At 50.8% G+C, this 248,813-nt stretch overlaps 72 protein-coding genes across 72 annotated transcripts; 36 read left to right on the top strand and 36 right to left on the bottom strand.

Annotated features, from left to right (window-relative positions):
- Positions 1-70,614: 70,614 nt before the first annotated feature.
- On the top strand, positions 70,615-73,570 carry CLAFUR5_00350 (uncharacterized protein; the record flags this gene model as incomplete). Its single annotated transcript, XM_047899498.1, has 2 exons — positions 70,615-70,894; positions 70,947-73,570. The coding sequence occupies 2 exons, from the start codon at positions 70,615-70,617 to the stop codon at positions 73,568-73,570; spliced, it is 2,904 nt and encodes a 967-aa protein (XP_047755473.1).
- Positions 73,571-74,043: 473 nt separating this feature from the next.
- On the top strand, positions 74,044-77,214 carry CLAFUR5_00349 (Vacuolar membrane protease; the record flags this gene model as incomplete). Its single annotated transcript, XM_047899497.1, has 3 exons — positions 74,044-74,125; positions 74,239-76,438; positions 76,527-77,214. 3 exons carry the CDS (start codon positions 74,044-74,046, stop codon positions 77,212-77,214), a joined length of 2,970 nt encoding a protein of 989 aa, XP_047756549.1.
- Positions 77,215-77,479: 265 nt separating this feature from the next.
- Positions 77,480-78,385, top strand: CLAFUR5_00348 (uncharacterized protein; the record flags this gene model as incomplete). The annotated part of the gene is made up of 1 exon (XM_047899496.1): positions 77,480-78,385. One exon carries the CDS (start codon positions 77,480-77,482, stop codon positions 78,383-78,385), a length of 906 nt encoding a protein of 301 aa, XP_047756550.1.
- A 147-nt stretch (positions 78,386-78,532) lies between these two features.
- On the bottom strand, positions 78,533-81,733 carry CLAFUR5_00347 (Serine/threonine-protein kinase ppk30; the record flags this gene model as incomplete). The annotated part of the gene is made up of 1 exon (XM_047899495.1): positions 78,533-81,733. The coding sequence occupies one exon, from the start codon at positions 81,731-81,733 to the stop codon at positions 78,533-78,535; it is 3,201 nt and encodes a 1,066-aa protein (XP_047756915.1).
- A 603-nt stretch (positions 81,734-82,336) lies between these two features.
- Positions 82,337-83,260, bottom strand: CLAFUR5_00346 (putative hydrolase; the record flags this gene model as incomplete). Its single annotated transcript, XM_047899494.1, has 4 exons — positions 82,337-82,480; positions 82,536-82,837; positions 82,931-83,146; positions 83,197-83,260. 4 exons carry the CDS (start codon positions 83,258-83,260, stop codon positions 82,337-82,339), a joined length of 726 nt encoding a protein of 241 aa, XP_047756916.1.
- A 724-nt stretch (positions 83,261-83,984) lies between these two features.
- On the bottom strand, positions 83,985-85,038 carry CLAFUR5_00345 (uncharacterized protein; the record flags this gene model as incomplete). Its single annotated transcript, XM_047899493.1, has 2 exons — positions 83,985-84,950; positions 85,006-85,038. 2 exons carry the CDS (start codon positions 85,036-85,038, stop codon positions 83,985-83,987), a joined length of 999 nt encoding a protein of 332 aa, XP_047756913.1.
- A 229-nt stretch (positions 85,039-85,267) lies between these two features.
- Positions 85,268-85,573, top strand: CLAFUR5_00344 (uncharacterized protein; the record flags this gene model as incomplete). The annotated part of the gene is made up of 2 exons (XM_047899492.1): positions 85,268-85,270; positions 85,322-85,573. 2 exons carry the CDS (start codon positions 85,268-85,270, stop codon positions 85,571-85,573), a joined length of 255 nt encoding a protein of 84 aa, XP_047756914.1.
- Positions 85,574-86,266: 693 nt separating this feature from the next.
- Positions 86,267-86,856, bottom strand: CLAFUR5_00343 (Mediator of RNA polymerase II transcription subunit 31; the record flags this gene model as incomplete). The annotated part of the gene is made up of 3 exons (XM_047899491.1): positions 86,267-86,396; positions 86,452-86,585; positions 86,755-86,856. 3 exons carry the CDS (start codon positions 86,854-86,856, stop codon positions 86,267-86,269), a joined length of 366 nt encoding a protein of 121 aa, XP_047756919.1.
- Positions 86,857-87,832: 976 nt separating this feature from the next.
- On the top strand, positions 87,833-89,867 carry CLAFUR5_00342 (uncharacterized protein; the record flags this gene model as incomplete). Its single annotated transcript, XM_047899490.1, has 5 exons — positions 87,833-87,866; positions 87,990-88,231; positions 88,480-88,516; positions 88,575-88,970; positions 89,020-89,867. 5 exons carry the CDS (start codon positions 87,833-87,835, stop codon positions 89,865-89,867), a joined length of 1,557 nt encoding a protein of 518 aa, XP_047756920.1.
- A 392-nt stretch (positions 89,868-90,259) lies between these two features.
- CLAFUR5_00341 (DNA-directed RNA polymerase III subunit RPC10) lies at positions 90,260-90,793 on the bottom strand (the record flags this gene model as incomplete). The annotated part of the gene is made up of 3 exons (XM_047899489.1): positions 90,260-90,390; positions 90,482-90,706; positions 90,784-90,793. The coding sequence occupies 3 exons, from the start codon at positions 90,791-90,793 to the stop codon at positions 90,260-90,262; spliced, it is 366 nt and encodes a 121-aa protein (XP_047756917.1).
- A 392-nt stretch (positions 90,794-91,185) lies between these two features.
- Positions 91,186-91,821, top strand: CLAFUR5_00340 (Ankyrin repeat-containing protein; the record flags this gene model as incomplete). The annotated part of the gene is made up of 2 exons (XM_047899488.1): positions 91,186-91,559; positions 91,659-91,821. 2 exons carry the CDS (start codon positions 91,186-91,188, stop codon positions 91,819-91,821), a joined length of 537 nt encoding a protein of 178 aa, XP_047756918.1.
- Positions 91,822-92,272: 451 nt separating this feature from the next.
- CLAFUR5_00339 (uncharacterized protein) lies at positions 92,273-93,928 on the bottom strand (the record flags this gene model as incomplete). The annotated part of the gene is made up of 2 exons (XM_047899487.1): positions 92,273-93,366; positions 93,415-93,928. 2 exons carry the CDS (start codon positions 93,926-93,928, stop codon positions 92,273-92,275), a joined length of 1,608 nt encoding a protein of 535 aa, XP_047755725.1.
- A 1,755-nt stretch (positions 93,929-95,683) lies between these two features.
- On the bottom strand, positions 95,684-98,236 carry CLAFUR5_00338 (uncharacterized protein; the record flags this gene model as incomplete). Its single annotated transcript, XM_047899486.1, has 1 exon — positions 95,684-98,236. One exon carries the CDS (start codon positions 98,234-98,236, stop codon positions 95,684-95,686), a length of 2,553 nt encoding a protein of 850 aa, XP_047755724.1.
- A 1,806-nt stretch (positions 98,237-100,042) lies between these two features.
- On the top strand, positions 100,043-101,536 carry CLAFUR5_00337 (uncharacterized protein; the record flags this gene model as incomplete). Its single annotated transcript, XM_047899485.1, has 4 exons — positions 100,043-100,210; positions 100,265-100,481; positions 100,529-101,140; positions 101,202-101,536. 4 exons carry the CDS (start codon positions 100,043-100,045, stop codon positions 101,534-101,536), a joined length of 1,332 nt encoding a protein of 443 aa, XP_047755735.1.
- Positions 101,537-101,943: 407 nt separating this feature from the next.
- On the top strand, positions 101,944-103,575 carry CLAFUR5_00336 (uncharacterized protein; the record flags this gene model as incomplete). Its single annotated transcript, XM_047899484.1, has 6 exons — positions 101,944-102,129; positions 102,236-102,254; positions 102,317-102,496; positions 102,618-102,689; positions 102,743-102,851; positions 102,903-103,575. 6 exons carry the CDS (start codon positions 101,944-101,946, stop codon positions 103,573-103,575), a joined length of 1,239 nt encoding a protein of 412 aa, XP_047755734.1.
- Positions 103,576-104,569: 994 nt separating this feature from the next.
- On the top strand, positions 104,570-106,211 carry CLAFUR5_00335 (Cytochrome b561 and DOMON domain-containing protein; the record flags this gene model as incomplete). Its single annotated transcript, XM_047899483.1, has 2 exons — positions 104,570-104,609; positions 104,665-106,211. The coding sequence occupies 2 exons, from the start codon at positions 104,570-104,572 to the stop codon at positions 106,209-106,211; spliced, it is 1,587 nt and encodes a 528-aa protein (XP_047755733.1).
- Positions 106,212-106,733: 522 nt separating this feature from the next.
- CLAFUR5_00334 (Microtubule integrity protein mal3) lies at positions 106,734-107,687 on the bottom strand (the record flags this gene model as incomplete). The annotated part of the gene is made up of 4 exons (XM_047899482.1): positions 106,734-106,793; positions 106,853-107,444; positions 107,507-107,578; positions 107,674-107,687. The coding sequence occupies 4 exons, from the start codon at positions 107,685-107,687 to the stop codon at positions 106,734-106,736; spliced, it is 738 nt and encodes a 245-aa protein (XP_047755732.1).
- Positions 107,688-108,024: 337 nt separating this feature from the next.
- Positions 108,025-109,496, bottom strand: CLAFUR5_00333 (2-methylcitrate synthase, mitochondrial; the record flags this gene model as incomplete). Its single annotated transcript, XM_047899481.1, has 2 exons — positions 108,025-109,392; positions 109,449-109,496. 2 exons carry the CDS (start codon positions 109,494-109,496, stop codon positions 108,025-108,027), a joined length of 1,416 nt encoding a protein of 471 aa, XP_047755731.1.
- A 509-nt stretch (positions 109,497-110,005) lies between these two features.
- On the top strand, positions 110,006-111,854 carry CLAFUR5_00332 (Methylisocitrate lyase, mitochondrial; the record flags this gene model as incomplete). Its single annotated transcript, XM_047899480.1, has 2 exons — positions 110,006-110,414; positions 110,476-111,854. The coding sequence occupies 2 exons, from the start codon at positions 110,006-110,008 to the stop codon at positions 111,852-111,854; spliced, it is 1,788 nt and encodes a 595-aa protein (XP_047755730.1).
- A 190-nt stretch (positions 111,855-112,044) lies between these two features.
- On the top strand, positions 112,045-115,296 carry CLAFUR5_00331 (uncharacterized protein; the record flags this gene model as incomplete). Its single annotated transcript, XM_047899479.1, has 4 exons — positions 112,045-113,641; positions 113,738-113,847; positions 113,906-114,039; positions 114,090-115,296. The coding sequence occupies 4 exons, from the start codon at positions 112,045-112,047 to the stop codon at positions 115,294-115,296; spliced, it is 3,048 nt and encodes a 1,015-aa protein (XP_047755729.1).
- A 76-nt stretch (positions 115,297-115,372) lies between these two features.
- On the bottom strand, positions 115,373-117,454 carry CLAFUR5_00330 (LMBR1 domain-containing protein 2 A; the record flags this gene model as incomplete). The annotated part of the gene is made up of 1 exon (XM_047899478.1): positions 115,373-117,454. The coding sequence occupies one exon, from the start codon at positions 117,452-117,454 to the stop codon at positions 115,373-115,375; it is 2,082 nt and encodes a 693-aa protein (XP_047755728.1).
- A 596-nt stretch (positions 117,455-118,050) lies between these two features.
- Positions 118,051-119,150, top strand: CLAFUR5_00329 (Zinc-type alcohol dehydrogenase-like protein; the record flags this gene model as incomplete). Its single annotated transcript, XM_047899477.1, has 3 exons — positions 118,051-118,146; positions 118,188-118,349; positions 118,401-119,150. The coding sequence occupies 3 exons, from the start codon at positions 118,051-118,053 to the stop codon at positions 119,148-119,150; spliced, it is 1,008 nt and encodes a 335-aa protein (XP_047756837.1).
- An 862-nt stretch (positions 119,151-120,012) lies between these two features.
- Positions 120,013-121,762, top strand: CLAFUR5_00328 (Major facilitator superfamily multidrug transporter mdrA; the record flags this gene model as incomplete). The annotated part of the gene is made up of 2 exons (XM_047899476.1): positions 120,013-120,753; positions 120,776-121,762. 2 exons carry the CDS (start codon positions 120,013-120,015, stop codon positions 121,760-121,762), a joined length of 1,728 nt encoding a protein of 575 aa, XP_047756838.1.
- Positions 121,763-122,463: 701 nt separating this feature from the next.
- CLAFUR5_00327 (uncharacterized protein) lies at positions 122,464-124,365 on the top strand (the record flags this gene model as incomplete). Its single annotated transcript, XM_047899475.1, has 3 exons — positions 122,464-122,697; positions 122,746-123,340; positions 123,398-124,365. 3 exons carry the CDS (start codon positions 122,464-122,466, stop codon positions 124,363-124,365), a joined length of 1,797 nt encoding a protein of 598 aa, XP_047756839.1.
- A 35-nt stretch (positions 124,366-124,400) lies between these two features.
- On the bottom strand, positions 124,401-127,193 carry CLAFUR5_00326 (uncharacterized protein; the record flags this gene model as incomplete). Its single annotated transcript, XM_047899474.1, has 1 exon — positions 124,401-127,193. One exon carries the CDS (start codon positions 127,191-127,193, stop codon positions 124,401-124,403), a length of 2,793 nt encoding a protein of 930 aa, XP_047756840.1.
- Positions 127,194-127,828: 635 nt separating this feature from the next.
- On the bottom strand, positions 127,829-128,552 carry CLAFUR5_00325 (uncharacterized protein; the record flags this gene model as incomplete). The annotated part of the gene is made up of 4 exons (XM_047899473.1): positions 127,829-127,947; positions 128,005-128,077; positions 128,131-128,262; positions 128,325-128,552. The coding sequence occupies 4 exons, from the start codon at positions 128,550-128,552 to the stop codon at positions 127,829-127,831; spliced, it is 552 nt and encodes a 183-aa protein (XP_047756841.1).
- Positions 128,553-129,409: 857 nt separating this feature from the next.
- CLAFUR5_00324 (Mitochondrial respiratory chain complexes assembly protein) lies at positions 129,410-132,163 on the top strand (the record flags this gene model as incomplete). The annotated part of the gene is made up of 1 exon (XM_047899472.1): positions 129,410-132,163. One exon carries the CDS (start codon positions 129,410-129,412, stop codon positions 132,161-132,163), a length of 2,754 nt encoding a protein of 917 aa, XP_047756005.1.
- Positions 132,164-132,401: 238 nt separating this feature from the next.
- Positions 132,402-133,259, bottom strand: CLAFUR5_00323 (uncharacterized protein; the record flags this gene model as incomplete). The annotated part of the gene is made up of 1 exon (XM_047899471.1): positions 132,402-133,259. The coding sequence occupies one exon, from the start codon at positions 133,257-133,259 to the stop codon at positions 132,402-132,404; it is 858 nt and encodes a 285-aa protein (XP_047756842.1).
- A 270-nt stretch (positions 133,260-133,529) lies between these two features.
- CLAFUR5_00322 (Succinate dehydrogenase assembly factor 1, mitochondrial) lies at positions 133,530-133,778 on the top strand (the record flags this gene model as incomplete). The annotated part of the gene is made up of 1 exon (XM_047899470.1): positions 133,530-133,778. One exon carries the CDS (start codon positions 133,530-133,532, stop codon positions 133,776-133,778), a length of 249 nt encoding a protein of 82 aa, XP_047756843.1.
- Positions 133,779-134,178: 400 nt separating this feature from the next.
- On the bottom strand, positions 134,179-135,410 carry CLAFUR5_00321 (Pyridoxal reductase; the record flags this gene model as incomplete). The annotated part of the gene is made up of 4 exons (XM_047899469.1): positions 134,179-134,411; positions 134,474-134,898; positions 134,948-135,194; positions 135,248-135,410. The coding sequence occupies 4 exons, from the start codon at positions 135,408-135,410 to the stop codon at positions 134,179-134,181; spliced, it is 1,068 nt and encodes a 355-aa protein (XP_047756844.1).
- Positions 135,411-135,910: 500 nt separating this feature from the next.
- On the top strand, positions 135,911-136,255 carry CLAFUR5_00320 (uncharacterized protein; the record flags this gene model as incomplete). The annotated part of the gene is made up of 1 exon (XM_047899468.1): positions 135,911-136,255. The coding sequence occupies one exon, from the start codon at positions 135,911-135,913 to the stop codon at positions 136,253-136,255; it is 345 nt and encodes a 114-aa protein (XP_047756845.1).
- A 716-nt stretch (positions 136,256-136,971) lies between these two features.
- On the top strand, positions 136,972-138,575 carry CLAFUR5_00319 (Ferric/cupric reductase transmembrane component 7; the record flags this gene model as incomplete). Its single annotated transcript, XM_047899467.1, has 3 exons — positions 136,972-137,348; positions 137,398-137,496; positions 137,549-138,575. The coding sequence occupies 3 exons, from the start codon at positions 136,972-136,974 to the stop codon at positions 138,573-138,575; spliced, it is 1,503 nt and encodes a 500-aa protein (XP_047755653.1).
- A 228-nt stretch (positions 138,576-138,803) lies between these two features.
- Positions 138,804-140,255, bottom strand: CLAFUR5_00318 (uncharacterized protein; the record flags this gene model as incomplete). The annotated part of the gene is made up of 1 exon (XM_047899466.1): positions 138,804-140,255. One exon carries the CDS (start codon positions 140,253-140,255, stop codon positions 138,804-138,806), a length of 1,452 nt encoding a protein of 483 aa, XP_047755652.1.
- Positions 140,256-142,881: 2,626 nt separating this feature from the next.
- Positions 142,882-144,538, top strand: CLAFUR5_00317 (uncharacterized protein; the record flags this gene model as incomplete). Its single annotated transcript, XM_047899465.1, has 2 exons — positions 142,882-142,963; positions 143,004-144,538. The coding sequence occupies 2 exons, from the start codon at positions 142,882-142,884 to the stop codon at positions 144,536-144,538; spliced, it is 1,617 nt and encodes a 538-aa protein (XP_047755649.1).
- Positions 144,539-146,033: 1,495 nt separating this feature from the next.
- CLAFUR5_00316 (DYRK-family kinase pom1) lies at positions 146,034-151,137 on the bottom strand (the record flags this gene model as incomplete). Its single annotated transcript, XM_047899464.1, has 4 exons — positions 146,034-147,296; positions 147,346-150,688; positions 150,764-150,983; positions 151,044-151,137. 4 exons carry the CDS (start codon positions 151,135-151,137, stop codon positions 146,034-146,036), a joined length of 4,920 nt encoding a protein of 1,639 aa, XP_047755648.1.
- Positions 151,138-152,077: 940 nt separating this feature from the next.
- Positions 152,078-153,496, top strand: CLAFUR5_00315 (uncharacterized protein; the record flags this gene model as incomplete). The annotated part of the gene is made up of 3 exons (XM_047899463.1): positions 152,078-152,166; positions 152,226-153,417; positions 153,467-153,496. The coding sequence occupies 3 exons, from the start codon at positions 152,078-152,080 to the stop codon at positions 153,494-153,496; spliced, it is 1,311 nt and encodes a 436-aa protein (XP_047755651.1).
- A 463-nt stretch (positions 153,497-153,959) lies between these two features.
- CLAFUR5_00314 (uncharacterized protein) lies at positions 153,960-154,808 on the top strand (the record flags this gene model as incomplete). Its single annotated transcript, XM_047899462.1, has 1 exon — positions 153,960-154,808. The coding sequence occupies one exon, from the start codon at positions 153,960-153,962 to the stop codon at positions 154,806-154,808; it is 849 nt and encodes a 282-aa protein (XP_047755650.1).
- Positions 154,809-155,159: 351 nt separating this feature from the next.
- Positions 155,160-156,056, top strand: CLAFUR5_00313 (Coatomer subunit epsilon-1; the record flags this gene model as incomplete). The annotated part of the gene is made up of 1 exon (XM_047899461.1): positions 155,160-156,056. The coding sequence occupies one exon, from the start codon at positions 155,160-155,162 to the stop codon at positions 156,054-156,056; it is 897 nt and encodes a 298-aa protein (XP_047755645.1).
- Positions 156,057-157,594: 1,538 nt separating this feature from the next.
- Positions 157,595-158,409, bottom strand: CLAFUR5_00312 (ATP synthase subunit 5, mitochondrial; the record flags this gene model as incomplete). Its single annotated transcript, XM_047899460.1, has 3 exons — positions 157,595-157,708; positions 157,768-158,178; positions 158,236-158,409. 3 exons carry the CDS (start codon positions 158,407-158,409, stop codon positions 157,595-157,597), a joined length of 699 nt encoding a protein of 232 aa, XP_047755644.1.
- A 1,521-nt stretch (positions 158,410-159,930) lies between these two features.
- On the top strand, positions 159,931-161,203 carry CLAFUR5_00311 (uncharacterized protein; the record flags this gene model as incomplete). Its single annotated transcript, XM_047899459.1, has 2 exons — positions 159,931-160,133; positions 160,183-161,203. The coding sequence occupies 2 exons, from the start codon at positions 159,931-159,933 to the stop codon at positions 161,201-161,203; spliced, it is 1,224 nt and encodes a 407-aa protein (XP_047755647.1).
- A 262-nt stretch (positions 161,204-161,465) lies between these two features.
- On the bottom strand, positions 161,466-161,999 carry CLAFUR5_20121 (uncharacterized protein; the record flags this gene model as incomplete). Its single annotated transcript, XM_059462958.1, has 1 exon — positions 161,466-161,999. One exon carries the CDS (start codon positions 161,997-161,999, stop codon positions 161,466-161,468), a length of 534 nt encoding a protein of 177 aa, XP_059318851.1.
- A 360-nt stretch (positions 162,000-162,359) lies between these two features.
- On the bottom strand, positions 162,360-162,994 carry CLAFUR5_00310 (uncharacterized protein; the record flags this gene model as incomplete). Its single annotated transcript, XM_047899458.1, has 3 exons — positions 162,360-162,533; positions 162,670-162,792; positions 162,845-162,994. The coding sequence occupies 3 exons, from the start codon at positions 162,992-162,994 to the stop codon at positions 162,360-162,362; spliced, it is 447 nt and encodes a 148-aa protein (XP_047755646.1).
- Positions 162,995-163,653: 659 nt separating this feature from the next.
- CLAFUR5_00309 (uncharacterized protein) lies at positions 163,654-165,519 on the top strand (the record flags this gene model as incomplete). Its single annotated transcript, XM_047899457.1, has 1 exon — positions 163,654-165,519. One exon carries the CDS (start codon positions 163,654-163,656, stop codon positions 165,517-165,519), a length of 1,866 nt encoding a protein of 621 aa, XP_047756759.1.
- Positions 165,520-165,757: 238 nt separating this feature from the next.
- CLAFUR5_00308 (uncharacterized protein) lies at positions 165,758-166,867 on the top strand (the record flags this gene model as incomplete). The annotated part of the gene is made up of 1 exon (XM_047899456.1): positions 165,758-166,867. The coding sequence occupies one exon, from the start codon at positions 165,758-165,760 to the stop codon at positions 166,865-166,867; it is 1,110 nt and encodes a 369-aa protein (XP_047756760.1).
- Positions 166,868-166,885: 18 nt separating this feature from the next.
- On the top strand, positions 166,886-167,994 carry CLAFUR5_00307 (uncharacterized protein; the record flags this gene model as incomplete). The annotated part of the gene is made up of 4 exons (XM_047899455.1): positions 166,886-167,188; positions 167,295-167,354; positions 167,446-167,564; positions 167,637-167,994. 4 exons carry the CDS (start codon positions 166,886-166,888, stop codon positions 167,992-167,994), a joined length of 840 nt encoding a protein of 279 aa, XP_047756757.1.
- Positions 167,995-168,827: 833 nt separating this feature from the next.
- CLAFUR5_00306 (Peroxisomal membrane protein PEX29) lies at positions 168,828-170,372 on the bottom strand (the record flags this gene model as incomplete). Its single annotated transcript, XM_047899454.1, has 1 exon — positions 168,828-170,372. The coding sequence occupies one exon, from the start codon at positions 170,370-170,372 to the stop codon at positions 168,828-168,830; it is 1,545 nt and encodes a 514-aa protein (XP_047756758.1).
- A 715-nt stretch (positions 170,373-171,087) lies between these two features.
- On the bottom strand, positions 171,088-174,045 carry CLAFUR5_00305 (Sterol regulatory element-binding protein 1; the record flags this gene model as incomplete). The annotated part of the gene is made up of 1 exon (XM_047899453.1): positions 171,088-174,045. One exon carries the CDS (start codon positions 174,043-174,045, stop codon positions 171,088-171,090), a length of 2,958 nt encoding a protein of 985 aa, XP_047756755.1.
- Positions 174,046-174,777: 732 nt separating this feature from the next.
- Positions 174,778-176,223, bottom strand: CLAFUR5_00304 (Indoleamine 2,3-dioxygenase; the record flags this gene model as incomplete). The annotated part of the gene is made up of 1 exon (XM_047899452.1): positions 174,778-176,223. The coding sequence occupies one exon, from the start codon at positions 176,221-176,223 to the stop codon at positions 174,778-174,780; it is 1,446 nt and encodes a 481-aa protein (XP_047756756.1).
- Positions 176,224-177,873: 1,650 nt separating this feature from the next.
- On the bottom strand, positions 177,874-178,644 carry CLAFUR5_00303 (uncharacterized protein; the record flags this gene model as incomplete). The annotated part of the gene is made up of 2 exons (XM_047899451.1): positions 177,874-178,199; positions 178,248-178,644. 2 exons carry the CDS (start codon positions 178,642-178,644, stop codon positions 177,874-177,876), a joined length of 723 nt encoding a protein of 240 aa, XP_047756753.1.
- Positions 178,645-179,399: 755 nt separating this feature from the next.
- On the top strand, positions 179,400-181,235 carry CLAFUR5_00302 (Cytosolic Fe-S cluster assembly factor NAR1; the record flags this gene model as incomplete). The annotated part of the gene is made up of 1 exon (XM_047899450.1): positions 179,400-181,235. The coding sequence occupies one exon, from the start codon at positions 179,400-179,402 to the stop codon at positions 181,233-181,235; it is 1,836 nt and encodes a 611-aa protein (XP_047756754.1).
- Positions 181,236-183,268: 2,033 nt separating this feature from the next.
- On the bottom strand, positions 183,269-184,756 carry CLAFUR5_00301 (putative transporter MCH2; the record flags this gene model as incomplete). The annotated part of the gene is made up of 1 exon (XM_047899449.1): positions 183,269-184,756. The coding sequence occupies one exon, from the start codon at positions 184,754-184,756 to the stop codon at positions 183,269-183,271; it is 1,488 nt and encodes a 495-aa protein (XP_047756751.1).
- A 1,175-nt stretch (positions 184,757-185,931) lies between these two features.
- CLAFUR5_00300 (uncharacterized protein) lies at positions 185,932-186,678 on the bottom strand (the record flags this gene model as incomplete). The annotated part of the gene is made up of 1 exon (XM_047899448.1): positions 185,932-186,678. One exon carries the CDS (start codon positions 186,676-186,678, stop codon positions 185,932-185,934), a length of 747 nt encoding a protein of 248 aa, XP_047756752.1.
- Positions 186,679-186,795: 117 nt separating this feature from the next.
- CLAFUR5_00299 (uncharacterized protein) lies at positions 186,796-187,737 on the bottom strand (the record flags this gene model as incomplete). The annotated part of the gene is made up of 1 exon (XM_047899447.1): positions 186,796-187,737. One exon carries the CDS (start codon positions 187,735-187,737, stop codon positions 186,796-186,798), a length of 942 nt encoding a protein of 313 aa, XP_047756392.1.
- Positions 187,738-188,563: 826 nt separating this feature from the next.
- On the top strand, positions 188,564-191,293 carry CLAFUR5_00298 (Serine/threonine-protein kinase mph1; the record flags this gene model as incomplete). The annotated part of the gene is made up of 1 exon (XM_047899446.1): positions 188,564-191,293. One exon carries the CDS (start codon positions 188,564-188,566, stop codon positions 191,291-191,293), a length of 2,730 nt encoding a protein of 909 aa, XP_047756393.1.
- A 1,107-nt stretch (positions 191,294-192,400) lies between these two features.
- On the bottom strand, positions 192,401-193,798 carry CLAFUR5_00297 (uncharacterized protein; the record flags this gene model as incomplete). Its single annotated transcript, XM_047899445.1, has 1 exon — positions 192,401-193,798. One exon carries the CDS (start codon positions 193,796-193,798, stop codon positions 192,401-192,403), a length of 1,398 nt encoding a protein of 465 aa, XP_047756384.1.
- Positions 193,799-194,345: 547 nt separating this feature from the next.
- Positions 194,346-195,431, top strand: CLAFUR5_00296 (uncharacterized protein; the record flags this gene model as incomplete). Its single annotated transcript, XM_047899444.1, has 1 exon — positions 194,346-195,431. The coding sequence occupies one exon, from the start codon at positions 194,346-194,348 to the stop codon at positions 195,429-195,431; it is 1,086 nt and encodes a 361-aa protein (XP_047756385.1).
- A 942-nt stretch (positions 195,432-196,373) lies between these two features.
- Positions 196,374-197,441, bottom strand: CLAFUR5_00295 (uncharacterized protein; the record flags this gene model as incomplete). The annotated part of the gene is made up of 1 exon (XM_047899443.1): positions 196,374-197,441. One exon carries the CDS (start codon positions 197,439-197,441, stop codon positions 196,374-196,376), a length of 1,068 nt encoding a protein of 355 aa, XP_047756386.1.
- Positions 197,442-198,216: 775 nt separating this feature from the next.
- Positions 198,217-199,329, bottom strand: CLAFUR5_00294 (uncharacterized protein; the record flags this gene model as incomplete). Its single annotated transcript, XM_047899442.1, has 1 exon — positions 198,217-199,329. One exon carries the CDS (start codon positions 199,327-199,329, stop codon positions 198,217-198,219), a length of 1,113 nt encoding a protein of 370 aa, XP_047756387.1.
- A 1,677-nt stretch (positions 199,330-201,006) lies between these two features.
- CLAFUR5_00293 (Trehalase) lies at positions 201,007-203,193 on the top strand (the record flags this gene model as incomplete). The annotated part of the gene is made up of 2 exons (XM_047899441.1): positions 201,007-201,544; positions 201,695-203,193. 2 exons carry the CDS (start codon positions 201,007-201,009, stop codon positions 203,191-203,193), a joined length of 2,037 nt encoding a protein of 678 aa, XP_047756388.1.
- Positions 203,194-203,577: 384 nt separating this feature from the next.
- Positions 203,578-205,654, bottom strand: CLAFUR5_00292 (uncharacterized protein; the record flags this gene model as incomplete). Its single annotated transcript, XM_047899440.1, has 3 exons — positions 203,578-203,824; positions 203,896-205,538; positions 205,598-205,654. 3 exons carry the CDS (start codon positions 205,652-205,654, stop codon positions 203,578-203,580), a joined length of 1,947 nt encoding a protein of 648 aa, XP_047756389.1.
- Positions 205,655-207,455: 1,801 nt separating this feature from the next.
- Positions 207,456-208,373, top strand: CLAFUR5_00291 (Kynurenine formamidase; the record flags this gene model as incomplete). The annotated part of the gene is made up of 1 exon (XM_047899439.1): positions 207,456-208,373. The coding sequence occupies one exon, from the start codon at positions 207,456-207,458 to the stop codon at positions 208,371-208,373; it is 918 nt and encodes a 305-aa protein (XP_047756390.1).
- Positions 208,374-208,922: 549 nt separating this feature from the next.
- CLAFUR5_00290 (Biphenyl-2,3-diol 1,2-dioxygenase 3) lies at positions 208,923-209,514 on the top strand (the record flags this gene model as incomplete). The annotated part of the gene is made up of 2 exons (XM_047899438.1): positions 208,923-209,252; positions 209,317-209,514. The coding sequence occupies 2 exons, from the start codon at positions 208,923-208,925 to the stop codon at positions 209,512-209,514; spliced, it is 528 nt and encodes a 175-aa protein (XP_047756391.1).
- Positions 209,515-210,306: 792 nt separating this feature from the next.
- On the bottom strand, positions 210,307-211,521 carry CLAFUR5_20120 (uncharacterized protein; the record flags this gene model as incomplete). The annotated part of the gene is made up of 1 exon (XM_059462957.1): positions 210,307-211,521. One exon carries the CDS (start codon positions 211,519-211,521, stop codon positions 210,307-210,309), a length of 1,215 nt encoding a protein of 404 aa, XP_059318850.1.
- A 231-nt stretch (positions 211,522-211,752) lies between these two features.
- On the bottom strand, positions 211,753-212,708 carry CLAFUR5_00289 (uncharacterized protein; the record flags this gene model as incomplete). The annotated part of the gene is made up of 3 exons (XM_047899437.1): positions 211,753-212,211; positions 212,287-212,516; positions 212,567-212,708. The coding sequence occupies 3 exons, from the start codon at positions 212,706-212,708 to the stop codon at positions 211,753-211,755; spliced, it is 831 nt and encodes a 276-aa protein (XP_047755276.1).
- A 480-nt stretch (positions 212,709-213,188) lies between these two features.
- CLAFUR5_00288 (DNA polymerase epsilon subunit D) lies at positions 213,189-214,212 on the top strand (the record flags this gene model as incomplete). The annotated part of the gene is made up of 4 exons (XM_047899436.1): positions 213,189-213,296; positions 213,352-213,485; positions 213,561-213,679; positions 213,758-214,212. The coding sequence occupies 4 exons, from the start codon at positions 213,189-213,191 to the stop codon at positions 214,210-214,212; spliced, it is 816 nt and encodes a 271-aa protein (XP_047755275.1).
- Positions 214,213-214,964: 752 nt separating this feature from the next.
- CLAFUR5_00287 (uncharacterized protein) lies at positions 214,965-215,452 on the bottom strand (the record flags this gene model as incomplete). The annotated part of the gene is made up of 2 exons (XM_047899435.1): positions 214,965-215,227; positions 215,281-215,452. The coding sequence occupies 2 exons, from the start codon at positions 215,450-215,452 to the stop codon at positions 214,965-214,967; spliced, it is 435 nt and encodes a 144-aa protein (XP_047755274.1).
- Positions 215,453-215,577: 125 nt separating this feature from the next.
- On the top strand, positions 215,578-215,799 carry CLAFUR5_00286 (uncharacterized protein; the record flags this gene model as incomplete). The annotated part of the gene is made up of 2 exons (XM_047899434.1): positions 215,578-215,639; positions 215,661-215,799. 2 exons carry the CDS (start codon positions 215,578-215,580, stop codon positions 215,797-215,799), a joined length of 201 nt encoding a protein of 66 aa, XP_047755273.1.
- Positions 215,800-216,048: 249 nt separating this feature from the next.
- CLAFUR5_00285 (uncharacterized protein) lies at positions 216,049-217,198 on the bottom strand (the record flags this gene model as incomplete). Its single annotated transcript, XM_047899433.1, has 6 exons — positions 216,049-216,209; positions 216,271-216,351; positions 216,409-216,459; positions 216,510-216,653; positions 216,707-216,928; positions 216,982-217,198. The coding sequence occupies 6 exons, from the start codon at positions 217,196-217,198 to the stop codon at positions 216,049-216,051; spliced, it is 876 nt and encodes a 291-aa protein (XP_047755272.1).
- A 1,478-nt stretch (positions 217,199-218,676) lies between these two features.
- On the top strand, positions 218,677-219,052 carry CLAFUR5_00284 (uncharacterized protein; the record flags this gene model as incomplete). The annotated part of the gene is made up of 2 exons (XM_047899432.1): positions 218,677-218,795; positions 218,842-219,052. 2 exons carry the CDS (start codon positions 218,677-218,679, stop codon positions 219,050-219,052), a joined length of 330 nt encoding a protein of 109 aa, XP_047755271.1.
- A 3,617-nt stretch (positions 219,053-222,669) lies between these two features.
- Positions 222,670-224,804, top strand: CLAFUR5_00283 (Chromatin structure-remodeling complex subunit rsc7; the record flags this gene model as incomplete). Its single annotated transcript, XM_047899431.1, has 3 exons — positions 222,670-222,772; positions 222,914-223,018; positions 223,150-224,804. 3 exons carry the CDS (start codon positions 222,670-222,672, stop codon positions 224,802-224,804), a joined length of 1,863 nt encoding a protein of 620 aa, XP_047755270.1.
- A 1,532-nt stretch (positions 224,805-226,336) lies between these two features.
- On the bottom strand, positions 226,337-227,363 carry CLAFUR5_00282 (uncharacterized protein; the record flags this gene model as incomplete). The annotated part of the gene is made up of 4 exons (XM_047899430.1): positions 226,337-226,439; positions 226,505-226,797; positions 226,854-227,197; positions 227,258-227,363. 4 exons carry the CDS (start codon positions 227,361-227,363, stop codon positions 226,337-226,339), a joined length of 846 nt encoding a protein of 281 aa, XP_047755269.1.
- Positions 227,364-229,424: 2,061 nt separating this feature from the next.
- CLAFUR5_00281 (uncharacterized protein) lies at positions 229,425-230,735 on the bottom strand (the record flags this gene model as incomplete). The annotated part of the gene is made up of 1 exon (XM_047899429.1): positions 229,425-230,735. The coding sequence occupies one exon, from the start codon at positions 230,733-230,735 to the stop codon at positions 229,425-229,427; it is 1,311 nt and encodes a 436-aa protein (XP_047755268.1).
- Positions 230,736-248,813: the final 18,078 nt, after the last annotated feature.

The raw sequence follows: 248,813 nt of genomic DNA, 5'->3' as shown, positions 1-248,813 counted from the left end.
AAGGCGGCATGGCTGCACAAGACAGTAGACCGAGAAAAGACGCATTCATCGCTTATTATTTGGGTAGAGACAGCGGAACAAGCTAACCAGATATTAGACAATGGGCTATTCTGGAACTGCGAGAGAATGGACACGGAGATCCATCAGAGCAGCCACAGGGTACTACAATGCTTCCAATGCCAACAGTACGGTCACATAGCCTCAAAATGCGGGGAGAAGACCCCAAGGTGTCCTCACTGCGCAGGCCCACACCAGGGAAGGGAATGCCCAAAAAAGGAGAGCAGGTGCGCATGCTGCGGCAGAAGGCACCCAGCGTATTCAAGCCAATGCCCGGCTAGAATAGCAGCACAAGAACGAGCGAGACAAGCAAGGATCTCTACACCAGCTAGGTACCCCCAACGACAACAGGAGGGACCTACCGTGTACAAGGGCTTCGAGCCGAGCAAAAGGAAGAGGGCAGAAGAGACGAACAAGGGAACCCAACCGCAAACGCATCCACCTCCCGGTCGGCCTCGACACCTTAACCGGGCAGCCAACGAACTAGGCCAAATGCGAATCTTTGGGGCGCCCTAGCGGCCCTAGGGCCAGCCGGACAGCGAGATACAGGCTCAGGAGACACAGCAGGTCAGCACGGAAATGGACCTCACGGATAACGAATGATACTATACGACGACATCACTATCGTACAGTACAACGTAAACAAAAGTAGGGACAAGGTCCAGCGCCACTTTCTACAAGAGCTAGACCCGCTACGGCACCACGTTATTGCGGTACAGGAACCATGGATCAACCCCTACGTAGGACTCCCAGCCACTTGTAATGACCGGAGATACCACACCGTAATCGCGGGCCAACGAGGCGTCATCCCGAGGACATGTATATACGTAAGCAAGACTATAGACCTTGAGTCGTGGAAGGTTATACTACCGCAGCAGGGCAACCTAGGAGACATAACATCAATCCAGATCGACACGACACAAGGCCCTATCCAGATCCATAACGTTTACAACCCGCTACCGCGGGGTCGGACGAGTAGGGAACTAGGAACCCTCGCCCACCTAGAGCGGACCCTAAGCCAAGACACGAAGCAAGTACTCCTCGGCGACTTCAACCTCCACCACCCACAGTGGGGACTCGAATTCACTCCCCCGCACGCATTTCTAGGGGGGAAGCTACTGGACATAACCGCACGCTACGGAATGGCCTTAGTAACACCAAAGGGAACAGAGACGTGGAAGGCCCGTACTAGTGCAAGCACGATCGACCTATGCTTTCTATCACGAGAACTTGAAGAGAGACTAGTCCAATGCCGACCGAACTACGCGCTAGAAGCCTCCTCAGACCATATCCCTATCCAAACGACGCTAGGGGTGAAGGCGATAGAGGAGCCAGCAAACGAACCACGCCGTAACTAGAAGAAGGCACGCTGGGACGACATAAGAGGCTTCCTAATAGCGAACCTACCATAGCATAGAGAACTCGAGACGACAGCTCAGCTAGATCAAGCAGCGGAACAGATTACCTCGGTCATATAGCAAGCAGCGGAACAATACACGCCGTTACTCCGGCCCTCAACGCAGCAGAAGGCCTTCTGGACCCCTGAATGCTCTACGAAGGTAAGGGAGGCTAGAAGGGCAAGGCGACAGTGGACGAAGGAGCACACCTAAGAGACGTGGGAGCAATACTGCCACGCGACACAAGAGAAGAAGGCACAGATAAGACGCGATAAGCTGCAGGACTGGAGAGCGACGATCGGGCTCGTTACAGAAAACCCGGAACAGATGTGGAGACTTGCTAAATGGGCACGACTACCTGAAGAGCAACAAGCCCCTCACTTCCCCCCAATCGTAGACCGCGAAGGGATTGCCCAGGCTACGCCCCGGGGCAAGGCAAAAGCGTTAGCCGACCATTTCTTTTCGACGTAAGTAGAGGCAGACCTTACGGACATCGACCCGAGCACATACCCGGAACCCCTAGACATGGATTGGGCGGTTAGCCCTAACACAGTAACAGGAGTCATAAGTAAGCTAAAGGGACGAAAAGCCCCAGGCCCAGACAGGATACCAAACGTACTGCTAAAAGAGTGTAGAGAAGAGATCGCGCCGAGCCTTGCAAACCTATTTACCGCGTGCCTACGGCTAGGGTATCACCCGAAGCCGTACAGAGAGTCTATGACAGTAGTGCTACGCAAGCCACAGAAGGAAGACTATACTCAGCCCAAGTCGTACAGACCAATAGCACTTCTAAATACGATAGGGAAGGTCCTAGAAAAGATAGTAGCCTAGAGACTTACGCAGCTTGCCGAGGACAACCACGTACTCCTAGCAACACAGATGGGGGGAAGAAGCTAGCGATCGACACTAACAGCAATGGAGCTAATTACGGAGCAAATCCAGACCCTCTGGCACTACGGCAGGAACCGAGCGGCGTCCTTACTATCCCTCGACATCGCAGGGGCCTTCGACAACGTCTCACACCAAAGGCTAATACATATCCTACAGCAGAAAGGCATCCCCTAGTAGGCAACGTCGTTCGTCTTCTCCTTTCTCCAGGAACGGACGACATACCTAGTCCTAGGAAGGTACACGTCCGACCCGGTGAAGGCAGAGACTGGAATACCTCAGGGATCTACTCTCTCCCCTATCCTGTTTCTAATATTTATGTCGGATCTAATCCCCCTACTCACCTCTCCGCAAACCTCAGCATCGGGGTTCGTAGACGATACAAACATCCTAGCCTGGTCAGACTCGACAGAAGAGAACTGTCGCCTCCTTGAAGATAGGCACAAGAAATGCGAGGAGTGGGCAAAGAAGCATGGTGCCCGGTTCGCCCCTGAAAAGTACCAACTTATACACTTCAGTAAAGCGAGAACACACCATAATATGAAGGCGGCGGTAAGAATCCAAGGCTACGAGACCAAGCCATCAGCGGAGCTACGAGTACTAGGGATCTGGCTCGACCCGAAGCTAAGCTGGAATGTACAGATTAAGAAAGCCCAGAGTCGAGCGCAAGTCAATGAAGCCTCGATAAAGAGGCTTACGGCATCTACATAGGGAGCAACATTCGACAAGGCAAGAGTAATGTATAAGGCGATCGTCAGACCAGCTATGTTGTACGGGGCACAGATTTGGGGAACAGGAGGCGTAGGCAAGCCGATCCCGAAACGGATAGAGCAACCCCTAAACAGGACACAGGCAGGCAACCTACGTAGGGTACTAGGCGCATACAAGACAACGTCAACAAGCACGGTAGAAATGGAGACAGGAATACCACCAATCGGCCAGTACATCCGGGGAATGAGAATTTAATACGCGGCAAAGACGACAGGTTACCTAGCACAAACCACGATCCAGGAGGCAAAGAATAAGATAGAAAGCCGCTACCGGAGAGGGGCAGGATATAGGACAAGCCAAAAAGAGGATGACCTTACGACCTTTACGGCCGTACAGACAAGCACCGAATGGCTAGCACGAAAGGAGGAGGAGCGTAGGACTCGCCAGGCCGGCGGGAGCAAGGCTAAGACCCAAAACCTAGCGGAACAGATAGCGAGCTGCCTATAGGAGCAGGACTGGAAAAGGAAGCCCCCTAAGACAACAGGCCCGATAGCGCTCCGAGCCTTCTAGAGACACAATTACCAGCTATATAGGGACCTGACAAGGGCCGAAGCAAGCATAGCGATCCAAATCAGGTCCGAACACATTGGATTAAGGGCCTACCTGTTCAGAAGACGCGCACTAGACATCTATAGCCCAGCCTGCTAGTGTGGCTACCTATCGCAAAACCCAGAACATATGCTACTACGATGCCCGCAGTGGGCGAGAGGCAGGGGAAATTGGAGGCACCAAGCGGGAAGGAGAGACTACAAGTCAATTATTAGGGACAAAGGCAACATTCGCCGAATCTCTCGGTGGATACTACAGCAGGGATACCTCCAGCAGTTTAGCCTCGCGAGCGAGACGGAGGAGTGGATAGACAAGAGGCGGAAGCGAGGGGGGTTGCAGATAGGGTAGTCATCAGGGCAGGCCCATGACACTAGCGTACCCCTAACAAGGGAAATTTAAGACGACAACGAGGAGGAAAAGACAGGCGGGAAGGAGGAGGGGTTTTCACCAACACGGTTTCCCCTCTATATATACAAAAACAAGATAGCATAGCTGCATAGGCCAAAGGGCACTACAACAGCTTAATGAAATATCTATCTATCTATATAAAGTAAATAGAAAGATCCCTACTTAAACCCTTTATAATAATAGTACTAACTCTACGTACTTTAATATCGACTTTACGTATAAGAGTAACCTTAATATAATATAGCTACCTAATCCGTTAAGCCTAATATTAGTAGATAGCCGACCTACTAGCAACCTTATTACTTATCGAACAACGGTATAGATTCAGATCGGTAACTACGTAGAGACTAGGTCTAGCTACTACGTATTACTAGAATACGATATAGTCCTCGGCCGTCCCTAGTACGACGAGTATTAACCTACGTTCTACTATACATTAGGAACTATAACCCTATTCTTACTATATTATCGATAGAACTATATACTCGGAACTAAACTAGTATACGTATAGTCTATTAACGATAAGGGTATTATACTAAGAGACGTTCTCTAGACCGAGATACTAGTACTAGAGAGTTCGCGACCTTTAGCTCTATCTAATTACGCTAAACTCTACGTAGAGGATAAAGACGAACCTATAGTAGTATAGGAGACGTACACAATAAAGGTAGTAATGCGACATACCGTCGACACCTAGGATAAACCGGAACCGTCTTACTACGTCCGCTAGCTACTACCCGCTAATAGGGTTAAAATACTTAAGCGCCTAGCGCGTCGAACGAAGAAAGAACTAACGGTCGAGACTGAGCCGGAGATCGATATCAAGCCTATTAATGTAGAAGCACTTCGGCGTATAAGCCGGAGGAAGGGCTATAAAGTATATATAATATAGATGTTTAACCCGAAAGAAAATCCTAATAAGTAAGGCGCGCGAGACCCGCTATCCGCGTATATACTAAAGGCTTTTGGTATAAGAGCGAAGCTAGTACTAGGAGGCAGCGCGGCGATATTAGTAGATACTAATACTTAAGAAAACATAGATAGATAGGAGGAGCCCCGGGGTAACTATACCTAGCGGTAACTTAACGCCTCTACTATATTAGCTAACGACTATTAACGTTTTATAAACGGTAAGGACAAAGACTAGGCTCCTATTCCTTTGTTACTAGTAGAGTTTAGGGAAATAGCTAGGCTGTTTAGCCGTAAGGAAGTAGACAAGGTCCTACCGTAACGGCCTAGCGTAGACTATAAGATTAAGCTATAGAATAGTTAGATACCGCTATTTCGAAGACTATACTCCTTCTCTATACGAGAAAACGAGGTAATTAAGAAGTGGATCGACGACCAACTTGAGAAAGGTTTTATTTAGAGAAGCGTGTTACTAGTAGTAGCACCTATTCTAATAGTTAAAAAGCCGGGTAGAGGGCTACGACTATACGTAGACTATAGAGCTCTAAACGCGCTTACGACGAAGAGTCGCTACCCGATTCTACTATTTTAAGAGACCTTAGATCGTATTACTAGCGCGTAATAGTTCACGAAACTATATATTATCGCTACGTTTAATCGTATCCGTATTATAGTAGGAGACGAGTAGAAAACGGCCTCTACTACTAGATATAGGTAGTTTAAGTACGTAGTTATACCTTTTAGACTATATAATACACTAGGAACGTTTTAGTTATTTATAACCGACATACTAAGGGAGTTTCTAGATGACTTCGTGTTATATTACCTTAATAACGTACTTGTCTTTAGTAAGACAAGATAAGAGTATGTCTAATATATCCTAAAGGTCCTACGAAAGCTAGATACCGCCGGGCTCTAGTTAGATATTAATAAATACGAGTTCTTTAGACACGAGACTACTTATCTAGGTGTTATTATTATAAATAAGGGCATTAAGATAGACCTAGCTAAGATTAAATGCGTTAAGAATTGGCCTATATTCGCGAATGTTACTAATATCTTGTCGTTTATAGAGTTTACTAACTTCTACCGTAGGTTTATTAAGGATTTTAGTAAGATCTACTTACCTATAACGAAGCTTACGAGGAAGAATGTCCTATAGGACTAGTCTCTAGTATATTAATAGGCGTTCGAGGCATTAAAGTAAGTATTTATCGATACGCCTACCTTAAAACACTTCTACCTAGGGCGAGAGACTATTCTAGAAATAGATGCCTTAGATTACGTAATAGTAGTAGTACTCTTATAACGTAACGAGCGAGGAGCGTTACATCCTATCGCTTATATATCTAAGAAGATAGATCCCTAGTAATATAACTACGATATCTACGATAAGGAGCTCCTAGCTATTATATAAGCTTTCGAGGAATAGCGACCGGAGCTAAGTATTAACGAATACGGGTCGACGACAAGAATTACCTATACGTAGTGTCGGCTACGAACCTCTCGTCTTGCTACGAGAGAGCTAAGTATTCTTACGCTAGAGCGTCGTAGGCGCGACGGGCGCGTAACGTAGGCAAAGCCGCGGCGAATAGAGGACTACTAGTAAAACGGGTATAAAAACTATCCGACGGGCGTGTACTCGTATCGGGAGCGAGTCCCTCTTCTTTCTACGTATAAGAAGGGCGCGGAACCGTGGCCTATACGCTCGATAGGACACCTCTAGTATAAGTATAGAATTTTTACCTCCGGAGACCGTAAACCGAGCGGGCTAAGCGACGAATATTAGACGAGCGGACTATAGAATAATAACTAAGCGGACTATACGACGGCGTCGAGCGGACTACGAAACAATCTAGTGTTTACTAGCGGGTAATACGGTAGGTAGGTAGATACGCGACAAAGCCTATTGTTATGTCTCGTTCTAGGGGTAGTCTTAAAGGGGAGATTAGTCAAGTCACGTAGCGGTATTCTTTAGAGAGGCTGAAGCAAGCTAAGCGAAGATAGATAATTGAGACAAAGGTCGTATTCCAATCAGTAAGATAGTAATATAAGTTGAACGCCTCGAAGCTATAAGGGTATCTCGTCGTTCCTAAATATAAAGGAGATTCGCGGACTCCTCTAAGTAGTCTAATTAGTCTAAGTATAAGCAGTCTGATTAGTCTAAGTATAAGCAGTCTGAGCACTCGTTATCTAAGCGCTTAGGCAGGATTCTACGTAACTAGGTTACGGGAGCGTAGGGCTAATAAACGGCGGGCCCGGGATCATTCCGTAATAATATTCCCCTCCTAGTCTAGCTTCGTCCCGAAGCTATATAAGTAGGAGCCTTCTCTTTCGTGCCCGTTAGGTAACGATGACTTCTTCTTCCTATAAACGTCGTTAACGCCTCGCCTTAGACACTAAAACTTCTAGGATTACGATAGCGCCGTGTTCGAACTATTAGAAGGCTAGGTCCTTAGGGGCCGTAGTAAAATGTATCGTAGGATCGCGGTCGGGAAAGTGTTCGGCGTATATCCGTAAAGGTTATAAAGACTACGACGTACGGTTATCTAGTCCGGAGTAGGAGCGTCTACGTGATTCTCGCGACAAGCTTCGTCTTAAGCTTAAACAAATTAAGGAGGAGGAAGTACGGCTAAAGATACGTAAAATCCGTCTCCGAAAACAACTACGGCTAGCCGAGCGTCGTACCGACGACGCTATAGCTAAAGAACTAGACGACCTAGAGGTCAAGGAGGTACGGGAAGAGATATCGCGCCTAGAATAGTCGTCCGGCGTAGAGGCTTCTTCCTCGTTAGTTCCGTTTCTCGACGTCCTAGAGATACCGGTAAATAACTAGGCGGCTATCTCGGACGTTACTCCCTAGGAGGGCTTCTTAGATATAGAGGTCTTATCTAGCTCGTAACGGTGCGTCCCCTTCGTTCTCGTAGTATTCTTGTAGCTTCTACTAACAGTTACGTAGGTTCTTCTTATATTCCTAGGTATTCTCCGAATCGTCGTATCCTTTCTACCTAACGAGGTATCGCTAACCTTGTCTATCTAGTATTCTTTCGACTTCGAACTCGTTTTCTTCTTCGGCCTAGTAGTAAAATGTTTCTTAGCACGGTGTTTAGGGGTCCGCTAGTTCTAGTATAGATATATAGAATACTAGGTAGATCTTAGCGTCCTTTAGTAGTCGTAGTCGGTAGTTAACTAGTCCTCGAGGTTCTTTAACGAGAAATAGTCCGACTTTTATATAGTCTAGCTTTTTGGTCTTCCTTCGCGTCCTAAGGTTTTTTATAAGAAGGTAGACCTTATCCCCCCTCTATAGCTAAGGTGCTATTTGTCGTTTCTTACGGGACACCGAGAGCTTGTTTTAATTGCTCCCGATTGTTCTTATAATGTTTTTATGTATCTTCTTTAGGCTCTTTATAGTAGCAATAGCTTTGTCGGCCTATAGGTGCGTCCCTTCTTCGCTAAATAGGGTAGGGTACCTCCCGTAGTTTACGTAGAATAGTAACTCCCTTATAGTCTCGGATTAGTGATTGTTAAGTATAATCTGCGCTATAGGTAGGAGTGATACCTAATTGTCCTATATATAGTTAATATAGTGTCGGAGGTATTGTTCTAGCGTTTAGTTCGCTCTCTCCGTCTGCCTATCCGTCTATAGGTAGTATACGGTCGACAACTTATACTTAATTCCGATTGTAGCAACTAGTGTCTTCTAGTAGTTTGATGTGAATAGCTTGTCTCTGTCTATAATAAAGACCTTTAGAAAGCCGTAGTATCGTACTAGTCGGTCTAGTACGAGGTATCCGAGCTGTTCTACTCTATATACCTCGGAGGTAGGGATGAAGTGTACATATTTAGTAAGCCGGTCGACTATCACTAGTATCATGTCGTATCGTTATGACGTGACCTTGTCCTATAACGTTAGTAGCTTAGTAATAAAGTCTATCGTGACTTCCTCCTAAGGCTATATTAGTAGCTCCCTAAACTATATCTCTCTATACTTAGCGTGTCGAGAAGCCTTATTAGTCTAGCAGCCTATACATCTCTTAATGTATTATAGTACCTTCTGTCGTATCTATAGGAATGCGAAGCTTCGTTATATAAGGTCGATTGTCTTATTTGCTCTAGGGTGTCCGTATATAGGATTGTCGTGATGTTGTCGTATACATTCTTACTCGCGATCAGGTAGTACCTAATATTTGCCGTATACTATTAGGAATTGTTCTTCCGTGTCCTAAAGGACTTGTACTATATTGTTAAACTCTAGTATATTAGCGCTAAGACTTCTATCGGGGTTAGTCTTTAACACCTTCTACTATACTAGTTCCTTTCCTTCTATATAGTCGCTTCTTCGGCTCAGTACGTCGGCCCTACCGTTGTCTTTTCCGGGTATATAACGGATTTCGAACTTGTACTAACCGAGTAGTTCCGACTAGCGGGACTGTCTTCTTGTTAGTATCTTAGTCGTAGTGAAGTAAGTAAGATTCTTGTGATCAGAAAGAATCGTTAGCTTAGGTGCTCCTTCCGTATATACTCTCTAGTACTATATTATAGCGACAATAGCGAGAAGTTCCTTATTATAGATGTCGTAGTTTTGTTCCGCGGGTGTTATTTTTCTTGAATAGTAGGCCACTAGGTGTCGTCTCCTATTATACTCTTGTGTAAGGCATGCTCCTATAGCTATATCCGATACGTCTGTCTCGATTTGGACTTCTTTCGTACCGTCGAATAGTCGAAGCGTTAGTACTAAGGCGTATTGCTCTTTTAGTAGCTCGAATGCTTATTGTTCTTTGCTACCCTAGGTCTACCTAGTATCCTTCCTTATTAGGGCTGTTATAGCTACTACGGTCTTAGAGTAGTCCTTAATAAACTTGCGATTGTAGTTCGCTAGTCCTAGGAACGATTATACGTCCTTAACGTTTGCCGGCGTCGGCTATTCCCTAATAGATTATGTCTTTACTAGATCGATCTGGATTCCTATTGTACTAATAATAAATCCGAGGAACTTAACTTGTTTCTTATAGAACTCGTATTTCTCTAGTGCCGTCTTGAACCCTAACTTCGTAAGTCGTTCGAAAACATCTTAGACTTAGGCGATATGTTTCTGAAGTGATCCTTTTGTATAGACCAAGATGTTATCTATATAAGCGATAATATAGACGTTAAGAAGATCTCGTAGCGTCTCGTTAACGAGGTCCTAGTAGGATACTAGTACGTTAGTCAATCCTATAGGTATAACTAAGAATTCGTAGAGTCTATATCTTGTCCTAAATACGGTTTTCTATTCTTCTCCTTCCGCTATACGGATGGTATAGAATGCGTCTCGTAGGTCGATCTTTGTGTACTAGTCTAATCCGGTAAGTCTATCTTATACTTTATCGATGTTCGGTAGTAGGTATCGGTTCTTAATAGTGATCTCGTTTAACTTTCGGTAATCTTAGACGAGTCGTAGTTTCCCGTTCGGTTTTAGAACAAACATATATAGAGTTCCCGCGCTCGAGGTAGATCGTCGTATCTATCCTTTAGCGAGTTTCTCCTTTAGCTATTATCGTAGGGTTTCTAGCTCTTTCTCGGACATTTAGTATAGGGGTCCCTATAGAGGCTCTTTCCCTAGCTAAATATTTATCTTGTGGTCCTATAGGTGGTGCTTAGGAAGTGCGTCTCTACCTTTTTCCTCTTTAAAGAGCCTCTTCTACTTGAGGTACTCCTTAGGAATGCGCGGTTCCGATATACCGGGATCCTTCGATAGTACGTTACTTCTATTATTTCTAGTAACTTCGTGATCCGGCGGCCCTACGCTAGTATCTGTCCCGGTCGAAGGTGGTTCTTAGTTCCTTCTATTTGGTATAAGCTCGAATACGTTAAGCTGTTTCCTTGCCTTATCTACCGCCTCTCGCTATCGACGCGTAGGTTTAATACCGATAACGTAGTTATATTACTTAAATGTAAGTACTCCTCTTCTCTAGTCGATAACTAGGTTGTGCTTTCTTAACTAAGGCATACCTAGTACTATGTTATGACTAGCTATATTAGTGACATCTAAGGTAATATTCTCGTAGTGCTATTAGATAGCTAGTAGTAATAGTGTCGTCTCCTATTCTACGCTAGGTAACGATGATCCGTCTACCGCGATCAACTCGTAACCCTATTTCTTCTTTAGGGTAGCTAACCTATTTCTTCTTATAAAAGACTCGGAGATGAAATTCCCCGCTGCTCTAGAGTCGATTATAACACTAGTTCTATGTCCGTTAACGATTACTTATGTTTAGAAAACTGTGTTTGATGTTAATGCCTAAGCTTAAGTGTTATATAACTCCCTTTAGTTGCTCATTCCTTAGGAGTCGATCCTTTTCCCGAATAGTATACGGTTCGCTATACTTCGTGCCTAGCGGCTTCGGCTAGAACCTATAGCCCGTTGCCTTATGTCTATACTTATAGTCTATTACGTTCCTAGATCTTCTACGATTCCGAGTAGAGAGCCCGTACGTACTATACTGCTTATCGTAGTTCGTTTAAGACGAATGTTCCTAATAGCGTAAGGTATCCGGTACCCGTCATCTTGCTTCCTATAGGTAGTCGTTCCGTAACCGCGTATACTAGATTCTCGGTCGTAGTTATAGTTAGGTAGCCCTAGACTATACCTCTTATCGTATCGAGTGTTTTATTAAACTCGATAGGGTGTAGGTGTCTTTTCTCCGAAATCTTTAGTAGGAATTCTTTATGCCTCCGTTATAGGTAGATAATAAGTTGATATATCTTCCTCGGTATATCTATCGTAAAGGTAAAGGTTTTTTGTTCGTCGTCTAATTCACTCTCTCCCCCCTCGGACGAGTCCTCGCCTAACTTATCCGGATCCTGTTCCTCGGAGATAGCGCCTAGGGTGGTGTCTTCTTATGCCTACGGAGGTAGAGACTACTCTCCGTTCTATCCCGGGTCCTAGTTCTCCTTGTCTTCGTCGTCGAAATAGGATTCGTCTATATCTACTTCTTAGAGTCTAGCGTCTTGCCTATGTTCTCCTCCTAGGGTACCGCGCGGCTACTACGGCTAGTATCCTACGCCTTCCTTAGCGAAGTAGTAGGTCTAGTACGAGTCCTAGTAATAGAAACGCTAATAAAGGCTTCCGTGACCGTATCGAGATTCTCTTTCGACTTTATAGTTAACTCCTCGTACTATTATACTAAACAATCTTTCTTTCTTTTCTTCTATAGCGATAGTGCTCGTAAGGGTCCACTATCGTTCGTGTAGTTAGTCGTGGAATCCCTTATATAGTGACTTAAGTCCCTATATATAGGCTTCTTCTACGACCTCGTCGAGGGATATAATTACTTCGTCTATATAGGACAAGACTTCCTTCCTCCGTTGTTCTACGTTAGTAGTCTTGATCTATCGGAGATCCTCTTCGAGAGCTAGTTGTACCTAAAGTACCTTCTACGTAATGTCGTCCTCGGATTGTTAGTTATTCGGTAGTATCGGACGCTATTCCTAAGCGTAGTAACCTCCTCGCCCTAGCGAGGGGTCTAGAAGAGGCGTCGCGACCCGGTCGCTATCCTTCTTCTCCGTTCTCTAGGTATAGTTAAATTGTCGGGGTCTAACGCTACTCCTAGATTTGCCTACCGTAGGTTGTATTATATTAAATTGCTCGCGGCGTACTATATTCTTACCGCGGTAATCCCTTACTATATAGCCTTCCTTACTATATATATAGTACGTTAGTTTTCCTTTGCCTTTAAAGGGTTTTCCGTTGCCCTTTCCTTTGTCGATCCTCCTTCCTCGTTAGGTAGCGTCTAGTTCTATTAGCTACGGTCTATAGTAGGGCTAGCTTTGTCGTAGGAAACCTCCCTTTATAATATACCCTTCGGTATTCTTACGGTCGGGGATAAATCCTACTATACCTCCTACTTTAGAGTCGTATCGTTTTTCCTAGTATCGTTCCTAGAGCTAGTTATCGATGTCGATCGATGCCTTTATTAGCTCTTCGAGGTTAGCGATCCGTCCCCCGTGTCTTATAAGCTCGTCCTTAACCGAGTCCTTAAGGCTACGCCGGAATATAGTTATTAGCGCCGTCTAGTCCTATCCGGTGATCTGTCCGTATTCCTCGAACTTAGCCGTATACTCTAAAGTAGAGGTCCTCTACTTTAGGTATTAAATGATGCGTACGGCCTATTATACTTCGTTCGAGGTTCTAAAGATAGACTTTTTCTTGTCCTTAATAAGGGTGTAGTTCCTAAATATCCCGGTAGGGTCTTATCGTCCTATACTATCGAGGTATTCCTTAAGGTAGGGTTTGATCCAGTTCTACGCACTTCCGCGAAGGAACGTAATAGCGAAGATAGTTCTCTTATCGGAGTCGACTAGGTTAAACATAAGGTATATGTCTATCTGATTGACCTAATCGTCGTACTTAGCTCTATCGCTATAGAAGAGATCTAGCTTAGGAGCCTTAACGTCTTTCTTCCTTAGGATATCGTCTTCGTTATTAGACTCATCGTCCTTCGTAGTAGTCTATCGTAGTAGCGTACGGCGGATACTTCCTACTTCGCTAGGGGCGGGTATTCCCCTACTAGCTACTTAAGTAGCGCTTATCCTAAGGGCGTTTAAAGTGTTATATCTCGTTCTAGGGGTGGTCTTAAAGGGGAGATCAGCCAAGTCACGTGGCGGTATTCTTTAGAGAGGCTAAAGCAAGCTAAGCGAAGATAGATAATTAAGATAAAGGTCGTATTCTAATCAGTAAGATAGTAATATAAGTTGAACGCCTCGAAGCTATAAGGGCATCTTGTCGTTCCTAAATATAAAGGAGATTCGCGGACTCCTCTAAGTAGTCTAATTAGTCTAAGTATAAGCAGTCTGATCAGTCTGAGCATAAGTAGTCTAAGTACTCGTTATCTAAGCGCTTAGGTAGGATTCTACGTAACTAGGTCACGGGAGCGTAGGGCTAATAAACGGCGGGCCCGGGATCATTCCGTAATACCTATAAGGGCCTATTAAGTACCCGGTATAGGAACGAGGGTTTTATCTAAGGTACTACCTATCCCGCTATATAACGTACCTAGTCTAATATAGTAGATTACGACGAGGAAAAGACGATACCCTAAGTAAGGAAAAGACGGCTATTAGGACGGGGAAAAGACGTATAATATAAGTAGATTAGTTCTATAATCGGGGAGGATCGAGGGTAGGGTAATAAGGAACTTTATATTAGTTAGTAGGTAGAAACGTAAGGAGTACGCTACTAGGCGTAGTATATACCCCGAGCAAACCTACGAGGTATAGACGGCCGCTTTCTAGAGATAGGCTACGGTAACGTAAAGGGCGTCAAAACCTAGGGCGTAGTATATACTAGTAGCGACGGCTAATACTATCTATATAGCCCGAGAGGACGGATACGTATATCGGTCAATAGAGAGTACTAAAGGGCTTAGGCCTATAGAGGTAGATATTAGCTTAAGGAGCAAATAGGGAGGGAGGGCGTAGAGGGAAGCTTTTGCTCCGGGCTAATCTCTCGAAATGAGGCTATACGGTAGTACTAGATAAGTAGGAAAGCGCGGTTAAGACTTGTCGCCTTATCTCGTAGCTAGCTTACTAAATACGATTCCTTCCTTATCGGGGAATAAGAATTCAATACGCGGTAAAGACGATAGAATACCTAGTATAAACTACGATCTAGGAGGTAAAGAATAAGATAGAAAGCCGCTACCGGAGAGGGGCCGGATATAGGACAAGCTAAAAAGAGGATGACCTTACTACCTTTACGGCCGTATAGACAAGTACCGAATAGCTAGCACGAAAATAGGAGGAGCGTAGGACTCGCTAGGCCGACGGGAGTAAGGCTAAGACCTAAAGCCTAGCGGAATAGATAGCGAGCTACCTATAGGAGTAGGACTAGAAAAGGAAGCCCCCTAAGACAATAGGCCCGATAGTACTCCGAGCATACTAGAGACATAATTACTAGCTATATAGGGACCTAATAAGGGCCGAAGTAAGTATAGCGATCTAAATTAGGTCCGAATATATTAGATTAAGGGCCTACCTATTTAGGAGACGTATACTAGACATCTATAGCCTAGCCTACTAGTATAGCTACCTATCGTAAAACCTAGAATATATACTACTACGATGCCCGTAGTAGGCGAGAGGTAGGGGAAATTAGAGGCACTAAGCGGGAAGGAGAGACTATAAGTTAATTATTAGGGACAAAGGTAATACTCGCCAAATCTCTCGGTAAATACTATAGTAGGGATACCTCTAGTAGTTTAGCCTCGCTAGTAAGACGGAGGAGTAGATAGATAAGAGGCGGAAGCTAGGGGGGTTGTAGATAGAGTAGTTATTAGGGCAGGCCTATAACACTAGCGTACCCCTAATAAGGGAAATCTAAGACGATAACTAGGGGGAAAAGACAGGCGGGAAGGAGGAGGGGTTTTTACTAATACGGTTTCCCCTCTATATATACGAAAACAAGATAGTATAGCTATATAGGCCGAAAGGCACTATAATAGCTTAATAAAATATCTATCTATCTATTAACAAATACGGTACCGACGACTATAAGAATCTACTAGACCCGGAATCTAAGGACAAGCCGACGCTTATATACTCCGATTATAAGAACCTCGAATAGTTTATAAGTACGAAGTAATTAAACCGTAGACAAGCTTACTAGGCCGAGTTTCTCTCGTAGTTCTTCTTTAAGATCGTCTATAGGCTAGGAGTTTAAGGTACTAAGCTAGATAGCTTAACCCGACGTTTATAGGACTTGCCGAAGCCTAGAGACCTAGATGACCTACGTAACTAATAGTAGTATTAGGTATTACTAGGCCTAGATCGTATCCTAAACCTATTATCTACTAGAGTGTTATCGGTATATAATAATAACGTTATAACCCCGCTTACGACCGCTATTCGAGGACTCTATACGTAACTAGAGGCTAAGGAAGCCGTTTAATAGCTAGAACGAGATGATCTATATACCTTACTAAGGAAGTACCGTATCGATAACCGTTATATAGTCCTAGTCGAAGGCATAATATATATTAAGAATATATATAAGTTAGTAGTTATAGCCTATTAGTTCCTACGGAGTTAGAAGACAATCTAGATAAAGGTGAAATCCCGGTACGTACTCGCATCGTATAGGCTTTCTACGACTATATAGTAGCTAGTTACTTAGGGGACGAGAAGACGTATAAATTAGTAGCTCGTAACTATACTTAGCTAGGTATCGTACGATTTATTAAGAGCTATATACGTGCCTACCGCGCTTACCGTACGAATAAGAACACTAATATCTAGTACCTAGCGCTATTAAGACCGCTACTAGTACTATTTAGCGCTTAGGAGGATATCTCTATTAACTTCGTAGTCAAATTACCGAAGGGAATAAGCGTAGTCGACGGACAAACGTACGAGAACATTATAACCGTTATATACTACCTAACTAAGGAGCGACATATCATTCCTATCACCTCGATAATAGTAGAGTATTAGATAGATAGATAGATTTGTCATTCCCCTATTCTAGGACCCTATCCGGCCTATATAGGTATATATCTATTGTTATGTACAAAGGGAAACCCGAATAGGTGAAAACCCTTCCCGCCCCCGACTACTCCTTATCTAGATTAGCTTTCCCTCTAAACGTACGTAGTCTATGTCACTACCCCGTTAGCCCCCGCTCCTAGCCGGTCTCGTCGCGCTACGTCGTGTCCTCTCTTCCTATACTGCTCCTACTAGGCGGTACTATTCTAGCCAGCCCTTCTCTAGTATCTAGTTCGTAATACGCCGTAGGTCTTTAGCGTTGTTAAGAAGTGCCCTAATCGTCCGGTTCCTCGCCTTTGCTATCCACTCCCCCCTTCCTAGCGACCACCTCGGATAGACGAGGAGTACGTACCGTACGTTCTAGGAGCGATAGCCGTAGGGGCAGCTAGTATTCGTGTATCCTAGGACCTTCCTCTATAATAGGTACCCCTAGAGGCCGATATGTTCGCTTCGTAGTTGGGTTACTATACTACTCTATGCCCTCGTAAGGCGGTAGTAGATAAGCTTCGGGGGGTGCTTGACCGCGGATTTTGTAGCTAACTATTCCTTAGGTTGTCCCGCTAGCTAAGGGCGTCTACTATGCCCTATAACCTAGTTGTTCTACCTCTCTTTCTATAGTTGCTCTACAAACGATTTCTTACCTTCCTATTATATTACTAGCTGTTCGTCCCTTACCCGGTAGTTCGGCTCGTTTCCGGGTCGAATGCCCTTATACGCTAGTACTAATTCGCGGGCCCTTACGACTATACTAGCGATGACCTTCTATACTAGGTACTATGCCGACTTGCCTAAGTAGGAGGTCCGTAGTCCCTAGATATATAGGTCGATCGGCGGTATAGCGGTCTCGTGCTTAAGTATCCTCGTTAGTGTCGACTTATATACCCCGGTGACCTTCCTTAGGCATTGGTTTTAGATCTTCGCTAGCGGCGCGACGAGTCCCTTCGATAGGCAGGCCCTCTCGCCTAAGGACTACACTTGGCTACTATAGGTAAGGACTGGCCGTATAATAGCCGTATATAGAAGTCGTAACTACCGGAAGTCCGCCCCCTATATAGACGTAGTGAGCCTCTAGTATAATGCTATATTCTGTTCAGCTTTCCGTAATATTGCCTATACGTGCTTCCTCTACCGTAGCGCCGGGTCTACCTATAGTCCGAGGATCCTGAGCTGATTTGCCGGGTTAGTCGTGTGCCCCTATATCTAGATAGAAGCTTATATATTATAGAACCGTGGCCGGCGCGTAAAGTGTATTAGATTGTACTTTTCTAGGGCAAACCGAGCCCCGTGCCTCCTAGCCTAGTCCTCGTAGATCTTGTGCTTCTCTTCTAGTAGCCTATAGTTCTCCTTAGTCGAGGAAGACTACGCTAGGATGTTTGTGTCGTCTACGAAGCCGCTCGTAGCGGTGTTCTGGGATTCTAGGGCTAGGAGTAGCGTCGCTATAAAGAAGAGGAACAGAATAGGTACTAGCGTTAAGCCTTACGGGATTCTAGTATAGACTGCTTAAAATAGGCTTCTATACTAGCCGACTAGGATCGACGTACTACGGTTTTAGAGGTAGGACCGTACGAAGTTAATAAGCTACTTAAGGAGTCCTTTCGACCTTAGGATATAGAGAAGCCGCGGGTATAACACGTAGTCGAAGGCTCCCGATATGTCTAGGCTAAGTAAGGAAGCCACCTTGTCCCTATTCTTATACTAGATAGCCTTTACCTAAGAGGTGATAAGTTCTATCGCGGATAGCGTCGATCGCTATAGGCGCGTACCTATCTAGGTGTCCGGGAGTAGGGAGTGTTCCTCTACCGCCTCGGAGAGTCTCGTTATAACTAGCTTCTTAAGCGCCTTCCTAAGAGTGTTAAGGAGCGCAATTAGGCGGTACGACTTCACCTACGTATAGTCTTCCTTCTACGGCTTACGTAGGACTACTATCGTCGATTGTTTAAAAGCTATCGGGTAGTATCCGGTCTATAGGCAGGCGTTAAAGATCGCTATAACTGCTAGGGCTAGTTGATCTCTACACTTCTTTAGTAGCTCGTTTAGGATCCTATCCGGCCCCGGGGCTTTCTTCGCCGGCAACTTCCTTAGTATAGCGGTAACTTCTCCCTCGGACACCTCCTATTAGACCGCGATGCTAGGGGCTAGGGGAGTAGAGCTGTTTATGTCGCTTAGATTAGCCTCGACTAGGGGTAGGAAGAACTTGCTAGCTAGTAGACGCGCCTTAGCCTCGGGGTCGCTAACCGGGCCACTAGGCGATTGTAGCGCTAGGATAGAGAAGGAGGGGCCCTGTATAGGGTCCTGTCGGGCCCATTTCGCTAGCTTCTACATCCTCTCTAGCTTACCGGCGATTTCTTCTACTATAGCCCTCTAGCCGACTGCTTTCTCCCTCCGTATTATAGCTTTCTTCTGTTAGTATGCCTCCCTATATACGTTCTAGGCCTCCTCGCTATAGCTGCTCGTCTATACCCGGCGGGCTCTCCTTGCTTCTCTTACTACCGTAGTGTACTCCGGCGTCTAGTATAGTTTAGACTATATCGTTAGTTAGGCAAGCGGAACGTGAAGTGAGGTCGCTTTTCTTATTTCGTCTATCAACCCCTAGACTACTTCGTCTATCTCGTCTTTACTGTTATATTGCTACTACGCGATCTGGACTAGCCTCTTAGAGTTATCGAGGTACGCCTAGATATTGGCCTAGTAGGCCTTTCCCTAGTTTGGCTTAGGGGTTCTCGCTAGTGTGCGTTATATCTATGTCGTAATAGAGGTCCTGACTAGTATATAGTCTGACGACGCCTCGAGTTTATGTTCGATCCTATAGTAGGTTACCGTGTAGTAGTGGCTATCTAAGATCTAGGAGAGGTCGATCGTGCCTTAGAGTCCCCCTCTCTTCTAGGTGCCTAGGTCCTTCGGGGTATTAAGGGCAATTACGTTACTCGCTATCAAGTCGAGTACTTCGTCGGCTATAGGGTGCGGCTACATAAGGCTTTCCTAGGAAGGGTGGTATATGTTGAAGTCTCCTACTACGATGTGGTACCCTTGTCTCTTAAGCGCACTGTCTAGGTGTCTACAGACCCCTAGGTCGCGGCTAGACCTCGAGGCTAGCGGTTATATATATAGGTTGTGTATCTAGGTGCTACCTACGTAGAGGGAGGTAATATCGCCCCCGCCTTCTTCGTCTACGTAGTACACTACCTCCTAGTCGGATTCTAGTATGTCCTTACTAATATAGAAGCACGTGCGGGGTCTACCGTCGCCTCGTAGGCATGTCGTATAGCCTAGTAACTTGTAGGTCGTTAGTCTCTTATAGTGCGGGTTAATCTATAGCTCCTAGATTATAAGGACGTAGTGGACGCGCGGGTCCGCCTCGTATAGGAAATAGTTCTAGACTATATCCTTGCTATAGTTGACGTTATACTAGATGATGCTAAGCGTGTCGAGGCTAGTCATCGGCATCGACAATCATTTCCTCTATATCGTCCTATGTCCTACTACCCTATACGTCCTAGTCTACGCCTATCGGCTATGTACTAAAGGGGAGCCGGGCCTAGTTAGATTCCCTCGCCGTAGCTAGCAGAGCACGTGGCCTCCCGTACGCCCTAGGCTACGCATCCTTTATATCGTTCTCGGCCCTAGGGCGCTTATACCCGACCGCCGCTAGTTAGTTCCGGTGTAGGCTAGCCTTACGGTCGCCGTAGAATCTTAGGGCGACGGTTCTGTTTATGATTGCCTTGTTTTTCGCTAGTTTCCGCTATAGGCATTCCGTACTATACGATAGGTAGTGCCCCGGACAGTTCGCGTACCGTCTCGTAGTCGATGTATAGTCCTTAGATATATAGTCTCCTATACAGTTCGAGTAGGCCTGCTTGTTTATACACGTATAGGTTTGGTGTCTATACTGTTAGCATTTGAAGTATTAGAGGACACGAAAGGATAAGGAGTGCTTTTCTACTGTCTTAAGGCTATATTACTAGACTAGGCCTTGTTCTATCGCTAGATCCGCCGCTTTCGCGTCTTATAGCTATACTATTAGCGCCGAGGCCTTCTTGCCTTCTAGCCATTTCCTATAGAGCCAAGTCGCCTTCTGGATTAGAGAGTTAAGAGTGACCGGGTTGTCCTCTTAGAGAGCGCGTAGGTAACCCTAGTTAGTTAGGTCAAACTCCTTAGGTATGTCGTGGACTAGGATCGTGAATTGTTTCGTTAAGACCTTCGCTAATGCCGCAACCTTAGATGCCTACTATAGCTATACCTCTAGGTGCCTCCTAGTAGTAGCAGAGCTAGTATAGATCTATAGAGTGCCGTTAGACTATTGGTTCACTACGACCACCCCTAGTTGGTTAATTCGTTAGGCGAGCTCCTTGTTCGATAGCTTCGCAACTTCGGCCTGGTCTTCCTTTGCTATAATACGGATCGTAACTATATCGTACGTTAGGCGGGGGCCTAGTATCGATGCCGCGACCGATGCCTAGCTATAGGGGTGTTAATTCCGGGTGGCCTTACTAATCGCCTAGGACGTCGTCCTTATTTCTTATTGCCCTCGGTGATACGATAGTATAAGCGCCGTACGTAGCTAAGTGATCATTACCTATAGAGACCGGTAAGGGAGCTGATCGTTAGTTTCTATACTTTTTACGTCCTCTATAAGTTGCTACTAGTTGTCTTAGGGGGGCTTCGCCTATAGGGCCGTAGGCGCCGTTAGTACCGTAGCCTAGGCTACTATTGCCTAGGAGTTGCCTAATGTAGCTAGGCACCTCCGCGGCGTTTAGAGCTAAAGAAACAGGGTGAAGAGAGCTTCAAGCTGTCCAGATTAAATAGGGTAGAACTCCCTTAGTCCTAGGGGCAGTGGCCTGCTTTTTATATCGTTAGAATGGCCTTGATAAGAGCTTTCGAATGTGTCGTGTTTTAGCGTAGAGATCGATAATATCGGAAAGTCTGTTGTCTTATATAGTAGAGTATTACGTACTAGTATTTCTTAAGTACGTATTTAGTAGATATAGGCTCCTAAAGTCTATTGTCTCGGATCGTAGTACGTAATAGGTTTCCGTATTCTAGCGTAGGATATACGCGCTACTTAGTATTAATCGAAAGCTATCTTCGACGTTCTACCTAGAAATAGATAGACAGTCGGAGAACACGAATAAAGTAATAGAGTAATACCTACGTATCTTTGTTAACTATACCTAGGACGACTAGCTAGATTAGACTCTATTAGCTAAGTCTATAGCAAACAATATAGTGTCCGTAATAATAGGCGTCTCGCCGTTCTATACTAATACTAGGCGTAATCTAAGGTTCTCTAAATTCGACTTAGACTTGCCTATACTACTAATACTATATAAATAGCGACTAGACGCCGAGTCCGCGGACAAGTTTACGGCTAAGATATAAGAGATATACTAATACTTACGATAGTAGATAGCCTTAGTATAAGTAGTCTAAGCTAAGTACGTAAACTAGACGCGTATCCCTATACTATAGTACGCCGAAGGCGACAAAGTATAGGTAAGCACTAAGAGCTAGACGATAGAGAGACCTTCTCGTAAGATAGACGTAAAGTAGTCTAGACCGTACGTAATTACGGAGGTACTACCGGGTAATACTTATAAAGTAGAGCTCCTACCTACAATAAATATCGACAATCGCTTCTACTTATACCTTCTTATACTAGTTTATCCGCCGGTTATAGGACAGACACAACCCGTACTACTACCGATCCGATTTATCGACGACGAATAATACGAAGCCGATCCCGCCGAACCCGATTAATAGGAAGTAGAGCAAATTTTAGACTATAAGAAGAGATAGCCGCGAGGACTAATACCTATAGGGGGTAAATAGCTATATTAGGAATACTTAGTAAAATATATTAGATATAATAAGCTATTCTATAAAGCTACGGACTAGGTTATTAAGACTACCGCCGCCTCCGTAGCTAAATTTTACTATAACTACCCGAGAGCGACTAAGCTACCTAGTTTTTAACTACCTATAGACTAGATACCGAATAAGAATGCTATAGGTATACGTATAGCGCGCTAACTAGTAAAAGTAGCGATAACTCTAATACCGGTAGAACGAGGCCTCCGGGCTTATAAGAAAGAGAGCGATACGTATAGTCTAATAGATAATAAGGTGTTTACGAAGGTAATAAAAGATATAAGAGGAGAGGAGAGTGCTCCGGAGCGCACTCTAAGAGGGGGGGGTAGTGTTACTGTACCGGCGTATATTTACTTAAACCCGCGGGTACGTACCTAGACCTCGCGCCCGCTAACTAATCCGACTAGCGGCTTAGCGCCCGTATATAACTCTCGCGCCCTCTACGCCTCCCTTAGATAGAACATCTATTCGACTTGTACCTTACCCGACTACGTACTTATACCTACTTATAATACCTAGGCGACTATTACCTAGGAGTTACCTAATATAGCTAGGTACCTCCGCGGCGTTTAGAGCTAAAGAAATATTATGAAGAGAACTTTAAGCTATCTAAATTAAATAAGGTAGAACTCCCTTAATCTTAGGGGTAGTAGCCTACTTTATAGATCGTTAGAATGGCCTTAATAAGAGCTTTCGAATATATCGTATTTAGCGATATAAGGCGAAAATCGGTTTTTTTACGCTTAACTTACTAATTCTGCTTCTAATACTAATAGTACGGTTATATAGCCCTAAAATACGGGGAGAAGACTCTAAGGTGCCCTTACTACGTAGGCCTATACTAGGGAAGGGAATGCCTAAAAAAGGAGAGTAGGTATATATACTACGGTAGAAGGTACCTAGCGTACTTAAACTAATGCCTAGCTAGAATAGTAGTATAAGAACGAGCGAGATAAGTAAGGATCTCTATACTAGCTAGGTATCCCTAACGATAGTAGGAGGGACCTACCGTATATAAGGGCTTCGAGCCGAGTAAGAGGAAGAGGGTAGAAGAGACAAATAAGGGACCCTAACCCTAAACGTATCTACCTCCTAGTAGGCCTAGACACCTTAACCGGGCTACTAACAAACTAGGCTAAATACGAATCTTTAGGGCGCCCTAGCGGTCCTAGGGCTAGCCGGATAGCGGGATATAGACTTAGGAGATATAGTAGATTAGTACGGAAATAGACCTTACGGATAAAAAACAATACTAAACGACGACATTACTATCGTATAGTATAACGTAAACAGAAGTAGAGACAAGGTCTAGCGCTACTTTCTATAAGAGCTAGACCCGCTACGGTACTACGTTACTACGGTATAGGAACTATAGATTAACTCCTACGTAGGACTCCTAGCTACTTATAATGACCGGAGATACTATACCGTAATCGCGGGCGAACGAGGCGTTATCCTAAGGATATATATATACGTAAGTAAGACTATAGATCTTAAGTCGTAGAAGGTTATACTACCGTAATAGGGTAACCTAGGAGACATAATATTAATCTAGATCGACACAATATAAGGCTCTATCTAGATCTATAACGTTTATAACCCGCTACCGCGGGGTCGGACGAGTAGGGAACTAGGAACCCTCGCCTACCTAGAGCGGACCCTAAGCTAAGATATAAAGTAAGTACTCCTCGGCAACTTTAACCTCTACTACCTATAGTAGGGACTCGACTTTGCCCCCCCGTACGCGTTTTTAGGGGGAAAGCTACTAGATATAACCGTACGCTACGGAATGGCCTTAGTAATACTAAAGGGAATAGAGACGTAGAAGGCCCGTATAAGTATAAGTATAATCGACCTATACTTTCTATTACGAGAATTAAATAGGGACTAGTCTAATACCGACCGAACTACGCGCTAGAGGCCTCCTTAGACTATATTCCTATTTAAACGACGCTAGAGGTAAAGGCGATAGAGGAGCTAGTAAGCGAACTACGCCGTAACTAGAAGAAGGTACGCTAGGACGATATAAGAGACTTTCTAATAGTAAACCTACCGTAGTATAGAGAACTCGAGACGATAGCTTAGCTAGATCAAGTAGCGGAACAGATTACCTCGGTTATATAGTAAGTAGCGGAACAATATACGCCGTTACTCCGGCCCTTAACGTAGGAGAAGGCCTTCTAGACCCCTAAATACTCTACGAAGGTAAAGGAGGCTAGAAGGGTAAGGCGATAGTAGACGAAGGAGTATACCTAAGAGACGTAGGAGTAATACTATCGCGCGACATAAGAGAAGTAGGTATAGATACGACGCGATAAGCTATAGGACTAGATAGCGACGATCGGGCTCGTTATAGAAAACCCGGAATAGATATAGAGACCTACTAAATAGGCACGACTACCTAAAGAGTAACAAACCCCTTACTTCCCTCTAATCGTAGACCGCGAAAGGGATTACCTAGGCTACGCCCCGGGGTAAGGCAAAAGTATTAGCCGACTATTTCTTTTCGACGTAAGTAGAGGTAGACCTTACGGACATCGACCCGAGTATATACCCGGAACCCCTAGATATAGATTAGGCGGTTAGCTCTAATATAGTAATAGGAGTTATAAGTAAGCTAAAAGGACGAAAAGCCCTAGGCCTAGATAGATAGATAGATTTGTTATTCCCCTATTCTAGGACCCTATTCGGCCTATATAGGTATATATCTATTGTTATATATAAAGGGAAACCCGAATAGGTAAAAACTCTTCCCGCCCCTAACTTCTCCTTATCTAGATTAGCTTTCCCTCTAAACGTACGTAGTCTATATTACTACCCCGTTAGCCCCCGCTCCTAGCCGGTCTCGTTACGCTACGCCGTATCCTCTCTTCCTATACTACTGCTACTAGGCGGTACTGTTCTAGCTAGCCCTTCTCTAGTATCTAGTTCGTAATACGCCGTAGGTCCTTAACGTTATTAAGAAGTGCCCTAATCGTCCGGTTCCTCGCCTTTACTATCTACTCCCCCCTTCCTAGCGACTACCTCGGATAGACGAGGAGTACGTACCGTACATTCTAGGAGTAATAGCCGTAGGGGTAGCTAGTATTTGTATATTCTAGAACCTTCCTCTATAATAGGTATCTCTAGAGGCCGATGTGTTCGCTTTATAGTTAGGTTGCTATACTACTCTATACCCTCGTAAGGCGGTAGTAGATAAGCTTTAGGGGGTACTTAACCGCGGATTTCGTAGCTAACTATTCCTTAGGTTATCCCGCTAGCTAAGGGCGTCCACTATACCCTATAACCTAGTTGTTCTACCTCTCTTTCTATAGTTACTCTATAAACGATTTCTTATACTCCTATTATATTACTAGCTATTCGTCCCTTACCCGGTAGTTCGGCTCGTTTCCGGGTCGAATACCCTTATACGCTAGTACTAATCCGCGGGCCCTTATAACTATACTAGCGATAACCTTCTATACTAGGTACTATACCGACTTACCTAAGTAGGAGGTCTATAGTCCCTAGATATATAGGTCGATTGGCGGTATAGCGGTCTCGTACTTAAGTATCCTTATTAGTATCGACTTATATACCCCGGTGACCTTCCTTAGGTATTGGTTTTAGATCTTTACTAACGGCGCGACGAGTCCCTTTAATAGGTAGGCCCTCTCGCCTAAGGACTATACTTAGCTACTATAGGTAAGGACTAGCCGTATAATAGCCGTATATAGAAGTCGTAACTACCGAAAGTCCGCCCCCTATATAGACGTAGTAAGCCTCTAGTATAATACTATATTCTGTTTAGCTTTCCGTAATATTACCTATACGTACTTCCTCTACCGTAGCGCCGGGTCTACCTATAGTCCGAGGATCCTAAGCTAATTCGCCGGGTTAGTCGTGTACCCCTATATCTATATAGAAGCTTATATATTCTAGAACCGTAGCCGGCGCGTAAAGTGTATTAGATTGTACTTTTCTAGGGCAAACCGAGCCCCGTACCTCCTAGCCTAGTCCTCGTAGATCTTATACTTCTCTTCTAGTAGCCTATAGTTCTCCTTAGTCGAGGAAGACTACGCTAGGATGTTCGTATCGTCTACGAAGCCGCTCGTAGCGGTGTTCTAGGATTCTAGGGCTAGGAGTAGCGTCGCTATAAAGAAGAGGAATAGGAGAGGTACTAGCGTTAAGCCTTATAGGATTCTAGTATAGACTACTTAAAATAGGCTTTTATACTAACCGACTAGGATCGACGTACTACGGTTTTAGAGGTAGGACCGTACGAAGTTAATAAGCTACTTAAGGAGTCCTTTCGACCTTAGGATATAGAGTAGCCGCGGGTATAACACGTAGTCGAAGACTCCCGATATATCTAGACTAAGTAAGGATACTACCTTATCCCTATTCTTATACTAGATAGCCTTTACCTAAGAGGTAATAAGTTCTATCGCGGATAGCGTCGATCGCTATAGGCGCGTACCTATCTAGGTGTCCGGGAGTAGGGAGTATTCCTCTACCGCCTCGGAGAGTCTCGTTATAACTAGCTTCTTAAGCGCCTTTCCGAGAGTATTAAGGAGCGTAATTAGGCGGTACGACTTTACCTACGTATAGTCTTCCTTTTACGGCTTACGTAGGACTACTATCGTCGATTGTTTAAATGCTATCGGGTAGTATCCGGTCTATAGGTAGGCGTTAAAGATCGCTACGACTACTAGGGCTAGTTAATCTCTATACTTCTTTAGTCGCTCGTTTAGGATCCTATCCGGCCCGGGGCTTTCTTTACCGGTAACTTCCTAAGTATAGCGGTAACTTCTCCCTCGGACACCTCCTATTAGACCGCGATACTAGGGGCTAGGGGAGTAGAGCTATTTATGTCGCTTAGATTAGCCTCGACTAGGAGCGGGAAGAACTTGCTAGCTAGTAGACGCGCCTTAGCCTCGGGGTCGCTAACCGGGCTACTAGGCGATTACAGCGCTAGGATAGAGAAGGAGGGGCCCTATATAGGGTCCTATCGGGCCTATTTCGCTAGCTTCTATATCCTCGCTAGCTTGCCGGCGATTTCTTCTACTATAGCCCTCTAGCCGACTACTTTCTCCCTCCGTATTATAGCTTTCTTCTATTAGTATACCTCCCTATATACGTTCTAGGCCTCCTTACTATAGCTACTCGTCTACACCCGGCGTGCTCTCCTTACTTCTCTTACTACGGTAGTATACTTCGGCGTCTAGTATAGTTTAGACTATATCGTTAGTTAGGTAAGCGGAACGTAAAGTAAGGTCGCTTTTCTTATTTCGTCTATTAACCCTTAGACTACCTCGTCTATCTCGTCTTTACTATTATATTACTACTACGCGATCTAGACTAGCCTCTCGGAGTTGTCGAGGTACGCCTAGATATTAGCCTAGTAGGCCTTTCTCTAGTTTAGCTTAGGGGTTCTCGCTAGTATACGTTATATCTATACCGTAATAGAGGTCCTAACTAGTATATAGTCTAACGACGCCTCGAGTTTATATTCGATCCTATAGTAGGTTACTATATAGTAGTAGCTATCTAAGATCTAGAAGAGGTCGATCGTGCCTTAGAGTCCCCCTCTCTTCTAGGTACCTAGGTCCTTCGGAGTATTAAGGGCAATTACGTTACTCGCTATTAAGTCGAGTACTTCGTCGGCTATAAGGTACGGCTATATAAGACTTTCCTAGGAAGGGTAGTATATATTAAAGTCTCCTACTACGATGTAGTACCCTTGTCTCTTAAGCGTACTATCTAAGTGTCTATAGACCCTAAGGTCGCGGCTAGACCTCGAGGCTAGCGGTAATATATATAGGGTATATATCTAGGTACTACCTACGTAGAGGGAGGTAATATCGCCCCCGCCTTCTTTATCTATATAGTGTTACGGAATGATCCCGGGCCCGCCGTTTACTAGCCCTACGCTCCCGTAACCTAGTTACGTAGAATCCTACCTAAGCGCTTAATTAATAAGTACTTAGACTACTTATGCTCAGACTGATCAGACTGCTTATACTCAGACTAATTAGACTACTTAGAGGAGTCCGCGAATCTCCTTTATATTTAGGAACGACAAGATGCCCTTATAGCTTCGAGGCGTTCAACTTATATTACTATCTTACTGATTAGAATACGACCTTTATCTTAATTATCTATCTTCGCTTAGCTTGCTTTAGCCTCTCTAAAGAATACCGCTACGTAACTTGACTAATCTCCCCTTTAAGACCACCCCTAGAACGAGATATAACACTTTAAACGCCCTTAGGATAAGCGCTACTCAAGTAGCTAGTAGGGGAATACCCGCCCCTAGCGAAGTAGGAAGTATCCGCCGTACGCTACTACGATAGACTACTACGAAGGACGATAAGTCTAATAACGAAGACGATATCCTAAGGAAGAAAGACGTTAAGGCTACTAAGCTAGATCTCTTCTATAGCGATAGAGCTAAGTACGACGATTAGGTCAATTAGATAGATATGTACCTTATATTTAACCTAGTCGACTCCGATAAGAGAACTATCTTCGCTATTACGTTCCTTCGCGGAAGTGCGTAGAACTAGATCAAACCCTACCTTAAGGAATACCTCGATAGTATAGGACGATAAGACCCTACCGGGATGTTTAGGAACTATACCCTTTTTAAGGATAAGATAAAGTCTATCTTTAGAACCTCGAACGAAGTATAACAGGCCGTACGTATTATTTAACACCTGAAGTAGAGGACCTCTACTTTAGAGTATACGGCCAAGTTTGAGGAATACGGACAGATCACCGGATAGGACTAGACGGCGCTAATAACTATGTTCCGGCGTAGCCTTAAGGACTCGGTTAAGGACGAGCTTATAAGACACGGGGGACGGATCGCTAACCTCGAAGAGCTAATAAAGGTATCGATCGACATCGATAACTAGCTCTAGGAACGATACTAGGAGAAACGATACGACTCTAAAGTAGGAGGTATAGTAGGATTTATCCACGACCGTAAGAATACCGGAGGGTATGTTACGAAGGGAGGTTTCCTACGACAAAGCCAGCCCTACTATAGACCGTAGCTAATAGAACTAGACGCTACCTAACGAGGAAGGAGGATCGACAAAGGAAAGGGTAACGGAAAACCCTTTAAAGGCAAAGGAAAACTAACGTGCTATATATATAGTAAGGAAGGCTATATAGTAAGAGATTACCGCGGTAAGAATATAGTACGCCGCGAGCAATTCAATATAATACAACCTACGGTAGGCAAATCTAGGAGTAGCGTCAGACCCCGACAATTTAACTATACCTAGAGAACGGAGAAGAAGGATAGCGACCGGGTCGCGACGCCTCTTCTAGACCCCTCGCTAGGGCGAGGAGGTTACTACGCTTAGGAATAGCGTCCGATACTACTAAATAACTAATAATCCGAGGACGACATTACGTAGAAGGTACTTTAGGTACAACTAGCTCTCGAAGAGGATCTCCGATAGATCAAGACTACTAACGTAGAACAACGGAGGAAGGAAGTCTTGTCCTATATAGACGAAGTAATTATATCCCTCGACGAGGTCGTAGAAGAAGCCTATATATAGGGACTTAAGTCACTATATAAGGGATTCCACGACTAACTACACGAACGATAGTGGACCCTTACGAGCACTATCGCTATAGAAGAAAAGAAAGAAAGATTGTTTAGTATAATAGTACGAGGAGTTAACTATAAAGTCGAAAGAGAATCTCGATACGGTCACGGAAGCCTTTATTAGCGTTTCTATTACTAGGACTCGTACTAGACCTACTACTTCGCTAAGGAAGGCGTAGAATACTAGCCGTAGTAGCCGCGCGGTACCCTAGGAGGAGAACATAGGCAAGACGCTAGACTCTAAGAAGTAGATATAGACGAATCCTATTTCGACGACGAAGACAAGGAGAACTAGGACCCGGGATAGAACGGAGAGTAGTCTCTACCTCCGTAGGCATAAGAAGACACCACCCTAGGCGCTATCTCCGAGGAACAGGATCCGGATAAGTTAGGCGAGGACTCGTCCGAGGGGGGAGAGAGTGAATTAGACGACGAACAAAAAACCTTTACCTTTACGATAGATATACCGAGGAAGATATATCAACTTATTATCTACCTATAACGGAGGCATAAAGAATTCCTACTAAAGATTTCGGAGAAAAGACACCTACACCCTATCGAGTTTAATAAAACACTCGATACGATAAGAGGTATAGTCTAGGGCTACCTAACTATAACTACGACCGAGAATCTAGTATACGCGGTTACGGAACGACTACCTATAGGAAGCAAGATGACGGGTACCGGATACCTTACGCTATTAGGAACATTCGTCTTAAACGAACTACGATAAGCAGTATAGTACGTACGGGCTCTCTACTCGGAATCGTAGAAGATCTAGGAACGTAATAGACTATAAGTATAGACATAAGGCAACGGGCTATAGGTTCTAGCCAAAGCCGCTAGGCACGAAGTATAGCGAACCGTATACTATTCGGGAAAAGGATCGACTCCTAAGGAATGAGCAACTAAAGGGAGTTATATAACACTTAAGCTTAGGCATTAACATCAAACACAGTTTTCTAAACATAAGTAATCGTTAACGGACATAGAACTAGTGTTATAATCGACTCTAGAGCAGCGGGGAATTTCATCTCCGAGTCTTTTATAAGAAGAAATAGGTTAGCTACCCTAAAGAAGAAATAGGGTTACGAGTTGATCGCGGTAGACGGATCATCGTTACCTAGCGTAGAATAGGAGACGACACTATTACTACTGGCTATCTAATAGCACTACGAGAATATTACCTTAGATGTCACTAATATAGCTAGTCATAACATAGTACTAGGTATGCCTTAGTTAAGAAAGCATAACCTAGTTATCGACTAGAGAAGAGGAGTACTTACATTTAAGTAATATAACTACGTTATCGGTATTAAACCTACGCGTCGATAGCGAGAGGCGGTAGATAAGGCAAGGAAACAGCTTAACGTATTCGAGCTTATACCGAATAGAAGGAACTAAGAACCACCTTCGACCGGGACAGATACTAGCGTAGGGCCGCCGGATCACGAAGTTACTAGAAATAATAGAAGTAACGTACTATCGAAGGATCCCGGTATATCGGAACCGCGCATTCCTAAGGAGTACCTTAAGTAGAAGAGGCTCTTTAAAGAGGAAAAAGGTAGAGACGCACTTCCTAAGCACCACCTATAGGACCACAAGATAAATATTTAGCTAGGGAAAGAGCCTCTATAGGGACCCCTATACTAAATGTCCGAGAAAGAGCTAGAAACCCTACGACAATAGCTAAAGGAGAAACTCGCTAAAGGATAGATACGACGATCTACCTCGAGCGCGGGAACTCTATATATGTTTGTTCTAAAACCGAACGGGAAACTACGACTCGTCTAAGATTACCGAAAGTTAAACGAGATCACTATTAAGAACCGATACCTACTACCGAACATCGATAAAGTATAAGATAGACTTACCGGATTAGACTAGTACACAAAGATCGACCTACGAGACGCATTCTATACCATCCGTATAGCGGAAGGAGAAGAATAGAAAACCGTATTTAGGACAAGATATAGACTCTACGAATTCTTAGTTATACCTATAGGATTGACTAACGTACTAGTATCCTACTAGGACCTCGTTAACGAGACGCTACGAGATCTTCTTAACGTCTATATTATCGCTTATATAGATAACATCTTGGTCTATACAAAAGGATCACTTCAGAAACATATCGCCTAAGTCTAAGATGTTTTCGAACGACTTACGAAGTTAGGGTTCAAGACGGCACTAGAGAAATACGAGTTCTATAAGAAACAAGTTAAGTTCCTCGGATTTATTATTAGTACAATAGGAATCCAGATCGATCTAGTAAAGACATAATCTATTAGGGAATAGCCGACGCCGGCAAACGTTAAGGACGTATAATCGTTCCTAGGACTAGCGAACTACAATCGCAAGTTTATTAAGGACTACTCTAAGACCGTAGTAGCTATAACAGCCCTAATAAGGAAGGATACTAGGTAGACCTAGGGTAGCAAAGAACAATAAGCATTCGAGCTACTAAAAGAGCAATACGCCTTAGTACTAACGCTTCGACTATTCGACGGTACGAAAGAAGTCCAAATCGAGACAGACGTATCGGATATAGCTATAGGAGCATGCCTTACACAAGAGTATAATAGGAGACGACACCTAGTGGCCTACTATTCAAGAAAAATAACACCCGCGGAACAAAACTACGACATCTATAATAAGGAACTTCTCGCTATTGTCGCTATAATATAGTACTAGAGAGTATATACGGAAGGAGCACCTAAGCTAACGATTCTTTCTGATCACAAGAATCTTACTTACTTCACTACGACTAAGATACTAACAAGAAGACAGTCCCGCTAGTCGGAACTACTCGGTTAGTACAAGTTCGAAATCCGTTATATACCCGGAAAAGACAACGGTAGGGCCGACGTACTGAGCCGAAGAAGCGACTATATAGAAGGAAAGGAACTAGTATAGTAGAAGGTGTTAAAGACTAACCCCGATAGAAGTCTTAGCGCTAATATACTAGAGTTTAACAATATAGTACAAGTCCTTTAGGACACGGAAGAACAATTCCTAACAGTATACGGCAAATATTAGGTACTACCTAATCGCGAGTAAGAATGTATACGACAACATCACGACAATCCTATATACGGACACCCTAGAGCAAATAAGACAATCGACCTTATATAACGAAGCTTCGCATTCCTATAGATACGACAGAAGGTACTATAATATATTAAGAGATGTATAGGCTGCTAGACTAATAAGGCTTCTCGACACGCTAAGTATAGAGAGATATAGTTTAGGGAGCTACTAATATAGCCTTAGGAGGAAGTCACGATAGACTTTATTACTAAGCTACTAACGTTATAGGACAAGGTCACGTCATAACGATACGACATGATACTAGTGATAGTCGACCGGCTTACTAAATATGTACACTTCATCCCTACCTCCGAGGTATATAGAGTAGAACAGCTCGGATACCTCGTACTAGACCGACTAGTACGATACTACGGCTTTCTAAAGGTCTTTATTATAGACAGAGACAAGCTATTCACATCAAACTACTAGAAGACACTAGTTGCTACAATCGGAATTAAGTATAAGTTGTCGACCGTATACTACCTATAGACGGATAGGCAGACGGAGAGAGCGAACTAAACGCTAGAACAATACCTCCGACACTATATTAACTATATATAGGACAATTGGGTATCACTCCTACCTATGGCGCAGATTATACTTAACAATCACTAATCCGAGACTATAAGGGAGTTACTATTCTACGTAAACTACGGGAGGTACCCTACCCTATTTAGCGAAGAAGGGACGCACCTATAGGCCGACAAAGCTATTGCTACTATAAAGAGCCTAAAGAAGATACATAAAAACATCATAAGAACAATCGGGAGCAATTAAAACAAGCTCTCGGTATCCCGTAAGAAACGACAAATAGCACCTTAGCTATAGAGGGGGGATAAGGTCTACCTTCTTATAAAAAACCTTAGGACGCGAAGGAAGACCAAAAAGCTAGACTATATAAAAGTCGGACTATTTCTCGTTAAAGAACCTCGAGGACTAGTTAACTACCGACTACGACTACTAAAGGACGCTAAGATCTACCTAGTATTCTATATATCTATACTAGAACTAGCGGACCCCTAAACACCGTGCTAAGAAACATTTTACTACTAGGCCGAAGAAGAAAACGAGTTCGAAGTCGAAAGAATACTAGATAGACAAGGTTAGCGATACCTCGTTAGGTAGAAAGGATACGACGATTCGGAGAATACCTAGGAATATAAGAAGAACCTACGTAACTATTAGTAGAAGCTACAAGAATACTACGAGAACGAAGGGGACGCACCGTTACGAGCTAGATAAGACCTCTATATCTAAGAAGCCCTCCTAGGGAGTAACGTCCGAGATAGCCGCCTAGTTATTTACCGGTATCTCTAGGACGTCGAGAAACGGAACTAACGAGGAAGAAGCCTCTACGCCGGACGACTATTCTAGGCGCGATATCTCTTCCCGTACCTCCTTGACCTCTAGGTCGTCTAGTTCTTTAGCTATAGCGTCGTCGGTACGACGCTCGGCTAGCCGTAGTTGTTTTCGGAGACGGATTTTACGTATCTTTAGCCGTACTTCCTCCTCCTTAATTTGTTTAAGCTTAAGACGAAGCTTGTCGCGAGAATCACGTAGACGCTCCTACTCCGGACTAGATAACCGTACGTCGTAGTCTTTATAACCTTTACGGATATACGCCGAACACTTTCCCGACCGCGATCCTACGATACATTTTACTACGGCCCCTAAGGACCTAGCCTTCTAATAGTTCGAACACGGCGCTATCGTAATCCTAGAAGTTTTAGTGTCTAAGGCGAGGCGTTAACGACGTTTATAGGAAGAAGAAGTCATCGTTACCTAACGGGCACGAAAGAGAAGGCTCCTACTTATATAGCTTCGGGACGAAGCTAGACTAGGAGGGGAATATTATTACGGAATGATCCCGGGCCCGCCGTTTATTAGCCCTACGCTCCCGTAACCTAGTTACGTAGAATCCTGCCTAAGCGCTTAGATAACGAGTGCTCAGACTGCTTATACTTAGACTAATCAGACTGCTTATACTTAGACTAATTAGACTACTTAGAGGAGTCCGCGAATCTCCTTTATATTTAGGAACGACGAGATACCCTTATAGCTTCGAGGCGTTCAACTTATATTACTATCTTACTGATTGGAATACGACCTTTGTCTCAATTATCTATCTTCGCTTAGCTTGCTTTAGCCTCTCTAAAGAATACCGCTACGTGACTTGACTAATCTCCCCTTTAAGACCACCCCTAGAACGAGACATACCACGTAGTACACTACCTCCTAGTCGGATTCTAGTATGTCCTTACTAATATAGAAGTACGTACGGGGTCTACCGTCGCCTCGTAGGTATGTCGTATAGCCTAGTAACTTATAGGTCGTTAGTCTCTTATAGTACGGGTTAATCTATAGCTCCTAGATTACTAGGACGTAGTAGACGTACGGGTCCGCCTCGTGTAGGAAATAGTTCTAGACTATATCCTTACTATAGTTAACGTTATACTAGATAATATTAAGCGTATCGAGGCTAGTTATCGTTATTAATAATCATTTCCTCTATAATATCCTATGTCCTACTACCTAGCGCGTCCTAGTCTACGCGTATCGGTTATATACTAAAGGGGAGCCGGGCCTAGTTAGATTCCCTCGCCGTAACTAGTAGAGTACGTAGCCTCCCGTACGCCCTAGGTTACGTATCCTTTATATTATTCTCGGTCCTAGGGCGCTTATACCCGACCGCCGCTAGCTAGTTCTAGTATAGACTAGCCTTACAGTCGCCGTAGAATCTTAGGGCGACGGTTCTGTTTATAATTGCCTTGTTTTTCGCTAGTTTCCGCTATAGGCATTCCGCGCTATACGATAGATAGTACCCTAGACAGTTCGTATACCGCCTCGTAGCCAATATATAGTCCCTAGATATATAGTCTCCTATATAGTTCGAGTAGGCCTACTTGTTTATATACGTGTAGGTTTAGTGTCTATACTGTTAGCATTTAAAGCATTAGAGGATGCGAAAGTATAAGGAGTGCTTTTCGACTATCTTAAGGCTATATTACTAGATTAGGCCTTGTTCTATTACTAGATCCGCCGCTTTCGCGTCTTATAGCTATATAATTAGCGCCGAGGCCTTCTTACCTTCTAGCCATTTCCTATAGAGCCAAGTCGCCTTCTAGATTAGAGAGTTAAGAGTAACCGGGTTGTCCTCTTAGAGCGTACGTAGGTAACCTTAGTTAGGTCGAACTCCTTAGGTATATTATAGACTAGGATCGTAAATTGCTTCGTTAAGACCTTCGCTAATACCGTAACCTTAGATACCTACTATAGCTATACCTCTAGGTGCCTCCTAGTAGTAGTAGAGCTAGTATAGATCTATAGAGTGCCGTTAGACTATTAGTTCACTACGACTACCCCTAGTTAACTAATTCGTTAGGCGAGCTCCTTATTCGATAGCTTCGTAACTTCGGCCTAGTCTTCCTCTACTATAATACGGATCGTATTAAGATATAGCATCTCAAAGGGAGTCAACAATTAGGAAGTGATCTAGTAGCCTAAGGTATCTACGATAACTTAGCTTATAGGGAGATACCTTCTCTCCCCTTTAGCTTAGATAGACATTTAATATAATCAATATATTAGTTCCTAATATATTGCTATATACTCGTGCTATTAGTTAGTCAAAGATTAATCTCTTACTCTACTCCGCTACTATCTACCCGTACCTATTTAATAGGTTATAAGCCCGGGTTTATATAGGAATAAGAGCAACCTATATTAGTATAGGTTACTTATATCCCTTACTATCGTAGTAGAAAACATCTAGGAATTAGAAGTCTACCCCGTGTATCCTAGTAAGGAGCTTAGTTCGATACTGAGTAATAGGTAACCTAGACAAGGACTCTATACGGCTTACTTAAAGCTAATACCTTAAAGAAACTCTATAGGTAGAACTATATCGAGATACTATTAAGAAGGACTGAATCGACGGAGCTTTTTCATCGATCTCTATACTAAAACAAGACATATTCGAAAGCTCTTATCAAGGCCATTCTAACAATATACAAAGCAGGCCACTACCCCTAGGACTAAGGGAGTTCTACCTCATTTAATCTAGATAGCTTGAAGCTCTCCTCACCCTGTTTCTTTAGCTCTAAACGCCGCGGAGGTGCCTAGCTACATTAGGCAACTCCTAGGCAATAGTAGCCTAGGCTACGGCACTAACGGCGCCTACGGCCCTATAGGCGAAGCCCCCCTAAGACAACTAGTAGCAACTTATAGAGGACGTAAAAAGTATAGAAACTAACGATTAGCTCCCTTACCGGTCTCTATAGGTAATGATTACTTAGCTACGTACGGCGCTTATACTGTCGTATTACCGAGGGCAATAAGAAATAAGGACGACGTCCTAGGCGATTAGTAAGGCCACCCGGAATCAACACCCCTATAGCTAGGCATCGGTCGCGGCATCGATACTAGGCCCCCGCCTAACGTACGATATAGTTACGATCCGTATTATAGCAAAGGAAGACTAGGCCGAAGTTGCGAAGCTATCGAACAAGGAGCTCGCCTAACGAATTAACTAACTAGGGGTGGTCGTAGTGAACCAATAGTCTAACGGCACTCTATAGATCTATACTAGCTCTGCTACTGCTAGGAGGCACCTAGAGGTATAGCTATAGTAGGCATCTAAGGTTACGGCATTAGCGAAGGTCTTAACGAAACAATTTACGATCCTAGTCTACGATATACCTAAGGAGTTTGACCTAACTAACTAGGGTCACCTACGCGCTCTCTAAGAGGACAACCCGGTCACTCTTAACTCTCTAATCCAGAAGGCGACTTGGCTCTATAGGAAATGGCTAGAAGGTAAGAAGGCCTCGGCGCTAATAGTATAGCTATAAGACGCGAAAGCGGCGGATCTAGCGATAGAACAAGGCCTAGTCTAGCAATATAGCCTTAAGATAGTAGAAAAGCACTCCTTATACTTTCGTGTCCTCTAATACTTCAAATGCTAATAGTATAGACACCAAACCTACACGTATATAAACAAGTAGGCCTACTCGAACTATATAGGAGACTATATGTCTAGGGACTATATATCGACTACGAGACGGTACGCGAACTGTCCGGGGCACTACCTATCGTATAGTACGGAATGCCTATAGCGGAAACTAGCGAAAAACAAGGCAATCACAAATAGAACCGTCGCCCTAAGATTCTACGGCGACCGTAAGGCTAGCCTATACCGGAACTAACTAGCGGCGGTCGGGTATAAGCGCCCTAGGGCCGAGAACGATATAAAGGATGCGTAACCTAGGGCGTACGGGAGGCCACGTGCTCTACTAGCTACGGCGAGGGAATCTAACTAGGCCCGGCTCCCCTTTAGTATATAGCCGATAGGCGTAGACTAGGACGTATAGGGCAGTAGGACATAGGACGATATAGAGGAAATGATTATCGATGCCGATAACTAGCCTCGACACGCTTAGCATTATCTAGTATAACGTTAACTATAGTAAGGATATAGTCTAGAACCATTTCCTATACGAGGCGGACCCGCGCGTCTACTACGTCCTTACAATCTAGGAGCTATAGATTAACCCGTACTATAAGAGACTAACGACCTACAAGTTACTAGGCTATACGATATACCTACGAGGCGACGGTAGACCCCGTACGTACTTCTATATTAGTAAGGACATACTAGAATCCGACTAGGAGGTAGTGTACTACGTAGACGAAGAAGGCGAGGGCGATATTACCTCCCTCTACGTAGGTAGTACCTAGATATACAACCTATATATACAACCGCTAGCCTCGAGGTCTAGCCGCGACCTAGGGGTCTATAGACACCTAGACAGTACGCTTAAGAGACAAGGGTGCCACATCGTAGTAGGAGACTTCAATATATACTACCCTTCCTAGGAAAGCCTTATATAGCCGCACCCTATAGCCGACGAAGTACTCGACTTGATAGCGAGCAACGCAATTGCCCTTAATACCCCGAAGGACCTAGGTACCTAGAAGAGAGGGGGACTCTAAGGCACGATCGACCTCTCCTAGATCTTAGATAGCCACTACTATACGGTAACCTACTATAGGATCGAACATAAACTCGAGGCGTCGTTAGACTATATACTAGTCAGGACCTCTATTACGATATAGATATAACGTATACTAGCGAGAACCCCTAAGCTAAACTAGGGAAAGGGCTACTAGGCTAATATCTAGGCGTACCTCGATAACTCTAAGAGGCTAGTCTAGATCGCGTAGTAGTAATATAACAGTAAAGACGAGATAGACGAAGTAGTCTAGGGGTTAATAGACGAAATAAGAAAAGCGACCTTACTTTACGTTCCGCTTACCTAACTAACGACATAGTCTAAACTATACTAGACGCCGGAGTGTACTACGGTAGTAAGAGAAGCAAGGAGAGCCCGCCGGGTATAGACGAGTAGCTATAGCGAGGAGGCCTAGAACGTATATAGGGAGGCATACTAACAGAAGAAAGCTATAATACGAAGGGAGAAAGCAGTCGGCTAGAGGGCTATAGTAGAGGAAATCGCCGGCAAGCTAGCGAGGATATAGAAGCTAGCGAAATAGGCCCGACAGGACCCTATATAGGGCCCCTCCTTCTCTATCCTAGCGCTATAATCGCCTAGTAGCCCGGTTAGCGACCCCGAGGCCAAGGCGCGTCTACTAGCTAGTAAGTTCTTCCCGCCCCTAGTCGAGGCTAATCTAAGCGACATAAATAGCTCTACTCCCCTAGCCCCTAGCATTACGGTCTAATAGGAGGTGTCCGAGGGAGAAGTTGCCGCTATACTAAGGAAGTTACCGGCGAAGAAAGCCCCGGGGCCGGATAGGATCCTAAACGAGCTACTAAAGAAGTATAGAGATTAACTAGCCCTAGTAGTTATAGCGATCTTTAACGCCTGCCTATAGACCGGATACTACCCGATAGCTTTTAAACAATCGACGATAGTGGTCCTACGCAAGCCGTAGAAGGAAGACTATACGCAGGTGAAGTCGTACCGCCTAATTACGCTCCTTAACACTCTTAGAAAGGCGCTTAAGAAGCTAGTTATAACGAGACTCTCCGAGGCGGTAGATAAACACTCCCTACTCCCGGACACCTAGATAGGTGCGCGCCTATAGCGATCGACGCTATCCGCGATAGAACTTATCACCTCTTAGATAAAGGCTATCTAGTATAAGAATAGGGACAAGGTGGCTTCCTTACTTAGCCTAGACATATCGGGAGCCTTCGACTACGTGTTATACCCGCGGCTACTCTATATCCTAAGGTCGAAAGGACTCCCTAAGTAGCTTGTCAACTTCGTACGGTCCTACCTCTAAAACCGTAGTACGTCGATCCTAGTCGGCTAGTATAGAAGCCTATTTTAAGTAGTCTATACTAGAATCCCGTAAGGCTTAACGCTAGTACCTATTCTGTTCCTCTTCTTTATAGCGACGCTACTCCCAGCCCTAGAATCCTAGAACACCGCTACGAGCGGCTTCGTAGACGACACAAACATCCTAGCGTAGTCTTCCTCGACTAAGGAGAACTATAGGCTACTAGAAGAGAAGTACAAGATCTACGAGGACTAGGCTAGGAGGCACGGGGCTCGGTTTGCCCTAGAAAAGTACAATCTAATACACTTTACGCGCCGGCTACGGTTCCACAATATATAAGCTTCTATCTAGATATAGGGGCATACGACTAACCCGGCAAATTAGCTTAGGATCCTCGGACTATAGGTAGACCCGGCGCTACGGTAGAGGAAGCACGTATAGGCAATATTACGGAAAGCTAAACAGAATATAGCATTATACTAGAGGCTCACTACATCTATATAGGGGGCGGACTTCCGGTAGTCACGACTTCTATATACGGCTATTATACGGCCGGTCCTTACCTATAGTAGCTAAGTGTAGTCCTTAGGCGAGAGGGCCTACCTATCGAAGGGACTCGTCGCGCCGCTAGCGAAGATCTAAAACTAATGCCTAAGGAAGGTTACCGGGGCATATAAGTCGATACTAACGAGGATACTTAAGTATAAGACCGCTATACCGCCGATCGACCTATATATCTAGGGACTACGGACCTCCTACTTAGGCAAGTCGGCACAGTACCTAGTATAGAAGGTCATCGCTAGTATAGTCGTAAGGGCCCGCGAATTAGTACTAGCGTATAGGGGTATTCGACCCGGAAACGAGCCGAACTACCGGGTAAGGGACGAATAGCTAGTAATATAATAGGAAGGTAAGAAATCGTTTATAGAGCAACTATAGAAAGAGAGGTAGAACAACTAGGTTGTAGGGTATAGTGGACGCCCTTAGCTAGCGGGACAACCTAAGGAATAGTTAGCTATAAAATCCGCGGTCAAGCACCCCCCGAAGCTTATCTACTACCGCCTTACGAGGGCATAGAGTAGTATAGTAACCTAACTACGAAGCGAACACATCGGCCTCTAGGGGTACCTATTATAGAGGAAGGTTCTAGGATATACGAATACTAGCTACCCCTACGGCTATCGCTCCTAGAACGTACGGTACGTACTCCTCGTCTATCCGAGGTAGTCGCTAGGAAGGGGGGAGTAGATAGTAAAGGCGAGGAACCGGACGATTAGGGTACTTCTTAACAACGCTAAGGACCTACGGCGTATTACGAACTAGATACTAAAGAAGGGCTAGCTAGAACAGTACCGCCTAGTAGGAGTAGTATAGGAAGAGAGGACACGACGTAGCGCGACGAGACCGGCTAGGAGCGGGGGCTAACGGGGTAGTAATATAGACTACGTACGTTCAGAGGGAAAGCTAATCTAGATAAGGAGAAGTTAGGGGCGGGAAGGGTTTTCACCTATTCGGGTTTCCCTTTATATATAACAATAGATATATACCTATATAGGCCGGATAGGGTCCTAGAACAGGGGAATGACAAATCTATCTATCTATTAAGAAGGACTTTAAGTAAGTCATTTGAAGCTCTGCTAGGAGAGACAGACCTATATCCTAGCCCCGAGACCTTATACCGCTCCTTCTTTACTTTACTAAGCAGGCCTTAGTATCTATACCTACGAACTTTCCTATTCTATACTAGAAGCCTTAGTAGGATCTGAGCTACTACTTTAGAACATACACACCTTATTTCATTATATCCAATTTATTATAGATTTATACTAAGACAAGATAGAGGAGAAGGGAGGCAAAATCCCATTTCTTAGGAGGGACAATTAGAAGAGATAGTTTAACCTTTAGAGATATAAGATAGAGAGCCAATTAGCATTCTTTACAATTAATGACCTAATAGAAGTCTCTTTTTATAACATTAAGGGCAAGACTCTAAAACTCTAAGAAGAGGCTATAACTAAAGAGATCCTTAATACGCTAATATAGACAAGACATAATATAGTATATAACTTCAGTATCCTTAGTAGGATTAAAGAAGAAGATGAATTTAAGCTTAAGGGCTTATATAAATCTAGAAGAGCTGCTAAGAAGTAGGTGTATCTCTAGAATAAGTATAGCTAGGTGCTACTAACCTATATATATAAGCTCATAAAGCAATTTGTGACCTTTAAGATAAGTAAAGAGTTCACCATTAGATCTGTATAGACACACCTAGTTTCTCTTAGAAAAAGGATTGCTAATGTTAACCTAGAGGGTCAGCATTATAGGAAAGCTAATATAAGAATGACCTAGCCCTTAAGCTCACTACTACCTAACTACTATATAGCTAGGGATACTATTATAGCCTAGCTAAAGATGAATCATAAAAGGACCTTAAAGATCCTTAAAGCTTAAGAAGCTAGGTTAGATCCCTCTAAGGCTAAGTATAGTATAGTAGCTACCTAGGTCAAGCCCTTAGGTCTAGTAAGACCACTCTCCTGCCCTCTCTATAAGAAGGATTATCTAATCAAGGACTGCCCTAGTCTGCCTAAGGCAAGAAAGGTCCTTAGATCTCATTCCTAACTACTATCTTCCTAGAATATAATATATATTAAGAAGAAGAGAACTCTACTACCCACTTTAAGGAGGACACTAAGAGAGAAGTCCTCTATAGAAGAACTTAAGAAAATAGTAAAGAAACTCAGCTCTAACATACTATTACTCTAGAAGAACTAGGCCTAGTCTTATACCTCTAAAGTAAAGAAGACTAGAAAAGGGTTTTCCGCCTAAGAGTCACGTGACTTATGTAGCTCATCTCTAGAGACAATGTCTAATAATGATGAGTATAATGAAGTAGCTCACTTAACTATAGAAGTCTAAGGCAAGTTCCCCTCGTTAGAGTAGTTACTTAACTCCTATACTTTATCCTATATAACTAACTAAAGCTGCCTCTTTAGATCTATAACTCCCTTAATAAGGAAGAAATGGATCAAAGTAGGAGGTAGGTTTTTATTAGCTACTTATATTAGGAATATAGAGATAAGTAGGAGAGCTAGTAGAAAAGTTGTTTTAGAAGATGTCCTGTTTATACCTAAGCTAGGAGTAAACCTAGTTTTATAGAACTAGTTTAGCAAGCAGTTTAGTGTATAACCTCTATCATTTTCTCTTGTTTCCCCCTCTAGTAAGACTGTTGTCTAGACAAAGCTCCTTAGGGGGGTTCTATTTATTAATAAGATTTCTCCTCTCCTATAAGAACGGGCACATTACTTATTATGTATACTACTAATAGAGAATGCCTTTATAACTGCTTAATTAGAGACCGACCTAAAGTAGTAGGAGCTTTAGTATAGAAGATTTGCACACTTTAGGAAGAATTTGCTCTAGAATCTTTATAAGGTAACAGACTTAAAAGAACCTATTCCTATCCCTAAGGATAGCTTTTACTAGTGTAGAGTATGTTTAATAGCAAAGATAAAGAAGTACAAAGGCAAAGTTATAGAGAGAAGACCTGAAAGACTTGCCCTTATATCTATTAATATATAGATAGATAGATAGATATTTCATTAAGCTGTTGTAGTGCCCTTTGGCCTATGCAGCTATGCTATCTTGTTTTTTGTATATATAGAGGGGAAACCGTGTTGGTGAAAACCCCTCCTCCTTCCCGCCTGTCTTTTCCTCCTCATTGTCGTCTTAAATTTCCCTTGTTAGGGGTACGCTAGTGTCATGGGCCTGCCCTGATGACTACCCTATCTGCAACCCCCCTCGCTTCCGCCTCTTGTCTATCCACTCCTCCGTCTCGCTCGCGAGGCTAAACTGCTGGAGGTATCCCTGCTGTAGTATCCACCGAGAGATTCGGCGAATGTTGCCTTTGTCCCTAATAATTGACTTGTAGTCTCTCCTTCCCGCTTGGTGCCTCCAATTTCCCCTGCCTCTCGCCCACTGCGGGCATCGTAGTAGCATATGTTCTGGGTTTTGCGATGGGTAGCCACACTGGCAGGCTGGGCTATAGATGTCTAGTGCGCGTCTCCTGAACAGGTAGGCCCTTAATCCAATGTGTTCGGACCTGATTTGGATCGCTATGCTTGCTTCGGCCCTTGTCAGGTCCCTATATAGCTGGTAATTGTGTCTCTGGAAGGCTCGGAGCGCTATCGGGCCTGTTGTCTTAGGGGGCTTCCTTTTCCAGTCCTGCTCCCATAGGCAGCTCGCTATCTGTTCCGCTAGGTTTTGGGTCTTAGCCTTGCTCCCGCCGGCCTGGCGAGTCCTACGCTCCTCCTCCTTTCGTGCTAGCCATTCGGTGCTTGTCTGTACGGCCGTAAAGGTAGTAAGGTCATCCTCTTTTTGGCTTGTCCTATATCCTGCCCCTCTCCGGTAGCGGCTTTCTATCTTATTCTTTGCCTCCTGGATCGTGGTTTGTGCTAGGTAACCTGTCGTCTTTGCCGCGTATTGAATTCTCATTCCCCGGATGTACTGGCCGATTGGTGGTATTCCTGTCTCCATTTCTACCGTGCTTGTTGACGTTGTCTTGTATGCGCCTAGTACCCTACGTAGGTTGCCTGCCTGTGTCCTGTTTAGGGGTTGCTCTATCCGTTTCGGGATCGGCTTGCCTGCGCCTCCTGTTCCCCAAATCTGTGCCCCGTACAACATAGCTGGTCTGACGATCGCCTTATACATTACTCTTGCCTTGTCGAATGTTGCTCCCCATGTAGATGCCGTAAGCCTCTTTATCGAGGCTTCATTGACTTGCGCTCGACTCTGGGCTTTCTTAATCTGTACATTCCAGCTTAGCTTCGGGTCGAGCCAGATCCCTAGTACTCGTAGCTCCGCTGATGGCTTGGTCTCGTAGCCTTGGATTCTTACCGCCGCCTTCATATTATGGTGTGTTCTCGCTTTACTGAAGTGTATAAGTTGGTACTTTTCAGGGGCGAACCGGGCACCATGCTTCTTTGCCCACTCCTCGCATTTCTTGTGCCTATCTTCAAGGAGGCGACAGTTCTCTTCTGTCGAGTCTGACCAGGCTAGGATGTTTGTATCGTCTACGAACCCCGATGCTGAGGTTTGCGGAGAGGTGAGTAGGGGGATTAGATCCGACATAAATATCAGAAACAGGATAGGGGAGAGAGTAGATCCCTGAGGTATTCCAGTCTCTGCCTTCACCGGGTCGGACGTGTACCTTCCTAGGACTAGGTATGTCGTCCGTTCCTGGAGAAAGGAGAAGACGAACGACGTTGCCCACTGGGGGATGCCTTTCTGCTGTAGGATATGTATTAGCCTTTGGTGTGAGACGTTGTCGAAGGCCCCTGCGATGTCGAGGGATAGTAAGGACGCCGCTCGGTTCCTGCCGTAGTGCCAGAGGGTCTGAATTTGCTCCGTAATTAGCTCCATTGCTGTTAGTGTCGATCGCTGGCTTCTTCCCCCCATCTGTGTTGCTGGGAGTACGTGGTTGTCCTCGGCAAGCTGCGTAAGTCTCTGGGCTACTATCTTTTCTAGGACCTTCCCTATCGTATTTAGAAGTGCTATTGGTCTGTACGACTTGGGCTGAGTATAGTCTTCCTTCTGTGGCTTGCGTAGCACTACTGTCATAGACTCTCTGTACGGCTTCGGGTGATACCCTAGCCGTAGGCACGCGGTAAATAGGTTTGCAAGGCTCGGCGCGATCTCTTCTCTACACTCTTTTAGCAGTGCGTTTGGTATCCTGTCTGGGCCTGGGGCTTTTCGTCCCTTTAGCTTACTTATGACTCCTGTTACTGTGTTAGAGCTAACCGCCCAATCCATGTCCAGGGGTTCCGGGTATGTGCTCGGGTCGATGTCCGTAAGGTCTGCCTCTACTTGCGTCGAAAAGAAATGGTCGGCTAACGCTTTTGCCTTGCCCCGGGGCGTAGCCTGGGCAATCCCTTCGCGGTCTACGATTGGGGGGAAGTGAGGGGCTTGTTGCTCTTCAGGTAGTCGTGCCCATTTAGCAAGTCTCCACATCTGTTCCGGGTTTTCTGTAACGAGCCCGATCGTCGCTCTCCAGTCCTGCAGCTTATCGCGTCTTATCTGTGCCTTCTTCTCTTGTGTCGCGTGGCAGTATTGCTCCCACGTCTCTTGGGTGTGCTCCTTCGTCCACTGTCGCCTTGCCCTTCTAGCCTCCCTTACCTTCGTAGAGCATTCAGGGGTCCAGAAGGCCTTCTGCTGCGTTGAGGGCCGGAGTAACGGCGTGTATTGTTCCGCTGCTTGCCATATGACCGAGGTAATCTGTTCCGCTGCTTGATCTAGCTGAGCTGTCGTCTCGAGTTCTCTATGCTGTGGTAGGTTCGCTATTAGGAAGCCTCTTATGTCGTCCCAGCGTGCCTTCTTCCAGTTACGGCGTGGTTCGTTTGCTGGCTCCTCTATCGCCTTCACCCCTAGCGTCGTTTGGCAAGGAAGGAATCGTATTTAGCAAGCTAGCTACGAGATAAGGTGACAAGTCTTAACCGCGCTTTCCCACTCATCTAGCACCACCGTGTAGCCTCGTTTCGAGAGGTTAGCCCGGAGCAAAAGCTTCCCTCTACGCCCTCCCTCCCTGTTTGCTCCTTAAGCCAATATCCACCTCCATAGGCCTAAGCCCTTTAGTGCTCTCTATTGACCGACATGCGCATCCGTCCTCTCGGGCTGTACAGACAGTGTCAGCCGTCGCTGCCAGTGTACACCACGCCCCAGGTTTTGACGCCCTTCGCGTTACCGCAGCCTATCTCTAGAAAGCGGCCGTCCATGCCTCGCAGGTTTGCTCGGGGCACACACCACGCCGGGCAGCGTACTCCTTGCGTTTCCACCTACTAACCAATATGAAGTTCCTTATCACCCTGCCCTCGATCCTCCCCGATCACAGAACTAATCCACTTGCATTGTACGTCTTTTCCCCGTCCTAACAGCCGTCTTTTCCTTGCTCAGGCTATCGTCTTTTCCTCGTCGCAATCTACCATGTCAGACTAGGTGCGTTGTGTAGCGGGACAGGCAGTGCCTTAGGCAAAACCCTCGTTCCCATACCGGGTGTTCAACAGGCCCTTATAGGCTTCGTCGCGTGTCCACCTACCCACCGCATTGCCCGCTGGCAAACACCAGATTGTTTCGTAGTCCGCTCGACGCCGTTGCATAGTCCGCTCAGTTGTTGTTCTGTAGTCCGCTCGTCCAATGTTCGTCGCTCAGCCCGCTCGGTTTGCGGTCTCCGGAGGTGAAAATTCTGCACTCATACCAGAGGTGTCCTGTCGAGCGTATAGGCCACGGTTCCGCGCCCTTCTTACACGTAGAAAGAAGAGGGACTCGCTCCCGACACGAGTACACGCTCGTCGGATGGTTTTCATACCCGTTTTGCTGGTAGTCCTCTGTTCGCCGCGGCTTCGCCTACGTTGCGCGCCCGCCGCGCCCACGACGCTCCAGCGTGAGAATACTTGGCTCTCTCGTAGCTAGACGAGAGGTTCGTAGCCGACACCACGTACAGGTGATTCTCGTCGTCGACCTATTAATATATATAGCCCACTACTAATCTCAAGACTAGGATTCAAATACTAGCTTAAGATTATTAATAACTTCTCTAGGAAGAAGTGGACCTTTCCTCTTAGGAAAAGAGAAGATACTCTAGTTACTCTCTAGAACTAGAAGATCAAAGTAGAGAGGAAATCATTAGCGTAGCTAAAAGTAGTAAGACTTAATAATACAAAAGAACTTATTATATTAGTGAAGTAGGAGGAGAAGGATTTAGGGATTAGGCTCGAGCCGACTAAGGTATACAACTCTCTATAGAATGGACCAGTTAAGAGGTCAATACAAACCTTAGAGGACTCTATAAGGGCAATGCTTAAAGAGGCTAAAATGCCGGTTGAATGTTAGCCTAAAGCACTAGAGGCCCAAACTTATATAAGGAACAAACTGCTAAATAGCCTAGATTACAATAGGTTTAAGGTTTTACTAGATAAGGCTTTTAATAATATCAAACCGACTATTAACTATTTGAAAGTTTAGGGATGTAAAGCTATTGTCTAATTAGACACAAGATCCTAACCTTAATAGGCAAGAAGTGACAAGCTAATAAATAGGGGTAAAGAAGTAGTGTTTATTAGGTATGTTAAAAACATAGCTAAAGCCTAGCTCTTTTAGGAACTAGACATAAGAGCTGTTAAACAATATATATATACAGACTTCTTTAAGGACTAGCCTAGAGGTAATATAGGTCTTAATGTTCTAACATTGAATCTACTAAGCAGTACACTAGCTAGGAAGCCCTTAGGAAGGCCGAGGAAGAACGTATCCTTAGGACAATCTACCTACTATTTAGGCGTCTATTAGAGTACCCCCGAAATAGATTAGCTAATTAAGAGCCCTAAAGTCGCTTAGCCGAGAAAGCTGTTTATATAACTTCTCTAACCTCCGGAGAACGTAGGGGAATTTTAGAAAATCGATTAGCTAATTAAGAGAAGCTCCCTAGATCCCTAGGAAATAGACGTTACTAGGTTATAAGTAACGGTCCCTAAATCATCCCTTAGAAAGAGAAAGGCTGACTATGATGTTAAGGGCTATAACATAAAACAGAAAGCCCTAAAATCTATAGTCCCTAAGCCCGAACTAACTACTAAAGTAGGAGAAGCAATAGACCTCTTAGAGAACCTTGCTACTTTATACTAAGCTTTCTTTGTAGCTATACAATTAGTGGACAGTTCAATACTATAGGATAGCGAATTCCTATAAGAAGTTAAGGAAATGGCCTTTATAGTAACTATAGAAGCTATTATATATAAGTAAGAGGTCCCGATTCTAAAATCCTATGAGGATACTATAAATGATAAGAAATGGGGACATCTTTAGAAGGAAGCAATCCAAAAGGAACTAGATGCTCTATAGAGTAACAATACCTAGGAAAATTCTGTTCTACTAAAAGGAGCAAATCTAGTTACATCAAGATAGGTCTTTGATATTAAGAGAAGCATTAGTAGAGCTATTGAAAAGTTCAAGGCTAGACTAGTTATAAGGGGCTTCTTACAGAAGTTTGGTGTTGACTTTATAGAGACATTTATACCTATAGTAAGATAGGATACCCTTAGGGTGTTTATGGCTATTATATATAAGAAGGATCTTTATCTTTACTAAGTAGATATGAACAATGCATTTATAGAAAGCACCCTCTATAAAGACATCTTTATGTTACTACTACTAGGAGTTAAGCTTCTACTAAACATAGTGTTCAAAATCCTTAAAAGCTTGTATAGACTTAAGCAAGTAGCTAGAGATTAGAATCAACTCTATGTCAAAGCTTAGAGAGATTGGATTCACATAGTTAGAAGTAGAGCTATACCTACTTATCTATAAGAAGAGGGAGATCATAATCCTTATATATATAGATAACATTCCAATTGCTATACTAAAGTTAATAGATGTTCTCTAGTTCAAAAGAGAACTTAGTAAGATCTTCAAGATTAAAGATCTAGGTAAACCTGAAAAGATCCTTAGTATAAGAGTTATAAGGGATAGGAAGAGAGGAATCCTAAAACTTGACTAAGGACACTTTGTTAGGGACAGCCTAGCTAAGATAGGAATGAACTATAAGAAGGCAGCACCTACACACTCACCTATAGACAGCTATAAGGCCCTTAAACCTTCAAGCTATATAGATGAGAGGTATGACAAGGCAGAGTACTAGAGTATTAATAGTACTTAGATATAGCTAGTAACAATTATAAGGCTAGACATTACTTTTGCCCTAGGAAGGATAAGCTCATTTGTGAGTAACCTATCTACCTACTATATAAAGGCTTTAAAGAAGATCACTAGGTACCTAAGATTATACCCTAATCTAGGACTTCAGTTCTTAAAGTCTAGAAAAGGACACCTTATTAGATACTATAATTCTGATTATGTAATAGACAAAGTAGATAGAGTCTTAATCCTTAGGTATGTCTTCTTCCTCTATAGGGCACTAGTTTCTTAGATAAGTAAGAAGTAAAAGTCTGTAGTCTATAATAGAGGCTAAATATATAGCTATAAATATATATACGAAGCAGTCCCAATTCCTAGCTTTACTACTAAGAGAAATGGATTGTCTAGAGTTAGTAGGAGACTGTTCCTATTAACTAAGAATCACTAGAAACTAGGAGACTGTATCAAATTTGAGACCAGTCCAATTAAGAGGTGACAATTAAGCTGCCCTCACCCTAGTAAAAGATGTACATATTTATAACAAGTCGAAGCACATTGACATTGCCTATAACGCTATTAGGAAACATTGGTAGAGGAGGCTTATTGCTATTAAGTACACCCTAACCTCTAAGATAGTTGTAGACGGGTTTATAAAACCAAAGACTAGTCTATACTTTTAGAGGTTTATAAGCTAGCTAAACCTGTTATAAAAAGGTCTAAGTACTATTGACAGGAAGTAAGCAGACTATAACCTCCTATACGAGATGAGTAGGAGTATTAAGATGTAGTATCTTAAAGGGAGTTAATAATTAGGAAGTGATCTAGTAGCCTAAGGCATCTACGATAACTAAGCTTATAGGGAGATACCTTCTCTCCCCTTTAGCTTAGATAGACATTTAACACAATCAACATATTAGTTCCTAATATATTGCTATATACTCGTGCTATTAGTCAGTTAAAGATTGATCTCTTACTCTACTCCGCTACTATCTACCCGTACCTGTTTAATAGATCGTAACTATATCGTACGTTAGGCGGGGGCCTAGTATCGATACCGCGACCGATACCTAGCTATAGGAGTGTTAATTCCGGGTGGCCTTATTAATCGCCTAAGACGTCGTCCTTATTTCTTATTACCCTCGGTAATACGATAGTATAAGCGCCGTACATAGCTAAGTAATTATTACCTATAGAGACCGGTATAGGAGCTAATCGTTAGTTTCTATACTTTTTACGTCCTCTATAAGTTGCTACTAGTTGTCTTAGGGGAGCTTCGCCTATAGAGCCGTAGGCGCCGGTAGTACCGTAGCCTAGGCTACTATTACCTAGGAGTTACCCAATATAGCTAGGCACCTCCGCGGCGTTTAGAGCTAAAGAAATAGGGTAAAGAGAACTTTAAGCTATCTAAATTAAATAAGGTAGAGCTCCCTTAATTCTAGGGGTAGTAGCCTGCTTTATAGATCTTTAGAATAGCCTTAATAAGAGCTTTCGAATATATCGTGTTTAGCGATATAAGGCGAAGAATCACTACGACCTCCTCTCCTAGGCCTAGATAGGATACTAAATATACTACTAAAAGAGTATAGAGAAGAGATCGCGCCGAGCCTTATAAACCTATTTACCGCGTACCTACGGCTAGGGTATCACCCGAGGCCGTATAGAGAGTCTATAATAGTAGTACTACGTAAGCTATAGAAGGAGGACTATACTTAGCCCAAATCGTATAGACTAATTGTACTTCTAAACACGATATAGAAGGTCCTAGAAAAGATAGTAGCCTAGAGACCTACGTAGCTAGCCGAGGATAACTACGTACTCCTAGTAATATAGATAGGGGGAAGAAGCTAGCGATCGATACTAATAGTAATAGAGCTAATTACGGAATAAATTCAGACCCTCTAGTACTACGGTAGGAACCGAGCGGCGTCCTTACTATCCCTCGATATTATAGGAGCCTTCGATAACGTCTTATACTAAAGGCTAATATATATCCTATAATAGAAAGGCATCCTCTAGTAGGTAACGAAGTTCGTCTACTCCTTTCTCTAGGAACGGATAACACACCTAGTCCTAGGGAAGTATACGTCCGACCCGGTAAAGGTAGAGGCTAGAATACCTTAGGGATCTACTCTCTCCCCTATCCTGTTTCTAATATTTATGTCTAATCTAATCCCCCTACTTACCTCTCCGTAAACCTTAGTATCGGGATTTATAGACGATATAAACACTCTAGCCTAGTTAGACTCGATAGAGGAGACCTGTCGCCTCCTAGAAGATAGGTACAAGAAATACGAGGAGTAGGCAAAGAAGTATAGTGCCCGGTTCGCCCCTAAAAAGTACTAGCTTATACACTTTAGTAAAGCGAGAATATACTATAATATAAAGGCGGCGGTAAGAATCTAAGGCTACGAGACTAAGCTATTAGCGGAGCTACGAGTACTAGGGATCTAGCTCGACCCGAAGCTAAGCTAGAATATATAGATTAAGAAAGCCTAGAGTCGAGCGTAAGTTAACAAAGCCTCGATAAAGAGGCTTACGGCGTCTATATAGAGAGTAACATTCGATAAGGTAAGGGTAATATATAAGGCGATCGTTAGACTAGCTATGTTATATAGGGTCTAGATTTAGGAAATAGGAGGCGTAGGCAAGCCGATCCCGAAACGGATAGAGCAACTCCTAAATAGGATATAGGTATATAACCTACGTAGGATACTAGGGGTATATAAGATAACGTTAATAAGTACGGTAGAAATAGAGACGGGTATACTACTAATCGGCTAATATATCCGAGTAAAATATATTAGATTAAGGGCCTACCTATTTAGAAGACGCGTACTAGACATCTAAAGCCTAGCCTACTAGTATAGCTACCTATCGTAAAACCTAGAATATATACTACTACGATGCCTATAGTAGGCGAGTCGTAGGGGAAATTAGAGGTACTAAGCGGGAAGAAGAGACTATAAGTTAATTATTAGGGATAAAGGTAATATTTGCCGAATCTCTCGGTAGATACTATAGTAGGGATACCTCTAGTAGTTTAGCCTCGCTAGTAAGACGGAGGAGTAGATAGATAAGAGGCGGAAGCTAGGGGGGTTGTAGATAGGGTAGTTATTAGGGTAGGCCTATAACACTAGCGTACCCTTAATAAGGGAAATCTAAGACGATAACGAGGGGGAAAAGATAGGCGGGAAGGAGGAGGGGTTTTTACTAATACGGTTTCCCCTCTATATATACGAAAACAAGATAGTATAGCTATATAGGCCAAAGGGTACTATAATAGCTTAACAAAATATCTATCTATCTATCTATATATATGTCCTTAGGATAACGCCTCGTTCGCCCGCGATTACGGTATAGTATCTCCGGTCATTATAAGTAGCTAGGAGTCCTACGTAGGGATTGATCTATAGTTTATATACCGTAATAACGTAGTACCGTAGCGGGTCTAGCTCTTATAGAAAGTAGCGCTAGACCTTGTCCCTACTTTTATTTACGTTATACTATACGATAGTAATGTCGTCGTTTAGTATTGTTTTTTATCCGTAAGGTCTATTTCCGTACTAACCTACTATATCTCCTAAGTCTATATCCCGCTATCTAGCTAGCCCTAGGACCGCTAGGGCGCCCTAAAGATTCGTATTTAGCCTAGTTCGTTAGTAGCCCGGTTAAGGTGTCTAGGCCTACTAGGAGGTAGATACGTTTAGGGTAAGGTTCCCTTATTTATCTCTTCTACCCTCTTCCTCTTACTCGGCTCGAATCCCTTATATACGGTAGGTCCCTCCTACTATTGTTAGGGGTACCTAGCTAGTATAGAGATCCTTACTTATCTCGCTCGTTCTTATACTACTATTCTAGCTAGGTATTAGTTTAAGTACGCTAGGTACCTTCTACCGTAGTATATATACCTACTCTCCTTTTTTAGGCATTCCCTTCCCTAGTATAGGCCTACGTAGTAAGGACACCTTAGGGTCTTCTCTCCGTATTTTAGGGCTATATAACCGTACTATTAGTAAGAGAAGCATTATAGTACCCTATAGCTACTCTAATAGATCTCCGTGTCTATTCTCTCGTAGTTCTAGAATAGCCTATTATCTAGTATCTAGTTAGCTTGTTCCGCTCTCTCTACCTAGATAATAAGCGATAAATACGTCTTCTCTCGGTCTACTATCTTATATAACTATACCGCCTTCGTTAGTCGTACTCCTAGGGATATATTCTAGTTCTATACTTAGAGTTAGGGAAGGTCTTCGACCTTAAATGTCCTAGGGACCCCGTAGGCGATAACGGTATACTATTAGTAGGAGACTCGTACCGACTTCGCGACTTTAGTAGTCTACTCCTTATAGGTCTCTAGCTTTCGTCTATTAGACTCTTATACGGTAAAGAGTCTTACTACGCCTATTGCCTCTACCCTCGCTCTAACTACCTCCTTCTAGCCGATTCTATCGATAATCTCCTTACTTATTAGGGCTACGGTTTTCTTATTCCTCCGCCGGATTAGTAATATATAGGCGTACCGTATTACTTACCTTCGTAGGGGATTAATTCTTACCTACTACTACTATTACCTATATAGTTAGTCTCTAGGCTACCTTCTATATTACTTATTAGATTGTCTTCGGGATTTAGTATAATAGCGCTTTTAGCGCTCTTAGTAGCTATACTATAGTGTTCTTATATACTCGGGCTAGGTATTAGTTATCCCCTAGTAAGTTTTCTACCTCCGTATATAGGGTCGTCTACGCTATATTATTTATCGTTAGCCTCGTAAGGCTATAGCTCTCGTTAGTTACTATCCTTCGCTACTATTCGGGGTGAGGTCGCGCTTCCTAATTAGGTAGTTATCCTCCGTGACTCCGTAACTCTAGGGTCTACCGTTACGGGAACGGAACCTTAGTTTTAGTGTTCTTTATACTACGATTACGCCGCCGCTAGCGTAGGCGGGTCGCTACTACTTAAGTAGATTACTCGTCTTAATAAGGGCTATCGAATAGATAGTCCTCGTCGATATGTCTCTTAAGTAGTAATTATTAGTAAAAAATAAGGATTATATATAAGGCGATTATTAAACTAGCTATATTATATAGGGTATAGATTTAGGGTATAGGAGGCGTAGGTAAGCCGATTCTAAAACGGATAGAGTAACCCCTAAATAGGATATAGATAACGTACTTTACTACCGAGCGGGCTATACTACCGAGCGGGCTACTTTTACTAAGAACTATACTACTTCTACTTTAATTACGACGGTATCTTAACACGACGATATCCTATAGAATCGTTACTAAGAGGACAATTCCTCTTTAGATTCTTCGCTATCTAGCGAGTCTACTTAACAGGTACGTACGTTATGCCCCGACTCGCTATATCGCTTATAGCGTCGTAGCCTTAGTACTAGCCGAACACTATCTAGCGACTCTCTACTCACCTCCTACCTCCTAGTATCCTCTAGAGGTATCAATTACGACGCCTTATTGAAGGTTAGAGACCCTCTAGACTAAATGTACTTGCGCTTTCGTGCTTTCCGCTATATAAGGGCCTCGTTAGACTTACGTACCTTACTAATCTCGCTTCGTATAAGAGCTATCTAATACGCTATCTCTCTACTCCCTCTCTATTACCCTATTAAACGACCTTCCTCTTTCTACTACGCCTTTCTAAGCCCGTAACGACGCTCTAAGACGTAATAACACCTATTATAAACCCTATCTCGTCGAAGTTATAGGTGTCCTAGTTAAGGATACTATACTTCTCCTTTATATTACGTATAAGTAAGAACTACTTCTCGATAACGTCTAGATCTTCTATTAGGGCTCGCTAACGATCGTATCTACGTATTATACGAACCTTTAGCTTACGATACCGCCTAATAAACCTGTCTATCTAATTAAGACTAGCGGGCTTAAGACCCTTCTCTTATAGTAATAAATCGGCTATTACTCGTATACTAGCCTTTAATAGCGGGAAACCTCTAAGATCTAGCTCGAGTATATACTCAAGTATTACCCTCTCTTCTAGCTCTATAAGCTTCTTCGAATTAGGCTCGTAGTTACCCCGAGGAGGTCGTCTACTTAATCGATACCCTAGTATAGTTCGAGACGCGTCGTATACCTTTATAGCAAGTCGATTCGTAATTATCGCGTCGCGTTTCGTAGCCTAGACAGCTAAGGTCAGTTTAGCCTTGTTTAAAGATAATATATGCTATAATAGACTAGATTAGATTTGTTATTCCCCTATTCTAGGACCCTATTCGGCCTATATAGGTATATATCTATTGTTATATATAAAGAGAAACCCGAATAGGTAAAAGCCCTTCCCGCCCCCAACTTCTCCTTATCTAGATTAGCTTTCCCTCTAAACGTACGTAGTCTATATTACTACCCCGTTAGCCTCCGCTCCTAGCCGGTCTTACCGCGCTACGCCGTATCCTCTCTTCCTATACTACTCCTACTAGGCGGTACTATTCTAGCTAGCCCTTCTCTAGTATCTAGTTCGTAATACGCCGTAGGTCCTTAACATTATTAAGAAGTGCCCTAATCGTCCGGTTCCTCGCCTTTACTATCTACTCCCCCCTTCCTAGCGACTACCTTAGATAGACGAGGAGTACGTACCGTACGTTCTAGGAGTAATAGCCGTAGGGGTAGCTAGTATTCGTGTATTTCAGAACCTTCCTCTATATAAGGTACCCCTAGAGGCCGATATGTTCGCTTTGTAGTTAGGTTACTATACTACTCTATACCCTCGTAAGGCGGTAGTAGATAAGCTTTAGGGGGTACTTAACCGCGGATTTCGTAGCTAACTATTCCTTAGGTTATCCCGCTAGCTAAGGGCGTCCACTATACCCTATAACCTAGTTGTTCTACCTCTCTTTCTATAGTTACTCTATAAACGATTTCTTATACTCCTATTATATTACTAGCTATTCGTCCCTTACCCGGTAGTTCGGCTCGTTTCCGGGTCGAATACCCTTATACGCTAGTACTAATCCGCGGGCCCTTACAACTATACTAGCGATAACCTTCTATACTAGGTACTATACCGACTTACCTAAGTAGGAGGTCTATAGTCCCTAGATATATAGGTCGATTGGCGGTATAGCGGTCTCGTACTTAAGTATCCTTATTAGTATCGACTTATATACCCCGGTGACCTTCCTTAGGCATTGGTTTTAGATCTTTACTAACGGCGCGACGAGTCCCTTTAATAGGTAGGCCCTCTCGCCTAAGGACTATACTTAGCTACTATAGGTAAGGACTAGCCGTATAATAGCCGTATATAGAAGTCGTAACTACCGAAAGTCCGCCCCCTATATAGACGTAGTAAGCCTCTAGTATAATACTATATTCTGTTTAGCTTTCCGTAATATTACCTATACGTACTTCCTCTACCGTAGCGCCGGGTCTACCTATAGTCCGAGGATCCTAAGCTAATTCGCCGGGTTAGTCGTGTACCCCTATATCTATATAGAAGCTTATATATTCTAGAACCGTAGCCGGCGCGTAAAGTGTATTAGATTGTACTTTTCTAGGGCAAACCGAGCCCCGTACCTCCTAGCCTAGTCCTCGTAGATCTTATACTTCTCTTCTAGTAGCCTATAGTTCTCCTTAGTCGAGGAAGACTACGCTAGGATGTTCGTATCGTCTACGAAGCCGCTCGTAGCGGTGTTCTAGGATTCTAGGGCTAGGAGTAGCGTCGCTATAAAGAAGAGGAATAGGAGAGGTACTAGCGTTAAGCCTTATAGGATTCTAGTATAGACTACTTAAAATAGGCTTCTATACTAGCCGACTAGGATCGACGTACTACGGTTTTAGAGGTAGGACCGTACGAAGTTAATAAGCTACTTAAGGAGTCCTTTCGACCTTAGGATATAGAGTAGCCGCGGGTATAACACGTAGTCGAAGACTCCCGATATATCTAGACTAAGTAAGGATACTACCTTACCCCTATTCTTATACTAGATAGCCTTTACCTAAGAGGTAATAAGTTCTATCGCGGATAGCGTCGATCGCTATAGGCGCGTACCTATCTAGGTGTCCGGGAGTAGGGAGTATTCCTCTACCGCCTCGGAGAGTCTCGTTATAACTAGCTTCTTAAGCGCCTTTCCGAGAGTGTTAAGGAGCGTAATTAGGCGGTACGACTTTACCTACGTATAGTCTTCCTTTTACGGCTTACGTAGGACTACTATCGTCGATTGTTTAAATGCTATCGGGTAGTATCCGGTCTATAGGTAGGCGTTAAAGATCGCTACGACTACTAGGGCTAGTTAATCTCTATACTTCTTTAGTCGCTCGTTTAGGATCCTATCCGGCCCCGGGGCTTTCTTTACCGGTAACTTCCTAAGTATAGCGGTAACTTCTCCCTCGGACACCTCCTATTAGACCGCGATACTAGGGGCTAGGGGAGTAGAGCTGTTTATATTGCTTAGATTAGCCTCGACTAGGGGCGGGAAGAACTTACTAGCTAGTAGACGCGCCTTAGCCTCGGGGTCGCTAACCGGGCTACTAGGCGATTATAGCGCTAGGATAGAGAAGGAGGGGCCCTATATAGGGTCCTATCGGGCCTATTTCGCTAGCTTCTATATCCTCGCTAGCTTGCCGGCGATTTCTTCTACTATAGCCCTCTAGCCGACTACTTTCTCCCTCCGTATTATAGCTTTCTTCTATTAGTATACCTCCCTATATACGTTCTAGGCCTCCTTACTATAGCTACTCGTCTACACCCGGCGTGCTCTCCTTACTTCTCTTACTACGGTAGTATACTTCGGCGTCTAGTATAGTTTAGACTATATCGTTAGTTAGGTAAGCGGAACGTAAAGTAAGGTCGCTTTTCTTATTTCGTCTATTAACCCTTAGACTACCTCGTCTATCTCGTCTTTACTATTATATTACTACTACGCGATCTAGACTAGCCTCTCGGAGTTGTCGAGGTACGCCTAGATATTAGCCTAGTAGGCCTTTCTCTAGTTTAGCTTAGGGGTTCTCGCTAGTATACGTTATATCTATACCGTAATAGAGGTCCTAACTAGTATATAGTCTAACGACGCCTCGAGTTTATATTCGATCCTATAGTAGGTTACTATATAGTAGTAGCTATCTAAGATCTAGAAGAGGTCGATCGTGCCTTAGAGTCCCCCTCTCTTCTAGGTACCTAGGTCCTTCGGAGTATTAAGGGCAATTACGTTACTCGCTATTAAGTCGAGTACTTCGTCGGCTATAGGGTACGGCTATATAAGACTTTCCTAGGAAGGGTAGTATATATTAAAGTCTCCTACTACGATGTAGTACCCTTGTCTCTTAAGCGTACTATCTAAGTGTCTATAGACCCTAAGGTCGCGGCTAGACCTCGAGGCTAGCGGTTATATATATAGGGTATATATCTAGGTACTACCTACGTAGAGGGAGGTAATATCGCCCCCGCCTTCTTCGTCTACGTAGTACACTACCTCCTAGTCGGATTCTAGTATGTCCTTACTAATATAGAAGTACGTACGGGGTCTACCGTCGCCTCGTAGGTATATTGTATAGCCTAGTAACTTATAGGTCGTTAGTCTCTTATAGTACGGGTTAATCTATAGCTCCTAGATTACTAGGACGTAGTAGACGTACGGGTCCGCCTCGTATAGGAAATAGTTCTAGACTATATCCTTACTATAGTTAACGTTATACTAGATAATACTAAGCGTATCGAGGCTAGCTATCGTTATTAATAATCATTTCCTCTATAATATCCTATGTCCTACTACCTAGCGCGTCCTAGTCTACGCGTATCGGTTATATACTAAAGGGGAGCCGGGCCTAGTTAGATTCCCTCGCCGTAACTAGTAGAGTACGTAGCCTCCCGTACGCCCTAGGTTACGTATCCTTTATATTATTCTCGGTCCTAGGGCGCTTATACCCGACCGCCGCTAGCTAGTTCTAGTATAGACTAGCCTTATAGTCGCCGTAGAATCTTAGGGCGACGGTTCTGTTTATAATTGCCTTGTTTTTCGCTAGTTTCCGCTATAGGCATTCCGCGCTATACGATAGATAGTACCCTAGACAGTTCGTATACCGCCTCGTAGCTAATATATAGTTCCTAGATATATAGTCTCCTATATAGTTCGAGTAGGCCTACTTGTTTATACACGTATAGGTTTAGTGTCTATACTATTAGCATTTAAAGTATTAGAGGACACGAAAGGATAAAGAGTGCTTTTCTACTATCTTAAGGCTATATTACTAGATTAGGCCTTATTCTATTACTAGATCCGCCGCTTTCGCGTCTTATAGCTATACTATTAGCGCCGAGGCCTTCTTACCTTCTAGCCATTTCCTATAGAGCTAAGTCGCCTTCTAGATTAGAGAGTTAAGAGTTACCGGGTTGTCCTCTTAGAGAGTACGTAGGTAACCTTAAATAGTTAGGTCGAACTCCTTAGGCATATCGTAGACTAGGATCGTAAATTGCTTCGTTAAGACCTTCGCTAATACCGTAACCTTAGATACCTACTATAGCTATACCTCTAGGTGCCTCCTAGTAGTAGTAGAGCTAGTATAGATCTATAGAGTACTATTAGACTATTAGTTTACTACGACTACCCCTAGTTAATTAATTCGTTAGGCGAGCTCCTTATTCGATAGATTCGTAACTTCGGCCTAGTCTTCCTTTACTATAATACGGATCGTAACTATATCGTACGTTAGGAGGGGGCCTAGTGTCGATACCGCGACCGATGCCTAGCTATAGGGGTGTTGATTCCGGGTGGCCTTATTAATCGCCTAAGACGTCGTCCTTATTTCTTATTGCCCTCGGTAATACGAGAGTACTAGCGCCGTACGTAGCTAAGTGATTATTACCTATAGAGACCGGTATAGGAGCTAATCGTTAGTCTCTATACTTTTTACGTCCTCTATAAGTTACTACTAGTTGTCTTAGGGGAGCTTCGCCTATAGAGCCGTAGGCGCCGGTAGTACCGTAGCCTAGGCTACTATTACCTAGGAGTTACCTAATATAGCTAGGCACCTCCGCGGCGTTTAGGGCTAGAGAGCTAAAGAAATAGGGTGAAGAGAACTTTAAGCTATCTAAATTAAATAAGGTAGAACTCCCTTAATTCTAGGGGTAGTAGCCTACTTTATAGATTGTTAGAATAGCCTTAATAAGAGCTTTCGAAGGTGTCGTGTTTAGCGATATAAGGCGAAAATCCGAGTCCTCTAAGACTACTCAATAGTTCTACTAGCGTAGGACATACGCGCTACTTAGTATTAGTCGAAAGCTATCTTCGTCGTTCTATCTAGAAATAGATAGATAGTCGGAGAACACGAATAAAGTAATAGAGCAATACCTACGTATCTTTATTGACTATACCTAGGACGACTAGCTAGATTAGACTCTATTAGCTAAGTTTATAGCAAACAATATAGTATCCGTAATAATAGGCGTCTTACTGTTCTATACTAATACTAGGCGTAATCTAAGGTTCTCTAAGTTCGACTTAGACTTGCCTATACTACTAATACTATATAAATAGCGACTAGACGCCGAGTCCGCGGACAAGTTTACGGCTAAGATATAAGAGATATACTAACACTTACGATAGTAGATAGCCGTAGTATAAGTAGTCTAAGCTAAGTACGTAAACTAGACGCGTATCCCTATACTATAGTACGCCGAAGGCGACAAAGTATAGGTAAGCACTAAGAGCTAGACGATAGAGAGACCTTCTCGTAAGATAGACGTAAAGTAGTCTAGACCGTACGTAATTACGGAGGTACTACCGGGTAATACTTATAAAGTAGAGCTCCTGCCTATAATAAATATCGACAATCGCTTCTACTTATACCTTCTTATACTAGTTTATCCGCCGGTTATAGGACAGACACAACCCGTACTACTACCGATCCGATTTATCGACGACGAATAATACGAAGCCGATCCCGCCGAACCCGATTAATAGGAAGTAGAGCAAATTTTAGACTATAAGAAGAGATAGCCGCGAGGACTAATACCGGTAGGAGGTAAGTAGCTATATTAGGAATACTTAGTAAAATATATTAGATATAATAAGCTATCCTATAAAGCTACGGACTAGGTTATTAAGACTACCGCCGCCTCCGTAGCTAACTTTTACTATAACTACCCGAGAGCGACTAAGCTACCTAGTTTTTAACTACCTATAGACTAGATACCGAATAAGAATGCTATAGGTATACGTATAGCGTACTAACTAGTAAAAGTAGCGATGACTCTAACGCCGGTAGAACGAGGCCTCCGGGCTTATAAGAAAGAGAGCGATACGTATAGTCTAATAGATAATAAGGTGTTCGCGAAGGTAATAAAAGATATAAGAGGAGAGGAGAGTACTCCGGAGCGTACTCTAAGAGGGGGGGTAGTGTCACCGTACCGGCGTATATTCACTTGAACCCGTAGGTACGTGCCTAGACCTCGCGCCCGCTAACTAATCCGACTAGCGGCTTGGCGCCCGTATATAACTCTCGCGCCCTCCGCGCCTCTCTTAGATAGAACATCTATTCGACTTGTACCTTACCCGACTACGTGCTTACACCTGCTTATAACAAGTAGAGGTTAAAGTTGCCGAGGAGTACTTACTTCGTGTCTTAGCTTAGAGTCCGCTCTAGGTAGGCGAGGGTTGCTAGTTTCCTACTCGTTCGACCCTACGGTAGCGGGTTATAGACGTTATAGATCTAGATAGAGCCTTATATCGTATCGATCTAGATTAATATTATGTCTTCTAGATTGCCCTACTACGGTAGTATAACCTTCTACGACTTAAGGTCTATAGTCTTACTTACGTATATATATATCCTCCAAGATCCGGGAGGAGTGACACGATGATAGCGATCGCAGGAAACGACCAGGAGCAGGAGAGTAACGAGTGGAAGGAGGTCTGCAGGAAGGCAGAAACAATGGCAATGGCAGGAGATGGCGAGCACCTAGAAAGAGCACTTAAGGGGATGATTTTGGAGCTCCTTGGAGGGCTAAAGGCACTAAGGAGCCAAACAGGACAGATCATTAACAGGACAGTAGCAGTAGTAGCAAAGAAGAGGACACAGGAAGGCCAGAAACTAAGCTAACCAACCTGGGCAGCAGTTGCATCCCAAAACCCTCTCCCCTAGAAAACAGCTATCAAGGTCTACATTTCCGACTAGCAAGAGCAGAAAGAGATTGAGGGCCTGTCAGGCAAGGAGATCATACAGAAGATTGGGATACAAGGCATTATTGGAGCCAGGAAAGAGAAGGGAGGTGTCCTTAAGCTGTTCACAGCACAGGAGCAAGACAGGAAGAGGCTAGAGACACAGAAGGAGTGGACAGTCAAACTAGGCAAGACGGCTATGGTCTCACACCAACAAAATATGGTTATTGCCTATAGGATGACCACAAAGTTTGACATTGAAGGAGACCTTAAGAGGCTGCAGGACCAGAACCAGGCTGTATGCCCAGGGCTACAGATCACAAAAGCAGCATAGGTCAACAGAAAGACAAAGGACACAAAGAGAGAGTCTTCTCTAGTGCTCTAGATAGGCACTGTAGAACAGGCAAACACCGTGCTTGACAAGGGCATCTTCTGGGAATGTGAAAGAATGGACACAGAAATCCATAGAAGCACCCACAGACTACTGCAATGTTTCAAGTGCCAACAGTATAGTCATATCTCTACTAGATGCCCAAGCCAAAAGGACACTTGTTCCCACTGTGCTGGTAGCCACAAAGTACAGAATTGCACAGCCCCAAAGAGTGAAGCCAGATGTGCATGCTGTGGAAAGAAACACCTTCCTGGTCCCAAGACTGCACAGCTAGGATTGAGGCAAAGAGGAGGGCAAGAGAAGCCAGGATCAACACCCCTATCAGATTCCAGACAGGGACAATCACCTAAGAACCCCTAAGGATTGTCTACAACCCTCTGAAAAGAGGCAGAACAGAAGAGACCACACAGGCCCAAGGCCACCCTGCCATAGGTAGACCAAAATCAATTGTGGTTGCAGGAAGAGACCCGTCACAAAGCAGGCTCAACCTTACCACAATCCTAAATAGCAGCCAGCAGCAGGAAGCACGAGAAGACCAGCAGGAGACCAGCATAGATGAGTCATGATTGAGACACTATCCAGTACAATGTCAACAAAAGCCAGCACAAGGTCCAGAGAAGCTTTCTCCAAGCACTGGACCCAAAGAAACACCTAGTCATTGCAGTCTAGGAACCTTGGATCAACAGCAAATCTAACAGACCATCTACTGCTAACGACCCAAGGTATCACACACTCCTAGCCAAACAAGGCACCCCTAGAACATGCATGTATATCAGCAAAGAGATAGCAACAGACAGCTGGGAACAAATCCAACAGGAAGGGGGAGACATCACCTCAGTCAGACTCAACACTAACCAAGGCAGCATCCACATCCACAGTGTATACAACCCACCCCCCAGCTCCAGAAGCAGTACCTAGCTGGGCATACTACAACAGCTGCCAGACATCTTGCAGAGTGACTCCCAACACATCGTGCTGGGAGACTTCAACTTGCACCATCCTACATAGGGATCAGACTTTGCACCTGCCTATCACTTCCTAGCTAACAGACTCCTCTCCACTACCCAAAGCAACAACATGCACCTAGTTACCCCAAAGGGCCTAACTACCTGGTCATAGAGAGCAAGCTCAAGCACTATTGGCCTGTGCTTTGCATCACATGACCTGCAGCAGAAGGTCACCAGATGCTAGGTTAACCAGGACTTAGAGTCCTCATCAGATCACCTCCCAATTCAGGTGGAGTTTGAAACACAGACACAGCAGGAAGGAGACCTAGAACCTCAGCTGGCCTGGAAGGCAGCCAACTGGGAACAGATCAGACAAGACCTAGAACAGAAGCTAGCTGGACTAGAGACCAGGAGACTGGAAACAGCCTTAGACATAGACCAAGCAGTGGCAGAACTGGTTAGAACAATGCAGGAAACTGCAGCAGCCTACACTAGAGAAAAGAAACAGTCACTGTACTAGAAGCCATTCTAGACAAAGGAATGCTCAGAGAAGGTCAAGGCAGCCAGGCAGGCCAGGAGAGCCCTTACCTAGAGTCACTCCCAGGAAGCATGGGACAGATACAACCAGGCAACTAGAGACAAGAAGGCCCAGATCAAGAGGGACAAGATGCTGGAGTGGAGGTCAACAGTTGGATCCATTAACGTGCTTCACTACCGAGCGGGCCACACCACCGAGCGGGCCACCTTTGCCAAGAACTGTACCACTTCCACTTTGATTACGACGGTATCTTAACACGACGACATCCTACAGAATCGTTACTAGGAGGACAATTCCTCTTCAGATTCTTCGCTATCTAGCAAGTCTACTTGACAGGTGCGTACGTTATGCCCCGACTCGCCACATCGCTTGTAGCGTCGTAGCCTTAGTACTGGCCGAACACTATCTAGCGACTCTCTACTCACTTCCTGCCTCCTAGTATCCTCTAGAGGTATCAATTGCGACGCCTCATCGAAGGTTAGAGACCCTCTAGACTGAATATACTTGCGCTTTCGTGCTTTTCGCTGTGTAAGGGCCTCGTTAGACTTGCGTAGCTCACTGATCTCGCTTCGTATAAGAGCCATCTGATGCGCTATCTCTCTACTCCCTTTTACAAGCTGATGCACCCCTTCCTGTAACGAGTTTGGCGATAAACCTGCCCGGGCACGCATTTTGTTCGTTACTAGTGTCGATTAAGAGTCGAATTCTTTTGTAGTTCGTGGTGTCTTCGACTCCTAAGGGGTAGAGTCCAGAGCTAGAGGGGTTGGCGTACGTAGCTTGACATCAAGCTTGTCTATCACTGCCTATAGATTGAATAGAACCAAACCAGCGCCTCTGAAGCTCGATACGATGTTCTCCTGTCTGAATACAGCGTTATAGGCTGCCCGGAAGGCGCGTAGGAACTCTACTTTGTCGATATAAGTAATGCGCTAGCGTGCTAAGCCCGAGAGCTGAGCACCGTATGCCTTCTTCAAAGGCGAATAGCAACCTACATCTAATAGCTAGAGTAAGTGCGAGGCGTGCGATGGCATACATAGGGCCAAGATCTTGTATTCCTTATACAGATTCTGGAATGCCTTCGAGTTGTGGCTCTCGTAGCTATCGATAATAAGTAGTCTCTATGCCCTAGTCGTACGAGCTATAGTATACTTCTAGAAATGCTCTAGCTACCGTATACCGAACTCATTGTTAGTCCAGCCGTTCTCTATTAGCCCGATTGTCCAGTCTGGACCCAAGTTGCCGTCTTAGTACTAGGTACTAATGTGCTGTTTGCCTGTAAGGATGACGTAGGGTGGAAGCGCTGTTCCGTCTATATAGATGGTCTTAATCACTGTTGCCCATTCTCTATTGCCCTGTTGAACGACCTTCCTCTTTCCACCACGCCTTTCTGAACCCGTAACGACGCTCTGAGACGTAATGACACCTATCATGAACCCTGTCTCGTCGAAGTTGTAGGTGTCCTAGTCAAGGATGCTATACTTCTCCTTTATATTACGCATAAGCAAGAACTACCTCTCGATAACGTCTAGATCTTCTATTAGGGCTCGCTGACGATCGTATCCACGTGTTATGCGAACCTTTAGCTCACGATGCCGCCTAATGAACCTGTCTGTCCAATTGAGACTAGCGGGCTTAAGACCCTTCTCTTGTAGCAATGAATCGGCCATTGCTCGTACACTAGCCTTTGATGGCGGGAAACCTCTAAGATCCAGCTCGAGTATGTACTCAAGTATCACCCTCTCTTCTAGCTCTGTAAGCTTCTTCGAATTGGGCTCGCAGTCACCCCGAGGAGGTCGTCTATTCAATCGATACCCTAGTGTAGTTCGAGACGCGTCGTATACCTTTGTAGCAAGTCGATTCGTGATTGTCGCGTCGCGTTTCGTGGCCTGGACAGCTAAGGTCAGTTTGGCCTCGTTTGAAGACAATACACGCTGTAATGGTGGTTGCATAGCTGTATCTGTGGAAGTGGTACAGTTCTTGGCAAAAGTGGCCCGCTCGGTGGTGTGGCCCGCTCGGTGGTGAAGCACGTTACCCAGAATCCTGAGAAGATGTGGAAACTAGCAAAGTGGGTAAGACAACCCACACAGGACAGAAACATGCTGCCCTAGTTTCCAAACATTGAAGACCAGGAAGGAGTAATCCAACACACTCTCCTAGGAAAGGCACAGGCATTGGGGAAACATTTCTTTGGCACACAGGTAGAAGCTGACCTGCAGGATCTGGAGGGCAGTGTGTATCTAACACCACTAGAGCAATCCTGCACAGTGGGAGAGGGAGAGATCAAGAGCATCATTAAGACACTCTCAGGAAACAAGGCCCTAGGACCAGATAGGACTCCAAACTTGTTCATCAAGACATGCAAGGACCAGATCTCCCCTGCACTGTCAAACATCTTTTCACAGTGCATAGCCCAAGGACACTGCCCTAAACACTTCAAGGAGTCACTGACTGTGGTCTTGAGAAAACCACAGAAAGAGGACTACACAAAGCTAAAGGCATACAGACCTATTGCCTTGCTTAATACACTAGGCAAACTCCTGGAAAAGATTATAGCAGAAAGGCTGGCAAACCTAGCTAAAGAACATGGAATCCTTCCTGAAGAACAGATAGGAGGCAGGAAACAAAGATCAATACTAACAGCTATAGAACTTATCATAGAGCAGATCAAGACCCTGTGGCACTTTGGGAACAACAAAGCAGCCACACTCCTCTTACTGGACATATCAGGAGCCTTTAACAATGTCTTACACCAGAGGCTGATCCACATCCTGAAACAGAAGGCTATCCCTAACTGGACAGTCCAGTTCATCCAGTCCTTCCTTAGAGGCAGAACCACAAGACTAAGACTGGGCAGATACAAATCTGACAGCATGCCTACAGAGACAGGAATCCTATAGGGATCAACAATGTCTCTAATCCTGTTTCTCCTCTTTATAGCAGACCTGCCAGCAAAGCTAAACTCTAGAAACACATCAGCCTCAGGGTTTGTGGATGACACAAACATCCTAGCCTGGTCAGACAGCACAGAAGAGAACTGCAGAATCTTGCAGAAGAAACACAAGGAATGTGAGGAATAGGCCAGGAAACATAGAGCCAGATTTGCCCTAGAGAAGTATCAACTCATCCACTTCAGTAGAGCCAGAAACAGACACAATATGCAAGCCCCAATCACTATTCAGGGACATACAACAGAACCCTTAAGTGAATTAAGGGTGCTAGGAATATGGCTAGATCTAAAGCTCAGCTGGGGACTATAGGTCAAGAAAGCACAGGCAAGAGCAGACAACAACAGGCAATCAATTGACAGGCTTATAGCCTCCACATAGGGAGCCACATTTGCGAAAGCAAAGGTTATGTACAAGGCTATTATGAAGCTAGCTATGCTATATAGAGCCCAGATCTGGTCAGCCCAAGACAAGATCCCAAAGAGAATTGCAGATCCTATTAGCAGAGCCTAAGCCTCCTGTCTGAAAAAGGTGCTTGGAGCATACAAGTCAACTCCAACAAGGGTGGTCGAAATGGAGTCTGGCTCCCCACTAGCCAAGCTCTACCTTCAAGGGTTGAGATACCAGTATGCAGGAAAGACGTCTATATACCCATCCTAGCTAGTAATCCAGAAGGCAGTCAACAAAATCAGGAGCTAGTGCACAAGAAGGCACAGACAAGCAAGACCTAATCTAGCCCTATAGAAGCAGCAGGACCTACAGAAGTTCAAAGAACTAACAGAACAGCTGCACCTAGCCTAGCAGGAACAGGACAGAAGGGCTCAAGGGAGAGGATCAGCAGCTAGCTAAGGGAAGAAGCAACGGTCTCTAGCTGAAAGGATGGCAGGACTCCTCTGGAAGACTGAATGGGCAAGAACCCTATAGAGGCCAGGAACCCTAAAGGCACTCCAACAGTTTGGTAGCTACAACTACCTACTGTACTCAGACCTGACCAGGTCAGAAGCAAGCATAGCAATACAAATCCGCTCTGAACACATCGGAGTCAGGGCATACCTGTATCAGAGAAAAGTCCCAGGTATCGAAGACAAGAGTTGCCTATACGGCTACCTGTCCCAGAATGTCGAACATAGACTTCTGGTTTGCAAAGAATGGAGTACAGGGAGAGGTGAATGGAGGGCAAGGGCAAGGAACAGAAACTTCCAAGCCATGATCAGCAATAAGGGAGACCTCTAGAGAATTACAAGGTGGATCATCCACCAAGGATTTTTGGAGCAGTTCTCTCTTACTAGGGAAACAGAGAGATGGATTGAGGAGAGAAAGAAGGAGGAGGAGAGCAGGAAGAGGGGGACAACTCCAGGGTTGCAGACAAGGTAGTCAGAGGCTAACCACCATGACACTAGTGCACCCTAATAGAAGGAAAACTGAGAACTCATGGCAAGGAAGCTATTAGAGAAGGAGAGGAGGTTTTTACCTAGGAACAGGTTTCCTACCTTATGCAGTAACATATATAGACATAAACCCGCATAGGCCGGAGGGCACTATAACGGGTAAATGAATTATCTATCTATCTATATCTATATATAATTAACGTTCTCGGTAGTTATCTCTTAAGTATCGTATATTTATACTACGATAAGGCTATTAGTTACTATATATTAATACTATTATAAAATCTTACGATCATATATAGTTAAGTCTTCTATAATAGACTACGATATCGATACTCGCGTAAATTAGACGTATAATACGTATTAAGCGGTTTATAATTAAAGAGAGAAGCGAGGTTTTCTATAGAACGCGAAATTGCTCTAGCTGTTTCTATTTCGAGCTGTTGCATAGAAGTCGTTAACGGTCGCCCGTAGAGTGCGTGCTCGGCGTTTGCTAAACTCCTGCTGCGACTCCACCGATCTAGGAGATGTCTGCGTTCGCTGGGTGCAGGCTAATGCCAGAAGGGCAAGTCTCAGCAAGTCACATCTCCTATCGCGGCCAGGGAGCGTACATTGATTACGACAACTGGCGCAATCCTGCCGTCGATGTATATGTCGCACTGGACACACGGCGTATGTATCGCAGGATGGGCAATGAGAATACTGTAGGCGCTGTTGTGACGACTGACGAGCAAGTGCTACATGTAGATACATCTATTCTCCATGTACATGTAGCCCTGATCGCTCTTGGCCAGACACCAGACGCGCAGTGACGCAGAGGGCGACTTTAATATGCACAGCACACATCAGCAGCTCCCGTCCTCCACAGCAGCGATTGAACATCCACAATACCACACAGCGCGCCTCGGGCCAAGATAATCCCGACCGCGCCTTGCATATCCGTCGCCACGCCGCCACGGAGATCCACAAGGCTGGTTTCCTTATGGCCAAGCCCTCTGCTACCTCACGTTGCATTCGGGCCCTTTGACTTCAGCATTCGGCAAAGCCCAAGAGACGTCACAACTTCGCGGCCACACCCCAACCGCGGTGTTGCAGATATTTTCGACCGACAACTTACGAGGTAAATGTCACTGCTGTTACGTCTCAATGCCTCGAGCTCCATGCGCCAACACCTAGCCGATCGTCGATTCTGCGACTGCTCTGCCCCGCCCCGCACCTACAGCAAACTCGCACATGTCGCAGGTCATGGACCACGAATCTCCCGAGGAGTACGACGACCACATCAGCGATGGGGACTCTGGCAACGACGAGCACCGCCACCACGAGATCAAGGCCGAGTCGGCAACTTCGCCCACCGACTCCACCGCCACAGGACACAATGCGCCTGCTGTGAAGCCCGCGGTCCATCTCCAGAAGCGGCGCCGGGTAACTCGGGCTTGTGACGAGTGTCGTAGAAAAAAGATCAAGTGCGATGGAAAGCAGCCCTGCACGCACTGCACTGTCTACAGCTATGGTAGGTCCGCAAGGTGGGATTGACGAGACTTGCGCTGAGTCTTGATAAACAGAATGTACTTACGACCAACCTTCGAATCGGCGCAGGAATCCAGCGCCAGCCTACGTCGAAAACCTCGAAATGCGCGTGCATAGGGCAGAGACTCTATTGCACATCTTGATCCCAAACCTTGACTTGCACGACCCTGGCATCGACGCAGCTGTCGCCCAAGGATGGATCCCTGGAGCTCCAGGCAAAGGTCACCCTGCAGCAGCCCAGGACCAGCGATCAGCGAGACCACCTCAGGCACCTCATGCCGACAGAAAGTCCGACGCCAACTTGGAATCCATGGTCAGAGCAGTTGCACAACTCGATATGGATGAGTCTGGGCATTGGGACTATCACGGCCATTCGTCCGGGCTCAGTTTCGTCAGAAGGATGCGCGAGCAGCTTGGCGATCTCATGGGCCCAGATACTCAAGCTACGCCATTCGTGAAAACGCGGCCAATGTCACAAGTGCTTGACTCGCCGAGGTCGTCGGGAGAGTCTCCCATGGGCGAATTCTCACCTGTAAGTACAGATTTGCCGCCCATTGAGACTGCGAGGCACTTCTGCACCTATGCCATCAACGATGCCGCTGCTCTGCTACGCATGGTACACCAGCCCACTTTCTGGGCGAGTTTCGAACGCTTGTACAGCACATCACCGGATCACTACACGAACGAAGACAGTACTTTTCTGCCATTGTTCTACAGCGCCATAGCGCTGGGATGTTTGTTCGGCAAAGATGATAGCCATGGCGAGGGTTACGAGAGTGCCATACAGCAGGGATTCGCTTACTTTAAGACTGCTCGACAAATGATGGACATCGCCGACTGCCGGGATCTGTCTTCTATACAGGCCGTTGTGTTTATGATACTCTTCTTGCAATCGTCTGCCAAGATGTCGCAGTGCTATGCCTATGTCGGTGTTGCCTTGCGATCTGCTCTGCGCATGGGACTACATCGAGCTGCCGAGGGGAAGTTCGACCCCATCGAAGCCGAGACTAGGAAGAGAGTGTTCTGGATCGTCAGAAAGATGGATGTGTATGTCGGTGCAATGCTGGGACTCCCACAGACCTTGAGTGACGAAGACATCGATCAAGACTTCCCCATGGAAGTGGACGACGAGTACATCACCAAGGATGGCATCCTCCCGCAACCGGAAGGAGTGGTGCCGCTCATGACCGCTTTCAATGCTCACACGCGGCTGGTCCAGTTGCTGCAGAAGATTGTGCGGAAGATCTACCCCATCAAGGTGCAGAGTCCAGAAAGTCCCGGAGACAAGTCATACTCGATCCCATTCTCCACCATCCGCGAGATCGAAGGTGAGATGGAAGAATGGAAGAACAGCTTACCGCCCATCTTCAGTCCTTGCGATGCACCCGGGCGATATGCAAGGATCCAACAGCTCCTGCGGCTTACATATGCCCACACGCAAGTACTACTCTATCGACCCTTTCTTCATTTCGTAGCAATGGAGAAACGCTCGACACCGGTGGACCAGAGAGCATACGCGTGCGCGGCCAGCTTTGTTAACGTCTCACGCAACGTCATACATATTGCTTCGCAGATGAAGCAGAAAGGACTGCTCAATGGTGCCTTTTGGTTCATCATGTACACAACCTTCTTCTCCATCTTGGCCTTGGTTTATTTTGCGGCCGAAAATCCCGACAACCCGACGACAGAGGCTGTGATGAAAGATGCCATCGAAGGCAAGGAAGTTCTCGCGTCCATCGCATCGAAGAGCATGGCGGCCGATCGCTGCACCGCCACGCTGAACATCGTCTTCCAGAGGCTTCCAGCCTGGATGCGCGAAGGACAGCAAAACCCTAGTATCAACAAGAAGCGGCCATTTGAACATGGCTCACAGTCGCATTCCCTGTCGACTATGCAGGACTCACGTAGCCATCCTCACGTTGCGAGCACCAGCCAAGAATCTCTCACTGGAAGCAACAAGCGGGCAAGCACCTATCCGAAGTTGCCCGCAACTGGAACACCAGGTACAGGGTCGCCATATGATAGCTCGTGGCTCTCGAATTCACCATACGCGTCGTCGTCCACAACCAGCACGGGCTTCGACTCTGGTGGGCAAACCATCGGCCAGCGCAGCGTATCGCACCCAATGACCAGCGGTATGCAGCAATACTCGTTGCCGCCCAACTTTGCCAATCCACAGTTGACCGATCTATCCACCATGATGTTTCCAGCAGCAGATGAGCCTTTCGTATACCCCAATCAGCCGCTCACCACTTTCGAGAACAATCAGTATGCCAAGAGCAATCCATACTTCAATCAGCAGCCTTACAGCAGCATCGAGAGCTCGAGTCCAGTCGCGGCACAATCTCGAGGCCGTGACGAGAATATCGAAGCACAATTCTACGCACTTCCTCCGTATATCGAGCAAGGTCGGTCGCAGCAACCACAGACATTGCAACCGCAGCAGCAGCAAGCTCATCGAGGCATGAGCTTCCCACAAGCAGCTTATGCGAACGGGCAAACCACAGGCGCTCCGCAAGCAATGCCAGTGCCCAACGGAGCTTGGCCAGGACAGCAGGCTTTCCAGCAGGATCTGTCCAACATCAACATACAAGACCTCTTCGGCGGATCAGAATGGAATCCGATGTTCCAGCATCCTGGCTATCAGAGCCAGAGGTAGTACCGCCTGGGGACTGGACATGAAGCTTGAGGTTTGTTTGCATCACAATCACTTATGGCGTGGCATTGTATTTGGGACTTTATTCTCAGGGTTGTTATCGAGCAGAGTCAGCAGACATGAGATACCCAGAGTTAGCTCGCGGTTTCAGCGTTAAGGAGCTGGCTCCAATTGAGCGTTTGAGCTGTCAAGAATAGAGCATGCGATATGATGTATTACAATAGGACTGCTTCAGACCTTCCACGCGAGTCCAATGTCGCCTTGTCAACGTTGATGCCGCCAATGGTTCAAGTGATGACTGAAGCTCGATGAGGTCAGAGCGCTCGGGAGCATCCACGCCGAGCAGGATCGAGTCGAATGTGGTGCAGGTGACCATTGATGTCGGTCCCAAGATTGTGTTTCTGCTGATAGCCGAGTACATATGTCCATGTAGGTCACGGTCACGGGTAGTGCACACGACATAGTCGACGGCAGCAATGGCGAAGAAGTGGTCATACAACCCGCTCGCCTTCCTCGGACCCCAAGTCACCATCATTGGCTCGCTCGTCTACATTGCACGTAAGGAAGTCCAGCAGGTGTAGAAGCAGAGCAGAGCGCCTCTCGTGTCTGATATGCAGTGCACGCGGTTGTCGACGATGGTGCAGCAAGGCTAACGCACGGCACTCCTCTAGTCTTCGTTCTCCTAGTGACCAACCATGAAACCGTCCCCAACGCCCCAAGCCATCCAGTCCCCATCGCCGGCGTCAACCTCACCGAAGCTTGGCTGGACCTCAAGGTCTTGAGCGATGCCTACCACCCCTGGGGCAGTCGGCGCAACGAGGCTGTCCGCGAATACTTGCTGCAGAGGATCGACCAGATTCTGGACGCCAACAATGCCTCCAGCAAGACTGTTCACTCCGTCGATGGCGTCTTCCGATCGAGATCACGCGGCACCCGCGACGTGACGGTGTTCGCGAACGATACCTCCAACTTCACCGCCCTCGACGGCTTCACGAAGAAGCCCTGGACGTTGTACGGCGAGTCGACCAATATTTTGGTCTATATCAGAGGGAAGGATGATGGAGCTGGCGAGTGGTGGAACAGCACGAAAGACTACACTGGACCTAGCGGGGTCCTCGTAAACGCCCACTACGACAGTGTGTCTTCCGGTCTAGGAGCAACAGATGATGGGGTAGGTATCGTTTCCATTCTGCAGCTGATATCGTACTACACCAAGGGCAAGAAGGCACCAAAGCGAGGCCTCGTGGCGCTGTTGAACAATGGCGAGGAGAATGGCCTCTATGGAGCACACAATTATGTTCGACATCCACTTGCTCAGCTTCCGCATACTTTCTTGAATCTGGAGGGTGCTGGAGCTGGGGGACGTGCCACTCTCTTCAGATCAACTGATGCAGAGGTTACGTCGGCATATGCCAAAAGCCCGTCACCGTTTGGGACTGTTATCAGTGGAGATGGCTTTAAGCGTGGCTTTGTGCGGAGTGGGACTGATTACTCGGTGTTTACGGAGGAGTTGGGTCTGCGTGGACTTGATGTTGCCTTCTTCAAGCCACGAGCTAGGTACCATACGGATCAGGACGACGCCCGCAATGCTGGACCCAATAGCCTGTGGCATATGCTGTCAGCTACGATTGCTACAGTCGATGAGTTGACTTCCCACCAGGGCAGGGATTTCGAAGGCTCGCCCGACAGCACCGGCAAACTGTCAACTGGGAAGTGCAGTAATGCGGTGTGGTTCGACTTGCTTGGTCAAACATTCGCCGTGCTCCGCCTGAATACACTCTTCGCACTGTCGGTCGCACTCCTTGTCGCCGGACCTATCATCTTCATCCTGCTTGAAGTTCTGATCAGGAAAAGCGACAAATGGTATGTCTTCGCAGGGCGGAGATACCTTCACTCATCGGATGATGATGATGCAGTCCGCTTGCATGGACGACGTGGATTCTTCAGATTCTTGCTGGCCTTTGTGGTCGCTACAGCTGTCACAATTCTGTTGGCGTACCTGGTCACGAAGATCAACCCATACATCGTCTACAGCAGCGAGTACGCCGTATGGGCCATGAGCTTATCTGCGTGGTTTGCCATCATGTGGTTCTTCCTGAAAGGCGCTGCGGCTGTCCGGCCAACGGCACTTCATCGCATGTTCGTGCTCATCTGGCTCTACGTGCTGGCTTGGATCCTGCTTGTCTTCGCCACCATTGGCGAGAACAACCTGCACCTGGCCAGCGGGTATTTTGTCGTCTTTTACAACGCCTCGGCCTTTGTGGCGCTGCTGATCTCCTACATGGAGCTCTTCGCTCTACCCACAACTCGCAAGTACGTCGAACATGCATTAGGTGCGCAGGCGGAATCAGGTTCTACTCGACCTGGCAGCCGTTCTTCTCGGCAGTTGCTGGACCAGCATGATGATGTGAATGATGAAGCAGAACCCTCGGAGCGAACATCACTTTTGCAAGACGCAACGTCGCGTTCCAACCAGCACACGTTCACAAGTTTCGGCAGACGGAGAGCAGATCGTGATGAGGTGCCAGAAGACACTGATGACCCTTTCTTGAACAAGGCCTACCTCGATGAGCAAGCATGGTCGAGCTCACTGCCTCAATGGACTTGGATTCTGCAATTCCTGGTGCTGGCACCTGTCAATGTGATTTTGATTGGACAAATCGCACTTCTTCTCACGCATGCGATCAATCAGACGCCCGCAGATGGAAACCCAGTGTTGCCGATATATCTGCTCATCTCGGTGTTTGCGATCCTACTCTTGCTCCCGCTTACGCCGTTTCTCCATCGGTTCAGCTTTCACGTTCCGACGTTCTTGTTCTTGGTACTGGTTGGAACCATGATTTACAATTTGGTGGCTTTTCCTTTTTCGAGGTATGTTTTGAGGATGAATCAAAGAATTCACTGTGGCGTACGCTTTGGTGAAGTTGCTGGTGAGATCGCTAATCTCGTCTCTCTACAGGGATTCTCGCATGAAGTACTACTTCGTCCAGCAGGTCGATCTGAGCAGCGGCATCAACAACGTTTCGCTGATCGGTCTTGATGGCTATATCCAGAACATAGTCCAAGAGATGCCTTCTGCTGCCGGCCAGTCGCTGTACTGCGAGGACTCGTCTTCATCGAATCATACCTCTTTACCGAACCGAAACGGACTCACATCTTGCTCCTTTCACGGGCTGGCACCTAAAGTCGTTCCGAAGGGTTATGCTGGCTTGTCAGCGAACCGGACAAGATGGCCAACATACTCTGATTGGATCGACTTCAATCTTACCCACAGTGGTCACACAGCATCGATACGCATACAGGGGATGAACACGAAGATCTGCAACATCAAATTTGACAACGCAGTCTCGGGCGTCAACATCGAAGGCTCGGCCTCAGATCCGAGGCAGAAAGCCGTACCAGAGGGTGGTAGTAACGAGGTGCACCTCTTCAGTCGCACGTTCGATAAGACTTTCAATGTTAATGTGACGTGGGAGGGCGAATCTGCTAAGGGACAAAAGGGGCGGGTGTCGTGTATGTGGGATGATGCAAATATGCCAGGCGTCATACCTGCTTTTGACGAGCTTCGTCGTAATGAACCAGTTTGGAGTGCTGTTACGAAGACTGCAGATGGTTTGGTCGAAGGGTTTAAGGAATTCAGGGTCTGAAGAACAGTGTTATGACAGAGCATAGCGTTGGCGCAGGCGGTACGGACCTTCAGATCAGGTGTTTGTTTGGCGGAGCAGAGCACATATGGCGGCATATTGAGCACGCAAGCTAGCGACACTGAACTCAGAGCCTTGGCGCATGAGGATCATGGAGAGCTAGAGTGACGTCAAGACCACCTCGAAAGTCATCTACATGTAGCATGCATGTGAACGATCACTAAGAACAAACAAACTGAAGCACAACAAAAAAACCTGCATCCCACCCATGCAGATGACAAGCAAACCATTTCTACGCCCCCTCCCAATCATTGGCGTATCTAGCCTCCTCATAGCCACAACCCTCTCCACAACCACTGCTACCACACGCCCCTTCACCACAATGTCCACAACCCAGGCCTGGCCCATCAAGCACTACACCCCCCGCCACCAATCCTGGCCCTACAACTCTTCAGACTTCACCCGTCAAGACTCCTCCTCGGACTCGTCCTTCTACAGCGCGCCCCGCTTCGTAACCCACATCGACGATGCAGCAATCGCCACTTTGCGAGACTACTACGACACAACTCTCCCACGTTCGGGTCGAATTTTGGATTTCTGTTCGAGCTGGGTGTCGCATTATCCTCCGGCCATCGAAGAGGCCGCGAAGCGAGGGGATTTGAAGGTGACGGGTTTGGGCATGAACGCCGCTGAGCTGGAGAGGAATGGTGTGTTGAACAGTGGGCGGGTTCTCAAGGATCTTAACATTGACTCGGACATGGCGAGCACACTGCTCGAAAACAACACCATCGGCTCAGAAGATGACGAGAAATTAGACGCATCCACCAACGTGGTCAGCACAGATTACCTCGCCCAACCAGTCAAAGTCCTAACAAGTCTTCGGGAAGCGACCAAGACAGGCGGGAGCGTGCATCTGACGATCAGCAATCGATGCTTTCCGACGAAAGATATAAGTCGATGGCTAAGGGTTGAGGAGGAGGAGGAGAGGTTGGAGATGGTGGGGGATTTCCTGCATTTTGCTGGGTGGAAGAAGATTGAGATTGTGGAGTTGAGTAATGGTAAGGCTGGGGCTGGGGCTGGGGTGCAGCAGGAAGGTGGGTTGCAAGGGTTGATGTCGTTTATGGGGATGAATCATCGGGATCCGCTGTGGATTGTGAGAGCTGTGAAGGGATGACGGGAGAAAGCTTCGTTGTTGGTTCAGGGATGCAGAGGTACAGTGTAGATCGTCTCTTACTTCCTCAATATCGAGATCTATCTTCTATACATGTAAGATATCGCGAAATTGACACACCACGTATGGCTCATCATCTCGATACAACTCTCAAGCCCTTCGTCCATTGATCTCGGTCTCGACCATTTCAATCCCGCTGAGGCTTGGATAGCGCTTACTAAAGCTGTCCAGTTCATCTTCATGTGCAGGCAGATGGATTGCTGTAAGGTTTCTTTGCCCATTGCTGCTAGTCCTTGGTGGATAGTCCGGAACCCCTTCTAAGTCCTTGGCCAAGAGCGCCGCTAGGCCAGTAGGCTTAGCAGGCAATGGAGCCGCAGTTTCAGCTGCTTGTTGTGGCGGTGGCCATTGGGATGGACCACCGGTCCGCAGTGCTTTCGGCTTTGGGGGTGCACTCGGTCCAGGCCTTGATGTAGTCCGTTGGAGCGGCGCTGTCTCTGCCATGACAGGTGATGCGCTAGCAGCAAAAGTCGGCGAAGTCACTTCAGGGGGTTGCTGTCTTTGCTTTGGGTACGGGTTGTTGTTCAGAGTAGTGGGAGTTGGCATCGGCTTCTTGACCAGTACAGGAGGCCGGTTACCACTCAGCAATGGCACGTTCGGCTGTGTGACAGGTCTGGCATCAGGCTCGCTTGCTTCTGTGTAACGACCATAACCTTCTGCTGTCTTGCGTGGGCTTGGAGACTGCCTGCCTTCGTCGAGCAGCGACTGTACGCGCTTTTGAATAGTGCTTGCGCGACTGGGAGCGGCTACATTACCGGTACCCTGTGCTGCGACACGAGCCCGATACTCTGCAGCAGCTTCTGCCACCCGTTTCTCTTCTTGGCTGAGTCGTTGCCGTTCAAGCTCGCGCTTAACATCAGGGGGCAGGTCTTCAGTCTCTTCAGTAGCGGAGTCGGCGTCTGAATGCCTGCTGGGTGTAGCCTCAGATCCAATGATAGGCGATAGAAGTCGCGATTCATTGTCCGGTTCGTACGCATCAGGCGTCCTGCTGCCAGGATCTTGCTGCTTGACATCGCGCGCTGGGCTTTGGTCAAAGCGCTTGAATGCATCACCGAAACGTCCACTCAGCATGTTCTTAGCGCCGGATCGCATAGCGTCGAGACTTGAGCGCTTTCTATGATAGCCGTGCATTTTCAAGGCTTCCTTCATCGATGTGCCTCGCTGTACATCGCCTTCTTCATTCTGGCGCAAGAAGTCCATGTCATCTTCAATCGCGGCTTCTTCCGGTGCAGAATCTCTCGCCTGCGAAGCCTGGCGACTAGGCCGTCTGATGTCCAAAGAGGGCCGTTTGCTGCGAGACTGTTCCTGGTCTCGAAGATAGTCGATGTTAGAGGACACGTACATGCTTGTCGGTCGTGACCGCGTGTTCAGAGATCTCGTCCTAGCCAGACTTGACTCGTCCAATTCGTGCTGCGAAGGTCGGCCTCCCTCCAATGATGGTCGTGAAGAATTCGAAGCATTAGCCACCATCAGTGTCGCAGTCTGCGATTTGGACCGGTGAACGTCAAGCAGCGCGGGTCGCTTCTCAGGTGGTAGGCTGGGGTGCAGTGATGAGGCTGCAGCTTGCGCAGTTTGTGACGCTCTGGGCTGGCTTATCTCTCTGTCATGTGTACTCGTCTCTGGAACGCGCCACACCGGTCGAGCACTTATCTCCGGTAACTTCTTTGGTTGCGGCGGTGGCGAAGAGCCAACACCGGTAGATCTGTATGGCATACCGTGCCTATTAGGTATTGGCTGCTGTATCTCAGGTGTTTGCTGTGTAGCTCGCAGTGAAACTGGCGTGACAGACTTCGCAGGAGACGCTGGTCGAGCTTGGACTGGACGTGGTGGTTGTGTAGGGCGTTGTTCCCGTGGTTGCGGCTGTGCTCTGTTCGACATAGCTGGGGGCGGCGACTTTGCAGCGAAGACTTCATCCGCGAGTGCATTGGCGACACGATCACCAAGACTCGCTTTCGCATCAGATGTGGATTTCCCAGGTGGAGGGGTCGAAGAGGAGAACGAGAACTGCCCTCCATCGTGGGCAATGGCAAATTCGTCCAGTGATGGGAATCGTTTTGACAATTCATCAACAGCCCCAGCCCGCACATCATAGCTTTTCGAGTCCAAGGCAGCAAAAGGGTCTCCTCCAGCAGGCGGAGGATTTGGTTTGGAGGAAGCTTGGGCTTGCGCCGGAGGTGCACTGGGTCTGCCTCTCCGCATAGGCGTTATGTCTGGTAGGGTTTGTGTGGGTGCTGTCGGTGTAGCCTTCTGAAGGCCAACTGCAGCCGATGAAATGTCTTCCTTTGTAGGCAGGGCTTGACTATTCCGCGCCTCGGATTGTGTACGATTCGCGTAGATATCTTTGATGGGCACTTCTGCTCCTCGCATGCTGCACACCTCCTTCACGACTTGGTAGATGCTGGGCCTATCTTGCGGGTTCTCCTTCAGCATCCATGCAATAAACTTCTTGAGTCGAGCAGAGAATGCCGGATAGCTTGGGCAGGTGTAGGTTGCGTTCAGAATGGCCATCTGTCCAACATTCTCGAATGGTGTCGTATAGTAGCACAGCTTGTAGAGCAAGACACCGAGTGCCCAAATGTCCGCCTTTTCGTCTATGGGCTGCTTCCTCCAGACGTCGATCATTTCCGGACTGCGGTACTGCATGGTCGTGTGCTTCTGGACATCCTCTTCAATCAGCCTCCCCTCCTCTGCCGTCTTCGCTGCAGGCCGTGGCACAGCTGCACTGCCGAAATCACATATCTTGTACAGCGGTGTCCCACTCGTCGTCTTTGATATCAGCACGTTCTCCACCTTGAGATCCCGGTGCAGCAGAGGCGGCTTCAAGTAGTGCATGCATGCCACTCCCTCCGCGCAGTCGCCAAAGATCTTCAGAATCTCCGGCTCCGTCAGACGATGTTGTAGCCTCGTGTTCATGAAGTCAATCAGGCCGCCGCCGTTGCAGTACTCCATCAGTAGGAAGACCTCGTAGCCACCGCCTTTCAGCTGGCTGGCATGGCTGTCGATGTAGGTGACGATGTGCTTGTGGCCCTTCAGCTTCTTCATCGTCTCCACCTCGGTGCGCATGCTGGCCAGATGGTCCTTGTCGGGCACGGCAACCCGCTTGAGCACGGCGACTTCATGCTTGTTATTGTCGCGCGGCACTCTGACCACATAGACATGTGCGAATCCTCCCTCCGACAGGTATTTCTCGATGACCACGCGGTGGCTACCGACGGTGACTTTGGTGTTGGGCAGGAACGTTCCTGGCGGCTGCGACATGGCTGCTGGTGCTCGTGAGGCCGCTGCGGAGGCCATGGTGATTGCGGGAGAGAGGGAGGGCGGCGGAGGAGGACTCGGCGGGTGGTGATGTTCGTTAAGGATAGTGGTACAAGACTAAGGTGACGGCATCACAGCATCGTGAAGCACGCAACACGACGAACTAGAGCAAAGGACACATGTCAGAGGACTTTTTGTCTCTGCCTGGCAACCGGGGCTGTTGTCCAATGCAATGCTCAGCCTTCTTGGCTTTGGCTTCGTGGAGTCTGGAGATACCGCTGACGTTCTGGTCCCTGCAGCAGCTCTCTCGTGTGTGGCGCAGGCAGTTCAGGGTTCCGCAATTCAGATAACAACTTTCTTTTGAGCATATATGTATCGTTCATCAACACTGACGTCAATATCTTCGCTTCATTATGGCCCGATAAACATTGTGGCACGATTGCAGTCATCACTGTTCACCACATGATGGTCAAGGTCACGCGCCCCGTGTCCCGACGGCAAAGCTGAAACGACAGACTCCATTCGACCTCTATGATGATTGGAACTAACTCTCTCTTTGCCCTCTGACCTCAACATGTCCCGCCTCCGTCATCCTTTTCTCAATCCACTGCATGCCGTTCGACTGCGCCGGTCTCGATCTCATCATGGCAGGAGAACATCCTCTCCCGGCTGAATTACACCATCCTCGACGGCACCGCCATGCAGTTGTGCCAAAGCGCCGTAGACCGGATAGTACTTTTGCAGCCATGGAATCACAGTCGCAGCTCCTGGAGTATTGCGCCAGTCCTATCGTCTTGTCAGATTCACTCTACAGCAACCATATCCTCATCGCTAGACTTACACGCATCAGATCGCAAACGATCGCGAACAGCGACACGAGCTGAACTCCTGCTCTGGCCATTCGGTCATTGGAAACATCACGAATGAGCTCCGTGGTCGTGCCGCTAGCCTCAACGTTGGCCCACACGCTGTAGCCCTCTGCGCGAAGCGACAGTGCCAGGAAGGTCGTGCACACGTCGGTCGTGATTCCAGCCACGATGACCTGGCTCTTTCCAGTGGCCTTGATGGCAGCGCGGAACTCCTCGTTGTCCCAGGCGTCGACCTCGCCCTGGCGGGCGATGAGAGGAGCATCTGGGTACATGTCTGGTAACTTCTATCAGCATTCCTCCAAGAAAGTGTTCCTCGTGACCCGGCCACGGTATGTTCTGATCCGCAATCGAGGGCGGAAGCACATACCCAGAATCTCTTTCGGCAAGTTGCCATTGGGACCACTCTGGGCGGATGTCGAAAGGATGACTGGAATGCCGAAGAGCTGTCCGATAGCTGCGTGGGCAATCATGTTGTTGTAGTACAGCATGGGGTCGAAATCGCGGGCAAGGCCATACAAGCCAGTCTGCAAGTCGAGGATGAGCAGCAAAGAGTCATTTTTGTTCAAGCGTTCGAATGGGACCACTGTCATCATATCAGCGCGCTGCACCTCTTGAGAATGTCGAGAAGCTCACCATTGGCAAAAGCGCAGCCCAAGAGGCTGGCGATGGCGAAGAAGAGAGTGATTGAGGTCTGCATTGTGATGTGGTTGTTTGTATCGAACGCTGGAGATGCTGCTTGAAATGCTCAACTGTGAGACCTTCTGGCACCTTTATACCTGATGCAACTGACAAGCTATGCCGATGCGTGCCCTTGCTTTCCTCGTCGCTAAGTCCTATTGCCCTCATAACAGCGGAGCCGGCGATGTCGTACAGCATCAGTGAGTGCATCTTCGGACTATGCTAACAACGCCTAAAGTCCGCAAAGCATGGCTCGAACAGCCATCTTGGTGGAGCATCGCGACAAATGCTTCGCGCATTGCAGAGCATTGCATAAGAGCTCTCTAATGTAGACAGCTCTGTGCGGCTGAAAAGCTCCACTGGCAGCTTGCATGAGGCTGCTTTGCAATGCGAAGTAAGCGATCGGGTCTGCCATGCGTCCCTGTAGCACGAGTGCTAGATCCATAAGGTGGATCGAGCGGGTTCTTGGTCCGTGTAGGCGATGTCAGCACTGAATAATCAGCTGTGTTCTGCTGCTGGGCTCTCGGCTGACTTGGCGGCAGGGGTTGCTGCGAAGCGAGGCAGATGCAGTGCGATACGAGATTTTCGGTACATCAGCGAGTACCGATGCTGCACAGATGAGTTTGGACTGCGAATTGGACCGATTTGGGAATTGCTGCATCATCCAGATGGTCCGTATCGAGGGTATCGTAAACATCACAAGCAAAAGCGTCAGCGACTCCGGATCCGAGTCCGATCGCGTTCTAGTCATCTTCATCGTCATCATCCTCTCCTTCGTCCTCATCGTCCTCTGCAGGTCGTGCCTTCTTTTTCGCAGTTCTCCTTGGTCTTTCAGCCGGCTGTACTTGTGGCGCCGTTTCACCCGTTTCCTCGTTCAGTCCGAGAGATCGTTTGAGCTTTTTGTCCAACTCCGCGCCTACCTCATCTTCTGGATGACCGAAGACTGCCGAAGCCAGACCACGAACAGCGTCCGTTCCAACCTCAACTTTACCCCGTGACCCGACGATCCAGTAGATGTCGTCTTCACCAGTACCTGTATTTTCCTTCACTCTGACGATGTAGCCATCTTTTTCTAGACGCTTCATGAGCTTCTCCGTCTTGTCATATTCGCTGATGGGCGTATTGTCGCCAATCTGCAGCTTCTTCAGGTTCCGCTCCATCTTGGCATCAGGAAGCGAGCCACCATTGAGCATGATTATAGCCACGAGCATCGTGTATACTGCCACATATTTGCTCTCTTCCGCTATTGTCGGCGCAGCCGGAGGTGACATGATGGCTGGATCGCGGAACTCAGACGGCAGTATAGAAGTGACTATCCAAGATGTTGCGCCCTTGGACTGTGACTGCGACTTCGCGGCTGCTCTCCGTTGCTGCAAAGTGATCTTCTCCTTCGCGGGCAATTCCACCAGCTCCATGCCGAACACCTCCCGCAAATGTGCTTGTGTCTGGGCAAAGACTGCCTTGAACTGTCTCCCATGAGCACCGAGGACTTTCTCACTGATGTCACCACGACGTAGTGGTTTCCGCTGGAACTCGCAAGCCAATGCTAAGCGCACGAGCTTCTTCGCCATGTCTTCCACGGCACCGCCTTGCGTTGAGGAGCCAGCTGCGGCACCACCAAATAATTCTTCGTCGTCAGAGGCATTGTTTGTCCTGCGACGTTGTGTTTCCGGTGCTGGAGAGTCTTCTGCGTCTACTTCCTCGGGCTCCTGTGACGATGTCAGTGGTAGAAGAATGAAGATCAGAATGACGAAGTGGACCAACAGAACGACGTTTGCGACCCGCGACCCGTGGCATGGTGCAAGTTGCGATGTGTTATGCTATGGTGGAGATGGTCGAGTGCCGTGTTATCAGCCTGGACATTGAAGTCGCGTATAGGACGCGTAGCGTGTTAATTGACGGATAAGTAAGCACACTTTATTGACGCAAGTCTCGGCCTTGAAGTAACGCTTCTTCATCACTTCCACAGCCCTGCAAAGATCACAAGTAAGACCACAACACCACAAGCGCGCATACAAACGACAAGATGGTAAGTTATCACGTTCCCATCATCGACATAATCCTCACTGACATCCCACAGGCCGACAAACTCCGCACCCAGCAACAGCTCGAGTCACTCCAGAACAAGTACATCGGCACGGGACACGCAGACACTACCAAGCACGAGTGGACATCGAACATCGCCCGCGACTCCTATGCCAGCTACCAGGGTCACCCTCCGCTCCTCCACTACATGTCGATAGGGATGGGAATGCCGATGGAGAAGGTCAGGATGCATTGTATGGAAAAGATGGTGTTGCCTTGTGGGCCGGCGCCGGCGATGGAGGAATGATGATGAGGGGGAATCATATTGAGGGAGTCACGATATACTGTGAAATTTTGAGGTGGTCAGGTGGGCAACACTCTCGGAAGTTACAAGATTGGGCACGATAGTGGCACCTCTTGCTATCGAAGGCACGATTGCAAACGATTATGCGCATGCATCCTGCGGCCATACTGCAACGTGAAGCCTCATGCAAGTGCGAAATTGATGTGGGAACGCCGAAGAGGGAATGCATGCCACAGGGAATTGAGAGTGTGGTCACAATACGGCGAACGATGGGCATTCAGGCCAAGATGATGAGTCGGGAAGGTCAGGATGGCCTGCGATAACTTAGATTTGCAGATCCGTGAACCGGAGTTTGGCTGATGCCAAGGGCATCTCGCTTCGGCATGCTGCGCAAATCAACGAAAAACAAGATCCCACCGTCTCTCTGGTTCCGCTCTTGCCTTGTGACGGGGCATTGGCCAACTCCAGAAGCTGAGCCTTGTGAGTCTCGACGCCAATGCCGTAAGTGACGTGCGCACATTGCCATCCTTTCATGGTGCGAGGCATGCCTTCAACTTCAGAGCTCGGTTTTCAAGCTGTGCCTTCGAGCTGCCCCGAATGTTCCGTATGCCGCTGTAGCAGGTGCCCATTCCACGAGCTGGACTATCTGCTCCCAAGGTATGGACTTGGCGTGGGCCTGAAGAAGCACTGATGGCCTCATGACATGGCCAGTGCCGCCTGGAATCCTTCTGTGTTCATCTGTTCGACGACGCCCGGTATCAAGATGGCCTTGCGAAAGCTCTCCTCCTGCAGCAACTCCAAGGCACGTAGAGTTGGAGTAGGATATCTACAACTTCGTCAGCTACGGAAACATTTCTCCTACATCAGGTATAGCAGCGTACTGTAGATATCGGAGGTACTTTGGCTGCCGGAAGTACTGCAGGTAGTCGAGATACGCTATGAACTCTTCATTGTCAAGCAGCTTTTGAGTGGCCAGGTGGCTGAGGTAGTGTGGGTTCGCCAGCATTTGCACAAACTAGATGTAAACATTAGTTCGCAATTCCTCTTTCGTGTACTGGTATGCAAAGCCACGATGTGGAATAGCATATGCTGACCCCGCTTTGTAGCCTTTTGAGTCAAGGCCGAGCATCGAGTCTGCACAGCAACGGTGTCGAGCAACCCATAATGAGGATCTCCATACTTACTTCCAGTTCTAATACGAACCTGTCTTCACCGCCATATTGTATGTTGACAGACGGCGTGGCGATAGCATCTGCGGTGGCCTGCTGGCCCTTGGCTTCAGCCATCTCGATCTCGTAGGCGATGGAGTGCGGTCAGGCGTCGAGGACGAGATGAGGTTCGGGTATGATTATCTAGTGCCCAGTCCACAACGTGCCGAGATCCCTACTGGCTTGAAAGAAGCTCAAAAGAGCCCCAGACCCGCCTTCGGTAGTAGCGCGGTCCCTGGATTGAACGAATTGTCGAGGTCGGTGAGAGGTTGGCTTGTTTGAGACTGTCGCTGATGGAGTGGTGAAGCACACAATTGATGCGACACGAACGAATTCTAGTGACGAGCAGTCGTGATGAAGATGACCGTGCTTCTACATTGCGAAGTTTCGCAGGTGTCGTCGCGTGGTCAGTAATCAATAAGTGGTGAATAATGAGCGAGCGTGTGGGAGGATGCCGCACGGCTTTCCTTGCCAGGGGTTCGAAGGTTCACTTTTGGGCCTGGACTGGGCAGAGCAGAGTAGTCGTAGCTGCATTCTTGTTATGAATGCCCACCTCTCCTCTTCTTCTTGACATCGCACAAGCAATAACAACAACAACAACAACAACAACAACAACAACAACAACAACAATACCACGACATCGATCCAGCACCAGCATCGCAGTAATAATCGATCGCGGGTAAACACAAGCTGCATTTCCCAAACAGGCTTAACCAGGGGAGAAACAGCTGCGAGGGCACTACGCGGCTGCTTGCTGGCTTGCTTGCTTGTTGCGTGAGCCTTGTGAGGAGTAAAGACACACGAGGTCACGCACATCGGCGCCACACCACGCACCATTCACCACCTGTTTCTGCTTCCCACTGTGCACTTCACACACCACCCCGGCGGCGTGTGATTGCGCATATCAGCAATCTCTGGCGGACGCGCGAGCAGCAAGACATTCATCACCCGGCAGCACACAGCACACAGCACACAGCACACAGCTCACAGCACACAGCACACAGCACACAGCTCACAGCTCACAGCACACAGCACACAGCACACAGCACACAGCATGGCATTCGCCGGCGCAACGGCGCCTGGCATTGGTATGACGACCCGCAAAACACCCACGTCGCTCCTGTTTCATGCTGGCCCAAGTGCAACCGAACCCAACCTCGTTGTCGCCCAGCATTCGATGATTACTCACTGACCTGTCCGCGTCATTACAGAGCGCCAGCGGTCGCCCGTCGGCTTGACACTCAACCTTTCCTCCAACAATCCCTTTCGCAACCGCACCACTTCGCCTTCGCCGCACAACAGCCCCTTCAGCGAGTCGCCCTCCAAGCAGCTGCGTCCAATGTCGCGAAATCCCTTCCTCGACACAAGCGAATACAACACTGCGCCTGATCGCGCAGATGGAGTACTGAATGGCAGGTCAAATAATGCGCACCCGATCCCAGAGGACATCTTTGTACGTTTTACGAGCTCCTCGTCCTCGTCAGTTTTGCTGTCAAGCTGCCCTGCAACGTCCTGCATCTCCCCTGACCTTTCCGCACGCTTGTGTCGCATATCCGGGCAGCTCCAACATCGGTGTTCAAACGCTGCAATGCCTCTTGCACATCGCATGCTCAGAGCCAATCCTGCCTGCAGTCTGCGCACAAGATCATGGATCGTTTCCAGCACTTTTGCAACATGTTCGCTGACTTTCCTGTGCTGCAGAACGAGCTCTCGCTACTGGATAAGCCCATGACCAACCGTAAGAGCAAACGCCCAACGAACTCTAACCTCAATTGTGCAACTGACGTTGTCTACAGAAGCTCCACGCGGCGCTCCTCCACGTTCTGGTCCCATTCCACCACAGACTCAACGTCCTCTAGGCCTCGAACAACGCCGAGCACCCCCTCGACCATCGCGTGGCCCAGACAGTCCAGGCAAGCGTGATCCTAGGGCACCCATGCAACTGCAGCGTCGAGCTTCAGAATCCTCAGTCATGGAGAAGGACCGACGACCACGAGTGGACCGGGATAGAGCAGATCGATCAGAGCGAACAGAATCGGAAGAGCGCAGACGGCGAGAGAGGCGGAAGGAACGCGAGGAGCGACACAGGCGTGAGAAGGAGAAGACAAGGACCGGCGACAAGAAGACTAGGAAGCCACAAGGCCTGGACCTCATCGACAAGCTCGACGTGACTGGAATCTACGGACAAGGATGTACGTACTTACACGAAGCAGTGGCTGCGACAGCGCTAATATGTGACAGTGTTCCACCACGATGGTCCTTTCGACGCTTGCAACCCACACAGGAACGCGAAGAAGGATCGCAAGGCGCCAATGCAAGCATTCCCTGCTGATTCCGCTAACATGCAGCTGGGAGGTGCTGGTCCACTGCGCTCTCGGCTCGATCTCGACAAGTTCCACGGCCGTGGAGAAGAAGGGTTCACCGAATTCGCGACAACCAGGAAGGCAGCTCCAGCAGCCACCATCATAGATCCGAAGGGTGCAGAGTACGTTCACGGACCGGAATCGAATGGCCTCGGAACTTCAACATTCCTCGACGGGGCGCCTGCTAGCAAAAGTGCCCTGCAACGACGAGATTCTGAAGATCCCGAACTGAACGGGTTTGGCACATCGGGCGGTTTGTCCCGAAAGAAATCACTTGCACACCGCTTCCGAGGAATGTCTAACTCCCGACGACCTGCGCCAGGCGACATTCGCAGCCCAGATGCTCGATATGGTTCAGGATCCAACGACCTCGAAAGCCCGGCACCGAGCTACCCAATCAAGGCTATCAGTGCTGGAGGCCCGCCAAGGGCAAGATACAACAAAGAGAACGAAATCAATCCGTTCGAGAACGATTATGAGGCTGCCTTTGAGAAGAAAGGCACCCAGATCAGAATCGCCGAGCAAGAAGGTCCCTCGGCTGGCCGCCCACGTGCACCCAGCAGCCCCAAGCAGCACTTGGGCCTTTCGAGGAGCTTGACATCCGACAACGGTGCAGCTCTGAAAGGCAGAAGCAGCAGCGGCGAGGAAGAGCGGCCGAGCGGAGGTTTCCTGAACCGTATGAGGTCTCTCAAGGGCGGCCCAAGACGTCAACGGAACGAGGCATAGAGGCTTTGCCATTAGCGGACCACGCCAGAATCTATCTGAGGACACAGGTAGCGCAACAGCTTCTCCCACGACTTGGACAGCTGGAACTAAATTTGGATGTACCATTAGCCTGAAGGGCGTCGCAAACCACTTAGCAGCCAAAGCTGGCATTTGGCTGAGCATGTTTGAAGCAGTGCTGTGATTGCCGAAGCTGCAATCGTCTCTTTTACTGTTACATACCCCATAAAGCAGAGCTTGTTTAAGCTGATATTGAAAACGCCGCGTCATTTCTAATAGCACATTTCGGTCTCTTGAACGTGGGTATCATTGTGAATGAAAGAGAATGTTCCCATGCCCGGAACTCGTACTGTAACGCTTTGCAAGTAGTGATGGCAAAAGATGCCCAAACCCTCTCAATTCTCCCGCCATTCGCGAGTGCACTTGACGCACTTGTAGAAACTCGTCATGGGCTCATCTGCACTCCGAATCTGCACCTGTCGAAAGTACGCCATGCGGCTATCGCAGTTCTCATTGGCGCATTTCGCTATAAGAAAACGAAAAAGTCAGCACATTAAACAACAACATCACACCACACTTCCCCCAAAAAACCCGAGATAGCAGAGAAAACTCCTCACCATCAGTCTGATCAACATTCTTCCAGCTATCCGCACCACCTAGGATATCTTCGACGGCTTTAAGCTTCATCGTCTTGCGCTCGTAGTACCGGCGGTCGAGGACCATTTGGTAGGGGCAGGTGCGGCATTCGAAGCGGTTTTGGCCTGGCAGTTCGTCTTCTTCGGGCGTGCAGTGCGCGGCGGGGATTTGCGTTATGATGAGCATGTTGCTGCAGGAGGGGCAGACTGGGAGGGGAGGTTAGCAGGTGTGTGGGTGTGGATGGACGGGGTGGTGGTAGAGGGGGTGGTGAAGGGGGGCTTACAGAGGAGCATTGTGGTGGTGGTGGTGGGATTGGGGTTGGAGTTGGGGGTGAGGTGTTGGTCTGGGCTTCCAGTTAGAACAAAGAATGTATTTGGTTTTGCGTAGTTGAGTAAGCATGTGACTGTGAATCGAAGTGAAGTAAATTTGGAGAAGTACCACTGTGGATTCTGCAGATCTAGCTCGTGGATATTTGGTGGGCTGTCTCACTTCACGAAGCCACATCCCAGGAGTTTCTGTCTCTGTTGCTGCCCGATATCCTGCAAACACCTCTACACACTCCTTCCCAGCTGAATCCAAGACTGTCTCCACAACCAACACCCAACGTTTCCACTTCCACCAAATCGCGACACCCAAACAACACACAACACCCCACCACCTCCATCCACCACCCATCCAACCCATCATGGCCGACGACGACGGCGCAACCCCAAAAGAACTCCTCCTCGAATCCTGCCGCCGCAACAACACCACCCTCCTCACCACTCTCCTCTCCTCACCCCCCTTCTCCAACTCCCCCTCCTCAACCGCGGCATTCCTCAACACCACCACCGACGCCCTAGGCTCCAGCGCCCTCCACGTCGCCGCCCAATATGGCTCCTACGAAGTCCTGGACATAATCCTAGACCAAGAGGGTGTCGAGATTGACGGGCAGGAGCGGAGAGAGGGGGATACGTGTTTGCACAAGGCGGTCAGGTATGCGAATGGGTTGGAGAAAGCGGAGTGGGAGGCGGGGAGGGCGGTTGTGGATATTTTGGTGGATGCTGGGTGTGATCCGAGGTGAGTTTGTGGATATTGCGTGGTGTAGGGGGGTTGGGGAGGGGTTGTGATGTGATGGAATGGGGACTGATTGACTGACGTCGTTTTGTTTGGTGGTAGGATACGGAATAATGCGAAGTTGAAGCCTATTGATCTCGTCGATCCGCGGAATGGGGATTTACGGAGTGATCTGCAAAAGGCGGAGCTCACGTTGCAGATGAGCAAGGACCTTGTGGATGAGGAGGAAGAGGAAGTGGATGGACCGGGCAGTGAGAGCGACTGACTGCGTTCACCAAGCATACCAAGCGTGGATTTGATTCCTTACTGCATAGCGTCGGCGGATGTGCATTGCACAAACATAGAGCTCCCTCCCCACGAATTCAGCAAACGAGCGTTGCTATGTGGGAGAAGGTGGAGCATATTGCGGACTGGGTGGAAGATGAGTAGCGATGTTCCGAAGAATGGGTCCATGAGATGGACTTCAGATTTTGAACAGACTGTACAAAACATTACAGCCTTGTGTTTCCTCCTAACAAGGCCCTCTCATTTGGAAGTCGTCCACGCTTCCTTCCAATTCTGCTAGCATTGCCAACCGTGGCAGGAGCGACGCACGCCATAAGCTCATAATATGGCGCGCAGTCATAGTATATATGCAGTCGTGATCGACCACATTCAGCATAACGCTATGCTGAGATCCGACGTGAATTGCGATATAATCGGATCAGGCCATCTAGTCACATATCCTCCGTAAAGCGACTGTTCCGTAAGTCTGGTGTTTCGCTTCGCCCAAAAGTCGCGGCGTGCGGTGAATCTGCACTGGTCGGTGTCATGTTGTATGGTCCTCCTGCGTGCACTTGAGGCTGCCGTTGGGGTCCCATCATCAGCTCGGGCGCCTTGCCATGAATCGGCGCATTGCTATTCGGAGATGTCGGCGAGCTCGAGGATCGTGCCAGTCCGATGTCGCCGTCACCTCCGTAGAAACCAGTGCTATCGCGGTAGAAAGAGTTGCCGCTCAGACTGCGCTCTGCGTCTGGTGGTGAACCGCTGAGCGGCATGGCCGGCGGTGGTTGTTCTCTCACCAGTCCATCACTGGTCATTCCTTCGCTGAAGGCGGATGGCAGCTTGCGTCCTGATACGCGGGTGAACCCTCTTTCCGACGGCTCCGATGCTTCAGTGCTGCGATTTTGATGCCTCATAAGCCCCGGTATCGCAGCGACTAAAGGCCTCAAGCCGGCTCGCTCGGCCATGCCAGGAGCATTTCTGTCCATGGTTTGATCGTCCCCTGGCGCACTCATGGATCCTGGCGGGAGCGCTTGATGTTGCGTTCGTGCTTTCCTCCTGTACCACCTCACGAATAGCATCGCAATCAACAGTACCACGGCGAGCCCAGCACATCCTCCCACAACGCCTCCAGCTATGGTACCAGCGGGAGGTGTATTGTCGTTGTGATTGTCGTTGTTCGAGCTACTATCGGTGCTACTCGTCGCCGGCGAGGAATTGGTGGGGCTTCCTCGTCCAGATCCGGCGCCAGCGATACCTACGGTTGCAATTGAGGTGACAGTACTTTGACCGCCCCGGGAGGAGTCAGCGGAGACGGTCTCCTCGACCGTGGAAGTCCGCGCACTGGTTCTGCTGGGGACGGTGAAACTCTCTGTACCAAATGCGGTCGTGTAGGCAATAGATGAGCGTGTCAATGTGCTTACATCTCCATCGAACAGGGTGGCGAGGTATAGGAAGCTTGCATCAGTGTCTGTTATGCTCGATGTGGAACCTCCCAGAGTAATCGTAGTCTTCAAGGTTGTGGTACTTTCTCCTATGATAATGATGGCTAAGTCTTGTTAGTAGATGAACACACTTTGGATGGCGCGGTACGTACCCGACGTTGTAAGATTCAAGGAAACGGACGATGAGCTGCCAGATATTGTTCTTGACAAGGTGCCATTGCCGCTTGATCTCGCGCTGATCGTGGAAGACCCAGATATACTCGGGCTCGGGCTGAGACTGGCAGGAGTACCACCTGCCGAAGCACTTGAAGTGGATGCACTCGGAGAGGTAGGAGATGGGCCATTGCTGCCGGCAGTAGAGTCTACAGGTGTTGTGGCTTCAGAGCTGCTAGCAGACGAGCCGGTCCCTTGTCGTGGCAGGAGGACCTTGAAGTCCTCTATTCCTCCTACTGGAGCATGCTGCACCCGCGGTTGATCTTCTTCATCGTCACAATGATGGTGCGTCCTGGCCGGGGCAAGCGAAGAGTGTGTCCTGAGGTGGCTGACGTGTGAGAATGGGGTCATGACATCTGCGGCCACTGTGCTGTTGTCCAGAGCTGAGATGTCCTGTGCTGCACCACTTGACAGCTTCCTACGTTTGTGAGGAGGTGCCATGGCCTCGTCCATTCGACGCCCTCCAGTGTGTCGACCTTGGCAAGTCCAAGCCTGCCAGCGACGTCGAGGAATATGATGTTCAAATCAGGATGGCCGTCCAGGCTCCCTGTAAATCGCAGAGTGGGCGACGGGTGTTTCGTTGGATGCTGCCGGCGCGGATGATAGATGTGATTGCTGCAGATGGACAGTGGATGGTTTGAGAGAGCGGACGTCTTCGCAGAAGCTCGGTGCAGTCGTTTGTAACGAACGGACGTCGGCCAGAAGCCGACAGGTGAGGTGGTAGTGGTGGTGGGAGGTGTTGCGCTTGGGTGCGATCAAGCACGCCGGCGGCACAGCAGCAACAGCACAGCAGCAACAGCACAGCAAGACGGTGAGATTGCGCTGTCAACGGCGGCTCTGCCTGCGGGTGTCGAGCGTTGTGCTTTGGTGTGTCGACATGTGGTGACTGGTGGGTGCGCGAAGGGAGAGAGGCCCGCACGAAGCCGTCCAAAGACTAAAGCCAAATGGCAGGTCGACTGCAACGGCCGCTGTAGACCTACTAGTGGGATTGGCGGTGGATTCGCTGCGCTGCTGGTGAATACTGTACGGCAGTCTGGCTGCACCGTAGAAACAACGACAACGACAACTCGCAGCCTCCTCCAGCGCGCGCGAGTGTGTGGTGGTAGCACAGCTGTGTGTGAATGACAACCTTAGGTCGAGGGGGAAAGTCCAAGTCCAGGTCAGGCAAAGTCGGCTGGCGAGGTCGAGGGCAGCCGGCAGCCGGCAGCCGGGCAGCCAGCACGCTAAGTAGAAGTATGGCCGCTTTGGACGAGCTGGTGGAGTTCGTGCTACACCGGCAATGAAAACCGCAGGCCCTGCCAATCATCAAATACATCCGACTCTTCATCATCAGCATCTCTCTTGTCCGTCCTGCCTCACACCGGAGAAGTGCAACGCAAGACATAAAGCACACCTAACCGACATCTTCTTCATCCCATCTTACATCTCACACACCTCGCTGAAGTGCTGAAACCAAAGCCATCACTCGCATCACCCTCCATCGGACCCCCTCCCGAACAACCCAAACCAACCCAAACCACGGCCGCCACTCCTCTACCCAACCTCATCACATCACATCTCACGACATCGCTTCCAGCAGAGCGATTCATATAGCGCGCGGAGAATCAACCTCTTTGGACGACATCGCCCGTCCGCAACGCTTCTAGGCCCGTCGAGCAAACAAGCGACGTGCGTGCCTGCTTCCTGCCTCATCAAAAGTGAGCATGGGTGGTGCGGGTCCATCAATCTGCCCTGTTCGTGGATCCCTAGCCGCTTTCTTTCACGTTACCTCCACTTCCCACTGCGAGGCTAGAGCGATGACAGTATCAGTCTGGTGAATGTGAGACATGCTGATGTGATGCCCGAGACTTGGGTGAGTGTCTTTTGTGGATGGTTTGGATGGTGATGTGATCGTTCCTGGTCTTTTGCGCCGGATCCCGTGACTTTCATACAGGCGGCAGTGTATGTGCCTTTGCTAGCGAGGAACAAACATGGAAGCAAAGCAGTGCTGCGGCAGAATGCTAATGTGATCTGGCAAGATCGATGAGCCGCAGAAGAGAAGACTGCTGAGGAAGTCGCTGCTCATGTCTACCCTCATCCCTTACATCCCTCGCACCGGTACCTTACGCCGGTGGAAGACTGACTGAACAGACATCAAAACCAGCATCATTCCATCCAACGACTAGATCGACGTGTATGCTAACACTATCTCTGCAGAACACTCATGCCTCAAATCCATCCCACAGCCCCGACATCCCTCCTACCACCACCGTTCGGCAACTTCTGCTCCAACCACTCGACACTCCTCTGCTTCAAATTCCCACTCGCCTTCCTTCGAACAGCTTGAAACTCGAATCGACTACGATCGAGCTTGTCACGGAAGCTCAACGCAGATGTGGAGCGCTCGCTAGGCATGTCTGAGCTGACCTGTCGAGTACTTGTTGTGAGGCCAAGCGCATGTGGTGCAAGATTCGACTGATTCGCCATTGCCAGCTTTGGTTTGATGTTCTGGTCATTGAACCTCTTAGCTCTCTCGGCCAACGCGGACTTTTTGCTGCGGACAGAGTCCAGGCTACCGATTCGCTTCAATCGATCTCGTAGGCCTGGCGCCTCTTCAAAGTTGTGGCCACCGCGGTTTGTAGGAGGTGTCTGGTAAGAAATGTCGCCAAACACTCCTAAAGTGTCGGCACTCAATTCCGCGAGCCGTAGGGAGAGAAGACTTAGATCACTTGTCATCTTCCTGATGGAGAAAGCTTGCTTGGACTGTGGTGGGTGCTTCCGCGGTGATTTGTCGAGCACGTGTCGGATGTCATCCATCTCGGCTCGGTATTCTTTCTGTCTATCCAGTGACTGCTGGCGGGGTGCGGCGAAAGCTCGACCTTGTGCGTACGAGTGCTGATGTCCAACGTCAGTCGTTCGAGCTGGTGATGATAGCGACCGCTGTCTGGAGTGTACGCCATCCTTGCGAGGTCTAGAGCCGCTCAGTCTCCGGTGGACTCGCTTCTCCTCTATGGCAGCAGCCACCTGTGCAACTGAATTCGGCACAACATCCAGAGAGTTCATGTGGATGAGCACAATCGGGAGCTGTACTGAGATCGACTTAGCAGTCGACAGTGATGCTGCGATATTCAAGAAGTAGCGCACTTCAAAGTATTTCCCACATCGAATGTTGGCGTGTCCACGTGGAAGCTCCAGTTCGCATGTCCTAGTATCAGATGTATGGGCCTCGACTCCATGCCAACCAACAGTGCCGGCCTTGAAGGTTGACCTCGCCAGAACTGTCCGTTCTTTGTCATCGAAAATGCGATCTTGGCTGGCCAGTCTACCGTAAGCAGCAGGTGCAGCGTGCCTGTAGCTGAGAATGTCGCGTTCAAGAGTGAGCTCCAGCCTTTTGATTGGCTTTCGATGTTTATTTGCAATGTGCACATCGACAAAGATGCTGCTCCCACTGACCCATACTTGCCTGTGCAGCCCGGCGGTGAGCTTCACGCTCTCTGCCCCAGCGCTTCGTGGTATATTGACTTCATCCGACGCTGTCAGCGGACTTGGGAGTGACATGAGTGCTCTTTCTGGATCGTAGGTCGGTATTACGTTGATATCCTGGGACGTCCTGACTCGATAGTGCTTGTTTGAATCTTTGATCAGCGCTGTCGTCGATAATAGAAAGCGGATGCTAGCATGTTTAGACTGGAATGTCGGATTGCCAGTGTCCAGGGGTAGACTGATCATGAATGGTAAAGCCGAGCAGGATGGTAGCATCGACCAAAACTTGTCAGCCACGAACACCGCACTGGATGCCTGTGCCATAATCGGAGGGGGTGGGTGATTACTGTCGATGAGTTCTGTGCCAAGCGCTAGGAATGTTGACCTTCTGCTGTCGTCGACCTCTTCAAATCCAAGCAAGTCCACAGAGAGAGCAGCAATTCCGAGTGAGTGCCGTTTCTTTACCTGCTGGTTGTCATCCACAATCACCCTCACGTACCCTTCGACGCTACCACCGCCAACAAAAACAGGCGCAGAAATCTGCAACTCCAGCTTGACCCTCGGGTGACGGTATGATGGAAAGTCCAGGATATCTGTCGGATGTGGGCTTCGAACATGTGTCTGTGATGGTATGCGCCTCGCTTTATCTGCCGTGATAGGGTCCAGCCTCAGACCGGCTTCCTTCACGGGCGACTGGCTAGCTCCATGGTTCGGGATCGAAAACCCCTTATTTGATGCCAGCGCCGGCGCATTAGTCTTCTTCTGCAAAGATGGGTTTCTGTTCATCGATTTGGGCTGCCGTTGCGGCTGCGAGTAGGTCTGCGAGGATGATCTTCGAGGCACGCTCGATTGAGGGATAGTGTAAAGGCTGGACTGCTCCAGAGTGCTGCTATACGACGACGATGGTCCATCGGGCGGCTGCAGGCCTCCAGGCGATAGCTTCGTTACCTTCTTGACCATCGCTTTGAGAGATTGCTGTCGCTGTAGCGAGTCGTTGCGCGGTTCATTCCACTTGGATGAGCTTCCTTGTTGAGATTCTGTTCGACCATGCCTGACCTTTGCGCCTCCTCGATACATCTTGTTGTCCATGAGACTTGGCTCGCTCAGCTCGCGAATGTCGGACAGAGGCCGGGAAAGTGTGGCCATCCATGGTATCTGCTCCGATGCCTGGTACTCTGGCTGTGACACTGGCTCTGTTGGCGGAGGTGGTGCTGGTGGAGGCGGAGGCGGGGGAAGAGGCGGAAGCGAAGATGTCGATGGAGCAGGTATGGGTCTCGAGATGTGTGGTCGATTCGACATTGCGAGTCGCTTCGATTTACGTTACAATCATCGAGAATGCTCGTTGAAACTGGACGGACTGCATAGCCTGCCATGCTTGCCATGCTTGCCATGCTATACGTGTTGAAAGCAGAGCTGGAGCAGGTGCCGTGTCAATCGATTCCGAAGAGAAGTCGCTGTTGGTGGTGAAAGACAGTAACCATGCCATACCTGAGTCGGCTCCTGCCTGGTCCCGGAACGTGCCTTACTCCGGTATGTTAGATCATTCCAGCTGGACGTTTGTCAGTTCAATGTACGACAGGCGAAGCTGACATATAGATGTCATGCACATCGGCAAATAATGTGCAGGACAAGAGTAAATGTATCATCAGTGTGATCGCTGTTGCTTACAGCCCGTGGCAATTAGCCATGGCATTGTTGTCACGCTGTGAGTATGCCTATGCCTATGAGCTGCGCCATTCGTGATGGCTCTTGACATACCTTATTGCAATTCTCTTCCCTGCTGCAGCAACCCAACACTGAGCTTGTTACGGGATACGCGCGGTTTTCGAGGTGATTCGCACCATTGATGAGGATACGTTGCTTGACGCTGGAACTCACCAATGAGCATCTCGTGAGCCTATGCACACTATGCCATGTTGTTGATGTTTAGATGAAGAATAATGACAATGCACCTTGCTACTGCTCCAGCACAAGGCGTGCGGAGAAACGGAGATGCTGGAGAATCAGCGCCACACTACTGGCTGCTCATGCCAGCTCTGGCTAGAACGCTAGCATAAACACCTAGTGCACTCGGCTTCCTCGATCGTCGCGTTAAACCGCGACGTTTTAAACAAAACAGTATATTAGGCAATAACGAAGCGCTTAACTTATATATAGTAACTTGATATATATACTAAAATGCTCGCCTATATATACCTTATCGAATACGTGCCTTAAAATACTATATAACGACTAAGAGTCTATTTTCCTGAGAGCAAAGAATAGCAAAGTCTTAGCGCTTATCGACGTCGATAATTTACGACAAACTTTTGTATATATAGCTATAACTCCTACTAGTTATAGTGTATTTAATATTGCGAAACTTCAATTATCGATAGATCTATAACTTATTAGTTCTATATTTCTAGAAATTTGTATCTTCGTATCTAGCTAACTATACTACGAAGTTATATCTTATTTTCTGAATTTTTTTTTAGAAAACTCGCGATTCAGCGGACCGGGAAAGCCGAGTGCATCAGGTGTTTATGCTAGCGTTCTAGACTGTCGCTTGTGCAACGTATCGGCAGGCATATCGAGAGCAGGATCAGGCCCATCCTTGCTTACCACGAGTCTGGCGAGCTTGTTGCTACCTCGTTTCCAGCAATCATGATGCTGCATCGTGCGGAGACGACGCAGAAGGTGAGCGGGATCAAACGATGGCTCTGGCGCCGACGACGACTGCAACCTCACGATACCTGACAGCCAGGCACCGATGGGATTTCTGGTGGGCCAAGGCAAATCACGGCTGGGTGCAGTTGCTACGCTGGATTCTGGAAAGAATTTTCTTAGCACCTGCTTCTTGACGGCCGGTCTCGCGCCTCAGCTATCCGCGTGACCGCACTGCAGTCTGCGCCGCTCCTCTTCTCGTTGACCAGTTTAGATTACCCAAACTCTTACCTCACCGTCCTCGCTCTGCAAGGTTATCTTTCTTTGTGCTAAACCTATTACCAATTGCCTTCTCTCCCAGCCCAAGAGCCTGGCCCGTCTCTCTGGCTGCAAATCTTAGCGTTGCCTCATTGCAGCTCTAACTGGCTTTGGGCAGCGCTTCTATCCGGGTACCTGCAGATGGGAGATAGTCATATTCTGGAAGGCGATATGGCAGCGCCTTCCAAGATCGAGCCAGCCGCCGAGGGCACTCCAAGTTCCATCGAATCCACCCCGGAGCGCGAAGCAGACGCAGAACCATCCCAGGAACCCGCGCAACCCCAGAAACGTAAAGGCGGACGCAAGCCTGTAATACGCATATCATGGCCCGCTATGTAAGATCGATGCTGATGTCTTTGCCAGATCTACGCAACGTCCGAGGAGAGAAAGCAGAGGAATAGACAAGCACAGGCCGCCTTTCGGGAACGACGGACGGAGTACATCAAGCAGCTGGAGGCAACCATCAAGCAGAATGAGGAAACGCTCGCTAGTCTCCAGCAAAGCCATCGAACTGCTGCAGATGAGTGTCTCATGCTACGGTACAAAAACTCGTTACTCGAGAGGATCCTGCTGGAGAAGGGTAGGTCATTCTGACAATCGCGTAAGCTTGTGTACTGACTATGTCAGGCATCGATGTGCAAACCGAACTTCAGATGAAAACTGGAAGCCCCGTGCTCGGGCCTGGCTTCATGCATCCGGCCCCTAGCGTGCCTCCTCAGCCTCAGTTGCAAAGGACGGCATTGCAACGACAGCAGGCTCGGCGATCTGGACATAACTACTTACCGAAGCTTGCGCCTGGTCAATCGAATCAGGACATCAACTTTGCCACCACATCGCCCCATGCCCATCCAACGCCCTCGTCACACGCCTCATCGCCCTCGCAATTGTCGACGAGGTCGCCGATGACTATGCGTCAAGGTGGGATGACCCCACCCACCTCTGCTGTACTCGCTCAGCCACAAGCACAGCATTTACAGAAATTCGGTCGTCCGCCGCAGCAGCAGCATCCTAACCAAGCATTTTACCAAGCACAACAACAGTCTGGAGGACCACAGCGGCCACCGCAGCGACCGCCGCCCTCAAACTACCAGGGCAGTACAAGTGGATTGTCAAGTATCTCTTCTGGGAGCCAGAGTAGCATGACACAGTCCTTGCCAGCCACGACGGGTAGCCATGCTGGGCAGCAAGCAGCATCAGCATTCTACCCTAGCCCATTTCAGAAACATTTTGATCAGCTCGGCAAGTTTCCCTTTCGCCTTCCAACAGAACTGTGCATCCTAGGTTGACTTTGTGAATGCAGACCAGGAGTACGATACACAACATTCGCGATCGATGCTCGACGACACAGAACCTGAAGAAGTCGATCGCACTCAATCGCCAGGACTTCAAGGCACCTACCCGTCACAGTTTGATCATCCCCAAAGCCAACAGCATGGGGCGTATTACGAGGCGCCACCAGGAGTGCAGCATGACCAACAGCAGTCAATGATGCAGCCAACGAGCCATCCCAATGCTCAAGATGGACACTACGATGTGGATTCAAGTGATCCCATGCTCGACGCTGATCCGTTTGGCCTGTCTGCATCGATGCACTATCCGACTGCATACTCTTACGATCCGCACGGCCACAGGTAATGATTCGACCATGACGAAATTAGGAGTTTGCAGGAAGGATCACAAACTCATGTGTCCGACAGATGAACAGGACCGCAGATGGACCCGCGGGTCAGGATGGGATGGGATGCCAATGAGCGGCTGGTTGTAGCGTTCGGGCGAAGCATAGCGAAGGCGTATGAGGAATGACTCTGACGGTTGGAGCATTCTCAGGGGCAGCAATACCCATAGGCGTTGTCAGGGATTCAAAAAGGTGGACTCGAAAGTTTTGTTTTGTGATGGAAGGATGATTGAAAGCTCTCGGCAAGACAGCGTGGAATGCGGCATGTTCATGATTCTGATGACTCCAGCGTGTACTTGTGATGAGAGGAAGCGAATGTGCAGAGTCAAGGCGGTGGTTAATGTATAGAGTGTAAAGACCTGCGATAATGCGAATGCCTCAGGCTCCGACAGCTTTTCCCCACAGCAACGCACCTTCCATGCCAAGCGCCTTCCAATTCTTCTCGTGCGGAATTGGCTTGTTCGACCTCACACCCGAACAGTCTCACTTTGCAGGACATAATGTGTCGTACCAGCTCGTGACTGTAGACAACATGAGCGCGATTGTAAGCAAGGTATGTTGCACGCGCTGGCGGTCGCCGTGACGGCAGACCAAGGGGTCATGCGACCAATGGCAAACCTGCGGAGAGGAGAATTCGATGGCTGATATGCTCGCAACAGAACGCATACGAGCTCCTGGGTATGCTCTACAACGCCCGTCCGATGAAAAGCGAAGGTCGCACGTACTCACACTAAACTCAGGCAACGACCCGGAGCTCGATCCCAACAGGGAGCCAGAACCACCTACCAAAGTCATCGACAAGCCTGTCCAGCGAACTGGCAAGCGCAATGCCGGCGCCGAGGGACCAGCAAAGGACACACCGAGACCTGCAGGAGGAGGACGAGGTGGCAGCCACCAGACGTTGAACAGAGGCGATGTCGGTACGTTTGCACACACTACATGTATGGCGTGGAGGACGACGTGTGTCACTTGGTCACATGTCACCAATGCCGTGCGAGGACATATTGGGCATTAGACATGTATGCTGACAACATGCTGTAGCTGGTGGAAACAACCGTGCCGACCGCCGTGACGATGGTCTCCGCAACGACCGTCACTCCAACCGCACTAGGGGTATGTAACACAAAGCCTGTACATTGTCTCGAGCAACTCTAACTTGCCTACAGATGCTGGTGAGTTCCGCGAGGGTCGTGGCCGTGGACGTGATGGCCGCGCGAGAGGTCGAGGTGGCCGCAACGCACCACGCGACGACCGTCACAGCCACACTGGCATTGGGTATGTGCAATCTCTCACTTGACCAATGGTCTCGACTAACACCACGCACAGCGAGCAAGCTAAGCAGGCAGCTCACGGATGGGGTGGTGAGGACGGCAACTCTGAGTGGGCCGACGAGAAGGCCGGTGAGGCCATTGCCAACGCTGAGGTCAAGGACGATGCTGGCTTCACACCCGACACTGGCGCCCAGGACCCAGCCTTTACCAACGGACCAGATGGCACTGTTGGCGAGGAGGCCGCAGCCGAGCCAGAAGAGAAGACCAAGTCCTACGACGAGTACCTTGCCGAACAAGCCGAGAAGCGTTTAGCACTCGGCGGTGGTCTGAACGTCCGCAAGCCAAACGAGGGATCCGCGCAGAAGTTCCCAGAAGGCAAGGCATTCGCCCGTGACCCAGAGGAGGAGAACTTCATTGCTGCAACCGGCGGCAAGGCCAAGAAGGCGAAGGAGATCGGCGAGAAGAAGGAGCGTGTCACCCTCGACGGCCAGTACTACGCATCTGCCGACTCTGGTGATCGTGGTGGTCGCGGCGGCGGCCGTGGAGGACGCGGAGGACGCGGTGGCCGGGGTGAATTCCGAGGCGATCGCGGTGGACGAGATGGACGCGGCCGTGGCGACCGTGACCGTGGCGACTCTAGGGTAGCACCTCGCGGTGACCGTGGCGCCCCACGCGGCGGTTTCAACGCCCAGGACCAGTCTGCTTTCCCAGCACTCGGCGGATCCTAGAATGATCCTTTGACACACACACACGCACACTGGGCTGTGTGTCCATCAGCGATATGCTGACGACATGAAGGTCTGTCGGCACATTTGCAGGAGGGTGGCGTTCATTCTCAGCAAAGCGAAGGACATGTGTTTCAGTACAGTAGTATGGTCAACGCAATTGAATGAAAGCTTGACTACCACTTGCAGCATGAAGTACGCATTGATGGTGGACATGTTTCTCGACTTGTGGCACAGACAAGACTGCACTTCACAGGTACACTCCAGGTCTCGAACGTAAATGTGCACAAGAACATCGCTCCAGCCATGTGTTAATAGCATGCCTTGAACCAGAAATAGACCAAAGACGTTGACCAATTAAGTGAAAGTGATCACCCGAACCACTCCTACCTCCATCTGCACAACTGCAATCCAACCTCCACGCCATCGACCATCAGCAGCAGAGAAAAGAAGATGTCTGTATGTACACCGGTCCCGACCACGAATCGCCTTAATCCGATCGCACGCTCGGTCAATCTCCAGACATTTTGGACGCGCGTTCGGCGCTGCATGGCGTTCGTGTAACCGTTCGCGAACCAGACGCAGCACACACTTCCAATCTCGGCTCTCCTCACTTTACACGAGCGCGCTACATCGGTCGCTACCTATACGCTGCTATACTGCCACTGCTTACCTCTCGCAAGACGACGGGTTGGCTGGGGACGGATATTGGCAGCCATGGAAGGCTGAGCGATCGTATCTATACACTAATCACCGTGAACCGGCGGTGTTCCTTGCGGTGGCACGAACTGCTGCGGAATGTAGGTTTACTTATAGTTTGACGCAGGTCCAGGTCTGCCGCTCTCTCGCCGCTTTGTTTGACACCCTGACCTCCTTCCTCTTCTGTGTAACGGCAGCTAGGTGTTAGTGGCTGGCACCACGGTTGATTTACTGTCTTGATCATTGCTTGAAGGCACTTACGCTTCATCCCAGATTCTTGGCTTCTTGTCCAGCAAGTATGAAGTCGTTCGTCGCTGCATTGACAGCATTGAGCTTGGGTATGTGCAATGTACTATTAGATCTGGCGTTGAGCACATGCTGATACCTGAACAGTTCCTATCGTGTCCGCGCAATCGCCGGCAAAGACTTGTCCAGAGTCAGATATATGCTTCCAACTCAACATCCCTGAGGCCACTGCCTCGTCTGGAACTGGCGACATCTTCTTCCAGCTCAAAGCTCCAACGACTTACCAATGGGTATCTCTGGGACAGGGCTCCAGGATGAGCGGCTCGAACATCTTCATAATGTACACCAACGCCGATGGCACGAACGTTACCCTCTCGCCAAGACTGGGAACCGGACATGTCGAGCCACAACATGATACCAATGCACAAATCACTGTTCTGGATGGGACGGGTGTGAGTGGTGGTATGATGACAGCCAACGTCAAGTGCAGCAACTGTGACAGCTGGTCCGGTGGGAGCATGGACTTCAGCTCTGACAGCAGCCAGTGGATTTACGCATACAAGAAGGGCGAAGCGCTTAACACGGATGATCTGGATGCAAGTATTAGCCAGCATGATGGTGCATCTCCCTTCTCATGGAATCTTGCGAGCGCAAAGGGTGGCGATAGTGCGAACCCGTTCATGGCAGGCTCTGGCTCTGGCTCTGGCTCTGGTACTGGTACCGGAAGTACGTCCTTACCACCCTGCGCGGGAACCGCAGCAGCCACAGCGACGCTGGCATCGTTGACTGCGACTGGGTCCAACGCAGACGCAAAAGGCTGTCCTACCGCGTATCCTACCGAGTTCTCCGCCGCCTGGCCAACAGCTCGTCCTACCTGGGCGGCATCTTGCTTTCCTTCAGGCTACGGCTCGTGGCCCACCAATGCCCCTTGGCGAGGCGGCTCAAACAACGACAAGCGCCAAGAGGCACAAGCCTGCGTCAACGAAGATGGATCCATTTCCAACTCACAGCCCGGTGACGGCAGCGGTAACGGCAGCAGCAGCAGCGCCAGCTTCAAGAACGCCGGCGTTCCCTTCGGCGGCAACTACCAAAAAGCAAACAACATCATCCTCGCCCACGGTGTTCTAGCATCGCTTGCCTTCCTCGCCCTCTTCCCCACCGGCGGCATCCTGATCCGAATCGCTAGCTTCACGGGCTTGATCTGGGTGCACGCGGCCTGTCAGCTACTTGGCTACATGATCTACATCATCGCCTTCGGCCTCGGGATCTACTACGCCACAGAAATGGACCTGACAAGCAACTCACACCCCATAATCGGCATCGCGCTCTTCATTCTACTCCTCATCCAACCCCTCTCCGGACTCCTGCACCACAAACTCTTCAAAAAGCACGAGACCCGCACGGCCTGGTCCTACGGGCATCTCAGCATCGGACGTATTGCGATCGTTCTGGGGATTATCAATGGAGGTTTAGGAATTCGCTTGGCGGGCGATGTATCTCAGGGAGGGAAGGTAGCATATGCTGTGATAGCGGCTATTATGGGGTTGTCGTACCTTGCGTCGGTGATTTTGGGCGAACGGAGACGTAGGAGGAATGCGCCGCCGAGCTACAGCATTTCGTTGAAGGAGAGTAGCCATGGAGCACCGGCGTTGTATTCTGATGCTGGATATGTGCATGAGCACTATGGCAAGTAGATTGTCCTGCCATGGCATTGCGTGTTGAGGCTGGGATCTGGAGCAGTGGTGTCGGACGGATGTGGACCATAGTTATATCACCACACGTATTCGAGCTTTGCTGCTCGGCAGCCTGTTGTTGACAGTACGTCCCACTAGCTTGCTTTCGAGTTGGGCAGTCTCTGTTGTGAAGCGCTTCCAAGCCGATCAAGGTGTCTTCTCATCTTTGCAATTGGTAATCTTTCGTGCTATGCTGCTAATGCACTAGCATGCTCCATCTCAAGCAACATGTGGTATCATCTGAAGTGCATCTCATCGCTACTGTAATCACTTTCTTCAAAGGTCGCGTCGCCGCTGTAATCGCTTTCATCGAGGCTTTGTCGTCTCAAACCGTCCAGGCTTCGCCTACTTCAAACCTCACGTAAATCAAACGCGTTGTAGCCAGTACCACACGCTGCACTGACTGCATGATGGTACGCGTTGTAAGACCGGATGCTGACTAGGTATCGTGGCGACCGACTCGGTACATCGGCGTCTGCTCTCCTAGAATGTCTCTTCCTCGAGAGCGGCTTCCTCGCCACCTTCGGGAATCTCGAAGCCCTCCTGTACGAAGTTTTAGCATATCGAAAGAAAGGCTGACTTGCGCGCGCAGAAAAACTTACCTCGGTGGAGTAGAGAATGGTCTGTATTTGCTTCAGCAGACTGCCTTCATCCTCTTCTAACGACGGGTCGGCCTCCATCGCCTGTTGGATGAGCAGCTCAATATCTCGTAGCTTGCTGAAGTAGAAGTCGCGCTCACGCTCCAGTCCTTGTACGGTCTCCACCAATTCGGCGTTTTTCTGCTGAAGCGCAGCGGTAGCTGGACCACCGGCTTGTCTGCTGCTAGCTCTAGGGGCTGCTGCAGCACCTCCTACCGGCCGTCGTGCAGCACCTGCGCCTGTCGATGTGCGGCTGCCTGTGGGTGGCAGAGGAGCGGCTCCTTGACCCTTTCTTCTTCCAACCGCATCATAATCGCCTCCAGGGTAGTACTGATCCCAGTACTTCTTTGTCCACTGCAGAAACTCCAGGTTGTCCTGCATCTTGCATTTAACGAGCTGCTCGACGGGAATCGGTCGGTCGACATGGTGCTTGCGGAAAGTGTTGCTGAGGATCTTGAAGTTCTCGAGGTATGCGTACTCGGCCGAGACGTTGAACTTGACCCTGCCCATGGGTACATCGAGGAAGATGGAGTCGTAGATCTGGCATAGTGCGGCACTGTTTGTAGGGTGTCAGAAGCTGTTTAAGCGCTGGGATGGGATATCATGATTGCGACTCACCCAGTACCACACTGCTCAACTTTGGTGAAGTTGAGGCTGAGCAGACTATTCAGCCATGCCAGCAGTTCTTGCCTATATCGCGTTGTCAGTACCGTGTACGCGATCTTCACTCCGTGCCCGCGATGACCGCCGCAGACGACCCCTCGCCGTTGAGATAGTAGCCTTACCTTGACTCTGCCATCGTGGCCCGCTGATGGATGTCGCAATGTTGCCGTTCGTAATGTGTTGTCTGCGCGGTCGGTCGCCGAGGGGAGTGCTCGTGGCGGTGGTTGATGGAGGACTGTCGTGTGATATGTATGCACCGCAGCAGAGTTCAAGAAGTTGCCCCAGATGTTTATTTGGTGGACGAAACGAGCTGGAGGGGTGTTTCGCGTGTCACGTGCTTCCGCGAGCGCAGGGATCAAGAGGTCTATATGGTATTTGTCTGGACTGTTAAAAAAGAAAGCTACAATCGCGAGATGCCTCGTTCTCAACCAAGTGCGTGTCATCATATCACTATACAGTATCGCTTTCTACATCTAAGCCTCCGCAAGCTTCAGCAGGCCCTTCAGGTCAATCGACTTTGGTCGTTCGATTGGCAGTCCAAGTGCTCGGTCCCAGATGAGCTGCGCGAGGGGACCCAGACCTCTGCTGACACCGAATGTGGCTGTGTAGTAGAGGGTGTTGTGGAAGCCGTAGTGGTGGAAAAGTACACCAGAAGCACTGTCGACATTGGGGAATGGGTTCTTGGTCTTTCCATGCTCGGTGAGCACCTTTGGTGCAAGCTCGCTGTTACGCTTTACCAACTGGAAGACCGGATTGTCTGCGATCTCCTTGCGGCTTGAGGCAAAGTCGATCAGAGCCTCAAAGCGTGGGTCTGGCTTGCGCAGAACAGCGTGACCGTAACCTGGCACGACACGGCCAGACTTCAACGTGTTCCACAAGTAGTCTGTAATGTCTTTGTCGCTGAAGTTGGTGCCGATGTGGTCCTTCATCTGCAGGATCCAGCGGAGCACTTCTTGTGCGGCCAAACCGTGCAGTGGTCCCGCAAGGCCTTGGAGACCGGCTGAGTAGGCCAAGTATGCATCAGACAAAGCTGAGCCGACCAAGTGTGTGGTGTGAGCGGAAACGTTACCACCCTCATGGTCACCGTGCAGAGCCAAGTACAATCGGAGCAGGTCGTGGAAGTTCTCGTTCTCCTTTCCACCCTTACCAAGCATAGCAGCGAAGTTGTACGACCAATCTTGATCGAGTTCAACCTCTCCAGGCAAAGCACCACCGCCACAGTATGCGTTCTGGTGAATCTTGGCAGCGACCGTTGGCAGCTTGGCAAGCAGGTTGATGCAGTCGTCGAAGGTCGGCTCCCAGTAGTCTGCCTTGTTCAGACCTTGCTCATACGCTCTTGCGAACTTGCTCTCGTATTGCATGGCAGACACAGCACATGCGAACTGTGTCATTGGGTGCAAGTCCTTTGGAAAGTCGTCGAGCATCTTGTTCACAAAAGCTGGCAGCTGTGCCTTCTCTGCAAGTTCCCTGCTGAGCACACGTACTTGACTTGTGCTTGGAACCTGACCGGTGAGCAACAGCCAGAACATAGCTTCAGGTGTCATCTCGGAGCCCGTCGTTCCCTTTGGCAGCTCTTTCTGGCAGTCCTTGATCGACTTGCCGTGAAACCTGATGCCCTCGTTGGCATCAAGCACCGAGCCTTCCCATACCATAGCCTTCAGGCCACGCATGCCACCTAGGGTGTTCTCGATCTTGACCTCGCCGATCGTTTTCGAGCCATGGGCCTTGACCTTCTTCAACAGCTCTCGCTTCTCTGGGATGATCTGCTTGAGCGTCTCTTTGAGATCCGGCTCGGCGGTGGCATAGCTTCGGGAGGCATTGCAAATGGTAGGAACGCTCTGCTGGAGCTGAATCAGACATCAGCAATGTTTTATTGTGCCTCCGCGTCGATGCCTACCTTGGAAGCTTTCAGAGCTCGTGAAGCAGTGCGAGCGGACAATGCCATGGTTGCAGTGGGGTGGATGGAGCAGGGTCAAGCAGGGCGGTGGTTCAAAGGAGATGGATCAAAGCTGCTGGACGGTAAAAACTGATCTTAAGCCGCGGCGGAGGACAGCAGTATGTCTTTTCCTTCCGAATTGTTCCTTGCGAGTATCCTAATTCTTTCTCGGCTCAAGCTGTTGTTCCAGGTTGTCCTGCATTAGCTTGGACCACATCGTCATAACCGAGGTCGAACGCTTGCTGGGAATACATGCTGGGGAAAGTTCACCAGCCGTGGATGCCGATGTCGCTCTTGAGACGACGACAACAACCATAGCGACGACCATAACAAACCCTTTGCCACGTTACTCTGTTCATTCGGAGCGGTAATCGGGCTCTTGGGCAGTTGTGCTTACAAAATACGATCATATATGTGAACAGGAAGCATGGAAAGATAGCTCGAAGCACTTCTCTTCAAGAACTCCATATACTTTCTTCCCATCGCATAGTCCAGCAGTACATCTACGAATAACCGACATGTATCGATCGGCCACCCGAGCGCTGCGACAACAACAGCGCTGCTTGCGTCAACCTGTCGCGACACAGCTGGTACCTCGCACAATCTCATATGGAGCTGCGCACATGGCGTCCAGCTTAGCACCCGTCCAACCGCCGCTCCCATCGACCTCTCCTGCCGAGTCGTTTCAATTGCTTAAAGAGTCGGAAAAGCCAGATGCAGAGCAAGAGCTGTACGACCAGCAGATACAACAGGTCAAAGAATGGTGGGCGAGCCCGAGATACAAGGGCATCAAGCGGCCATATACACCGGAAGACGTTGTTAGCAAGCGTGGGACCTTACAGCAGGTCTATCCTTCGAGCCTGACAGCAAGAAAACTGTTCGATCTTCTGGAGGAACGTAATGCCGAAGGAAAGCCTGTACATACAAGTTCGTATCACCAGAATCCGACCCAATCGCGAGTAGTAACTAACATCTGTTGTCTCGTCAGTGGGTGCTATCGACCCTGTCCAAATGACCCAGCAAGCACCACACCAAGAGATCCTCTACGTCTCTGGGTGGGCATGCTCCTCGGTACTTACGACGACCAACGAAGTCAGCCCAGACTTTGGCGACTACCCTTACAACACCGTACCGAACCAAGTCCAACGTCTATTCAAAGCCCAGCAATTGCACGACCGGAAACACTTCGACGCCAGGCTGAAGATGACACCTGAGCAACGCAAGAAGACTCCATACGTCGACTATCTCCGTCCTATTGTAGCAGACGGTGACACAGGTCATGGTGGACTGAGTGCCGTGCTGAAGCTGGCGAAGCTGTTCGCAGAGAACGGTGCAGCCGCTGTACACTTCGAAGACCAGCTTCACGGCGGCAAGAAGTGCGGGCATCTGGCAGGCAAGGTTCTGGTCCCGGTCGGCGATCACATCAACCGTCTGGTAGCGACCAGATACCAGTGGGATCTGATGGGATGCGAGAACCTCGTCATTGCTCGTACCGATAGTGAAAGTGGGAAGCTCCTTAGTTCTGCCATCGATGCACGGGACCACGAATACATACTTGGCGTTACTGAAGATGTCGAACCTCTGGCCGAAACACTGCAAATGATGGAGCAAGAAGGCGCGACAGGGCCTGAGATCGATGCTTACGAGGCCGAATGGGTCAAGAAGCACAAGCTCGTCACCTTTGATGAAGCCGCTGTGGATCACATCAAGAAGGCAGGCAAAGATGCCCAGGCATATCTCAAGCAGACGCAAGAGAACCGAAACATGGCCCTCCATAAGCGCAGACAAGCAGCAGCGGAGGTGGCAGGGAGCCCAGTAGTGTTCAACTGGGACACACCACGCACTCGTGAGGGCTTCTATCACTACAGAGCTGGCCTGGACGCAGCCACCAAGCGAGCGATCGCTTTCGCGCCTTACTCCGATCTTCTGTGGCTTGAGACCGGCGATCCGAGTGTCGGTAAAGCTGCCGGTTTCGCCAAGGAGATCCGAGAGGCGTATCCAGGCAAGAAGCTCGTATACAACCTCTCCCCCAGCTTCAACTGGTCTGCACACGGCTTCAGCGACGCAGATTTGAAGAACTTCATCTGGGACTTGGCGAAGCATGGATTCGTGCTGCAGCTCATCTCATTGGCAGGCCTGCACAGCACCGCTACCATCTCACACGAGCTGGCGAAAGCGTACAGGACAGACGGCATGAAGGCATATGTCGACCTTGTGCAACGGAGAGAAAAGGAAGCAGGCGTGGATGTGTTGACGCATCAGAAATGGAGTGGCGCACAGTACCTCGACGGCATCATTGGCGCTATCCAAGCGGGCAGCAGTGGTAGTCGGTCAATGGGTTCAGGCAATACAGAGGGACAGTTCTAGATGTATCAACAACATGTGTATCAGCACCAGTGTGTGCAATTGATCTACAAAATCCGGGATCGGAGTTGAATCCGTAGAATAGATAATACGTAGGACAGCTTGAACCTCAATCAAGGTTCATGACCAACACAATCTTCTGCACTTCACCTTTCCTAAGCATTCGCATGTCTCATCGTGCGCGACCCCGACCATGGAGATCAAGGACTTGACGCCAGCACAATGTGTGCTCCTGACGGTCCACCTGGCCACCGAGTCGAACATCAAGGCCCTACACTCCTTCACGCCCACCCGCCCCGATGCGCTCGATCCAGAACTGGTTCTGCGAATACTCCTAACATCCCTGCCCGAAGCCCTTGACCCTCACGAATACACTGGCTATGTGGGAGAAGTCGCCTCTCGCCTATACATCGACACCGAACGCGAAGATGTGGACGTCAACACAGCACCTGTGGCCCAACTTAGCAACGAGCAGGCGGAGAAGCGGGTCAAGAAGCTGCACCTGTTGCCCATCCTGCCAACGAACTTTCCGCCTCATGCGCCCAAGGATCTTCTCACGCGCTTCGTGTGCCATCGTGCGTACCGCATCGACTCGGAGACGGGCTTGCTCAGCCTGGTCCCCGCCCTGATTGAGCCGTTCATGGACCGCAACCCCTTCATACGCACGTGGTACATCTCCGTCGTGCTTCCTCTGCTGCGAATGAGCTTCGAGTACTACCCGGACGACGACACACGATCGATGTCATTAGCCGACTTCGAGAAACTCAGCGGGAGAGATGGCGTGGAAGCTTTGCTGCAAAGGGCATCGGCGACGAACACACAACAGGCGACCAGGCTACCGGACAAGGAGCATGTAGGCCGTGATGTCAAGAGCTTGGTTGGGCCGTGGATGTACGGCCATACAGAGCGGAAACGGAGGCGCCTGGATCATGACCAGCACGATGCTAGTGAGGAAGTGATCAAGATGTCGGAAGGTGTGCGAAAGATACGTCTCGACGGCGTCAAGTATGGGGACAGAACTGGGCATGACTGGGAGTACATGTACGAGTGGTTGGTCAAGCACGCAGTCAAGAACTTTGACATTGTCTCGCAAGCAGTCGACGACTGGGACGGTCCTGCGGATATCGATCTTGGAGGTTATGATCGCGCAGGATTCCAGTATCTCGATGAAGACGAGCAGCAAAAGCTCGAGCTGCAGTATGCACAGGCTGCTTTCGCTAGCTGTTACGCCGCTCAAGACGACACTCCGGAGACCGTTCGCAGGGCACACAATGTTCTAGCCAAACTGGCAGAACTTCTCGACTTTGTTCCACCACCGGATCTTGCTTCCAGCGTAGACTCTTTGCCCAAGGTCGAGCGACATGCCACGAAACTGGAGCAATCGCAGACCGTGGCCGACCTGTTTCCTGAGGCACTGTTGCGATCCGAACATCCATTGACCACGCCAAGGGTGGAGACGTATATGCTTCTGCAGATGATGGTCTACAGTGCCTACCAGTTCTCCGGTCTAGGATATCCACTGTCTCTGGTCAATGTCACAAAACTACACTTCTATGCATCGGCGGAAGAGCAGCTCGATGTGTTGAAGAAGATCCTTCGACATCTAACCAAGACTGGATCTCGGAAAGACGACGCGCAATGGATGTCTGACAGAGCAAAGCTCCTGTGGCTCTGGAATTGGGGCATCGATGCCGACACGGAGAATCCCGATGCTGGTGCCGGTGTATTGGGCAAGATTCAGAAAGACGACTTTGAGGAGGAGATGCTCAAAGCTTTCACTGAGACCAGCTGTAAGTGTACCAATCGTTTCCCGATGCCGGGTTCCTTTCCTTTGACATATTCTCTACGTCTCCTGTATGCTAGCATCGCACTTACGTCTTGGCCAGTGGAAGATGTAGACCCAGTCCAGAATACCAATGCACTCGGTGGCTTGGAAGATAAAGACCTCAGCTTTCCATTCATAGTCCTTGAGGAAGACAAATCGCGATTGCAAGGAGTAAGCGAACGCTGACGATAGGTGAGCAACAGGCTATCAATTGGCAATCAAGCTCCAGTTCAACGACGATTCGAAGGGTTGTCTGCCGCCAGCCCGCTTTGAACGTGTGGTGCTCGACAAGGTTATGGAATCTTATGACAGCGCGTCAAATGGTAACAAGAACAGAGGTGGTGTCAAGAAGGCCCATGATATGTGAGTTATGCAGTGACATCAAGACTTGTCCCCACTGATTGTGAGTGCAGCATTACCGCTTTTCGACAGTACTTTCCGAACAGTACGCAATTTTCACAGGCTTCGGCTCTCATTGCGGCAACACACGCGCTGTCGTTCTACTCTCTAACCCTTCAGCACGGCGTACCGTTCCAGCCTGTCAGCATCCGAGTTAGTCAGGATCCACTGTCCCTTGTGGACAAGGTCCTCGAGCAGAATCCGCGCAGCTACACAAAGTTGGACGATCTCATCGACATTGCTCGGAATCTGGTCTCAGCTGGGCTGATCGATCAAGATGATGAAACAGCCACTGCGGCAGGTGGGCATGAGACGGCAGTAGAAGCTCTTGGCAAGCGAATCAAGGACGCGGAGCGCAGAGTCATCTTCATGGCCATCGAAGCATCTCTGCGAGAAGAAGACTTCGAGACAGCCTACTCGTACATCGTCAACAGACTGACTCCCCCTGGCGCCGACATCGACGCGCCTAGAACGAAAGACAGCGCAGCGCAGAAGCCCGGCCACGGCAAGAGCTCGAGTCGCGGGAAGAACGAGCTCAGCGACGACGACATATCATGGCGAGCAGCCTTCCTAGCAGGGCGTTACCGTGGTGCCACAGCATCACCACCTACCCTCCGCCGCCTCGAGCAGCGCACAGAACTGCTATCGCTAGCACTCTTGCTAGCACCCGTCTCATCACTAACCGAGATCCTGGCAGCATGGCGTCGTTGCGAAGAAGAAATGACAACCCTCCAACAATCCCAACAACAAGCCGAAGACGACTTCGACGACCGCGCAGACAAGCGTATCAGTGGAGGAGGAGCATCAAGCGCGCTCCCTGGCAACTTCACAGTATCCGGCGAGCAGCCCGAACTGATCCTCAACCAGAAACGACGGGAGATGGGGAGAATGGGCGCCTCCAATATGGATCCCAACGACGCTCCCGTTAGTATGTTCGACCTTACACGAAATGTTGCACAGGCTTTCAGCAAGGGTGCGTTCCCGCTTCGCAACGCTGCGAGGAGTTCTGGCGAGCAGGAGCGGAGTATGCACGAGTCCACTGGCAGTCTGAGTAGCGACCGGCCGATTAGTCCTAGCGATGAGCAGTCTAGGGTTAGGAAGAGGGATATGGTGGCTAATGCTGTTAGTGGTGGTTTAGCGAGTGGGCTTGGATGGGTTTTGGGTGCGGCTCCGGCGAATCAACAACCACAACAGCATCAGTATCAGCATCAGCAGCAATAGATAGCAGCACGGCACGAGCTGTATCATGATCATAGATAGAGAGTACACGACCGAGAGCAGAAAATTGTTCTAAAATCTATAGCCTTACTCTACCGTCTTCAGCACGGCCTCCAAACCATTTCGACAGGGCAGAGCCTCCATTCTCATCTCTCGAATCATTCTGCATCCATTTCGGGGCCTTGCAGGCACTTCCAATGTTCCTGATCCACTCTGGTTGATCAACAGTATCGAACGTATTGCGAACGCGTTCGCCAAAGTCCTGGTAGAAATGCCGCGCACTGTCACCCTGGTCGTCTTCTTCCTGGTTGGTAATGGCGTTGAACTGTCTATTCGCCTCTCGAATCCCTTCGTCACGATACTGCTCTCGTCCCCGCTGATCTTCTGCGACGCGTCTCGGTGGTGCAGAGGCGCCTGCCGTGCCTCGTTCCTGGTCCAGTGAAGCGCCCCTACTCGCGAGACCAAGATTTGCCCCAGAACCGCGGGATTGCAATTCGCGATCAATGAGCGCTTTTCCTTCGCGCCACCCACCTGTACCAAACCCAGACGGGTTGTCCTCGCTATCGTCTTCGAGAACGCCAAAGCCGAACCAACTCTTAGTCTTGCCGTAAAGGTTGAAAAGAGTCGCGAGGACAGGTATCACTAGGAAACACGGGAAGAATGCGCTAAATCCTTGGCCCAGGGGGGTGAGGTTGATGAGTTGACCGAGGAATCTGAAGAACATTGTTTCCTTGTACACAGCTGGTGGCATCATTGTGATGAAGTTGTAGGAGAGCGGGACTGTAAGTTTGGCGACTTGGAGGCTGTACCAGGTTGCACTCTCGGCGTAGGTTTGGCGTTTGACTAGTGCGCGGTTGCCCCAGACCTTCACGTCTGATATTGCGTACAGAGCAGTGGTGTCCATGTATAACAGCCAGGCTGCCGCGATCAGTTGTCCTCCAAAGTTGACTTTGTTTCCGTGCACAACTGTTAGGCCGATGACGGAGAGTGAAGGAGCAAGTGATTTTACTAGTTCGCTCCAGACGATGAGTATGGATGCCACGCCGAGTATACCGGCGACACCTATGCGAAGGTAAGGTATTATGCTTGCATGTAGGTAGTATCGCATAGTTGGAGTGAGTACTACGAGCTTGCCGAGAATGCCTCCTTCTCCAGATTGTTTGCGGCCAAAGTCGAGCTTCTTCGATAAGGCAGAATCCAGAATGGTCTGAGTATCTTGTGCTTGCTGACAGAGATTGCTCCATTCGTCTTGGAATCTCGCTTTACGGTGCCGCGCCCGCTTGAGCTTGCGTGTGAGGTCTGCAAGATAACGATCCGTCACGACCGCAGGAATGCTCGGGTTCGTGGCCTGAATGGCGGCAGTCATGCCTGGCCTCAGCTCTGGTAGTGTTGATGTATCCGCAAGCTCGTCAATCCACTCTTGCTGCGCAGAAGATGCGCCACCTTTGTGGCGTTTCAGCTGCACCACGGTGCGCTCCAGCTCATCAAGCTTGTCCGTAGCTTCCTCGAGACCATCGTTGAATTTCGGTGCCTGTGATTGAAGCTGACGTAGTCTCTCACTCACATTGGCATTGCGATAGAGCCTTCTTGGTAGTGCTACAAGGCCATGCCCCATGAGCGCCAGACCAAGGACCAGTCCCCATGCGTAGGCGAGGGCCATCACTAGTCCCTTTATGCTAGCGACGTGGAGGCCATTCTCCCATATAAAGTATACCAACCCAGCGACCGCCGTGCCCAGCACTATCAATTGGTATCGCGCGTTCGCTCTCAGCGAGTAAATCACCCGACTCCTCGTTTCTCGGTATCCCGAATCGCAGTACTCGCCCAGTAGAGGGAGGATGAACCACGTCAACATGAACGTGAGCCAGTACGTTATCCTCCATGCGACCAGGTTGACTCGCTCCGGTAGCCAGACGCCTCTTGTACGAGTTTCTTCATCGCCAGCGGCTGAGGCGAGATCGATGGGGACGAGGAGGATGATGCTGCATGGCAGCGCGAGGGCCAGGAAGACGGGTACGAGCAGATAGCCTGGCGTGCTTCGGAGGGGGAGGTAGTGTCGTATCACCAGCAGTGCAAGCAGTGCGATGGTGACTATCGAGAGTATCGCGAAGATGTTTGAGCCGACAGACGAAGCTGCCGCTGTGATAAGATCTCCATCCATGAATGCTTGTCTGATTGACCTTCGCCGACTGTGTTGCGTATTGACCGTGAGCGGTTACCACCTAGTCTCCATTGTAGTCCTGCTGTGCGGGTCGTTGCGCTCGCCTGTTGCCTAAGATACTACATGTATAGCTGTGGTATATCACCGAGTACATGTACATACGCGAAGGGAGAGCAGGCGTGTACGTAAGGCAGTCTCGATGCTGATGACGCCGATCAGAGATCCTCCCGTGCCTTCACACTTCCCCGAGCGACACCCCGGGCCCCTTTCCATTGAAGTTCAATCAATTACCATCAAATTGCCAGCTCGCTTTGGAGTGCTTGGAGACCATGCCGCCACTGCATCAACAGATAGCGTTGGGGTTCCCTGGTGCTGTTTGGGGTGTTTGGAGTCATCAAAAGCTCGGCATCAATCGAAGCTCGATCGGCTTCTGCCTCTTCGGACGAAGCGGCATTCACTCGGAACATCTTCTGATTCTCACACTAGATAGGCCACCATGATGCCCGTGTTAGTAATGCCATCGAACATGGAAGATATATCGTCCAAGCCCGTCCTCACAGCCAAGTCCACAGCTCTCTCACAGCACACGCCTGAAGATGTCGCAAAAGCAATGGCAGACAGACCAAAGCCGTCTTGACAGTTTGAAGTTCACCACGGCAGATGTGCCAAAGCCAAAGGATGGGGAGGTACTTGTTAAGATCCATGCTGTTCCTTGAACTATAGGGACACTGAGGTGTGTCGTGGGGACTGCAACCATCATAAGAGTGTTGGACAGCCAGAGTCGTTGGTGCCGTGCTCAGATGCTTGTGGTACTATTGTCGACGCTGGGAATTCATCATGGAAGACTGGCCAGCGTGTCGGAACGATCTTTAATCAGAGTCACTTAACGGGTCAGGTACGTATTGAAGGCATTTTGTGTCTAACCAGATTGCTGACAGGTCTCCAGATCAAGGAGAAAGATATGGCCACCGGCCTTGGCCTACCACTTCCTGGTGTCCTGACCGAACACCGAGCCTTCTCAGCAGACTCCCTAGTCGCCGTCCCAGACTACCTCAAAGACGAAGAAGCATGCTGCCTCCCCATCGCCTCCGTCGCCGCCTGGATGGCCTTAAACGGCATGAGACCCATGGGCCAACCCATCAAGGGCGACGCGACAGTCTTACTCCAAGGCACAGGCGGCGTCTCCATCGCCGGCCTCCAAATCGCACACGCAGCCGGTCTCAAAACCATCATCACCTCCTCCTCCGACAAAAAGCTCGACCAAGCCAAGAACCTAGGCGCAGACCACGGCATCAACTACAGAACGAAGCCCGACTGGGAGAACGAAGTGATGCACATCACGCACAACGAAGGCGCCGACATCATCTTCGAAACAGGCGGCACCCAGACTCTGCGGAAGAGTTTCGATTGCATTGCGTTCGGGGGTCTGATTGATTCGATTGGGTATTTGTCTGGGAAGGAGGATGATCCGAAGGATCGATTGAATATCAATGTCCTTGCGCTTAGACGGACGGTTACGTTGAAGGGGATTATCAATGGGCCAAAGGATCGGTTTGAGGAGATGATGAAGTTTTATGCTGAGCATGAGATTCGTCCGGTTGTTGATAGGGTGTTCTCGTTTGAACAGGCGGATGAGGGATTGAAGTATTTGTTCTCGGGAGGCCACTTTGGTAAGGTTGTGGTTAAGGTAGCGTAAACGCGCTCAATCGCTCGGCAAACATGATGCACGGAACGGGTGCACCCAGTTCTCTCATCACCTTCGTGGTATCGCTCTTGTGGTATCGTCCCAGAAACCCAGAACGATTCGCTGCTGTAACCTCCTTGTCTATGACAAATTGTGGTCCGAGGGTGGTATCACTGCGACTTCACCTGTCGATACTACAGCACGACCACTGCTGACCTTCAACTTCGCTCATCACCACAACCTTTACAAAGATCTGTGAAATGAATCAACCCTGCCCAGGCAGCTGCGACTCGAAGCTCAACCAGGAGAATACCACAACACGGCCCAGCATTCTTTCCAATATTTTCAGCGTTGCATTCCATAGCCATGCTCGGATCCACGGCCACGGGAGCGTGCCCCGTCATCTGTCATTCTATACCTGTGCTTCGATGGTCAATACGACCAGTTCTTCTCATCAGTGAGTGGAATGCAGACGTTAATCGACACTTGGCTCCAATCACTAACCATGCCTCAAGATGTCACGGGTGTGGGAGTTCTGATTGGGATAGTGTCATCTCGCTGTGCCGTGTTGCCCGTCACTACGCAAGACCCAAGGGCTTGTCTTCGATGGACGGTAACTTGTTGTGATCCAATGTCCCATGACGATTGACATCGTATCGGGTAGAATGTGTTCAGTCGACAGCTGGTACAGGCCGCTTGTGGGTATGCAGAGTTTGCTACGGCCGTCATATCGGTTACCAGAAGACCCCATCTGCGCCAGACATATGTTCGCACCCGGCTCGAAAGCACTGTATACACGCTGAGCAGTCTTGACAGCAAGTCAATTAGTGAAGGGGCCCGCAAGCGACACTTTACTGTCAACAGGATCGACCGCATGGCTGACCATGAGCATGAGCGCGATGAGTCTCCGTCCGGATTCTCAGCTGGTTCAAATCAAGATGACAGGCAGCGATCGCCTTCTGGATCTTCCCTGGCCACCTCGATCAGTTCAGCAAGCTTGCAAAAAAGCGACAAAAGCATAGTCCATGTTCCCTGTTACGTAAAAAGGGAGCTTCACCTCGAGGGTCTTCAAGTCGACGACTATGGCGTCGTGCGCTGGCAGGAGAATAGCCACGCCCACCCTCGACAATGGTCTCTTGGTCGCAAGGCTTACGACTCGGGGCTCATCTGCTTCCTGGAGTTCTTTGTGACCCTAATCAGCAACACTGGCAGCTCGATCGCCCTGGAGCAGACAGATTTCGACATCGGTAGGACGACAGCTCTGGTGTGCTTCACGTCAGTCTACATGATCGGTCAAGCTTTGGGCGGGCTTGTCTTCCCTCCTATTGCTGAGAGCTTCGGAGGCAGGACGGTGTACGTGACCACGACCTTTGGATATGCGATCTTTTGCCTCCTCATCGCAGCATGGCCGATCCTACCGGTGGTGGTCATTTGCCGGTTCGGCTCTGGATTCCTGAGTGCGATGCCTGCCGTAGTGGCCGTCGGTAGCATAGAGAATATGTGGGACGTCCGGGCGAGGATCTGGCTGATCCATCTGTGGATTGCAACTGCTGTCCTCGGACTGGCTCTTGGCCCCCCCAGTGGCGACTTTTGTGAGCACTTCGTCGTATGGATGGTGAGTCGGTCCACGTAACCAGATTCTATCACCAATTGTACTGACTGTCAGCAGGCAATGGATCTTCTACATTGCCAGTGCGATCGCCGCGGTATCGACTCTTCTCTGCATGAAGATGAAAGAAAGTCGGCCTTCGCAGTTGCTGAAGCAGAGGGTCAAGATCGTGGCACGAAACATGGGCTTCGACGGCTTGTCCTGTGACGATACTGATTCGATTCCTGATTTTAGAACATTTGTGAAGGCATCGTTATCACTCCCAATGCGACTCTTCTTCACCGAGCCAATCGTCATGCTTACCTCGATCATGGCTGCAACGGTTTACGGAGTAACATACCTGTTCTCCGAGGCGTTCCCAGTTATCTATACTGAGGGGTGGGGATTCTCCCATCGAGAAGCTTCGCTGGTCTTCATCGCGATCGCAGCGGGTCTTGCTTTCACGTTCCTTCCAAGACTGTTCGATATCCGCGTCACAAACGGGCGAAGGAGGGCTGACCAGGTCATCGAGCCAGAGGACAAGCTGTTCGGGTTTTATGTTGCAGCTCCCGTGCTGGCCATTGGATTGTGGTGGTTCGCGGCCACCGTCCCACCACTGGTTCGCGGTATCACACCATGGGCATCGATCATCTCCGTAGGCCTGTTCGGATTTGCAGTGGTAGAATTCGACGCAGTCTTGAGCGGGTATCTCACTGATACCTACGCCTCCTATGCAGGGTCAGCTAATGCTCCGATGGCATTCTTGAGAGCAATGTTCTCGGCCGTCTTTCCACTCTTCGGCACACAAATGTTCGAACGACTTGGCGCGAACTATGCGCTGTTCATTCTGGCAGTTATCGCCACAGCTTATTGTGCCGTTGCAGGACTGTTCGGAGCATACGGCAAGCGCATTCGACAACGCAGCCCTTTCGCCGAGCGCACCTGGGCGGTGACCGTGGCCAGTCAGCAGGCGGGACGTATAGCGACCTCTTTACAGGAGCCAGAGAAGTGCCTGGATATGGGTCGAAGCTTCTAAAGACTGTCGCAGCGATGGCGACGAGTGGATCTCTGTTGTGAATCTTGGCTGTACAGCCGATGGAAGGTGGCATATCCTGTAGATGTTTCGGCAATTTCGTATTTCTTCCGATGGTGTGTAAATAGATCTTGGCCGAGTTGAATCGTTGGCTCGCAAGGCAATGTCGAGAGTGTGTCAAAGAGATGGAGCTGATGAAGTACGCGACTGCCTAAACACGAAACTGACGCCAAAGATCCCTGCGCGCCAGCATTGCACTACTTTGTACAGTACGCGTCTGTCTTCATGTTGGGTTTCAACCTACACACAACACTGCACAACACTGCACAAGCACAACACTGCACAACACTGCACAAGCACTGCACAAGCAGGCAGCCAACAGCGCAGTGGCGTATGCGCCTGAGGCCGTCCAGGCAGCGGGCCAATCCCGTTCTGTGACCACAAACACCACTGCCCATAAGTACAACCCATTTCCTATCCTTCTCTGCATCTCGCCGCTTCTCTCAATTCGAACCCTGGCTACAACAAGCCTGCAGCCACCATGTCGCAGTCCCCACCATACAAGAAGCAAGCTCTCGAAAATCAGCCAGAACACCTCCTCCCTGGCTTTGGGCTGCCATTGCTTGCCGAGTCGCATCTTCCGATTGCTCAGAAATGGTACCCATCTCCTCTGACGGTTGCGCGAACGAGCCATGTTGAGCCTCATGTCGGCATTGAAAGACAAAGCCGATTGGCAACGAAAGGTATTTGATGAGAGCATAGTTGGGAAATGGCGCCTGGAGGCTCTGCAATTCAGCGCTGCCCGTAAACCAGAATCCGCTGACGAGGTCGTGACCAATGCCTGGAAGAAGACTGAAGACAGCGGGGAAAACGGAGAGAGTCTCGACCTCGATGGAGAACAGCGGCAGACGATTATAAGCCAAGCAGTCTTCGACTATGTCGGTCAACGTCGTCGTGTTCAGCTCAATCGAACTGACGTATTATAGTGCATCGCTGAGCTCCGCGACAACGCCAAACAGGACCGGCAGCGTGGCTTCACGCAGGCTATCGACGCCAACGCTTGCGTATTCATGTCTGACAGCGCTATCCCGAGTGCAACGAAGACAGCTTTACAACAAGCAGCGGCGCGACTGGAAGACGTGAAAGCGCATCAGAAAGACTGGCACCCGGGATCAGATGGCAAAGTACTCGACCTCGTGCATCCTTCGCTCTTCCCACTGCTGTATGGACGTTCACGCATGATGCCAACAGGAGCAGTGCCAACGGAGAAGTGTGCATGGTATACAGGCCGAGGGTCGATCGTCCCTGAGGCAGACATCCAGGACACCGATTACAGCGATCATTTCCAATGGCTACCCTGCGACGTTGCTACCAGTGACAACGGTCGTGCAAAGATTTCGAGCTACATTAACAACCTGTATCCCCATGGAAATATGGATCTGTATGCTGCCATCGAGGATGTGATCACAGCTTCTGTGCCACTATGGACCGAGACACTGCTGTCCACGCAGTTCTTGGCAACACATCGTATCAAGGATGACTTTGGTGATGGACGCATCGAGAAGCCTAGGCCGAGTCGTCGTGAGCGAGCAAACCAGGATCATGATGGAGCCTCCGGAGAAAATTAGGAGGACGAAGGCAGCGACGAGGATGATGCACACTACGACGATTGGCACAATGCCTATGATGCCGCGATCCCAGAGCCCAAGACGTACGCGCTGCGTCAGAGGGTCCAACCTAAAGTCTTCGTGCCTGACGATCCAAACTACAAGGACCCTGGTCAGAAAACAGCTGCCACCAAGGGCTGGCGGCTGAGCGATATCGATCAACCCCTCAAGAACCCCAGCATTGAGCCGTCGCAAGAACAAATCGCAGAAGGTGATGCGGCCATGGAAGAGGAAAGGAAGCGGCTTCAGAATGTATTCCAGAAGCAAGGAATGCAGGTCATCGTCAAACTGGCCAACATTCACCTCACGCCGGACAGGCCCACGTATGATGGTGGCAGCTGGCACATCGAAGGGCAGCTGAACGAACACATCGCTGCTAGCGCGTTGTACTACTACGACACAGAGAACATCACTGACAGCTACCTCGCATTCCGCGAGGGTGTCGACAAAGACGAGCTCAACGACTACGAACAAAGCGAATGCTACGCCCTCATGGAGATCTACGGCATCAGGAACTACTGGGGCAATGCAATCCAAGTACTTGGCATGACCAACACGAGAGAAGACCGACTCCTCGTTTTCCCAAACGTGCTCCAGCATCGCGTCAGTCCCTTTGAGCTCAAGGACAAGGCCAAGCCCGGACATCGAAAATTGCTGGCCCTTTTTCTCGTTGATCCCTTCATTCGCATTCCCTCAACAAGCAACGTTCCGCCGCAGCAGCGGGAGTGGTGGGCAAGAGCCATGGAGGAGAAAGGAACTCTCTCGCAGAAGCTGCCAATGGAGCTCGTGGACCAGATCATTGAGGATGTGGAGGATTTTCCGATTACTCTGGAGGAAGCGAAGGAGTTGCGCGGGCAGCTAATTGAAGAGAGGAAGGTTTACGTGAATGACTCGATGCAGCCTTATCAGAATGATGGGTATTGCTTCTGTGAGCATTGACGAGACAGTTAGACAAAGCTCGTATGTTACTTACTCTATCCCGTCCAATCACTTGGTCCAGGCTTCGTTGCAAGTTCCTGCAATATCGCCTTCACCTCCCGCAACAGATCTAGAGGGACCTGATGCTCTCCTTCAGCACTCTTATAAGCTTTCACCCTCCGAATCAACGTCGAAAAGACGCTATACGGTCCTAGCAGGTTGTTGGCTTTTGTTTTGACCATGTTTGCAGGTCCACGTCCCATCTTCCAGGACCTCTCTTTCATGTAATCCCCAATGATACGCAGACGACCCAAGAAGATGTAGAGAAGGCCTGTGACGTAACAAGGACCTCTGCTAGCTTTTGAGAATGCTGCTGGATTATCTGGTCTCTCTGTTAGATCTTCTATGATTCCGAAGAGCCATTTGTTGATCATTTCATCACGCTGGCTTTCGTTGAGGTTGTAGAGAGGTTTATGCGCGGCACTGGGAATAGGGTCAACATATTTGGCACCATTCCCGCACAGAGGTACAGTTCCCAGTCTTCGTCCTTCCAGACCATCTCCTGGATCTCTACCATCCATGATGTTCGGACGGTCACCTGACTGGTACCGAAGGCCATCGTACATTCTGACACCCTGCATGGTATTGTCGTTGTCTTGTTCGGCTCGACGAATGGCCTCGAGATCAAACATCCTTTTGCGGGTATCAGCTTTGCGAATTGCTTCCGCTTGCTCGCCAGTCTCTTCACGTGCGCGGGCCTTTTTGGGGTCCTCTGTGAATTTGAAGACGCAGTCGCCACATCGTCGTTGCTGTATGAAGCATCTCATCTTTTCTGTTGTGTCAAGAACTCCTTTCTTACAGTGGCGGCATATCGCATCTGCTAGTGCAGCGATGATGCTCGGGGTCAGGACGCTTTCATTCACTTGCTTTATTGCTGGATTCTCCGCTGTCGGGACTAGGAGCTGGGCGGACTGTTTGAGAGGAGTTTCTTCTGGAATTGACGGCATTGGTGAGAACGTCTCTCCCTGCAGTATGGTAGTGCTCGGCATCTTGAGAGCTGGAACGAGAGGCGGAGACTTTCGTGGTTTGACAGAAGCGTTGACAAACACGCCCGAGGCAGGCTTTGTTGGGACCTTGGGAAGTGCACTAGTCATATCGACTTCTGGTCCTGGTATAGTCGGCTGACTATTTGTCGTTTCTTTGGACTCTTCACCGAGCTTCCGAGTCTTGTCCTCGATTTGAAGCCCTCTATCGCGAGCGATAGAACATGACACTACACCCTCCGATCTTGCCGGTAATGCTAGACCAGGCTTTGGCATGAGGAGTGGTAGCTGCAATTGATTAGCCATCCCACCCCTTTCGGTGTCGGCATTCGTTAATGGCGTGTTCAATGAAGGTAGCAGCCTCGAGGCAGCTTGTGGCAATACCACACTTGCAGTCAAAGTATGTACTCTCCCTTCTCCATCGGCCGGAGCATAGACCATCGTCTTATCCTCTGCATCCTCTGCGTTCTCTGCTAAGGCTGCACGTAAAGCCTGCTCAAGCTCATCTTCAGAATCAGAACCCGCCTCCTCCATCTCTTCATCAGCAACAGATTCTGAGGCGCTGCCTTCTGCGCTCTGAGGTCTCAGCATGGAGACATCCTCGATTACGCTCTTGACCTCCGGAACGACGTCTGTCATAGGCGTATCGCGAACAGTGCTGAAATCATGACTAGCATGGACGGTCTTAAGGGCATTTTCGGTGTGTTGTCCTTGGGTAAGATCCCTCATATTTACGTCGTCATCATCTGATGAGAGCCCTTGGAGACCTGCGACTCCAGAAGTGCCCCTTTCGACTGTGGCGTTCGAATGAACGAGAGAGGTCCCATCATTTTCGGCAGTCTGACTAGACGCGGGTTCCTCGCCAAACAGTGAATCCATATCATCACCCTCATTCTCATCTGACTTGTTGATAGGGCTATAGCTCTGTTCAGAGGCTGGGTTAGGATCGACTTGCTGGAGCGCATCAGTCGGAGCGGCTCTGTCAGTCCCGCCGCGTTCAGAGTCCGCCTCTTCTGACACAGAAAAGTGCACATCGAGAGAGCACGTGGTCGTCCTTGAAGCATTGTCGAAAGGTCTGTCATTGGCGAGTGTTGAAACGTCTCCCGATGGCATGGCATCCTCAGTACCCTGCTCGTGCTCTGGCTCGAAGGCTGTTGATGCGTAGCCACTATCGCTAGGCAGTGACACGCCAGCTGCGACCACGTCAAACTCGAGAGCATGATCGACTGTCGCCGTGCAGGGATCGAATATTGCTTGACGCATAGATGGAACCTCCTGCTCCTCACGCTCTTCCTCCGGATCGCTACTGACGACTTGGTCCAGTTCCGGCTGGGACAACATCTCGTTTAGTGATGAAGACTCATCACTCATAACGTCTTGTGAGGTGTCAATATGCGCCTCACGGCCATACGATTGGTCGTCGAGGGTCGCCTGGGAGACCCGGTCGATTATGAGATCTTTCGGTCTGACAGGCCTGGATGTATTATGCGCATAGTCATGAATCGTTCCCAGCCTTGTCTGGTGTGGTGTTGTCGGGAACAGCAACGGCTGAGGCAGAGGTTCCGATTGTGGTGACATGTTGTACGTGTCCTGGTCAAGGTCGTGACAAGGCTCCTGACGGGGCGCAGGTGCTGGCGCGGCTTTAGGTGGCTCAGGGGCTGCTGGCGGTGCGCTGAATGGCGCAGGTGATGGACTACTTTGCGGAGTCGACCGCACGTTCTCGGTGTGCTTGTACGATTGCTGCCAGGCTCTTGGACGTGGCTGTAGCGTTGTAGCGGTGGTCTGTTTCGAATCGGAGAGGTGCATTGCGAAGCGCCACAGCCAACGGCAACCGTCGACCTGATATGCAGCGAAGCAAGCTCCAAGCGGACAAAGTATCCATAGTTTCAAGCTCCCCCAAAGTACGATCGGTGCGAGCATGGCCCTAATTGCGAGCATTGTTGCCTCGAACGCTGTGATGCAAAGCCAGGGCATCGAGGCAGCGAGATAGGTTGCGCTGAGCCAGAACACCGGACGATACGCTCTATCAACGCGCAGACCCGGGTCAAGGAAACCGAAAGCGCAAGCCATCGAGGCTTCCAATATTAATAGTCGTGCAATATCCATGGTAGCGAATGCAAATGCGAAGGGACAGTGAGAGGTCGTGAGTAAGCAGGCCGGCTGCTGAATCTCGAGAGCCAAATGAACGTCGTTGCTACCGAGAGTGTCGCGTGGTAGATAAAAGCTGAAGCCCTGTCGGGAGTCATGATTAGTGCTCGAAAGGGATGATTTGAAGGTCTGGTCAAAGGGTTGGAATTGTCATGTATGTCTCACAATGGGACAAACAATGGACTCTTAGTCGCAATCTCGTGTAAGTGAGCACAACAAAGGAAGGCACATCTCGCCCTCATGTCTCGAGCAACTCCCCTTTCGATCCATGTTCATCGAAACCTGAAACATGTTCAAGGTCCCACATTCATGCCATCTTCACCAGCATCGATGTCGTTGGCCTCCATGAACGCCTCGCAATCGGCCATTGGGCAGCCATCGTAACAGTAGAATGTCACGAATGGCCACTCCTCTGTACAGATGGTCAGTTCGTTTAAGCAGGTGATGTACCATCTCGAGTGGAGCTTACCGGTGATTTCGAACTTCGGATTGTACCACGACCCCTTGATGCAGAGGTTCGGCTGGTACTTGCACTCGTCCCACTGTCATCGTGTCAGTGCTAGGAGATCGAGTGACAACCGAGGCAACAGCGTACCTCGCATTCGTCGAGCGTCTCGAAGCCCACGCAACAGATGGTGCCGATAGGGTAGAACCACGACGCTGGGAGGCCGGCACGACCCGTTTGCATAGGAGCTGTGCAGTCGTCGCGTACACCGCCATCGTGCCACTGTTGCACAAATGTTAGTCGGATGGCATAGAGTAAGCCGCATGGGGCAGAATGTTGCTTACGAAGTCACAGTCATAGCCATCTCGCGGGTCCCCAGCTGCCAGGCAGTTGCCCACGTCCTTCTTCTGGTGAGGTCCGTGGTAGGTAGTGCGGTTGAACGGCTCTGGGCTGTATCCGCACTTGTCGCCAGTGTAGAAATCGATCGACCAGGCATTGCCCTTTGGCAGAAGGGAGGTAGCTGCCAGGAGCAAGCAGGTGATCAGAAACAACATCTCGTGCTGCAGCTGCATAGGGACAGCGAGTCGTAGGATGGGTGAGAGAAGTAAGGTGTTTGAATGCAAAGAGGGTGTCGAGAATGTGTGCTGATGAACAGTGGTGTGTGACGGTGGGTGTCAGCGTAATCTCGAGGGTGTTGAGTTGAAGAAGGAGCAGATGCCTCTGTTCAAGTCGTGACTGCATTTTGTGTGCCGCTTTCCACGTTGCCCATCGGCTGGAGCGTTGCCAAGAACACAGGCATCGACGCCGGTTTGAGAAGGAACGGCGGGTACCTGCTTCTTTCGGCTGAGACAGTCCGAGTGAAGGAAAGGGCTATGGCATGATCGGTACCTATGGCATCAATCTGGCGCTGAGAGGCGTCCATATACCACGCACAAATCGACCGAGTCGTGGTCAATGGTCTAGTGATCACTGCGAAAGCCGCTGCTTTATGTCCACGAAGTATCGTATGTGGTGGTTCAAGGAGCGAGTCTTCATGTTGTTCTGAGTGGAAGTGAAGGTGTGACCACATCGAGCACTGCTAGTCTACACCAAGCTCGATACATCGCCGGCTCAAGACCATAGCCGCATTTTCACATGCTTGACATATCAAATTGAGACATCAGGTGCTACGTCGCATGTGAGATGATGTGAAGGTGAAGTCGGCAGGATGGCGTTGCTGGAGCGGAAACGGGAGAAGCCGAGCGAGTGCCCGAGATCTCTCGTCTCGTCATGCATCTCTGATGGCCACTGGCTGACACAATTCCTTACTCTACGCCTCCCAAACACCACGACACCCTCCTCTCTCCCTTCTGGGCGCCGATGATAGCTCTGACACGATAAGGTCAGCCCGCGATTGACCTGCATCTGCTCCCTCCTCCACGACAACACCATGGCGTCGCTCCTCCGTCAACCGCAGTCTCTCGCGAGATCATCGCGCCAGCTCATCGAGGCAGCATCCCTCTCACGCACACTCTCACGACGGCCCGCATCGATACCTCGTCCACTGTACGCATATGCCCGCAGTAGGCAGTATGCCACCCAGCCGGAAGAGCCCAAAGATGGCAAGCAGGCAGACAAGACGCCGAGTTTGCCGCCCAAAGGCATGGAGAGCCTCTATTCACAAAGCTCACCGTTATCATCGAGTCCACAGCCGCCTAAAAAGCCCGGATCAGATGAGCCAGAAGGTCCGCTACCCGGCCGGGTGCAGATCAATGCGCAGGAGGAGCAGGCCTTAGACGATGTGTTTGGTCTCGTAAAGAAGGGAATGCCAGCTTCTATGGCCGCGGATGTTGACAAGGCGCTACAACGATTAAAGAAGGAAGGTCTGCCTTCAGAGCTCCGAGACACTATCAAAGAGGTACAAGAAGAAGGCATGTCGCCAGCAAGAGCGGCGAAACTGTGGCGCCTTACAACGCAAGTCGCTAGAGAGACCGCTGAGAAGGAGGTCAACTCAAAGTCCAGTCAAGAAGAGCCCCAGCAGAAGAGTGGCGAGGACCCGGGTCCGTCTGGTTCACCAAACTCGAAGAAGGGTGGCAATAAGAAGGGCCAAAAAGACAAGAAAAGCGACTCGCCATTTCAAAACGTCACAGAGATCAAGTTTGACCTATCAAATTTCCTCATATCTGCCTTCGTGGCGTACATGCTATACAGGCTGGTGATACCTACCGAGAACAGCAGGGAAATTACTTGGCAGGAGTTTAGGAACACATTCTTCGACAAAGGTCTTGTGGAGAAGCTGATCGTGGTCAACGGAAACCGGGTGCGGGTACACTTGCACAGAGAAAGCGTTGCATCAATGTACCCGGAGTCGCCTGCCGCACAAACCGGCTTCTACTACTACTTCAGCATCGGATCAGTCGAAGCATTTGAGCGCCGGGTAGAGGAGGCGCAGAACGAGCTGCAGATCCCGAGCTCCGAAAGAATATCAGTCTCTTACCACGAAGAGGGAAGCTGGTTCAACACTGTGATAGCCTTCGGTCCCACACTGCTCTTCATCGGAGCCATTTTCTACCTTTCACGACGAGCCGCATCTGGTGCTGGTGGTGGTCAAGGTGGCATCTTTGGCATGGGCAAGAGCCGAGCGAAGAAGTTCAACCACGAGACCGACATCAAGGTCAAATTTGCTGATGTCGCGGGTATGGACGAAGCCAAGCTCGAGATCATGGAGTTTGTGAGCTTCTTGAAAGAGCCAGGCGTATACCAGAAGCTTGGTGCCAAGATTCCACGAGGAGCAATCTTGTCAGGGCCACCGGGCACTGGTAAGACACTACTTGCGAAAGCCACCGCAGGAGAGAGTGGTGTTCCATTTTTCTCCGTCTCAGGATCCGAGTTCGTGGAGATATTTGTCGGTGTTGGTCCTAGTCGCGTCAGGGATCTGTTCGCCAATGCTCGCAAGAACACGCCTTGCATCATCTTCATCGATGAAATCGACGCCATCGGAAAGGCTCGATCAAAGTCGAATTTTGGTGGCGGCAACGATGAGCGAGAAAGCACATTGAACCAGATCCTTACCGAAATGGATGGTTTCAATACTGCCGAACAGGTCGTAGTCCTCGCTGGTACAAACAGAGCAGATATCCTCGACAAAGCATTGATGCGTCCTGGACGTTTCGATAGGAATATTGCCATTGATCGCCCTACAATGGATGGCAGGAAGCAGATCTTTGGCGTTCATCTCAAGAACATTGTCACGAACGAGGATATCGAACATCTGAAAGGACGTCTCGCAGCTCTTACTCCCGGCTTCGCTGGTGCCGATATTGCAAACTGTGTCAACGAGGCGGCCTTGGTTGCCGCAAGAGCAAAGGCTGAATCCGTGGCCATGACGCATTTCGAACAAGCCATTGAACGTGTCATTGGTGGATTGGAGAAGAAGAGCTTGGTCCTCACACCGGAAGAGAAGAAGACTGTCGCATACCACGAGGCTGGCCACGCTATCTGTGGTTGGTACTTCCAGTATGCAGATCCACTTCTCAAAGTCAGCATCATTCCCCGCGGCTCTGGAGCCCTGGGGTATGCGCAGTACCTTCCAGGTGGTGGCAGCGATGAAGTCCTCATGAATGTCAAGCAGCTTATGGATCGAATGGCCATGACATTGGGCGGTCGCGTCTCTGAGGAGCTTCACTTCGATACTGTGACCAGCGGTGCCAGCAGCGACTTCCAGAAAGTAACGCGCATGGCGAACGCCATGGTCACCAAGTGGGGCATGTCGGAGCTTGGCTACATGTACTATCCAGATCCCGGGGAGACTCAGGAGACTCAGCTCCAGAAGCCATTCTCGGAGTCTACAGCGCAAGCCATCGACGCGGAGGTCAAGCGAATCGTGAATGAAGCATACAAGCAATGCCGTCAATTGCTTGAAGAGAAGAAGAAGGAAGTTGGCATCGTTGCAGAGGAACTTCTCAGCAAGGAGGTCCTGAGCCGAGACGACATGGTTCGGTTACTTGGACCACGCCCATTTGCTGATCCAGGCGAGTTCAGCAAGTTCTTCGGAGGAGGAGACCCCCTTCCTGACCAACCACCCGCCCCGACTGGCTCTATCGATCCACCGCCAAACGATGGGCCACCACTTCCAGGTGCAGGTCCGGCACAGCCTGCACCGACACTATACCAGCAACTTGAGCAGATCTCGAAGAAGTGGTAAAGCGACGAAGGAGCGTCATTTGTACAGCATTCGCGTGGTGTTTGAAGTGTACATAAGTTCAGCGGCGTTCTTGACCGCAGTGGAAGTTGGTCAACTTGGGCAGACGTCAAGAGCATGCACCGGCGTATATGGCGCAATGAGAGGCTGAATGTGGTCATGGATGTAGAGCTAGCATTCTTACATACTCCGCTACAATTTACGTTATGTTCAAAATGGTCGCCGTTGTCCCATCAATTGCTCATATCCTAGCCTTGAGCGGAGCAAGCTTGAACGTCGACCAGAACTCCCTACTATCATAACACCTACCCAGCATTTCCATACTCCTGGGTAGGGCCAGTACATTATCCTCCGACATAAGCTCATACACCCACCTCGCCTGCTGACTCGGCTCCCTCGACGGATCCTCATCCTCATCAGCACCCTCCGCCCAACCCGCGAACAACGACCACCAATCATACACGAACCCATCCGTCAACATAAACCGTTGCCCCCGCGAAGAATGCCAATCGCCCATAATAGCCACAACCGCCCTCGCAACATCCACACCATGAATCAGATGTACACTCTTCTTATTCCTCACATCCTCCTTCGTCTTCGCAACTCTATCAACCCAATTCCTCGCATCTCGCTCCCCGCCCCATAGCCCTGCCAAATTCAACACGCAACCTCCTAGGCCCTTCAACTCGTCTTCGGCAATGGCGCGTTTATTCGAAGTGTCGTAGGGCGATTTGCGATTCACCCAGATGGACGACTGGGGAATTTGCCAAATCCCAGTAGAGCCGAGCTGGATGAAGCGAATGTGGCTCTTGTTCTGGGCTTTCTCGTAGCCGTGGGCGAGGGTTTTGGATTGGCCGGTGCCGGTGAGTGGGAAGGTTATGAGGACGTGCCTGGCGAGAGGGAGTTTGGCGAATTGGCTTTTTTCGGTGGAGGTGGTTTCTTCGTCCGGGTTGAAGGTCCATTTTATGGTGTCGACGCCGTTGACTTTTCGGCCGTCGCGGGTTGTGGCTGCGAAGGTGAGGTTGCGGGATTTGAGGAGAGGGATTAGGAAGGTTGAGGTCCAGCCGGCGCCGAGGATTAGGATGTCGAGTTCTTGCATGGTGGGTGGGTGGGTTGGAGAAGGAGAGTTGAGATGAGGTTGGGTACTTAGCTTCAGAAGTGATTGATGTGCCTATATGACCGTGAGGTGGTGATCGTGACGAGGCGGAGGAGGCATGAGCGTCGAAGTGTACATGTAATGGCCGAAGTCAATGACAGGGCAAGCTCCGAACTTCCGAGCTCTCCAACGCAATTCTTCTCCCCAAGCAATCCTCTACCTGACCTCTCCCGCACATGCACATGCACCTTCACATCACGATACACTCCCATCATGGCGCGAGCTGCACGCCTGTCAGGCCTACAGCGAGACGTCCTCTCCTTGTATCGAAAATGCCTCCGAGCAGCACGAACGAAGCCGGCTGAGAACCGCCCCAACTTCTACGCCTTCGCGAGACACGAATTTGAGCGGAACATCGGCATGGATAAGAAGGACTTTAGCACGATCGAGTTTCTCTTACGCAAAGGAATGCGGCAGCTGGAGATATATGAGGCTCCTAATATCACGAATATTGCTGGCTAGAAGATGCTTCAGGCAGACTCTGTAAGACTGAGAGTCAAGATCCGTTTAAAGATTGGGCATTGGAAGAGATGCACCTCGAAGGTCTCCTTGGCACAGTACGCATTGGATGGATGCGTGATTGATCTGAGGTCACAAATGCGCGCCGCTCACGTCGGTCACCTGGCGGTGAACTCAGACCCTGGACCGGCGATGCACGGCAAGTCTTCCACATTCCCTCCTCTACCTCTACCTCTGGTGATGACCAAAGAGAATTCTGCAATGCCAACGGTTTCTTCGGAAGCCGAATGCGGACTATTCTAAATTACTATACTTGATCTGAAGATCCTCGCATCACACAAAGCTGCCGTAGTCCTTGTTGAATGTTCTCTGCTAACGAGGGGAACCAGCGGGTCATTGCTTTTTACTCCTTCAAAGGTGGCGTACTGCCAAATGTCAAGGCGGCGCCGTGTTCGTTGTATCGACCACCAATGACCTCCACGCTGGCGAGAAGGCTGTCGATCTCCTTGACATCGTTCTCGCTGAGATCGATCTCCACCATGTTCTCTCGTACTCTTTCCGGAGAGGACGCCCCTGGAATTGGTATGATAGTTGGCATGCCGGGCTTTTTGCTCTGCGCTCTGACCCAGGCAAGGCCTGGATAAGTTGTCAGGTAAGCGAGTGTCTCGAACGAAAATGACGCTCTGCATTATGCTCACCAATCTGACCAGGCTTGCACCCCTTCCTCTTCGCCAGCTCCTCAATCTGGGTCACGAGCTCAAGATTCTTGTCGAAGTTCTCAGGGTAGAACCTAGGTATGGTTCGGCGAAAGTCGCCCTCAGGAATATCCTCCAGCTTTTTGATTTCCCCAGTCAAGAACCCTCGGCCTAGTGGGCTGTACGCGACAATCGGAATGTCCAACTCAGCACAGGCTTTGGCCACGCCATTTTCGAGGATCTCAGTACTCCAGAGACTGAACTCGACCTCTACAGCCGATACAGTGACCTCCTTGGCCGCGCGACGGATGGTGTCTTCGCTACATTCGGACAACGAGATACCTCCCAGCTTGCCTGCTTTCACATACTCGTTTGCAGCTCGCATCGTGATTTCGATAGGAGTTTCTGGGTCGCAGCGAGCAGCTTCCCTGTCTCGTGTTAGTGCATACCAACGACAGTTGGGATCACGCCAAGTACCAGATATCGAGCTTCTTGTTGGTCATTACATTGAGACACTCATCAATGCTCCGTCGTGTATTCTCAGCCGACCCATCAGGCTTCATACCTCCCTTTACGAGGCCTCCCTTGATGGAGATGACGACCTTCGAGGCGTGACTTGGGTGCTCGTCAAAGTATTCCTTGAGCAGATGTAAGCTATTGCGTTCTGGCGTGCCGTAGAGCTCGCCCCCGTTCCAGAAGTTTGCGCCGCTGTCGAGGGCGGTTTCTGGGGCGGAATGTCAGTATCTCTTGGATACCTTGTAGATAGATGCGATGTACTCATGGCAGTGAAAGCTTGTTCCTGTGATGGGGGTTGTGGTCGCCATGTTAGACCCATCAGTCCGTAGCCTGTACCATGGACTTTGCGACCTGCGATCTTGATGTCTCCTTCCTTGTTGAAATGGAGGGCATGTTTCGTCTTGTCGATGATGTTTGAAGCCATGATGTCGTGGAAGAAATTGGATTGTTCGAGGGCACTCAAAAGCTTGCGTGTTACTTGTGGTATCTTCAACACTCGGTCGGGATGCCTTCTTTTATCACTTCCACGTAAGGTAGATCAACGCACTTTGTTCTTGCCTATCTCCAGACTCACATCCGCCAGAAGAGAATTGCAGCGTGAAGCGGACTCACCTAGAGCGATTCCGAGCTGTTCGCCGCCGGACGAAGTATGATGCAATCGCTTCCGGCATAGCAAAGAGCTCGTTTGCATGTACACTGCTCGCTAAGTGACATGTTGTACTTGCTAGCACTCTCTTGGGCTGTGTATGCATATGGTAGGGCAGGGTCAGCTACTGTAGCCCTACTTGTCGATGGAGGTAAGGATTCAGGACAAGATCTTGGGTCACGTGCATCCGGAAACGAAGACGCCAATCCAAGAGCCGGGATCTCACGGAAGATAGCTGAGGTTCATTCTTGAAGCCAATGTGGAAGAACATCATCATCATGCTCTGCATCGACATGCTCATGTCCATGCCATCCATGGAGCACATAGCAGGACCGGTTTCCGCGGTCATCCCAGGCGCTGTCGAGGTCGCCATGTTCATGCGAGACGTGGTACTTGTGCCTTTCGCCATGGCGATATCGGTCATAGTAGAGGAGGCCATGCTCATGCCTAACATGTCCATGCTGAACGGGCCTTTGTTGCTGGTCGATCCCGGCGCGATGGGTGGTCCACCAGGCCTGGATGCTTGTTCGAATGAGATATCGAAAGCTTGCGGGCTCTCCAAGACGATAGAGACACACGGCCACAGTGCAAGCACCAATTTGCCACCGACTCCCACGAGGTAGATGCAAACACATCGTGGTCAGCACGTTGTAGAGGGTGCATGTCTCCAGCTCATTGGCTCACCACTGCTCCCACGCGTGCAAATGAGCAAGTTTCCACCCGAAACGGTCGCTGAGTGGACCTGAACGACACACCTCGCCAAGACCACAGGTCAAGAAGCAATATCAAGCACGAGCGACGAAGACGCCGTTGAATGCTGCTGACCTCTGCGCTTCTAGTTTCTCGTTTACGTCAGATCGTCCTCCCAGCTCTCGTTCACGACAGCACGCGCCGCAGTCATGGACGACATGGTGATGCACCACGGGACGCCTTGGTTTGACAGTCCCGTCACTCTCAATGGTGACAGGACGTACAAGTGCAAATTCAACGAGACCTGGCAATGCGACTATCAGACCGGATACTGGCAAGTAACTGGCCTCCTCATTCAGACTGATCTGCCTGACTGGCTCTAAACAGGCGCTTCTGGTACGAAGCCGACCATCGTTATGCCCTCCCTACCGTCGCCTTCTTCACCACAGCAATCCTCATCTTCACTCTGGCCTACCTGTTCTTAGAGATCGTGCCAACACGTCTTTCCCGCTCGAGAGCCTTCCGCCGTGTCGGTGCGCCGCTTCGATGGCTATCGTACAGAAGCTGGCGCATCCACGCCCTGAACTGGAACACTGCTCCCCTTGGCGTCTTGCTACTGGGTGCCGCTGGCGCGATCTTCTTTCTCGCCATGACATTGGGTCCACAGCCTTATTACTGGCCAAATTACGACGGCAGTGAGCCAAGTTATGGGAACTCCATGCCTATCGCTACTCGCTCCGGCTGGATGGCCACCGGGTGTTTGCCATTCGTAATTCTCATGGCCGGCAAGAGCAATCTTGTCACAATGGTAACTGGTGTCTCGCATGAGAGATTACAGCCTTTCCACCGCTGGATTTCGTATGCCATGTTCATCCTGGCTCTCATTCACACGTTCCCGTTCATCGTCTATCATATTCGGATCGGAGATATGGTCGAGAAGTGGAATACACAGCTCTTCTACTGGACTGGTGTCGTCGCTCTCATTGCACAGGCATATTTGACCTTCGCGTCTATGGGCCCTCTAAGGTGCGTTGCTACGATCTCTAGTCGGAAGCTTGACTAATGTGGAGGGCAGGAATATGGGCTACGAATGGTTCAAGTTCTCTCACTTTCTGGCCGCGCTGATCTTCACCTTGTTCTTCTTCTTCCATTGCGACTTCACCCTCACATCTGCGTAGGTGCCGCTCTGGCCCAATCGAGTGAACAATCAGCTGATAGAATCACAGGCAATACTTTGTTGTTACCGTCGTCTTCTTCGCAGCCTCTTGGCTTCATCGCCAACTTCGCATCTACGTCGAGCATGGAATAGGCCACCGCGCGACCATCAGCGTTGCCGCCAACGGGTTTGTTCGGGTCTCCGTCCCAACCAAGGCGAGATGGCGTGCAGGCCAGCACTTCTTCGTTCGCTTCATGGGACTCCATGTATGGGCCACCCACCCATTCTCGGCTTGCTCACTGCCCGCACGCGCATCATTCAACATCAGCGTGGAGTCCAAACTAGTCTTTTACATCCGCCCGCAGAAAGGCTTCACCGCCCGCTTGGCCAGATACGCCGAAACGCACCTTGAGTCGCAGACGCGAGTCCTTCTGGACGGACCCTACGGAGGCGTCGACATGCAGAAAATTGTTTCGTGCCAACGCAGCGTGGTCATTGCCGGGGGCTCTGGTGCAGGTTGGGTCTTACCGCTTGTCATCGCCTTCCTGCGAAACCTCCAGCTTCAAAGCATCGAGAACCCGCAACGGCCATCACTACGGGTCATCCTCGTCACCCGCGACAAGGCAACTCAGACGTGGTTTGAGAAGGCCGTGGCTGATGAAATCGCTGCATGTCCTGTCGACAGCCTGACAGCCGCTGACTACTCCATCGAACTGTACTATACCGGAACGACAGAGGATGAGCAATATCCTCGACTGACAGGTCAACTCCAAAAAAACTTCGACGATCCTGAAAAGGCACCCGTCATTGAAGGGGTTCCAAAGTCAGAGCTGGAATCATCGTCTAGATCCAGTAGGTCAGATGTCCTCGCCAAGCCCATCAATGTACGGCGGCATGATGGGAGACCGGATCTTTCGGCTATCATCGCCCAGGAAGGTGATGCTCAGCGTGTGGATAGTGCGCTGGGAGTCTTTGTGTGTGGACCAGCGAGTATGCAGAGTGGTGCTACCAATGCGGTTGCGAGGGAGCAGTTGAGGATTATGAAGGATGGGTCGAGGGAGATGTACTTTCACTGTGAGCATTTTTCGTGGGCGTAGGTTAATATCTAGAATGACATCATGACATCTTGATGGTCTTCTTGAGCCTGGAGTACAATATTTGCTAATACAGTAAACTACTGATCTGGTCCGTGACGGAAACCGTCAAGTGGTATCGATGGCTGAGACAACTCGACAACACAACATGACTTTGCTCACACAGCCAGCGTCCAAACGCCTCTCCTCTTCTGCAAGCGTAGAAAACAACTCCACCCATCGATGAGGCACCTAGGTCCTCGCTACCTGAGCCTTCGCCCTCGCCGCATCCTTCTCCGGTAGCTGATCAATCAAAGCTCCAAGCTTATCGATTATCCCCTGTACCTGCGCCGCAACAGCCATATAATACGCCTTCGCCTCTGCGGGATCCTCCGGCGGCGGTGGCAACAACGTACCAAACCAGTCTAACCGCGCCTGAGACAACCACGCAGCCGTCTTGGGGTGAGAAGCCCACACGAGGCCGTTGCGGTGACTTTGTAAGGTCACGATCAGGTAGTCTATCGCCTCATCTGGATGAGGGACCACTCGAGAGAGTGCATTTTTCTGGGCGTCGTCCGAGTATGTTGCTTCGACGTGGGCGATGAAGGCCGCGCTGAAGACTTGCTGGCAGTAGCGGACGGACTGTAGGGTGATTTGGTTGCCGCGGAAGACGGGTAGGGGTTCGAGCTTGGCTAGGGCGTCGGCGGTGCAGTCGATGTATAGTGTGTCTGGAGCGGGTTTGTAAGCGCCGCTGTCGAGGATGACTTCATCTGTGGTGATCTGTTGCACGCGACCCACGCGGACGATGTTCTCGATCCTCTTGACCTGTTCAAGCTCGGCGATGGAGACCGTGGCGCATCGGAACATGGTTGGCCAGATTTTGTCGGTCATGCGCATGATCTGTTGGCGAGCTTCGAGGCGCAGGAAGAGGTCCTCGGGCGATGTGGATGACATGACCGCTCCGTTGATGTCCGCTATGCTTTTAGAGGTTTTCTTGGCGAAAGCTGGACCTGGTTGGATACCGCCTCGTTCAAGGAACCATGAGTCTCGTGGCATGATCCAGTTGATGAGCTTCGGGTCGACGCCGTTGTTCAATAGCCAGAGACAGGCGTCGATGCCAGTCTTCCCTGCGCCAACTACGGTGTATGCGCCATAAGGTCGAGTTGTTTTGGGGAGGTCGTTGACTGGGACCACCTTTACACCTGCTGCGACTTGATAGGGCGGTGGTCCCATGGAAGGCACCGTTACCTTCATGTAGGTAGCATCGACAATCTTCGGCTGCTTTCCATCCTTGCCTTGCAGGCGAAAGAGACTCCCCGTAACAGCTGACCGCCACTCCCCTTCGCCCAGGTACTCATGCTTGGGATAGTATTTTACTCGTCCAGAAGGGAGGAAGGTCTGATGCATAACAATGCTGTAGTAAGCACAGACTTCATCAACGGTAGCCATTTCCGACAAGCCCTTGTTGAGTCCGACTTGATCAACCCTATCCTCGCCCAAGGGTCGAGAGTTGACACCATAGAAAGCAGAGGGCTGGTGCAGCCGCACGAACGGGTAGGCAGTCGTCCAGTGGCCACCTGGTCGAGCATACCGGTCAACCATCACTATAGTGGCATTGGTATCGCTGACCAGGGTGTCTACAAAGGCCATGCCCATGGCTCCAGCGCCAATGACCAGGTAGTCAGCGGTGATGGTCTCTGCCATATTGAACAGTTGAGCGTCTGCCGCTCGCCAAGACTCGCCGGTGGTAGAACAGGTTAATCAGATAGTCCAGATGATTCTTTCAGCCCCATGCAATTGCGATGCTCACTGTGGAACCTTAGTATTGCACGTTCACGGATCATAGAAGCTGCATTGAGCAATGCATACTTGTGGGGACGTATTGCTGTAGGTCTCCGGGTGGGTGGAGAAATGTATGCCTCGGGTAACATTGTAATGTGAACTGCCGAAACACACTACTATTCATGCATGGCATCACGACGTGGGTCAGTGATCAAGTCCACGAGACCTACGAAAGCAGTCCAAGGTGTGAAGCAACATGTAACATCTCCAGGGGTCACATCGGATTCTCAGCATTTCGGTAGCGCGCGGGTATATCCTCTCACGACAAGGCTGCGTTGGCTGACAAAACGGCGTACTTTTCGACACGCTTCCGAGATGCTGAGAATCCGAAATGGCCCCTGTAGATGTTAGCATTGTGCGGTAGGGACACTTTGGCTGGATTGTACTCGTCGGAAGCGACGGTATAGACCTGTTGCAAGATCGGACGACCCTGTTGGAGAGGCTTTCGCGGGGTCCTGCCTTGAGGTAAAAGCATAAACTTGCTTCGTTCCCGTATGCGTGAAGCCCACCTCAAGTCATGATGTTGTTGTTGTTGTTGTTGCTTGGTGTTGCGTTGGAGGCGACAAGAAGGAGGAGATCAGGTGTCCTGGAAATAGCCTGGGTAATACCAGACCACGTGACGACACATGGTCAAGGCGCTGTTTCCTCAGGACTTGCTCGACGCCTTCTTTCGTTTTGCTCCTTTGGCGCAACATCATCGAAGATTCGTCCATCAAATGTCGAATAGATCTGGACTCGACAGCCGAAAGTATGGACTCATCGAAATATATACCCCACAGACTTCTCCAGATTGTCCCTCTCCAACGAATGCAAAGCGCGCGTTGTGCAGGGACGCGCCTGGTGAGCATAGCCCTTGGCCAGGTATTGGAGTCGTCCGGTATGACATGCCTGGTGGCGATATGTGTGACGCTTCGCTGCGAATAGCAATGCATCGAAAGCTTGGTGCAGCCAGCACGTCCATCTGACATCGAGCGACGTGAGCTATAGACTCAAACGCAGACATGCCGGCGAGTAGCTGGCAACACTCGTCGCCAACTCTCCGCGGCGATGTCATGAAGAATGCCCAATGCGCTGCAGAGTGTAGTCATGAGCTACAGATCGCTGCAGCGCGATGCGCACGATCACCGCGTCACTAGGCGATCAGTGCATGTTTTAATGTTTTCCAGCCATTTACCGACTGTGGTGGGATCTACCAAGAGCTCACATCATCGCGCACACCCACAGCTCTTCTATGAGGAATTCGCACCGAGGGCTCGGAGTCTGCTGGCCATTTGGATACTGTTCGACCACGTTGCTGAAAGCTGTGGTCGCTGAGTCAAGCTGTCAACCTGGAGACGAAGGCTGACCAGCGAGACTGCATGATTGCCGACAGACCAGTAGCAGGATAACAGCCACACCTCTTACATGTCTTCGTACACTCGCTGCGCGAACAGGAGTGGTACGTGAAGTCAGCATTGAACAATGCTCAATACTGACGAAGTCGGGGGCTACCGTATAGCGGAAGCCGCTTCTGGGGAGTATGCAAGGTGAGATCAGGTACAGCGCGTTGACATGTGCGATGACCGGCGGGTGGGCGTGTGAGAAAGTAGCGCAGAGATATCGCCAATAAAGAGGCATCCACAGAGCAGCGGACAATACAGCTCGGCGGCGAAGGAACTTTAACGGATCTCAGCATGTGATCGATGGCGGGTACGAGCCCGTTATTGACAAGAAGTGCTAACGACGCAGTCAGAAAGAGAACAACTCACACAGCTAGAGGGCAAGCCTTTCGCCGAAGGAGCGCTGCCACCAGCACGCCGCCATCTTGCATGCGTGCTTAGCCCGCTGCGGCTCTGCGCACATGGCTTGAATAATGTAACGCATATCCACTGCAGGCCAGCACAAGCGAGCTTGATAGGCGTGTAGCAGACTGCATGATCACGATGATCTGGCGGCAAAGGCGACAGATTGGTTGTCCCAATGGCACCCGCACGCTGACTGGATTTGGGAAGTCCCTCATCATGGCGACACTGGACAACTCCCGAATGACAAGCATGGGAGTGCTGTTCCTGAAGATCTTTGTCACCACATCCGGTGCATTCAACACAACAACAGACCGCCGTGAGACAGTCCCTTGGCGATGGCGTCATAACCTGCCGGTCGGCTATCAGCTGCGGGCAGGTACTGCATGACGCTCGAACAGGGATAGCTTACAATGTGCTCGGAGTGGTACGGTGCTCACGGCGAATCGCAAAGCCAAGCAGCCACGGCAACTCAGCAAAGACCTCACCTGATTGGAGCTATGCCTGCCTTCGGAGTTCCCATGCACCACATTTGGACCGAGTCTCATCCTTTGCTTCCGCCGGCCTGTCAAGCGTCTTCACCTGCCTCTGGTGCGGCGATGGTGTTGGACGGCTGCCCTCAGCGATTGTCTGTGAAGTTTCGTAGCGGGCCCACAGCACCTGGGAACTGTCAAGGTTGCTCTTGTTGGTCATCTCTACCGTCGACGATGACTCGGTGGGACCGCTATCAGCACTCGGTGGCACTGCCCGTGTCCGGCCGCGATATATCCAACCGTGATGCCTCCACCAGTCTGTTAGACTTTAATCACTCCACAGTACTATCCCACAGTCCCCAATTATTCCCCAAATCCAATCTCCCGGGCTCAGCTTTTAAAAGAGAAGGCAGCGACCTCCTCCGCCCTCGAGACTGAATTCTTCATTATTGTTGACACCACGGGCTCTTCTCTCAAACCCAGGATCGCAGCCATCAAAATGTCTAACGGAGGCTCAATCGTGCTGCCTGCCAGGCCAAAGAAGCAACTTCGAAGACTGAGTTCTCAAGATGCGACTCTCAATTCCCTCAACCTTCGGTCGCCCACCGTGGTGGTGCCTCCAAAGCACTTGATGGCACCAAGCGATGCCCACGAGACCGCAGCAGCATTCGAGATGGCGAGGCATGAGCTGGAAGATGCGAACGGCCCAGCTTCGCCACTTGCCACGCCTCCAGAGACCACTGTTACCGACAAATTCGCTTTTGCTTTCGACATCGATGGTGTCCTGATTCGCGGCGGGAGACCCATACCGGAAGCTGTTGAAGCAATGCAAGTTTTGAACGGGAAGAATGAATTCGGCATCAAGGTCCCCTACATATTCGTAACCAATGGCGGTGGCAAGACTGAGCAAGAGCGTTGCATTCAGCTTAGTAAACAAATGGAGCTGGAAGTCTCTCCTGGCCAATTCATCTGCGGACACACACCAATGAGGGAGATGGCAGAAAAGTTTGAGACCGTTCTGGTCGTTGGTGGCGAGGGCGAGAAATGCAGAGAAGTCGCAACAGGCTACGGATTCAAGGATGTCGTCACACCTGGCGATATCATCAAGGACAATCCAGACACTACTCCATTCCGCAAGCTCACCGAAGAAGAGCTCAGCAACTCAAAAGCGCGCAACTTCGCGGAGACTAAGATCGAGGCCATCTTCGTGTTCGCGGACAGCAGAGATTGGGCTGGCGACCAACAGATCATTCTTGATCTGCTCATGTCCAAGGACGGCTATCTTGGCACACGCTCAGAGACTTTCGACGAAGGCCCACCAATCTTCTTCTCGCATAACGATGTAGTATGGTCCGCATCGCACGATCTGACACGCCTCGGAATGGGTGCCCTGCGATTGTCTCTCGAGGCTATGTTCAAAGCTGTCACTGGCAAAGATCTCCAAACAACTGCATTTGGCAAGCCACAAATCGGCACCTTCCAATTCGCAACTCGCCTGCTGCAACAATGGCGACGAGATACACATGGCATCGACGCGCCACCGGAGACAGTCTACTTTGTCGGCGACACCCCAGAGTCCGACATCCGCGGCACGAACGAGTTCAATAAGACATCGGAGAACATGTGGTACTCGATCCTGGTGGAGACCGGTGTGTATCAGCCTGGTACCAAGCCAAAGTACGAGCCGAAAGCGAAGGTCCAGAATGTGCTCGATGCTGTCAATCATGGCATTCAACGCGAACAACAACGCGCGAATAAGGTTGCCCTCAAGGAGGCACTTAACATCACGCAAGACAAACTCAACAGCACCGCTATTGAGTACGACTCGAGGCTGGACACACCTGCGGTCACGAAGAGAGAAGATCCATTGGAAGCGGCTGTCTCGCAATAGTACTGATGGAGGCAACCTTTCTCATTATTTGTTTGTTTGCATGGGAAAAGGCGCACTGCATCTGAAGGCGCTATGGGAAGTTCCTTTTGTTTGTCGCTTTTTATTGATACCATATCAGCATCATGATACCCGCCCTTATCGAAGGCGGCAAAGCTCGCACTCAACAACGAGTACGATGTACGGCTTGATAAAAGATTTCTAGATTATAGACCAGAATGACAATACAGACGGCCGATGATCGTTGTCACTACAACACCTTCTTACTTCTCTACACTGTACCAACCCCCAGCACAACCTCCCTCCACCCCCTCGTGAGAACCGAAGTCAACGTCGTCACATCCCTCGGCCGAAGATACATCTTACAACACCCGAGGATACTTCGGTTTACGTACCCACGTTTCTTCGATCCGATCTGAAGCCATGATCCCAGTCTACGGCCCACGACCCCATACCCAGCTCCATGGTCCACAACAGGTACAAGGTCCACCACCAAGAACCCCTTTCGGGCCTTCCAGGGCAGATGTCGCAGCACCTTAAGCCGATTGAATACCCCAAGCAAGACGCATGAAGGACCAGAGGTTACCAAGACCTTGAACCAAAGAATCTCCTCACGACAGCGGTGACAGCTACGTTCAGACCGTCCATCCAAAGTCGAGTACAGTAAGCGGAGACCGTGGAGGACATACAGTACCAAAACCTAGACAATACTCTGAGTTAAGTCCACAACCCAAGGACCAGACTCCTACATCCAGCAGATGAAGATGCCGGTCCTCCATCGCTCCACCGCCATCTTCCACCGCTCCACCGCCGTCGTACACAGCTCGCGCAGCTCTCCACCCTCAAGGCAGTGCAGACTTGCAGATGAGACAAACCGCGGGCCCGCACTTCACTCCCCATGGAGAAGCAAGACAAGAACCAAGATCCGAGTTTTCCGGGTTGACGACGGTTCAGACTTTCAGCTGCTGCAGAGCGTTCGCACCAGCTCGCGATCTCTTCGGCGGTGTGGCGGCATGGGTCTAAGCTGAACAAGGCTCTGCATAATAAGGATGCATAAGGATGCATGTGTAGCTAGCTGTTGGGTGGACGTGGTGTTTGCATTGGTACCTACCCTTTGTGCCTATCGTGCCGGCTGTCGAGTTCATCAGCCTATAACAGTCACGTCAGTATTGCTCCAACTTGGACAATCCGAGACACCATGGAAATTGGAATTGGAGCTCAAGCAGAAAGATGGTGATAGGGCCTACACGAAGTAGGATAATGTTAAGCTCTCGCTGCGATGTAATAGTCATCGCAATGGTATCTCTAATTGCCAATTACAGTCATGCATGCTTTTGCTGCCCTCTCCTACCAAGACACGCATGTTGATGGGTATTCGGTATTCGTACATTACCCCCGTGTGTTCCGCCCATGGAACACATCCCCCGAATACTAGAGTCGCGGCCTGCGCTGTACTGCCCAAGCCAATTGCCCCGCCCAATCCTTTGTACACATTTCATCATATCCTCCATCTGGCGGCGGCATTGTTCGCTTCCCGTGCAGCCATCTGTGCCAGGCTTCCAGTGGTGTTAGTGGTATTAGAGGAGCTCGCGCTCGTCTGTCGCTGCGAAAACGACATGCCCGAGGCGCTGCCTATCGAAACTTGTCCGTTGTTGGCACGTTTGGCTCCAGCGACGGGTGCAACATTGGTGACAGGCACGCCGCTCTCGCGACGATTCACAGGCACCCGCTTGGAAGGCGATCCTTGAGTGGTAGATCCGGGCTGGAGCACTGGACCGCCATTCCGCACAGCAGTCTGTGGCGTTTCCGGGAGTGGTCGTGACCTCTCTCTGGCAGGTGTCTGCTGCGCTTGCGCCTGTTGTTGTGCAAACGCATTCCCAGAGCTCGTAGTACCATTTGTCGTAATATGAGTCCGCTTGACCGGGCTCGGTATTCCTCCATTCGTCGCAGGTGCGGCAGCAGTGCTTCTCAGCCTCGCTGCACGACGTGCTTCATCTGGTATTCCACCGGTACGTTGACTGAAAGGCTGGTTGGTGATGAAGGGATGGTTGACTGCATCGTGAGGCTTCAGCCTGCGGTCTGGATCCCAGCGCAAACAGCGTGCGATGAAGTCCAAGAATGCCTCGTCTTCGGACTTCAGAGCTTGTGACAGTGACTTTGAGCTCGGTCGGCGCCTCCTGCCCTTGCTGCTAACTGTCACTCTCGGCTTGCCGACCGAATCAAAGAACAGCTTCTTCCTCGTGCATCTTTCCACCAGATGACGGTCGGGTGGGCCGAATATCTCCATTATACAGGCGAGCTGTTCTTGTTCGTTCTCACCAGGAAACAGCGGGTAGCCAGTCCAGAGCTCCGCAAGGATGCAGCCCAGGGACCACATGTCGATGCCCAGGCCATAGCTGCTGCCAAGGATAACCTCCGGACTACGGTAGAAACGTGACTGGATGTACGTATACACCTTTTCAGACTCCTTGCAGCTGCTGCCAAAATCAATGACCCGGACGTCTGCTTTGCGAGCTTCACAGAGCAAGATGTTCTCCGGCTTCAGATCACAGTGGATGATGTGCTTGTTTTGTAGGAGAACCAGACATGACAGGAGTTGTCGTGCAAAGCGGCGGATGAGCGGTAGCGTGAAGCCAACAAAGTTATGGGCCCGGATCAGCTCGTAGAGGTTGATGCTCAGGCAAGGCGTGACAATGCACAGGTGCGAGCGGAAGTAGAAAGATGAGGTGATCGAAAGCGTGGCGTGCGTCTGATCAGGATCCTGCAGGATGTTAGCGTTGTTCTAGCATTTTCGAAGTCGAGGTACTTACCCATTCCCTAAGCCTGCCCAAGATGCCGACCTCGACCAATGCCTGTTGATGGAATCGTTTCTTGTTTCGTATGATCTTGACAGCAACAATGCCGCCATCTTTGTGGTCGACACATCGCACAACTTGACCAAAACTGCCTTTTCCGAGCACGTCGACGACTTCGTAGCGGTATGCTAGATGGTCGCCGAGCACGATGTTATAGTCACCACGCTCATCGTCGTAGCCATAATTGCCGGCCTTTGGATCCTTGTCCCCAGGTTGTGGTGATGGTGTCAGGCTTCCAATGATCTTGCGCGCATTCTTGGTGCCTGTGAAATAGACCCCTTGGTTCTCGTAGTCCATGATCTCGCCACGCTCGAAGATGTTCAATGCTGCTGTACGATCGTGTAGCACATTCTCGGGACTCTTTGGAGACCGTGCAATAGCTCTTCGCTTGAGCTCCTCGCTGTCCTTGGCCGCAGTGTCCACATCTTTCCTTTTCTGTGAAAGGCGTTTCATCTCATCATCGGCAGCCAGATCGTCCTTGTCCTTGATGATGGCTGATATGATGGGAGTTGCTGTCGCTTGGCGTGACTTGACCAGATTGGGAGGCGCTTTGGTCGGTGGCCGCGCGGGATTTGTCGTGCTCCAACTAGTCGCACGGTTCGATCCGTTCACTGGTTGTGGCTGCTCCGAATGCATGCTCCTCGTCTTTATGGCCGGCATGGTGTGGTTCTGATCGGTACCGCCATTGGTTGTAGACAAGGTGGTGATTGAGGGCGCAGTAGACTTTCGCCGTATTGAATCAAAGCTTGGCCTGGCGCTTGGAGGAGGTATACTTGGTATGTCGCCAGTCCACGTGGCACTTGCTGGGAGCTTGGGCGGTAGCATTTGGCTTGCAAGCTTCTGCAGAGTAGCCTTATCGTGGTCCGACGTGAAAGATCCGTCGCCTCGCGGGCTAGACTTGTTGTCGGTCTGGATGTTAGACTTGCTGCTGCTTCGGCGCCAGCCAAGCGAAAGCTTCCTCCGCAGACCACTGCTTTCTTTCTTCCCCTCTGGCTGTCCGGCTGGTTCCACTGGGCTATGATTAGACGAGGTCTCCGCAGTCTTGTAGGAAGCAATAGTATTGATCGTCCCACTCCTGCTGGGTCTCGGTCCTTGCGGCTTCATGCTTTGTTGTTGGAATTCCTCAAAGTTGGTCATCGAGTATTCACCAGTGTATTCACCGCTCGGCCGACTCCGCTGTCGCGTAAATTCACCCGACGCTTTTGGCAGCGATCCAGACGAGAATGGTGTGATCGCACTTCGCTGCTTGGTGCTTGGGATCGGAACGCCCATGAATTCGGCATCAGAATCGTCGAGGAACTTGGTCGTATCATCATCCAACTGCATTAGGTCACGCAGAGCATAGTGTGATGATGAGCTTCGCATGTTCTTTTGCTTCGCAAAGTCCTCATATTGACGGCCTGAGAAAGTGGCTTTGCTCGCGGTCATTGGAGTCGAAGGTGTCTTTGCAATACGCCTCGGTTCTGGCGTTTGCGCAATAGACGGGTGCTCTCGCACCTCGACTTCTTGACTAGGTCGCGGGAAGGAATTGCTTCGGTTGGCATCTCGGTGGTTGATAGGCATCAAGTTCAGTGGGGGCAGACGTAGCGGTTGGAGATTGTTATTCTGTGACCGCTGCGGCTTCGCCGCAGTCAAAGTGATGCTCCGCTCGATGTTGTCGATTGTGTTCATGCGATAGTGCGGCCGTGGGCGCTCTAAGGAAGCCCTTGCCTTCGGTTCCGATGGCTTTTCGCAGCTCAACTTGGACAGTCTGTGGCTCGATGTCTTTTCCGCCTCAGTATCTGCTGCCACCGGATCGCTTCCATTCTGCAGAGATTTGCCTACCCCAGAGAAGAAGGGTGCATGGTCTGCATCCCTTGGGCTCTCGAATGCTTTCGGTATAGCAGGTACAGGCGGCACCACCTCTTCGACCTCACCATACTGAGCTGTGCTGGAGTGCACACTCCTTGGCCTTGATGTTGGCAGGCGAGATGTTGACCCCGAGTTCACGAGCGACGAAAAGCTGGATCTTGCACTCAGCTGAACACCACCGTACTGCTGACTGTTTCTGTTCTCCGGACCAGGAGAGTCACGCGCGGAGCTAGGAGTAGCGTTGCTCGATCTTCGCGGTTGTGGTATGAAGCTCGGGCTGGGCTGCGCAACGCGTGGAACCTCAACCTTGACCGACTGCTCTTCCTGTGCTTGCGTCGGCATTTTGGGTATGCTGGTAGTCGATGGGTTGCTGGGCAACGGTGGCGCCTGCATCATTGATAGCCTCTTCAGACGACGAGCGTCAGTTGGGCTTATCGTTCGTGCACCAAGTCCGGAAGCTCGTCCAGACATGGTCGACTGGCGCTTGTTGTTGCCCGATGAAGACGGAGTGTGTGCTCTGTTCTGCCCACTTCGCGTTGTCGTTTTGCCGTTAGGAGTGTTAGGCTCTTGAGGCTCACGTGCTGGAGGTCCCAAGCTCTTCACTTTGTTCGCGCGAGATTGCGTGGTCGCCGAGAATGTCGCCACACGTGGCAGTTCAGCACCGCCAGAAGCGGAAGGTTGCATCGTCGTCCGTCGTTGTGCCTTGGTCAAGCTTCCAGATCGTGCAAGGGCAGACTTCAGAGCTGGATCTGTGCCGCTGCTCGGTAATGGTTGGCTCGCCTTTCTTCCTTCCATCATCGATGCGATAACACCGGGACCAAGCGATTTTCGAGGCTGCCGCGAGCTTACTCCAAGCGGGGGCGGAGCAGGTTCAGCAGGTGGGGGGCCCTGTGGAGCTGTACTCTGGCGTCTGGGGCGTAAAGACAGGTTGCTAGCTTGCGAGGCGTTCCCATCACGAGAGTCACTCGTGATGTTCGGTGTGTTGTTCGGCTTCCCACCAGTCACTGCACTCAGTCGCCGCCGTATACTCTGACTCCTGCTCATACCGTGCTCTGCTCTTGGCTCCAGCTTAGGCACAGGCGGCCTGCTAGCATTCAGACTCGCATCCCGTAGCATATTGCCAGACTTTGGCTTCGTCGAAGGCCTCCCACCAACCTCAGGAAAGTCGCTCAGCAGCGGACCATCCCCGTCATAATTAGCAATAGAGTTCTGTAGGTCGTCAAAGTTGACAGTAGGGATGAAGTCCAGGTCGTTGCTTGCCTGGCCGGCAGGCGTCAAGGGAGGGTCGTTGACGTCGGTGGAGGAACGATTCGCGAAGCTGAAGCGAGGTGCGTCTGCGATCTTGCTGAAGTTCGGTTCGGTAGCGCTCTGTGGGAGGAAAGTACGGGATGTGTTCGTGGCTTCGGACATGGAAGGTGTGATGGAGTGTATGCTTCCACTCGCCACTCTGTGCTCGCTGTCAGTCTTTCTCCTCTTCCAAAAGCTCAACATGCTGTGCAATGGAGTCTTCGATGGAACATACCGCTTGTGAGGACTAGGAAACTCCCTCGGTCCACTAGGCACCCTCACATTCTCCCGCAGTGCCGTGCTCCGTCTTCGATTGTGACTGAAACTAGTGCGTTGTTCTGCCTGCTGCGGTCTCGAAGCAGAAGCCGGTATTGACGGCTTGCGGAATGTGTTGTCGTTCGGGTTGGTGGCCTCAGCATTGGTGCGCTGAAACTTGCGGCGGATGAAGGACTCGGCTGCTGTATTGTCAGTGGGCCGGTCTCTCTTCTGGCCTGCAATGTTCTGGGTGTCCATACATTCTGTGCCTGAATCTTCAGCCGCGTTGCCATTACGATCCAAGTAAGCCGGAGCACGTTGTCGGCCTGGCTGGAAGCGGGAGGCGATGTCCATGGTGGCTGCTGTATGCGTGCCGATGTCGTGAATGTCGTCTCAGTGAGCTGCTCGGTCGGGTGTGCAAGTGCTCGAGCCCCACGCGACGTGTATTCGTGATGTTTGCGAGTGGCCAAATGTCCACCGCAGGATGTGCTGATATGCTCCGCCCGATCAATCAATGTTCCAGTGCTGGCCTGCCAGACGTGTGTGCATTGCATTCATGGCCGGCATTCACTGCATCGTGTCGGTGTGCGGGTGGGGGCGCGGACCACGAAGTTGGCGTCGAAGTCATGAAGATCGGGGACGTCGACGGTTGTCAGCATATACACCAGGTGCAGGCTCGAGGGCGGAGGTGTTGTTGCGGTGTTTTTGCCTCCTATCGCGCAGAGCACTCGCAGTCTTCACCTCGGCGGGCGCCGCAGATGTGCCGTTGGTGGTGAGATAATCGGCGTGCTGAGTCGCAAAGCGAGCAAAGCGAGACCAATGTGTAGAGGGCCACGGGCTCAGGGCTCGCACGGAGGCACAAGATGGACGTTCCCTCCTTGGTGTTACCGTGTTACAGTACCGCTGGACGACGCAGTAGCTCCTAGCTTCCGCTGCGATGCTGCCGACTGCCCCCTGTCTGCCCAATACGACACGGTCAAGGTACTGGTTGCTATGCGAATCTTCTCCTGATTTTTGCGTGACGGCATTCACTTCCGGACAACATTGTCAGCTAGCGAGTCAAGTGTCCTATTGATCGTGCATCGAGGCCCAAACAGAAGCATGCACAGTTGTCAAGAGATCCCTGTTCATCTATCAAGGTTGGCGGCAGAAGGCAGATGCGTACCTGACTTCTGGCTGACTCCCCACCAAATATTGGCGGGGTTCGCAAAATTGCCTTGCACAACCGTCACCACTGCATCTACTTACAAGAGCCGATCATCTCCGTCGACATACACAGCATCCACCGTTGGAGATGCCTCGCGATCCTCTGATCGGTCTCGTGGGCAAGCCATCGTCCGGCAAGTCCACGACGCTGAACAGCCTGACCGACACTACCGCAAAGTATGCGCCAGTCTAGTCGCGAGCTGCCTCACGAAGACACTATCTTATACTAAGGTAAGAGTAGGTAACTTTCCTTTCACCACCATCGACCCCAACAGAGCCATTGGCTACCTCCACATACAATGCGCCTGCTCGCGGACATCATTACCGGGCAATCAGCCGCCATCGCCGGACGAACCACCCCCGCTGCAAACGAGATGCAAACCGAACTATGGCGCGTGTCAGAAGGGTACGCGGAGTGTGCCGATTGAACTGTTAGATGTGGCAGGTCTGGTCCCAGGAGCACATCAAGGCAAAGGCTTGGGAAATAAGTTCTTGGACGACCTACGACATGCTGATGCCCTCATTCATGTGGTTGATGTGAGCGGAATCACAGATGCGGAAGGGAAGGCGACGAGAGGGTATGATCCACATCAAGATATCGCGTGGTTGCGGTCAGAGATTGTGAACTGGATACTGGGAAACCTGATGCAGAAGTGGGGAGGCATCAAGCGACGGCATACTGCAGTGAAAGCTACACCAGTGGAAACACTGTCAGGGCAATTTTCCGGCTACGGCGCAAACCCGACCGTGGTCGCACGAACACTTGACAAGACCGGACTCAAAACCCCGCTACAAGATTGGGATGACGAAACCATCAAGTTCGTGGTAGAGACATTTGTGGACGAGAAGTTCCCAACAGTGCTTGCCCTCAACAAGATCGACCACGCAGATGCCGACAAGAATGTCTCGAAGATCGCGAAAGCAGAAAAGCCAGAACGAATAGTACTGTGTAGTGCCATATCAGAAGTCTTCTTACGGCGGCTGGTCAAGCAAGGCTTTGTCAAGTACATCCCAGGCTCGGAGTTCCTGGACACACGAGAAGATCTCATCGAGCAGGGCGAGGAAGACGGCGGTGGTCTGAAAGAGATGGACGAGAAGCTCAAGACACGAATCGAGAACCTCAAAGACATGGTTCTGTATAGGTTTGGAAGCACTGGCGTCAACCAGGTGCTCACTCGTGCTTCTGAACTTCTTGGCCTTACTCCAGTGTGGCCTGTGCGGAATATTGGAACTTTTGGCAGTGGTGGGGCAGGTAGCGCTGCAGGTGATCGTGCGGCAGTCTTTCGGGACTGTGTACTTGTGAAGAAGGGCAGTACAGTGGGCGATGTATACCGCAAGGTGATGGGAGATGCGCCACTCGCCTATAGTGAGACAGTTGGCGGTGTGAGAGTGGCAGAGGACGATCTCGTGTCACCAGGGAAGAACGATGTGAGTTACATGCTTTCCACCTTTGGTGACGCGCAACTAACAAGTGTAGATCTTGTCGTTCAAGGTCGGCCGTGCGTAGCGAGAATTGTACTTCTCCCACTCAGCCATGAAGCGAAGTAGAAAGGCGTGGCTGGTTCTGCATAGAGATCGCACACACAAGCTTCCCGGCAGTTGCCTCGCCTCTAGCCAACACAGACGAAAGGCTACGAAAAGAAAGCAGTGCGCTTCCTCCATCGCTGTCGGAGCATCGTTGGCGTGACGTGCGAATACAGTCGTAAAGACAGTCTCACAAATCACCAAGACTGACGTCGACAGGACTTTGCGACAGTCCGTGTTGAGCTATACTCATCTTCACAAAGACGATCTGAACGGCAACAAGATGTGTCTCACTCAAATGCCTCGAGGATTCTCGACAGCATAAGTACACTCCCATCCCATCTTCTGTCTCCTTTCCTCATACAAACTCTTCTGCAGCATAACTTATCAAGGAAGCCGGACTACCATACCTTCATTACAGACCAGACTTATCTTTTCTCGCAGTAATGTGTCAATACAACATCGACCGCTGGGTCGAAGAAACTCGCCTCACCATCGAACCCAGTCCAGCTCCCCCAGGGCCTGGCGCTCCTAATACTGATTGGCGCATCCCTATCACACGGAGATACTACGCCCAGTTCCTGCTCCCTCGCAACACCGATCCTCGGGGTCTTCTCCCCGTCCCTGGACCACCACATCCATCGAGGCTCAACGTTCCACTCCGCCCTCTCAACTGGCGCCGCGGTCGCCATCTCCCGCACGTGTCCACGATTCCCACGCCACAGCTATCGCTGGAAACGACCAGCAGTCTCGAACGCCTCGACATGCCAGGCCACTACCTTCACTCGATCGATTATCTCATCGTGTCCTCGCCAGCACGACCACCGCAAACCCCGCGAGCCAATACCTGGCCACCGGCAGATCTTACGCCTACAGCTGAGAGCTTCACGTACAACGTCACGACGCCTCCCGATGAGGCCTCTGGCTCGAGTAACTCCTCTCCACATTCAGGGAGTTATGTCTCCGGCATGAGCATCGCGCCTCTCACTCCGCTTCCGACTCCTGGCATGTCGAGACGGAATGCGTTGCCGGTTCGTGATCCTGGACTACCGGACTCGCCGCCGCCACGGCGTGATAATCCTGGCGGTGACGCCGGTTCTGATGATGGGAGTGGTGTATGGCATGACGAGGAGACGCATGGGGTTGCGGATTATGACGAGGGAGATATTGAGAGGGCCAGGAATCCACCGCCCGAGAGCCCGGACATATCGCCGCGGACAGCCCCGAGCACTGCGAGGGCTAGTAGGTTTGTTGAAAATATGGACGTCAGTGCTCCTGAGGGATACTTTGATTAAGGTTGTGTGGGCATTGAAGCTCGAGGAACTATCAAGAAGGATGGATTGTACAGACAGTGTAGCTAGCGATGTAAATATGGGAGGTTCCTTGCACTTCACTGCCCATGTCGCGCCTATAGTGCTTTCAATATATATCAGGCGTGACTTCGGCGCGACATCACATGTGAACGCGCGCCTTCTGCTCTCCCCGCGTGGTGGTCCCTGCCAATGCCAGCCCAACGCCAGCTGTTACCCTGAGATCTAATGGGTCGACGACAACGTTCGGAAACCTCTTGGTCGCTGATCGCAAAGTACGCAAATTCACCCTCCGACTTGGACATACCCGCTTCTACCTCTGCCACAACACACATCATGGATCCCTTCGGCGCCGAGGGCGAGCTCGTGAACATCCACACGGCTTTCATCCAAGGCCAATACACCTCCGTTCTGAACGACTTCGATGCATCATCGTTCTCAGAAAGCAATGCCCTCCCCATCCGAATCCTCCAATACCGCGCCCAGTGTGCTCTCGGTCAACATCAGGAAGTCATCTCAGCAATAAGCGACAGCGACGCCAAATCAGCACCCGACCTCGCGGCTGCGAAACTTTACGCTTCATACCTGCACTCTCCCAGCGACAGTCTAGTCTCTTCAGCAGAGACTCTCGCAGAGCAGGCTAGCGATAACTTGCACGTCCAAGTCCTCATCGGCACAGTATTGGCAAGAGCCGGCAAGCCAGACCAGGCTCTCGCACTGCTTGCAAACCACCAAGGCTCCCTCGACGCCGTAGCGCTCATAATCCAAATCCACCTCTCCCAAACCCGCGTCGACCTCGCCCTCAAGGAAGCGCGCTCGGCGCGCTCCTTCGCACAAGACGCTCTCCTCGTGAACCTCGCCGAATCCTGGATCGGGCTACGACAAGGCGGAGAAAACTATCAGAAGGCATTCTACGTATTCGAGGAGTTGGCGCAGGGACCAAGCAGTGCGTCTGCGACGAGCTTGATTGCGCAGGCCGTTAGTGAGTTGCACATGGGACGAGTAGAAGAGGCGGAGACGGCGCTGGGACAGGCGAGCGCATTGGAGCCGGAGCATGTGGAGGGGATTGCGAATGATTTGGTGCTGAAGACGATAGTTGGGAAGGAGACGGGGGATTTGGTGGCGAAGTTGCAGACGGTTGAGAAGGAGCATGAGTTGTTGAGGGAGTTGGCGGTGAAGAGGGAGCAGTTTCAGGCGGCGATGGGGAAGTATAATCCGAAGTTTGAGCCGTAAGAGGAGATGGACAGGGAGTGGGAGATGACAGCATGGCGTCAGGCGTTTGTTCAGGCAAGATGAAGGAAGTCGCAGCATAGAAGATGCTCTAGACGGCATGCATGAATAGATGATACCAAAAAGCTAGAACCTGGCTGCATCCCTGGAGAAAGCGGGTCAATACCCATACCGCTGCCACTGTCCTTCCACTTATCCTAATAAAGAGCAAAAGGGAAGGATGAACACCGGAGTGTCCAAGTGCTTGACCTGCGCCACGCCGACGAGCAGCAGCAGTATCAAGACTTTGAGCTAATATGATTGGTAGCAGCTACTTCCCTGAGAGGCACCACATCTTTGGTAACAGATGAGAGCAAACACTGGTTCGCGGGTGGATGCATATGACTGCCCGACGTGGCAATGGATAAGCTTGGCGGAACGATGGTTGATATGACATGGCTGCAAAAAGAGTAGGGCCCTAAGAGATGTGGTACGCTTTACTTGGGAGTGAGGCACGCTCAGTGCATATCGCGCCTTCTCCCAGCGCAAAAGCTATGGAACCTCATTCCTGCGGATGTTCAAAGCTTGAAGCGAGGAGCAAAAAGGGAAGAGTCTTGACCTGCGCCATGGTGACGAGACGACAGGAAGACGGGAGCGATAATATGAGTGGTAGGAGCTACTTCCCTGAGAGATGGCCAATCTCTATGGCAATATGTAGACTTGCAGGGCATCGCGGGTGTATGCACGAGGCGTTTGTTCCACCTGGGCAGGCCATGGAGATGGACAGGCTTGGTAAGCAGGCATGATATGCTCGGTCGCTGGAATAAAAAATGATGACCATGATGCCTTTCAGCAGCCGCTCACTCGCTCGGCGAGGTGTATTTGTCAATATGTACCTGCTCCCACGACGTCAAATGTTCTCCATTCGAAAGCCGGACCTGGAAGCAAAAAGGGAAGAGCCTTGACCTGCGCCACGGGGTGCGACGACAGGAAAGACTGGCAGGCAGCGGAGGAATGATTGGTGGAAGCTACTTCCCTGAATGGCTGCAGAGATGTGCCATTACATGTAGGTTAAAAAGGATGGCTGCACACAGCATTTGTTCCGCAACGGGAGGCTGGATATGCTTGGCTGCTGACCAAAAAGGTCACGCCGGGACTTTGGAGCAGACGGTACTCCAGAGGGTGAGGCATATCTTGGTCTGTGGTATCTACAAACGTGGATGGTTCTCAGTGTCGTTATACCTGGAGTTTGAATCGGGGAGCAAAAGGGAAGAGTCTCGGCCTGCGCCACGGGGGTGACGGCAGTGAGACTATAGCGAGCTTGCTTGTAATTGGATGAGCTACTTCCCCGAGAGACAGTCAGTCCCGTGCTCATTATATAGACAAACAGCATTAGTCGGATGCCTGCATGCTGTAGAACCTCATGCCGTCAGCTTGAGTGACACATATCACGTGACATATCAGTCAGATGTGAACATCAAGCTGGACACAACACAAGAAAACCGACTTGTTCGATGATGCTTAAACTCTACAGCACCCCTTCCATCTCTACTGCTACATATTTACAAAGCTGTTTGGAGGAGGTTGTTCATCTTGTGCATCTTGGAGGAAACGCTCAGGTCGATGGTACGGTCGCCGATCTCGACGACGAGGCCGCCGCGGATATCTGGGTTGACCTGTAACATATTGTGTCAGCTTATTGCATACTGTGTGCTTCCGTGGTGTGATAGCATACCTTTGGCGTAACCTTCAACTTCTTGCCCTGACCAACGTACTGGCTCTTGCTGATAGCCGCCTCCAACTGCTTCACAATCTTGCTGTCCAATGGCGCGGCGGATGTAATTGTAAGCTCAACCTCACCCTTCGACGCACTGATTAGCTGCGCGAACTTCTCGCATACGCCCTCGAGGACGCTCAGGCGGTTGTTCTCGGCAAGGGTGTTGAGGAAGTTGGTGATGGTGTTTGTCTTGTCCTGAACACCGGTGGTCTTCTGGAGCTCTTGCACAATCTGCTTCTTATCTTCGACGGTGAGAGTAGGGGCCTGGATGATGCTGGCGAGCTTGGGGTCCTTCTTGAAGGTCTGGTGGAGACTGTCAATGGCCTTGGAGACGTTGTCGAGCGAGGAGGACTTGGCGGCTGCGGTGTACTGCCAATGGCTGTGTTAGTACCTTTTCCTGCCTCTGCGCATCATCTATATCCATACCAGAGCGCTGGCGTAGGTGCCGTCGACGCCAAAGACCTCGATAGGAGGCCTGGTGTCTGCTCCGGATGCTGCTGCGGGCTTTGCGGCGGCTTCGGCGAAGGAGCGGGTGGCAGCGACGTTGAATCGTGGTGCTGCCACGCGGGCTGACCGGACTGCGACACGGCCGGCGAACATGATTGCGGTGTGGTGAGTAGAGAGCGGGTCGTGGACGTGATGCGACTGCTGCTGTGAAGCTTGCCGTTTGGTGATGAGGTTTGAGGTTGCGACTCCGGATTTAGTCTAGAACTACCCGTCTTGCCGAGCTGTTTCCTGACCTCGCGGTTCAAGAGCGGTTTGATTTTCTCATATAATCATCACGAAAGACCTTTTATCCTGCTGCAAGTCTCTGGACACAGTACGAGATGCTAGTATGGAGTGTTCTGACTACAATTTGTGGAGGTGGTGGGCAGCGATCCGTATCAATCAGCGCTTGAGGGCTCTCTGCGAAGACGATATGTTTGAGTGGGACCATGGCAATGCTCGCAAAGCGTCGGACTGTACGATGCAGCTCTATAGAAGGTGACATCGGCGATGGCTGAGATGCTGCAGTCGATGTTGACATGTCTCTCCAGCTCTGCAACAGGTACCGCGAAGCTGCCACCAAATTTACGAACGAGCACTGCAGAACGGCAATGGACGAACACTATCATCACTGGTGAAAGATCCACGCAGCGCAGGCTGATCCAAAGGCCTGTACGAGGACGTTCCCTTGCGCACGACAGCATCTCTCCAGGATCCAGCGTTCCAACACGTCTGCGACTGCCACCCTCGAAGCGAGCCTGGAACCATGTCCATCGATGCCCGTTCTGAGCTGTACAATACTTTCCATTGAGAACGCATTTGGTAGAGCTGTTGCTTATTATCTCTTCGCTCACTGGTTGGAAAATGCTGCGCCCAGCCATCTTTCCATCTCGACCGTTTGCGCATTGACTTTTTTTGAAGTTCCCAGGACTTCCTCCTTCGCTTGGCGTCAGACCACATGCCCTACGCTACAGCTTCTGGCCTGGCATTCGAGCATTATCGCCCCGATGGACACATACCAAGCAGGAGGCGATTCAGCACAACGAGCTGCACCAGCTCATCAAATCTGGGATGGCAGCGACTTCAGATGGCTTTCCTGCGCAAGTGAAGGCGAGCTTCACTTCACTTACCCTCACAGCGACAGCTAGTGCGGGGCCATCCAGCTTGACCAGCCACTATGCTATTGTCAAAGGGCACGAGCCATACTATTGTCCACAGTGAGACCAAAACTTCCTTCTGTTCTCTCTTTCCTTCCTTTCTTCTTTCCACCACTCATCAGAAATTCGACAGCTTCTTCTTCCTGTACAGCACCTTCCAACATCAGACGCCGGTCGTCTTTCTTCAATTCACTTGTACACTTATCAGCTCGTGCCAGGCGCACTTTCACCAACCCCCCTGGCGATCACTGCCCAGTAATTTCACCTCACCAGCACTACCGCCTCAGCTACTCCATCAATCCCACCAAGATCCGCTTCCAACAAGTGACCCTCTGTCACCAACTCGGTATGTTCACTGGCAACGGCGACCGGCCGCGCCGCTGTACGCGGCAGATGTGTTCCATGATACTGACTTGTCCTCCAGATCCGAGATAATCGTAATCACGTCACAGTACCAACACGCCCACCATCAAGCAATATGGGTTGCAACAAGATCGGTCACGTCCACCAATGGCCCACCTCCGGCACCCTAGTCGTCCAGCGCTGCGAGGTCAAATGCAACTTCTGTGAGGGCGAAGCGGCCGAGAAGTCGTTCAAATACGCTTGGTTCCTCCGACGCCACATTCGTGCCATGCATATCAAGAACGGTCCCTACAGAAACCTGGTCGTTTCCGAAGACTGGTAAGGTCTTGGCGTCGCGCTGTTGCATATCATTCACTGACACTCTCAGGGACGATGCTCACGCCGTTGGTGCCAAGCACAAGAAGACTCGCCAGCGCGTGAAGAAGGCAACCAAGCCCCCAGCGCCATATTACGCCGTTCAGCCAGCCTACGATGGACAGCTCGCCCAAGGTCATGACATACTCACTGCCCAGCCAGCAACCCTCGATGTCGGCCTCTCCCATGGCTTCAGTCTCGATGACATCCTCGCGCGTGACGACGGCAACTACGGCTTCGCGCTCGGCGATGAGGAGTCTTCAAACCTCATGCCAGCCGACATCTTGGACGCAGCCAACGTCGACTCCTGGCTCAATCACCTCGGCACAGAAGCATACGACCTGCCTCCGCTTGACAGCCTCGACGCGTCCGCTACCTACCTCTTCAACGCAGCCGGCGCAGCCGAGCTCAACGAGCTCGAGCCAGACCTTTCCCCCGTCGACAGCATCTCCAACGTCTCAGACGACATTGAAGCGACCTTTGACGACGCGGACATTCCGTTCCTTCCAGCGTACAACGTCGAAGGACCCGCCGGCTCGTCCTCTGTAAATGACGAGAGCCCGTTTACTCCAACTCCTGTCTTCGCGCAGCCTGATTTCTTCGGCGACGCGACTTACAATCTCGACCACGAGTACCAGACAAGACTCTTGCCACCATATCACCTCATCACACCAGACGACAATCCTTTCACCAACAGCAACACGGCCACACCGGAGGAAGACGAGCACTTCCAAAGCATGATGACGATCCTGGACACGGCCGCTGCGCAGATAGTTGAGAAGGGTATGGGTCTCGATCAGCTGCTTTCTTGCGTCGATACTTTCAGCCGTGGGCTCAAGCAGATGATGCCTGAGAAGACGGCACTGCAGACTGGGACCCAGCACAAGGGTCCCGAGAAGAAGTCACTGCACATCCAGCTTCCAACAGCAGAGACTGTCGATCTCACCGACGATACGTTCGATGAGGCATTCAATGCTCTGCGCACGCCGACTTTCAGCCAGATCTTGGGTATGGGTGAGGGTGTTGAGGTCTGATGCCGTCGGTCTGATGTCACTACATTACATTACATGCTTGCGAACGCCGCTTGATGCGGCTCATCTACACTGCCGAACATCGGCTGATCTACTGTGGAGAGTATCACGGTCATCAACCTTCATACACGAATGTGGGGAATACAGAAGGCATTCGAAGGGATTTCCATCCCATCCATTGTACACTAGCATACACTTCTACAGACATTGCAGGCCCAAAGGCATTGCAGACGCACCGTGCGTGATATGTATGAATAATCACGAATCACAAGAAACTCCATCCAACTTCCCCTCTCATCCTTTCCTCCGAGTCTGAAGCTGGGTCCTTTTTGATATCCTCCTGCTTGACCTTGTCTTTGACCTCGTCTTTGACCTCGTCTTTGATCTCGTCCTTGATCTTGTTCTTGATCTCGTGCTTGATCTCGTCTTTGGTCTCCTTTTTGATGTCCTCCTGATTGACCTCGTCTTTGATGACCCGTCTCGTTTCTGTATCCGTGCTTTGAGCTTCCGACCAAGACTTTACCCATCTCAGGTGTCCGTTATTCTGAGCGTTGCCTGCCTGGTTGTGGGGACGATCAGCGCCACGCGAGGGCACAGGTGTATGATACTGCAAGGGCGAATTTGGAACTAAACGGGAGTCTGCGACGTAAGGGTAGCCGGGCGGTGGTGATTTGGCCAGACACAGACATGGACTTTCGTACATACCCCGACGAGCGACTCCCATTGGACGTCTCAGCTCTCTTTCTTGTTGCTCCTGCAACAGCATCGCCTTTTCTTGTTCCTCCAAGAGCACATCCATGAAGGATCGTGGGAAGCGACGATGCCCGACTTGTCTTCGTTGCTATCTGGAAGATGCCCTCGGCACGGCGTGCGGCACAAGGTAGGGATCGAAGGATCTTCGCAGTTCTTCATTCCGGCGCAAAGAACTAGTTGAGGACGGCAGAGTGCCTTTGGTGGAGATCACCCATGCTAGCGTGGAATCTAGAGGCGGCCACGGTGGCTCCAAAGGCCTCAGTGGCAGTGTCGCCAGCTCTTCTGGGGTTTCATGGAGAGTCGCTGCGCGGACCTGTTCGCGTGGTGGATACCCCAAGCCTTGGGCAACTGTTTCGCACAGATCTAGTGCTGTTGCTTGAGGTGCTGGTAGCGGTGCAGCAAGTAGCTAACCTCTGCTTGCGCCATTGTTCGGCTGCTGTTGGGCTTGTGTACGAGCATCTTCGTGAGATCCAGACTCGGTACTTCCTCTCTGTCGGCTCTTACCCTTGTCCTTTTTGCCACTGCCACCAGTATCAGATGGTCCAGACATGGAACCACCGAGACTAGCACGCTCCTTGCCCTACGATAGCAGAGCATCAGCAAGAATTTAATGAACGTGCCAGTAGTTCAAAGCTCGCTGGCGGTGAGAAGCGCATTGCATTCGGAGAAATCCGGCCTCGCAGCACGGTGGATGGCACTGATGCAGCGTCACTTACCTTCTTGCTCGGCTTGCTTCCTGGATGGGGTGTGAAATCTTCGTTCCACTTGATGTCGTCGGGTGTCAAGTCGCCGAATCCTGCAACGATACGCTGGAAATGAGCACGAGTTTGCACGATGGACTGAAAAGTGTATTAGCGGGATGACAGTATGACCTTGCCACAAATCACTCACCTCGCAACGCGATGTCGAGAGCCAACTTAGCTTCTCGTAGCTTTGCAGAACTTCGGCCGCTGTGTTGCGTCTTCTGAGTGAATCGAACGACTCCGGGCTCTTGGGTGATTTTGTCTTTGAAGGTACTGCTGATGAGCTGCTGGCGTTCATAGTGCTTTGGCTGATCTTCAGAATGGGTATGAAGGTGGAGACTGTTGAGATGAAAGATGCCCTCGTGTGTCAGGTCATATAGATATCATGTCCCCAATCTTGATATGGCTATTAGTTCTATCCTGGTGGTGCACGATTAAGGCCCAAAGTGTCGGAACATCATTTTCGACTGTTTGTGAGGCGTCAAGTGTCACGGCAGGCGCTCGTGCACGTCATGTGCAAGCAGCAGGCGCTCTTGCTGTTGATAGCTTCGATCTTGCCGCCGCGTGCAGAGAGCAGAATAGTCATTGGGAAGGAAGTCTCGATACTCGGCGCGAAACTTGTGGCTGACAGCGACAGGGGTCCACCAAGCCGCGTATTCTTCCTCGAGAGCAAGATGATCATGTTGTTCAGCTTTGGTACTGTCCGACTCCCTTTTCCTCTACGTGTCACCCTGTTGACTTCTGTGTACAATACTACTGTCTTTGTCGTCTTTCTTTCCAGGATCCTATCCCGTCGAATCACATAGTAATCCCACAGAGCACCCAGCAGCGCAGCGGATCCGGAGAGACCATCGCGAAACGATCAAGACACGATATAAGATCAGGACTTCGTAGCTTCTGGTGAGGGCGTGATAGACGGCCTTGTGCTGCTGGCCAGCTCTAAGAGACGCGTATACGATGCCTCCGAGACTCAACGTATGCTCCTACCTTCCACGCCGACTCCAGATCGTAGCATCTCTTGCGGTCTTCATCGTAATATGCATCATCTTCCTAGGCCGCTCAGGCACAGATGACTTCGATCCCTACCTCGAGAAAGTACCATACGGTCCCCAACTACAGGACGGCGTACATCATGCAGTAGAAGGAGCACAACAGATCGTGGACCACATACCGAATCCATTAGGCGCTCCGGCGCATAAGCCACCACCAGAACAATCGAATAGCACGAGTGGGGAGGCGAAATGGTTTGCAGATTGGTCGTGGAGGAATCCCTTCAGCAGCGATACCACTCTCGATGAGGAACGCGCAGTACTTCCTCCGCTCCCCGAACGACCGCGGATCTACACATACTACGATGTCTCGACAAGGAGAAAGGATGAGCAAAGCAAACAAGCCGAGCAGGATCTTATACAACTATGGCGTCGCGCTTGGTGGGCACAAGGCTTCAGACCAATTGTGCTGAGCAAGTCTGAAGCTATGAACAACCCACTATACCGCATTGTCCAGCAGTTGAAGCTGGAAACAGCGCTGGACAATGAGCTGATGAGATGGCTGGCGTGGGGCAACATGGGCACAGGCATACTCTCCAACTGGCTAGCACTACCCATGGCAGCTTACGATGACCCGATGCTGGCTTTCTTGCGGCGTGGAGAGTATCCTACACTTACACGATACGAAGGGCTCGGCAATGGACTGTTTATCGGGTCGAAAGAGGATGTAGACGCTGCGCTGAAGGAGGCGGTCAACTCACCAGCACTGAAGCGAGTCAAGTACATCGATGAGGCCTTTCCGCCAGATACTGTACAGGTGGACTCGAAACACGATGCCATTGCATACTATGGTCTGGAAGTGCTGAAAGCCAAGTATACTCTAATCAAGGAACGACTCGAGGCGAAAGCTATTGGTGAAGCTCTGAAGTTGCTCCCCGATTTGATCAACAGCCATCTGCACCTGACGTGGCAAAACACCTTCTCGAAAGGCATCACAATACTCAAGCCACTGCCCGAGCACACTTCGGCACTCATCGAAGCCGCTGAGGACATCGCGCTGAATCTCACGTCGTGTCCGGTCACACACATCCCAAGTTCTTGTCCGCCTAATCGGCCAAAATGCAAGACGTGTGTCAGCAACACCGTGAAGCTCAGCTACTCCAAGGTCTACAGAAATGAGAGCGAGCTCTTCACCATCGCAACAGTGCCGCATCCGTACACTATGCAGAGCATGATCAAGTCAAAAGACAACATGGATCTGCAATACATTCGGAGAGAGACTGACCGCGATGTATGGATTCAAGCTGCGACGAAAGAGCTCCTGGGGACCGGTGTGTCATCGTTCTCACGCCTCCCAAAGCTCAAGGACGCCATCGCGTCCGAGTACGGCAGCTCAAGGTCGCTGTGGTTGACAGCCGAGCGGCCCTTTTCGAAAGACAGCGAAAAGGACCTGGAAGAGCTTGACTGGATATTTGGGTTCAAGCTTCCTCGCGAAGAGATCATTCCTTCTGGCAAGAGCGAAACCCCGGTGCCAGGGCCCGAGCGCAGGCCCAAGCTACCCTCTCCAGAGTATGGAGATGGGCCAATACCCTCGGAAGCCGAGCTCCAGAATGAGAGAACACTGCTCGAGGGGACTAGGAGGGCGCTCACGACCAAAGCCACCAAGCAAGTGCGAGAGATCACCGAAGCATGGAACCTAGCTGATACAGAAGCCTGGAAGTTTGTAAGAGCATACAACGCCAGACGACGCATAGAACGGCGAGGTTGGGAGGAGGAAGAGAGTGACTTTCAAGGGAAAGGAGTCTTTGATAGATGGGTCGACAAGATAATTTAAAGGTTCAGTCGGTCGTGCCTGCTTTAGCGATGGCGTCCAGGCGTAGGAAACAACAATCCTTTTATACATTCCTGCTTTCTCACATCGTGGATCCCTGGGAGGTACTGTAAGTACTGCAAGCGCAGTGCACCATGCGTGCGTCCCTCTCTCGAGAAAGTTCGGGTTCAAGACCTCTCGTCAACGCGCGTTGTACTTTCCGAGCACATCTTAGGGAGAAAGCATCACATCAATATTGACCATGGAAGAAAACGACTATCCCAAGCCTACATCCGCGCCACCAATTCTAGCACCATCGCGCGAAGAGACATTGACAGCTCCACCTCCTTCCCCTCGACCGAGCTATGCCTCACTGCCAACATCGCGACCGGCGACAGCGCCGCCAGAGCTCCCATCGTCTCCTGATAGAGCATTGCCAGAGTCATCCACTGCACGAAGCGACCCGCGAGAGCCATCTCCCTCGCACATACCAGCGCCTGCGTCACTTACACTTCCGACACGACCAGCCTCGGCTATGCTACCGCCCCAGCCGTCAGAATCGCCAGAGCCAGAAGATGATGCTGCAGACGCAATGTCAAGAGTCCGACAAGCGCTTGCGCATGCAAGACACAAAGATCGGAAGCACCATTACCGCGAAGCGATGGATGAATATGGAGACATACTGGACTACTTCAGAAAGGTCCTCAAAGACTCTCAGCTGACACACGAGGAACGAGAGGAGCTGAAGAGCATAGTCGACAACGACCACGAGAGATTCGCCGCGCTTCGTAGACTCGATGCTGCTGGGGATCTCCACAACGCGCCGTCACTGCCGAAACCGCGACCTCCACCTTCAGCGACAGAGCCGTCTCCGAACTTTCGATACCTTACGAAGCCAAAGACTGGGAAGCGGAAAAAGGGTGAGCGTGAAGATGATGATACCCCGGAGTCGAGCAAAAGGCACAGAGTTCAGCCTTCGATCGAGCACGGCAGAAACGACAGTCTAGGCAATCTCGAGCAAGACGCAGAAGTCCAACCCAACGAGGAGAGCTCCGACGAAAAAGATCCTGCGCACAACATACAAGGACGCCGACCCGGCTTCACAAGGGCTAGCACTCCTCTCCCTGGCCGGATCGAAAACCTCGGCGACTCCAACCCCAAACGAGGCCTCACAACCTACGCCCTCGCACACACGAAACGTGCCCTCTGCCGCCGTCGAACCTCCGGCGGCCACGCGCTCGACTACCAACTCCGCGACCACAACCACGCCCACTTCGAAGCCGGCGGCTGCGCCAAAGGCTTCGACACAACCCTCGCCCGCATGGCCGCCGACATGTCCAGCTCCTCTCAACCACCCCCCGACGTCCACTAGTGGTGTGCGGGTCCCAACATGATCACCATGGCTGGCGAGGAAGCAAGGCAGGCGTGGTACGATTTCGTGAGGAAGACGCGTTGTAAGCGGAACGGACATCCTATTGGATGTACATGCTTTGATCCTTTTCATGCGGAGTTTTGTGGGGAGATGATGCCGGAGCTTGCGAGTGGGAGTGGGAGGAGGGGGAGTGCAGGGCCGAGGTATCCGTGGATGTGGAATGGGGAGCCGTTGGATGGAGGCGAGTTTGTGAGGTGGAGGGATTGGACTTTTGAGTCTTGGGAGAGGGCGGCGAGGGCGGGGATTATTAACGAGGTTGAGGTATGTTGAGGGCTTGAGAGATGGGGATGCCGGCATGGTGGTGTGGAAAGGGATGGTTGCTTGGGGATGATACGATGTGCGATGTGCTGACTTGTTTTTATCATAGCACGCTCGAAAACGCTCCGCGCTCCTCAACCGCTGTAACGAACGACGACAAGCTGAAATCGTACGTATGACAGCGCTGCATTTCCCCTCCCCTCACCTTCACACACCCACCGACTTCGCTACTATCCCCAACACCCACTAACACCTCCCAGGCCGAATCCATCGAAGAAGAATCGCAACCCTCACGCACCCCAACCCCCATCTCCAAAATGTGGCCAGGCGAACCCGAGGACCCAGTAGAATTCGACAAATGGCGTCTCGGCCTCTCTCGGTACGTCCATAGCCTCCAACTTCCCCTATTCCCTTGCCCTCCGCCTCCCCTGACTCACCTTCTGTGATCTAGGTCATACTACGAAGCCCACCAAAACGACGACCTAACCCTAGAAGAATACTCCCAGAAATGCGCCGCGCTGCTCGTCAGGTCGAATGAACGGAACTTTGCTGCTGCGGCGGCCAGATCGAGGGGTGAGATGGAGCGGGGTGCGAGTGAGGAGCGTGGAAGAAGCAGGAGGGAGATAAGTCCTACTCCGGAGGATCGTTCGATGGTGCTAAAGGGGGCTGTGCCGGGTTTGGAGAAGTTGGGAGTTTTGCCGGAGCCGGAGGCGGAGGATGAGGTTGAGAGGTTGGGTCAGGTGCTGGAGGATCTGGAGGAGAGGCCGGTGAGGCCGAGGAGTATGGAGAAAGAAGAGGGGGAGTGGTGAGGCGGTGTAGTATCTTGGGAAGAGTGACATGGCTTCTGAGAGCAGGCAGTATAGCTCATTATTGCTTCAGATTAAGGCTCAGAATCATCTGCCCTACACCTCTCCAAGGGCTGTGGACAAAGTTGAGCGCGTCGTCCAACTCCGTTGAACACATTATTGCTTGAATCCTCCGGCGTGCCAAAGGGAGGTATAGCAGTGGTGAACTACACGAAGCGCTCGCGCCTTGCTTCAGAACAAGGCTCCGAATCATCTGCCGTCCATCCTCCAAGGGCTGTGGACAAATTTCGTTGCCGCCGAGCGCCTCGTCCACCTTCGTTGAACATGTTATTGCTTGAACCGTCCAGCGTGCTAAAGGGAAGTATAGCAGTAGTAACGTACACGAAGCGCTCGCGCGGTGCTTTTGCTTTGGCCCGTAATCTCGAAGACCTAGACTACAGACATTGGTTGTCGCAATGATCCGACTGGCAATGGTACGCACGGCATATGCGCCTTCTTGCAAGCCTTGCATGTCGCCGGAGGCTCCCTTGTCCCAATTCTCCCATTCTCCTTGTCTCTTGCTCAGACACTCCATCTTCATGCACTCGTTGACGTCTTCGATGTTCGGGTGCTCTTGGTAGCTGGCGGGGAGGGTGTCGGGATTGTTGTTGAACCAAGCTTGCAGTGCGGTACCGTGGTTGCCATTTACTTCAATGCGGCGACGCGCTGCGGGCTCGACTGCATCAATACGGCCTTGCTGCTTAGCTACACGCCAGCGCGTTCAAGCAAAGGCCTTGGCTGCAATAAGAAGTCGAAGCGCTCGGCGGCAATCAACTTCGTCAATGGCCCTCGCTCCCTCACGGTCCTCCACTCAACACCCTCTCCTTCCCCTTCCCTTTATCATCACTCGCCCTCTTCTCCACCAACCTCGTCCACCGCCTCCGTCTCCACTCCCCTCTCCTATCCCCTCCCAATCCATTCGACTCCTCCCACCCACTCTTCGGCGTACTCTTGACCCTTCCCACTCCAACCTTCCCACCCTTCCTCGGCGACACCGGTACCTCCACTTGCTCCTCCGGCAAATCATAAACCCACCTCTCCCCCTCCGTCTCAATCTCAACCCCACTAATCATCCTCTCCTCCACCCACTCCCGACTCCTCAAATCCAAATTCCATTTCTTCTCCTTCCACTCCCATCCCTGCGGAGCTTGTACGTCCTCGAAGAATTGAGTCCCTTTCGCTCTATTCCCCGCTATCCTGACCTGTGACAAGGGGTCGTAGGGTGTAGGGGAGAAGAGCCATGATTCCCACGTATCAGAGTTGATGTGATGTTTCTGTAACTCGAAAATCTCTATCTGTCGGATGGAGGGTGGTTCGGATAGGAGGATGTCCTGCGAGATCCAGGAGCGGAGGGTTGACTGTGCGATTTCGATGTGTTGGGAGAGTTGGCTGAGATTTTGGGTTGAGAGGAGAACTTTCTGGACTCGCGGGTGGGAGGCTGAGATTAAGGACCAGCCTGCTATCAAAGCGATGAAGCGCCAGGGGACGAACTGAGAGCCGATAAAGGCGGCAATGCTGAGAGCGCTGAGGGCCAGGAAGAGGGTTGAGGAGAGCGCTTCGTCGGAAAAGTTGGTGTAGGGTGTGATGTATTCGTTCGCGGCATCGTGCAGGCGGGAGAAGTCTTCCATGCTATTCTGGAGGTCGCGCATGTTGCGCCAGAAATCTGTGCTGAGTTCTGGTGCGGGTTTGACGCGGGAGGCGGCTGCGGTTGGTGGACCGTGGAAACTGGGCTCGAGGCGTGGGTCGTTGGTTGGTGTTGGGTGGCGGGCGAGGAAGGAGGGGATCATGATGCTGAAGAGGATGAGGACTAGTGGGATGAGAGGGAGGAGGTGGGGTTTGAGGCAGACGAGGGAGTAGACGGCGAGGAAGGAGAGAGTTGCGGTGGGGCGTTTCCAAGAGAAGAGGTGGATGAGGCGCTTCTCGAGGACGAAGACGACGCCTATGCGTGCATTGAAGCGGCGGAAGTTGTAGGTCATGAGACGAGGGCCGAATTCTGGTCTGTTGACGGATTTCTTGGAGCGTCTGTCCTTTTTGCGAGGTGCGTCGGTGGAGTCATCGTCGTCTGCGAGGCCTTCGCTGGGGACGATCTGGGAGATGATGGACGACAGCAGTTTGTCCTGGAGACTCTGCCTGGCTTGCGGGCTTCCGCTGTATGTTTGCCATGTGTGCTTGATCTTGTTCGCGTGTCCTTCAAGTCGGTCTCTTTTCCTATCTCGCTGTTCCTCTTCTGATTCCGAGCCTTCGGAGTCCGAGTAGTCTGCTTCGTCATCGTGGGACGGGATGCGGATGACTGGTATGGCTTCATCGCGGTTGGCGATTGGAGATCCAGTATCGGTCGCCATCGTGGAGGTGTCGTGTATCGTGTCAACATCCCGCTGTACGACAGGTCTGATGCATGATGCATCGCAAACGCTGAAGAAGAACGTTGTTCCTACCGTGAAGTCAATACACCGCGGCGTCACGAGAGCCCCGCGTCATGAACAGGACAGCCACGAGCATGTGACAGTCCATCTACCAGCCCACTGTATTCATGAATAAATGCATGTTTATCTAGGTCATGGAGGGTCTGACGACTAGACACATGCTGTTGATGCGATCATGATGTTGCGCAGTCGCTTCACATCTTGTCGGCAATTGGATGTCTAGTGTTGCGGCGGTTGTCTTAGGGTTCTTGTGGTTATTCGCTGAAACAATGCCTGGGACGACAGCGACATGGTCACAAAACGGCTTGACACGACCATCATTGCCCGATGTACGATGGTGACAGTCGATGGGATATTGCTGTGTCATCACCACAACATTTCAGTTCGGTATCTTGACGGAATTTCGTTCCGATGATCGTCTGCCTACACTCAGAACATTGTACCGATATCCCACACAAGTCTGCGCTGCACGAGTACAGTCTGTGCAGTGCGTCAAGAAGATCGTGATGAAGACGCGTGATGACACCAAAAACAAGAGTCTTTGATCATGTTGCTGCTTACATGCAACGTCTATTGATTACTTCTATACTTCGAGCCTGTCTACAACTGCTTCAGTCATCCTACCTGATCAGCTCTACGTCACCACCATACTGGGCGAGGCAACAGCTCTAGCAGGCGATGAGCTCTGACTCTGCACAGCAGAACCATATCCACTATCCCTCTCGTCCCCCTCATCCCATCCTCCAAGCTGCTTCGCAATGTGCAAACACAGCTTCACCAGCTTAGTCCGTCCCTCGTTCCCCAGTCCACTATCTCTACCACCAGAAGTGCCGACCCAAACGCGAAGGTTGCCAGCAAGCTCTTCCAGACCGCGCTCTGCGTTGCGAGAAAGATCCTTCCTACCGCTGAGCGAGCGGAGAAGGCGATATGTCGCGATGACGGTGAGGGGTGTGAACTCGCCGGGTGCTGGCTGCACGCCGCGTAGCGCGGTGTAGGCTCGTTCGCGCGCTGCTTGGGAGGATTGTGGTGAGGACAACGAGATGAGCTTGGCGAGTGTCAAGGCGGTGCAGACGTCTGGCGAAGCTGGAGCATGGTTGACGAGGTTCATACCGCCCGTAGGTGAAATGACTGGCAGAGCTTCGAGAGCGACGATAATGTTTGCCTCGCGCTTCGTGTTGGAGAGCACGGCCTTTGCTGTGAGAGCACGAACATGTGTGCTCGAGGCAGGTGGCGCAACGCTCAGAGCAAGACCGACATGATACTCTGTGTCGATGGTAGAGTTCGTGTCGCTGAGCGCATCCGCGAGGGTGTCATCGATGACCGTGTTCGTGTACCATGCAGCGACGGCATCGAGAGGCGAACGGATGGCATGGTCTTCAACAACGCTGTCTCTCGCTGCATTCGGCACCAATGCATGTGCACTAGGCTTGTTCCATGCCAGATTCCACGCGCGCTGGATCATCTCGTCGCTGAGAACCTCGTCGCAATCTAATTTCACCAGTTGGGCCAGATGGTCGGGCAGCGTCTCGACTTCATCTTCATCACCAGGTCGACCTTGCAATTTGGCATGAACAAGCTCCTTCTGAAGACGTCGTGCTGAATCCCAGTAGTACTTTCCAACCTTCTCGGTGAACTGCTTGAAGCCGATCATGTTTCCGTAACCTGCGTTGGCGACCTCCCAGAAGAACACGCGGAAGTGAACGGCCTTCTGTGCTAGTCGCGCTGGTGAGTCGGGTAGCGTACCACTCTCCATGAGTGTGAGCAGTAGTCGATAGTAAGACACTCGAGCATCGCCACCAGCCAGCTGGGCGTCGATGGCGATGTCCCAAGCTTTGATACGAGCAGCCTCTTCTTCTTTGCTTGTGCCAGTGATGTTAGTGAAAGCTTCCGAGCCGATGAGTCTTCGGACACTGAGTGACAGCATCTTCAAACCAACGGCGACGACCTCGACCAGAAAGTGCTTGGGCACCCAGACACTCTGGATGGCTGTGTCCCAAGCTTTACGGCGTACTTCGACAGGCGATGCTAGTGAGGGTGCCTTCGGGAGTTGTGTCGCTGCTCGCATCTTCTGCTTTCTTCGTGATGAGAATGTGAGCAGAGGTGTCAGCAGATAGACAAGTGCTCCCACAACAAGCAACATCTTCAACAGAGGGATCATAGCCTGTCTTGACAGACCAGCTGCCAAAGAAGGGGATGCACCAGTCCCACGCTTGAACAGAGCTGTAGGTAGTGCGGCCATGGATCGATCGGAAGAGGCTTGATGTTCAGTGAAGCCTTCCATGGCCATGACACCGGCCATCGTGCCAAGCATGACCTTGTTCATGAAGCCTCCACGACGCTTGACAACGTGCGGCTGGTTCTGTGCATCGACAGGAGGATTTGGAGCTCGAGCATATGATGGCTGACTTTGCTGCTGCATGTACTGTTGTTGGACCACAGCTTGGCCGAATCTGCTTTGTTGATCTTGCGGCACGTTCAAGAAGCTTGGTGTGCCAGCCTGTGATGCTGATGATGCTTCCCTCGACCGAGAGCTGCTTGACGTCGGGCTGCTAGCACTGCTCATGCTGAAGCTGGCCTGCCTGTCCTTGGTCTTGCCGATAGTTGCCTCCACCTTTGCCAACTGTGCTTTGAGTATGTCCATCTCGTCGGACATGGTCTTGTTACGCTTCTCCAGATGTCTAATGTACTCTGTCGCCTTTGCCATGACTGTCGCTTTGTTCAACTTGTGCGCCGGGGTCAAGCCTTCCAAGTTCTCGACCTCTTCCCCGTTGCGACCAACAGCACGAAGGGCAGGCACGGCGTTGCGCAGCTCGACGATCTTGTCGTTCAAGTTGTTGCGGTACCGTTTCTCAATGACATTGTGCGATGTCTTCTTGATAGGGCCATCTTCGCCCTCCTCCTCGCCAGACCCACCCTCCGCATTCTGTGGACTCGTTTCTGGCTGTGGTTGCAGCTGAGTCTCGGCCTTCCTCTTTCGCCCACCCTTCTTCTTTGCAGGCGCAGGCACAGGAGCGGGCGATGTTGTGGATGCTATGCTGGTCCTCTGCCGTGATGTAGATTCTGGACTGTGGTGCAAGCTAGGAGTCGTGGCTGTCAACGCCGAGATTGGCTGTTGTGGCTGGTCATCGATGAGGGCAGACAGATCAAGACTTGTGTCCGGTCCGTCATGGGAGAGTAGTGGCCATGCAGCTGTATTCGTGTCTAGCTTTGGTATGCTCTGGATGTTGTGTATATCAGTCGACTGGTCGAAGATGAATCCGTTTCCGATATCGCCAATATCTCCAAAAAGGAAGGGCTCGTTGGCCATTCCATTTCCAGCTCCAAAGGCAAGGTCATCGTCGCCAACAATCAGAGGTGGATTCAGTGGTTCATCATTGGTCTGGTGGAATGATGCAAATAGAGGGTCTTGAAGAGGCGAGTCATTCTTGGAGGACGCTGAGTTGAAGGTGCCATCGCCAGGAGAAGAGGCCTCGCCGGCGGGATCCCATCTCAACCACGCCTCCCAGTCCTCGTTACTCTGGCCAGCGTCAAGTTGTGAGTTGAACGCAGACAGTTGCTGCTGCGAGAAGCCGCCTTGCCAAGAGTTGTCCATGTTGAAGGCGTGTTTCTCTGGCGCGTGTGTGTTCTATGCTGGCGAAACGGAACTTCCAATCATGAGCCGACTACCGGGCGCTGTGTGCCATGCTCGTCTGTGAGACTTCTCTATCGTTTTGGCTCCAGGACGGCGACGCTTGTTATACACAAGATGTTGTGGTATGTACCGCAGCGGTGTACAGACCACAGTACCTCAAAGTGCTCGCCTGGAATTCGCAATCGCGTGCCGGGCTCGGAAGCTGAGAGCAGATGTGGTTCGATGTGTGGCTGAGCACTGAGCACAATCATCAGGGGTCTTTTTGCTTTGATAGGACGATAGCGGGGCTGAACGATGCCGGAGATGAAGTGCTCCGTTCGCCTGTGTGCCTTCCAACGGTATCGACACTTTCCATTCTTCGGTCTTGCCGTTGACATGCAGCAGATGGAACATATACCATGTTGTGCGCAGTTCAGGCGCGACAAGATGCATTGTCGAGATGTCGCTTGGATGCGTCTGCTTCAAGCCTTCAACATACTCACCAGCCACCCAACGACGTCACAGCTCTCGCCACGCGCAGTACACTGCACCTACGGCGAAGACACATGCGAAATACGTTTTGTCATTGTGAAGCAGCTGAAACATGTGTGAACTGGGGTCATCATTCATTACTGTCGTGAGGGCGATACATGTCGCTACTGTACATCTATATCGGGACGAAGCGCCCTTGAACCTGCTTTGCAGCACATGTTTCTACCATGAACAAAGCCCATTATCGTCGACCTTCCATACTCCTGCCAGACCTTGCTTGACTTGTCCCTCCTTCTCGAAGCTAGCAGAACCGCTCGTCTTGCTGAGCAGACGCCGAGTCCACGCATCAACAGCCGGCTCACCAGTTTCATCTCGTGCTTGACGCAGGAAAGGAATGAGTGAAGTACCTCCAGTCCCCTTGAGATCTTTTTTCTGCTCGCCATCTTTCGATGTCGACTTGGTGCGGTTAGCAAGGTTGACCTTCTTGGATTTCTCCTCAGAAGGCTTGTCCTTCTCACTCTTCTTGGCTGCGGCACTCTGGATGATGATGTAGCGGCTGACAATCTGGATGTGTCTGTCTCGGAACGCACTGAGCATTGCGAGACACGCATCGAATCCTAGGGCCAAAGCGTGGTCGTAGCTGTGCTCTTCCACGAAGGCCTTGATGTTGGCAATGCGCTCGACCTTGCGCAAGAATCGGGCGTGTGGTCCAGGCATGTACTGGCGCATCTCGTGGATGAAGTTCGCGCTTGGTCTCGAAGGCTTCTTGCCGGCCTGCTCGGTCATTGGCATCTTCTTGTCTCCAGTCGGCCGATGCTCAACTCCCAGCACAATGTCGAAGAACTGCAATATGCTAGACTGCGCATTGCTACCTCCACTGAACTGCACATATTGCTGCTTGTTGATCGGGCCTCCATTGTCAAAGATGACGCCGCTTGGCAGACCTGCATCTGCCATATTCTTGCTGCCGGCCAGGAATGGTCTGATGCGGTGATAGAATACATGTGGGTCGCACTGGTCGTACATGCGACCGAGCATCGTGCCAAGCTCATCCAGGCGCTCTGCAAAGAACTTCAGGCATTCTGTGACTACCGTGCGATCTCCATTCTCAGCAGCTTCAATGGCTTGAAGCATCAACGGAATGATCGGACCGGCGCGAGCTTCAATCGCGACACTGATCAAATAGAACCACTTCTCGTCCAGCGAGCCAGTAAAGGTGTGGATCATGTCCAGATTGGCAAGTGTGTCGTTGCGCTCATCATCGAAGATTGGCTTCCAGTTCCACAGCACAAGACCAGCATATGTAGCAACGGGCGGAAGCTCAAGACGCTTACAAGCAGCCATGAACGGTATAGTGACAGGTGGAGGCACTCTCCCAGCTGGCTTGTCACCTCCCCAGATGTACGCATGCGTGATAAAGGCCAAAATGCTGTATGCCCGCTGCAATTGCGCCTGGTCCACCAGGTACTCCGTAGACAGCACAGGCATATTATCAACCACCTCATGTAATCTCTTACTCAGGATCAAGCCTTGTAGATTCTTCATGACATTCTCCCATGGCTCGTAGTAATCGCTCGGCAGTCGCTCGAGAGGCGCTTCGGTGGGAAGGAACCCATGCTTGGAAGACACGCCGTAGTCTTCCAGCTTGGGGATTGTGATTGGAACCATGTTGGATCAGACGCAGGCTTGCTACGTTGGAGACTTGGAGTCTGACCTGAACGTTGCAAGCCCAGCCGTTTGAGATCTGTGTGGTGGCGCTGTGTGTAGGACTGAGAGCTATTGCGTTACGAGTATGTGTATCCGATGGCGGTAGTGGGCTGATGAATGTGTTCGTAGGACGGCGGAATAGAGGTGTGGTGGGTTTTGAGGACGGAGAGAAAGGTTCGAATGGCAAGTGTTGATGTTAGTGGGGGCTAGCACAATGGCGTACTTTGATGTCCGATGGCGGCGGACGAGTTCTAGATGCCGAGATGATGGGTGGTGCAGGGAGATTGCAAGTTGAACCTGCGTGCAGATGAAAGAGCATGCAACACCGGTCTCACTCATTCATGTGCTGAGCAAGCGTCTATGACTTCAGCCTTGCAGGCGATGCAGAGTCGTTGCTGAGAAATGCGACCCTTTCCTCCATCAAAGTCCGATGTCCCGTATTTCGGGGTCAGGATACTCACGCTTGCTCTAAGCCATCGGACAGACCTGTCGTGGCGGATCTATGATGAGGTGCAATTGAGTTTTGCAGCATTCAGTGATTCGGATGAAACACAGAATCTCTGCTAATCTACGGTGGCTATGTTCCTTGCAGACTGACTTTGCCCCACTTTGACCTCGTGACGTGCAGCATCTGTGGCATGGCCCCTTTACTTCTCGTGCTTCTGTATCACATGGTTACTAAGCAGTCCTAATATTGTACCCGTAGGGCTGATACCTTGCAGAAAGTTGCCTTGTTGGTCTGACCTGGAGTTTGCACTCACTTGCACGAATCTTGGCGTCGTGTGACTAAGCACGGACATCAAAGTTTGCACGGCGAAACATCTCAACCCCAGTCATATGCACTGGCAAGCCTCACACTCAGTGGGGCAGCTTTTGTTGTAGCTAGATATACAGACACAAAATGCTGGAGGCTTATTAAGCACAGTCTTGTGCCTGCAGCATCTGGCAAGATGGTTAGTTCCAACGACGCCATTAATTCTTGAATCGTCCCTAACTATCTCCCAGGCCGAGTGGTTATGGCGTATGTCTTCGCCCTATCAAATTTTCTCTGATCATCGCCTGACAGCATTTCAGGTGTGACTCAAGCGCAAGCTTTCTGTATCAAATACAGTCTGTATTCTCATGGGCTTTGCGTACGTACATCCAGCATACCATTAAGTTGCATTATCACTAACGATCACTAGCCGCGGGGGTTCGAATCCCCCTCTTGTCAACCATGTGAAGAGAACTCATGTCAAAACATGACGTCATGATATAATATCATGTCGCATACTTTTTTCGCAATTTTCTGCAACCATATCATATGTAATACCCATATGATAACAAGAAGATTATTCTTTGCTCTTTCAATGGTCTCATTACGCTACGATTTGCCCATGGCTCTGCAAGGGTGCTCTCATTTCCTTTCGTTTTGCTCTCCTCTACATGATGGGCAGGAGCTCTTCCTCTACAGGTGGGAGGTCATGTTCTGGGATCCACATCAGGGCGTTCCAGGACGGTGAGTGGTTGGGTTTGCTTTCTTCTTCTAGACTTACGAGGACCACGGCTTCTGTGCCATAGATACACTGTACTATATCCTCACAAACACAGAAACCCGTAGACAACCTGCATCTACACCTTCGGAAACCCAACCCCAGAAAACCTCTCACAAATTCCCAAAAGCTCCTCCTGCATCTCCTCCCTCACCGCCGCCTGATGCGGCTTCTTCACCCCATACGGATCCCCATACGCCCCCGTCCGATTCCCAAACACACCACTCTCCCCCGCCGCGAACTCCGCAATCGCCTTCGCCGGCGTACTCACCACACCCGGCGCCCCACTCCCTCCCATTTTCGTCTGAATCCAGCCCGGATCAAGAGCACAAGACTGCACATCTGTCCAACGCCTCGCGACCGCGTTGGCTAAGATGATGTCGTGGAGTTTCGAGTCGCTGTAGGCTTGCATACTGCTTCATTTTGGTTTCGCTGCGGTTTTGAGATCATCGCTTCCGCCGGAGTGGAGGCCGGAGGAGAGGTAGAGGAGGCGTTTTGGTTTGTCCATTAGGGCTGTGAGGATATAGGGGGCTAGGCTGTTGACTTGGAAGGTTGATGGGAGGCCGTCGCCAGTGTTGCCGAGAGAGTTTGAGGGGCCTAGGCCGGCGTTGTGGACGATGGAGTCCCATGGGCCGTTTTTGTTTGCTTCGCTTGCTAGGTGTTTGGTGTCTTCGATGCTGGTTAGGTCGCCGATGATGACGCCTTCTACGTTTGGCACTGCGGCTTTGGCTTCTTTTGCTCGGGATTGGGACCTGGCGTGGAGCCAGACTTTGTGGCCTTGTTCGGTGAGGGGTTTGGCGGCGGCTTGGCCGATGCCGTCGCTGGAGCCGGTAATGAAGATGCGGGCCATGTTGTTAGTGGGATGGAGATGTTTGACAGATGGGAAGTAGGATACGGATACTGAGATGAGTGTTATAGAGAATCGATACACTTTTGAAGACGGAGTGATGTCATGGTATACCCACTGCCGTTACCTCGAGACCGGACATACATGTAAGATACATGTATGGTGCTTTTGTCAGGCGGAGGGTAGGACCGCCTTACTTCCATCGTGATATGTTCTCGAGATCATGATGAAGATATCGATGGCGATGGTTCTGACAAAACGTCTTGTCAAATCCCTCAATATGTGGACGAAGCAGATGAGAGTGTAGAATTGGATGCATGTCAGCGCGATCAAGCTTTCCAGATGTGAAGAGGTCCAGATATTGTCGTACGTATAATCTTCCTCATCTGCACTTCGGATTTGAGTAGACAGACATCTTGAGTGCTGATGGATCGCCAGATGTCATGTTCCCGGTATGGTATCGGGGCCAGATGGTGAAAGGTGCTGCCTTTATTTGGTGCGAGTCTCCGCGGCCGAGGTCGCATTATCAATCTCGAAAGACTCATTGGATGCTGATTCGCCTTCGACCAACCCACCCAAACATACACTACGACTTCTTCTTGTACTCTGGCACTCGCAGCGCCTGACTCTGTTCTTCATGTGTCCAAGTAGAGGTCACGACACTGTTGGCGCGCTCGACCATCGTACCTGAACCGCTCCACGAGCACCGAGACGATAGCCAACCTTTCAGACGAAGCACTGCTTATCGATACACCAACATGTCGGCGATTCTCTCAGTAGACGACCTTAACGACTTTATTAGCCCCGGCGTAGCATGTATCAAACCTGTCGAGACGCTCCCCAAACAGCAGCCCGCCGACGACTCGAATGCGTACGAGGTCACGACCGAAGAGAAAGTCGACTCCGGCACGATCGCCCCGCCAGCTCAGATCTCCTTGACGGACTGCTTAGCATGTGCTGGGTGCGTTACGAGCGCAGAAGCGGTGCTGGTCAGCTTGCAGAGTCACGGCGAGGTGTTGGACACGTTGGACCAATTTCCCGACTTGAAGATTGAGGCCGACGTCACAAAGTCGAATGATGGCATCTATGCGGATCATAGACTCTTCGTCGCAAGCGTGTCGCCACAATCAAGAGCAAGCATCGCAGCGACATACAATGTCACTGAGCGCGAGGCAGGATACATGATCGCGCAACTGTTGAGTGGCCCCGCAGGACTTCGAAGTGGTGGCCAGCATGGCTCGGGCTTCACATGGGTTGTGGATACCAATGTTCTGCGCGAGGCGACTCTGGTGGCGGCTGCCGATGAAGTCGAGCAATCGAACATCGCGCCCATCGGAGGCACTACGGAAGCACAAAAGAAGCCAATCATCACATCTGCCTGTCCAGGATGGATATGCTACGCAGAGAAGACACACCCACACATACTGCCACACCTCAGCAAGCTCAAGTCACCACAAGCTGTGACTGGCGTTCTGCTCAAGTCGGTGCTCGCGAACAAGTATGGCATACCTCCACAGAACGTCTGGCATCTGTCTGTCATGCCATGCTTTGACAAGAAACTGGAAGCGGCACGATCTGAGCTCACATCGCATACTTGGCATGGTCAAGAAGGCGATGCCGTCCGAGACGTCGACTGTGTCATCACTGCACGGGAGTTACTCATGCTGGCAGAAAGTCGCGACATCAGCTTCCCACGTCTACCGAAGCAGCCTTTGTCGAAAGACGTGGCACCCGACTTCCCCGAGCCTACCATCAACGAGTTCCTTTTCAGCCGCCAGCGAGGTCAGAAGCGCGAACGGGGCGACGAGACGAACACAATCGGCTCGAGTGGAGGGTACCTTTGGCACATTCTCAAGACGAAGCAAGCTCAGCACATCGGCTCCCAAGTCATGTCGCAAAGAGGCAGGAACAACGACGTGTCTGAATACAGCGTAGTCGATGCTGATGGCAGGGCGGTCTTCAAGGCTGCTCGATACTATGGCTTCCGCAACATCCAGAACCTGGTTCGTCGCCTCAAGCCTGCGAAGGCAAGCCGTATGCCTGGAGCATCGAGAAAAGTGGGAAGTTCTCGACGACCGGGCGCCGCGACAGGTGGCAACGAGAGCGAGTACTCTTACGTCGAAGTCATGGCTTGTCCTGGCGGTTGTACGAACGGCGGAGGTCAAATCAAGGTCGGCGACGTAGCAACCCTACGGCAAATCGGAGGCACTGGTATCGAAAATGGCAGCGAAGAACAAGAAGTCATGCCAGCGCAACGCGAGTGGCTCGCAAAGGTCGATGAAGCATACTGGAGCGCTGAGTCCGACGATCTACCCGACTCGGACGCTGATGGAGATATTGATATGGAACGATCACCCGCGCGAGATTCGGTAATATCTGGAGATGGTGACGCGAATGCAGATGTCGTTGATGGCATTGATAGGAGACGAGTCAAGCAGTTCTTGGGGCATTGGTCTGACGTTACTGGTATCAGCTTGGACACGCTGATGACTACGACGTACAGGATAGTGGAGAGCGACGTCGGCAAGGATAAGCCAGGCGGCGATGTGGATAGGGTCAACGCCCTTGCAGCTGCCGCTGGAGGTGGATGGTAAGGCTGGCCGTTTGACCACGCATCACTACCCAAAGCAATACGACCACGACCAATGATTAATCAGCCATATGCACAGCGTATCAGACCAGAATCCGTCTTATCAATCTTCTGATCAGATGCCTGGATGGTCTCTTAGATAAGTCTCTGCCAGATTTGACCTCCCGGTCCAACCAGTGGGCCGAATACATCCTTTTGCAGTCTATCGTCGCGCCATTCGAAAGTGTCAGGACGAGTGTTTTGCAATCGAAATGCGCTTCATCAAAGCTTCGCAAAGTCCAGTCGTAGAATGCATGACGATAGAGCTCGCCATAAAGAGCGAAATCATAAAGAGCGAAATCGCCACTTTCCGGAAGCTGGAGGTCAAGCCGCAACGTCCTCAATAGGATATCGAGTACCAGCAAAGGATGATCACGCGCATTGCACTGTTCAAGCCAGTCAAGCACAACGAAGAGCAGCTCCTTTCGCGAAAGTTGATAGTCTGGCTTCAGGTACTGGTTGGTGTTCCAAAATCGTACCACCGGGTGTCCGATCATCGCGAAGATCCGATCACGGTCATCAGTGCATGCAGATATCTCGAACTGCCGGAAGCAGGTGATCAACGGAGTCGAGTCCCCATTATAGTACTCCCGTGACACAGGACCGTGATATAGCAGCAAGTGCCGATGCGGTATGTCATGGACCTGGAGGCAAAGGTGAAGAAAAATGGACCATTCAAACTTGCAGCCACCACAGATGATGTCGAGCTCTCGAGCTTGCGCTATTTCTATAATGATCCAGGTCCTGCCGAAATATGGACGTCCAGCTAGTTCCTCCAATGCTCGCACTGTGCTCTACGTAGTGGCATTTCCACGACGAATATACTGCCCACAGTGTCGGCACGGCCATTGTGGATGGCTGCCGCGATATTCAACACAGTTTCTGGCCGCCTTGCAGAAAATATCGCTCAACGACTCCACATCAGGCGTTGCCGGTCCCAACCATGCCAGGACTCTCTGGGCTTCTGAGTAGATTCGCCACATCTGAGCTACCTGGAAGTTCTTCTCGAGAACATTATCTTGGTCTATGCAAATAGCGTCGATCCATATTGACAAGTTCGCCAGCTCTTCCCGATGAAACGTCCAGATGGCAGTGAGTGCATCCCACAGATTTTCGGTCACGAGGAAGACCTGGCCGTTGAGAAGAATCGGGCTTTGTGTAAGAGCACTGCCCCAACAGTACGATAACGCGACGTACTGTGCTTGGTCTCGAGGTACATGCTTCAGCAGTAGGTCTGTACCGCCGAGCGACCTCTCCGGGTTGAAGGTGAGCAGTCGGATACTGTCGGTCTCCAGTGCCTGATAGCTGAATGCCACCGCCGTCCCACGAGCCGATGCTGTATCTCTAGGCCTCAGTGAATCGCTCATCGCAACCATGGACCCGGTCTGGATGTATGATGCAAGATGATGCGTGGTCGACTTCCTGCAGCTGCCTTTTGCACCAAGTGAAGTGCTGGTTTTGAAGCCCCTTTCAGCTCTTATCTTGGACTGACGCTACTGATGTTGTGCAACAACCTGCGCCACAATGGTCGCGATGCTCAAGATGATGAACCAGGGCTTTACGCCTGGGAGTTCTTGTTGGACGATGGGCATTCTAATTTCGACATGAGGGCATACAACACATGATCAAGAAGCATACTGTGTCAGTGGTCTCCCAGCCTAACATACCGGCATCATGCACAGATGTGGTATGTCCACACCACTATGCTGGGATCAGCTTGGTTCCGTTGAGGACCAGAAACGTCGAAAGCGATACTGGCAAAGATAGAGCAGACGACGTAGATAGAGTCAATACTTTGGACACGCCGCGAAAGGTGGATGGCAAGCGAGGGCCTTACAAAGCATAGCTACTCTAGCGATACCCTACTGATGAACTTTCAATGAAATTGATGACTTCCTTCAACCAGATCTTGGCACATAGATGGCAGAGTTCCGGGCCACGCTTATAGACAGGCATTCTGAATCATTTAACACTTGCATTTCATGAACCTCATCTGTTCTATACTTTCCGCCATTTCCAAAAGTCTGTCAATATCCTCTTCCTCCCAGCGACTCTCGCCAGCTCCGCCATGTCTTCGTCGTTCTCAACGCCCACTGCATCGATTTCGTCGACACTCTGACCTTTTAGCCGTGCCACCTCGTCTAGCTCTCCAATCTTCCAGCCGCGTATCAAGAAGAGACAGGCTGCGGCTGCGATGTACATGAACCCAACGAAGAGCTGAGCTCCGATGTAAGAGCCTGTACCGCCCACGATTTCAAGCGCGATGGGCTCGCTGAATGTAACTGGTAGTACGATTACCAGCCAGATCAGGTTGAGCGCTGACGGCACATGCTTTAGACCTGTAATCTCAGCCGCGACAGGTGCGATTGTAGCCCAGAACGTGCCAGCTACAGCGCCTCCGACCAGCGCGAAGAGGATCAAGACTCCCAAGTTCTTCGCAGGAATCCAGATAGCAAAGACGAACACCGCACACAGTGCCGTCATCATCCCAGCCATGTTAAGCCTCCCAATACTATCGCTGAAGTACCCGATCGGTGGCCTTCCCAGCCCTTGCCCCAAGTTCAGCAGCGCAGACACCAGTGCAGCCTGTGAAGAGCCCAATCCAATAGAATTGGCATAACTCGCCAACGAGAAGATCAACACCACATACCCCAACATACTAAACCACCCATACGCACACAGCAACAAATACTCCACTCTCCTAAACAACTTCGCGTCAAAAGCGTTTTGCGAACTGCCAATAATCTTATTCCGATCTCTCAACAACATCGCACAAATACTATTGACCACAAACGCTATAATCCCCAGAATCCTGAACGTCCAGGCCAAACCGACGGAACCTAGCATCGCGCCTGCTGCGAGGGAGTAGATTAGTCCACCGATCCCGGAGCCTGCGGCGGAGATCCCGTTCGCCAGCGATCTTCGGGTGGTGAACCATTGTGGCGGAATGCTCACGCTGCCTACGAAGAGGAAGCCCATTCCGAGCCCGAAACATACGCCCTGCGATAGGAAGAGCTGCCAAATTTCGTATGCGAAACTCGCTCCTATCAAACTCCCCGCCTCCAGAAAAACCCCAATGAAAAGAGTGGTCTTCGTCCCGTAGTATCGCGTCGTCAACGTCGCAGCGGGGGACACCAGCATCGCCATGGAAATTGACAACCCACCAACGAAAGCGAATTCCAAGTAGCTTGCGCCCGGGAATGTGTTGGTCCGAAGGTAATGGGCGAGGAAGACGCCATAACTGGAATTGAGGCCCCAGGTGTGGGCGTTGATTATGGCGCAGCAGGCGGTGCAGACCCAGCCGTAGCCGCCATTTGGTGGAGGGGCCGGGGCGGAAGGAGGGTGAGGGTGAGGTGTTGTGGTCGACTTTTCGACATTGTCGCTGGCTGTGGGGCGGGTGGAGTCTTGGGCTGGCGTACCGGTGATGTCGAGGTCTTTGTCGACGTCGGGGTCTTTGTCGTCTTGCCAGTCTCGGGGTGTGGGCATCGTTGCGGTCTAAGGTTCGTGCTGTGATGCGGTGGCGTTGGGGTCGTCGAAGCAGTGCTCCAAGTGATCAAGTACCGGCCCCTTTCCTTACATATGGTGTTATCTTGCAAGATGACTCCTCTCCCAAACCCTCCAAAACACCATGCGGATACTGCGGCGTGTAGTGACAAGAATCAAAGACATCTCGCACGATTCCGCACTATGACTGCTGCGAGTTCGATGTGGTTAGGTAAAATGCACTTTCCCCACGCGACATGTGCCGCTTGCCGGCGCCAGAGGATGCGAACCAAGGGGAACCGGAAGAAGGTCGGGATTAAGTTCGGCTTTGAAACCACGACGACAACAACAGAGGATCTTGATAGGACAATGGAGCATCGTGCAGGTCGCACGCAGGTGACACGTGACAGGTTGCACACGTGGCGCCCTATGTACAATTATCTTGCTTGGTACTTGGTGCTATGTACTGGTAACGACCATGCATGTGGAGGATTGTGATGTTGGAGAGCTCGGGTTGGACTGCCGTATTGAGAAAGAGATGTGATGGAAAGTTTGTGTTGCGTGTGAGTGCTAAGTCCGAAGCGCGAGAGATATGTGCCACGGCTAGATAAGACATAGCCAGCTGGCCACGGTGTGGCCATAAAATAGTATTGGATTAGCTGTGGTCGAGACAGGAGGTGTTCCGGCCCCTAACCTGCTCGACGGTCGTCTTTTAAGTAATTTGAATGCACTATTACCCCTATAGATGCCTAATCTGCTCTACTTTCAGGGTCTCCTTTAGGATGCAACGACAAAGCCACAATAGACGAAATGTAGCCAGCCGGCCACAGCGTGGCTACGTAGTCTTGGATTAGTGGTTGGATGTGGACCAACAACACTAGAGGAGATGCAGGTACGCATGTGGTAACACCGAGGGCTGATGACAAAGTTGATTGCCGCCGAGCGCGTCGACCCCATATCGAAGCTAAGGCCGTTGCTTCAACACGCTGGCATGTAGCTGAGTAGCGAGGTCTAACTAATGCATTCGAGGGTATAGCGCGTCGATATAGGTATGTGTTCACTAGGCAGTCCTCTAGGAGTAAAGTCGACAGATATAGCGGCGGCAACAAACTTTGTTACTAGACCTTGCACCCATCGACTGTAGATTTGCCTACTCTGCTTGAACGTGATCGCTCACCCTATGTCGCCTGCAACCTTGCTAAGCACAGAGCACAATGACACTCCTGACCTCCAATGCTATGGCCCGCCAAACCACCGCTCCGTGCCTTATGCCCTCCGTGCGCTACATGATCAGATCTGGAAGACGACGACGAGCTGCTATCCGAGCTCGAGCTGGACCCATCATCAGCTGACGCAGCCGCTGCTGACTCTTCCAGCATATCATTCAGCTTGCGATGGTTCTTCAGTCGCTCGTTGCCTTGGTTCTGCTGCTCTTGATTGAGACTATCCGACTGTTGGCTTCGCACGCTTTCGTCATACGTGAGCAGTCCAGCACTTGATCCCTCCTCGGAGATCTTTTCCAGCACATGTTCATCCTTAGGCCTTGGGAGCGGCTCGCTGATTGCTTGGTAGCTTTTCACATTCGACCTGTCCGGCTTCGCTGCTACAGGACGTGCATTGTTTGGTGCGGCGACATCTGGTTCCTCTTCGAGACTACCCAAACTCTCGAGATCGGGAGAAGGTGGGAAGGGAATACTGGCTGCTTGGCCGTGGTCTTCAAGTAGAGGCGCGAGTTCGGCGCGATGCCGCCGTCGATGACCTCTGAATCTCCTGTGTCTGAGTGGAAGACCTGGAATCGGCCGGGTATGGATAGAACTCTGATCTTCGAGCTGACCCGGACACAATACGATGATCGCCATCGCCACTATGAGAACAGTCAAGACAATCACGCCAACAGCGATGATCAGACCGTAGTGAGGCTTCATTGTTGGGTTCGATGGCTTTCAGTGCTGATCGGTAGTTGGCGGAGACTGGACCTCAGAGAAGCAGAATGATGTGAAATCTGCAATGTGGCTCCAGCAGTCGTGAAGCAATGCATCACTCTAGCAAACATCAAACGTGATCTCGGTGGGGACTGACAAACCAAGATCCGCGTACTGCTGAGCCAGCATGGTTGAGCGTCGAGCAAGCAAGGTCCGCTCAGATGGCAAATCGCTTCGAGACATATCTCGTCGACCGTGTCTCTCGCAGTCCAAACCGGCAGCTGGAAGACCTTGCTGCTGCAGGGTGGTGGTCTTTGTCAAACTACTTGCTATATCATGCTCACGCTCAAAAAGGAATTTTCCGTGTAGAATTTGAGGCGAGGCATCTATTGCATCAGTAGTCGTACTTCCACTCAGATGACCTGTTGTGTCTGCAAAGGAGTTTGTGGTGGCGGCTCTAGCATCGGCGAGTCGCTCCCAAGGAGTGAGTCCGTTGGGTTCTTTCTTGGCATAAGAGTTCGATGTGCGCTCATCGTGCGTGGAAGCTGCAATCGCAGCGCGTATCATAGCGCCTTGCCGTATAGACCTTGGAGGAGAGGATGCCTTAGGCTGCTTTGTTCTGCTTTTTCGTCGAGTGTCCTGGTCCGCACTGCCGTTGTCGATGGGGCGCAAGGAGCCTGGCTTAGTCGCACCCTCTCCATGCTGCTTGACCTGAGCTGGTATGACGGGATAGGCATTGGCACCATCGCAGGAGTAACGTGAATCGAGAGCTGCAGGATGAGCTGCTTTGGTGTCCACTACAAGATCTGCCGCGGCGAGGTTGAGCTCAGTTGTAGTGCGAATCTGCCTGTGGTGCTGTGCGTGAGCTTCAACCAGTACCGATCCATCATACTGGTGTTGGCTCGATCGTGAAGTGTCTGAAAGTGTCTGGTAGCCACGCTGTCGATGCACGGAACGACGAATGTATTTCCTGAGGACGAAGACGAGCAGGACAAGAACGATCAATAGGAAAAGGCCAGAGAGCACTGCAGCCGCCAAGACCCCACCATTGCCCGTCTTCATGTCGTAAAGTGAGATGTAAGAGATTGAGTAGAAAACATGTAGCAATCAGTTCTGTGCAGCGTCATGCAGTGGGTGGTGCTGGAAAGCAGATATCCAGGCAACATACATACCTCATGCAGGTGGCCAGCATAGATCTGGAACATACTGATACCGCATGCGCAAGTCTTGATGATCATGCGAGTCCAAGCATGTCTCGATGGTAAGAAACCAGGGCATATGGGTGACCTGATGCATGTCTCAGTCTGAGCTGTCATGCGCGTTCTGCCAGCGCTGTTGGTGCGAAGTCAGACGTGTGAGTTGCATGATAGTACGAGTAGATCGCAAGATGATGCATTGATGAGCGTGTGTCAGTGTAGTAAGTGGTAGAGCAGGAAGTGATGTGGTGCAGGATGCCTCGAAAAGGAACGTTGCTGTGGTGATGTTGGCGCGAAAGTCCGTCGCGTCGCCGGATCTCGCACTGGTTTCAGATTCTCCTCCTTCCAGTTCCAGTTCCACTACTACGCAGGTACTTGGATACAGCAACATCTTGCACGGCCGATCGTCTCGCGCGCATGTAGCGATTGTGTCGCTTCAGCGCCCCCGGGATACATCAGCATACTTAGTTGCATGCCATGGCAGACATTGACCGCATCGCCCACCCCACGACCACCAGAACAGCGACAACGACAGCACGGTAGCACGCTAGCAGCGCACGACGATATACCCTCACTTGTGACGAGGCACGACACGGAACGAACATCTTGGACATCTTGGCACCTTTGGGATAGAACACCATCAAGATACACAGAAGCGAAAGGACCGCGTCAAGGGCAAGGTCAGGCGCATAATGGCTGCTGTTGCCCACCCGACCCGGCCGCATATACGACGGAACTCTCCATTGTCAACATATCACCCATCACATGGCTTTCAGGATGCGCCATTGAAGAGCTATGGTGTGGGCGACGACAGCGATTCAGACGACGAGCCGCCGCCGGCGATCAAGTTCTCCAAGGTCACTCAGGCATTGTTGGCGGATGGGGGTTTGCCTTCGTCGCCAGCCAAACATGAATACGCAAGCGATGCACCTCGCTTCAATCGATCTACGAGCGCCGGGACTGCTGGACTGGATACACCTAGTAGGGCACCAGGAATCAGAATCATCCGGAGAAGCTCTCCAAATGCACCGTCAAGTGCTGGGCAGAACGAACGAGGGCATACTCCACCCCGTATTGTACATCTCCCATCGAAGAGCCATAGCGCCGCGAAACGATCCATCAGCATATCAGGACCGTACCCGCAGACGCGCGTTAGGACGAGGCATCCTACGCCCGAAACGAGCAGCAATGCGCAGATGGTGACACCAGGTCAGCCTCGAGCCGTCCGTGTTGTCACGCGTTCTCGCGCCAACAGTAATGCATCACACGACGGTGATGGTTCGCACTTGGTCAATTCTGTGAGCAGGCCTGCATCACGAAATGATGCCGGTGCTGTGCCAGGCAGTAATGACAGAAGGCCTCCACTTAGTCGGAGTGGTTCACAACAGCAATTACCAGAGACAGTATCACGATACGGCAGCTCTACTATTGCACGGTCTCGCAACGGATCAGCTGAAGCGGCGCCGCCCGGGTCTCACAGAGTCAAGCGAGCTCAAATTGGCACCGGCACATTCTTGAAGAGTGGTCCCATCAGGCGCGCTCCACGGCGTCGAGACAGCGAAGAGCATGTCTCTGCGAATGAGGATGCACCGAACGCTGGGTCTAGCCAACCGAGTGCTTCCAGCTACACGCCAGGATCATCACAGCCTGAAGGAGGGCGAAGCAGGAGTGGCAGTGGTAATACACGAGCCACCTCAGTCGAGCCCGAACCGGTATCAGTGCACGATTTTGCTCGTCAGAACGCTGCTGCATATTCGAGACCACCTTCACGACAAGCTGAGTCTCATCTTTCGAGAAGTCAAGTGGGTTACGACTCACGACCAGCTTCACGACAGACCAGTCGGGAGCATCTAAGGACTCGGCAGCCAAGTGTGGAACAGTATCAAAGTCGCAGACAAAACAGTGTGCAGCCAGAGGATGTGCACGTCGAGCAGCGGCAAAGACAGGCCAGTGTAGAGCCAAGCTACTCGCGTCCTGTTCATGAGCAGAAGCCACCGCCACGAGTACAAAATATGGGTCGCGCAGCGTATCGATACGTACCATCAAACAGGGCGGGTCCTCAAGAGGACCAGGAAAACTTGCCGCCGCCGACTTTCAAGCGCAACCGCGATCAGGACTTCAAGTATCTCGGAAAGACATCGATGAACGTGTTGTCTGATGATGAAAAGCCAAAGCCAAGGATGGTCGACGAGACACCGGTTCCCGTGCCTCAGCAAGAACAGCGAAAGGTGCTGGGAGCCATCAGTGGCAACACACCACACCGACCTGCACCTGCTGCACCGCCAAAGATGAGCGTGCTGGATGCCGCAACTACCACTGCAGGAGCGGGCACGACTAAGTCACGTAAGAAGCGAATGCACATGGTCGTCAATGGCAAGATCTTCACTCAGATGGGCAAGATTGGTAAGGGAGGGTCAAGTGATGTTTACCAGGTCATGGCGGAAAACTATAAGACGTTTGCCTTGAAACGGGTGAAGCTCGACGACTGCGATGAAAGTGCCGTTCGCGGGTACAAGGGCGAGATTGATCTGCTCAAGTCGCTGGCTGAGGTTGATCGTGTCGTGCGCCTATTCGACTTCGAGCTCAACAACGATAAGCAAGAATTGTTAGTCTTGATGGAGAAAGGCGAGTCGGATCTGAATAGACTTCTCACCCTTCGCCTGAACGGTGTGGAAGCCAAGTTCGACAGCGCCTTCACCCGCTTCTACTGGAAAGAGATGCTGGAGTGTGTGCAAGCTGTCCATGAGCATGACATCGTGCACTCCGACCTGAAGCCTGCCAACTTCCTTCTCGTTCAAGGACGGCTGAAGCTGATCGACTTTGGCATTGCGAATGCCATCGACACGGACAATACTTGCAACGTACACCGAGATTCCCACGTCGGCACGCCGAATTACATGTCCCCGGAAAGCATTACAGACACCAATGCTGGCTCCGGCAAGGACGAAGCTGGACGACCACTGAAGAAAGACATGAGAATTGGAAAGTCGTCCGATGTGTGGAGTCTGGGCTGTATCCTGTACCAGATGACTTACGGAAGACCACCCTTCGCCCATATCCCGAACCCGATCCCGCGAATCATGGCGATTTGTAATCCAAAGATCGAGATTGAATATCCAGAATTCGGAGTTGGCGGCGTCAAAGTTGCCGCATCTTTGAAGCTCACATTAAGGCGATGCTTGAACCGCAACCCGGAGAAAAGAGCCACAATCGAGTCCCTACTGTCCGACTCGGACCCTTATATGAACCCAGAAGGCTCGGCGGATCAAATCCTCATGACCGAGGACCTTCTTGGACAGATCTTGAACAAGGTCCTAGATCGATGCAGAGATCCCAAACGTGGTATTCCACCACCTGAAGAGGCTCAACAGTATCCTAAGAGCTTCTTTGACCGCATTCGGGCCATGCAGGAAGGATTATGAAGACTTGGAGGGTAGCTTGGAGCATGACTATCGTTGTATCGTTTATGAGCGTTTCTTGTTTGGAAGGTGTCAGGCTTGAAGGTCGTCGTAGGCGTTCTTGTGCGCGGCTTGATACCACTTTTCTCGTTTCTTTGGGAGCTGTCGGATAAGGAGTGGAATGAGCGAGGGAGCTTTGGTGTGTCTGTTGTCAAGTCTGATGGATGTCTGCTCGTATGAGCGTGGTGGCTTGATAGAGGATAAAAGCAGAAGTTTTCTTGATGTGTCCTGGTTGATGTCTCATCCCGTCTCTATTGCCTTGACATATGGCCTGACGGCTTGGTGTATAATTGGCGGAGACGACTTGTGCGCTAGTTCGTGTCTTTCTTGGCGTGAGATACACCAGATTCTTGCGGATGTCTGTTCTGCATCTTGCTCCACACACTTTCTCGCATCAACATAAACATAAACATCAACGTCCAACTGCCAAATTAATTAGCAAAATTGTGTAGCGAACTCCATTGCGATCGCTCGGCGACTTAACCTCAATCTGTGCAATAGACTGGTCACATCGACAACAACATCGCTGCTGCCGTCGTGCGCCTTCCCACACTGGGTCCAACTGAAGTCGAGAATCTCAAGACGCCTAATCAACAATCATGACTGCTTTCTACGACGACGACGCAATCTGCGGGGCTCGGTAGAAGCCTATACTCCTCGCAAGACGTTGCTCTTCGGGGTTGCGGATTACGATACTCCGTTGAGACTTCGAACGCTGAAGGCTGTCCCAGAACGCATGTTCATCTTCTGTTGGACTTACTGTGTCCTGCATTCAAGTCGGCTTCAAATTACTGGATTCCAACCGACAAGACCAAGAGCGAAAGAGAACAAGAAATGCTCGGACTTGCTAAAGGTTGGCAACGCGTAAAACAGCCATGTTAGACTAGGAACTGTAGGCAACTGAGACAGACGATGCGGAACAGAGGCTTTGTTCAGCCTCGATATTTTTCTCACTTATCTTTTTACTCTTACATGCCAACCGCAATAGCCCTCAGATGATATAGTACAGCAAAGTCCCTCCGTATATGCGATATCTACACCTCCTCGCCCAATACCACCACGACTGGACTTTCAAACCTCCACAGACCCCATCACGCCTCTCCACTTCTCAATACGCCGCCTATTCGATCCTTCAGCAAGCATACTTCGACTCTCCCACATCTCGACCTCTGTACTGTCCCAGTCGTCGACCTTTGGAACCTGAACTCCCAGATTGTCTCCCGGACTGCAATTGGGAATTCCTCCAAGCCAACGCAGCACACATTCAGGATCTACAGAATCAATCTCGTCCTGTTGGAAACTGGTCCTGTACCCGTCGTCGACATCATCGACGAAGCCAGATTCTATGTCGGAGCCTGGAGGTTGCATCCCCGCGGCGATGAGAGCGGCTTTGGCTTTGTCGTATGCGGCTTCTACTTCGATAAATCGGCGGGTCATGCGCTGGGTTTCGTGGAAGTGGCGGGCATCAATCTCAGACTTTGCTAGGCGCACCTCATGTGGCTGGTCGCGTTCGAACTCGAGCTGCCGATTGAAAGCTTCATGGCGATTGTTGAGTTGGTAGTTCGCATCGTCAAGCTCTCTGTGCCAGAGGTCAAAGGTGTACAGCAGGTCCTTCTGATGGTCATCACTGACCTCCTGCATCGGGTCATCAGTGACCGGACCATTGTCATACTCAAGCTCATCACTTTCGACGCCCGCGGAAACCGGTTTACCGACTTCGAGGGCCTCCTCCAAGATATCAAAGAGGTCGAACTGTTCTCCGCGCATGCCTTCGTACACCTCACGCAGATGATCTCGGATTTCATTCTGCTTCGCCAAGGCGGATCCATGGGCTTGCTGCACTTCCTCCAGTCGCTCGTACATTGCTTCCACCCTAGGATTATCCGACTCGGGATCGGAGTCTTCGGCTTCTGCGTCTGCAATACGGCCCATCAATTTTTGTGTTTCTGCCCGGAATTCCTGGCAGCTTGGTATGAGCTCTTCGAGTTGTGTCTTTACCTCTTCTTCCACTCCTTTGATCTGTCGATGGGATACGACAGCGGCGTGGAAACTCGCAGCGAGCTCGGGATCCGGACATGCCGCAAGCCATGCACCAACAGTCTGCTGAACCTTGGGTTGTCTCACCGGACCTGACGTTGGAGGAGCATCGAAGTGCGGCTCGTCGATAAGGAGAGCGTCGGTACTGCCTGGCCTACAACTTGCATCTACGTCCTGGCTTTCTGGCTCGTCGTCCGTGGGATTCTCATTCGCCGAGTCTTGCGGATGTTCGTGGTCGACATTCTGATACGCAACGCCATGAGGCTCCGCCAATGCTGCAATCTCAATGCTTGGCACATCGGCCTCTACTGCTTGCGCATTGCGGCGCTTGCTACTCCAAGTTTTCCTCCACGATCTCACGCCGTGTAGCGGCTGTAGCAACACGACGCCAGCCTTCGCCGCCTTTGTCAAGATTCCAATCTTGCCCTTCATCTTGTCGTGGGTTGGTGTGGTGGTCCTTGGTTGTGTGTCGTGGCAATAGATGCAGTAAGTTTGATGGTAGGTGGTGCTGATAATTCGAGACAAGATGGTGACTAACGGACAAAGAAGGTACGTGTCGAGCTTTATGTACGCAAAGTTTGCTCGGTGTTGTTGAATAACACAATGCCTTTGTTCGTGGTCCATTCACTTACAATAGTGAAAGGCCTTGGCGGCTTGTTCATTCACTGCAGGAGTGTGAATGCCTTGGTGTAGGCCTCCGCCAGGGCATGCAATTCACTGGCTTCACAATTCACAATCCTCGAGTCCATCGAGCCAGCACACAACACGACGACACATCCAGGCAGGTAAAAACCATGGCGACGTTTCTCTTCTGCAAAGTCTCTGGAGCATCAGAGCATCAACAACTACATACTGCCACACTCTTTGCTCTCTTCAGCAAATCTCGCCCAACACCACTGTTTGAATCTTGAAGGATATTACCACCATCGCAGCCTCTAGATTCGCAGACATCTCCGGGAAGACCCACTCGACCGCCGTCATGGCCAACGGTTACGGATTCAACAAGCATTCGACAGACTATCCAGCCATCTCGCGACCAACGCAGAATGAAGAACCCATACGCCCAAGGAACAGGCGTGTTGTTGCCCTCGCCGATCCACCAACCGCGACCATCGCTGATCAGCAAACCCCCACAGGATCACGTCGCAGGACTGGTGGTTTCGCAGGGCTGAGTAGTATGCTCCAACAAATGAACTCAGACAATACACTTCTTCCTACCACCGGCAACAACGCTTTGCAGAGTCGCAAGCCCAACGCCAACACTGTCGAAGGCAGGAAGAACGTCAGTGCGATTGTGAACAAGAAGATCGAATTCGACGTGGTGGATGAGGACGGCTTCACTCAAGTCATGTCAGCATCAGAGAAGAGACAGAAGAACCGTGAGGCCAAGGCCGAGCAAGATCTAGTGGACTCAGATCGTCCGGGCATTAACCAGAAGGTGTGGAAAGTTCCAGTTGACGGCCAATCGACATTCAACGGCATCACAACCCCATTGCCGACGAATGGTCGTGCTACCCAGCATCCAGGCGGTACAAACAAGCACGCCCCGGGCCCTCGTACCTTGCTGCATGCTGTACGTTACGCAGACCAGCTCCTCGGTGTGATCATCCACCACACCGCGCCGATCGAGATCGAACACGACGCCAAGCTGGCCGACAAGTTCGTCATCGAAGTCGGCGGCATCAAGTACACCCTGCGCCCCCAATTCTGGATCATTGTGGGTCGTGCTCAGTGGTACGTCTACGAGATCTCCATCTTCACTTTCAACAAGAACGGGCTCAAGTACAAGCCAAAGAACACTTGGGAGGAGTACCTGAACGTAGAGCCGGTGTTCGCTCCGAACTACACCCCACAGAGCCCGACCATGCCTGTACTCAAGGTTCAGGCGACTACTGGGGAGAAGGTGGTTTCGCGTGACACTATGATCGCCAAGTGGACCATGGTCCGCCCACGTCGTGTGGACAAGCCTGACATTGCGCGTGTTGGTCAGCTCGACAGGGCCAGCACTGACATCGCCGTCAAGTACGCTAAGAGCGTCATCGGCAACATGCCAAAGGACAATTAGGAGATGTGATGAGAAGATGTTGCAAGACGTTTTGGAGAAGCACTTGGGAGGGATCAGATTGAACACACATTGATTGATCGGGACTTTGAACTTTTCTTGGGAATGGGTGCATGGGAACGTGTGCTTTTTGCGATGCTGCTTTGACAGCGACCCGGTTGACACCAGTCAGGGTTTGGGGAAAGGCTTGGTTGATCGGGAGTTTGATTTCTTCCTGGGGATGGATGCATGGGAACATTTGCTTTTTGCGACGCTGCTTTGACAGCGACCCGGTTGGCGGCAACCAGGGTTTGGGGAAAGGGGCAGGATCGCGATGAGGGACATCGATGACGACTTCGAGTCTACTGACTTGAGATAGATGCGCATAGCAATAGATACGAACATGAGAACGAATCTTCCTTTCAGGATAAATGCCATAAAACTGTTCTGCTGTGCTATCTGCGGCTCAATTGAAGCCATTCGTACGACTGGGAGGCAACTCATACTTCCTCCTGTGACTTGCCGATGACAAAGAGTAGGTAGGGCATCAAGCGGATCTGTGCTATTGATTATGGCCTGATCTCTTTCTTCCGTCCATAACTCAGTGGGATTACTCTGGAGTCAAAGTGGCGTAGTCTGGAGGCACGGCCTTGGCGTAACATATGCGAGGCAGCCCAGGAAAGATGGGGCGTCATAGATTGTAGCGAGAGTTCAAATATAGGATCAGACAACTTTGATGGCTCATTGAGGATCTTTCACGGTATTACAGCATGTGCATGCGATTGATGACACTCTGGAAGCACAAAATAATGTGATGGTGCGATCATGATGACCAGTAAGACAGTGCTTTCTCATTCAGCTTGACTCAATAGATGCTTAGTACCTAGGTCAACCTTACTGTGACCTCCATTTGATACTCGGCATAGCCCCTTGAGTTTGCGTGCACCGTCTCCCTCACGTTTGGCGTTACAAGCCTTCTTCCCTAACCTTGACCTCGTGCTTCCGCTTCTTGCGCTTCTCCTTGTCCTCCACAAAGTCCTGCTTGAGCATGTATGCGACCGAGTCACACCACTTGTTCAGCTGCGCTCTGCTAGGGCCATCCTCTTCCATTTCGTCCCGCTTGCCTCCGAGAACCTTGGACCACCTCTCACTAACAGTCTCGGACCACATATAGGCCGCCATGTTGACCGCTTCAAGGTCCAGTCTCTGGAACATGCGTAATGAGCCGATGAGTTCCTTCTGGGCATCTTTGAAGTCGTCGTATTCCCCCTGGAGCTCGGCGAGAATGGTAAGAGCCTTAACCTTGGGCAACTTTTTCTTGATCTGTTTGACATCGTAAATATCGTCTCCTCTCCATCCGTCGTCGCACAAGATGCTGATATTCTGGATAGCACGGAGCTGTGCTGGCACTAGATATTCCAGGAACCGCTGCAGATCAACGTTGTAGCAGAACTGGAAAGTGTTTTCCTGGTAGAAGAGCAAAGCGGTCTCGCTGTGGATCTGGCGGCAAGTGCGGAGCTGGTCTAGGGGACTGACCAAGTTGCTGCTGGAAGCACGGCTGAAAGACTCGTAGCGCTCGTTGTCGAAGACGCGATATGTGGAGGCCGAACCATGTGTACACTTTGTGTGCCGATCGAGCCAGTTCTCATGACCGTTTGTTTTCTTCTCTCTAATCGCCAAGGCCTCTGCTTCGTCGTCGGTATCGGCAAGGCAGATAGACCGGCAAAGTTTAGGCTTCTTGCCAGTCGTGCCCTCCTCGTCGTCGGTCATCCACACGTGCACGAGAGCAGCACTGAACGCATACCGGAAGATGCGGTTCCTCACTTCAGGGGGCAATCTCAGAAGTCGAGAGCTCTGTACGTTCTTGTTGTACTTGGAGAGATCGGCTCGCTTGATTGCAGTAGTGTTGAGGATGCGAGAGGGTCGTTTGTGCTGCTCCGAGGCTTCGAGTTCATCGTCGAAGAAGGAGGTGTAATCGGCCTTTGATCGCCCCCGGAGAGTCCGTTTGAGCGTTTGCACAGTTTGCTCCTCCATGTTCGTAGCTGGTAATGTGTCTTCAATTGAGTTGCTGGTGGTCTCGTGGGCAGCGGCTTTTCGTGGTCGAAGGAAGCGGTGCTTTGTAGCGCCGACCTTGACTGCGGATGGCGCGATGTTGACAACTGCTGGAATATTGAGCTTTTGAGTGAGATTGGATGTTTTATAGGTGGGAGCAAGAAGTGAGAAGCTGGAAAGGCGGGGTCTACGCGTCTCGATAAGCAGGGCCCGTGCTCGCACATGCGGGCCGAAGTGAATCCAGATGATCGCGCACCAGCCGCTGCGACATATTGTTCTGTGTATAGAAATGGACCATTATAAGCCGATGGAGCAACCTTTGACCAAGATGTTGCACGACTGAGGGACTCATAACAGAGCATGCAACTCATAATAATTACTGCCGATGTCAGCTTGCTACGTGAGACTTGTCATTTGATCTGCATGTCTCTACTAAAGTAGCTATCTTCGTATGCGACTCAAAGCCTCCCATCGAGACCTTTCCAGAAGATCGCTATAGACTGCGCACTCGGAGTCTTCTATACCTCTGGGTCTCTGCTCCATAACCTAGCTATGTGCGAGTCCCGTGTTTTGATATCGCCAACAGTTCAGCGACTTATAATATTCTCGTTTCACCATGACATTAGGTCCCTGCCTATCACTCCGAGTCTGAATCTGATCCTGAACCTGGCTCTAAAATTGCAGCGTCAGTGCCGTCCTCATCATCGTCTGTCTCGACCTCGGCATCCCCCTCAAGCATTCCCTCTATCGATGCGGCTCACTTCTCGAGATCCACCTTCTTGTGAAACGGATCCCAGTCCCTGCCATAACCACCAAAGCTGTTGTACGCAGCCACGTTGACCTTGTCGAGCTTGAGTCTGCTGTAAGTACGTAGCGCAATCGCAATCTGGTCCTTAACCCAGCTATCCTCGAACATCCCCTCGAATTGCATGAACAGGTCAAGAGCCTTGAGAGACTGAACCTTCTTCTTGAGCTGTGCTTTGATCCCATAGTCGTGCCACGATCCCTCGCAGCGGCTGTAGAGGATGCCCAAGTGCTGAAGAGCTCGAGCCTGGGCTGGGATGAGGCGGTCCAAGAAGAGCTTAAGATCCGAGGAGCGTTTGAATTGGAAGGTGTTACACTGCAGAGGGAGCAGTGCTGCTTCTCTGTGGATCTGACGGCATGTCAGGGGTGGACTGAGTTCCACGCCGCACACTTTGACTCTCCTATAGTGCTTCACACGAAGATTGCATCCCTCGTGGCTGGGTTCGAAGCTGTCGAGGACCTTGGCCTGGCTGCTCGTGATGGCTTGGATCTCTCCCTCTTCTCCGATGTGACGTTTGCAGACCGACCGGAAAAGCTTGTGATTCGGCACCCCATATTGCGACTCTTCCCAGATGTGCACCACCTCGCCTCCAAACACCAGCTTCCAAATGCGGATGCGTAGCTCGGCCGGCAGTCGAAGAAGTCGGGACTTGGTGGCGTTCTTGTTGTAGATGACCAGCTGCTTCTTGTTCAATTTGGAGGTGGCGGTTATTCGCTTGGGTCTTTCGTATGCCTCGTAGTCGTCTGCGTCGTTAAAGAACTGCTTATACTCGGTCGCTGCCTTTGCGCGTCTTGGTCGAGAGCTGCTTTCACGTGCAGCCTTCTCCTCGAGGACTTCCGCGAGGGCACGCTTCCCTCCTCTGCGTCTATAGGGCGTGTCTATGTCAACATCCTTAGGTGTATGAGAGATGTAGTCGAGGAGGTTTGCGTTGCGAGGAACTTTAGCAGGCATATTAAGTCGCTCTGCTGCTGTGCTTTGCGATACTTGTGAAGTTGTGTCCAACACGAGGTCAGCGGTAGATATGACCTTGCGTCGCATCGGTCTGCGACCACTGGCGCCGACCATGTTGGCGATGGTATCCGTTAGCTGTGTGAGAAAGCAAGACAAAGGAAGCATCCGGCCGAGGACCTGTGCGGGTTTAACAGCCCCTCCGCGCGGCCCGAGCTTCGCCCAAAGTCGCGAGGTGAATGCAGATGACCCCTAAAGGCCAAGTGTACAATCGACCGTGTGTATACATCGCACGTCAAAGCCGATGAACGACCGTGTGGCCCGCTTGTGACCGTGCTGGAGAAACCGAGCTCACTAACATCTATCGTTATCGTTCAGTTTGCTTCGAGGCCGCGGCCCTGCTGTTGGCAGTTGCCAAACAATAGATCAACAGAGGCCACAACGAGAGGCTTAGCAGGAAGCAAGGGATGCGTACGTTAAGAAAATTGTGGTCGAATGTAGAACTGTCTTTGTGGACGGACTACACTTCAAATAAGAAACCGCCGCTTTGTGGAAGACGTCGATTAAGTCCTCGAAGCGTGAAACTCACATTGGGCTCCGACGAGACTGCTTAACGCGACTGCTTAAGCCTCGTAGAGATAGTCAAGGGCATCGGAATGTTCCCATGCCGTTCTTGAGCAAAGAACCAAGGCCGTTGTATCAATATTTCCAAGCCGCTGTGTCAGGCGGCTACACACATGCCTGGAGCCAATTTGAGGGCGCGCCATGAACCTCGACACGAAAGGTCATGTACCTCATCCCAGCTTGCGAGATCTCAAACGTGATGGCCTGCGCTACGAGAACATAGGTCCTCTTCGAAGGACGATGCTTGTTGTTGGCAGCACAATAGGTCTTCCTGCAGCGTGAAGCATGTGTGGTGCTCCAGGGAATGGCTTTGCCTGTGTCCTGTATCTCAACAATAGGGAACATGGCTCGCCTTCACGAGGCTCTATCGCTGCTCTTCTCTTCCTGCTGCTACCGCCCTTGAAGCTGCATCATCGGCCGGTACTCTTCAGTGGTTGCATTTCCTGTAAGAAATACCTCGTTGTGTTCTGCTAGGAGTTGTGGATGGAGTGGGCTACCTCCTACTTCACGAAAACATCAACACCGACCACGTTGTCCTCGGCCGAACATGATATCGGTGGTAATAAGATAGTCGTCAGCAACATCAATGGCATGTCCTTGCCGTGAACCACGTCGTCGCGTGGCAGAGTTTCAAGCTGGATCCGACCGACTCCGCTCTCCAGCAGCGCCATGGCAAGAACAGAAACATGCAAACAATAATTGGAAGGTTCACTTCGCATCCGCGGACATCGTGACCCGAGAGGCCGCATCGGTGTCAAAATGATGTCGTTACGTACATAGGCGAGGGTGCTGCTCATGCCCAGCATCCTCTGCACGACCAACCCAAGCCCAATGCCAACCATGACGCTCAGCCAAGACTCGCGAACGCTGCACCGGTCAGCCATATGATGTCGGAGGCGAGCGGCATTGAAAGAGGAGAACATCAGCCTAAGCGTGGTTGGTACCCATACAGCATATATACGATGCTGTGTCCAAACGCTGCCCGCATGAGGTGCAAGATACCCGTTGAGCCCCAGTGTTGAGGTAGGAGACACAGCGCAGATCCCGGTCTTGTTCCAGAACGATTTTGTGGGCATTGCACGTTGTTGCACTGACCGAGTTTGGAAGTCGTTGTATTGTTTGAGCGGAGCATTTTGTTTCTTGAGCGTTGTTGTTTTTACAGCCATCAGGATGGCTTCTTGGACACTGCTGGCGGCCTCTATACCGTTCGTGACAGCCCTATGGACTAACGGTTCAGTCACCGCGCCCTGCGAGTCGCCGCTATATTGCCAGGGCGAGATACTACGAGAGATTCAGCTGGCTGGAGCCTTCGAGGACAGTAAGACTTATGTGGACTTGCCGACGATTCGACCGCTGGACGAAGTCATCGCAGCTTTCGGCGAACTGTCGAAACCACTGTCTAACAACACCGAATTGAACGACTTCCTCAGCACGTACTTTGGAGAAGCTGGCAGTGAGTTGAGGGAAGTTGATCCGGAATCGCTTCAGACCAATGCTACGTTCCGGGAGAACGTCAACAACACGGACATTCGCGAGTTCTTGGAAATCGTGATCGACATCTGGCCAGAGCTGACGAGAGAATATGCTGGCGACACCGACAATTGCACTGAGTGCGTCAGCTCGTTCATACCGCTCAATCGGACCTTTGTTGTGGCTGGAGGGCGATTTAGAGAACCTTACTACTGGGACAGCTACTGGATCTTGCTAGGTAAGTGTGGCGCTGGCAGGAGGCAATGAAATCGCGATGAGCTTGAGAAAAGATCAGGAGCGCGCCCACGTGCGCTGCAATAGCTAAACACCACCACGGAGCTGCTGGCCGACACCATAGACCATGAACTGACAATCCTTCGACACTTAGGCCTGCTGCGCACGCAAGGATCTTTCACAGAGATCGCCTTGAACACCATCGAAAACTTCGCTGACCTAGTCAATCGCTTTGGCTTCGTGCCGAATGGTGCCAGGCAGTACTACCTGAACCGCAGTCAGCCTCCTGTTCTGGCATTGATGGTTGAAGCTTACGTCGAGTACACCAACGACACTTCAGTACTAGGGCAGCTGCTACCTACGCTCGAGCGAGAGTACAGCTTCTGGACCACCAACAGATCCGTAGACGTAGAAGTCGATGGGACTACATATACACTCAACCGATACGCCGTGGAGAACAATCAGCCTCGACCAGAAAGCTACACCGAGGACTATCACACAGCAACCAACACATCCTACTACGCCGAATCCGGCATCATCTATCCAGCAACGGAGCTGAACGAAAGCCAGATCGCCCAGCTCTACAGCGACCTAGCAAGCGGCGCAGAAAGCGGCTGGGACTACACCTCCCGCTGGATCAGCAACCCCTCAGACGCCATCGAAGACGTCTACTTCCCCCTCCGCAGCCTCAACACAGCCAACATCATCCCCGTCGACCTCAACAGCATCCTCTACGCCAACGAAATCGCCATCGCAAACTTCCACACCCTCACCGGCAACTCCTCAGCAGCCTCAGCCTGGACCACCCTCGCCAACACCCGCAGCGAAGCCATGGCCGCCATAATGTGGGACCAAGATCAATGGTCCTACTACGACTACAACCTCACCTCCTCCCGTCGTCAAACCTTCATAACCACCTCCGCCAACGCCTCCATTAACGAAACCTTCAACGCCCCAGCAGGCCAGCAACATTTCACGCACATAGCCCAATTCTACCCCTTCTGGACCGGCGCCGCACCACCTTACCTCAAAAACAACCCCTCCGCAATCCTCCACGCCTTCGAACCCATCATCAATGAACTCTCCCGCTTCCCCGGTGTTCCCGCCGCTACGAACCTCGAGACAGAGCAACAGTGGGACGAACCGAATGTCTGGCCTCCGCTGACATACATTCTCATCGCCGGACTCTTGAACACGCCGCCTACTTTCGGCGAAGAGGATCCTTCGTACATCGCTACGCAGGATCTCGCCTTGGAGATCGCACAAAGGTATCTCGATAGTGCGTTCTGTACATGGCGCGAAACGGGCGGATCTACTTCGTCTCTACCTACATTGGAGAATATCGAGCCAGATAATGATTTCGACGGTGCCATCTTTGAGAAGTATGATAGCACCGATGTGACGGCGTTTGGTGGAGGTGGGGAGTATACGGTTCAGACGGGGTTTGGGTGGACTAATGGGGTGTTACTCTGGGTTGGGGATCTGTTTGGTGGGAATTTGACGGTGCCGGTTTGCGAGAGGGAGCTGGAGGAGGGAGGGGATGGGAGTGATGATGGGAATGGCGATGGAGGGGCGAGGAGGAGCAGAACGGCGAAGAGGAATGTTAAGCCTGCGAGGAAGGCTGATGCCAGGTGGAGGAGGGAGAAGCATTGAGAGATGGCGGGAGGGATGTGGAAAATATGCAAAGTGTTTTCTCATGTGATACAGAACCCTATGAACTCGATCCGTCCGCTCTGACCTCCTCTCAGCAGTGAGATGAAGTGCAGCAGACGCACTGTACCGCCCACATATCATCATGTCCCGTTACGTCGTGATCCTCATAGCGCAGTACTGCGGCTCAGTCGTACGGGTATCTCATGCATCACCATCCATCGTAACCGAAAACCCCATACCACGCTCAATGCACTGTTTTGCTCAAGTCCTGATGAACCAATCAAGCTGTTGTCGTCTGTTTTACCCCCTCCCTCGTCTCCTCGAGTGATGATGGTAATCCTCATAATCCGTAGCCGAATCATCAGTGACATCCTCAGAATGCGCCTAGTATCGCTGAGAACCACCATTCTGACCAGCATAAGGATTCCCGCTGAGTTCAGGAGGAGGAGGAGCACCTGCGCCAGGCAAGGCAAAGCCTTCTTGGTTCATTTTGTAACCCATCGCAAGACCGGGGTTCTTCTCCAAAATGCTCATCATTCGTTCGTGTCTCTCTCGCTCCTCCTGCTTTTGGCGGGCGATGCGCTTCTTGCGGCGTGCCGCCTTCCGCTTCTCGAGTTCTTGGATTTCGCGTCTGGAAGGAGCGATCGTCAGTAAACAGTACGAGTGAAAAGAAAGATAAGAGTGCTAATCAGGAATGCATACCTCTGCTCGTTCATCTCCTTCCACTCAGAGAAAGCGCCCTTGATACCCAGCGCGGCAATACCGACAGCTGCAGCATCTTGGATCCACGCCTTCGTCTGCTTCTTTCGAGCTTCTTCAGGAGACATTTCACCCTCTGCCACCAGCCGATGTCGCTTCTCGTGAGCTTCCATGCTTGAGTAAACACCATGTGCCGCATGAATAGTTGCCACAGTCGCAAGTCCCGCTGTAATGAGTTCTTTTCCTCGCATGTGTTTTCTGGTCTTTTCCATATCTGTTGTGCTGCTACTGTCGCTGGAGACGTGGTTGTCATTGAATTTGTCGTTACCGCCGCCGTTGCCTCTCGTGGTCAAGGCACTTGCAGCGGCACCTGCGCCGGCTGCCGCCCCAGCATTCGATCTAGTACCGCGAGCGACTTCTCGACCTGAAGCTTCGTCGGTCCGGCGAGTATTGCCGGTATCTGAATTCGGTGAGCGACGCCTGTCTCGCTGACGGGTGCGGGAGGGCACATACGAGTCTGCGCTAGAGTTTGAGGGTGAGCGCCTCTTACGGGACTTGGAACGCACACGGTCGTAGATGGCCTTGCCAGCGGCAGCCACGGCTCCAGCTCCCACCAAACCCTTCAACGCGTTTCCAGCGCCTCCTCCGCCTTCCTCTCCTGGTCGTCCTCGAGATTGTGAGCGGCCTCGGAAACGGTCGATGATGCTGCGGCTGCGGGAACGTGGAGCGCGACTGTCAGGAGAGACACTGCGAGAGTCGAGACCACCACGGCCGCGTGAATTGGAGCGCGCACCATTGGCAAGACGACTAGCTGCAAGACCACCGACGACAGCTTCGGCAAGATGGCGCTTGGTCTTCTTATCAGGGTCGCGGCCAATCATACCGTCAATGCCACCAGCTCCGAGTGCTGCAGTCGCGATGCGCTTGCCCTTGTCTCCAGACCATGGGCCGGGCTCCTTGCGAGAACGGAAAGCTTCGACTGCACCAGCAACGAGAGCTGCCTGAGCTGCTTGTGCCCACTTCCTCTCGGTCCTCTTCTTGCCATCGGGGCCTCGAGAGCGGCTGCGACTGTCGTCTGAGTCGTATCCACCTCGGCGGCTGCCTGCACGAGAACGAGATCGTCCACCGCGAGAGCCGGCACGAGAGCCATCTTTCTTGTTGGCACCTCCGACGAGTCCACCAACGAGACCTCCTAGTCCAAGGCTTTCGAGTGTCTCGCCAATGCCTGACTTCTTGCGCTCTGGTTCTTTGCGACGTGGTGGTGGTGAGTCAGAGTACTCCGAGTCGTAGTCTCGATCATCGCGGTGTCCTCGATGGCGGCTGCGGTCACGACGTCCAGCTGCGTAGCCGGCAGCACCTGCAGCAGCTGGTGCAGCATAGTCGGTGTATCGGTCGTCGTCATAGTCGTCGGAGTATCTTGATCTGCCGCCGCCTACGCTCTTGCCACGACGGTCGTCGTACGCGCTGTATCGAGAACCACCGCTGCGGCCTGGAGGTGGGAAGTCACGCGGGATGTCCTCGACGCTATCTTCTCGTCCGCGGTAGACAAGCTCTCCATGGCGTGGTCCTGGGCCTTTGCCGCGCTCGATGTACGTCTCCTCGCGGACATAATCCGGCTCGTCTCTCTCACGTGGTCGGGTGCGAACCTTGGGACGGAAGTCAGTATGTGAGACATTGGTGGTGGGGTGCAAGATGATCAACTCACGTTGCGGTAACGCCGCGGCTCGTCGTAGTCGTCGTCGTAGCCGTGGTAGGTGCTCATGTTGAGCGGTGAGGGTGGTGATTAATGCAAGAAGTAGTGTGTGCAGCAATGAAACAGAAGTTGTCGATGTGTTGTGTGGTGATGGTGAGCTAGGCGGATAAAAGTGAGGGTTTGAGTTCTGTAGGTGGCTGTGAGTTTCGGCGGATGATGATGGAGGTTCAGTGGATCACAGATGGAGGCCTGAAGTGTGGTGCCTTTGGGTGTGGTGGGGCCAGCAGCGCCTCACTCGAAGTCTCGAAGGCGCTCGTGAGTAAGGAACCCTCGTCGCGCTCAGCCGTCGTGTGGTGAGTATGACTGTCGTTTGGCAGTTGCTCGGGTCGGAATGGCGCAACAGCCAAGATGTGGTGTAGTGGTAGGAGGTAGCGGAGGGCAGTAGCTGCTTGGTACAGCGCGGTAGCAGATGCCAGATGGCACTTATCCGCTGCGTGCTTGCCCAAAAGAAGGCACGTCGCGGAGGCAGGAGCGCTCGTGTTTCAAGGCAGGCGATGACGCAACAGCGTTGGGCGGCAGGTGCATGTGGGCTGTGGCCGCAGACTCGCAGTGTCCCACCATTAGCGCCCAATGCGAAGATGGCACGCTCCACACTGACCAAACCGCCCAAAACAACTGGTGGGATTATGTTCATTTCTGAAGGTGTTGTTCTATCTCTCTATTCACATCCACACCACCTTGTTCTTCATTCTGCTGCGTCTATAGTCACAATGTGTATCTACTGCGTTCTTCTGACCCCTGCTGTGGTAGTTCTCAAGCAGCCGTTCACACCGGTCCAAGTCCTCCTTGGATAAGAGCTGATCTGGTCCGGAAGGTGGAGGTTCTGGAAGGTGATATGGCTGTCTTGAGCCTGCAGTGTCCAGAGCATTGCGCACCTGATGCCTTGTGGGTGCGAAGAGCGGTTTGAAGGTCTTAACAAGGTCTCTTTGCGAGCACTTGATGCCCTTAAGTCTGCAGTAGTGATAGGCTCCTACTATCTGATTCTTTTGAGGCGTTGAAAGGTGTTTGGTCATCTTGCAGTAGCTTCTCCAATCCAAGAAACAGGCGAAAAGTGTGCGACGGTAGCATGCGACAACAACACCACATATAGCCAATCCAAGCACGACAATTTGTTCAGTGATGTATCCAGATACGTATATAAATTTGCTGGTTGCAATGGGCCTGATTTTGGATAAAGAAAACACGATTGAAGATGTGGTGTTGTTTTTTGGTGGAGGTGGGCGCTTTGGTCCGTATGACGCGTGGATGGGCTCGGGCTCCCTGTCACTTCAGCAGCAGGGATAAATCTTTCAACTCGGCACGCATCATCCTGGGAAGGGCTGGCGTTGGAAATGACGAGTCCAGACCCGACCACGTCTGCGTCCATTTAATTTCAGCAATCTCCTGCCAGCGAGCGTCTCTGTCGCAGTCGCTCGCGTGCAGCATGTTCCCACACGCACCTGCAGTTTATCGGCGGGAAAGGCACGCTTGCATGAAAACCTTCGCCTAGCGTCAAGGTACGACGGATACGGTTGTCTTTTCGCGTTGCGCCCGTTGCTTGTCTTGTTGTCCGTAAAGGTCAGACACGAGCCCACGCCCACGGCATACCGCATTGGCCCCGTCTAGATCCAATCCCTTTCGTCTGTTTCGTGTCAAAATCCTTCTGTCGTCTCCCGTCCACGCGCTGCTCCCATATCGCACACTCCTTCTCTGCACTCCCCACCAAAAGATACGCGCAAAGCCAAAATCTGCACCTTGACTCAGTGCAGCGCGTTGGCGAGGCGGCACATCGAGCTCACAGAATCGAATCGACGGCATTGCCAACGCAGACATGCCTGCCACGCCCACCGGCGATGAATGGCCGCAGTTCAGGAAGGACATCCGATACAGCGGCGACTCCAATCTCAACACTCTCCAGACCTGCATACCGCGATCGACCGACAATAAACGCCACCGCATATGGATCGTCTACATACATGGAGGCGCGTGGTTTGACCCGGAGCAGACGGCATCGACCTTTGATAAGGCTCAGGATATACTGCTGAACTCCTCGATAGCGGATCATGTTGGAGGCTATGCCTCAATCAACTACCGTCTGTCACCAGCACCAGCTCATCCGACAAATCCCTCAAATCCGGCAGACCCGGCCCGAAATGCTCAACATCCCGATCATATCAACGATGTCTTGTCTGCAATTCTGCATCTTCAGGAAACCTATCGCTTTGAGGACCGGTACATACTGGTCGGCCACTCTTGTGGAGCCTTTCTGGCCTTTCAGGTGGCCATGAAACGCTATTGGAGATCGCAGTACGAATCGACCTATGGTTTGGAGATGAATGTCATGCCACCGCTCGCCGTGCTCGGGATCGAAGGCCTATACGATCTGCCGGCGTTGGTGAAATATCATGATGATCTCAAGCAGCCCATCTATCACAACTTTGTAGAAAGCGCTTTCGGACCAAACGCAACGAACTGGGCCGCAGCGAGTCCCACAAATGCCGACTACAAGAGCAGCTGGCAAGATGGCAAGCTTGCAGTGGTAGCGCATTCTCACGAGGATGAGCTTGTAGAGTGGGACCAGCCAGAACTCATGATGAAGGCTCTATCATCACAAGGCTTTGGAGATTCTGGAAATCGCAGAGGAAAACTCATCGAGCTGAAAGGGAAACACGATCAAGTTTGGAGCAATGGCACCGAGGTGGCGAGAGCCATTGAATGGACGATCAAGGAATTCGTCAGCATGCGATAGATTGGGAAGAGTCGGACTATGATTCGACTCGTAATGCCGACAGACTGGATGAGCAAGAATGGCGGAGGACAGTCCATTTCATGATACCCTGATTTTCGTAGCAGTTTCCGGGCCCGAAAAATCCATCATATGCAATTCGAGTCCGAATCACCGCTTCAGCAGATCGTCACTATTACGCGGTCACGCACTGCGAAGAGCCCTCCGAGAGACCTCAATACCTCGAATGACGGAAGCCCTGACTATTGCCAGAGCACCGCTAAACAACCAAACCTACAGCCGCGCGCGTTGCGGAGATGTACCAACGTCAATGTAGCACAATGCTGGTTACTGATCAACTTGCTGACATACTGCCGTACGTAGCACGACATGTGCGAAACCATGTCCAGATTCGGAAGGATTTGATCGACCTTGGCACAACTTTCTGGCCCAGCTTCATCTGTGTTGGTATGCTTACTTCGTGGACAGCTGGTATGCACATATATATCAACAGCACCTCATCGAAAGCCCAGACTTACCTTCAATTCAAACCAGAACAAACAGCAACCAACCATGACTTTAACAAACGGCACAACCTCCAAAGTCCTCTCCCCTTCCAACCTAGCCCACATCGTCATCCGCACCTCCAACCTCCCCAAAATGGTCTCATACTACCAGAATTTCCTCGGCGCTCATACCGCCTATGAGAACGAAATGCTCGCCTTCCTGGCCTACGACGATGAACACCATCGGATCGCTCTGCTCAACATCCCTGGTTTGGAGAAGAACGATGAGAAGCACTGCGGCCTCGAACACATCGCCTTTAGCTTCGATACTCTGCGGGATCTCTGCACCGCATACGAACAACGTCAAGCCCTAGGCATTACGCCAGGGTGGTGTGTCGTACGTCTTGTCCTCCCCCCTCTCACCCCCCTCTCACCCCCCTCTTCTAACTAACTTGTTCCAGAACCACGGCCCAACAACATCCCTCTACTACCGCGACCCGGACGGCAATCAAATCGAAACTCAAGTCGACAACTTCGAGACTGCCGAGGAAGCCACTGCGTTCATGAACAGTCCTGAATTGCGGAGAATTCTTTCGGTGTGGATTTTGATCCGGAGGAGCTTTGCGAACGTGTGGAAAGTGGGGAGGATGAGAGGGTGACTATGAAGAGGGGCGATGTGGGACCTAGGGGGCATGAGGCGGTTGCGGAGATTAGGAGGAGGATGGAGAGGAGTTTGAGTGGGGATTAGGGGGGAGAATAGCGGGGGAGGGTTAAGGAGTTGAGGTTTTTTTGGAAGCATGTGATTGTCGAGAACAGCGTGACGCATTTTCACGGCCCGCGTACTCTGGCTCATCAGCCACGAATTCAAGCGCTGGTGACGGACTTACGTGAGGCTATATATGCACCTCTGCCCGTCATCTGTTAGACAACGCACCATTGGCTCAACCGTATGATCTACAAGCCAGATTTCTGGTGAAGTGGGTCAAGACGAGAAGGCACTGCCCTACGACCACGACTTGGCTATGGTCGTATGGCTTTTGTATAGGGTCACCGTTGAACGGATGGTGTGTTGTTCTTTTTGCCGTTTTGATAGAGATGTAGATCCGCGAGGATGACATGATGTTCTTTTTGCCATCTGTATCGAAATCGAGTCTGGCAGATTTGGATCAGGTTGATGGTAACTTGGCAATCACTGACATGCATATGTGATCCAGCTTCATGATCAGGAACGAGCGTATGTATTCACATACATTTCTGCTCACTTCGACAAGCACCATCGGTCCGACGGTATACACCGTCATGACATTTTGGCGATATGGTCCAACTCAGGAAGGCATAACCTTGTGATCAGATAGAGCCCTGATAGCTCGCTATGCCATTGAGTCACCGTTGAATGGATGGTGTGTTGTTCTTTTTGCCATGCTGATAAGTATCAAGGAGTATATTCAAAGCTATTCGAGAACCATTCTCTCCTGTCGACCATCATCTTTCCCAGCCACGAGACCATCAAGACTCTCAAACCGATACCCCGATCTCCTTCTTTCCGATTGAGCTGCGAGTGGGCCATCTCGCAGTACATGCAAGTTCCTCTTGAAAGCCTCCATCCTGACAGCTGGGTGTACTTGCATCAGATCCATCAAGTACTTGTCGTCTAGACTCTGCTTACCCTGCTGTAATGCTCGCGACGTCTCGAAGTTGCCATCGGAGTCCTGCTGCGCAGTCGACTTAACTCGGGACTTCTGGTTGAGCTGGAAATGTCGGTCACCGCTAGCGCGGCGCCTCTCTGCGTCGGCATAGAGACCATTGGCGAATTGTCTGCGCCCAAAATTCATACAGCCTTCGTCGTCTGCATCGTCTTCTTCGAACGAGAAAGCCGCGAAATGGCCACGTAATCTCGCGGGGCCCACACGTCTGGAAGAGCAGGTAGGTTCTTTGGGTAGTTCGGTAGTATGGCTTGGGCTGGAGTCGCTGTGCTCTGGTGGTGTAACGGACTTTGGAGATGAGCGAGCGACATCGACAGTGGAGCTAGAGACCAGTGTCTCGCTGCTGGACTCGTTGTTGCTTCGTTTCTTGACTATGTTCAGGGGAGCCACCATCAAGCTGGGATCAAAGTCGGAGTCATAGCTGGGGTCAAGGCTTGAGTCTTGCCTTATCCTGACATCCTTCTCCATCACCAACGACTGTCGTTTCGGGCTCTTCGGGGGCACTGGTGGTAGTCCGGCGGGGCGACGTGATCCAACCATTCCACAAGAGCCGTCGATCAGGGAAAGGTCAATGTTAACATCAACGCCATCGACTTCCTCGTCGCCACCATGAAGGATACTATCAATGATTCGCACTTCGCGGTTCTTGTTGTGAGGAATTCCTAGGCCATTGTTTCGCAGCTCGCTCTTGGGTGGTACTGGAAGGCAGTCTTCGTATTCTGATTCGGCGTCTTCTGGTGAAGTCTCATAGTCGGCTTCGTCTTCGCTCGAGCATGGCGTGAATCGTTCTCGAAACCGTGATTTGTACGGCGCTAGCCATAGTTTGGGCACAGAGGGTCTCCTGTCCTCGGTGAACTGGCCGTCTGGAGAGGTTGACAGGACATGTTTTCTGTCTGGTGCTGGTTCGTAGCTATAGTAGCCACATGTGTAGGCCTCCAACTCATCGTAAGACAGTTTTGACATGTTGAGCATGACCCTTCACTACTCCGTAAAACGTCCCACCTGCTCCAAGGCGAGATGAAGATCGCAAGGTAAGACCATCGTCCTGGTCTTATCTGTAGATGCATCTCTGTCTAGGAGACCCGACATGGTGGTAACTTTGCGTACATTCGCACTCGACCAACAGATGCAGCAATGGTAAGCAACGCCCGCAAGTTCTCCTCCTTGAGACCATGGAAACCGTCACGCAATTCTTCAGTTGAGATTGCAGGTTGTGCGGAGGAAGATTATCTGCTTTCCACGTGCAGGGCATGGTTGCCGACCAGCTTCGAGTTTCTGAAACTTCTCCTCGTGCTCCTGGAGGACATCGATGAACTTCGCGACCGCATCGATGAGCGGGTCTCTATCTTGGCGTAAAGCTGCGATAAAGTCAAGCAAGGTCCATTGCTCTTTCGCCTTCCAGTCGGGAAACTGGGCAGCGACCAGATCAGCAATGGCACAAACACAGGAGTCCGGATCAAGCTGTTGGCTGGCTCTCTTGAGTCTGATGTGGCCGGAAGATGTCAATGTCAAAACTGTCGCGTCGGGCACGTATGACCAGCAGTAGTCTGAAGAGCTGTGGTACCAGGTATAGTGATACAGGCTGATTGTCCTTGCTGCCGAAACTTCTTCGAAACGTTCGTCGATCCATCGCCACGAATTCGAGAGCCCGTGCTACAGGAACAAGGTTAGCTGTCGCGGCATCGCAATTGAGGCGATACAATCTATGGCTGCAGGTCTGCCACATACCTCATCACGAAGATCGAACTGAAAGACCTGCGACGAGTAGTACTTGGGGAGCCTGGTGGCAAGGTCTTTGAGGCTTGGAAAGACCTGATGCAAAATCGGCAGCCCAGTCTCGATATATTGAGCTATGGGTGAGAATGCTGCTGCCGCAGATTCTTTGACAATCGGTGATATAGGATCGCAGTTCTCGGCAGCGTAGGAGTAGATCAAGCGATGAACCTCAGGTGGTAGATCTTCGAAGCGGATTCTGCAAGAAGCCACATCGTCGTTGCCAGGTTGGTACGAATCTCTGAAGCTGGTCGATGAAAGCCTCGAACCTCATCCTTGGTGACCAGGGCAGCTTGCTTGATAGGGTGCTGCTTTCTGCTCCATTTTCTCGTGGATTGTTCTGCACAATGCCGTACCGGCAAGGATGGTGCTGCCATCTCGGAGCCAAGTGCTAGGGACAGTGATCAGTAAGTTCGAGCTGTAGACAGCTGTCGACGAAGACGGATTTTTCTTTAAAGATGGTTGCTCATCACTCCATGTGGCCAGCGGTCGCACAACGCCGTCGTTGCAGCTTGAGAAGCATGGTTTCCGAGCGAATTATGGCCATGGCCATGTATACCAGGACAGGAGATCACTATCGGCGAGCAGCGTGAATGGGCTGTGGTCATGTTGTCGATGGAAGATGAGGAACAGCTTGTCGTGGTAGAAGAAACAGAAAGCGCGGGAAAGTGGTGGGACCGCACGGACCTCTTTCCTTGCCACGAAACCGCAACGCTCTGCGCGTCTCACGTGGCACCTCCTTCCATTGAATTTTAGACATCCCCTTTCAAGAACATATCGCATCTTCCCTCAAGTCATCGAGTCTCCATCGAAGCAAAGTGTGCCACTGTCAGCTCTCGCAGAACATACGACTCAACATGCCGGGACGCAAGAGCAACGTGTCGACCACGTCAAATGGCCCGGAGGAGGTAGCGGAGACAACGCCTGCGCGGCAGCCCAAGGAGAAGGACGGTCTGAGTGTTGAGGCACGGCATTAGCAAAAGGACACCCGTGCCCTACCAACTAGCTAACAACGTCCAGGATTTGAGCCTACCGAAGTCCATGATACAGCGAATCGCCAAGGGCAACCTCCCAGCCAACACGCAAATACACAAGGACGCGCTATTAGCGCTGCACAAGAGCGCAACTGTCTTTGTGAGCTATCTCGCAGCCAAGTATGTCTTCTCGATTGAATTGCCTGTCGCGATCGAGTACCTTCCTTGACATCCATTCTTACTGACGGAATCTAGCTCGAACGACAATGCACAAGCCAGTGGCAAGAAGACAATCTCACCCCAGGACGTCATGGCTGCGCTCAAAGATGCTGAGCTGGAGAACTTTCTGCCCGTCGTAGAGGCTCAGTTGAAGAGTAGGTGCAGTTCGTGGGTGCCGTAGCGCTACACATCAACCATGATCCCGAGTGATGGTTATACTGACCACTATGCAGAGTACAACGAGATCCAATGCGACAAGCGTAATACGTACAGGCGGAAAGTTAAGGAAGAGAAAGCCAAAGACGCTCCTCCGGAGGGCGAAGGCGATGCAGAAGGCGCAGCGAGTGGTGTTGCATCAAAGGACGGCGAAGTGGTCCCTGGCGCAAACGGCACTGCCAACGGCCACGCTGATATCGAGGATGGTGAAAGACCTGTCAAGAAGCTCAAAGGCGATGCCGGCGTTGCAATGGCTCCTGGCGCAGATGATGCCGATGACGAAGACATGGCGGACGACCAAGATGCTGACGCCAACGACGACGAAGAAGCGGCGGATGATGATGTTGAAGACGAAGACGACGAAGATCAGACCATGGAGGACGCTCTCGAAGAGCAGGAGCCAGAAGATGATGACGACGACGAGCGTGGCGAATTGAGAGACGAAGCACTGGACGAGCCGGACAGCGACTAAGTCTAGCAATCTGCCTTCGATATCAGCTCATTTTGCGTTGCTAGCGAGGCGTTCGGGTACTGATAACATGCTACAGAGAATGCAGGAAGTTTGTCAACCTTATGGAGGCCCCCTGGAAAGATTGAGGTGCGAATGACTGATTCACCAGCACAAAAATCAAGCCGCGCCGTCCGGCGCTTCGTGTCTTCGACTTCAAAAGTGAGATGCCCAACCGCAAAAGCAGCATTGGTTGGGCCAGAGCACTGTCTGGGCCTTGAAGCGCACTCGCTTCATCGACTTCGTTCCAGAGGTCAGCACGGGATTGAGGCAATAAGCATGTCGACCAAGAATGCACGGGTTCTTTCTCTCATTCCATTGCTGCGATAACATGGACCACTTTATGGGTCCGACAACAGCGTGCCATCCCTCTGGTGCGCTGAAAATGCTTGAGCTCACGAGAGCTTGACTGACTTACATGGAAGTCGGCAAGAGACTGAAGGCTCAGAGCGCATCGAACCGCATTCCAGGCTAGATGCTGCTCCCAACGCATCACATTTGGAAGCTGTACCTCATCAAGCCATTGAGTGAATGCAAAAAACCGTCCCGCATTTCCGACGATCTCAGTCTGTCATGAAGACTGCTCTCTAGACACGTCTCACCCACCAGACCTTCGAGGCTTCCTGCCGTGTGCTTCCTCTGCTAACCATCAGATAGGTAAGCCTCACTTCTCATCGATACTCTTCCTATCCACACCGAATGTTCGCCTCCCAATGCTACTTCGTCTCGATGAGACCGTCACCACTATCCTCCAGGGAGCCGTTGGTCGGCTCGTCCATGTCGATGTCGTCGGAGTCATCTGCGGAGAAGTCGTCAGGGCCCGGATCTCCAACCTCACTTCCCTTTGATCCTGAGGCATCGTCAGATTTGCGTGCCGCATTTTGGGCGTAATCGTAAATTTTACCTGCAGCATCTTCACCCTCCTTGTCCGACACTGGTGGCGCGGGAGGATCCAAGTTGGACTCCACGACAGGACCTTCTAGAACAAGCGTCAGCAACAGTGTTCCCAGCTTCGTGCGGGCAAGATCGTACCGCGGAGCTCATCCAAGGTCTTCTGGATATAGTGAATCGCATAAACGAGATGGGTGTGGGCTACGCTGTCGTGATCGGTATCGACGATGATCTCATCGATCGTCTCCCAAACCTCACCACAGCGCGCACGGAGGCCCGGATTCCTCTCCTCATGTCCATCGTCATCAGCCATCGCGAGTTCAGCTGTGTGAGGTAGTGAGGGTGGCTGCTGAAAAGGCGTGACGCAATTTCAGGAGGTTGTCGTTGGTTGTGAGGTTGATGAGGAAGGTTGCTTGGAGAGGGTTGAACGAAGTGTCGATGAAAGATGGAGGTGTTGGTGTTGGTGAGTTCGTAATTCTGGAAGCTTCTTATGAGACGAAGTGAGGCCTCACATGTGACAGACGCATCACGAAGTATGTGCCAAGTGAGGCTCATCTGGGAGCATTCGCCGTTACTTCTGGTCTGTGGACGGGCGGAACGGCCGATGCCATGGACGAACAACTTGATCTCCAGGTCCAGATCGCGGGAAATCATAAATAGTAGCATCTCAAGGGGACCAGGATCTGGAGACAGAAACCCGTCGCGCTTTCCTGAAACGCTCAGAGCTTGTTGATGAACATTGCTCCCTAGATACATATCATCAACGAAGCCTCAGGCGGGACTCCGGGACCATTACTTTCTTCCTGATGCCGCAATCGGGAGTCCGTACTCATGAGACCTAGTCATCTGCATCACAATCACTCTTCCGGCCGAGACCGCCCCCTGCATCCCAGCGCTTCTTGACCTCCGTCAGTTCTCCATCGCCCTACTTCGGTGCATCAGGCGCACCGTAATACGGGAGATCATTTGCCTCAGGCCCTCAATTCTTGGGACATTCATATCAAGGTCCTCAAACTTCTCGAGCGTCGACTCGTACACATCTCGACCCTTGGATTTGCAATGCTCCGATCCTACAGCAGTGTTAGAGATTTGCGTGCCGCCTTTTCCCTGTTGCGTGCGGATTGGCATTACCTTCGGTTCCTTCGTAGCTCTCATCTACGCTTTTTGGGAATGGCGGTGGGCTATCTGGGTGGCGGACCTCGTCAGGAGCGACTACGGGAACATATCAGCGAAAGATGTATACGATTCATCTCTTGGAGGAACACTCACTGTGCAGCTCACCCGGAGCATTGCCGAGATAGCGCACCTCGTCGTTGAAGTCTTCTGAACTGCTTTCTTCCTGCTTCAGCTTCGCTATCATCGCAGCCCACCTCTCTTTCCTGGCCTTTTCCGCCCTTTGGCTACTTCCTTCCGAGTCAACTCCCCCATCAAACCCCTGATACCGGTACGGGGCGGAGGACGGTCGATGGGGCTCAGATCTGGCGCCAGGCAAATCAAGTAACACTCGAAGAAAGCTGTGACCAGGTCAGAAAAGCGTCACGCATTTTGCGAATAAGGGGCAACCCACCAGCATTCTTGTCCATGGCGTGCCTCACCGCGGTGAGATACTTGCTGAGCTCGGCCAACGCAGCCTTACCACCCGGATTGGTAGTGGCTTTCTCAACAGCGTCTGCGAAGCCGGGGCATTGACGCCTGGTCTCGATCGTGCGGAGTAAGGAATGGAACTCTGGATCTGCAATGATCTTCTGGTTCGCTGCGAGGACACCGCCGATCTTGGCGATGTTTTCTTCTGCGCAGCAGTTTAGCGTAATTTGCGTGGCACAAATTTGAGCCCAGTCTTACCTCCTGCGACGTGCATGCGTCTCAGGAGCTGGTATGTGCATTGTACAGCGTTGCTCCAAGCTGGTCCATCCATCGGATACTTCTGGAGAGTGCGCAAGAAAGCATCTAGTCTCCCTTTGTCGTACTCGACCCTGCTTAATATCTGGACCTCTTCGGGGTCTAACGGTGGAATGCGCGGAGCTCTGCCTGATTCTCTCTTGCGGTGCTTGGAAGACATGGCTGTGATGAGGGTGGTATACTGTGTGGTGTGGTGTGTGGATGGTGTTGAGGTCGTGGATGTGAGGTGGTAGAAGTAGTGAGGTTTGGTGATAGGGGTATTCTTGTGAAGCTCATGATCAGACGCTTCACTTCCGAGCATCACATGCCTACTGGACTGCCATGATCGGGCTTCCAACTGGACCGTGCGATCATTGGGCTTCCGTCCACCGACTTTGGGCTGACTGTAACTTTAGGAGGGATCAGTCGAAATGCGCCCCGACTTCCACATCGATACTATTTTCTTGCAAGGCAAAGTCTTGAGCAAGTCAAATTTCTAGCAGACAGCAGCCGAAATGCGCCCCCACTCCAACATCGATGCCGCTTTCATGGCAAAGCAATGCAAAGCGAGAAGCCCTTCGCGGTTCCGGGCAACACAACTCCCTCTGCCTCAAGCGACGTGGTGAGGAACAGACCGATCCATCTCTCATCTGCTGTGCAACATTGCATCTGGTATCTATTAATCTTGAGCTCCCTCGATCGCTTTGAGCACCATCCTGCGTCCTGGAAATGATAAGTATTATGTCAAACACTTTCAACTATCGATGTGGCCTACTCTTGCAGCGACTGATGTCTGCCTGTGTGCTTGCGACTATGGCCTTAGAATTTGGCTGCTCAAGGACCATACAGCAGCACATATATCTGGACCCTAGCATCCAGTACTTCATGTAGTGGTCTGTAAATGCCGTGACGGGCCTGGCGTACCGGCAAATTCTACATTCATAACGAAATCATCGACCGATTGTCACGCCATCGGAAGCTCAGCACCTCAGAACCACACTATGGAGGAGTGAGAGGACTGGAGAACAAGTCAAGACGCTCAACTACTTTCGAGTAGAAGCGGAGCTCTTTATGACAAGCTTTATATTCAGCCAGCAAGCACCTGCCGGCAACAGCCGCACCTGTTGCACTGCACAACTTGGCCCGGCTGGCGCAATGGTGTAAGGATCATACCATTGAGCAGTACCAGGGCGTCACTAACGATCAATAGAGCGCGCCAGACTTCTAATGCGGTATTCTGTACCATATTGGGCCTTGGGAGTGGAGTTGGGGCGAGAAATTTCCCTGACGGTCACGACCTTGGCCGAAGAAGTAAAATCTGGAGGTTGTGGGTTCGAGGAAAGTTATTCAATCGTGTTATTCACTTCTCACTCTAACTGTGTTTGCAGTCCCACGTCGGGTGCAATCTTTTTGCCATTTTTGTGCTCGCAGCAACTGAGAGGGCGAGGCTGTGCAATGGACCCTGAATTCTCATGAGTCTTGGCATCGGACTTTTACACCTCGGCTGCGACGCGAGCAGGAACAACATCCTGTGCAACAGTAATGCATCTCGCATAACATGTGGCGGCGACATCTTATCGCATGCATACCAGATATGAGTTGCACGATGTCATCTTTGTCTCGCTGCAAAGCCATCGCCGCTGGTAAATCATCACAGCAATGCCTTTCACGATAGCGAAAGCCACGCCTGACGATGCGGCAGCTATTGCAAAGGTACTATTGAGTGGTGGCACTGAAACTCTAATGTACAGCTCCCGTTCTTTCACCGGTTTCGCAACGTGACAGAACTCATACTACGCCGGAGGAGAAATCTAACAGGTATAGGCGCCTGCAACTGGGCACTATTGATCCAGCAATCCTGGAAGTCGACATGACCGAGAAGATTGCAGTGAACATCAAAAAGCCGAATCAGACCTGGATCATTGCTCGCGACGAGGAGATGGGCGAAATCGTAAGCTACGCACAATGGGAGCTGCCTGCTGCTCACGATGAGGTCGTTTCTGAGCCAGATCCGAATGTTTCAGACGAACATTAAAGTCTAATAGATGACTTCATTGACCGCAAGATGTGATAGGAGCAAAAGCGCGCAACGGAAGAATATCGCTCGAAACTATTGCCGGGCATGAATCAGGACCTTGTGATCGATTTCAAGGATATGATTACGCAATTGCGAGGCGAGGCATTGAGAGGAAGACGGCACTACTGTAAGAGATCGTGGTCATGGAGTGGCATGGCCTACAAGATGTCAAATACTTACCTACTTTTTCTTAGTACTCGGCAACCTTGGCACACTCGAGTGGCATCGCGGCCGCGGAGCCGCGTCTGCGCTCACGGCATGGCCGTTCGAGCGGGCCGATATGGACGGCATCGCTGTTTACCTGGACACCAACGCGGCAGGAAGTGCGAGACGACTTTGTGAATGCCTGGGTTCCATCAGACGGCTTCGGTATCTTTCGACTTGTCGCGGTATGGCGGTGAAGGGAACCACTCTCATGCAGCATCCATCAGGGAGCCACGTGCATGATTGCTGAGTATGCACCCCATCTCTAAGCATTAGACGGGCATGATAGCCGATACCGATACAAAGGTACAGCTTCTATATCATGACCACCTTTCACTGCCCTGGTGACGGGGTGCTTTCTTGAAGCAACAAGCGCAGTATAGCTTGGACCACTTCAAGGCCGCGCAAAGAGCTAGGCGACTTCTCCCACCATTGCCTATCGACACTGCTCATCGTATTGCCGCCCATGACCTCTCCAAGAAAGTCAGACCAACGACAATGCAAGCTGAAGCGGAGCCAGGGCTTGATCGACAGCTAAGGTCCGACATGGGTCATCAGCAAGGACTGCCAATCAGCTTCATGCATTCGCTGTTGCCCTTCCAAGATGATCAGACGCGGGACCTGTTTTCGGAGACGTCACCAATCTCAGCCCCCAAGCCAGCTCGCAAACATACCTGAGACATCGTTGTTGACATGCAGCGACTTGCGCAATACACGAACGACCAAGTCAGAACATCGCCCCGACCCCAACGGCTCGGCATGCCTACCGATCCCCGAGTTTGTCGTGTGATCAACCTCCGTGTTGTCACCATGCCTGTTTCATACTGTGCATTGTCATCGACTTTGGTTGACCATCTGCTAGGCCGCGGCCGGTTGCCTGCGCCGGGCCGCAGAGGCAGAGACCGCAGATATGATAGCAGCCTGGGGCCAGCTGACGATCAAGCAGGTGCTAGCGGATCGTTGCAGCTACGCCACTGGTCATTTGCATGTGCATCTGCCTGCAGCTGCAGCAGCTACCCGAACAACCATGTGCTCTCTTCGCAAGCACCAATTATGTAATCGCTACTGCAAACGTGTATCGGGCGTCTTGTTCGTACTCTGTGGTGTACGGTAAGGTTGTCGACCAGGAATAGAGCTGCCGGGCTCGCCGCCTCGCCGCTGAGCCTCAGCAATAACGTATGTTCCATGCCAACTTGTGCGCCTCCAGAGCGTTCATGGTTCGAAGTAAAGTGCGAAGTACGACGCGGCAATGATGGCTGAACACGAGTAGCTTCATGCGGAGCAGTATTGGCGTGCAGCTCAAACGCGTGGGATATCCTGTGCGGCCGATCTCTCTTGAGACTTAACACCGGGTATCTGCATAAAGCTATGCAGGCGGCCAGTATCAACGTCATGCGAGGTGGTAAAGCTTTGTTCGCGTTGGCTAGAAGAGGTTTGGGGCGTTGCCATAGCAGGCTGAATGTCCATGGTCAATCGCAAGGTAGGATCGCAGGACGTGGGAGGTGCAGAGCTCTCGTGCAGAGCTCCCCTCGTTCAAGGTTTCCAGGGTGCTGATTCGCCACATCTTATCCTTGCAGCAGAGTGCTTCGATAGTGCAGGTGCAGCTGGTTGGCGGAGCTCTTAACTGCGACAATACGGTATGGCCGAGAACCAGATGCATATCTTTGGAGTCCGTACATACATACGGCCAAGGCACGTTTCGGGTCGTTGCTGAGCGAGCAGAGAGCTCGAAGGGGAGGATACGCGACTGCGGCGGCGGCAAGGGTTTGCGTAGGAGCGCTATGCCATGAGTCCGCACGATCGCCTCTCTTAGTTCGATATGCAAGCAATCATGCTGCCGCATGCGTAGCCCGCTCGCGCTAGACCAAAAGATCGCGATGTTGGAGTGGGATAGAAAGGCTTGCGAGGACAAGTAGATGACTGTAGCACGCTATGTAAAAGCCACCCTCTCCACCCTGCCATCAGCTCGATTCGCTGTCGGAAATTGTGTTGCTGCAGGCGTGCATTACTTTCCGCTCCTCAGCCCATTCAGAGGGCGCATTCGTGTTGGTCGACTTGTCCTTTTTGCGCACCAAACAACCAACGGTTTCCTGCCTCAAGATCGCCCGTTGGCAGTGCGGCTGAGCCCGCGTCGATCATCGTTCGGCGGGAAGAGACACCGCTGACAATAACCAAACACACTCTTGGACCAGTCAGGACGTGAGGTCGACTTTGATCCATTGCAAGCAGCCAACAGCGGAGACCGTCTGCACGCAAGAGGGTCTTTACTGCACACTGCAGTACTCCCCTCTGGTCGCTACCGCGTCCGTGGACAGCGTTCCATTGAACGGCGAATCAGACAGCAAGAATCTATCAGGACATCTACGAACACTCTGTTCGAGACACACCGACTCAGCAGAGTCGTGCCTTGGCGAGCCGTCAACAGGTGAGTACACTGTACACAGACAGATTCCAGCAGCAGCTCCCCCCTCGCCGCCGCGACCAGTACACCGGGAGAGTCAGAGTCTGGTCGCCATCACGCAACCAAATCCGTGTTGCTGGCCCGGTATCTGGCGAGCCCGAAGCAGGCCGATATCACTATCCCTTGCGTCCACCAGCGCGCTGGCAAGAGGAGCGTGTAACGTTCGGCACAGCAGTCTTCTGACGCCTGGAGCCCGCGAAGACAGGAGTGTCGTATCGGCGTCTGCGACAGAGGCAGAGACGATTATATCTGGTGCCCGGCGCATGACGGCCAGATCGTTCTGACTGTGTCCCGGAGGTGGTGGCCGCGAGGGAGAAAGCTGACTCTGCCTCTGTTGCGTGGGCGCGCGAGTCGGTTTTGGTTTTGGTGTGCTAACAGCCCCGCTAGCCGCTCCTTCTTTCGTCATCCTCGCCTGCAGGGCTTGTGCCACAGGCCGCTCTCTCGGCGCATCGATCCTCAGCGTCAGGACTCGACCTTGCTTGACGACTACATCGTTACCGGTGCTTGGTGAGCACCGCGCACACCTCAGATACAGCGATCCCGGTCGTCGCCGTCGCTGCCCCAGGGTTCTCCAGCATAACCGCAAGCTTATCTGCGCTGCACGATCGCGAGGTTCGGCGAAGCGCGAACAAGGGACGGAGCGCAGCGAGCTGGTCTCCACATCCAGCACGCGAAGCATTCATTAGCATACTAGCAGTGCATCACTACCGCCCAAACCACCACGCCGCCGGACTGCAGCACAGTACAGCACCGCGACAACCCATGCCATTGAGGCACCCGCATCCCGAGCAACTCCATCCCTCACCGCCACCGGCGTGCAGCTCGAGACATTAATCCGCGACAGCGCGATATCTGTGCGACGGGCAGCAGACGGCCACAGCGCGCAACTCATGCCAGGTAGCGGGATGTGATGCTGGCCGTGTCGCATCGAAGCTCAGAAGCGTTGCCTACATTACACCGTGGTGTCATGGAAGAATCGGGCACCATCAATCCAGCTGCTCTGAATGCGCCTGGTAAGCACTTCCTCCACCGGTCGCTGCCGTGCGACGCGTCCGCAAACGCTGCATGCGACAACCCACACGCCGTCGCCGCACCCACCATAGCACCGCATGTCTACTCTATACCCACCGCTGACACTCCATCGTGCCATATAGCATCCACCATCGCGCCCAACCTGCTCTCCCAACCGAGCCCGCGCGGCATCAAACGCAGTCGCTCGCCAAGCGCTAACGGCGGCATTGGGCAGGACCCCATAGGTGGTATGTACTTGTGAAGATGTGGAGATACATGGCGTAGGAGATACTGGTCGCCACCTCATAGGATGATGGTGACTATTGTCACGGGTCGTGATGGAGTATCGTCCAAACATATGCTGACGTCTTGCAATCAGATGACGCCAAGACCAAGTCGAAGAAGCTGAAGGCAGAAGAGAGCCCCGTGCCTTCCTCAAACATGTCCATGTCCATGGCGCACCACCCGGTACAGACGCCCCACACCAGAACATCATCACTCCCTCACGCATCGCCATCACAAGCATCACCTGCACGATCTACTCCAGGTTCTGCCACGAAACCGCCTGTGGTCAAGGCGTTACCTACCGTCCGGGACCACACCACTGACCAGCTGAATCCGGAAGGAGACGAATATCAACCCCGTGAGATAGATCCTGATGGCGAAACCAAAGTTTCCGCTGATGGCCATGCCCTGGGTAACCGCAAGTTCAAATGTAGAACGTTTCAGGTGCCGAACCGTGGCGAGAAGCTCTTCATGCTTGCCACAGAATGTGCTCGCGTACTAGGATATCGCGACTCATACCTGCTGTTTAACAAGAACAGGTCTTTGTACAAAATCATTGCGAACCAAACGGAGAAGGACAACCTGATCTACCAGGATATATTACCATATTCTTACCGGTCGCGACAAATAGCTATCGTAACCGCACGCTCCATGTTCCGACAGTTTGGCAGCCGTCTCATAGAGGGTGGGAGACGAGTGCGTGATGACTATTGGGAAGCCAAAGCTAGGAAACAGGGCTTCACAGAAGAGGATGCCGCTGGCGAAAAACGACCTGGAGCCGCGAAACAACGCGAATTGCAGGCTGCTCAAGCCAGTCAAGCCAACTCCTTGACTGCTTTACCACAAGGCCAGATCATCTACAACAATGACGGCACATTCGATGGCCAACCGCCTGGCATGGGTCCCGTATCACTTGCGCCTCTTCCCATGATTCATCTGCCTAGCGATGAGCTGCGAGCCAGCAATCTAGGCGGTAGCATTCGTCCCAGGCAGGAGATCGCTGGACCGGCTTACACAGACAGGATCCAGCAAAGCAGTGCCACTGATATATTGACCCAGGCGGGACAGGCCGCGGAATACAACAAGCAGCTTGGCCAGACTCGTGCTCATCGTGCTGGATACCTGGACGACTACTGGCGACGACCCCACGAACAGCCTGTGACTGAGCCTCAGACCACGCAGGCTGATGCTGTTGCGCCACCGACATTACAGGCACAACAAACCGTGGCAGGTGTGGGTGGCCAGCACCGGGGATCCGACTCGATGTCGCATGCCGGATCGCAAATGATTCCGCCCACATACGCAGGGTATTCCGGTCAGACGAACCAGATGACTTCGCCAGTACAAGCAAGGCAGATGATGCCACCCAGTCAAATGCACCAAGGCTCGCCTTCCATGAGCATGGGTGCAGCAGCTGGTCATCGACAGACTCCATCATACGGCGGCTATCCTCAGAACCAAATGTGGCCACCTCCACAACCCCAGCCATCACCTCTATCGCAGTCTCACGGGTACGGCCAGCAACAGCACTCCCAGATGCCTCCACCGCAGATGCCTGGCCAGCCGGGTATGGGGTATTCACAATTGGGCCAGATGGGAGCGTACGCCGGCATGAACCGAAGCATGTATCAGCCAGGCCCGGGCCAACAGCAATACAGCATGGGTATGCAGTCCGGTGCTGGTCAGCAACCTGGAATGTACAACCCCGCCTCTGGAAATATGTCTCAGTACTACGGCGGTCAGCAATGATAGCAATCGCATCCTTTCGCAATTCTTGTAGATCCTTGGTTCAGCATCATTACCATGGCACGGCGTTGGCGTCTGCACACATCGCGATGACATTATACAGTCAGTCAGTGTCTGCAACAGCCACTCACCACCATCATCAACATCATCTTACCACCACTGACAGCAACAGCATCACATACCCTCGACCGCCCGCTGTCTTGCCTACACCACCTCTCTCCACAACGCGCAGAATGGTCTTTCGGTTGGCTCTAGTCGGGTTTCCTTCTTCTTGATTTGGCGTCAAAGGCTCGAAGCTGCATTTTGCCTTTTCGCGTTGCATCCTCTGCGTATTTCGGAAAGGCATTAATAGCATGGCGGGACGGTTGGAATTGCCGGTGACGATACCCCAGATTGCTTTCGATGCTGCTTTTTTGTTTTCTGGTTCTTTTGCATACCCCTGCTCTGCGAATGCGCGTGCGTTGCGTTTTCACAATGGGTATGAGATATTTGAGAAGTAGTGAGATCGAGTCGGTATACGAAACAAAACAGATATTAGACCAAACGGCGAACGACTGGCTTCGGGTTCTTCTTTTGTGGGTGAGGGTGAGGGAGCGGAGGCGGTGTCTCTTATGCTTTAGTGATGAGTTGTCCGGACGTCTGTTGAGGGGTTGTGGGCAATTGAAATGGTGGTGTGCTCGACTGACGTGTCTGAACCACACCTGAATGCATGCGTGAAGTTTACTTGTGGAGTTGTGATTGGTACGGTAGGGCTGCGGCGGTGCGCTCGTGCGTCGTGCAGGTACTTTGACAGCGGATAGGTACGGTACGCATCAGACATTGCCTGGAGCTTATTGTTTTGTTGCAGGTGCCGATGCAGGTAGTGGTGCTAGGATTTTGAAGCATGCATGCTGTTGGATGGATCTAGGCTGGAAGGGATTCAGGATTGGCGGCTGGCTGACTTCGTCTCTTGGTTTGAGGGCCGATATTTTATATGCATTGAAAAGCTGCTTGCTATTGTGTTGCTTTGATGTGTTTAGAAGCGCAAGATGCCAACGGTCTTGACCAGAGTCCTGATTGTGAAGCTGGGTCTATTGTCGATCGTCGTCTCTTTTGAAGAAGGGCTTCGATGAAAGAGGAGGAATGCTCGTAGCACTGATCTCAATACTCCTGAAGCCGTCCGAGTACCCTCGAATGCACAAGTGCAGTGGGAGCGAGCTGCGCGTCACAACGCTTCCACCTCAGTAGCAGCAGCTGTGCTACGGGTTTGCTGTTGCAGTGAGCAAGAGACGTGAGCCTTTGCTTAGGCAGGCTGCTGGTTAGTGTGCAGCCTTTGGACGCAGCTCGTTCAGGTATTGCAGAGACATGACGAACCAAAATATCGATCGCACAAGTTTGTTTATGTGACCTGTAAGCTATAGAGTAAATGACAGACAAGATCCACTGTACGCTTCAGCCACGATTCCATATGCTCCCCTCCCACCTCTCCAATAACCCTCTTTCACGCTCCCAGTCTGCTTGCTCACTTTCTGTGGTCGCAACAGTTGTTCGACCGCTCAGTTGATGCACTTGACTCTGTAGTTCGAGGCGCTGACATCGTTCTGCTGTGGGACAACAACCTCCACATTGGTGTTGGATGGAGTAGTGAAGCCGCTGTATCTATCCGGTCATCAGTATCTACTATGGTCCGCACCTTTCTGTGCTAGCCAGGGTAAGTAACTTACACGTCGTACAATGGGTACCAGAAGACCTGGCCACGCTGGTCTGAATCGCAAGGGATGTTGACGGTAATGCCAACAGTGTTTTCCTGCGACGTCTCCGACGTAACTTCAGTGCCGACGGAAGCAGAAAAGAACTCAAAAAAGCCGGCACCGACGCTGGCGCTGACGGTGGTGCTGGTGGACTTCCCGTCGGTCTGTTGGACCGTGTACATGGAGCCGGCGGTGAGACCGCCGGTGATTTGGAAGCCGTCTCTTTCGACGCTGCGTGATGAGGTCACCAGGGTGAAGCCAGTGTCCTGGAACAGACTTGTTAGCATGCCGATGGAAAAGTCACGATTACAGCTAGACTCACACTCTCAGCCTGTCGCTTGTCCTTGACAGCCTCGGCAAGGGCCCGGCGGCCTTTACGCTTCGACGATGGCTCGTATGCTGGGTTGTTGGTGACCTCGAGCCTGTAGGTGTCACGGATACCATCGGCTCCTCCGCCAGCTGGCTTACAGTTGATGCTGATAAGATTGTAGTCTCCGCCAGTGCTGCTGTAGGAAGTGCGACTCTCCGCGCTGGTAGGGCACCAGCGGACTTGACAGTTCAGAGTGTCTGGATCTACGCCAGCTGGGACGGGGTACGCGGTGCAGTCTGGGTAGAATGATGGAATCTCCTCAACCAAGGGCCTGTTGATTGAGAAGATGGTGTCACCTGTGGTTCAATTAGCGGCTTCATCTCCGTGGCACTGGATGGTGGCAGTGGGTTGCGTACAATCATCCCAGTCTGGAGACTGATTTCCATCGCAGTTAACGATCTGGGCCACTGCAGTGCTGGCTGAGGCAATGAGCCCGAAGAGGACGGAGTTGTTGGTCTTCATGGTCGCGGAGGCGTTGTGAGCTCGGATTTGCGGCTTTGAGTGTGGCTGGGGCTTCTTGGTGTTGGAAATGTGATGATTGTGAGGATGAGTGGTACACTGAGGGCCGCGAAGGTGTTCTTATACCGTCTTGCGGTGCTTCACCACACTTCGATCATCGATCGTATCGTTCCATCTCCTGGCCTGTCCTTTGATGTCTACGAGGCCCCGCGAACGCATTGATGCTGGACTTGACGTTGTTGCCTTGGCTGCATGGGTGAACGTGTTGGATCTTTCGCGTCAACGGCGCCATGCCAGTCTCGAATGGGGACAGCGAGCATGTTCGTGCGGTCGTCCCGGGTCCTCGAGAGATCGCGACTCCAATGGCCGCAGCTTGTCTGGTTGATCGGCGAGTCGCGACAGTTTACTACGTTCCTGATGCAGCGTAGTTGAGTCGCCTGAAGGTAACGTGGACCTGGTATTGTGGACCAGTCTCATGTTGGCCGGACTGCCCTAGTGAATGCGTGGCAATCCTTCGAGCGCACGTCCGCAGCTGTGGTCTCAGCCAATCAGAGCCACCTCGCTTCGTCGCCCAATAGGAACAAGTCCAGGCTTCCACAGCGTAGGTGCAGCTTCGCGTCCGCTTGCGGTATAGCGTGAAAGCTGAGACCACGCAGGTGCTGAGTACCTGAGCTTACCGCAGCTGTGTCTACAGTAGAACTTAGAATTTCGAAGCGGTGTCTGCCAGGACATTGCATCGCTCCATAACGACGATGCACTGAGATCAATGATCGTGACATAGTGTATATCGTAAAAGAGGTCTCGCTGTGCCCGCCCTCCAGGGCATCTGTTTTTCTGATTGTGTTTCGTCCCTGCCAGTCCACGGAATATACTCCACGATGCTTAGCTCCATCATGTCCTGGGCCGCCTTATTTGATTTATTAGCAGTTACTCACAACTTGCAGTGTGTAAGATCACCGTCTTGCTTACTGCTAAGAGCAAGTGTGTTGTTGGTTTCCTGGGCTTAGCTTTGAGCAGTCCACATGGTTTTCTTGGCTAAATCACATGGGACGAGCCATCGTTATTATGGCTGAAGGCATGGGCCAAGGGTGTAGTGAACGCCACGAGGATGCTACACGAGGTCGGGGACGGTAAGGTATGCTTGGCGCGGCTGCAGCCAAAGGCGGCGAATGCCGAATATCAAATAATTCTGGCCGCAGGATTGCTGCCCGCTCGCCGCACAGTTCGCCGGCACTACAGCCTTGTATGCTGATGAAGCGTGTGTCCAAAGATCAACATTGGAAAGTCTGCTCCGCGGGGCTTGGAGTAGCACGAGTGTGCGGAGCACGTACAAGGGCTCCTGACAAAAGAGGTGGCCGCTTGCACAACTGCAGAGGGATCTTTTGTTAACGACGACGATTCTACCGCGGCGTAGCGACTGCTATAAACGTCGAAGCGGAAGCGTTGCACGAAACGTATCTCTCCATAACATCACTTGAGCGGAAACGTTGCACGACGCGCATCTCTCTGCAACATTACTTAGGCCGACGGTGCTCGGAGCGTTTTGTAGAGGCTCTAATGACTATCGCACTTCGAAGCACGGCGGCCACCTCTTTTGTCAGGAGCCTTCGGAGGGCCCGGTCTGTTACATAAGTTTGGGGACTGAGATGGAGAACAATGGATTTGGCTATATCCATCATCCTTGCACTAAGCCTCATGGATCTCCAGGCACTGGGTGCCTGCTACTGGGTCTTCGTATTCAGAATTTGTGCTATGGGCCCTCGGAGGGGGATCGCGTACATGTCAGGTCATGATGATGGCAGTCATGATGCAGACTAGCATGCTTCTCATCATGTGGCCGCTTGTACAACTACAGAGTCAGCTTTTTCGGTAGCTACGACAGTACTCTCGTAGCGTAGCAATCGCTGCAAAAGTAGAAGCGGAAGCGCTGCACAACGCGCCTCTCGACGAAATTGCTTAGTCCGACGGTGCCCGGATCAGTTCGTACAGGTTCTGATCATTGTCGCTGCTGGAAGCGCAGCGACTACCTTTTTTGTGAAGAACCCTTGGTCTGCTTCACTATCTTTACGGAAGCTTCGCCTCCTCGATCACACTGACCCAAATGACCTGCCTGTTCTCACTGTAGGCAATAGCAAGCTTGTCACCAACCTCAGCGGCGGACGGCCAATAAAACCCGGGGACTCCCGGAGCAAGACCTCGTGTACCTCTGGCAACTTTCTTGCCCGCATTGCCTCCACGCACAATGCCGATCTTGTGGAACGCCGGGTCGTCACCTCGCGACGTCGCAATGGTCAGGAGTTCCTGGTCCAAGGCCTTGGTCATGCCGCCATTCGATACATAGTAGCGAAGTTGTTCCGTGCTTTCGAAGGCTCCGAAGTGAGCCTTTTCTCCCTCCTGGTAGATGTTGGTCTCATGGATTTGGCTACCAGAGTCTGTGGCTGGGAACCAGTTCTTGCCGTCCCGGTCTGTACTGTACTCTACCCAAGCGGAGCCGGTGTTGTTCCTGACAGAAGCGTCTTGCCAGAATCGTTGCCAGTAACCACTACCATCTGGAGAATTGTGCCAGACTGCTTTGGTGGGATAGGTGACATTGTGCTGGCCATCACTAGCGATGATTGGCGAATTGAAGAGCTGTGTAGCCACTGGGCCGAGGCTGTCTGGTTCGTTCACAGCCGTGTTGATGACATCCTTTTGCTCGCATACTTTCATTCCATACTGAGTTCCATAGACAGTCTCCGCCCATTCGTGAGCGCCGGTGTAGTCGTTCGTCTCGATCCAGCATGGGTCGCCCATGAACAACCCGGTCCCGGACCCGTGGACGTTAAGCTCGCGAGCAATACGGCCAGCTGACTGGAAATAGCCGGGGCAGATGTTGTCGCTCGATTGCGCCACGGCGAAGACTTGGAATGAACCGCCTGGCAGGGACGTGATGGTCAATGGCTGCAAAGCACGTTGTGGGATACCTCCATCGCAGTAGTACTTCGAGTTTTTCACAGTTGTCTGGTTTGGCAGGAGCGCTGCAGGGAAAGCAACCTCTGGCTTGCTCCACGTAATACCCGCATCGTTGCTGGAAGAGATTCGCACCTCCTGGCCCATGCCATCGATGTCTTTTGCGCTGGCCGAGAAGAGAAGGTACAAAGTGCCGCCGAAATTGTAGATGAAGGGGTAGTAGGAGAACGTCCGTCCATCGTGCCAAGCGGTGTCAACCTTCACCGATTTGACAGGGAGCTGTTGCCATGCGAGTTCCAGAGAATCGCCTTCTATTCGAGCGGGGACTTTCCAGAGCTTGTTGTCGGTTGGGACGGCGGCCGAGGCAGTCAGAGCCAAGGCTCCAAAGGCAATTGCCTTGATGGTGAAGGAGTTGCTCGCCAACATGGCGAAAGCGTAGAGAAGACGATGATGTGGTTCTCTCCAGTGGTCAGAGAAGGAATGCTTTCATTTAACACCAAACACTGTGTCTGTCGCTCGTACCCAAAATCACAATAGCCGTAATTTCATGCTATTAGTATGTCGCACTGGCAAGGGTAACCTTGTTTCCGTTGTGTAGCCGGTCTCCATATCTCGTACTCATCGGGACTCCATGGCTAATGTTATGTAAGGTGGTTATGATTAGTAAACCTACTGCATACTTGTTACAGCGGACTTCGAGACCAGATCCGATTCAGCAGAAGAAGTCGTCCCCGGGGTAACGTTTGACAGCCCACAGCGTCTTGACACGTCGGAGGGTTATTTCATTAACATAGCCGTACCTCTTTGCGTCGAGAGCAGCGCATCCATTGGTCGTGGCCCTGGTATTCCACCGGAACTAGACTAACGAAATAAACCCCCGACGTGTGAAGACGCCGTATCCGTGGAAATAGCAGAAGGTGGTGTTCTGTCAGTTCTCATTACTGGCTTGGAGTGTTTATATTTAGCAGGCGACATGGGCGACGTGTGATATGCAAGAGGAGAAGGAGATGGCTACAGGCAAGAAAGTAACAAGATGCAACCTGTATCGCTGTCATTTGGAGGCAAAGGAGGAAGGGCCGCAGAACACTCTCGGAGGAAGCTACTGTCCCTGGATGACAGCATCGCAGAGCTCGACCGATCTGGGACCAAGACAAGAGATCAATTCCATCGTGCGGAACGAACATGGCCATAACGACAGTGAGCATCGTTGTTGATGTGCATGGACTCTTTCCAGGTGAATTCCTCGAGATCAGGGGGCCGTCGGCGAGTATCCTGCGACAATGGCCGAGATCGCAGTGGTTCCAGACTGTGGATGTTGTCCTACGAACAGTCATCGCACGTCTATTCCAATGATTTCGAGGCGTCTAACAAGTGTTAAGGCAGTATTAGTAAAAAGGAGTAAATAGTAAGACAAGTAGTAATAGTCAATAGATAGATTATTCATTTGCCTGTTTTGGTGCCTCTTGGCCCATGCAGGTCTCTCGCTGTAGAGTATATTTATGTAGGTAGGAAACCCGAGTGACGGGTGAAAACCTCCTCTCCCTCTCCTTGGATTTGTCCTTCTCTTGTTCTTCCCGTTTTCCTCCCTTCAGGGTGCGCTAGTGTCATGGTTGTTACCCTGTGACTACCTTGCCCGCGGCCCTAGTTCTGTCCTCCTCTTCATTCCCTGTTCCTCTATCCTCCTCCTTATCTCCTCCTCCTTTCTCTCCTCCCCCCTCTTCTCAATCCATCTCTCTGCTTCCACTGCAAGAGAGAACTGTTCAAGGTAGTTCTCCGACAGGATCCACCTTGTTACCCTTTGTATGTCTCGTTTGTTCTTAATAATGGCTTGGTACTGCCTATCTCTTGCCTTTGCTCTCCATAGACTCCTCCCTCTGACCCACTCCTTGCAGACTAGGACCATGTGCTCCGGGTTCTGGGACAGGTAGCCACATAGGCAGCTCTTGGATTCATGTCCTGGGACTCTTCTTTGATGCAAGTATGCCCTAAGCCCAATGTGCTCAGAACAGATCTGGATGGCTATACTTGCTTCTGCCCTCTTCAGGTCCTTGTAGATGTGGTAGTTGTACCTTCCAAATGTTCTTGCTACTAGTAGGGCCCCTGGTCTTACGTGCTGTTGGCTCCAGTTTTTTTCCCAGAGGTATCCTGCAATTTGCTCAGCTTGGCTTTGTTTCTTCTTGTCTTTGTCTCTTGAGCTGGCTTGGCCTCTGTGGGCCTCCCCTTGCTCAAGGGCTGCCGTGATCTCTTGAAATGTTGCAAGGTCTCTTTCCTTTTGTGGGATTATGTGTGGCCTGTTGGGTCTCCTCTTCCTTGTACATTGGGTTCTGATCTTCAGTGTGGCTGCTTGGATAGCTCCCTGTACTTAGTATGTAGATGTCTTGCCTGCATATTGGCTCCTTAGGCCTTGGAGGTATTCTTTGATAGGAGCAGTTCCTGACTCGATTTCCAATGTCTTGTAGGGAGTTGACTTGTAGGCCCCAAGTACTCTCTTCAGGCAGGCTGCTTGGGCTCTGTTAAGGGGTTCCTCAATCCTCTTTGGGGTGTGCTTTGCTGCTGCCCAGACTGCTGCTCTATACATCATTGCAGGTTTGACAATAGCCTTATACATGATCCTTGCCTGAGAGAAGGTTGCGCCCTATGTGGAGGCTGTAAGCCTTTCTATGGACTGTCTGTTTGTGTCTGCTCTTGCCTGAGCCTTCTTCACCTGTGGACCCCAGCTAAGCTTTGGGTCCAGCCATATCCCTAGGACCCTGAGTTCCTGTGTAGGGTGAGTTTCAAAGCCCTAGATCTGTACTGTTGCCTGCAAATTGTGTTCTATCTTTGCCCTGTTGAAGTGGATAAGCTGGTACTTGTCTGGTGCAAATTTTGCCCCGTGTTCCCTTGCCCATTTCTCGCACTGTTTATGTCTTTCCTCGAGGAGGTTGCAGTTGTGTTCTGTAGAGTCTAACTATGCTAGGATGTTTGTGTCATCTACAAATCCTGATGCTGTAGTGTTTGTTGTCTCTAGGAGTGGCATTAGGTCTCCCACAAAGAGGAGGAAGAGGATTGGTGAGAGTGTGGATCCTTGTGGGATCCCTGTGCGTGCTATTGGTGTCTGTGGGGCCTTGTAGGTTCCAAGGAGGATTTGGGTTGTTCTGTTTTGGAGGAATGATTACACAAATGTGACGATCTATGTTGGGATAGCCTTCTGTTTTAGGATGTGGATGAGCCTAGTGTGGGAGACATTGTCGAAGGCTCCTGATATGTCAAGTGAGAGCAGTGATGCTACTCTATTGTTGCCATAGTGCCAGATGTGTCGTATCTGTTCTGTAATTAGCTCCACTGCTGTAAGGGTGGATCTCTTTCTCCTGCCCCCCATCTGTGTTACTAGGAGGAGGTTATGTTCCTCCACAATCTCTGTAAGCCTCTGAGCAATGATCTTTTCAAGGAGCTTTCCTATTGTGTTCAGCAATGCAATTGGCCTATATGACTTTAGTTTGGTGTAGTCCTCTTTCTAGGGTTTCCTTTGGACATATGTGAGGGATTGTTTGAAGATCCCTGGGCAATAGCCTTGTGCCATACATTAGGTGAAGACTAGTGCCAGTACAAGGGTGATAAGGTCTCTACATGCCTTCAGGTAGCAGTTAGGGATCTTGTCCGGGCCTGGGGCCTTGTTTCCCTTGAGTTTCTTAATGACTCCCTCAATCTCCTTAGCATCTACATGCTAGCTAGCCTCTCTTAGTTGTGGGATGTGAGCTCCTGGGATGTTGCTAAGGTCTGCCTCCACCTAGGTCCCAAAGAAATGGCTTACAAATGCCTCTGCCTTCCCCTTAAGAGTGGTTTGCACCTGTCCTCTCTGGTCTTGTATTAGGGGAAACTGGGGTAGGGAGTTCTTCTCATCTTCGGGCTTCCTTGCCCACTTGGCTAGCCTCCAGATTTGTTCTGGATGTTCTGTGATCATCCTAACAGTGGACCTCCATTCTTGCTGTTTGTCCCTCCTAATCTGTGCTTTCTTGGCTTAGCAGGCATTGTTATAGGTCTCCTAATTGGCCTGGGTACGTTGTTGCTCCCATCTTCTCCTTGCCCTTCTTACGTCCTTGACCTTGGTTGTGCATTCATGTGTCCAGTATGTCTTCTAGTATAGTGACCACCTCTTCTTGGGTATGTGGGCTTGGGCTGCTCTCTCTATGGCTGTCACTAGTTGTGTGGCAGCCTGGTCAATCCCCTCTGTTGTGTACAAGTTGTCTATGTTCACCCATTCAAGTTCACCCTCTAGCTGTTCCTGCACTAGTGACCAGTTGGCCTTTTTCCAGTTAAGCTTCTCTTCTGGCTCCCTCTCTTCCTCAATCGTGAGCTGGATGTCCGTCCGGATTGGGAGGTGATCTGATGAGGACTCAAGGTGGCTGCTCACTTTGCAACTCTCCACCTTCTGTGTCAGGGCATGGGACATAAAACACAGGTCTAGTGTGCTAGAGCTGTTGTTTCTTGCCCATGTTTCTGTTCCCTTTGGTGTGACTAGGCCTAGCTAGGCTGTCTCCATCTAGCTAATAAGCCTGCCTGCTAGGAAGTGGTGTGCTGGGGAGAAGTCTGATCCCTATGTTAGGTGATGGAGGTTGAAGTCCCCAACCACTATGTTCTGGGCTTGTTGATTCATTGCCTCTAGAAGTCTTTCCAATGTGTGTAGCTATGTGCTACTCCTAGACTCTGGGGGTGGGTTATACACACTGTGGACCAGGATCTGGCTATGTGATGTCGTTAGTTGTATTGTGGTAATGTCCCTGTCAGCCCTTGGCAAGGCTTGCCAGTCCTCAGTTGACACCTTCTTGCTGATGTAGATACAGGACCTTGGGACTCCCTCTGTTCTGTTGACCACTGAGTGATACTCTAGGCTCTTCACTGTTGAGGGGATTCTGGTATATAGGCTGATCTATAGTTCTTGTATTGCCACAATGTGGTGTACCTCTAGGTCTAGGGCTTGTAGGAAGCTCCTCTGGACCTTGTCCTTGCTTTTATTGACATTGTACTGAATGATGGTTAGCTTGTTGGTGTGAGGCATTAGGACATAGGTGTGTCTGGCTGGTCATGTGATTGGTTGTAGGGCTGGTTCTCCTGGCTTTGTTGCTCTATTTGTTCCGACTCCTCCTGCTGGCTCCCTATCATCTGGTGTATCTTCATCTGTCCATTGCTTTGTCCTGCTTTAAACAGGTGTGTTGGCCTCCCTATTGCAGGTATTAGCTCATCTTACGGCCTTGGTCTCTTGTTTGGGTGAAAGGTCCTTGCTAGCTGGTCTTTTTCCCCCACTAAGAATCTTGCAGGAGTTGTTACTCTTGCTTCCCTCGCCTTCCACTAGGCTACAAGTCTAGCTGGACATTGGTTTGACCATGCTGGATGTTTCCTTCCGCAAGCTACACATCTCGTGTCTTCCTTCTTCTTCTAGCACTCCTAGGTTACGTGATCACTAGCACAGTGGGAGCAGACTGGTGTAGGTCTGTTACACTTTGGGGCAATATGGCTATACTGTTGACACTTAAAACATTGGAGGACTCTGTGGTTACTCTGATGTATCTCTGCTTCAAGTCTCTCGTAGTCCCAGAATAGTCCTTAGTCTAGAACCTTGTTTGCCTAGGCTGCAGTTCCTACCTATAAGATGAGAGATGAGGCCTTCTTAGTCTCTTCAATCTTCTTCCTGACCTATGCCACTTTTGTGATCTATAGTCCTAGGACTGTTGCTTGGTTCTGTCTCTGAAGGCTTGGCCATGTCTTCTTGTATGTTAAAGGATCTTAGGACTCTATGTGCAATGACCATGTATTGCTAATGGGAGACCTTTGCTGTCTTGCCAATCTTAAGTGTCCATTCCTTGTTCATCTCTAGGGTCTTCTTGTCCTGTGTGTGGGCTGTAAACAGTCTTACCCCTCTATTGTCTGCCTTTGCTCCTACTACCTCCTTCATCCCAAGCTTTTCTACTATCTCCCTTCCTATCATCTTGCCTACCTCTTCCTTCTCCTACTAGTCTGTGATGTGTATGCGGACTACCGTGCTTTAGGGGGCTAGTGGGGGGCTCGTTGCTGCTACAGCATATGTCTTTAGGCCTTAGGCCTGCCTTAGGTCTTTCTAGAAGGTGTTTCTTGTCGCTTCGATTGCTCTATTAATCGTAGTTCCTGTTTGTTGTTTGAGTGCTTTCAGTCCCCCGAGGAGCTCACTTATTACCCCTTTTAGTGCTCTTTCTAGGAATTGTCCCTCTTCTGCCATTACCATCTCCTCTGCCTTTCTATAAAGCATTCCCTATTCATCTCCTCCTCGTTCTCTGTCTCTTTCCGTCGCCGTCGTCGCCTTTCCGACACGCGTAGTATCAAAAATGCGAAGAAGTAGTAATAGTAAATAGATAGATATTTCATTAAGCTGTTATAGTGCCCTTTGGCCTATGCAGCTATGCTATCTTGTTTTCGTATATACAGAGGGGAAACCGTGTTGGTGAAAACCCCTCCTCCTTCCCGCCTGTCTTTTCCCCCTCGTTGTCGTCTTAGATTTCCCTTGTTGAGGGTACGCTAGTGTTATGGGCCTGCCCTGATGACTACCCTATCTACAACCCCCCTAGCTTCCGCCTCTTGTCTATCCACTCCTCCGTCTCGCTAGCGAGGCTAAACTGCTAGAGGTATCCCTACTATAGTATCTACCGAGAGATTCGGCGAATGTTGCCTTTGTCCCTAATAATTGACTTGTAGTCTCTCCTTCCCGCTTGGTGCCTCCAATTTCCCCTGCCTCTCGCCCACTACGGGCATCGTAGTAGCATATGTTCTGGGTTTTACGATAGGTAGCCACACTAGTAGGCTAGGCTATAGATGTCTAGTACGCGTCTCCTGAACAGGTAGGCCCTTAATCTAATATATTCGGACCTGATTTGGATCGCTATGCTTGCTTCGGCCCTTGTCAGGTCCCTATATAGCTAGTAATTGTGTCTCTAGAAGGCTCGGAGTACTATCGGGCCTGTTGTCTTAGGGGGCTTCCTTTTCTAGTCCTGCTCCTATAGGTAGCTCGCTATCTATTCCGCTAGACTTTAGGTCTTAGCCTTGCTCCCGCCGGCCTAGCGAGTCCTACGCTCCTCCTCTTTTCGTGCTAGCCATTCGGTACTTGTCTGTACGGCCGCAAAGCTAGTAAGGTCATCCTCTTTTTGGCTTGTCCTATGTCCGGCCCCTCTCCGGTAGCGGCTTTCTATCTTATTCTTTGCCTCCTAGATCGTGGTTTATACTAGGTAATCTGTCGTCTTTACCGCGTATTGAATTCTTATTCCCCGGATGTATTGGCCGAAGTAATAGTAAATAGTAAGTAGTAAATAGTAATTACTATTCTATTAGTTAAGTTATAAGTTATTCACTCTTTAATATTAAGTTCGATCTATTTAATTACCTACTCTCCCCGACAATATTATATCGGACTATATAATAATACTATTAGCAAATAAAAGCCCTAAGAGAGAGATATCGGATATTAACCTAGAAAGTATCCTTTAAGAGATATATAGAAAGTAGTTAATAATAGAAGCCGAACTTACGGAGACGCGAGCTATACTCGAACGAGTAGAAGCTAGTAGATAATAGAAGACTCTAGTAGAGGAGAGTTTTCTAAGCTAACTAATAAGATAGCTACTAGAATAGGTCTCTAGTTAAGATAGGCCTTAGCCTGTTATAGATATATTAGGGCCTAGAGAGTAGAAGCTACCTACCTAGAATAGACGGGTAGATATCTTCTAAGACTACTTTCTATATATTAGGAGCTCGTATCGAGTACGTACCGGGTTAAAACCGTTACTCTCCGCCGAATATTATTAGAACGCTATAAATAATACCTTACTAGTATATTACCGCGCGCGTATATAATACTTCTAAGAAATAGGAAGCGTAATAAAAGAGAAGGATCTCTAAGCTTTTTTCGAGTAACTCGAGAAGGTATTTAGTAATAGTAACGAGAAGGCTAGGAGTCTATATAAACTTATAAAGCTCCGTTACGCCTATAGCTAGCCTTTATTACGGGTAGCCCGCGACCCTTTACTATAGCTACGTCGGCCCGGGTGAACCGCGGACCTTCCGTATCGGGTTAGCGCGGCTTTGCTTTGCTTTATAACTTCGCCGCGCCTCGCGCTCCTCTTTCGTAGCTTCGTAGAACAATAACTCTCTTATTCGGACCCTATAGTACGCGCGCCCTTATAGTTTGTTCTACTACCCTACCTAGATCGCGGATCTAGGTAAGGGACGCGTAACAATAGGAACAGACAGAACTATAGAACTCGAAGAACGCGTAGAGTCGTATTAGAACATAGAATACGGTAAGGCGTATAGCGCGTAAATGCCTAGAGAACGTAACGCGGCGATATTATTAGTAGGTAGTCGCGCGCTCGTAGATAGTTAGGAAATAGGCATCGTTACGCCTCCCTCGAACCTAGATAATATAACTTTATAGACAAACGGCGGTATACTACCGCTACTAAAGCCTAAGGGTAAAGGTAAGTAGCGTATATCTCTTTCCCCCGACCTCTCCTCCTTTCCTCGGAGTTAGATATAGGACGACAACCGGCGGGTTATAGTAGACACTAGTATCGGGCTATAATAGGAAATTGATAAAGCTTACTAGAAAGCCTTCGAGCGAGAAGAAGGTAGTAAGATTGACTTTATAGAATTGTTCGAGTTTAAGCTCGAAGAGAACCTAGGCGGCGACCTAGACGAGGTGTACCTATTACTCGACGAGGTAGAGCACATTCTCGTATCTAAATACTAGAATGTTATACTAAACAAACTTACGACCCTCGTATCCTAGTACCCGAAGACTACCTACGACTTTGTACTATAGGTGTAAGGGCGCGCGTACCATAGGGTCCGAATGAGATAGTTGTTGTTCTACGAAGCTACGAAAGAGGAGCGCGAGGCGCGGCGAAGTTATAAAGTAAAGCCAAGCCGCGCTAACCCGATGCAGAAGGTCCGCGGTTCAGCCGGGCCGACGCAGCTACAGTGAGGGGTCGCGGGCTGCCCGTGACAGTACCCCCCCTCCCAAAACACGCCTCAGTCCTCTGAGCGTTATTCACCTTGTGAGGCCACTTGCCTGTCGAGCTTCATAATCGCGCGAACGCCGAATCATCCTCTAGTGCCCTGTCGTCATCCGATAACATCGCATTCGCTCTATCAAGACTATCCTCGACCGGCTTCCTTCGAGAAACATGTTGCCTAGTTAGCTGGCTTGCCCCAGATCTAAGTCTGTCTTCGGCTCGCACTCGCGTATGATCCTTATGACCAAAGTTGGGTATCATTGCAGGCTCTGTAGGCTCCACTCGAGTATCGAATATGTGCGGAGCAGATTCTATTAGAGGCAAGGCTCGAGGCGACTCATTCGTGACGGTGTCTTTCGGAATGACCCTGATCGAGTTGAGCCCGAGTATCTCAGTGGCTGGTAGGGACCAGTCAGATGGAGCTGCGAAGCCTACAGGCGTAGACAACTCCGGCCGGTTATGGTGAAAGTCTGCAACAGCGGCGGCTGCGTGTTCAAGCATGTCCTCTGCAGGTTGCCAGGTCTCACCATCCTCTTCGTTCTGATATCCAGCCCATTTCACCTTGTACCATGTATCTACTTTGCGCTTGTGCCCCTTCTTCACCTTGCCTGCCCGCTTACGGGTGTACATGTCAAGGATCTTTTCCACCTCGTACATGTGCGTAGGTGCTGCCACTACATCGGCTGCTGCATCAGCCTCGGTGGTGTCAGGTTCGATAGTTATCGGTGGTGGCGGCGCCAGATGCTGCCCTTCAAGTGGTGGGAAATCGGGGTGGTCGGCTCGTTGTAGTAGTGAGGTGTGGAAGCAGTTATCAAGTCCTACTAGAGCGTCTGATAGTTTCAGTCGATAAGAGAGTCTGGCCGGCATAACTTCCGTGATCTGGTAAGGGCCGGCATATCTCCTGTCCAGCTTCTTAGATGGTCGAGTCGTGCGGATGTTCTTGGTGCTAAGATACACCCAATCACCCACCTTGTAGTCTGGAGGAATGCTTCGGTGGCGGTTTGCTGCCTCTGCTTGGAGAGCTTGTGACATTCGCATATTCTCTTGAAGGTGTTTGTGAAGCTCGCAAATTCGACGCACAAAGGTTTCTGCTGATCGCGCGTCCAGTCGCTGGAGAGTGGTCAGTCCTCCCTCCTTTCCAGCGTTCAGGTCAACTCGCTCTATGAACTCAGGGTTGTATCCTAAGGTGGCGTAGAACGGCGACACACCAGTAGTCTCAGACAGGTGATTGTTGATCGCGAACTGAGCAAGGCACAGCCATTCTGCCCAGTCATCCTGTGCCTCGTTGGTGAACATGCGGAGATACTGTTCCATCGCCTGGTTAGTGCGTTCTGACTGTCCATCAGTTTCTGGGTGATACGAAGAACTCAGCTTGCGATTTGTGCGGAGCATCTTGCAGAGTTTCTTCCAGAAGGTAGCAACCCACTGCTTGCCACGGTCTGATGTAATGGTGTCAGGAAACCCGCGCCGACAGAACACATGTTTGAGGAAAAGCCTTGCCGTATTCTGTGCTGTCATTGCGCCAATAGGGATCAGCTCGACTTCCTTAGTGAGCCTGTCAGTGACGGTCATAATGTTGTTGTAGACCATGCCGTCAAGAGTGCTGTCTGGGAGTCCGACAACGAAGTCGACTGCAATGTGTTTCCAAGGCCGATCTGGAACAGGAAGTGGCTGTAGTAATCCTAGTGGCTGGGAGTGCAGAGATTTTGTTGTACGGCAGGTGCGGCAATTCGCGGTGTATCTGCGCACGGATCTCGCTAATCCAGGCCAGTAGAATTCACGTGCTACGAGTTCATAAGTGCGAGCTCGTCCTGGATGGCCTGCTGCTGGAGCGTCATGGTTTATCTTGATTATCCTGGTCTGTAAAGCTTGGTCATTTGGTACCCATAAGCTCCAGCCGTCGTATTGGTTTCGAACATATAGCAGGTCGCCATCCACTTTGCAGTGTGCTGGGTGAATCTTCGCTCTCTGTAGCAGTGTAGGAGTGCGGTCTTTCTGCAGGTCCTTAATCGCGGTCTTGAGCTCGTTATCGGTTACGTACGCCGTCGACATTCGATACTCGAGTTCGGCTTCCCGCTGACTTTCACGCGTCGCCGGTTGTTCAGTAGGCGCATCTCGTTCTGTAGGCATAAACTCTTCAGCTTCAGGGTTTAGCGGTACTGGTTCCTCTTCTTCCGGCGCATCTTCTACTGTTGCCTGTAGTGAGGCGATCTTAAGGAATCGCTTAGGAGGCAGCAATGTCTGATGCTGATGCTGGTTCCGAGGGTCGTCCACCCCCTGCGGAAGGTCCTGGCTGCGTCTCGTCAGGCTGTCTGGCTTTGTACCTTGAAGTCCTGGACGGTATATTATCTTGAAGTTGAACTGTGACAAGAACTCAGCCCAACGCGCTTGTCGCCGATTTAGCTGCTTTGTCGTCATGAAGTATTCCAGGTTCTTGTGGTCGGTGTAAATCTTGACTGGCTGTGAGTCCTCATCATCTGCCTCGCAGGCGAGCTCGGGTCTCCATTCCTCAAAAGCCTTGATGATGGCTAACAGTTCCTTATCATAGATTTCATAATTGCACTCCTGTGGACTCAACTTCTTCGAGTAGAAGGCCACAGGATGTAGCACACCATTCTCGTCATACTGCGAAAGCACGCCGGCGTTCACAAAATCTGAAGAATCTGTCTCTATTACTGTTTCCCTGCCTGGCACGTAATGTGCGAGCATGCCGGCTTTGCTGAACGCAGCTTTCAAATTGTCAAAGGCTCGTTGGCAATCTAGTGACCATTGAATCCTTCTGTTCTTGTGATTGCTTGGTCCGTCCGACTTGGTCAGGTTTGTGAGAGGAGCAGCTATGCGCGAAAATGCTTCGATGAATCGCCTGTAGAAGTTGGCAAATCCAAGGAAGGCCTGGACATCCTTCAGGTTCTCAGGAGCTTCCCATGTCTGAATACATTCGAGTTTCTCGGGGTCCATCTCGATGCCGTCAGGGGTTATGATTAGCCCAAGATACTTCACCTTCTGTTGGTGGAATTCGCTTTTGTCGATGTCCACTGTAAGTCCTGCATCGCGTAGCTTGGTGAGAACCTTCCGCACGTGTTCAATGTGCTCCTCCAAGGTGTCACTGAAGATAAGTACGTCATCCAGGTAGGCCGACACAAAGTCGTCTAGGTGTTCTTGCAAGACCTTGTTGATGTATGATTGGAACGATGCTGGTCCGTTGCACAAGCCGAATGGCAACACTAGACACTCGTAGATGCCGTATCGTGTCGCAAACGCTGTCAACCACTCGTGCCCTTCAGCTATCCGTAACTTGTTGAAGGCTGCTACAATGTCCAGCTTTGTGAAGTACTTCTTGCCGTGCATGCGGTTGAGCGTCTCTTGTATCAAGGGAATCGGATACCGGTTCTTGATAGTGATCGCATTCAATCCTCTGTAGTCGATACAAACACGCAGCCCACCTCCAGGCTTACGTACCACTAGCACTGGTGCAGGAGACTGGTTCGTCTTTTGCCCTGCTTTCCGCACCTTCCCTTCAGATGTTTGCTCGTCTAGCCATTTTTTAACTGCCTCGTTCTCCTTCTCAGCTAGGCCGTAGGGCTTGCGGTATGGTGGCTCTTGTGGACCATCAGGCTTAATGTGAATCTCATGATCTACGCCTAGTCGGTGAGGTGGGAGTCCTTCATGATCCTTAGCTGAGAAAGCGTCCGCAATATCGTGGTACATTGGCGGCAACTTCTCCTTCGGGTTGTGATTGAACTGCTTGTTCAAGAATTGGTCCAGATCATCAGCAGCCATTGCACTCAGCTTAAGCTCTCCGCCGTCGCTCTCACGCCTAGTGGGCATGATGTAGAAGCACTCAGCCCCAGGCCGGTGCGCGTACATCCCCCACGCGCGTTGAGAAACGCCCTGGCAGTCCACTTCTTCATCGTCTATGTCTTCCAGGTCATATGATGAGGCATTCAGCTCTGCTCCTCCTGCTGTGAAGCTCGCTACATCTCCAGTGAAGGGCTCTGGTCCGTACCGTACTGGTGCCTGCTTCTTCTTCTCGCGGTGGTTCAGGGATTGCACTGTTGTCGGTGTCTTATTCTGTAGACAGTGACCAAAGCAGTAATCCGACCTGAATGCCACCTCGCCTGTCTCCCAGAAGATGTTTGGGTTGTGCGCTGTAAGCCACGGCAGGCCAAAGACGATGTCGTATTCGAGGTCGGTGACGTAGCATAACATTTGCTCGTGATGATCGCCTATGACTACGTCTACAGGGGCCGCGTGTGTAATCTGCCGCGCAGTGGCCGTTCCATCTCCCAGTGTTAGTCGTCGGCTTTGCGTCAAAGGGATCAGGGGTATTGTGTATTTGCGTGTGAATTTCCAGTCAAGAAAGAGAGAGGTGGAAGCAGAATCTACAAGGCCTCGAGCCTTTCTCTGTTGTATCATTACGGGTAACACTATGTGAGGGTACACAGCTGGCTGTTGCTTATCCAGTGCGCATGCCGATATCTTAAGCTCCTCACTATAGTCTGTTACCGTCTCTTGCGTTCCGTGTCTCTCAATCTCATGCTCTTTCTGTCCTAGGAAGTTCGGGTGACCGCTGTCTACCACGCTTAGGCAGCGGTCGTGCCATTTCCCTGCCGCGGATCGGCGGCTAGGGAACTGAGGTTCGCGTTCGGATTCGGCGTGGTATTGCGTGGACGCGGTGGGCGATAGTCGCCATCGTACCCATACATTGGGCATTCAGGGTTGGTCGACACGTGAGAACCTGTACGGCAGCGGTAGCACTTACCCTGCTTCTTAAGGTCTTCGCGCTGCTCACGGTTGAGCGTAGGCAGGTTCTGTAGATGTGTCGGCAGATCCTCCTTCTTCTTGGTACCAGCGTACTGTAGTGGGCGCTGTACCAAGGCACCTGCTACACCGGCAGCGGCACTAGCAACTGCGTTGCCGTTGTTCTGGTTGTTCTGGCCGCCATTGCTGTTCGAGTTGCCATTGCCCCGGGGGCGCTCCTTCTGCGGGTATAGTCGATCTGTCTCGTAGAAACTCTCGTCCAGTGCGGTGCACTCCTCGATAACGTCTTGCATGCTGTCTAGGCGGCGGTCGACTTCGCGGTCGCCGAAGGTCTTGATGAAGTACTTGCGGTTCAGTCGGTTACGGAACAGCATGAGCTCGGTCTCATCGGTCCATGACATCCAGGCGCGCAACTTCGAGTAGCGGGCATGGAAGGCTACAAAGGTTTCGCCTTGTTCTTGCTTGCAGGTAGCAATGTCAACCATAGCCTTGGTTCCCTCATTGCGTGTGCCATATTGGCGTGTCATCCAGTCTAATAACTCTTCTCCAGTCTTGAACTCGTTGAAGGACTGCTGTCCAGGCACAGGGATCCTCGGCTTGATGCTTCGCTGAGGATCACCTTGTGTCCACCCATACACGAAGCGCAGACCATCTGCCTCAGTGCGGAAGGTTGCTACAGTCAGCTTTAGGAGAACACTGCTGTACCAGCTGTCGAAATTGGGGTCGTCATCGTTCTTGAAGTGCTTAGGGTCGGGCACACCCTTGCCGATCTCCATGCCGCGAGTGAGGGTGCGGTCAATGGTGAAGAGACGTTCTGGAAGGTCAACCAGTGGTGTCTGGGTGCGGGTGTTGCGCATTCTCGAGTCACGACTGTTGTTGGGTCCTGGTCGCGGACGGTCGTTGTCACGTCCTCGGCCATTGTCGCCACGGTCATCGTCGTCTCCATCGTTATCGTTATCACCACCACCGCCACCGCCCCCTCCACCAGCAGCTTCGCGATACCTACGCAATAGCTGCTCGAGTGAGGTCTCGCGTGGGCGGGAACGAGAGGGTCGGCGGCCTGAGCGGCCCCTACCTCCGTTCTGTGTGGTGTCTCCTGCCTCAAGCCGAGCCTTCAGGTCATCGACTTCTTGTTGTAGGGCCTGGTTCTTCGCCTCAGCATCTTGTGCCTTCTTCTTCTCCTTCTCGCAGATCTCGCTGAACTGCTTGCACAGGTTGTTGGCTTCCTTGTATTTCTTCCCCAGCTCTTGCAACTTAGCTGGGTCGCAATCCTTCTTGCTCTTGAGATCTGCTGCCATTTTCTGTGTGACAAGCTCTTCACTTCGCAGCATCTTGTAGATGCGGTCGTATTCGGTGTACAGCGTGGTGTACTGGGTGTTCTGGAGGTCGTTGGCTCGCTCCATTACATCGAGTTGTCTGCCCTTAGTAATTGCCGTGTTGACTGCTTGTAGCACGAAGTCGTGGGTGGTCTTCGGGTGTTGGGATGCAAGGGTCGTGAGGTTGTCTGGGGTGACATTCTGGTATTCGGATGCGAGAATGTGTTCTGCCTCGTCGAGTGATAGATACACCTCGTCTGGGTCGCCGCCTGGGTTCTCTTCGAGCTTGAACTCGAACAGTTCTGTAAAGTCAATCTCACCACCTTCTTCTCGCTCGAAGGCCTTCTGGTAAGCTTTATCAATCTCTTGTTGTAGCGCGACACCGGTGTCTACTGTGACCCGCCGGTTGTCGTCCTGTGTCTGACTCTGAGGAAAAGAGGAGAGGTCGGGGAAAAGAGATGTGCGCTGCTTGCTTTTGCCCTTAGGCTTAGGTGGCGGTCGCATGCCGCCGTTCGCTGTTTGTGAAGTCATGTTGTCTGGGTTCGGGGGAGGCGTGACGGTGCCTGTATCCTGACTGTCTACGAGCGCGCGACCACCTGCTGATGGTGTCGCCGCGTTGCGTTCTCTAGGCATCTGCGCGCTGTGCGCCTTACCGTGTTCTGTGTTCTGATGCGGCTCTGCGCGTTCTCGAGTTCTGCGGTTCTGTCTGTTCCTGTTGTTACGCGTCCCTTACCTAGATCCGCGATCTGGGTAGTAAGGTAGAACAAACTGTAAGGGCGCGCGTACCATAGGGTCCGAATGAGATAGTTGTTGTTCTACGAAGCTACGAAAGAGGAGCGCGAGGCGCGGCGAAGTTATAAAGTAAAGCCAAGCCGCGCTAACCCGATGCAGAAGGTCCGCGGTTCAGCCGGGCCGACGCAGCTACAGTGAGGGGTCGCGGGCTGCCCGTGACAATAGGTAGTAAATATAGCGATCACTAAAGGTAGACAACTCGATATAATAGAGCGAGCTAATAACCTCTAGAACACCTAGTACACTACGCTATATACCGAGTATAACCGTATCTATAAGATACTACGAAGCGAGGAAGCTATAATATAGAAGATGGCCGTAGACCTAAAGAGTAAGAAGGATTATAACCTAGTAAAGTTGTAAGAAGTAGAGAAGAAGTATAGGGAGGCTAATAACCTATATAAGCAATTTAGCGAGATTTATAAAAAGGAGAAGAAGAAGTTATAGAATGCCGAAGCTAAGAACTAGGCTCTATAGAAGGAGGTTAACAATCTAAAGACTCGACTCTAAGCTACTAAAGACACTATATAGAATAGAGGTAAGGGCCGCTCTAGTCGCCGACCCTCCTATTCACCTCCGCGCGAGACTTTACTTAAGTAGCTAATACGTAAGTATCGTAAAGCTACTAGTAGAGGCGGCGGCGGCGGAGGCGGTAGTAACGATAATAACGGTAATAGTAATAACGACCGAGGACGTAATAGAAACCGTCTACGACCTAATAATAATAACGGTCGCGACTCTCGAGCGCGTAATACCCGTATATAGACTCCCCTAACCGAACTTCTAGAACGCCTATTTACTATTAACCGTACTCTAATACGCGGTATTGAGGTTAGTAAGAGCGTACCTAACCCGAAGTACTTTAAGAACGATAACGACCCTAACTTCGATAGTTAGTATAGTAGCGTACTTCTTAAGCTAACTATAACTACTTTCCGCTCCGGGGTAGATGGCCTACGTTTTATATATAGATAGATATAGGGTGACCCTTAGAGAAGTATTAAGCCGAGGATCCCCGTGCCTAGATAACAATTATTTAACGAGTTTAAGACTAGTAAAGAACTGCTAGATTAGATAACGCGCTAGTACGGTACCCGTAACGAAGGAACTAAGGCTATAGTTAATTTCGCTACCTATAAGTAGGAGTAGGGCGAGACCTTTATTACCTTCTACGCTCGCTACTCGAAGCTACGTACTTAGATAGAGTAGACCGACGAGACTAAGCTAATACTGTTTCGTAACCGCCTAAACCGTAAGTACTTTATTAAGACTTTCGGCGATAGGGAAGTAGATAGACGCTTATATAATATATAGGATATTATTAAGGAATGTACGGTATTAGATAAGAGCTTCTACGAGACCGACCGACTATATCTATAGAAGGAGCGTCTACGTAGTAACCCTAATTCGAATAATAACGGCGTATAGGACGGTAGTAATACCGTAGGCGCCGTAGCTACTAGTACGACCGCTATAATCGTCTAGCGACTACTATAATACGTAGGTACGAAGAAGAAGGAGGACCTACTAGTTCACTTATAGAACCTGCCTTTATTAAACCGTAAGTAGCGGGAGGACCTTAAGAAGTAGGGTAAGTACTACCGCTACCGTATAGGCTCGTACGTATTAACGAACCCCGAATGCCCGATATATAGATAGATAGATAGATTATTCATTCGCCTGTTTTAGTGCCCTATAGCCTATATAGGTCTCTCGCTATTTAGGTCTATTTATGTAGGTAGGAAACCCGATTAACGGATAAAAACCTCCTCGTCTTTGCCCTCCTCGTTCTTTCCTATCTTGTCCTTTCGTTCTCCTTCCTTTAGGGTACGCTAGTATTATAGTTATTACCTTATGACTACCTTGCCCGTAACCCTAGTAATGTCCTCCTCTCAATTCCCTTTCTCCCTTCTATTTCCCCGGCTCTTCTCTCTCTCTCCCTCTTCTCTATCTACCTTTCCGTTTCTACTACTAGGGAGAATTGCTCTAGGTAGTCCTCGTTAAGGATCTATCTTGTCACTCTCCTTATATCTTATCTGTTCTAGATGATAGCCTAGTATTGCCTATCTCTTGCCTTCGCCCTCTACTAGCTTCTCCCTTTTACCTACTTAGTACAGTTTAGTACTATATACTCCGGGTTTTAGGATAGGTAGCTATAGGGGCAACGTTTAGAATCGTATCCTAGGACTCTTCTTTAGTACAAGTATACTCTTAGCCCAATGTGCTTAGAGCAAATCTAGATAGCTATACTTGCTTCCGCCCTCTTCAGGTCTTTGTAGATAAGGTAGTTATACCTCCCGAAGGTCCTGGCCGCTAGTAGGGCTCCTAGCCTCACCGGTTTTTAGTTCTAACGCGTTTCCTATAGGTGACCTACGATCCTTTCTACTTAGCTTTACTTCTTTTTCCCTTTGTCCCCTATATTAGCTTGCTCCCTTAGAGCTTCTCTCTGTTCAAGGGCTACTAGGATTTCCTATAATGTTTTTAGGTCTACTTCCTTCTATAGGATTATATATAGCCGGTTAGGTCTTCTCCTCCTCTCCTACTAGGTTCTTATCCTTTAAGTAGCTACTTAGATAGTTCCCTAGGCTAGGTATACTAATGTCTTCTCTACGTATTGACAC

This window comes from Fulvia fulva, chromosome 1, assembly GCF_020509005.1.
Source record: "Fulvia fulva chromosome 1, complete sequence".
In the NCBI taxonomy this organism is placed as follows: Eukaryota; Fungi; Ascomycota; class Dothideomycetes; order Mycosphaerellales; family Mycosphaerellaceae; genus Fulvia; species Fulvia fulva.
This window is presented reverse-complemented; position numbering and strand designations above follow the sequence as displayed.